This window comes from Aulonocara stuartgranti (genome assembly GCF_965226115.1).
Source record: "Aulonocara stuartgranti genome assembly, chromosome: 4".
Lineage (NCBI taxonomy): Eukaryota > Metazoa > Chordata > Actinopteri > Cichliformes > Cichlidae > Aulonocara > Aulonocara stuartgranti.
In genome coordinates this window covers 31590702-31879059 of record NC_138942.1, presented here as the reverse complement: position 1 = coordinate 31879059, position 288358 = coordinate 31590702, and the positions used below count along the sequence as shown (strand labels likewise).

At 41.2% G+C, this 288358-nt stretch overlaps 3 protein-coding genes and 3 long non-coding RNA genes across 9 annotated transcripts; 1 reads left to right on the top strand and 5 right to left on the bottom strand.

Annotated features, from left to right (window-relative positions):
• Nucleotides 1-10939: 10939 nt before the first annotated feature.
• On the bottom strand, nucleotides 10940-12421 carry LOC309705678. Its single transcript, XR_014276586.1, has 6 exons — nucleotides 12329-12421; nucleotides 12139-12232; nucleotides 11937-12048; nucleotides 11694-11844; nucleotides 11449-11576; nucleotides 10940-11335 (listed from the first exon to the last, which is right to left on the bottom strand). It is a non-coding gene; the product is annotated as an uncharacterized lncRNA (long non-coding RNA).
• An 8234-nt stretch (nucleotides 12422-20655) lies between these two features.
• On the bottom strand, nucleotides 20656-22344 carry LOC309704489. The gene is made up of 6 exons (XR_014276271.1): nucleotides 22045-22344; nucleotides 21855-21948; nucleotides 21653-21764; nucleotides 21410-21560; nucleotides 21165-21292; nucleotides 20656-21051 (listed from the first exon to the last, which is right to left on the bottom strand). It is a non-coding gene; the product is annotated as an uncharacterized lncRNA (long non-coding RNA).
• Nucleotides 22345-30347: 8003 nt separating this feature from the next.
• LOC309705229 lies at nucleotides 30348-31828 on the bottom strand. The gene is made up of 6 exons (XR_014276524.1): nucleotides 31737-31828; nucleotides 31547-31640; nucleotides 31345-31456; nucleotides 31102-31252; nucleotides 30857-30984; nucleotides 30348-30743 (listed from the first exon to the last, which is right to left on the bottom strand). It is a non-coding gene; the product is annotated as an uncharacterized lncRNA (long non-coding RNA).
• Nucleotides 31829-72805: 40977 nt separating this feature from the next.
• On the bottom strand, nucleotides 72806-243114 carry LOC309704705 (carbonic anhydrase-related protein 10-like). Its single transcript, XM_082530098.1, has 10 exons — nucleotides 243099-243114; nucleotides 242194-242702; nucleotides 235243-235317; nucleotides 165053-165195; nucleotides 121974-122159; nucleotides 112395-112490; nucleotides 111125-111197; nucleotides 107405-107559; nucleotides 97785-97959; nucleotides 72806-77042 (listed from the first exon to the last, which is right to left on the bottom strand). The coding sequence occupies exons 2-10, from the start codon at nucleotides 242252-242254 to the stop codon at nucleotides 77020-77022; spliced, it is 987 nt and encodes a 328-aa protein (XP_082386224.1). The 5' UTR covers nucleotides 242255-242702; nucleotides 243099-243114; the 3' UTR covers nucleotides 72806-77019.
• Nucleotides 243115-244166: 1052 nt separating this feature from the next.
• Nucleotides 244167-261512, bottom strand: LOC309704689 (cytosolic phospholipase A2 gamma-like). Of its 2 annotated transcripts, XM_082530058.1 has the most exons (14): nucleotides 261261-261511; nucleotides 260572-260682; nucleotides 257129-257271; nucleotides 256206-256395; nucleotides 255986-256091; nucleotides 255771-255911; nucleotides 254148-254213; nucleotides 253894-254034; nucleotides 253297-253443; nucleotides 253112-253195; nucleotides 251810-251964; nucleotides 250628-250799; nucleotides 244575-244743; nucleotides 244167-244295 (listed from the first exon to the last, which is right to left on the bottom strand). In XM_082530058.1, the coding sequence occupies exons 1-14, from the start codon at nucleotides 261372-261374 to the stop codon at nucleotides 244277-244279; spliced, it is 1758 nt and encodes a 585-aa protein (XP_082386184.1). In that variant the 5' UTR covers nucleotides 261375-261511; the 3' UTR covers nucleotides 244167-244276. The 2 variants fall into 2 exon arrangements, with proteins under 2 accessions (XP_082386184.1, XP_082386185.1); XM_082530059.1 differs by lacking the exon at nucleotides 254148-254213 and having other exon boundaries at nucleotides 261261-261512.
• On the top strand, nucleotides 260612-273253 carry LOC309704687 (cytosolic phospholipase A2 gamma-like). 3 transcript variants are annotated; one of them, XM_082530043.1, is made up of 15 exons: nucleotides 260612-260727; nucleotides 263425-263643; nucleotides 264049-264159; nucleotides 264503-264645; nucleotides 264772-264958; nucleotides 266030-266132; nucleotides 266251-266391; nucleotides 266964-267029; nucleotides 267124-267183; nucleotides 267917-268063; nucleotides 270493-270576; nucleotides 270694-270848; nucleotides 270931-271102; nucleotides 271192-271376; nucleotides 272818-273253. In XM_082530043.1, exons 2-15 carry the CDS (start codon nucleotides 263500-263502, stop codon nucleotides 272905-272907), a joined length of 1788 nt encoding a protein of 595 aa, XP_082386169.1. In that variant the 5' UTR covers nucleotides 260612-260727; nucleotides 263425-263499; the 3' UTR covers nucleotides 272908-273253. The 3 variants fall into 3 exon arrangements, with proteins under 3 accessions (XP_082386169.1, XP_082386171.1, XP_082386170.1); XM_082530045.1 differs by lacking the exons at nucleotides 260612-260727; nucleotides 263425-263643 and having other exon boundaries at nucleotides 264045-264159; nucleotides 264503-264653; XM_082530044.1 differs by lacking the exons at nucleotides 260612-260727; nucleotides 263425-263643 and having other exon boundaries at nucleotides 264045-264159; nucleotides 264503-264683.
• Nucleotides 273254-288358: the final 15105 nt, after the last annotated feature.

The window sequence follows — 288358 nt, the reverse complement described above, 5'->3', positions numbered from 1 at the left end:
ATTCACACCACCAGGATATATAAATGCGAATGACATCAGAATGTCATTCGCACTGGAGAAGTATAGTTGGATGGTAACAAAGAGAGTTAAGGTAGTCAGAACTGAGAGGATCGAACTACCAGAAGGCAACATTGTGGACAATAAGGACAGCTACAGGTACCTGGGAAACCCACAGGCAAATGGGAACCATGAAGAGGCCGCTTAGAAAGCTGCAACCACCAAATACCTACAGAGGGTCAGACAAGTCATGAGGAGTTAGATCCAAGCTATCAACATCTACGCCCTTCTGGTGATCAGTTAACCTGCTGGGATAATAAGCTGGCCAGTGGCTAGTGAGTATCAGAACCACTGTCCACCAAATCCAGCACCCTGTATGCTAAACAGAAAGAAGGGCACTAAAGACTACTCTTGATCTACAGCTAATCATGTGTTTAGCGAATAGCTAAGATAGCTAAGAACAGGAAATATCATGGATGGAAAGGCTCCTGAACGACATGTACACCCAGCAGATACATGTAGAAGACGTGGCTGATATCAAGAAATCCTACCAATGGATAGAGAAAGCTGGACTGAAAGACAGCACAGAGGCACTAATCATGGCAGCACAGAAACAAGCTCTAAGTACAAAATCCTAGAGGCTACCACCACCAGGCAAGACCCCAAGTGCAGGCTGTGTAAACCTGCCCCTGAGACAATCCAGCACATAACAGCAGGTTGCAAGATGCTAGCAGGCAGGGCATTCATGGAACACCATAACCAAGTGGCTGGCACAGTATACAGGAACATCTGTGCCTAGTACGGCCTGTCCCGAGGTCAAAATGGGAGACGCCCCTACACAGCAAATTCAAAAGTGTTAAATGTTTTGGTGTTAATAGTCTTCTTGCAAAAGTAGAGTTAATTTTACATTCTTTTAATGTAACTCTGAGGTGTAAAATGATAGTAGTTAAAATCGAGTGTTAAAAATGAGTGTTTCCATGTCAAATCTGGAGGTGTTACAATGGAAACATTAACTCTTGACCTCTTAACGCTGAACTCCTACAGGGGCTATGACACCAATAGAGTCAATTCACAGACTCCGCCCCCAGCACCATAGGCTCCCATCGAAGCTGAAGTGAAGCCGTTTCAGAACATTTTTTCAAAGATTGTTTCAATTATTATTATTAGCTTTTACTTCTGTGGCTCTGGAGTTGAGACAAAGCTGTGTGAAAGGCATTAGCCATGTTGCTCGGCGATAGCATAATATTCTGTTTTAGCTAGCTGAAAGGTATTGTTTGCGGGCAAATACCACAGCCTTGAAAAAAAGCTTGCATGTGAATTTTCAGTCAAACCTTTGGTCAAATACACCTAAAACAATGTCTAGGAAGTGAAATGCAGATCCAGCATGTCCAAATTAACACTGTCGGATTTGATTTCAACACTATTAAAGTGTCTATATGGGTCCACACCAGAGAGTGTTAATTTAACTTTTTTTGGAGAGTTGGTACGTTAACTCTGATTTAGTGTTAAACACCAAATCTGTCTGGAGTTGATAATTTAACACTTGGTGTTAAGAGTTTATATATTAACTCTCAAAGAGTATTTTAGTTTAACTACGTAAGAGTTATCTTCTAATTAATTCTAAAAAGCGGGAATTTTACTGTTCTGAACTTCTAGAAATTTCTTTTGGAAATAAACATTTACTAAAAAGATGCAATGGTTTTTGAAAAACATTTATTCTGAACTGTGCACCACAATTTCAAAACATTTTCTGAAAGATGTACAGTGTACATGTTCTCACTTTCATTAGAATTTTGTTTATCAAAAGGTCTGACATGGTAAATGCAAATAACAGCATTCTCATCACTTATTTCTTCAATACAATATGCATGTCCTTCATTCATCCCTTTGTGGAACTTCAACGCACTTCTGCTCTCCCCCATATTCCATCTTCACAAGCATATCCTGTGCGGAGATTGAATAAAAATTAGTTGACATTAATTAATGGCACAAATAATCCAGTAAACAATTGCAGCACAGTAAAAAAAAAAAAAGGAATCCTCTTTGAGCCATTACTTGTGTAAAGTATTTTCCCAAAAGACAAAGACACAGGCAACAGGTAATACTGAACTAAATGTAAAACCTCAACCTTTTTCATTTTTACCTAAACCGTGTGCACAAAACTCTGGAGGGATCTATGCTACCGTAGAATCCAGTCAGGACGTCAGCTACTGCTGTTTGCTCGTTTTTTTTTTTTAATGGGCGATCGTTTTCAGGCTTCAAGTAGCACCATTATACCAACATTTCACATTCTACACATTGTTTTAGGCGTATTTGACCAAAAGTTTGACTGAAAATTCACATGCAAGCTTTTTTCAAGGCTGTGGTATTTGCCCGCAAACAATACCTTTCAGCTAGCTAAAACAGAATTGTCATGGACCCAGCTCTGGAGGACTCGGGGTCCGTGAGCAGTTTTAACTGTTGATGTTATTGTTGTTATTATTTTTATTTTGGTGATGTGTGTGTTTTTCTGCACTGTGCTGTGTTAGTCTGTGTCCCACTCACATGTATAGGCAGGGTATGGGTGTGTATGTCTGCGGGTGTGGCTGGAGGATGGAGCTCAGCCACCTGCAGGCCTGAGGGGTGTGGCCCTGCGGAAGGACTGGCCACACCTGAAGTTCATGCCACACCTGTTGGTGATCAGGGCTCGTCGGGGGAGCTACTTAGGAGAGAGTTTGAGCTCCCACCGGCGCGGGATCATTGAGTTATCTTACCAAGAGGAGGAGTGGTCCGGAGAGGCAGCACGCACGGGGGTGCGGAAACACAACAGCGGGGAGCACGAGCACAGATATCAGAGGGAAGCACGCACACGGGGTTCGAGGGAGCAACGGGGAGTTATTGTATTTACAGCCTTTTCACTGTAAATAAAGAGCACTGTTTGCATCGCAGAGTCTGCGTTTTGGGTCCTCCTTTCCCCACATCCCCACGGTCTGCCAGCCAGACCGTGACAGAATGATCCCGCCAACCACCATGGACCCAGCAAACTCAGGAGTTGCCACAGAGGAGAGATCGCTCGCGCAGCTATGGGATTACTGCCGGAGCGTAGTCCAGGCCGTAAATCCACACAGGAGACACATACAGGTAGTGTTCCTTGACAATCACCTCACATCCACTACCTTCACCACGAACATTCTGGACATTAACAAACTTAGGCACCTGGTCGCTAGTTTAAGGGAGAGGAGGAGGAGCTCGCGCTGCCGGAGCAGGAGCCCGGCGAGCTGGAGCTCGCGCTGCCAGCCGAGGAGGAGCTCGCGCTGCCAGCCGAGGAGGAGCTCAGCGAGCGGGAGCCGGAGCTCAGCGAGCCGCCAGCCGAGGAGGAGCTCAGCGAGCGGGAGCCGGAGCTCAGTGAGCCACCAGCTGAGGAGTTCAACAAACCGGAGGGACCGGTGTTGCCAGCGCAAGACGTTGGCGGGCCGGAGGAGCCCATGCTGCCAGCGGGAGACTTCGGCGAGCCGGAGGGACCCGCTCAGCCGAAGCCGGAGGTCGGTGAGCCGGAGGGACCTCCACGCCACCCACGTCTGGCGCGCCCTCCACGCCATCCACGCCATCCACGTCCTCTGCATCCACGTCAGCGACCAGCGCGTCATGAACCGTGTGCCACACCTCGCTGTTGCTCACTGGAGGAGCAGCGCCGGCACCGGACCCGTGGCAGGCCGCCTGGGGAGCAGCGCCGCCGCCGTCGGACCCGGGGCAGGCCGCCGGAGGAGCAGCCGCGCCGCTACCGCCACTGGATCCCGGGCAGGCCGCCTGGGGAGCAGCGCCGCCGCTACTGGAGCAGTGGCAGGCCCCCAGAACTGTTTTTCTGCTGTTGCCGGACCCGTGGCCGTCCGCCGGAGCTGCAATGTCGCCACCATTGGACTCGAGGTAGGCCCCCTGAACTCTTTTGTTATGTTGATGGGCCGCCTGAGACTGTTTTGTGGCGTTTTTTCTTTTTGTTGCTCCGCTGCGGGATGCGCGGTCGGACTCTGGGACTGTGACCTTGGGGGGGTTGTTTCTTTTTGTGGTTTTTGCTTGTTTTGGTTCTGGCCCTCCATCCTGGGCCCCCACCGCCCGCCCTGGGTTGGTTGTGCTGTGGTTTTTGGTTTGTGTTTTTGTTTTCGGGTCGTCGGGAGCCGACCCTTTGAGGGGGGGTACTGTCACGGACCCAGCTCTGGAGGACTCGGGGTCCGTGAGCAGTTTTGACTGTTGATGTTATTGTTGTTATTATTTTTATTTTGGTGATGTGTGTGTTTTCTGCACTATGCTGTGTTAGTCTGTGTCCCACTCACATGTATAGGCAGGGTATGGGTGTGTATGTCTGCGGGTGTGGCTGGAGGATGGAGCTCAGCCACCTGCAGGCCTGAGGGGTGTGGCCCTGCGGAAGGACTGGCCACACCTGAAGTTCATGCCACACCTGTTGGTGATCAGGGCTCGTCGGGGGAGCTACTTAGGAGAGAGTTTGAGCTCCCACCGGCGCGGGATCATTGAGTTATCTTACCAAGAGGAGGAGTGGTCCGGAGAGGCAGCACGCACGGGGGTGCGGAAACACAACAGCGGGGAGCACGAGCACAGATATCGGAGGGAAGCACGCACACGGGGTTCGAGGGAGCAACGGGGAGTTATTGTATTTACAGCCTTTTCACTGTAAATAAAGAGCACTGTTTGCATCGCAGAGTCTGCGTTTTGGGTCCTCCTTTCCCCACATCCCCACGGTCTGCCAGCCAGACCGTGACAAGAATATTATGCTTTCACCGAGCAACATGGCTAATGCCTTTCACACAGCTTTGTCTCAACTCCAAAGAGCCACAGAAGTAAAAGCTCATAATAATAATTGAAACAATCTTTGAAAAAATGACTTACCAAGCATGGCAAACAACTCAAATATGTAGAGCAAAATGTTCTGAAACGGCTTCACTTCAGCTTCGATTGGAGCCGTGCTGGGGGCGGAGTCTGTGAATTTACTCTGTTGGTGTCATAGCCCCTCTAGGAGTTCAGAGTTAAGAGGTCAAGAGTTAATGTTTCCATTGTAACACCTCCAGATTTGACATAGAAACACTCATTTTTAACACTCGATTTTAACTACTATCATTTTACACCTCAGAGTTACATTAAAAGAATGTGACTCTGCTTAGAGTAAAATTAACTCTACTTTTGCAAGAAGACTATTAACACCAAAACATTTAACACTTTTGAATTTGCTGTGCAGACTTCCAGATACAGACCTCAGGTGGTGGTGGTGGTGGTGGCCAACCAACCAGACATAGCAGTGGTGGACAGAGATGGGCAGTAACTTACATTACTGTAATCTGATTACTTTTTTAAAATAACGAGTAAAGGGATTACTATCGCAAAACCGGTAATTACATTACTGTTACTTTACTGTAGGAACACTGCGTTACTGTGTTACTAAAACCGTGATTTTTTTGCGAGAATGTCTCATGACAATGACGTAAGCGAGTGTGACGTTCGTGACAACAGCTGTGTGCAGATCAACAATGGATAATATATCGAGTACGGGAGAGAGTATGAGCGTGCAGCGTTTGATTCCATAAAAAGTGACAAAAACATTAGTGTCCGTTGTGCGTGGGAAGAAAACTTCTTTTTACGGTGAAAAAAACCCCTAAACAAGCACAGAGTGCACAACGACGTAATGGGAAACTCACAGAGAAACTCGCGGATTCTTCCACTGACCGCTGCGGCACTCCTGCACCAGGGCAAACCTCCGCCTACCTCACTCCTGCTTTACAGGTGAAAATAGAGCAACAGGATCGTTAGTCTTTGACTTTATTTATTTTCTGTTGTGTTTTACTTGCATCTATTTGAAAGACTGAGTGTAAACACAAAAAATATTTTATTTTATGTGCTGGAATGTGCAGAAAATAGGTTTAAATGTTAAACTAATTTCTTCTAGTCAAAGAATGGTGCATATAATTAAATTTTTACTAGATGCATAAAGTTAAAAGATTAAAACTGATAAAACAAGTTAAAAAAAAGTGACTTTTCCATTTGATTACATTTTGTATGATGGATTATGCAGAAAAAGTAGAATTGGGCTTAAAGATATCGCTTTATTACCTATTCAGCTTGTAAATCGTGTTTTTAAAAAGTAACTAAGTAACTAAGTAATTACTTTTGAAAATAAGTAATCAGTAAAGTAACAGGATTACTTTTTTGGGGAAGTAATCAGTAATTAGTTACTGATTATTAAGGACATGTCCTACTGATAACTTGACCAACACTGGTGGTGGACAAGCAGAGGTAGCGATATGGAATGACAGGGACATCAGAAAAAGGAACACGAGAAGCTCGAGAAGATGTGGAGGGTGAAGGTAACAGTGGTCCCCGTGGTAAAAGGAGCGCTCGGTGCAGTGACCCCCAAGCTAGGCGTGTGGCTCCAGCAGATCTCAGGAGCAACATCCAAGGTCTCTGCCCAGAAGAGCACAGTCCTAGGATCAGCCTGGGACCCAAACGTCTTGTTATGCTGTGTGGCAGGCAGGATGTTAGACCCAAGTGCAGCACTTGAATGAAGAGGGTTGACTGAGAGAGGCAGCTTTATTTAGGCTGTACAAAAACACGAACATTAAACCAGAAAGAAGAAACAATGAACTAAAGTAGGAACTGGGAAACTAGAACTAAGAATTTCAAGGTTACACTGAGGAAACACAGCTACAAAAAGCACGGAGGAAAATACCCAGTACAGAGAGGGTACAGCACAACAACAGGGAGAGGAAAACACAGAGCTTAAATACACAAGGTAGTAATGAGGGAATGAGACACAGCAGGGAATAATGAAACATAACAAGATGTGGAGGAAGCAAAACTGAGTGTGACTAGACATGACACGTGGAACACGGGGAAGGCCAAGTAACAGAAACCTAGAGACTAGAAACTAAGAATATAACATAAGCAGAAAACAAGAACCAAAACCATGAATAACAAATAATCAAGGAATATAAATTAACAAAACACAAAAAACTGGGTCACAGACCCAGTACCGTGACACCTCAAGCTATATTATTTATTTTACGTTTACTTTCAGTTTACTTTGAATAACTGAAAATGGAGCAAGACTCCAAAAACATGAAAAGCAACAACATGTTAAATGAATCTAAATTAATCTCAACTGCATTAATCTAGGTGCTTCTGGAAGAGTTGCAGAATTTAAAAAAAAATTATTAACTGAGCTTTTTTGAAAACACACATGTAATCTCTGATGGTATAAGTTTAAAAGCAGAATTCTCTGAGCAGAATTAAATATTTTGGTTGTGTGAACAATTTTTCAAAACTGTGCTTACAAGCAGGGATTTTAAATGTGTCCTGTTTATTTCAATATTCTCCTAGCAACAAGAGAATGACTTGTTTTACTAAACAAATAAACTGGATGACCTAACTTCCTTGCATTCTTGGAAAAATTATGACACTCACACAAAGCACACAAACAACAGAAGAACTTGTTTTACTAAACAAATTAACTTAGATTACTTAATGTCTTTACTTACTGTTAAGAAATCAGTTTTACCCCGGTTCTTTTATTCGTCGAGGCATCCAGAGACGGCACTCAGTAGTTATTTTCACAAAACCTTTATTCATCTTTATTCATCTTCATTTAAGCATGCACTTCTAGAAGGGAAGACGAGGCCGGTGTCCCTCTCCAAATCTTCGCTCCTTTGTCTGTGAAACAAAATTCAAATTCAAATTCAAATTTTATTTGTCACGTACACAGTCATACACAGTACGATATGTAGTGAAATGCTTGGACAACTGCTCGTGACCTAAAGAAAACAAAAAAGGAAAAGGCTATGAATAAGATAGGAAATAAATATGAAAAATTAAAAAGGGTAAATTTAACTAGGAAGGAATAAAATATAAATTAAGGTTAAAAATGAAATAACTGTACAACACAAATTAGAATGAAGGGTAAATTTAACTGGGAGAATAAAATAAAATATATAAATTAAAGTGGAAAATAAAATAACTGTACAACAAAATACACAATATAGAACTATGTAAGAATGTATGAAGAAATATAAATAAATAAATATATATATACACACACACACAATAACAGCAGCTGTACAAGTATTAACTGGAAATGAAGAATATAATGTCCAGTGTTGTGCAATCCACATTATGTCTTGTGCAGTGCAAATATGCTTAAAGTGATTTAAGTGATGAAGTGAAAACAATGTCCAGAATGTCCAGTGTGTGTGTAAGAACTATATGTGTGGGTCAGTACTGTGTGGTGGTGTGATTGAGAGACCGTATCGCCTGCGGGAAGAAGCTCCTCCTCAGTCTCTCTGTGTTGGTCTTCAGGGAGCGGAATCGCTTTCCTGACCTCAACAGAGAGAACAGTCTGTTGTTGGGATGGCTGAGGTCCTTCACGATCTTCCTGGCCTTGGTCCAGCACCGCCTGCTGTAGATTGAGTGCAGGTCAGGGAGCTCGGAGCGGATGGTGCGCTCAGCTGACCGCACAACCCTCTGTAGAGCTCGTCTGTCCTGCATGGTGCTGAACCAGGTTAAGATGTTTCCCGTCAGGATGCTCTCTATGGTGCACGAGTAAAAGTTCCTGAGCACCTTGGAGGGCAGTTGGAAGTCTCTCAAGCGTCTGAGGTGGTAGAGACGCTGACGGGCCTTTTTCACCACGGTGTTGATGTGACAGGACCATGACAGGTCCTGCGTGATGTGAACTCCGAGGTATTTGAAGCTGTCCACTCTCTCCACTGGGCACTCGTTGATGACAGGGGTCTGGTAGTTCCTCTCCTGCTTAGTGCTGAAGTCCACTATCAGCTCCTTTGTCTTACTGACGTTTAGAAGGAGGTTGTTCCTCTGGCACCAGTTCTCCAGATTCCTAATCTCCTTTAGGTAGGCCGTCTCGTTGTTATCAGAGATCAGTCCCACCACGACGGTGTCGTCAGCAAACTTGATGATGGTGGTGGAGCTGGTAGTGGCCACACAGTCGTATGTGTACAAAGAGTACAGCAGGGGGCTCAGAACACACCCCTGGGGGGCTCCAGTGCTGAGAGTGGTGGAGGCTGAGACATGTCCGCCCATCCTTACTGCCTGTGGTCTGCCAGTTAGGAAGTTGGAGATCCACTGACACATAGATGAGCTGAGTCCCAGATGCTCCAGCTTGGTGGTGAGTGTGGAGGGAATTATGGTGTTAAATGCAGAGCTGTAGTCTATGAAGAGCATTTTAACATAATTCCCCCTTCTAGTGTCCAAGTGAGTGAGTGATGTGTGGAGGAGATGAGAGATGGCATCGTCTGTGGAACGATTTGGACGGTAAGCGAACTGTAGTGGGTCCAGTGTGTCTGGTAGTGAAGAAATGATGAAGTCTCTGACCAGGCGTTCAAAGCACTTCATCACTACTGAGGTGAGGGCTACAGGGCGATAGTCATTGAGAGGAGCAGGGTGGGGTTTCTTCGGGACAGGAACAATGATGGACTCTTTGAAGCATGTGGGGATCACCGACTGAGATAAAGAGATGTTGAATATCTCAGTGAACACAGGAGCTAGCTGGTATGCGCAGTCTCTTAGGATACGACCTGGGATGCCGTCTGGTCCTGCTGCTTTCCTGGTGTTCACTCTTTTGAAGGCTCTCCTTACTTCATGCTCGGAGATGACGAGCACGTTTCCGGTGCTGGCAGTATCTTCCTGTCTGCAGCCGTTAGCGCCGCTAGCACTAGCATTGTTGGAGTCCTTAGCTGCAGCCTCGAAGTGAGCATAGAAAGTGTTCAGCTCGTCTGCCAGAGTCACGGCCACGTTGTCATACCGGTTGTTGGTGCTTTATAGTCCGTTATTGTCCTTAGTCCCCGCCACAGGCTCCTAGAGTCACTCTGTTGGAGTTGTGACTCTAGTTTCCTCCCGTAGCGCTGCTTCGCCTCTTTCACCGCCCTCCGCACGTTATATGATGCGGCTTTGTACGGGTCCATGTCCCCCGTCGTGAGTCCCGTGTTGTAGGCAGCGGTGCGGGATCTCAGAGTGTCGCGGATGGTTTTATCCACCCACGGCTTCTTGTTGGGAAACGTTGTGATAGTCTTTGTCTCCACGGTATCATCCGCTAGTTTCCCGATGAATCCCACAACCGCTTCCGTAAACATGTTGACATCATCATCGGAGCTGTTTCTGAACATGCCCCAGTCTGCGTCATCGAGTGCGTCCTGTAACGCGGCCACCGATTGATCCGACCAGCGCGCGACCTTCCTCTGAACCGGAACTTCCTGTTTCAGCCTTTGTTTGTATTTTGGGATGAGGAAGATGGCGGCGTGATCAGATTTGCCAAAAGGAGGGCGGGATTGTGCCTTGTAGCCGTCCTTGACCGTAGTGTAGCAGTGGTCCAGTGTCCTTTTACCTCTGGTGGGGCAGGTGATGTGTTGATAAAAGTTCGGCGCTGCGCGTTTGAGGTTGGCGCTATTAAAGTCCCCCGTCACAATAAGCGCAGCGTCCCGGTGTTGTGTCTGGTGCTGTGTGAGTGCCTCATGCAGCTCGCATAAGGCGGTGACCGTGTCCGCTTGTGGTGGAATATAAACGGCACTTACAATGACCGATGTAAATTCCCGAGGTACACAGTAAAAAACCAAGTGTCAATTTTACACTTACAGAGTTGATTTTAACTCTGCTTCAGATAACATTTGGTCCCACTCAAAATTAGAGTTAAATTTACTCTATGGCCAGTGTTAACTTTTCAGTGTTAATTGTACTCAATTTAGTGTCAAAATTAACAACAAAATGTGTAAAAATATTTAACACTGAGGGTTATTCACACTGTTCAGAGTAATTTGATTACACTTTATAGAGCTATTTTACTCCAAATTTAGTTTAATAATAACACTCTGATGTGTAATAATATATCATTTTTATTTCTCTGTAGTGTGATTTTTTTCATATTCATCTTATGATGCTACATTACTAAATAACTGTGATCTATCCTACATTATGGAAATAACAACAAATATACAGGTTAAAGTAACAGCATTTATTATGTTTCTCAATTCAGTGTCATTTAATTAACGTAACAAACCTTTACAATTCACAGTTCTATGATGCTCACTAGAGAAAGCAATATGACATTTCCCCAATGTCGTAGTTGCAGAAAAGTAACAAAGTTGGTCAGGGATGAACTGTATGATGTACCAAAGACATAATGGGCCCTAAAGAGTTCATCAAGGGCTCCTACAGAACCTGTCGCATTACATGGAAGTGCATGCTTCTCAATCACAATGAAGGTGTGAATGCTGCTTCTTGTGGATCCCTGGGTAAGATGGTAGGGCTGACTGCTTCGGGTGATGTTGTCTAGATGCTGCTGTACACTGGTTCCAGCCTACAACAACACATTAAACAACAGTATTAAGTGACTATCCTCTGACAGTAGATTAGCTCAACTCACTGTCCATGAAAATAGAGGTGATGGAAAGTATATTTTAAACAACATACCTTTGGGAATTTGATGAGGTTATTGACAGCTTGAGATGCAGACATCTTTCCTGGTCTCTTTCGCCCTTGTGCAGATGGTGGTAGCAGATGTAGCAGCAGCAAGATAGTAGACAAGTCACTGTCCCAGCCTACAGACGAATAAACAAAGAATTATTCCAAAAATACATTGAATTGACAGAATTACCTATATAACCAACAATGGCAAATAAAAACAGTCACAATCATACCATTCTCAACTTCAGTACCTGACTCAGCATTGCACATCTCCAAGAGCTCTGAGGTGGGGACAAGTCCATGACTTTCCTTTACAACCTCTGCTTTGAGATTGGTGAGCCACCTCTCCAAGAATTTGCTCCCAGTGACCTCACAAAACAGGAGTCGGAAATCTTGTTCTATCTGTAATGCAAAAATACAGAACATAGAGAGGTGTTTGATTGAAACCTGCCTACAAATTACATCAGTATCATTTAAATGATAAGTGAACTTACTTTTGGGAGATTTGCAAACTGAGACGCTTCTTTCCTCCACAGCTTTTCTTTGAATGGTCTTCAACCGCCATGCAATGTATCCTGAACTGTTCTCTGGATCGTAGTAATGTTTCTATGTAATTAAATAAACGAAGAAGGACTATGTTATCAACATTTCTGAGGGCAATTATGTATTTAATGTTGAAAAGTTCCCTTTACTTACATATCCATGTTGTGAATATGGGTCTTCCAGATATGGAGACAGAGCAACAATGCCCTGCGCATACATCACTCTTACGCTTTTAGGGGGAGATGTCCTAATGTATAAATTCAATAATTGGCATTAAACATCACAATTAAAAATAATACAATGTTTAAAATGTTTCTTTATATCTTACATTTTTGATTCTTACCCATGTCATTCTGTCATCTCAGCCTCAAGTATGTTTCTCATCCATCTTCTGGTTGCATCTCTCAGAGATTTGGTTTTTCCATACTCTTAAACCTTTCTATAAGATAGGAACATTACTTAATATTACTTAACATGTCATTAACATTGCTATCAGTTAATTTACACAAAATACATATTTCTTACTAAATAATGAGCAAAACTCTAAAGTAGTGTATGCCTTTGGCATTTGCTTAAAATAATATAAACCAGTAAAGTTAACTTTATGGTAATGCTACCCACTTTTTCTGAAAGTATGTTCGCTTATGTAAGCTAATTAGCGATTATTAGCTTATTGATAAACGGTAATTTAGTTGTTCAAACTGTGCGATTTGACATGTGACAATGATATTATTTAGACAGCATTTAGAAGAAATACATATTTAAAATGTTTTAGGTTCATATTAACGCAGTGAGAAGATAACGAACATCTTAACTTTTAGCAACTGCTAGCATGTAGCTACTGGAATGCCATTAAACCTATGGGTAAATGCTGCTAACATGTCCTCACTCGACATCAGTGAAACTATAAAGAGCTACTTAGTTTAAAAATACCTTTTAAACAATGTTACCAGTATGGGAATGTTAACTTCACTTACCTGACTGTGGCAGCTCTTCGGAGAAAATTCCATGCGCATTAGAGCTCTGAGGCCACACACGCCTGCGGACTGGTAATAATCAACACTGTGTGGAGTGAAGTCTTCACTGCGTGACTAACAAACTTTACACTGACTTTTAACTCTGATGTTAGAGCTGGTTTACTCCTCATAGAGTTGTAAATACTCTATCTAGGTTAAAATAGGTTTACTCTGAAATATCGACACTCCATTTTTTACTGTGTAGATAAAAAGGATGACACATGATGGACAGTAGTTCCAGATTTGGTGTGCAGGAGCGTGTGAGAGGAACAACGTTCGCACTGTTGCACCAGTTGTTGTTCACCATTAAACACACGCCGCCTCCCCTTGACTTCCCCGAGTCCCGTGTCCTGTCCATGCGGTGAACCGAGAAGAACTCGGCCGGCTGGATGGCGTGGTCCGGCACCGCTGGGTTCAGCCATGTCTCGGTGAAACAGAGGAGATTGCAGTCCCGAATGTCTCTCTGGAACTTTACCCTGGCCCTGAGGTCGTCAAGCTTGTTCTCCAGTGACTGGACGTTGGCGAGCAGGATGCTAGGCAGAGGTGTGCGGTGTGCACAAGCTCTCAGCCTGTTTCTGACGCCGGCTCGCTTCCCTCTAGGCCGCCGCCGCTTCCCTTTGTTCTCCCTCAAGATCTCACTCGGCCAGCTCGGATCCGGAGTTAAAAACTTCGAATTGTGAGTACATTGTATACCAATAGAAACAAGAGTGTCACTGTCATACCTAATGTACCCAATGGTGAAGATTTTGCCGATTTAGAAATGCTGAAAACTAACTTAAAAAACAAAGACAAAGAAAAAGTGGTCGGAGCAGTCGTGACAGCAGCCGACCTCACCGGCGCCATCTTAAAGGACAGTTTTAAAACACAGTTTTATAGGGGCGACCCTATCATAAAACCCCCCACGGTGTGCTGCAAACTCTGTGTCTGTGTCTATGTGCACGAGCACATGAATGCCTACATGTGCGCGTTCCTGCGTGTCTATGTGAGTGCTCGTGTGTGACTGTGTGCGCATACCTGTGTGTATGTGTGTGCACATGAGTGAATGTGCGTGTGGATGTGCGTGCGTGACAGTTAAAACACTGTGGGTTTAGGTGACTCCCTAGAGGTCATAAAACCCATCTCCCTTCCAGACCACAGTTATCCAGTTACAAATGTTGAGACCCCCACCCAAACATCCTCTGGGGAAATTCCACTCAGCATTAACTCCTCTCTGTTTTACTTACACAGTTCAAGTGGGGGAGGGGTCTCCTACAATCTACTCCTAAGTTCACGACACAGTGAGGCCTTTATTATATTAAGGGCAGTATCTCTACAACAGTTCTACATTATATTTTAACACATTTCTAAACTCTAAATCAACTAAATATTCTACAAACCCCAGGAACAAAACTGAAAAGCTACCTTGAGAGTAGAGTAGATTTGACTTTGCAAGCTCTCAGGCAAATATTACGGACTCATTACATTGAGAAAGATGCCACAGAGTTGTATCACTCGCTCACACGCGCTGTACAGGAGCCAAAAGAAACTCCAATCCAGTTTTTGATGCGAGCAATGGATTTGAGACAACAACTTGTTCTTGCTTCAGAGAGAGTTAAGTCTGGTTTAAAGTACAGTTCGGAGCTCATCCAAAATCAGTTTCTCCAGACAGTACTCACTGGCCTCCATGATGACACCATCCGAGCTGATGTGAAGCTATACCTGCAAAATCCTAAAATCACAGATGAGGTTCTTCTGGAAAAAATGACTGCGGCATACAGTCTGGAAATGGAAAGAAAGAATAAGCTGTCAGCTGCATCAAGAGCAAAGATGATAAAAGTTGCAACAGTAAGTGGGGAAGATCAAGAGGTGGAGAAAGAAAGCAGTATGCACACATCAGACAGTAAGAACAGGCAAGGTGGAGCGGTCAAACGAGACACATTAATGGATAAAGTTGATCAAGGCAACAAGGCTATATGTGAGGCTCTGCAGAACCTCACCACTCACATTGCCAGCCTCCAGCAGACCGTTAAACCTCAGCACATGAGAATGGCCGAACCACCTGACCGGAAATACCAATCACAGCCTAGGAGCACAAACATTAGACAGTGCCAGCAGTGTCAATCATCCAATACAGGAAACAAATGTGACCACTGTTACAAATGTGGCAGTACGGAACACTGGGCAGCAGGTTGTCGTAGGAAAAAGTGCTCAGCTAATTCAAGTAAGATCGAAATCATACTTAACCCTGAAGGGGAGAAGCACCAAACCGACCCATTCAGCCTCAAAGCACCCCTCACTGGTAAACAACAACAAATGGCGAAGCTGGTAGGCAAAAGAGGCCAGGTCCGTGGCTTCTTAGGAGGTGTAGAGAGACCACAATATTGTGGGACACCGGCTCACAAGTATCGATAGTGGGGACGAACTGAATCAAATCAGTGAGAGCAGTAACCCTTTAATCCAATTCAGAAAACTTTCATAACAACCCGACAAGTTCTTAGTAACTAACCAATGAATCGAATGCTTGAGCAGCTTTCATTAGGCAGTGGTGCACTACTTCTATCCATAAATTTTGATTCAGTGAGCTAATTATTTTATCACTACTCCCCCACTTGTATCAACTGAACAAGCTTCAAGCTGAAACAACTGGGACAGGAGTCTCTTGTTTTTGTGTTGGTACAGTAGGTAGGTGCTTTTGTGCTGCAATGTTATATTGCAATATTTTTTTTTTATTGAAATTACATTTTAAAGGGTTTATATAGACTGTGAGCAAATTAATTGTTGCAAGGAAGTTAAAGTAATGGTGCTATATTTAAACTGTTACACTGTTGTTGTTGTTGTTTTTATTAGCAGGAATAAACAAAGATTATTTTTATTCCCTTTAATGGTACACAGAGAAAAGACTCACCAGTGGGGTGAATAAAGTCTTCTGCTTTCGGCTGCCTCCTTCAGGAGATGCCACAGCGCATCATCTTTCTCCACATCACCCTATCCTGGGCATCCTCCTCTGTCACACCAAGTGAATAAAGTCAACTCAAAAAAGCAGACAACAACAATACCTGTGCTCTAAGCTCTTAGTACTAACTGTTCAACATGTATTGTTTCATCAGTGTGTATAAGTTAATAAGAACTCATATAGGTATATACACTGCTCAAAAAAATAATAGTAAAGGAACCATTTTAATCAGAGCATCGAGTCAGTTAAACTGCTGTGATATTGATCTGTTCAGTTAGGTAGCAGAGGGGGGTTGTTAATCAGTTTCAGCTGCTATAAAAAAAAGTGTATTGTGCCAACGTGTTTATTAAGTAGTCATAGTGTTATGAAAGCGTGTAAACTGCACACCCTCACACACCAGAGTGCATCTGTCACGGTTCTGGGTCAGTTTTGACCCAGTATTTTGAGTTCTTCTGTTTTGGTTTATTTTTGAATGATGGATTGTTTTCTATTTCTCTGGATTATGATTTATGTTCTGATTACTTAGTGATACTGTGTTGTTGGTCATTATTATTATCATTATTATTATTATTATTATTATTATTATTATTATTATTATTATTATTATAGTAGGTTTAGTTCAGTGTCAAGTCTGTCTCTCTGTGTCTAGTCCGTGCCTAGTAAAGGGTGTCTTGTTTCCTGTTTTACTTTGAAGAGTCAGGTTCATGTGTGATGTCAGCGTGTTCATTTTACTTCTCCCCTTGTCTCGTTAGCCCTTATTACTTCCAGCTGTGTTCCCCACCTGTGTGTAATCTCCCTGTGTTCTCTGAGTGTATTTAAGTTGTGTCTTCTGTTGTTGCAGTTGCTGGTCCTTCTGTGAATTTACTGTGCTTCATTCTGTGTGTTCTCCCTGCTATCAAACTCCATATGCCTCTGCTGACTCTCCTTCATGTTTGCTGTTCTATAGTTTAGTTTGTGTCAGTATAGATTCGTTTTGTTCCATTTTGCCATTTCCACCTTTGTTCTACAATAAACCACCTTCAGCGAGTGCCTGCGCGTGGATCCTCATTTATCTTTCCCCACATGGCTCACTCTATTCGCCGTGACAGCATCTTAGTTATGGTCAGAAATAGAGACACAGACTGTTCTTTCATTCCAAGACATTTTTGAAGCATGTTGTCTGATGTGGACTCCACACTTTTATCTAATTGTCACAATTCTCCCCAACATGAGTTACAGTGGAGTAGGTTGTAACAAGAAACACAGTGTATTTAACATTAACACACAAGGTCTGTGTTATTCTTCCAGGGCTTTGAATAGATGCCATTTATGAGATGTAAAAGTGGGAACTCTAACCAAAAAATTGAGTTACAGGTGCGGAAGCAAAAAGTGTTATAAACATAGTCAGTCTCTCCTATACTGCAGTAGTAATTTTAGCATTTTATTTTGAGGTAGGGTTTGCTAAACATAATGATCTGTGCTCTAACCTTGCTTGTCCCCAAATAAATACTACTGTCAAATTAATAAGTGGGTTTATAATCATTATAAAAGCTACTGAAGCAAAAACAAAATGTGCAGCCTCATTACCATCTGCGATACACTGTGTATTCTGACACCTGTCTGCCACAACCAGCATTACATTTTTCAGCAGTTTGAGCTACAGTAGCTCATCTGCTGGATCAGACCACATGGGCCAGCCTTCGCTTCCCATCACTAAGGCTTTGCTGTCCATGACCCTGTTGCAAGTTCACCACTGTTCCTTCCTTGGACCACTTTTGATAGATACTGAACACTGCAGACTGAGAACAGCAGATCTACAGTTTCAGAGATGCTCTAGCCCAGTCATTGAGCGTAAACAATTATGCCCTTGTAAGACTTGCTGAAATCCTTATGCTTGCCCACTTTCCTGCTTCTAACACACCAACTTTAAGGACAAAATATTAACTTGCTCTCCACTAACAAGTGGAATAATAAAGAGATAATCAATATGATTCCCTTCAGGTATAATGGAAAATATTATGACATATGTATGACTGGGCAAATCCAAGTTACACTTGATGATGATTTAAAATTAACAGTAGCTTCTTAAAAATTACTAGTTTGACGGCATTATTTATTCAAGGACAAGCAAGGGTGATGGCATCAGTAAAGAACAGCTCACTATTTTGTAAACATTATGTTGCATGCATAAACATACGCAAACTATACTTTATTTTCCATTAAGTTGCCAAAATTAAAACTCCACTGTACAGAAAAAAATAACATGATTCAGAAAATGCAGATGCAATATAATCTGAATTGTTATTCCAGCTGCCATAAGCAGAAAAGATTTAAAAAGGTTTTTACATAAGTTTAGTAGTATCTCTTTCAACAAAGAGTTCAACACAGTTTTAGAGTCAAAAACAGATAACTGCACTTTTAAATGAGGATATCAAGTGAGATCTATTCATTTAAATGTTGTCCTTACTAATAAAAGGATATATTTTACTAAACAAATTAACTAGCTTAAATAAATTTGTATTTGATTGATAATTAACTGAAATAATGTTAAAAAAATATTTCCTGGACACTTTTCAAACAATAAAGCCATTATAAACCCTACAACAGTATTTATTCAGAGACAAGCAAGAGTGATGACATCAGTAGATCATGGATTATTATGTTTAGATCAGCCTACTTCAGACCAACATGCCAAATCTACAACAGCAATATACTGAAAACAAATTATGATGTAGAAAACATACAAGAAACCTTGCACATGGTTTGTTATTCCACCTGCCACAAAGAGCTGGAATAATGGAGAAAATTGTAAACTAAGATTTTATTTTATCTCAGTTTAGCAGTAACATTTTCAAAACAACACAGTTCAAAGCAACACAGAGTCAAAAACACATGTCATGACTGTGCTTTCAAATGAGGATTTCAAATGGGATCTGTTTATTTAAATATTGGCCTTCCCAAAGAAAAAGGGATTTATTTTACTAAACAAATTAAGCTGGAACACTCATATCCAGACTGGATTCAGGGAAAAAACTAACTAGGCTGAGAATGCACAACCTTTACACACACACACACGCACTACAGCACATACCATCCAGGCTTTGAATCTTTTTGTGTTTTATTTTACTGTAATAAAAAACAAAACAAAAACAATTATTTACAATCATGGTTTTACATCTTCATCTTAATAGACGCGGACTAAAGCTTTCTTGGCTGCTGCCTCAAAGCACACTGTGCGCTGTCTATCTTGCGTGCTGCACAATATCGTTTATTATTTAGTAAATATTGATATCTATGACTAGCTAGTTTATTGTGATGGTGCTTTGTTTTCTCTATTATTATGTTGCTCTTTGTTGTTTGCTGTCTCCTCTGTTTGTTTTTTTTGTTTGTTTTTTTTTTTTCTCCATACAGGTGACCCAGGAGTTCTTTTTTTTTTTCTCTCTCTTCCCCCCCCCTTCTCTTCTCCCCTTTGGTTTTCTTTCTTTCTCTCCCCCTCTTTCTCTCATTCATTCCCCCTGTCCTATTTATTTAAAAAAAAAAAAAAAGAAAGTGTTCAGCTCGTCTGCCAGAGTCACGGCCACGTTGTCATACCGGTTGTTGGTGCTTTATAGTCCGTTATTGTCCTTAGTCCCCGCCACAGGCTCCTAGAGTCACTCTGTTGGAGTTGTGACTCTAGTTTCCTCCCGTAGCGCTGCTTCGCCTCTTTCACCGCCCTCCGCACGTTATATGATGCGGCTTTGTACGGGTCCATGTCCCCCGTCGTGAGTCCCGTGTTGTAGGCAGCGGTGCGGGATCTCAGAGTGTCGCGGATGGTTTTATCCACCCACGGCTTCTTGTTGGGAAACGTTGTGATAGTCTTTGTCTCCACAGTATCATCCGCTAGTTTCCCGATGAATCCCACAACCGCTTCCGTAAACATGTTGACATCATCATCGGAGCTGTTTCTGAACATGCCCCAGTCTGCGTCATCGAGTGCGTCCTGTAACGCGGCCACCGATTGATCCGACCAGCGCGCGACCTTCCTCTGAACCGGAACTTCCTGTTTCAGCCTTTGTTTGTATTTTGGGATGAGGAAGATGGCGGCGTGATCAGATTTGCCAAAAGGAGGGCGGGATCGTGCCTTGTAGCCGTCCTTGACCGTAGTGTAGCAGTGGTCCAGTGTCCTTTTACCTCTGGTGGGGCAGGTGATGTGTTGATAAAAGTTCGGCGCTGCGCGTTTGAGGTTGGCGCTATTAAAGTCCCCCGTCACAATAAGCGCAGCGTCCCGGTGTTGTGTCTGGTGCTGTGTGAGTGCCTCATGCAGCTCGCATAAGGCGGTGACCGTGTCCGCTTGTGGTGGAATATAAACGGCACTTACAATGACCGATGTAAATTCCCGAGGTACACAGTAAAAAACCAAGTGTCAATTTTACACTTACAGAGTTGATTTTAACTCTGCTTCAGATAACATTTGGTCCCACTCAAAATTAGAGTTAAATTTACTCTATGGCCAGTGTTAACTTTTCAGTGTTAATTGTACTCAATTTAGTGTCAAAATTAACAACAAAATGTGTAAAAATATTTAACACTGAGGGTTATTCACACTGTTCAGAGTAATTTGATTACACTTTATAGAGCTATTTTACTCCAAATTTAGTTTAATAATAACCCTCTGATGTGTAATAATATATCATTTTTATTTCTCTGTAGTGTGATTTTTTTCATATTCATCTTATGATGCTACATTACTAAATAACTGTGATCTATCCTACATTATGGAAATAACAACAAATATACAGGTTAAAGTAACAGCATTTATTATGTTTCTCAATTCAGTGTCATTTAATTAACGTAACAAACCTTTACAATTCACAGTTCTATGATGCTCACTAGAGAAAGCAATATGACATTTCCCCAATGTCGTAGTTGCAGAAAAGTAACAAAGTTGGTCAGGGATGAACTGTATGATGTACCAAAGACATAATGGGCCCTAAAGAGTTCATCAAGGGCTCCTACAGAACCTGTCGCATTACATGGAAGTGCATGCTTCTCAATCACAATGAAGGTGTGAATGCTGCTTCTTGTGGATCCCTGGGTAAGATGGTAGGGCTGACTGCTTCGGGTGATGTTGTCTAGATGCTGCTGTACACTGGTTCCAGCCTACAACAACACATTAAACAACAGTATTAAGTGACTATCCTCTGACAGTAGATTAGCTCAACTCACTGTCCATGAAAATAGAGGTGATGGAAAGTATATTTTAAACAACATACCTTTGGGAATTTGATGAGGTTATTGACAGCTTGAGATGCAGACATCTTTCCTGGTCTCTTTCGCCCTTGTGCAGATGGTGGTAGCAGATGTAGCAGCAGCAAGATAGTAGACAAGTCACTGTCCCAGCCTACAGACGAATAAACAAAGAATTATTCCAAAAATACATTGAATTGACAGAATTACCTATATAACCAACAATGGCAAATAAAAACAGTCACAATCATACCATTCTCAACTTCAGTACCTGACTCAGCATTGCACATCTCCAAGAGCTCTGAGGTGGGGACAAGTCCATGACTTTCCTTTACAACCTCTGCTTTGAGATTGGTGAGCCACCTCTCCAAGAATTTGCTCCCAGTGACCTCACAAAACAGGAGTCGGAAATCTTGTTCTATCTGTAATGCAAAAATACAGAACATAGAGAGGTGTTTGATTGAAACCTGCCTACAAATTACATCAGTATCATTTAAATGATAAGTGAACTTACTTTTGGGAGATTTGCAAACTGAGACGCTTCTTTCCTCCACAGCTTTTCTTTGAATGGTCTTCAACCGCCATGCAATGTATCCTGAACTGTTCTCTGGATCGTAGTAATGTTTCTATGTAATTAAATAAACGAAGAAGGACTATGTTATCAACATTTCTGAGGGCAATTATGTATTTAATGTTGAAAAGTTCCCTTTACTTACATATCCATGTTGTGAATATGGGTCTTCCAGATATGGAGACAGAGCAACAATGCCCTGCGCATACATCACTCTTACGCTTTTAGGGGGAGATGTCCTAATGTATAAATTCAATAATTGGCATTAAACATCACAATTAAAAATAATACAATGTTTAAAATGTTTCTTTATATCTTACATTTTTGATTCTTACCCATGTCATTCTGTCATCTCAGCCTCAAGTATGTTTCTCATCCATCTTCTGGTTGCATCTCTCAGAGATTTGGTTTTTCCATACTCTTAAACCTTTCTATAAGATAGGAACATTACTTAATATTACTTAACATGTCATTAACATTGCTATCAGTTAATTTACACAAAATACATATTTCTTACTAAATAATGAGCAAAACTCTAAAGTAGTGTATGCCTTTGGCATTTGCTTAAAATAATATAAACCAGTAAAGTTAACTTTATGGTAATGCTACCCACTTTTTCTGAAAGTATGTTCGCTTATGTAAGCTAATTAGCGATTATTAGCTTATTGATAAACGGTAATTTAGTTGTTCAAACTGTGCGATTTGACATGTGACAATGATATTATTTAGACAGCATTTAGAAGAAATACATATTTAAAATGTTTTAGGTTCATATTAACGCAGTGAGAAGATAACGAACATCTTAACTTTTAGCAACTGCTAGCATGTAGCTACTGGAATGCCATTAAACCTATGGGTAAATGCTGCTAACATGTCCTCACTCGACATCAGTGAAACTATAAAGAGCTACTTAGTTTAAAAATACCTTTTAAACAATGTTACCAGTATGGGAATGTTAACTTCACTTACCTGACTGTGGCAGCTCTTCGGAGAAAATTCCATGCGCATTAGAGCTCTGAGGCCACACACGCCTGCGGACTGGTAATAATCAACACTGTGTGGAGTGAAGTCTTCACTGCGTGACTAACAAACTTTACACTGACTTTTAACTCTGATGTTAGAGCTGGTTTACTCCTCATAGAGTTGTAAATACTCTATCTAGGTTAAAATAGGTTTACTCTGAAATATCGACACTCCATTTTTTACTGTGTAGATAAAAAGGACGACACATGATGGACAGTAGTTCCAGATTTGGTGTGCAGGAGCGTGTGAGAGGAACAACGTTCGCACTGTTGCACCAGTTGTTGTTCACCATTAAACACACGCCGCCTCCCCTTGACTTCCCCGAGTCCCGTGTCCTGTCCATGCGGTGAACCGAGAAGAACTCGGCCGGCTGGATGGCGTGGTCCGGCACCGCTGGGTTCAGCCATGTCTCGGTGAAACAGAGGAGATTGCAGTCCCGAATGTCTCTCTGGAACTTTACCCTGGCCCTGAGGTCGTCAAGCTTGTTCTCCAGTGACTGGACGTTGGCGAGCAGGATGCTAGGCAGAGGTGTGCGGTGTGCACAAGCTCTCAGCCTGTTTCTGACGCCGGCTCGCTTCCCTCTAGGCCGCCGCCGCTTCCCTTTGTTCTCCCTCAAGATCTCACTCGGCCAGCTCGGATCCGGAGTTAAAAACTTCGAATTGTGAGTACATTGTATACCAATAGAAACAAGAGTGTCACTGTCATACCTAATGTACCCAATGGTGATGATTTTGCCGATTTAGAAATGCTGAAAACTAACTTAAAAAACAAAGACAAAGAAAAAGTGGTCGGAGCAGTCGTGACAGCAGCCGACCTCACCGGCGCCATCTTAAAGGACAGTTTTAAAACACAGTTTTATAGGGGCGACCCTATCATAAAACCCCCCACGGTGTGCTGCAAACTCTGTGTCTGTGTCTATGTGCACGAGCACATGAATGCCTACATGTGCGCGTTCCCGCGTGTCTATGTGAGTGCTCGTGTGTGACTGTGTGCGCATACCTGTGTGTATGTGTGTGCACATGAGTGAATGTGCGTGTGGATGTGCGTGCGTGACAGTTAAAACACTGTGGGTTTAGGTGACTCCCTAGAGGTCATAAAACCCATCTCCCTTCCAGACCACAGTTATCCAGTTACAAATGTTGAGACCCCCACCCAAACATCCTCTGGGGAAATTCCACTCAGCATTAACTCCTCTCTGTTTTACTTACACAGTTCAAGTGGGGGAGGGGTCTCCTACAATCTACTCCTAAGTTCACGACACAGTGAGGCCTTTATTATATTAAGGGCAGTATCTCTACAACAGTTCTACATTATATTTTAACACATTTCTAAACTCTAAATCAACTAAATATTCTACAAACCCCAGGAACAAAACTGAAAAGCTACCTTGAGAGTAGAGTAGATTTGACTTTGCAAGCTCTCAGGCAAATATTACGGACTCATTACATTGAGAAAGATGCCACAGAGTTGTATCACTCGCTCACACGCGCTGTACAGGAGCCAAAAGAAACTCCAATCCAGTTTTTGATGCGAGCAATGGATTTGAGACAACAACTTGTTCTTGCTTCAGAGAGAGTTAAGTCTGGTTTAAAGTACAGTTCGGAGCTCATCCAAAATCAGTTTCTCCAGACAGTACTCACTGGCCTCCATGATGACACCATCCGAGCTGATGTGAAGCTATACCTGCAAAATCCTAAAATCACAGATGAGGTTCTTCTGGAAAAAATGACTGCGGCATACAGTCTGGAAATGGAAAGAAAGAATAAGCTGTCAGCTGCATCAAGAGCAAAGATGATAAAAGTTGCAACAGTAAGTGGGGAAGATCAAGAGGTGGAGAAAGAAAGCAGTATGCACACATCAGACAGTAAGAACAGGCAAGGTGGAGCGGTCAAACGAGACACATTAATGGATAAAGTTGATCAAGGCAACAAGGCTATATGTGAGGCTCTGCAGAACCTCACCACTCACATTGCCAGCCTCCAGCAGACCGTTAAACCTCAGCACATGAGAATGGCCGAACCACCTGACCGGAAATACCAATCACAGCCTAGGAGCACAAACATTAGACAGTGCCAGCAGTGTCAATCATCCAATACAGGAAACAAATGTGACCACTGTTACAAATGTGGCAGTACGGAACACTGGGCAGCAGGTTGTCGTAGGAAAAAGTGCTCAGCTAATTCAAGTAAGATCGAAATCATACTTAACCCTGAAGGGGAGAAGCACCAAACCGACCCATTCAGCCTCAAAGCACCCCTCACTGGTAAACAACAACAAATGGCGAAGCTGGTAGGCAAAAGAGGCCAGGTCCGTGGCTTCTTAGGAGGTGTAGAGAGACCACAATATTGTGGGACACCGGCTCACAAGTATCGATAGTGGGGACGAACTGAATCAAATCAGTGAGAGCAGTAACCCTTTAATCCAATTCAGAAAACTTTCATAACAACCCGACAAGTTCTTAGTAACTAACCAATGAATCGAATGCTTGAGCAGCTTTCATTAGGCAGTGGTGCACTACTTCTATCCATAAATTTTGATTCAGTGAGCTAATTATTTTATCACTACTCCCCCACTTGTATCAACTGAACAAGCTTCAAGCTGAAACAACTGGGACAGGAGTCTCTTGTTTTTGTGTTGGTACAGTAGGTAGGTGCTTTTGTGCTGCAATGTTATATTGCAATATTTTTTTTTATTGAAATTACATTTTAAAGGGTTTATATAGACTGTGAGCAAATTAATTGTTGCAAGGAAGTTAAAGTAATGGTGCTATATTTAAACTGTTACACTGTTGTTGTTGTTGTTTTTATTAGCAGGAATAAACAAAGATTATTTTTATTCCCTTTAATGGTACACAGAGAAAAGACTCACCAGTGGGGTGAATAAAGTCTTCTGCTTTCGGCTGCCTCCTTCAGGAGATGCCACAGCGCATCATCTTTCTCCACATCACCCTATCCTGGGCATCCTCCTCTGTCACACCAAGTGAATAAAGTCAACTCAAAAAAGCAGACAACAACAATACCTGTGCTCTAAGCTCTTAGTACTAACTGTTCAACATGTATTGTTTCATCAGTGTGTATAAGTTAATAAGAACTCATATAGGTATATACACTGCTCAAAAAAATAATAGTAAAGGAACCATTTTAATCAGAGCATCGAGTCAGTTAAACTGCTGTGATATTGATCTGTTCAGTTAGGTAGCAGAGGGGGGTTGTTAATCAGTTTCAGCTGCTATAAAAAAAAGTGTATTGTGCCAACGTGTTTATTAAGTAGTCATAGTGTTATGAAAGCGTGTAAACTGCACACCCTCACACACCAGAGTGCATCTGTCACGGTTCTGGGTCAGTTTTGACCCAGTATTTTGAGTTCTTCTGTTTTGGTTTATTTTTGAATGATGGATTGTTTTCTATTTCTCTGGATTATGATTTATGTTCTGATTACTTAGTGATACTGTGTTGTTGGTCATTATTATTATTATTATTATTATTATTATTATTATTATAGTAGGTTTAGTTCAGTGTCAAGTCTGTCTCTCTGTGTCTAGTCCGTGCCTAGTAAAGGGTGTCTTGTTTCCTGTTTTACTTTGAAGAGTCAGGTTCATGTGTGATGTCAGCGTGTTCATTTTACTTCTCCCCTTGTCTCGTTAGCCCTTATTACTTCCAGCTGTGTTCCCCACCTGTGTGTAATCTCCCTGTGTTCTCTGAGTGTATTTAAGTTGTGTCTTCTGTTGTTGCAGTTGCTGGTCCTTCTGTGAATTTACTGTGCTTCATTCTGTGTGTTCTCCCTGCTATCAACCTCCATATGCCTCTGCTGACTCTCCTTCATGTTTGCTGTTCTATAGTTTAGTTTGTGTCAGTATAGATTCGTTTTGTTCCATTTTGCCATTTCCACCTTTGTTCTACAATAAACCACCTTCAGCGAGTGCCTGCGCGTGGATCCTCATTTATCTTTCCCCACATGGCTCACTCTATTCGCCGTGACAGCATCTTAGTTATGGTCAGAAATAGAGACACAGACTGTTCTTTCATTCCAAGACATTTTTGAAGCATGTTGTCTGATGTGGACTCCACACTTTTATCTAATTGTCACAATTCTCCCCAACATGAGTTACAGTGGAGTAGGTTGTAACAAGAAACACAGTGTATTTAACATTAACACACAAGGTCTGTGTTATTCTTCCAGGGCTTTGAATAGATGCCATTTATGAGATGTAAAAGTGGGAACTCTAACCAAAAAATTGAGTTACAGGTGCGGAAGCAAAAAGTTTTATAAACATAGTCAGTCTCTCCTATACTGCAGTAGTAATTTTAGCATTTTATTTTGAGGTAGGGTTTGCTAAACATAATGATCTGTGCTCTAACCTTGCTTGTCCCCAAATAAATACTACTGTCAAATTAATAAGTGGGTTTATAATCATTATAAAAGCTACTGAAGCAAAAACAAAATGTGCAGCCTCATTACCATCTGCGATACACTGTGTATTCTGACACCTGTCTGCCACAACCAGCATTACATTTTTCAGCAGTTTGAGCTACAGTAGCTCATCTGCTGGATCAGACCACATGGGCCAGCCTTCGCTTCCCATCACTAAGGCTTTGCTGTCCATGACCCTGTTGCAAGTTCACCACTGTTCCTTCCTTGGACCACTTTTGATAGATACTGAACACTGCAGACTGAGAACAGCAGATCTACAGTTTCAGAGATGCTCTAGCCCAGTCATTGAGCGTAAACAATTATGCCCTTGTAAGACTTGCTGAAATCCTTATGCTTGCCCACTTTCCTGCTTCTAACACACCAACTTTAAGGACAAAATATTAACTTGCTCTCCACTAACAAGTGGAATAATAAAGAGATAATCAATATGATTCCCTTCAGGTATAATGGAAAATATTATGACATATGTATGACTGGGCAAATCCAAGTTACACTTGATGATGATTTAAAATTAACAGTAGCTTCTTAAAAATTACTAGTTTGACGGCATTATTTATTCAAGGACAAGCAAGGGTGATGGCATCAGTAAAGAACAGCTCACTATTTTGTAAACATTATGTTGCATGCATAAACATATGCAAACTATACTTTATTTTCCATTAAGTTGCCAAAATTAAAACTCCACTGTACAGAAAAAAATAACATGATTCAGAAAATGCAGATGCAATATAATCTGAATTGTTATTCCAGCTGCCATAAGCAGAAAAGATTTAAAAAGGTTTTTACATAAGTTTAGTAGTATCTCTTTCAACAAAGAGTTCAACACAGTTTTAGAGTCAAAAACAGATAACTGCACTTTTAAATGAGGATATCAAGTGAGATCTATTCATTTAAATGTTGTCCTTACTAATAAAAGGATATATTTTACTAAACAAATTAACTAGCTTAAATAAATTTGTATTTGATTGATAATTAACTGAAATAATGTTAAAAAAATATTTCCTGGACACTTTTCAAACAATAAAGCCATTATAAACCCTACAACAGTATTTATTCAGAGACAAGCAAGAGTGATGACATCAGTAGATCATGGATTATTATGTTTAGATCAGCCTACTTCAGACCAACATGCCAAATCTACAACAGCAATATACTGAAAACAAATTATGATGTAGAAAACATACAAGAAACCTTGCACATGGTTTGTTATTCCACCTGCCACAAAGAGCTGGAATAATGGAGAAAATTGTAAACTAAGATTTTATTTTATCTCAGTTTAGCAGTAACATTTTCAAAACAACACAGTTCAAAGCAACACAGAGTCAAAAACACATGTCATGACTGTGCTTTCAAATGAGGATTTCAAATGGGATCTGTTTATTTAAATATTGGCCTTCCCAAAGAAAAAGGGATTTATTTTACTAAACAAATTAAGCTGGAACACTCATATCCAGACTGGATTCAGGGAAAAAACTAACTAGGCTGAGAATGCACAACCTTTACACACACACACACGCACTACAGCACATACCATCCAGGCTTTGAATCTTTTTGTGTTTTATTTTACTGTAATAAAAAACAAAACAAAAACAATTATTTACAATCATGGTTTTACATCTTCATCTTAATAGACGCGGACTAAAGCTTTCTTGGCTGCTGCCTCAAAGCACACTGTGCGCTGTCTATCTTGCGTGCTGCACAATATCGTTTATTATTTAGTAAATACTGATATCTATGACTAGCTAGTTTATTGTGATGGTGCTTTGTTTTCTCTATTATTATGTTGCTCTTTGTTGTTTGCTGTCTCCTCTGTTTGTTTTTTTTGTTTGTTTTTTTTTTTTCTCCATACAGGTGACCCAGGAGTTCTTTTTTTTTTTCTCTCTCTTCCCCCCCCCCTTCTCTTCTCCCCTTTGGTTTTCTTTCTTTCTCTCCCCCTCTTTCTCTCATTCATTCCCCCTGTCCTATTTATTTAAAAAAAAAAAAAAAGAAAGTGTTCAGCTCGTCTGCCAGAGTCACGGCCACGTTGTCATACCGGTTGTTGGTGCTTTATAGTCCGTTATTGTCCTTAGTCCCCGCCACAGGCTCCTAGAGTCACTCTGTTGGAGTTGTGACTCTAGTTTCCTCCCGTAGCGCTGCTTCGCCTCTTTCACCGCCCTCCGCACGTTATATGATGCGGCTTTGTACGGGTCCATGTCCCCCGTCGTGAGTCCCGTGTTGTAGGCAGCGGTGCGGGATCTCAGAGTGTCGCGGATGGTTTTATCCACCCACGGCTTCTTGTTGGGAAACGTTGTGATAGTCTTTGTCTCCACAGTATCATCCGCTAGTTTCCCGATGAATCCCACAACCGCTTCCGTAAACATGTTGACATCATCATCGGAGCTGTTTCTGAACATGCCCCAGTCTGCGTCATCGAGTGCGTCCTGTAACGCGGCCACCGATTGATCCGACCAGCGCGCGACCTTCCTCTGAACCGGAACTTCCTGTTTCAGCCTTTGTTTGTATTTTGGGATGAGGAAGATGGCGGCGTGATCAGATTTGCCAAAAGGAGGGCGGGATCGTGCCTTGTAGCCGTCCTTGACCGTAGTGTAGCAGTGGTCCAGTGTCCTTTTACCTCTGGTGGGGCAGGTGATGTGTTGATAAAAGTTCGGCGCTGCGCGTTTGAGGTTGGCGCTATTAAAGTCCCCCGTCACAATAAGCGCAGCGTCCCGGTGTTGTGTCTGGTGCTGTGTGAGTGCCTCATGCAGCTCGCATAAGGCGGTGACCGTGTCCGCTTGTGGTGGAATATAAACGGCACTTACAATGACCGATGTAAATTCCCGAGGTACACAGTAAAAAACCAAGTGTCAATTTTACACTTACAGAGTTGATTTTAACTCTGCTTCAGATAACATTTGGTCCCACTCAAAATTAGAGTTAAATTTACTCTATGGCCAGTGTTAACTTTTCAGTGTTAATTGTACTCAATTTAGTGTCAAAATTAACAACAAAATGTGTAAAAATATTTAACACTGAGGGTTATTCACACTGTTCAGAGTAATTTGATTACACTTTATAGAGCTATTTTACTCCAAATTTAGTTTAATAATAACCCTCTGATGTGTAATAATATATCATTTTTATTTCTCTGTAGTGTGATTTTTTTCATATTCATCTTATGATGCTACATTACTAAATAACTGTGATCTATCCTACATTATGGAAATAACAACAAATATACAGGTTAAAGTAACAGCATTTATTATGTTTCTCAATTCAGTGTCATTTAATTAACGTAACAAACCTTTACAATTCACAGTTCTATGATGCTCACTAGAGAAAGCAATATGACATTTCCCCAATGTCGTAGTTGCAGAAAAGTAACAAAGTTGGTCAGGGATGAACTGTATGATGTACCAAAGACATAATGGGCCCTAAAGAGTTCATCAAGGGCTCCTACAGAACCTGTCGCATTACATGGAAGTGCATGCTTCTCAATCACAATGAAGGTGTGAATGCTGCTTCTTGTGGATCCCTGGGTAAGATGGTAGGGCTGACTGCTTCGGGTGATGTTGTCTAGATGCTGCTGTACACTGGTTCCAGCCTACAACAACACATTAAACAACAGTATTAAGTGACTATCCTCTGACAGTAGATTAGCTCAACTCACTGTCCATGAAAATAGAGGTGATGGAAAGTATATTTTAAACAACATACCTTTGGGAATTTGATGAGGTTATTGACAGCTTGAGATGCAGACATCTTTCCTGGTCTCTTTCGCCCTTGTGCAGATGGTGGTAGCAGATGTAGCAGCAGCAAGATAGTAGACAAGTCACTGTCCCAGCCTACAGACGAATAAACAAAGAATTATTCCAAAAATACATTGAATTGACAGAATTACCTATATAACCAACAATGGCAAATAAAAACAGTCACAATCATACCATTCTCAACTTCAGTACCTGACTCAGCATTGCACATCTCCAAGAGCTCTGAGGTGGGGACAAGTCCATGACTTTCCTTTACAACCTCTGCTTTGAGATTGGTGAGCCACCTCTCCAAGAATTTGCTCCCAGTGACCTCACAAAACAGGAGTCGGAAATCTTGTTCTATCTGTAATGCAAAAATACAGAACATAGAGAGGTGTTTGATTGAAACCTGCCTACAAATTACATCAGTATCATTTAAATGATAAGTGAACTTACTTTTGGGAGATTTGCAAACTGAGACGCTTCTTTCCTCCACAGCTTTTCTTTGAATGGTCTTCAACCGCCATGCAATGTATCCTGAACTGTTCTCTGGATCGTAGTAATGTTTCTATGTAATTAAATAAACGAAGAAGGACTATGTTATCAACATTTCTGAGGGCAATTATGTATTTAATGTTGAAAAGTTCCCTTTACTTACATATCCATGTTGTGAATATGGGTCTTCCAGATATGGAGACAGAGCAACAATGCCCTGCGCATACATCACTCTTACGCTTTTAGGGGGAGATGTCCTAATGTATAAATTCAATAATTGGCATTAAACATCACAATTAAAAATAATACAATGTTTAAAATGTTTCTTTATATCTTACATTTTTGATTCTTACCCATGTCATTCTGTCATCTCAGCCTCAAGTATGTTTCTCATCCATCTTCTGGTTGCATCTCTCAGAGATTTGGTTTTTCCATACTCTTAAACCTTTCTATAAGATAGGAACATTACTTAATATTACTTAACATGTCATTAACATTGCTATCAGTTAATTTACACAAAATACATATTTCTTACTAAATAATGAGCAAAACTCTAAAGTAGTGTATGCCTTTGGCATTTGCTTAAAATAATATAAACCAGTAAAGTTAACTTTATGGTAATGCTACCCACTTTTTCTGAAAGTATGTTCGCTTATGTAAGCTAATTAGCGATTATTAGCTTATTGATAAACGGTAATTTAGTTGTTCAAACTGTGCGATTTGACATGTGACAATGATATTATTTAGACAGCATTTAGAAGAAATACATATTTAAAATGTTTTAGGTTCATATTAACGCAGTGAGAAGATAACGAACATCTTAACTTTTAGCAACTGCTAGCATGTAGCTACTGGAATGCCATTAAACCTATGGGTAAATGCTGCTAACATGTCCTCACTCGACATCAGTGAAACTATAAAGAGCTACTTAGTTTAAAAATACCTTTTAAACAATGTTACCAGTATGGGAATGTTAACTTCACTTACCTGACTGTGGCAGCTCTTCGGAGAAAATTCCATGCGCATTAGAGCTCTGAGGCCACACACGCCTGCGGACTGGTAATAATCAACACTGTGTGGAGTGAAGTCTTCACTGCGTGACTAACAAACTTTACACTGACTTTTAACTCTGATGTTAGAGCTGGTTTACTCCTCATAGAGTTGTAAATACTCTATCTAGGTTAAAATAGGTTTACTCTGAAATATCGACACTCCATTTTTTACTGTGTAGATAAAAAGGACGACACATGATGGACAGTAGTTCCAGATTTGGTGTGCAGGAGCGTGTGAGAGGAACAACGTTCGCACTGTTGCACCAGTTGTTGTTCACCATTAAACACACGCCGCCTCCCCTTGACTTCCCCGAGTCCCGTGTCCTGTCCATGCGGTGAACCGAGAAGAACTCGGCCGGCTGGATGGCGTGGTCCGGCACCGCTGGGTTCAGCCATGTCTCGGTGAAACAGAGGAGATTGCAGTCCCGAATGTCTCTCTGGAACTTTACCCTGGCCCTGAGGTCGTCAAGCTTGTTCTCCAGTGACTGGACGTTGGCGAGCAGGATGCTAGGCAGAGGTGTGCGGTGTGCACAAGCTCTCAGCCTGTTTCTGACGCCGGCTCGCTTCCCTCTAGGCCGCCGCCGCTTCCCTTTGTTCTCCCTCAAGATCTCACTCGGCCAGCTCGGATCCGGAGTTAAAAACTTCGAATTGTGAGTACATTGTATACCAATAGAAACAAGAGTGTCACTGTCATACCTAATGTACCCAATGGTGATGATTTTGCCGATTTAGAAATGCTGAAAACTAACTTAAAAAACAAAGACAAAGAAAAAGTGGTCGGAGCAGTCGTGACAGCAGCCGACCTCACCGGCGCCATCTTAAAGGACAGTTTTAAAACACAGTTTTATAGGGGCGACCCTATCATAAAACCCCCCACGGTGTGCTGCAAACTCTGTGTCTGTGTCTATGTGCACGAGCACATGAATGCCTACATGTGCGCGTTCCCGCGTGTCTATGTGAGTGCTCGTGTGTGACTGTGTGCGCATACCTGTGTGTATGTGTGTGCACATGAGTGAATGTGCGTGTGGATGTGCGTGCGTGACAGTTAAAACACTGTGGGTTTAGGTGACTCCCTAGAGGTCATAAAACCCATCTCCCTTCCAGACCACAGTTATCCAGTTACAAATGTTGAGACCCCCACCCAAACATCCTCTGGGGAAATTCCACTCAGCATTAACTCCTCTCTGTTTTACTTACACAGTTCAAGTGGGGGAGGGGTCTCCTACAATCTACTCCTAAGTTCACGACACAGTGAGGCCTTTATTATATTAAGGGCAGTATCTCTACAACAGTTCTACATTATATTTTAACACATTTCTAAACTCTAAATCAACTAAATATTCTACAAACCCCAGGAACAAAACTGAAAAGCTACCTTGAGAGTAGAGTAGATTTGACTTTGCAAGCTCTCAGGCAAATATTACGGACTCATTACATTGAGAAAGATGCCACAGAGTTGTATCACTCGCTCACACGCGCTGTACAGGAGCCAAAAGAAACTCCAATCCAGTTTTTGATGCGAGCAATGGATTTGAGACAACAACTTGTTCTTGCTTCAGAGAGAGTTAAGTCTGGTTTAAAGTACAGTTCGGAGCTCATCCAAAATCAGTTTCTCCAGACAGTACTCACTGGCCTCCATGATGACACCATCCGAGCTGATGTGAAGCTATACCTGCAAAATCCTAAAATCACAGATGAGGTTCTTCTGGAAAAAATGACTGCGGCATACAGTCTGGAAATGGAAAGAAAGAATAAGCTGTCAGCTGCATCAAGAGCAAAGATGATAAAAGTTGCAACAGTAAGTGGGGAAGATCAAGAGGTGGAGAAAGAAAGCAGTATGCACACATCAGACAGTAAGAACAGGCAAGGTGGAGCGGTCAAACGAGACACATTAATGGATAAAGTTGATCAAGGCAACAAGGCTATATGTGAGGCTCTGCAGAACCTCACCACTCACATTGCCAGCCTCCAGCAGACCGTTAAACCTCAGCACATGAGAATGGCCGAACCACCTGACCGGAAATACCAATCACAGCCTAGGAGCACAAACATTAGACAGTGCCAGCAGTGTCAATCATCCAATACAGGAAACAAATGTGACCACTGTTACAAATGTGGCAGTACGGAACACTGGGCAGCAGGTTGTCGTAGGAAAAAGTGCTCAGCTAATTCAAGTAAGATCGAAATCATACTTAACCCTGAAGGGGAGAAGCACCAAACCGACCCATTCAGCCTCAAAGCACCCCTCACTGGTAAACAACAACAAATGGCGAAGCTGGTAGGCAAAAGAGGCCAGGTCCGTGGCTTCTTAGGAGGTGTAGAGAGACCACAATATTGTGGGACACCGGCTCACAAGTATCGATAGTGGGGACGAACTGGAGAAAGAAACACCTGCCTGATGCTGAAATGAGGTCAGTGGAAGAGCTGCTCGAAGAGGGAGCTTTAGAGCTCTCAGCTGCTAATGGGACCAGTATTCCATATGAAGGATGGATAGAGACTGAGTTCCGCCTGTCCAAAAATGCTGTGGCTGGGATGACCAACAGGCCCGTCCAAGTTCCAATCCTAGTCGCCAGCGGTGACATTGAATGCCCCATCATCGGCTTTAATGTGATAGAAGAAGTAGCTTTGAGAAATGACACCAGCAAAGACTGTATCCCCCCCAGGGCATATGCTGGACAGATTGTGCTCAGCATTCGAGGTGGGGCGCAAAACTGCAAGAGCTGTCCTGTCTGTCCTAAAGAAACAAACGCCTGACAGCCATCCCCACATAGCCCGAGTAGGAAGGCGACCTGTGACCATCCCGAAGCGTAACATGATGACAGTGCAATGTGGTTGGCTAAATAAGAGTGTGTTGAGTGGGTCACATGCAGTGTTGGAGCAGAACTGTGAGACACCATGGCCAGCAGACCTAGTTGTTAGAGAACAGCTAATTCAGCTCCCCTCAGAAGGTGATGCTAAAGTTGCAGTGACTGTGGAAAACATGACTGACCATGATATCACCCTCTGTGGTCGCACTACACTGGGGTGGCTGCACAATGTTGATGCTATCTACATGCCACATGTAAAATGTATGGAGGGTGAGCTTTCTAAGACATCAGACGGAAGTACTTCCTTACCCACAGTGCAGTCCAGTCAGACAACAAAAACTGAGCCCTGGGACCCACCAGTGGATTTGAGCCATCTGACAAGTGACCAACAGCAGCAGGTAAAACAGATGCTGAGGGAGGAATGCAATGTTTTTGCAAAAGATGACTGGGACACGGGATGCATTAAAGATCTAGAGCTGGAGATACAGCTAAAAGACAAAGTGCCTGTGCAAAAGACATATAATGCAATCCCCAGACACCTTTATCAGGAGGTAAAAGCACACATACAAGACTTACTCAATCAGGGCTGGATCCAAAAATCTTGTTCTTCATATTCTTCGCCTGTGGTATGCATCAAGAAGAAAGATGGTGGCCTTCGCTTGTGTGTAGACTATAGGCTCCTGAATGCAAAGACACTGCCTGACAGACATCCCATCCCAAGAATACAGGAGATCCTGGAAAACCTTGGGGGCAACTCCTGGTTCACAGTATTGGACCAGGGAAAGGCTTATCACCAGGGTTTCATGAGTGAGAACAGCAGACCCTGTACTGCATTTATAACACCATGGGGACTCTATGAGTGGGTTAGGGTCCCATTCGGCCTTACTAATGCCCCAGCAGCATTCCAGCGCTACGTGGAGGGATGCCTGGGAGACCTCAGGGATGAAATGTGTGTCCCATATTTGGATGATGTACTCGTCTTTAGCTCAAGCTTCGAACAACACATCCAAAATGTGAGGAGAGTGCTACAGCGACAAAGAGAATGTGGTATCAAATTAAGGCCACAGAAGTGTGACTTTTTCAAACGTGAAGTCTGCTATGTGGGGCGAGTGGTTTCAGCAGAGGGATACAAGATGAACCCCAAAGAAGTTGAAGCAGTGCAAGCACTGAAACAGGAGAAACCATCGACCGTGAGAGAGGTGAGAAAGTTGATGGGTTTCCTTAGCTACTACAGACCCTACATACAGGACTTCTCAAGGGCAGCCAAACCCCTCTATGAACTCTTAGCAAAGCCCAAGTCTGAACACAAGCAGCGTGGAAAGAGTAAGGAGTGCCACCGCAAATCTGCCCAGCTGCCACCATCCCATCCAATCCAGTGGATGACAGTTCACCAAGAGACATTGGACAAAATAATAAACCAGCTGACAAACCCACCAATCATGGCATATCCAGATCTGGAGAAGCCATTTGTTCTTCATGTAGATGCCTCTGAGGATGGTTTGGGTGCAGTCTTGTACCAGCGTCAAGGGACTGCCCTGAGAGTCATAGGCTATGGATCACGGACACTGACAGCTGCAGAAAAAAACTACAAGCTACATTCAGGCAAGCTGGAATTCCTGGCACTGAAATGGGTCATAACAGAACGCTTTCGTGATTATCTGTTTCATGCGCCTCATTTTACTGTGTACAGTGACAATAACCCGCTGACATACGTCATGAAGTCAGCGAAACTTAATGCAGCTGGACACCGCTGGGTGGCGGAGTTGGCAGATTATCGGTTCACTCTTAAGTACAGGCCAGGGGCAGCGAATCGAGATGCAGATTTCTTATCAAGAAGAGGAAAGTCCATTGAAGACATCATGCAGGAATGCACAGAGGCATGTCAGCAAGATGACATTGAATGTATTGGGAAAGCCCTAGAGAGAGAGAAAACAGGAGAAATGAACTGGATCTCAGCTGTCACCTGTAATGTCAACGCGCTGCCAGAGGGATGCATCGTCTCAGAACCAATTCAGCCGTTTGCAGTTGACGACATCAGAGACGCCCAGGATCCAGACATAGCCATAAACCGAGTTTTGTCCCTGAAAAGAACACACACCTACCTGAAGCATAAAGAAAAGATGGCGGAGAGTGAGGCAGTTAGATACCTTCTTCGGCAGTGGCCCCATTTGCAGATTGATGGAGATGGCATTCTGAGGCGTGAGACCACCAGGAGAAAACAGTTTGTTGTTCCTGATTCATTAAAGCCCATGGTCTATAAACATCTACATGAGGAGATGGGACATTTAGGAGCAGACAGGATGGTTGCTCTCGCCAGGGAGTGCTTCTTCTGGCCTAAAATGAGGCAGGAAATGGAGCACTATGTCACTCAGGTGTGTCGCTGTATAAAGAAGAAGAAGCCTAACAGAATAACCAGAACACCAATTCAGAGCATTGAAACCTCTGCGCCGTTTGAGATGATATCCATTGACTATCTGCATTTGGACAAGTGCACAGGAGGTGAAGAATACATACTCGTAGTTGTGGATCATTTCACCAAATATGCCCAAGCATATGCGACAAGGGACAAGTCTGGGAAGACTGCGGCAAGAAAGCTCTTTGATGACTTTATCATGCGCTTCGGTTTCCCAGCCAAAATACACCATGACCAGGGGAAAGAATTTGAGAACAATCTTTTCCACAAGCTTCAAGGCTACTGCGGTATCAGCCATTCTCGTACCTCCCCGTACCACCCACAGGCCAATCCTGCAGAGCGCTTCAATAGGACCCTCCTAGGTATGCTCCGGACACTTGATGAATCTCAGAAGTCAAGATGGAAAGACCATTTGAACAAAGTAGTTCATGCAGCTATTGGGAGGATATGATTCATGTCATCACCGAGAGGAAAGGTCCTGATAGTCCAGTGTATGTGGTTGAGCCATTGCAAGGGACAGGAAGAAGACGAGTGTTACACCGTAACCTACTGTTGCCATGTCCTTACCTGGTTGAAGAGTCTGGGGTGTGTGAAAGCAGCCTGAAAGAGAAAAGCCGTGGAAACAAACAGAGACAGTTAGCAAGAAGACATCATCAGACCAAGCCCGATACTGACCAAACAGACACAGGCAGTTCTAGTGAAGATGACTGTCACATGTGGACAGCACTGAGATATGCTGATCCACCCCTCAACCCAGAAACAGAGGATTTCTGCCCCCGGAGTGACGCACTCGGAGAGAAGTCTGAGCCTGCTTTCAGAGCAGAGGGGCATCCTGAAGAGGAACAGGTGGAGGAGAGACGCAGTTTGGAGGAGGAGGTTGAAGCTCCAGCTGTTGGACCCGAGAGTGACCAGAGTGATGCTGAGACATGGAGACACAAGCCAAAGAGAATGAGACAGCCCCGGCGTGTCTACACATATGAAAAACTAGGCCAGCCAACCGTCCAGCAATGGAGCACATGCCCTGTCAGTGTGAACAGCCCTTCAAGTGGCATCCATCATTCCTCTGTCCCACCATCATTCATGTATCCTTTACAGTATGAATAGATATAACAGAAAAACACAGAGTCAACTTCACATGAGAGTTTAATCTAAGCGTAACATTACAGTTGCAGTTCATGTTGATGTAGTATTGACACATGTTACAGTTAAAAGAGAAACAGGTACTCTGAGCATTATTACTATAATAAATAGAGGGAAGGTTTATCATTCTAGCGTCAAAGAGTAAGACAGTAGTGAGTACAATATGGGTTTACTGAACTCATGGTTTTGAAGTGTGTAATCACATGATGTTGGGGTGTAAATGGTATTTTCCTTGTACCACTGCGAAGATTCGGCGGGCCCACCAATACTTCGAGGGATAACCCACCCTTCAGTACAAAAGGACTATGAACATTTAGTTTTGTATCGTGACCATGAGAGACTTGTCCTGAGATACTAAGAGATGGTATAGCCTCTCACCCAGTAACGTGTAATATGTGTGGAAATACTTGTTTGCTCACTCATCTTTGGTAAAATGTTCTATTTTTGGTAAATTGTCAAAGATTAGAAAGAAAATGTGTGGCAACATTTTTCTTTTGTGGGGGAGGGTGTTGCGCTCTAAAAGTAGTTATAAAACTTAAATTTTTCTGAATTGTGGGGAAAATCTTTAAAGACTATTCTTATTTAATTGTGTTTTGTTTTTGGACACATTTCTAGTTAATTTTTGTAGTTTACTGGCTCCAGGAGGTCAGAGTTCAGATGTGTGATGTCATCAGTAAGCGCAGAAAAAAAACAGTGTCTGAGACGTGAGGGGGCGATGTTTTGCTGATGATACGCTATTCTGCCTGTAAACTCCAAACCTGAACTGAGGAGAATAAAGTTTCAAGAAAAAGGAGAATGGAGTCATGTCTCTCTGAGGGTGCAACACAAGGAGAGCTTAACTTCTGTCTTGCTAGCTTGCCCTGCGCTCTTCCTTCTGATTACATTAACTCAGTGGACCGACACATCAAATTCACCAGGGAGGATATGAAAAGTGGCAGGTTAGCCTTCTTAGACTGTGAGATTTCCATCAGTAATGGGGGACATCTAAAAGCTGACGTGTACTGTAAACCTATACGGATCAGTATTTAAGGTTTGACTCTCATCATCCACTGAAGCACAAACTGGGTGTCATCAGGACGCTACAACACAGAGTGAACACCATCCCCACAGACACAGCAGCCAGGGAGGCAGAAGAACAGCACATCAAGAAGGCCCTGAGTAAATGTGGTTATCCCAGCTGGACTTTTGTCAAAGCAGGAAAGGCACCTAAAGAAAGCTCCAGCCGATCCAGGAGAGAAGGAAAACCGCTGCCCAAGTGAAAACCTGTAGTGATCCCATATGTGTCCGGAGTATCGGAGCAGTTGAGATGCATTTTTTCTAAACACCTGGTCTCTGTGGCTCTGCGCCAAAAATTGGTCCACCCCAAGGATCGGGTGCCCCGACACAAACAGAGTAACATAGTGTACGCTGTTAAGTGCCAGGAGGATTGGCAGGATTTATACATCGGGGAAACCAAACAACCTCTGGCGAAGCGGATGGCACAACACAGAAGAGCTACCTCGTCAGGCCAGGACTCTGCAGTCTATTTACACCTACAGGCCAGTGGACACTCTTTCAATGTTGAGGATGTAAAATCCTGACAGGGAGGACGCTGGTTTGAGCACAGAGTCAAGGAGGCCATTTACGTGAAAAGGGAAAGACCATCTCTGAATCGAGGAGGGGGCCTAAGGGTACATCTTTCGCCATCTTACAATGCTGTGATTGCAGCCATTCCCCAACTCTCTGTGAATGGTACTCATGGCCATTGATCAGTGGGCTTTGATCAGTGGGTTTTGGTCAATGGTTGTTGATCAATGGTCATGAGAATTTGCATAATTAAGATTAAGGAACTGACCTCACAGCCCATTGTTCCTTCAGTGGGCTGGTTTCAGTCATTATGCAAATGTACCGTTTATAAGATTGAAACCTGCAGTCAGCTGAGACTGAAGAAGTCACTTGAATGAGTGACGAAATGTTTCTCCCACAAAACGCTACGCCCAGATGAACAGAATCAACTTTTGGAAGTCTTCATTTACATGTCTCCTGTGTGAGTCTGTGTTGCCGTGTGAGTTTACATTTCCGTGTGCTCCCTCGCCCTCTGTGTGTCCTAGTCATCTCCATGTTCCCCTCATTTAAACAAGCTCCCTCCCCAGGGCCTGGGGGTTGTTTTTCCTGCTGGTCAAACTCTGAGTTGGCTCCCTCTGATGAGGTCTGGGTGCAACTCAGCGCTATCTGGAAACAGTCTATGGACAATAAAGATGGTGTCAAACAGCGACCAGGACTGTTTCTACCTCCTCTTTCTCTTCCCCTCCTTTTTTGTGAGTCGTTTATTTTTTCAAACTCAGCCAACATGTTTTTACCCCTTTTGTTCTTTTCTTTGCTAATATTGGTATTTAATCACTTTATCTCATTTAACTAATTATGCAACTACATGCATACCCATTCATTTATTTTATTTCTATTTTGATATCTTCAGTTTACACATATGTTTGTATGATTACATGTGTGTGTTTATGTGTGTGCACAGGCATATACATATGTATATATTTGTGAAAGTCTCTATCTGTATACATATTAATGTAGATGTATGTGAATTTGTCCACATTTGTGAACTGGTATGTCTGCAGATTAACACATATCTGTTGTGTATTAGTTTAAATAAAATAAATAAACACACAGTGTGTGTCAGGTGACAGTCTGGGTTGACCAGCTATGTCACGATCCTGGGTCTCTGACGCAGCGTTTTCAGTTTACGTTTTGAGTTCTTAAGTTATCCCTTTATATGCTGAGTAAACTGGGTTATGTTTTGATTGCCTTAAGTTTAGTTATGTTTCACTTAGGTCTTCTGTGTTAGTCTGTCATGTTTCTTGTCTTCTTGTCCATGTTGTCAAGTTCGTGTTGTCATGTCTGCGTTCCATGCATGTTTCCTGTTTTATTTTGAAGGGCTGTGTCCTATATCAGTGTAGTCGGCTTTGCTTCCTTTGTCTCGTTATTTCAGATTAGCGTCAGCTGTTTCCAGATGTGTTTCCACTTCCCCTAATCACCCTTGTGTGTTTTTAGTCTGCGTGTTTCTGTTCAATTTTTGTTAGGTCGTCTGTTTTTCTTCGTCATGTCTCCATGTTGCCAGGATTTTCCACGTTTAAGGTTTTGCTCTTTGTGTTCAGCATTCAGTTTTCCCAGTTTAGTTCTAATTAGTTTCCCCCTAGTGTCCGTGTGCCTTTTGTTTTGTAATGTTTTTTATCACCCTTATTAAACGGCTTGCTTTTTGTTAACATTCAAGTTTTGTTCCAATTTCCTTGGTGTCTGCATTTTGGCTCCTCTTCACAAATTCATACAGTGTGCTGCTGCACACTGTGACAGGCTAGATCTGATGTCAGCGCACATAGTCTGTTTTAACATTCAGATGAACTGTTCAATACTTCAGTGTTGTTGAAACTGGAGTTTCACTGACCTTGAAATTCTTCGTAAAGTGTTATTTAGTGAATATTAACTGCTTCAGCTGTTGATAAAGGGAGTAGCTGTGTGCCTGTCTGTTTGCAGGCAGTTTGCTGTGTGAAGTTGTGAGTCAGCTGAGGGAGGCACTGTTGGCACAGACACTTTTGCGAATGAGTATCTTTATTCAATATTAATTTTAGTATGGATTAATATTTGAGTATCATATTACCTACTACTGAGACTTACCGCAGTTTCCCACCCCAATATCCCGAGCAGTCTGTCAGACAATCGTGCATTGTTCAAAGCCTCATTTTTATCCTTTTTTTCCCTCTTATGTAGATCAATCTGCACCCAACTGCTGTTTTATTCTGGTCCACTTTGTATGGTTCTTCTGCTTTAACTTCTCTATGATTCCCTGATTGTTTCCAACTATGACTCCTCCTCACCTGGCTCCATCCTTTGTGATTATCTGCTGTACCTTAAGGGGTGGAATTAAGAACCAGTGAAGCTAACAGGTGGTATTAAATTCCGGTTCTTTTGGATTCTTTAGGGCCAAGAAAGACACGGCTCAAAAGTGGTCTTTTTACTTTAAAAAATTATCTTTAATTAATATATCCTGGATATGGAGACCTGAGCACAAAACACACAACCCCAGTTCTGAAGCACAAACGGAAGCCTAGTTATTTATATAGTTGCTCTCGACGTCACACCACACTTTAAGTTTCGATCAAACAGCCTAGTTGGTTTCACTTTCTAGCTGCAAAAGCACGCTCTGCAAAAGCATGTAATTTCTTGTCAGCCTTCAACCTAGTTTTACACTGAAGTCTGGGCCTCTCATAAAACACACTAATCAGCATTCACCTTTCCCTACTACGCCTCCCTAACTTATTTTGTTCATCAATTGTTCTCTTAATTATTCAATTTTGGTTCAACCTATCATGTTTGGGGCTCCCTAATCAAAAGGATTAACCTAATTATGTGAATAAGCATGTTAGCATCTATCCATCGGCACTCAAGGTCCTCCCTACAATATATCAATTCAGTCAGTTACGCTGAACGACGTTTTTGACGTTTTTGACTTTCAATTGACCGAGTGACAACTCATATCAGCACAGTTGCAATGTGTGTATAAAAAAATCATTTATATATACTATTCAATGTTACTCATTTCAGTGAACAACCTTTTAACACCTTTAACACACTTAAAGTGCCGCTTTCACATCCCTCCAGGTGCTTCCTGTTGCTCGCTCTCTTCTCTCTTATCTGATTATCAACATCCTGTACACAAAACTGTTGCTTCTGCAAGTGCGAAAGTTTCCAAGCAGAATGTGCCTTAACTCTGACCTACAAGTCACAGTACATTTTATCTGTCTATGCAAGCATCTTCATTGACCTTTTACACCGTGACACCTTTCACAATAGATTAGAAGAAAATCATTATAACCGCTTATTCTACTAAAAGATCAAAGAGAAAGCAAACATTTTAATCCATTAAGTTTAAGCCTAAAAGCAATTACTCATGCGTAAGTTTTATCATAGCTAAATTATCAAGCTCCCTTGATAAAGCCCCTTATTTCAAATTAAACCCAAAATCGCCCCTTCTTGACAGCAAAAGCTTAGTCAAATCATTTCTCTAAAACTCTCAGCAATTCTCCTCTAGGGTATATTTGCCCCGGGCCTCCAAACCTGTATTTAGGAAGAAAATCAGTCTAATCATCATGTTAAATCTTTTACACCACTGGCTCCACTCAAACCTGCCTAGAAACAACACCTGTGTGTTAACACTAACTTCATTTTAAAACTCACATTTCCTGTGTTATAACATGTTCTTGATACAGCATATTTTCATTTCATTTTGCTCTTCTTAATGTAACAGTACATTCTAATTATACTTTACCAGACTTAACCAAAATATATGTGCTTTCCTTACTTTGCTCCTGCTTTAAAGGAAAAAACCTTGGTCACTTCGACAAGTGTTTGTTATTCTATAACTGCATTTTACATGAAAAGTCTAGCAATCTCCTATGTGACTCATAAATATTACTTTTGTTTTAGAATTTTCTTAAAGCAAACATCAGCAACCCAAAATCAGCAGCCAAAACATTAAGTCTGCAAAGCATTCCCTTTCTCTCCCCAACAGAGTCAATTGTTTGTCCCCCTTTATTCATGCTAACCCTCATTCACTCAATTACACACATTCACTCAAAAGAAAAACAATTGTCTATCATTTTTGGTCTGGATTGACACGCGGCAATCCTTTTAGACCGGAACTCCCAGGTTCCCACAGGTGGCCTTCTCCTCAGCCAGTTGTAATCTGGAAAAGATTTTCAGCACTGTTAATTCAATCTTGCAGGCCTGCTTACAAAAAATGAGAAAAAAAAGAGAGCTGATTATTAGCTCATCAAAACACAAAACATAATCACCTGACAGGTTTTCTCTAAGTGCACTGTTACAATGTTAAAGGGCCCATGTTTACTAAAACCCCCTCTCTTTAAAATAAGAAAACAACCCAAACCTCACTGACACAATCAACCCATCACTCAAACAACAACCCCAAAGATCTTAAACACAGAAAATGTTGCTTATTAATCTATCGATATGTTATGGGAATTAGAACTTCAGGGCCACAAAAGTTTTGCTATACTCTTTGTTTGACTAATACTTAGTCTGAAATCAGACTTAAAATCACTCTCACTGTTCATTTTCCCCACATCATATCTCGTTGGTTGGCCTCAGATTCCACAGCGTCCTGAGAGTCGAGGTCAACTGGCATAATTTCACAGAAAATCTTGTTAAAAGCCACACAATTTGCACACAGTAATGTTCCCCTTTAAGCACTTTAACATACTTAGATTTAGCATAAGATATAAACCCGTTATAACGTGTCCTCATTAAATTATAAATTTCTTGTCCAACTCTGTACTTCTGAACAGACCTGACCACCTTATTTAATTATCCTATATTTTACCATTATCTATTTTACCAACTAATTATGTGTTAACCCATAACTTTCTTCCGACCGCCGCATGTGGAAAATTGATCCAGGTCTGCTTTGGACCTAAAAATAACAAAACTGAGACATTTTCCTTATTATCATCAGTGCTTAAACGACCCACTTCTCTCTCTCCGGCCAAAAATACCAATTTATTTCATGTATTCACCTTGATAAATGTAAGCGTGTTCTTCCTTGCATTCATATTATGTGGTCATGTTAATAGAGTGTAAGCTGCTTCTTCACTGCATATGTATTTTATAATCAGGTTTAGCTCATGCCTCTTTGCACTGAGCTGTGGATTCAAACTATCTCAATTCTGCTTCTCCCCAAAAAATAATTTCACATGTAACCATTTGTATATGTGTGTTTTTTACCTTTTTAACCTCATTGTTGTGATGTGGTGAAAATTTCTAAACCTTCATAAGTTCAGCTTTCGATCCAATTTTCCCATATGCATTCACTATATAATGTCCAGGTTCACCTCTCACTGTTCTCACAGTTTCCTGTGGGGCCTCGCAGATCAACACAGGCCCAAATCAGCTGTTTCTTCTCTCTTGATCTTTTCAGTCTTTTCTTTGAGGATTACTCCAAGCATGGCAAATATGAAAATCAGTGTTCAGTGCTTCCACACAGTTGTTTATTCCACTGTTCAACTTCCCAGCTTGGAGTTCAGGGTGCATGTTCCATCAAGTATTTTCTTACATGATGCTGCTGGAGTCGTCAGTGTTATAGTTCAGTTGCACTGTCTTTTTGCTATTAATTCTTCAAGTACACGGTGTTCTGTCTGTCTTCTGTCTTCATCAGGAGATTGACTGTCCTTTAAGCTTCTTCTCAGGATAAGGAGACAATGAGAGGTGAAGCTGTCGAATTTTAAGCCAAAGCCTGGCCTGTTTTCATCCCAATTCTGTTACTCTATGCTTTTGCCGCTGAACTCATGTTTTCAGGTTGAGAAGAATCCACCTGTATTGACACACTAAAACCTTCAATTAATATCCTTTTCATTTCTTTTCTCAAGACATCCATTAGCTTCATCTGCCTAGATTTTAACTCTTCTCTCTCTCTCTGGGTGCACACTTCACACACCAGCCAGTTTCCTTTTATGGTCATGCAAAGTTCCTGTCACACACACAGCTTCCTGTCACACAACTACACAGACTCATATTTTTCTGTTTCTCTCTTTCCTGTTTCTACAGGCTAATCGAACTCTTGTTATTTTAGTATTTACAGTCTCTAAACCCTCTGTAATTCTGCTAAGTCTTGATCTAAAAACAATGCACCCTTATTTCACAATCTTCAGCGTGCTCAGCAGAGCTCTTTCAGACATCAGGACAGTTTTCCACACATGTCACCATTCTTTCAATTCAGTTTCGTAGCATCATCCACGCAATACTTTCATCAGCATGTTACACTCCCCCCAAAACTTCCTTAAAAAATAAAATAAAATAAATCGTCTCTCACACACGCACCAAGCCCTTTTTCTCTCAACATAATGTGCACCTTTCATTCATCCAAATAACAATTTTACACTCCATTTATACATTCACACATTTATATATAACAAAAGACTGCCACTAACTGCCAAGATAAATGATTTCCATTACCATATTACATCTTCACTTCATCTTCAAAACCTTAGTACCGGTACACTTAACTTTTCGACCATTTTAAAAGCCTCTAAGGCCCAGGTTCGCCCACCCTGCTGGTCAATCACCCCGCTTCGGGAACGCCCTCTCCAATAACGGTCAAATTTCTAGGCCCTAATTAATTTATAACCGCTTCCCGCAGCTCGACAGGAAGCTCCACCTCCAGCGTCTAAGTATCCCACTTGCGCCTTACAGCTTTACTTAAAGCTTACCTGTCAATCACATTAAATGGTCACGGCTGGGGCCGCGCCCCTGTCGGTCAAACCGTGCAATAAAAGTGGTGCTTGACCACTGATTATTAATGACTGTCCCTACCTGTCGCGGGTATCACCCAAATGACGCTGTCGTCGCAGGAAATTGCAGCGCGTCCGCCGCAAGATGGAGCCATAACATTCAGAACATTTTGCACCCCTAGAGAAACGTCCTACAATTTAAATAATTCTGGAAGCATCACTGTGGACTCTAACCGCCAGTTTGTTATCTGATGCCCGGGTCCCACCCTATAATCAATGTGGGAATAAAATTCCCTGACCAAATGTCCTAATCTAATCTCTTTTCTTGGCTGACGTAACGCACACATAACACACCAACTTCTAACAACAATTAAAAATCCACCCCAGTATTAACAACAATGAGCTTTCACCAAATAAGCCCAAACTTTACTTTTATTTATCCCAAATTACCCAAAATTATCATGGACATGTCACCTGAAATCTACTTAACAGATTTTATAATTTAGTTTAATTTCCACTACTGAGCCAATTTAATGGTAACAATCTTCAATTCAGTGGACAACTAATTTAGAATTCATCCAGTGTGCACAATTTTCAACAGGCTTGCGCTTACCTATTATTCTTTTAGACCGGTCTGTTGTCCACCTCGTATCAGATCGCACCTTAAGGTCCAAATTAGAACCCTCAGCCGCACAAGAATCCGGGTCACTGGCACCAAGTATTAAATTCTGGTTCTTTTGGATTCTTTAGGGCCAAGAAAGACACGGCTCAAAAGTGGTCTTTTTACTTTAAAAAATGATCTTTAATTTACATATTCTGGAATATGGAGACCTGAACACAAAACACACTTTCTAGCTGCAAAAGCACGCTCTGCAAAAACATGTAATTTCCTGTCAGCCTACAACCTAGTTTTACACTGAAGTCTGGGCCTCTCATAAAACACACGAATCAGCATTCAGATTATATATTTTATTTCCTAACAGTGGTCTGAAATTATTAATTTTATTATTGCTAAGTTGTGAAACTGTAAATAAACAAATTTATTTAAACAGTTTCAGTTTCAACACATCACTCCCAGATTAAGATTTCACCAGTTTCATCTCCATAAAAGAGGCAGAGCATCATGTTGAATTGTTGGACATGAACACACTGATTTCAGAACTTTTATACAGTTGTACAAGACATTCAAAGCTGAAGAACCTGGTGCTAATTTGTTTACGTATGCTATACTGATGCTATCACTATCCAGTTGTGAGTGTGTAGGCATCTGCGCCATTTACTTCAGGGTAAAGAGGAAATGATGTCCTTCATGAAGCCTCCTGATTGGCAGAGCTAACTCAAAATTTCGTCTTATTAGCTTAAAATTTTGAGATACCTAACTCAAAGAGAAACAAGCTTCCATATTTATGGAACTGAATGAGTCCCCAGCATCAACACTTTGTCTTGTGTTGTCTTTTGTCAACTTTGCTGTTTTGAATAGGAAATGATTAACATAAATATGGCACAAATTAATTAATTTTCAACAAAGCCAAAGCTGAACTATAGACCTTATGCTGCTGTAATATGCAACATAATATGTCTTTCTAAAGAAATATTTTAAGTTATAATATTTCAAAGTTTTTTAGAGTCCATTATAGTTCAGTTTGGATTATGCCTATTGTTGTATTGCCAGCTTTTATGATTGTTATTCATTCATTTTTACTTCAGTTTGAAAAACTGAAGTAAACTTTCAGTTTTACTTTCAGTTTGAAACACTGCAGCCAATGCATGCTTTTAACAGCATTGGCAATGTGTTTGGGTATTTAAAAAATTTTTTTTTTTTTTGTTATTTCTTGATTTTAAAACATCCCCTGAAAATGGATAGAGGATAGACTGAGCTGGAAACAAATGAAAAAGTTATCAATATCCAAAGACAAGATGTTGTTAAGGAGTTCAGAAAGGCTGGAAACTATTGTTCAAGACCACGTTAAAAAGTGCAAGAAATTCTGACTCCTTGGAACAGACTGGTGCACAGTACTATGACAGTAAAAGAGTGAAAAGAACAGCAATACTATGCATTGACTACACACTGCATAGAAAACTGCATAAAAAACTGCACATAAACCTTCAGATAAGGCAATGTTCTTCCATGCTCATCTGGCTGTCTTGTAATTGTACAAGAAGGTGTAAATGCCATAAAAGACTGCAACTAATCTCCTGTGCCCTGTCAACGTTTACATACAAATAATAGGAAAAAAATAAGAACAGTGTATAAACACAGGCATGGGCTGCTCAAGTCATCTTTGAAGGTTCTTTGAAGGAAAAGAGATCAAAGGATCTTTGTCTGTTTTAGATGAGTTTTTATTTCACTTTACACAGAGGAGAAAAGTGAAAATACACAACTGGCTCAAACAAAGGCTGACAGTTTTATAAGTACGGGATAGAACAATTGAGAACATCAGAACCATAGAAAGAAACCTAAGCTTCCTTTTATACTTGATGTGTCTGTGTTAACAGATGGAGCTGTTACTGAGACAGTGAGCTCAGGTTGAATCAAAGAAAACCTGTTTCTAGCATCTAAAACAGCAGCACCGCTCCTGTAACCACCATTAAAACCTTTAAAAGCTAGTTCATTATCAAACACACCTTTTAGCTGCTCTATCCACCACTCTTTGTGTTACACAGCAAAAAAAAACCCTGAAGTTGTATTACAATATGCAGATGTACAGTTAACTTATTCTGATAATATGTTTAAATTATACAGCTGTTTACATGATGCACACCTGCAGCAAACAGGGGTGAGTCTAAATCAGGGCATGAGGTGTACTAGACCAGATTTATTTTGAGGTTTTTCATAACATTTAACAGATCGAAAGTGAAATAACAGAAATCACTGCCTCAATTAAAGTGTGTTAATATTTAAAATATACAAATGAAAGCTTTTTTTTTTTTACAAGCCAATAAAAATGTACATGGGCTTGTAAAACTCTGAACCACTGACCTGAAGGATTTTAGGTTGGGCACAGGAATTATATAATATAATAACATCTTGTGTTCAGCAGCACAAAAACGTTGCATCAAAGCACAGGGCAAGGCTCACTTCTCTTCATTGTAACCACCACATTCTCCTTTAAAGGCTTACAGACACAAACTACCACATTCACTCATTGACACATTCACTTAAACATGCAGAAACACATGTACAAAAACTCATGAAGCCTTCTGAGAAGACAGAGTAAAGATTATTTTTATGCCTTAGTTTGGATTGCATATTTATCTTATTTTATTTGACTCTGAGTCCACTGGAGAGGATTTATATATTTTTGCATTTAAAAAATTAAATTAAATATGGCACAAGTTTTGATTTTTTTTTCTGACAAATGAAGCAGATGGTAAACAACCTTCCTTGAACAGGGCACAGACAAAGAGGCCAGGTTCACCTTAGGAAGGCTCACACTAGCTTGGGTGAGCCTTTTCCCTTACTGTCTCTCTGTGTTGCTTTTCAGGTTTGTGGTAGGCAGAGGTAATCAGTGCAGCTGGACAGGCTCCCAGGAGAGCTGACTATCTCAATCTTTGCTCTCGTTCCTCCCACCCAGCACTGTGCTATTTGTTCACTAGACTTCAGCCTGGTTATTTGAGGTTTTAGTGTACGCAGCAGCATACACTAAACATTTATCCTACTGCTGACATGATGAGCAACACAGCTCGTAAAGTTAATTATAGTTTTGATTCTTTTTGGTTAATGAAATTTTGTCATTTGGGTTAAATTTAATTTTTCCTATTAGCTGTGACTTATGTGCCATGACCATGAGTGAGATAAAGAGAAGGAAGTGACTTGGTAATTTATATCGAATTATAGAGCAGTGTGTGATTGGTTGATTCATCAGCAGCTTTTAACTTGGGTTACACATTGCTAATATAGGAAATTCCCCTTTTACCAGTAGCAAGAATGTTTAATAATTACTCCCTAAAGTCACAAAAGATGTCTTGTGATCGTGTGTTATTACCTTATACAAATTATTTTCTGGATGATCAACAATCAGCTGATTATAAATAATTAATGAATTTCATCTACTAGAAAGATAGCAACAAAACAAACAACAGACATCAAATTTTCAATGCTTACATATGGCTCTGATGGCTGATGCTCTTTTCATAGAGCATGTTTGTAATGACTTCATATTCCACTAGATGGCAGCAAACTACCATTAGAGTTTGTTGCTCTCCTGTTCCATCTCAGAACTATAAGTACTAAATACCAAATCAGCTGTTTCTTTAAAAGTCTTCCTGACCCAACATTTACGTGCATTGTGAGTTTTTTGTCATTTTTAGAGCAGTACTGAGGATCATATATGGTATGTGTGGTATTGATGATAGTACACTGCATGACAAATGCACTGGACTGAGATTGAGTTTGGGTTGAGTCTGCTTTCTTTCATTCAGAATTAAGGCAATGGTGTCATAATGCTTTGATGCAGCTGTTTTGATCTCTGGTAGCAGAAAGAAGTATGCTGTTCTAATGAATTTTTAATGTTTGAAAACTCTGTCATCCATTCTAAACTAAATCTGTTACAGAAATGTTATCCAACTCCATCAATCTACAACTGTATGTGTAAACAGAAGTTGACATTATCCAACAGAATTCTTTTACAGCCAAAATAAAAATTTGTTGATGCATTTTCTACACTTGTAAGTAAGAAAAAGTTTCATTTTGGGATGTTTTGTTAATGTCGGAAGTGTATAACAATTTACATGTGGAACAATTTTGTGTGGTGCCCACAGAAACACTAATCGGCCACCTGTTGGTTAATGCAGGAAAGCCCAACAGTGGGTTTTTTTTACCCCATTGGGCCCCTGTGATACTTTTCTGTGGACAGCCCACAGTCAAAACGCAATGGGGCTTGCCCACAGGGCCTTATTTGGGCCTCACAGTGTGAGCCCCACAGTGCAGGTTTGTGTGTATGAGATTGTGCAGATAAGTGCTTGGTAGTGACATGTATGAAGGTGTGTGTGTGTGTGTGTGTGTGTGTGTGTGTGTGTGTGTGTGTGTGTGTGTGTGTGTGTGTGTGTGTGTGTGTGTGTGTGTGTCAGTCCAGTCACTGAGTGTTCAGGAGCCTGACAGCTTGGGGGAAGAAACTTTTTTGCAGTCTGGCAGTGAGGGCCCGAATTCCCCGGTACCTCTTCCCAGAAGGCATCAGGGTGAAGAGTGTGTGTGAGGGGTGCATGGGGTCTTCCATAATGCTGCTAGGTTTGTGATACTGTGCAAAGGAGGTAACACCTTGAATCTGATGGAACACCTGGCGACGCATAGCGGGGGTTTTTTAAAGCCGAGAAATGCACCGTATTTGATAGCTTGCTGCAAGAGCTCACACCGAGCACATCTACTGCGGGTGTGGTGCCTGTTATTGACCCGGAGTTAGCAACATCCCATAAAAATTATGAACAGAATCTGTGACAAAGGGCAGCCTTGGTGGAGCCCGTCACCCACCGGGAAAGAGTCCGACTTATTGCCAGGTATGAGGACCAAGCTCTTGCAACAGTCGTATAAGGATGGAATGGCTCATAGCAATAGGCCAGACACCCCATACTCCTGGAGCACCCCCCACAGGACACCCTCGGGGACACGGTCGAATGCCTTCTCCAAGTCCACAAAACACATGTAGACTGTGAGTATCCTTGAGAGGATGAAGAGCTGATCCAGTGTTCCATGGCCAGGACAAAAACCGCATTGTTCTTCCTGTATCTGAGGTTCGACCAACGGACGGACTCTCCTCTCCAGCACCCTGGTATAGACCTTTCCTGGAAGGCTGAGGAGTGTGATTCCTCTGTACTTGTAACACACCCTCCAGTCCCTTTTCTTAAAGATGGGAACCACCACCCAGGTCTGCCAATCCAGGGATACTGCCCCTGATCTCCACGCAACATTGTAGAAGCGTGTCAACCAAGACAGCCCTACAACATCCAGAGCCTTCAGGAACTCGGACATCATCCACCCAAGGGGCTCTGCCACCAAGGAGTTCTTTAACTGGTGGGTCATCCCTTTTGTCCCCAGACTCTACTTCCTCCACGAAAGACATGCCAGTGGGATTAAGGAGGTCCTCGAAGTATTCCTTCCACTGCCAAAGTTCCCTCTAAGCTGCGCACGTGCGCAATTGCGCACTGCTGGCACGGTCTCTGCGCACAGAAAATCTGCGTTGCGCACAAAAAAATCTAACCTGAATTGAAATTAAAATTAAAGCTTTAACAATTCTGTTTTGCAGTGTTAGTCAGTAAGTGACTGGCTGATCCCGTATGGGATTACAACGATGCCACCTTATCCCATAGCCAATAATGCGATTCACATTCGTACATGCGCAGCTAATCAACGTCGTTGACAGGCTATGACAGGTGCCGACACCGGTGTTTTAGCTAGCAAAGCGGCGTGGCTGATGTGGAGTGAAGCCACGTTAATGACAACGTGTACAACCATTGGAGATGTGAGCAGGACAGACGGAACAATTGACGGAAAAAGTTTGGACTTTATACCAGTTTTTAAATTGTGTTGATAGGCCACGTAAAACCAGAGTTATGAAAAAAAGAGCCCGTTCTCACTCCCGAGGCGTAACATGCTGACATTTTGTCACGTCCCGCGGTGTTCCTGAGGAATGCGAAAGGAGACCTTCCGCGTTCTTATGGTACGCGCCGGGTTATGGATGAAATCCAGTGGAATGACGCTCCCACGGTAATAGACGTTCCAGCCCTGTATTCCAGCCCTAACCATAACCTTATCCTGACCTTAACCAGGACTTTAATGATGTTAAATAGCGTGATTCCAAGGGATTTGAAGAAAAAGAGTGAACATGTGTAGATTGAGTCCAGACTGTCATGCGCCGCGGCTCACATGCACAAAAGGATCCAAGCGCAGACTCAAGCGCTAGCAGAAAATGACACTTTATTATAACAAAAGGCGACCTGGGAAAACCAAAGGAGCAAAACGAGGAACTAAAAAACCCGGGGAAACAATGACGCGACAAAGCTGGAATCGGGACCGTGGGAGGCTGCAACAGAAAGGGGGAGAAGATTACTAGGGAGCTGGGAAGCGGAGGAAACACATCAAAACTGAGTTAGACCAGTTGGCTTACGATTAGAGCGGGACCGTGGGAGCTCGGGAGGGAAGTCCATGAGAAGGAAATCCGTGGAGGTAGTGGATGGGCCAGATGATGTACAGATGAAAATATATGCAATGTTTGGTTTTCTTCCTGAATACTATTGTTGCTTATATTTAGTGCTGGAAGAAACGGTAAAAATGGCATTTTATAAGGAAAACACTCGAAAGCACTCTCCGCCTGTGAGAAAAGCCAAAACCAAAAAACCCCACCCTTTCCTATTGGTGGAAAAATGAACCATGTCGACCTATCAAAAAATGATATGGCAACATGGCATTTAGTTGTTTAGGACGGGGAAGTTTTGGAGTGACGGCGGTGTTTTGAGATGTGAGACATTTGCGACGTTTAGCGCAAATCTTGTGTAGTTAGTGTGTAGTGTAGTCAATAGTTTTTTTGTGTGTGTCAGAACAATGAGACGACTGTTGAATGTTACAGGTGTTACAGCAGTGATACATCTCCTGTTGTCAGGCCTGCAGGTATTAGGCTGTTGTTCTCCTTTATCTCATAGTGGACAGAAAATTTTTTTTGGAGTGGCACAAATAATTTGTGTGGCATCAGATTTGATGCAGAACAACTGATTGTTCTGTAAATAGTTTGAAATGTTTATTTTAAAAAATGCCTTGGCTTCATTTTTAGGTAAACAGCTGCAAAAAACTTTGCTGTTTGCATAACTCAGTTACTTTTTTGAAGAAGTAACTATATAATTAATTGCCCAACATTGATCATTTAAATACTATATTTTGCAGACAGAGAGTTACAGGACTCTCTCCCAGACCACAGACTCATAATACAAGTCAGAGCTTTATAAAAAATAAAAATAAAAAAGAGAAAGTTGTGTTTTCAAAATTGGAATTCAAGTTATTTTTACTTCCAATAGTGTTAACATACTACACAGGTCAAGAACAAGATTTTTATTAATTTTCATTGTAAGTGGGCTAAAGCAGTTAATTAAAAGTAGTCTAACATAAATGTAAATGCTGTAATTTGATTATTGTAATAAACCATGTAACTTGGATGGATTTGATGCTGGCGTGACCACAGTGCTCACGTCTGCTGTTGCTCAGTGGTCCAGGGGACCGCTCTGGGAGTTTGTGTGTTCGCTCAGACACATGAAAAATTAGAGGGAACATTGTCCACCGCCAATCAATTTTCTCAGTCGAAGTCAGCAGTGCTCCACCAGCACTTAGGCAGTCCGAAAGTCTTTTTCCATGGCCTCCCACACCCGAGTTTTTGCTTCAGCCACTGCCTGCGCCGCATTCCGCTTGGCCTGTCAGTACCTATCAGCTGCCTCCAAAGTCCCACAGGCTAACCAAGCCCGATTACCAATACGGTGCAATTACCACACCAGACAGTGATGAAGCTGCTCGGTACACTCTCGATATTCCCTCTGCAGAAGCTAGTGAGAATGGATGATGGGAGATGGGCTTTTCTCAGCTTCCGCAGGAAGTAGAGAAGCTGAGGAGCTTTCTTAATTATGGAGCTGGTGTTGAGTGACCAGGAGAGGTTTTCTGCCAGGTGAAAACCAAGGAATTGGATGCTCTTGATGACCTCCACAGAGGATCCATCAATGTTAATTAGACAGTGATCTCTCAGTCCTCTACTGAAGTCAACAATCATCTCTTTTGTTTTGGCAACGTTCAGAGACAAGTTGTTGACTCTCCACCAGTCCGTTAGCTGTTGCACCTCCTCTCTGTATGCTGATTCATTGTACTTGCTGATGAGACCCACTACAGTCGTGTTATCGCCGAACTTGATGATGTGGTTCAAACTGTGCATTGTGGCAAAGTTGTAAGTAGGATGAACAGTACTGGGCTGAGCTCACAGCCCTGAGGGGCTCCAGTGCACAGTTCTAGCAACTTTGATCTAATCCACCTTTTCTTTGCGTTTCACTGGCACTGCAATACAGCTGCAATGAACTCCTGAAAATCATTTGGAAGCCACACCAACTTTCAGCAGCTACATTGATCCTTCTTGAAGTCATCAGACCACTCAGGCAATCGTTGGCACAAACAAGGCAGCAAAGAAGACATTGTGAGCAGAGTCAGAAAAGAGGCCAATGGACCAACAAATGCAGTTGGCTAAAGAGTAATAGATTTAAACCTCCACTCCCCTTAATCTTTATAGCTAATGCCTGTTCATTCCAGAAACTAGAGGGACGAAAATAGACTCTGACTCACCTTACGGAGGATGTTGACCAGGTGCTGTGACATGATTTTAATGGAAAACAGCTAGACGGCACCTCATTGCCTTCACTGTTTGTACTGCATGCTCTGTATACCTGACCCGATAATCAAAATCAAAAACTGCTCCTCTCCTCTACCTTTCTGCACTACCTCATTCCACCTCAAAGTCTCATTCATCTTTCCAGTGGATACATCAAACACCTTCTTTAAAATTTACCTCACCAGAACTTTGGAAATTCTTCTTCAATTTTCACAATTTAATCATTGCTTCTGCCTTCACTTGCTTCCTATTGCAGATTTCTAAAGTTATTCTACAGACTAACATTTGATACTGTCTAGCTACATTCTCCCCTGACACCACCTTGCAGTTTCATATCTCTTTCAGATTGCACCCTCTGCACAAGACATAGCCTGACTGGTGAACCTTTTCTCTATTTTCATATGTCACCCTATGTACACTCCCTTTTCTTGAAGTGAGTGTTCATCACAGCCATTTCTATCCTTTTTGCAAAATCCACTACCAACTGCCTCCTTACCATTTCTCTCCTTAACATCACACCGACCCAACACTTCCTTATCACCTCTGTACATGTCTATTGAAGTATGCTCCTAGAGTGCTTTCTAACTAACATTCACACTCCAATAGAAGCTTGGAGGTTAGTGTCTTGCCCAAGGGTATTTGGCATGCAGCCAAGTATCAAACTACCAACCTTTTGATTAAGTAGTTGACCTGCTCTACTTCGTGAGCTATAGCCATTCTTCTTCTGGAACATGTGTTGCAAAGTAGGTTATGTTCACAGTATGTGTTACCATTGCGATATTACCTGTAAGAAGTGAACCAACTTCATCCTGAAAGGTTGATTCTGTTCATCTGGACGGAGGAGCAGTTTTCGATTTTTTCTTATCGAGTCAGTGTACAGAGCTGCTGGTCCAGATGAACAGAATCTTAATTTGACTTAACTCAAAAGTTACCTGGATATGATGTCATTCTGCTTCAACTTCTGGAGCTGTGATAGCTAGACAGTGATGTTGACATTTATTTAGGAAAAAATATTCCCTTTAAGGTTAGCAGTATGACCTAGGTTGCCTTCTTTTTGAGAAAAGCTACAGTTAGGTCAGAATTTGAATTTTGTAGGATGCAGCACTCAGAAAAAGGCATCTATACTTTACAACAGACTAAGATTTACCATCTTAAATTGCATATAAAGGCACACAATGCTTTTAAAGGTTCTCTGTATTAGTAAAACACTTTAATTGTTTATACAACTTTGCCCTCTCTAGGATGAGTACAAGCAGTGAGACAGAAGATATTTGAGGTCACAAAAATAAGGTGTTTGACACTAAACAATGATTTAGTGTATGGAGAAAGAGATTATATTATTTTGAGGGTGAAAGTCCTATATTTTCAAAGGTAAGCATGAAATATTGTGTTTTTGTCCTTGTAATAACAAAAATGTAGTAATACATTTAAAATCCATCCATCCAAATGTGAACCTGAATGCTGATATTTAATACTGACCTGTCAGCCTGCTTTCCTTTAGCCTGCAACTTTCTGCTCCTTGTTTTCATTGAACAGTTAAGGAGTTGTTTAAGCTATGATTTTGCTTTGTTTTCCTCAATCATTTGGGAGTCTAGGGCAAAAGTATGCCTTTATTTTAGTAGTTATCAGGGTTTTCTTTTCATTTTTTGTGTTGCCAAGTGTATTTCATTTATTGAGCACCTTTCAGGGTTCCCAAGATGCCTTTACACATCATGCTAAAATAATTCTAAACACATGAAAAGCATGATGATGTGAGAGTGATGCATCTTCACACACCCACTAAGCATACCCTGAATTACTGCTTGTCTCAGTTGGAGGCCATTTCTGGTAATTAAAGCTCAAATTTTTTTCCCAGAATCTGCAGATCTTATTTTGAGTAAAGCTGGAGGAGGGATTATGTGTTCTAATTCTGATGACGCTTAATTCCAGTGTTTAAATAATACAATGTTCAGCCTGGTTGAGGCGTTACAATTTGCTGAGTAAAAATGCCAAAACTTGAATGGAATATGCTTGAATCAAAGCTGTGTATCTTGGATGATGTGTTCATAAAAATATTTAAAAGATGCTGCAATAAAAACTTGAATTCAGAGCATATAACTTTCTTACAGCTTGAACGAACTGGATTATTTATTTATTTATTCCTATTATTAATAGCAATGCTATTGATCTGCACAAATTCAAATGCAAAGTGCAGAATATCCAAGCGAGTTGATGGGAGATGCCAGACGGATGTTACTACTACTACTAAAGTTAGGTTGCTAGGATACAATGACAGACTGGAATGAGAGGAAGGGGTGTTGGGTGCTAGTGCGTGTTGGGGGCTGGGGACTGGGGGTGTGAGACTGAATCAGATGGTACTTCCACTGAATTCTTATTACAAATCAAGGACAGACAAAAGGAGGTAGGTAATATTTAAAAAATGAGGCTGAAAGCAACAGAGGGACTGATAGAAAGGAAGAGGGTGGAAGCTTGTGAAGGTTTCTCCTGACAGTGGAAAGGGGAGTATAGGTGAGAAAAGAAGGAGGCAGAGGAGAGAAAATGTGTGCATGTGTGTGAATCTGAAGGTGTGTGGGAAAACTCCAGGGAATGAAGAAGGAAGAGAAATGTAGGCGGAGAAGAAATGTGAAATCAAGATGCAACGGTGTATAAGAGAGAGTGGGATACAGGACGTGGTTAAGAGTATATTACACCCAATCACCGATGTGATTGATGAGCACGTCCTATCAAAAGGCATCCCATGCAGCCACGAGAGCTTTCAAGAGCAAGTAGTTTGAAATTGGATGACTCAGCAAATCCACAGACTATATTGGATTGCTACAGTTTTGAATCCTTAATGTCAGGGGTTTTCCCCTAACAATATGAGTTTATATCTTTTTGCAGGGACTTGGCTGTAAGGACTGATATTGATATAATATCAGCATATGTACAACTAGCAGCCATTTAGCTGAGATTAGCTATTTCTCTCTTGATTTGGTCTAACTCTTCTTTACTTGAGGATAAAAAATATATATATCCTTTTTATTTAATACAATTTCGTCTTCATGGTACTTTATGGGCTTTGTGGTCAGAGATATTAATAAATAAACAGCTAAAATTTTTAATGCCTAATCTTCATTAGAGAAGGTTGTAGATACAAAGGCAACCAATTAGGTTTTCATTAAAGCCTAAACACATTTACAAGAAAGCACAGGACACTGCATGTCTTCCATGGTCACACTGGATTTAAAATAATAATAATTTCTGAATTAAGTGTTGCAGTGACTGTTGCCAGCAACCTCTATATTCAGGAGACCTTAAAGCCAACAAGTAGTCCCATCGTGTCTTTGGTGTTGTGCAGTTCCATATTTTAGGAGATGCCTTTAGTTCTGAAGCCTACAATAGTTACAATGTAGCCCTTAATAGATATAAATCAACCTTTATTTCCCATGAAGAAAGGATTCCTACTTTTAATTCCTGCTGTGGCAAAAGATATTGATATTGGACATAAATCATCCAGGTGTGTTTTCAACACTGGGTCACACTGAGGAACTTTTGCTCAGTGCATTTACCCCTGTTATTCAGAACCAAAAACCTTCAGGGGTTAGTAAGCTCCAAACAAAATGCGGGGTTGTCAGAGACCCTTTTTGCCCACTGTCAGCTTCCAACCACAGTGTGACACACTTGCCGCACTTCTCACACAGACTGGCCAGATACACAAAGGGAAAAGTGGAGAGCTTCTTGTTTTGTTTTTACAGATTTTTTTTTCATGATTACTTCCTTAGTTTTTCCCACATACAATCAGTTTAACACCATGGATACCTTCAAGGAGAGTCTATACACAAGTGTATCTATTATCCCCACTTGTGGGATTCATTATGCTGAGACTACAAAGGCATGAAAAACCCTCTGGACCCTTGGGGAGAGATCACAGAGGCAGTGTGATGCAGCCTAGAGGAGGCTACAGTGGTTGGGTCATTTGGGACATTCAGGCGTTATGCAATGACACAGACATGCTGCTTTGTTTTAAGAACCCCCTAGCTTACTATACCTACATTTACATCAATGTCCAGTACAGAATTTTGATGACTGAAGCAAACAGGAATGTCTACAATCATCCCACAAGACCTGGATATAAAGAAAAGTATCCTGAAAATTGAAGAGCAAGGCATTTATTGTGTTTGGCAATAACAGATCAGTTTGCTTTGAGCTGATAGGAAGACAACCGTAACTTTAAAAAAACACCCCTTACAACCAAGATATGGTGAGGAGAATCTCACACAACACATCAATCCCGGACGCAGATAAACTACCACAGCAGAAGACTGCACCAAGTTCCACTGCTGTCATTTAGCAACAAAAAAATAAGATTTCCGATTAACCTATCACCGCTAAGTGCATGTGTTTGGACTGTGGGAGGGAACCCGGAGAGAGTTCACATGAACACGGGGAGAACATGCAAACTCCTCACAGAAAGACCCGGGTCTGATGGTAGAATTGAGCTCAGGACCTTGTTGCTGTGAGGCAACAGTGCTAACCACCTTGTCATATAATCATCTCTGTATGTATGTAGCAGGGCAGTGCTAAAAGAAAAACAAAAACAGGTACTAAAACAGCAGTTGCTTTTTTTAAATTATGATTTTATTATGATTAAAAAAAGACCAGCAACTGTCCTTGGGGGCAGCTTACCTGTGACTGCCACTGGCGAGCCTGATGCTGGTGTTTGAATAACTCCTGCAGTCTCCAACAAAAAGACTGATTAATGATTGCTTTACATGTGTCACCATTTCAGTGCTGCATCTCTAAAACCACCTTTCCTCATGATTTAGGAGCAAGGAGGCAGACATGATAACTTTACAGTTACTTCAATGCAGAGCTGACTAACATTACAGAAATCTATTATGTTGCAGCATTAGCAGTAAGAAAAAAATGTTTGAGTTTAGCTTGTACAAGTTAGTGAAAACTAAACAGGTGTGCAGCCTACTGTACATTTACCTCTAAGTGCACTGTCATTATCTTCTTACAGTAGTATCTGTAGCGTCTCCTCCACTATGTAACCAGCAGGAATCCTTATTTTCAGATAAGGATTTAACTGAGTAGTTTATTTGGCATTATTGGCCTCACCATGGGTTTTGTGGATCTCTCCATAAGTTTATGTCATAACCTGGCTACACCCTATAGCATCCACCGTTTCCTTAATATGACAATATAAGATCTCCATTAAAGAAATAAATGTGTAAATCTGCACCAGACCAAAGGTACAGAAGATTATATCAGGCTATCTGCGTATTTTTAGCTCTGCTGTTGGAGATCTGAGCTGATATCTACATTATTGCACAGTATTTTGTCAAAAAGAAACAAAACTGAAATAGATACACTGGTTTGCCAGAAAGAGAGTGTGATAAATAGACCCAAGACAGAGCAGAGAGCGAGTGAATTAAGCAAAGTAGCAGCATGCCTCTAACCTGAGGGCAGAGCAGAGTGCGATATTCCCATGGCTACTATTGTGATAGACACTGAAACCAAACCAGACAGGGGGCTGCTTAACACTCAGCATCAGACCCTCTTTAATCTGACAAAATACAGCCTAGCCAAGAGCTCGATGGATGGATAAGAGTGCACACACATACACGCACAGATGCACAAAAATCAGGATGGCACATGTTCGTACACTCACTCGCAGACTCCTCTTCACAGATACAGCTCTGAATCCAAAATGAGGATAAATATTTGATAAGGAATGCCTTGTGAGCTGAATTTGCAGACAAATCACGTTGCTTTCTGTGTCCATGGAAAGAAAAAAGAAGCTCCATACTCTTTAAGAGAGGATCTAGGTCAAATACACTGTAGCTTCTCTAGGCCTCTCTGTCTGGTTCCAGACCTTCATGCTGAGACTACTCGATCAATCAGCAAAAACACCTTTCATTCTTTTTTAGAAGCAGGGGCACCAATATTCTTTGACACTGCATGTCAAAAGTTGTTCTTTATTAGTTTATATATTACACTTGCTGCATACATGAATATTTGATTCGCAGCGGAAATGTTATTTGATTTAGTATTGCTAGTTCCAAAAGGGAAGCGAAGAGAAACAGATCTGAAAAAAAAAATCACAATGTAGGAGCAGAGAAATTTCAACTTCAAGTTCCAAAAATGCTGGATGTAACATTTCTGTAGTAAATTCTTGTTACTGCTAGACTCATTATACTGTCTTTGTAAAGGGGTGACTACCAGTCTTTCTTTAAGACTTTTATAGAATGGGAAAGATGAGTTATGTGGGAATGGAATCTGTTAGACCACAGGATGCAGAACCTTCTTAGTGACAACTAAACAGTCTTAAAACTATTCATAACTTTATAGTAATCATAGCCATGCCTCATCAAGTGACCTTCCACTAAAATATTTAGCCACCTTACCTGTTATCTTGTTAGCAATGGTAAAGTTATGAAGAATCTGAGATGTTCTGAAGCTTATCAATAATGTCTGGACGCATGCTCGGTCATCCATGTTCTCATCCATCACATCTAAGTCTTATTATCTAAGCCTGGGACGTTCTGTTTGGACTCCCTCGGCCCAGAAAATATAGAATAGAATAGAATAGAATAGAATTCAACTTTATTGTCATTGCACATGCACAGGTACAGGGCAACGAAATGCAGTTTGCATCCATCCAGAAGTGCTTTAGTGATATAGATATATTACAATATATATTAGCAATAATATAGATATGTGAGTATATTACAGAAATGGGTCTATTATGGTATGTTATAATGTACACGGTATGAAGTATGTTGTGAATATTCTATAACTATAAGTATGTACAGGCTGTAGTGAGTACAAGCTATGTACAGGATATGAACAGGATATAAATATGAAAAACTATACAGAATATGAAATAAATAACTTTACAGAATCTGGGATATACAGCTATACAGAAATGGGAACTATGCAAGTTGTAAACAGTTGTAGGATTAAAGATTATTGAATGTACAGAATGATTATTTACACAGAGCTATACAGTAGTGCAGTTAAGATAAGTGAGGGTGTAGATAGTTTCTACAGAGGCTATATAAAGTGCTAGTGGTTGTGAGTGGTGGTTCAGTCCATGTTATTAGCCAGTTATGATGTGTAAGCATGTTTGCAAAAATCCCTTCTGCGCTCTACATGTCAATCACAATAATTCAATTCAGTCATAGCGCTGAATCAAAGCTTTTGACCCTTATTACATTGCGTGCCCACTCTTTAATGATAGCACATAGCAATTTCATAAAAAATGTTTTTATTTAATCATTTGATTCCTAACAAAGGAAATCCCGAGAAGTTGATTCTGTTCATCTGGACATATCGTTTTCAGTGGAAGAAATGTTTCATCACTCATCCTTCTTCAGTCTTATTATATCAATAATGGTTCTAAAGTTGATTATAGTTTATTAAAAATGATTAAACACAACTCACATATTTTCAGTGAGAGCCTCATAATACCATAGCACCGCAGCACTTGCTAATGCTAAGCTAATGTTGCAGCAGAGGTAAATGACGTAATGTTCCCTAAATATGAAGTTATGTCCAGCAGTGGGATGACTTATCATGTCTTGAATGTCATTTATGCAGTAAAATGCTTTGACCGATCCAACACATCATTTCATTATATAGGTCACAGATGTTTACTAGGGGTGCAACGATACTCGTATCGATATTGAACCGTTCGATACAGTGCTTTCGGTTCGGTACGCATATGTATCGAACGATACAAATTTTTTAATTTATTTTATCAACTTTCCTTCTGACGATGCTGTCTGTGTTGAGCGCTTAGTGGATCTGCACTCGACAGTGCAGCCTAGCAGTGTTGCCAACTCCTCAGTAAGGAAAATCGGTTGTCCTAAAAGTCGCTAGAAGTCGCTAAATGACATCATCGCCTAATTTGCATAATTGGTCATGCTAATGTAATTGTAACTTATGTTGTTGGAGAGAGAAATAACATCGTGGAAGAGACATAAAGTGAGTAAAAAACGTCCTAAATGCATTTAGCGTTTATTTAGAACTACAAATTAAATTTCTTTTAGCAATTATTGTTTTTTTTAATGTCACAATTCCAACCCTGCTCCTTTACCCGGGCTTGGACCGGCAAAAGTGACCCGAAATAGGCACTCTGGTGGAGTTACTTTCTGTGTGTGTTTATAAGTAGTTTTAAACCTTGTGATCCACAAAACAGCATAAGAGTAAAAGAAGAACTGACTGATCCACAAAACAGCACCCGCTTCTTGTTGAGAGTAAAAGCGATATGCGCTTTCACGTCAGGGGCCTGAAAACTCGCTAAATATAGCGACAAAGTCGCTAAGTTGGCAACACTGCAGCCTAGACGGAGTAGTCGAACGCAGATTCACTGAACAGCACAAGCTAGCGAGACAGAAGTTAAGCTCTCCTTGCAACATGGCAAATTGAACCTCCCCCACCCTCATTCAGATCTGGCGTTTGGAACTATTTTGGTTTTCCTGTGACGTATGACCCTGAAGGTAAGCGCGTCATGGACTAAAGTAAAACAGTATGTCGGATGTGCCACGCAATGCTCAATTACATTGGTGGGAACTAGTGTGTTGGCGCAGTTAGCTCGTTAATGGCCGTCCAGCCCCACGCACGGGGCGATCCGAGGTAGCTCGTTAACGGAGATTTGCCGTGTTGTGGCGTTAACGTCATTTCAACGAGATTAACGCTGAGAGCACTAGTGGGAACACAACGAATATGACTGCACATTTACTCCGACAACATCCTAGTGCAAAGACAAGTGGAAGCAGACAAAAACAACAAGCACGCATGCTACAAACTTTACCCGAGTCATTTAGACAGCCGTTAGCACATGATTCTCCTTATGGGGACCTGATATATTTAATATGCTGCTGAGAATATAGCCCAGAAGAAGCGTATAGTATAGCTTTTATTTTGGAAAGAGACATTTCTCTGTAATAAACCCTCTTTTCCAAAGATGAGTGATTCCTCAATCAGATGTTTTTATTTTTTTTATTACTTTGTTGTTTCAGCAACATTAAATTTAAAAACTGTACTTTTGTGTTAAAATATATATTTATAATTTTAATAAATGACAAATTAAAAAGGCATGAACATTTTTTTGGTATCGAAAAAATATTGAACCGTGGCACCAAGGTATCGAACCGAACCGAACCGTGAATTTTGTGTATCGTTGCACCCCTAATGTTTACATGTAGGGTAGCCCTCCTAAGGAGGACCATAAATCTGCCATTACAAAGTGTCACAGTGCTGGTACTGACCCTTATAGGTTATTTTTTTTTAGCTGCATTGAGCCTCAAATCTATCCTTGCCAACAAAAGCATTTATCAGTCACTTGTAAAGCACAGTTCATATGCACTACATAGATTAAGTTTGACTGATTTGTTACAAGTACATCAATGAAACTCCAACACTGAATGCAAATAGAACAAAAGGCTTTGTGTTCTCATCATAATTTTCAGAAATCACAAAGCTTCTCTCAAGCAAAAGGGCACTTTAAAAAACAGTTTTTCCAGAGTGAGCAGTGCTTGTGAATATTAAAATAAGCTTTAGCTACAAAATCTAATTGGATCTATAAATTTCATTTTGACTTTTCATCAAGACTACAGACTGGAAAAGGGATAACACCAGCCGCAATCAGTTCTAACAACACACCTTTCGTTGAACATCACTGTTGTGATGCCATTATGTTATAAACTCTCTCCAGACATACAAATAATTGCCATAGTATTATCATGCAGGTGACTTCAAGGTAGCACGGTGGCACACTGGTTCGCACTGTTGCCGCATAGCAAGAAGGTCCTTAGTTCAATTCCACCATCAGGCCGGTCTTTCTGTGTGGAGTTTGCATGTTCTCCCCGTGTTTGCGTGGGTTCCCTCTGGCTTCCTCCCACCGTCCAAAGACATGCAGCTTGTGGGGATAGGTTAATTGGATAATCCAAATTAGGTTGTCTGTCCCTGTGTGTTAGCCCTGCATCAAACTGGCAACCTGTCCAGGGTGTACCCCGCCTCTTGCCCTATGACAGCTGGGATAGGCTCCAGCGCCCCCCGCGACCTTGAAAGGATAAGCGGAAGTGGATGGATGTCTTCAAGACCATGTTTTGCTGTAATAATATATAACTACACAAAAAAAGGTAAAAACGATACAAGTCCAGCTATAATCACAAGGAAACAAAACTGAATGGTGAAATGTCTCAACTTAGCCCTTCAGAAAAGTCCATTTCCAATATGCTTCATAATCTCTTAACCACAAACACTAAAGTGGAAGGACAGATGTTCTATTAAATTCTGAAAAAGAAAAAAAAGTGGCCATAATCCTTTTCTGTAGCAATGGCATCACACAAAATATTACAGCAGCTGGATGAGATGAGACAAATGGATTAGTATTCATTTTTTTTCCCTTTGTTCGTTTTATAACAATTATTCATAGATATTGTTTATTTGGTTCTGACTGAAAACCTGTAAAAGATGGTGGCTCGAGAATGCAACAACGGCGGCTCTTGGAATCTTTCCTTCGTGATGTATTCTGATAGGGTGATGGCATGCCATTTGTTACAAAGTATCTTTTGGTGTGAGAGAAAGAAAGTCTTAAAAGAAACTGGATTGATAGAATTTCAGTTTAGTCATGCTGTGATGTTTCTCCCTCCGTTGGTTTGACTTACTCTGAAAAAGCATCGCTTCTCTGCAACTTTTCTATCCTCATGCTGTTCAAGAATTACAGCAACAATGATATGCTTGTTACATCATCCCAGCATACACAATCACACAGCGTGAGACCTCTTCACCCAAACATGTAACTGAACTTGGATGCATTCTTTACTTTTACTGGTAGTCAGCCCAGCCTGACAACCCATCAACATTACTCAACAGCAGAGCAGGGGCCTATCCAGCTTAAGAAAGCTTCACTGTTTTATATACTTTAACTAAATTCTGTTTCAGTATTGCCATGCCTGTCATGCATTAAGAAATTAAATTACACTAGGAACAAACAAAACATAGAAATAATCAGATTTGTGTATATCACTTGTGTGTTCCACTGTATCATGCTTTATTCTAATGGCGTACAGGTTCTGTTTTATAATACCTCTGAATGTGACTCACACAGAGTCTGAGTACTGGAGCTATCAGTTACATAATGTGGGTTTTCCTCTGGGTTTATATAGGTAGCCTTCCAGAGCAGCAGTTCTCACCTGGTGTAATGGGACATGCTTATGTAACCTAGACAAAACTTGCTCTGGCTTTGATATATAGGAGCAGATGTGGCCTTGAGCTAAGAGCAGCAGTCTTGCAACAAGAAATTTTCTATTGCTTTTTTGTTTTTCATTTTCTTTTATTTTAGAGTTTTGTGCCTTTTATTTCCAAGGCACTCTCAAAGCAATGTTTCTACAGATGAAAGGAGGGTGATGTTTGCACTGCCCTACACACCATGCTAACTTACCTTTAGCTTAATTTTTAAACTGTAGTTCCAAAACAGGAAATTCAGAACCTATCTTCACTTGACATATGTGCTCAAACCAGCAGCAATTATATCATATGTGGAACCCACCATAATCAGTCACTGTCAATAACGAGTCAGCCTAGCAGAGTTGCAGCAAATGTTGGGCTCATTGCATCACACCTAAACACAGAACTGACCATCAGTATAATTAGACACAATTTACTAGAGCATATCTAATGACAGTATTTTTATACACTGGATTTATTAGACTAAGGATTAACAATCCATGTATATCATCAAGTGCAAACAAGTTGTTTAGGTGATTTCTTGAGGATTTGTTAAGTCTAAATAAATCATCAGCAAAGTATTTAGACTGATGTTTACAAATACACAGATTATGATATGAGCCAGTTGTTTGTGTGTGAATGGAGGATTTAAAACGACTTATTTCATTATGTAATTCTCGTTTAATTGACACAGTAATTATTTGTTAATGTGTAGGAGAGGTTTGAGACAGATTGACATTTACATTAATCAGATTGGCCAGGGTGTACCCTGCCTCTTGCCCTGTGACTAATTTACTATAGATTAGTGAAGATAAAATAACGAATAAATTGTGAGCATCTCTGTATGTGCAATAAAAAAAACTAATTACAAAGTTTTGATAGGGAATGGAGAGAATGACTTGTGTCATTGGAAACTAATAATGACAATGCATATTTTGCTAATGCTGACAAAGATATTTTAAAAATCATTTTTACCATTACCAGTAACTGTTTTAGTAAGTTTAATGTTTCAACACTATGGGAATGCCAGTAATAGTTAGGCTATGAAAGGGAAATTCACAGAGCACATTGTAAAGTGGCTTTAAAACAAAAAACAAACAAAACAAAACAACAACAACAACAACAAAACAACAGGGGTTTGAGTAATGGCTAGTAGGGTCACAACAAAGCCAGGGCTTAAGCCCGGGTTGTTTTTTCAGAACCCCAGGGTCTTTTGCAGTGTCATTTGTTTCATAGTTAGATGCCTGAATGACAACTGTATAAAACACAAAACTACACACAATATCCATAGTGCACAGTCATAAATTCCCCCTAATTTTGGTATGATCCAAGTTCAGGCACTAGGCGACTGAGCACAGCACATGTGAGCGAGGGGGGAGAGAGCAGTGCAAAAAGGCAGACAGAGGTACCAAAGCAAATCATTCGTACTGTACAAATAATGTAAATATGACGGTGTATCACAAAAGATTGATATCAAACTGATCACTTGACCCATATTACGTTACTTGCTCTTCGAGTGAATCAACAAATGGTGAAATGAAAAGCCGAACAACAACAATGCTGTTTTTTTAGAGAGTCTTAGCTTACATGTGTGTTTATTTCATATTGTCAGTTGTTTCCCTCCACGACTAAACAAAGCTCTCTAAACCGGTTATGTACCGATGAACACAACAATGGACATAAGGAGCTTCTTTCAAAGAAAAAACTCAGGTAGATGTTATTTTATATATTATGCTTTGTATGTTGTTCAGTATATTTCTATGCAAAACAAGAGGAATTTCAATACACAGCAGTATATTCACAGTTGAAATCAGATATTTACATACACTTTAGGGAAAAAAACAGTAACTTTTTTTTACTGTTAAACATGAATTTAGAGTAAACTTTTTTGTTTTGGATAAATAAATGTTGAAATATCTTTTGAATTAGTTAAATGTCAGAATAAAGAGAGACAGAGCTGTCTATTTTTTATCACTTTCATCAAATTTAGGAGTACATATACACTAAGTTTATTGTTGATTAATAAGAAACTGCAGACGATTCCATTCTGAGCTTAAGAAGCTTCTGATTGGTTAGTAGAGTCCATGTGAGTAAAGTGGTGGCACACCTGTGGATGCATATAAGGCAAAACACAGAGCCTGTTTCTGTGACATGGGAAAATCAATTGGCTCAATTTTGAATACAATTTGGTGCCATTTGCAATTAAGAAATACAGATAGTTTCTCTCTTTACTCTTAAAGTTAACAAATATGTTTTTTATATTTATCAATCTAAAAAATAAACATTTAGTCTGATTTGATGTTACAATTAAAAAGGTGTTTTTATCTGAAGAGTACATAAATATCTGGTTTCAACTGTATATTTGATGATGTTGGTGTTTGGCTTGATTGTCAGCACAAAGAGGGAGAGAGAGGAACAGAGAGGGAGAGAGAGGAACAGAGAGAGAGAGAGAGAGAGAGAGAGGAGAGAGAGAGAGAGAGAGAGAGAGAGAGAGAGAGAGAGAGAGAGGGAGAGAGAGGAACAGAGAGAGAGAGAGAGAGAGAGAGAGAGAGAGAGGAACAGAGAGGGAGAGAGAGGAACAGAGAGGGAGAAAGAGTGGAACAGAGAGAGAGAGAGAGGAAGAGAGAGAGAGAGAGAGAGGGAGAGAGAGGAACAGAGAGGGAGAGAGAGGAACAGAGAGAGAGAAAGAGTGGAACAGAGAGAGAGAGGAACAGAGAGAGAGAGAGAGAGAGGAACAGAGAGGGAGAGAGAGGAACAGAGAGAGAGAGAGGAATAGAGAGAGAGAGAGAGAGAGAGAGAGAGAGAGAGAGAGAGGTTCTGGTTCTGTCTTGATTAAGTCCTCAGTAGTCCTGATTTTGAACTGTTGTAGTCCTGTTTTAATTCCGTATCAGTTCTGGGTCTGGTTGAATTGGGGTTTAGTTCTCGTGTCTTGATACCGCCCGGATTTTGTTCTGCCTTGCTGCTTAATTAAAAAACTATTTTAAGGTGTCCTGCATATGTGATTTTTTTTTCTGATATGAAGTCATTCTTTTTCGAACAAAACTCAAAACACCCCCCTCCCCCCCTCCAAATCCAACATGCATACTACCCTTATATCAACCAAAGTTCCAGAAAAAACACAAATTATGAATTTATTTGTGTGTAATGTAATGAGATTAGCATTTGATTCCCAGGTAAAACATAAATTAGAGGTGCTGCAGTCAGCTGGGTACGAGTCTGGCCTGTAGCCCTTTACTGCATGTCTTCCCCACTCTTTATCCCCAATTTCTTAGCACTTAGCACTTGATGAAGACATGCAGACCGTTCTTGTAGCAGTTCTTCAGGTCTGCACACATCTCAAGAGTGATTTTGGGTCACTCATCTTTACAGAAAGTTTTGGCTCCCTTCATGGACTTTCTATAGCTTCAAGGTCTGGAAACTGCCCAGGCCACTCCATAATATTAATGTGCTTCTTTTTTAGTCGCTACTTTGTTACCTTCACGGTATATTTTAAGTCACTGGCATCCTGGAAGACCCACTCACAACCACCTCGCTTGGGTTGACATTCTTCGTTTTATTCCTTTAAATATCCACTTCATGACCCTGATCAGGAATGACTGCCATGTTGAAAGCCAGTATTCATTCATTCTCAATGCTCCGAAAAATATACGACAAACTTTTAAACTGGGAGTGCTAGCTGTTACACACAAGCTGTGCTGGGGTGATAACTTAACAGAAAATGGTAGACAGCAAAATAACTGTAAAAAAAATAACAGCAGCAAGCTTGTTGGATTTAACCAACTTTTATAACTTTGAATAATTGAATTCATTTATTATTATTATTATTATTAGTTGTAGTAGTGTACTTTTTTTGTACTGTACTTGTATAAGGGCAATCAAAGAATTAAACCTTAAACACTAAACGCTTCCCAGCCAAGAAGTCTAATAACCTTCTGTGAGACTACAACACTTTATTTAAGACAAATAAACAAAACAAAAATGATGACCAATCACGTGGCAGCAACTCAATTCATTTATGCATATGGACTTGGTCAAGAAGACCTCTTGTGAACCAAACATCAAAATGGGGAACAAAGGGGATTTTAGCAACTTTGAACTTTGGCATGGTTGTTGGTTCAGCTTGTCTCAGTATTTGCAAAAAATCTGCTGGGCGTTTCCAACATAGCTATCTAAAGAGTTTACAGAAACTATTAAGCAACACAGAAAATATCCAGCGAGTGCCAGTTCATTTAATAGTTGGTAATAAGAAGGCAATGGTAACTGAAATAACTGCTTGTTACAACCAAGGCATGCAGAGAACCTCATCTCTGAACTCACCACATGTTAAAGCAAATGTGCTATAGTAGCAAAAGACCAGATAAAGGGTCACTCCTTGGTGGTAGCAGTGGTGGTGGTACGGGGTGGAGCAGTGGGGAGGGAGGTTCTTGTTACACTTGTGCCACTCAGCTGAGCATCATTTAAATACCAAAGCCTACCTGAATATCATTGCTTACCATGTCCATCCCTTTATGACAACAGTGAGCATATAAACACCATGTCACTGCTTTTTTGAACATGAAAATGCACTTTGCTGTTTTCCAATGCCCTCCACAGTCACCAGATCTTGGTGTAATAAGATACCTTTGGGATGCAGCGTAACAGGTGATTTGCATCATCGATGTGCATCATACAAATCTGCATCTACTGCATAATACTGCATTGTTAAATCTATGTATAACAGAATTAAGTCAGTTCTGAAGGCAAACGAGATTCCAACAGAGTATTAGCAAAGTGCACTGTACCTAATAAAGTGCCTGGAGCATGCATGTTTACAGGAAAGTACATTATTTATCACATTATTGTTGTTTTCCATAGTCCCTGCTTTTAGTTTGCCCTGCAATTTCCAGCAGAACAGACTCTGGAAACCTTTAAATGTTGTTCCCACAAAGGTTCTAGACTGTGTAAACTCACTGTGTATATTTTTCAGCATCATTCAAACAGTCTGGATCTTACTATTCTCTATGCCTGTTTTCATTTCCTATTAAATCCAGACAGTCACCGCTGCTCATTCTCATTAAACGCTTTGTTACACTGTTAGTAGTTTATGACAAAGACACTCAATGAAGCTTCTACTAATTTCAAAATAGATGAACTAATTAATTATATGAGTTCCACAATCTTTAAACATAAAACAATAGCATTTATTTTGTCCAAAAAGGTAATAATCTCCACTGTAATCCATCTTAAACAAAACTCATATTTACATTCAACATACATGAGTATAATTTCAAGTTACCTCAAATGAAATATAGCTTTTATAATTGTAAATTCCTTTTCCAGTGGTTGTAGCACATAGCTCCCATAGCTCATCATAGTTCTTTTTTTTTTTCATTACAGTTACATATTAAAACTAAACAAACATAAAGAGTCAGTTTTTTTTCATGAGATACAACATCACAGCAGACTGAAAGGTAAAAATAAAAAAACAATCCCACAAGTTGACCAGTTCGGTTAGTGACAATCCATGATGGGAAACCATTACATAAATTGTCTCTATGATGGGAATCTTTATCCAACAATTTTAAGATCTACAACCATCAATGCATGTTAAACCTGAATGAAACAAAGAAAGTCTTTTTGATTTGATGGTTTTGATCAGGCCTTGAACCCATGAAGATCTTTAATATAAACAGTTGTTGGTACCTTATTATTCTGTGGTGTTTTATTTATAGAGCAGCTGTTCAGTGACTTTGTTCTAGTTTTATCATATTGTTGTTACAATATGATATTCAGTCCTGCCAGTGTTGTCACACAATTGTACTGATCTACAGGTGGTGCTTGAAGAATCAGCTATCTGCATCTTGAGAAGGATGGAAACATATGAAAAGCTTAAATGTAAAAACACAAATCAAATAAAAAATAATAATTAAACAAATTTGTTTATAAGAAAATGCCACAGAGAAAATTGAATATTTCAGACATTAGTGTCTGCATTTTGAATATATTATTGGAGACGGTCGCACTTTCCCACTTTAATAACAACAAGATCAGTAATGTCATTTACACTTGATAATAATTATCAACAACATGATTTCACTGGCAGAAATGCTGAATGTGGAGAAATGTAATCTTGTTGTGTCTCTCTGTGTTACTCTGGATAAATTTGACCCTTTCTTCTCCAACTAACCCCAACCGCCCAGTTATGTTTGTTTTCATTTCTCTCGTGGCACATAAACAAATTACAATAACTACTTTTCATTTTGAGAAATGCAGATTAGTTGGCTGTAATGGTTACAGCCTAACAACTTTATTAGGTAGGTAGCATCAACTTATGTTTACCGTAAAACATGCTGGTTGAAAACCTTTGAAATCCAGTATTTAGCATTACCAACTTTCTGTATTTAAGGTATTTTGTAAAATGATTTGCAAAAAGGTCAAAGCTAATACTGTGTTTAAATAATATTGGAGTTGCAATAACTGCCATCGTCTGAAAATAAATGTGAAATGTGATAATTATAGCTGGGAAACTTGTCTTTTTCTGATATATCTGACCTGGCAAAAAAGGGAATGACAGGAAATGTAACGACAGTTAAATATAATTATGCCATAAAATGTGACAGATTTTTTTCATGGATTGGAAAAAAAAATACTGTATATTTAAGAAAAAATTATCATCACTCACTCAGTACTCTTCAGACTGGTTCTGTACAGTATCATTCATGTTTTTAGTTAAGATTTTGATAAAGACTGCGGGAAATCTTAAGTGAAATGGCACCAGAATACTGACAGTTGCCACATTGAGTCGTTTAATGATGTGAATGTGGGACTTTTTAACTTAAATATCAAAATCCCCACATACTGTTAAAGTGATACAATGCTTACAAATTCAAGTCAAATAGTCACTATCCTGATTATTGGTGAAGAAAATAAGGAAATAGCATTTTTTGTACTGTTACAGCAGCATTAGTAAGCTAGGTACTTGAATAACAAGAATGAACCTTTGGTGTCACGGTTAACGCCGACTATCAGCTTTGTCCCGTGTTCAAGACTAATATATTTTTTGACCCATTCATCTCTTCTCAGTGTTTTTACTACACTGATTTAGTGTTTTTCCAACATCATCACGCTGTTCTTTGTTCTCCTTTTAGCTGCTCCCTTTAGGAGTCATCACAGCAGATCATCTCCCTCCGTCTCACTCTATCTCTAGCATCCTCTTCTGTCACACCATCTGTGTGCATGTCCTCGTTTACTATATCCATGAATCAACTCTGTGGTCTCCCTCTATCCCTCCTGCCTGGAATCTCCATATTCAACATCTGTTGTGCAATATACCCACCGTCCCTCCTCTGCACATGTCCAAACCTCTCAGCCTTGTCTCTTTAATTTTGTTTCCAAACAACTCAACCTGAGCTTTCCCTTTGATGTCCTCATTTCTAATCCTGTTTATTCTTCTCACTCGAAATGAAAACCTTAACATCTTCAGCACTACCACCTCCAGCTCGGCCTCCTGTCTTTTAGCTAGTGCGACTGTCTCCTAACCATACATCATAGCACATCTCACTAGCATCATGTAAGCCATCCCTGCTCATAAATCACCCAATACGCTCGTTTCCATCTACTCTTCTTCACCTCTCTTGTGTACTGCTCATTGCTTTAGATGGCTGAGCCTGGGTATTTAAGCACATCTAACCTCCTTGTCTCTGCTTCTTGGCTGTTTACCTTTCCATCTGTCTCCCTCTCCTTCACACACATATTCCATCTTACTTCTCTTCTCCTCACCAAAGCATACCTCCACCTGTCCAGACTCCCTTCCACCTGCTCCTTACTCTCACTATAGATCAGGTAGTCTGAAAATGTCACAGTTCATGTACACTTGACTGGCCTTACCTCATCTGTCAACCTGTCTGTCTATCTCCACTGTGAAATGGAAGAGACTCAGAACTGATCCCTAATGTAATTCCAGCCACACCAATCTGTGACTCCTACCCAACACCTTACCACTGTCCTGCTGTCCAGTACCAGACTTACATACTTCTTTGCCACTCCTGACTCCATAATGCAGTGTCAGAGTTCCTCTCTTGGTACCCTTCCAAATGTTTTCTTTAGATCCACAACTGCATACTTCTCGAATCACTTTGTTCTTTCCCCAAATCCTAATTACAATGACTGCAAAGTGGTGCTTTTACTTCAGTTACAACTGTACAAGAAAAACCTTTTGTTGTTTTGTTTTGTTTTCTCCCCCACACTCCTTCTACATCATTTTGGGTGGGGGACAAATCCAAAGCCAGACAGGCCTGACATATCTCATTACAGTTGCTAGGCTGATTGAAGAGCTTCTATTTAATGCAGGGATTACTAAATGGTTAATTTGCAGAGGGTACTCTTTGCAGAATAAACTTTGGTGAAAACAGTCTGTTTGCTCTTGGAGTAATGGAAGGAAGGTCAGCTCTTAATACATCGCTGTGAAAAGCAGGGACTTGATGTGAGATGAACTCTGACTCCGCTTTTTAATTAAATACCATGAAGACGAGTGAACAAAATCATGCAAATTGAGTGACCTATCTCTTTCCAATCTCCAGTGGCTCCATCTGTTCAGGTCTGTAAACTGTCAGAGATCCAGCTTCTACCTCCCTTTAGCTATGTAACCTCATTTCCCAAGTTCTGAATTCTCTTTTCAAAATGATCATCTTTAATCATTATTTGATATCAGGATAGGCATGTTATTCTGTCTCATCATAACAAAGCTGAGGGTTTCTTTAATGGCAGGGGTATCGATCATCATTGGGAATGTAAAATGAACTGAAGAAGCTTGTTGGATGAGAGGTGACATGTCTTCAAGACCAAGCTCCTTAGACTACCATGACCTGGATGACTGAAAACTTACACAGACATGTTAGAAATGCAACAGTTCCTCTGGTGAATCAATGAGGGGTTTTTTTTATAATTGCTTTCTGTACCAGATTTGATAAGTGATTATCACAGCCCAGGAACTGGCATTTTTAGCTGCATCCACACATCTATAAATTAGCCATAAAATGTTTGGATCATTGCAACTTCAATCGTCGTGACGTCACAAAACAAATAAACAGACAGTACACAGTAGACATCAGAGTCCTTATGGTCTATTTCACACTTTGTATTGATTTGTACCATCGTTGCAGGCCCCTGATGAGTATTGTTAGACAGTGGATGAGTAGGAGGCCAGCGTAGCAGTTAGAGCTTTGTCATTTGAGCTGAGCTAATATCAGTTTGCTTAAGCTGTCTTTAGTGATGTGCAGCTTTTGTGCTTTTTATTGACTGCATGTCCCATTTGTTCTTCTCAGTTTGGTTCGGCAGTGGGAAAAGGGTGCCAGTGATTCCTGCCTCTCCAGCTGTGGTACTGCAGCTTCACCTCTATTTCAGGAGCCACTGGTTCACTGGAGAAGAGGAGAGAAGGAAAACCGGAATTTATTATTTTTGCATATTTCTCATTTATGTGTTTCGGATCATCAAACAAAAGATAGTCTGAGTAAATACAAAAGGGAGTTTTAAAATGATGATATCAAACCTTCTTGGGCCTATGTGAAAGCGTAACAGTTCTAAACTGGTTCCACAACCTGTTGCAGAGTTACTGCTTCTGCAACAGTAACTCAAAAAACCCTCATTACAATCAAGTATGCAATAGAGCATCTCTGAACTCACATTCACCACACATTGAACCTTGGAGCAAATGGATTACAGTAGCAAAAGACCAGGCCAGGAGTCACTCCTGCCAGCTTAGAAAAGGAAAACAAGACCTTAATTTGCACAGCCTCCCTAGAATTACAATACAGAATATTTCAAAAACAAAGAGTCCAGATTTCTGCGGTAACATTTAATAGGTAGTGTCAGAATTTGGCAACGTTTGGAAACATTTCGGCATGAAAGCACAGATCCATGCTGCTAGGCACATTATTTCAGTTCAATTCAGTTTTATTTATATAGCATCAAATCAATACAGCTGCCCTATTTTATAAGGTAATGATTCGACAGTTTACAGTGTTATTTATACATTACTGTCTAAACATCACAGCTTACCTATTGTTGTTGACCAACCTAGTCTCACACCCGTCCATGATGCAGTCATGACCTTTAACCTATTAATTCATGTTGCTGAATCAATACATCGATCTATGACCTTTAATCTATTGATTCATGTTGTCGGACACAAATTTCTTTAAATTCTCTTCAACACAAATTTGCATTTTGTATCCCTGAACACAAACTTTTATCAGCCCGCTATGTCCAAGTCCACAGCTAGAAGTTATCTGGACTTTCAGTGACCCAAGTCTGACTCGTGCACATCACAGTTTTTTTCTACACATATTTAGCATGACTTTTAAATAAATGATTACAAATGTCTTGTTGCATCAAATTTAAACATTAAAAATTACTGAGTTGGGCTTAGAACAGTATGATGATTTGGGTTAAAATGCACTGCTTGCCATATCTTTTCAAATACTGTTGTCCTGGTTGCCATGGTGACACCTCCCTGCTTTTTCTGCAAGTGTAGTTCCTCAAACAAAATATATTTCCTAATGAAAAGCATTACTCACAAATTCATGTTCACTGACACAAACAAAAAACACTTAACAATTCGTGTCCATGAACACGAGAAGATTCATTTATTGTGACTATTTCACAAACTGCCTGAAGACCAGGCTGTACCATCCCTCTCCCATCGGCCGCAGTGTACCGATCCTCTGATAGCTGCTTTTAGCTGTCGCGGTCCGCTGTGACAGACCGTGTGGAGAGTGCGTGGAGGACTCAGGTGCAGACACGAGTGACACGGGAGTAAACTTTAAACAAAAGCGAGCCTTTTATTGTGGCTGGTAACGCAAGAGAAACAAACAAGAATAAGGGCAGCTCAAAAGCAATAACTAAACAGAAACCTAAACTGGGAATGAACTAAGGTAAGACTATGAATACAACAGACCGGGCATGGAAACATGGAGGGTGGGAACACAGACGACGCGACACAGACTGTACGAAACACAGAGACTAAATACACATGAGGGAAGATCAGGGGAAGTGGATGCACATGGGGAACACAGGTGACACTGATAATCATAACAAGACACGGCAGGAGTGAACGTAACACTGATGGGAGATGGGCAAAGTAAAGCAGGAAGTACACAGAGGTTCAAACAGGAGGAGAGAGAGCACGGGGAGAACGCAGACATAACGGGCTGGGGAAAACATAGAATAAAGCACAAAGAGAGACGAGGGCTCATAAATACACAGAGGGGCACACAGGGGGTAAGAGTCACGAAGGGAAAACACATAAGGAACAACGTAACAGATCAACCCAGGAAGCATGGCCTAAATAAAGAACAAAATACAAAAATACATGAAAACTAAGAATACTGGGCCCACATGGCCCAGGACCATGACACCACCCCCCCCTAAAGGGCTGGCTCCCGACAGCCCAAACCCGAGAAACAAAACACAAGCGAAACAGAAAACACCCCACCCAGGGCGGGAGGTGGGGGACCAGGACGGAGGGAACAAAACGAACCAAAAACAAGGAGCATGAGAACAAAACTGAGTCCACAAATACACAAAAGAGTCCAGAACAGGAAGGCGAATGTCCAAAGAGGCCCGAAGGCCAACCCGAGAGGCGACAACACAAAAGTCCAGTCCAACCGTTCCGGAGGCCGGCCACGGGAAAGGTGGCCACGGTGACAGAACAGATCCGGAGGCCGACCGCGCGGAAGGCAGCGGCGGAGCAGTTCAGGGGGCCGGCCGCGCGGAAGGCAGCGGCGGAGCAGTTCAGGGGGCCGGCCGCGCGGAAGGCAGCGGCGGCTCTCCAGTGTCAGGCGTACTGGCCAAGGCCCGGTGGGCACGGGACCAGTCGAGGCGGGACCAGACGAAGCACAGGCTGAGGCAGACGAAGCACAGGCTGAGGCAGACGAAGACTCTGAGGCAGACGAAGACGAGGACTCTGAGGCTGAAGCCGGAGCCGGACCAGGCGGAGCAGGAGCAGCTGATGTAGAGGCTGGACCGGGCGAGGATGACGGCTCTGAGGCTGCAGCTGACGAAGCACAGGCCGGAGCTGCAGCTGACGAAGCACAGGCTGGACCAGGCGTAGCAGAAGGTGGCTGGATGGGCTCCTCGGGCCCTCCAGCAGACGAGGCGTGAGGCCGGACGGGCTCCTCGGGCCCTCCAGCGGAGACAGAAGGCTGAACGGGCCCCTCGGACCCTCCAGCTGACGTGGCATGAGGCTGGTGCGGTTCTCCAGAACCCCCAGCGGAGACAGAAGGCTGAACGGGCCCCTCGGACCCTCCAGCTGACGTGGCATGAGGCTGGTGCGGTTCTCCAGAACCCCCAGCTGACGAGGAAGGTTGCTGAACGGGCCCCTCGGACCCTCCAGCGGAGACAGAAGGCTGAACGGGCCCCTCGGACCCTCCAGCGGAGACAGAAGGCTGAACGGGCCCCTCGGACCCCCCAGCTGACGTGGCATGAGGCTGGTGCGGTTCTCCAGAACCCCCAGCTGATGAGGAAGGTTGCTGAACGGGCCCCTCGGACCCTCCAGCGGAGACAGAAGGCTGAACGGGCCCCTCGGACCCCCCAGCTGACGTGGCATGAGGCTGGTGCGGTTCTCCAGAACCCCCAGCTGATGAGGAAGGTTGCTGAACGGGCCCCTCGGACCCTCCAGCGGAGGAGGCTTGAGGCTGAACGGGCCCCTCGGGCCCTCCAGCGGAGACAGGTGGCTGAACAGGCTCCTCGGGCCCTCCAGCTGACGAGGCTTGAGGCTGAACGGGCCCCTCGGACCCTCCAGCGGAGACAGGTGGCTGGATGGGCTCCCCGGGCCCTCCAGCGGAGACAGGTGGCTGGACGGGCCCCTCGGACCCTTCAGCTGACGAGGCTTGAGGCTGAATGGGCCCCTCGGACCCTCCAGCTGAGACAGGTGGCTGAACGGGCCCCTCGGACCCTCCAGCGGGAACAGACGGCTGAGGTAGAAGGCAGTCTGAGGCGGAGAGAAAGCTCACGCCATTCCTAGCCGGCTCAGAAGCAACCTGTACTGCCGACGTGTGGACCCCTTTCGCCGTCTCATGAACCTGGGCTTCATGTGGTGCGACTGTGAGAGCAACGCTAGAAAAGATCCTGGATCCTACAGAGTCAGGAATATGGTTTGTGATTTCATTGTGCGCTTCATAAAAACTGTTACACACAATCCTTTCATTATCACAACCCGACTCTGACTGGCCCTTAGTCTTAACCAGAGGTAGGTCGGCCACAGCATGGATGTTTATGAAATCATGGTTAATGGTGGAGCGGTCTTTGGCACCAGTTTCTTCGTAGCTGGGCCCAAAAAAGGGTAACCCAGTACACTCCACTATGACAGGCTCATGAGATGAGAAAGCACAGTCACTCACCTCCGTCATAGGAGGAGTCTGGGACAGAACTAGGACGGGTGCGGACTGGACAGCTGCTGCCCCCTCCTCTCCAGAGACCTCAGCGCAGTACAGACAGTCCCTAGTCGCTCCCTGAGGAAAGCTAGGCAGTCTCTCTTCAGACCCGGTAACTTGTTCACACAACGTTTCAAACCTGGCATGAGGTGGCGTAGCATTTGTTAAATTGTCAGAGGTAACAGAAGTTACTTCTCGATCACCCACACAACTAGGGCTGCTCGCTGATGGTTTCAACACATTAATTCGAAAGTCACATGACACAGAATACTTGGAGTCTGAACCTTTACTCCCAGCATCCGACATTATTTCAGAGAAATCCACCGACTGCAGGTTCACTGTGTGAGACTTAACGTCCTCATCACTAGTTAACTCAGTAAACCCCTCTGACGTGGTAGGAAGACATAACACAGAAGTACAATGGTTGGTGGCTGTAAACAATGGTGGGTTGGTTATTACAGCGTTGCACTTTACAGACGATCTGTCCTGTACTGCGCTAAAAACCTGTGTAGAGCTAGGTGCTAGGTTAGTGCCGGCGGGCACAGACACATCTTCATTAACGGCAACATTAGAACTGTTGCTCATAGTACCAGGGTTAAACAACTCAAGAACAATACAGTTATTGTTTGCATCAGCACAACATTTAGGTTCAGAAGTCATGACGCTGAGGACACAGTCATCTTTATTGCTGTTAGGATTGTTAACTGGTTCATGGATGCTGTAACCTGCCGAATCAGCCGGGTCACAGTCAGACAAGAAGTCTTTATTCACAGCAGCCCCTGAAACACTCTCCTTTGACTTAAGGTCTTTGGCTATGGGGCTAGATACAATGTCAGAAACTGAGGCAGTGGTACTCACGACTGGATGGCTGATGGAAGTCAAAGCCTCAGATGGCAATAACAGAGGGACCTCCTTGGGCTGAGGCTCAGAGCGCCGGCGGCGAGAGTGCCGCTTCTTTCTATCCGTGGAAGCGGGCGGGGTGAGCGGTGGAAGTCCCTGGCAGCTCCGGGGACCCCCAAGAGCCAGTCGAGTTCCCCGGAAAGAGCGCTCGTCACGATCAGGAGCGAGCCACGGCTCCCTCCCGAACTCTTCCACTAGCTGTGCGTCTGCGGCGTGCTGCTGCCCCACGTGATCGACGTCCAGGACCCCCACAGCGTCCGCGGGATGCTTCGTGGAGGGCGAGACAGGACGTAGCAGTGCGCGACGGCGGCGAGAACGCCGCTTTCCCCTTGAAGCGGCTGTGGACAAAACCTGACTGTCCCTGGCGACCGGCTCCTCGTCCTCCAACCACATCCGTGCTAGGAAGACAGCAGGGGACGAGTAGTCCGATCGGGGCGGCGAGGGCGGGCGGCAGGTGCGAGGCGGGGCAGTTGGCGAGAACTCCTCCTCGGGGATGAGCCAGGGCTTCCAACGGAGCTCCTCCTCCCGATAAGCCCGCAACACCTGCTGACGCTCATCGTCACCAAAATCTATGGCCTCCATCGCCTCCGTGTGCTGGTCAGTGCAGCTTGACTGTGGCGGAAACGAGGAAGCCGATCCACGGTGAGGCGATGGCTGAGTGGAAGTGGACCTCAGCGTCCCACCTCTCACAGCCTCTGGCTCATGAGGCAGCGGCGATGACACCCGTTCACGGGACGGAGGTGTGGGTGCTGAGGCGGCATTCAGGACCCTCTGGGCCAGCGCACGGGCACGAAGCTCCTCCTTAAGGGGGCCCAGGGAGTCAAACGCCTCGACGAGGTGGGGGAGCTGTCGCAACCGTGGCTCCCGCAACAAAACGGCGTCCACGGCCGCCAATCCTGTGGAAACCACACTTGGATCCGCGCATCCGATGATGCGATCCATAATGCGGCAGAGCCGGTTCAGCTCCTCCCCTACCTCCTCTGAAATGTCCGCTGAATCCGACATGGTCGCGTCGTACTGTCGCGGTCCGCTGTGACAGACCGTGTGGAGAGTGCGTGGAGGACTCAGGTGCAGACACGAGTGACACGGGAGTAAACTTTAAACAAAAGCGAGCCTTTTATTGTGGCTGGTAACGCAAGAGAAACAAACAAGAATAAGGGCAGCTCAAAAGCAATAACTAAACAGAAACCTAAACTGGGAATGAACTAAGGTAAGACTATGAATACAACAGACCGGGCATGGAAACATGGAGGGTGGGAACACAGACGACGCGACACAGACTGTACGAAACACAGAGACTAAATACACATGAGGGAAGATCAGGGGAAGTGGATGCACATGGGGAACACAGGTGACACTGATAATCATAACAAGACACGGCAGGAGTGAACGTAACACTGATGGGAGATGGGCAAAGTAAAGCAGGAAGTACACAGAGGTTCAAACAGGAGGAGAGAGAGCACGGGGAGAACGCAGACATAACGGGCTGGGGAAAACATAGAATAAAGCACAAAGAGAGACGAGGGCTCATAAATACACAGAGGGGCACACAGGGGGTAAGAGTCACGAAGGGAAAACACATAAGGAACAACGTAACAGATCAACCCAGGAAGCAGTGGCGGCTCCTGAAAAAAATCTCAGGGGGGGCAATTTTTATGATATCGACTAAAATGACCCATTTAATGAGTACATCAAACAACACAATTTTAATTTAAATTTAAAATGAACAACCATATTCTGGCCATTTGTATAGATTTGTAAAAATGAACATGAACAGATTTTTTTTTTTTTATCTACCTCTTCGTTGTGCCTTCTTAAAGCAATCCGATGTCCATCATCTAGCTGCGCCGCTATGCTAGTTTTCCCTAGCACAGCTAGCTTTACACTGTTGTCCATATGAACTCGTGAGCTTTCATGTTTCTTGATTCGTTCGGAGAGGTGCTTTAAGTCGGTTTGTCCAGATTGTGTCCACGTCAAATCACACTTGTCACTTTTGAACAGTATGCACGGGAAACAAAAAAGTGCATTAGCTGTTCCACAGCCTGTCAGCCACGACTTGCGCTGGAACCAACTCCGACAAAAAGTCCTGTTGTATGCTTTTGACTTCTCCTTCGTTGCCTGGGTTAGTTGAATTTCGGGCTTGTCAGGTCCCAACTCTTTAACTTGCAGTTTTTCTGCCATTGTCCTTCTGGCAAAAGGGTAGGTTAGAAGCGATCTAACCGAATTTGGGGGAGGCTGTGCCTCAACCGTTAACAATACCGCTGCCATCGTCTCTCTCTGACCTTATAGCTCACTTAGGCTACTGACTGAGGTAAAATTCTAGAACAGCAAATCTTCGCGCGTTTTCTGCAGGGGCGCAATTTTAAGCGCCCCCAAACCATTTAATTCAGCGACGCTGATAGGTCAAATATTTATTATTTTCCCCTGGCAACCATTTAATGATAGGCTATTTCGCTGCATATCAAGGGCGCTTTGACGAGCGCCCCAGAAGAAGAAAAACACCGTTTGTTGGTTGAACTTTAATGAGTCAGCTGGTGAAAATGTTAAAATACGCCTGGCTGTATATGGGCACACACATAGTAAAACTATCATTGATGAATTTTTTAAAAATATATATTTTTACTCCTCCACATTTGGGGGGGCGGAGCCCGAGCGCCCCCTATGGGCCAGCCGCCACTGCCAGGAAGCATGGCCTAAATAAAGAACAAAATACAAAAATACATGAAAACTAAGAATACTGGGCCCACATGGCCCAGGACCATGACATTAGCAAGATAACAATAAAGTCAAAAACATGACTTTTGCCTTTCTTCAGAATAATAATGAACTGGCTGTACTCAAATAGGCTCCACATTTACTAAGTCCTCAGTTCCATAGAGTACAATTTAAAATGTGATTTTTGCAACTACATCCCAACAGCCAACAAATCTGCAACAAGGGTGTTGCTGTCATGTTAACATGGACCAAAATGTCTGAGGAATGTTTGCGGCACCTTGTTGTGTCAGGAAGAGGACTATAACAGTATATGCTTATTGATTGTTGAGAAAAGAAATCTCATGCACAAAACTATCTCCCCACCTTTGTAATACATCTGACATGACAACCCCCTATCCTCCTACAAATCACCCGGTTACAATTCAGCTCAATTTTATTTGTAGAGTGTACAGAGTTCCACTAACAGTCTTCCCAAGGTGGTATATAGTCTTAGGTAAAAACCAGACAATATAGGACCATCAACAATCAGTCTTCTGCGAGCAGCCACTTGGAGACAGTGGAAAGGAAGAATCCCCTGTTATCGGAAACAAGAGAACCAGGTTCAAGTGGGCACATCCATCAGTCCAACCCAAGTGAGTTGTGTGGAGATAAAAAGGAGAAAAAGCCTATTAATCTGCTAAATTACATTTAGGAGATAAACTGTTTAATAATCCAATTAATGTCACGCAAACTGCTTTCTTTTAAAAGTTGCACCTCTCACCAATGCTTTAAAACATCCGTCATTTTTCTATAATTCCAATTTACAAAACTGACCAATCAAATTCAAAGGTTACTTGAACTGCACAGTTGAATTTCTCACTTATTTGCAGTTGCAGTTGATCAAAGGTATTTAGCGTTTGTGTTAGTTTGCGTTACTATGTTGCAGTTTCAAGCAATGTTTTGGTTCGCCCTGATTAGCATGAAAACCACTAAAGCCAAATGAATACTGTATATATTCTATACTTGTGCTGAGCTATGCATATTCAAATTAACTTTGTAACAAGGACAGTAAACAGACACAACTAAACAAAAGTCCCCTGGAGTGCTGAATATACTCCTCACAGGTTTCCAGTGGATTGCCAGCTACATTTTCTATCACCTCAAAAATCCTGCTAAAGCTGTCTCAATGCATCTTGTCTCTTCTCTTTTCTGTTATCTTAGATTGACTCCATGATGTTAAGATCAGGGCTCTGTTAGAGCCATATGATGTAGAATTTCAGAATTGCTTGCTCTTCTTGGCTGGAGTGCATTTTGTCATGTTACAGAATAAATATGGATGACATAAAACACTTTTCTGATTTTACTGCATGATAGATTTAAAAAAAAATCTATAATAATATAATTGTAGTCTGAGCACATGAAAAATCAAGCGAAATGTAAAACTGGTATAAGTGGGGTATGAGTGGGGAAAGGTATTTTTATTTTCACTTTGGGATAGATGTACATGCTGGTTGGCAAAAGGCCATAGATTCTAATCAAATGTAACTTTTTTAATGCGAGTTGCAAAACAACATAAAGCTTTTCATCAGCAAAAGGCAATCGCTGACAGCTGCTTGGTGCGTCAAGCAGATGTCAGCCTAAAAACCTAGCTGCTATTAATGAAAAAAGGGGGGAACAAGATAGTACTAAAAAGATATAAAGTGCAGGGAGGAAATCAGTGGGTATGAGTAAGTGCAGTTAACTGAAAGAGGGAATTTCAAAGTGAATTAGTCTGTGGAGGAGAAAAAGAGATAACTCCTGCCAAAAGCAAAATCCATGCGTTTATTTCCCACCAGGATCCTCTCATTGGCAGAGTGCACTGTGTTTCTATACTTTCACTGGATGTTGAAGAAAGTACAGAAGCTTTTTTTTTTTTGCAATGTCATCTCAGCCTTCTTGCCTGTTACTGGATCACCTGACTTTATATTTTCTAAAGAGAAAGAGATAATATTTGATAGCTTTTAGAATTAGCAACTGCAAGTACAGGTCAGGGCTTCTACATAGTTTATTTCAGAAGCTGCAGTATTCACGGCGCAGAGCATGTTAACCTCATCTTTCAAGGAAGGATATCAAACTCTACGCAAAGCTTTTACTCCAGCTGAAAGCCAGTTTTTCTGTCGCTACAGTGCAAGGTAAATGCATTTAAATCATTTTCATTTTCTCTTTGGATCTTATACTAAACAGTTAGATTTTGAAATGAAATGTAACATTTCAATTCAATTCAATTTTATTTATCTAGCGCCAAATCACAACAAAAGTCGCCTCAGGGTGCTTTGTATTGTACAGTAGATCACACAATAATAGGTACAGAGAAAAACCCAACAATCATATGACCCCCTATGAACAAGCACTTTGGCGACAGTGGGAAGGAAAAACTCCCTTTTAACAGGAAGAAACCTCCAGCAGAACCAGGCTCAGGGAGGGGCGGCCATCTGCTGCGACCGGTTGGGGTGAGAGAAGGAAGAAAGGATAAGACATGCTGTGGAAGCGAGACAGAGATTAATAACAGATATGATTCAATGCAGAGAGGTCTATTAATACATAGTGAGTGAGAAAGGTGACTGGAAAGGAAGAACTCAATGCATCATGGGAATCCCCCGGCAGCCTACGTCTATTGCAGCATAACTAAGGGAGGATTCAGGGTCACCTGGTCCAGCCCTAACTATATGCTTTAGCAAAAAGGAAAGTTTTAAGCCTAATCTTGAAAGTAGAGATAGTGTCTGTCTCCCGAATCCAAACTGGAAGCTGGTTCCACAGAAGAGGGGCCTGAAAACTGAAGGCTCTCCCTCCCATTCTACTTTTAAATACTCTAGGAACAACAAGTAAGCCTGCAGTGTGAGAGTGAAGTGCTCTAATAGGGTGATATGGTACTACAAGGTCATTAAGATAAGATGGGGCCTGATTATTTAAGACCTTGTATGTGAGGAGCAGGATTTTGAATTCAATTCTGGATTTAACAGGAAGCCAATGAAGGGAAGCCAAAACAGGAGAAATCTGCTCTCTCTTTCTAGTCCCTGTCAGGACTCTTGCTGCAGCATTTTGGATTAGCTGAAGGCTTTTCAGGGAGTTTTTTGGACATCCTGATAATAATGAATTACAGTAGTCCAGCCTGGAAGTAATAAATGCATGAACTAGTTTTTCAGCGTCACTCTGAGACAGGATATTTCTACTTTTAGAGATGTTGCGCAAATGGAAAAAGCAGTCTTACATATTTGTTTAATATGTGCGTTGAAGGACATGTCCTGGTCAAAAATGACTCCAAGGTTCCTCACAGTGTTACTGGAGGCCAAGGTAATGCCATCCAGAGTAAGAATCTGGTTAGATACCATATTTCTAACATAAAGCTAAGATCTCCTGATTTAAAAACTAAATAAAATGCTGAACTGATGAAAAGGTTTTCCAATACCGAATCACCAAAGTACTGCCTCTCCTGACCTTCGTTCAATAACAACAGCTGCAAACGTGAACTGTTCTTTTCAGGTCCCACCACAGCATCTCAGCGCCATGACTATTCCACTGCAAAATTTATATTTTATTCCTTTTGAGCCATTCAGAGTTGGACTTAACACTAAAGGAACAAACCTAAAGGCAGAGGCTTGCATGGATTTTCCTGTCAGAGATGTTGGTGTGTCAATGAAATCTGCCAACCAGCAACAACTTTTCTAGCACTTTTCTACACAAGCACTCAAAGCACTTTATACAACATGGCTCGTTCAGCCAAGCACTTTTTTCTAAGTGTTTTTTAACATTCACACCTAATGCAACCAACGCCTGGAAAGTCTGCTTGTAAACTGCTGACTGCCTGAATAATTCAGATTCATAATTCAGATTATGACTTCAAGGTCTTCTGTGTGAGACCAGAATCATGCAACTAATCAATAAAGCCACATCTGTACTGTAGGTATAATGTTCCTTTTTTTGAATTCGAGTTTGCCTTTTGACGTATCTAAAATTTTAGATTGTCAGTTTTGTTTTGGATTAATTCTTTAACATGAAGGCTGTTTGAGGTGGGAAAGCTTGAGCATGAGTTCCTAGATGACTTGCCCCGTGCTCTTGAATTTTAGAAAGTCAGCTTCAGTGTCGGTATGTGGAGTCCCAGAGCTGTGTATCTAATAGGGATTACCAAACTGCTGGTGCTGTGTCTCTTAGCATGTTTAGATGCAACTTATTTCCTCTTAATAATAATATTTCATTTACTTTCCTTTCAGGTCACTCAAAGCAAAAGTATCTCAGAGTGCAGAGGTTAATCCTTTAAAACCTAAACCATCAAATAATTGCCAGAAACAGTCTATTGTCAAAAATTTTTTGACAATAGACTGTTTGTTGAACCTTTAGACAATATATATATAAAATATATCAAATTCTAATCCGCATATATGAGTTTTAATTTGTATCAAATTTGCTACATTAGCCATATTTTTGCAATTTAGTCATTAAAAATGTGTCATGCAATTTATATCATTTTTTGAGGGTAAAAAAAAGGTCATGCTGATGATATAGAAGTCTCAAAAACTCACAAAAACACATGTATCAAATATGATAAGCTTTAAAAAAAAATGTAAAAATAGCTTTAGAGTGACACTGGGTCCCTGACCAAATAAGAATAACACATGAACAGTTGTTGCATTGAAAAAAGTCTGTATTATGCATTAGTTGATTTTTTCTATCATTACTTACTATGGCTTTATAATTATATTTATCAAAAAAGAAAAAAGATGTTGTAGTAAATTATAAGTGCTTTTCAAATAAAGAGTAGAAATGAAAGCTGCAAAGCAAAAAAGAAGACAAAAAACCCCACTGAACAAAAGTTTGTGGGGAAAAAGGCTTTTACGATGACCTTGTTAGAGATCTGAACTGTGTTGCAATTTAGTTCAACGATTAAAGTTAAAATTCTGCGGAAATTAGGTTATAATGGCTTGAAAAAGACCATTTTTAACATTTCACTTTTCAACCAAAAGGGACATCCACGTAAACAACCATTACCAGAAAACCAGATTCAGACTAGAAAATAACACTGATGCATGCCTGATGCTTGGGAGGAAAAAGTTTGTAAGGAACCAAAGGTCAGAAAACAAAGACTAAAGCCAGAGTGAGCCTTCTTCACTACAGCACTTCACTGATGCAGCCCTGTCCTCTCACACAAAGCAATTTATCCTAATAACGTGATAATACTGGATCCTGGTAGTACTGGCATTTCTGTGGCAAGCAGAAGAACACTTAGGAGAAGTGATAGTGTACTAAAACCTTTTTTTTTTCATTTACGCATTTGTTTTTTGTTTTGTATTTTTTTGATGATGATGATGAAAAATACAGGAGCCACCACAGCTGGAAAACACTAGGGGGTAAACTGGTGGAGAAGTGGTTCACTAAAAATTTAGGAGCCAAGTGCCTCAGTCTCACACAGTGGAAGTGGAACGCATTTAATAAAAGATCATTGGAGACCGTTTTTGAAGTTTAACCTTGAGTTGAAAAAAAAAAGCACAGAAACTGAGATATTTTGTCTTGTTTGATAGCAATTACTGGCAACCTGGCAAGTCTAAAAAAATACTATATTCCCACATACCCCCAAAACAAAGAGCAGCCATTCTGAGTGTTTCTGGTTTCTGGAGATCACCTAAACAGTCTTCCAAGGGACTTCAATTGCTTCAAATGCATTGCCAGAGAAAGACAAGGACCTGGCTGCAGCGTATAAAATTGCCAGTTGAATTTTGCTGAGGCTACTGTTGATCATATTTTCTCTACTTTGTGAGAGCATTAAAGCACTGAAGCGTACCATCTTTCTTTTGGACAAAATTAATTAAAGGAGAGCAGAATTCCATCTGGGAAATCTTATAATCCTTCCACATGGCCAGATGGGCCCGGAGAACTGGGAAATAGACCTCTAACACAGGAATTCCTAACTGTGAAGCCCAGTTCTGTAACACTGAAAAGAAAAGGCAGGCAGATGATTAGACATGGAGAATTTCTGGTGTCCATCTTTTGTCAGACTAAAGTGTGGAGAAAAATCACATCTGACAGCATTTGCTGGAGAGGAAAGGTTGTCAGCGCTTCTTTATTGGGCAATCAAGAAAGTTTATTCTTGATAAATCGCAGAGACATTACAGACATTTCTTAAAAAATGACCGACAGAAAGCTGCTGTGAATATAACCATGAATTCAACAAAGATTTAATCCACTATAAAAGCTTCATTTGTCCTCCTCTTTTTATTTTTGAGCACCCATCTCCTCAAAGGTATCTCAACAATCCAATCGCTTCCACTGGTTGGACTAACACTGTTGGAATTTCTAAAAGCTCCTCTAGGGAGTAGGGATGGGTACCGGTGTCCGGTGCCATGATGACATAAACGGTAGTAACCAGACCGAAAAGCAGCGCACATTTCGGTGCTTTATTTCGGTGCTTTTTTTTCCGGAGCTGTGATACACTTCTAGCCAATCATTTTACGTTTCCGAGGATAGTAGGCGGGTCCAGGTACGTACGTTCTTTTAGAGCAGAGCTACAGATTAAAAATGTCCAAGGCGAAGCGGTCAAAAGTCTGGCTGTACTTCACAGCAAAATATGCAAACTCAGCAGCCTGCAACAAGTGCTTTAAGCTGATACTGTGATACTGTCAAAGGAGGTAACACCTCAAATCCGATGAAACACCTGGCGACGCATAGCGTTTTTTTTTAAAAGCCAAGAAATGCGCCGTATTTGATAGCTTGCTGCGAGACCTCACACCGAGCACATCTACTGCGCGTGGGTTGCCTGTTATCAGACCCAGAGTTAGCAACATCCCCAAAAACACGAAGAGGAGAGTCCTGGCCCCTAGCCCTGCCAGTGTAGCAGAAATGATGAGGATGATGATGGCAGCAGCAGCCGTTCTTCTCTGCGTGAGTAACTTAATGTGGTTCGTGTGTAATTTACGTTGAGTAGGCTAACCACGTTATTACATTAATACATGTAAGGTGAAATAGCAAACATCATCATAGCTACATGCGGCTGTCTTCTTGTTTGATGGCAGATACTCCCTTCACCCTGGCCAAAAAGGCTAAAATGACCAAAGAAAAAGAGGGAAACGGCTAAACATGAGAGGTTTTTGGATAAAGTTTTCAAGCACTGCTTCCAGCCAAGAGTGATACCATATATGCCCCATAGCTGCAGAAAAGGCTAACATTGTGTGGCGTGGGTGTGGTCCTTGGCCAGCTGCAGAGGAGGCGTGACGCAGTGAGCTCCCGGGGCGGCGCAGGGGCGGGGTGAACAGGTGTGCTGGGATCTGACAGTGTGTGTCTCTTTATGTGTTGGCAGTGACAGACGGAGGTGCAGGTGACAGCAGAGAAAGAGAGCGCGGAGTATATGTGTCCACTACAACCCGAGCTTAATAAAAAGTTCTGCACTGTCAAAAGTCGCTCCGGCTGGTATTTCTTGGGTCCACCGTTACACTGGTGCCGAAACCCACGCGTGATGTCCGGTCCCCTGCCGGCTCCCCCTGCTCCCCCGGCGGCGCCGCCGCCCGCCCCACCGCCCGCCCAGCCGCTGCAGATCTTGGGCCAGATGATGGTGGACATGGCGGCGATGGCGGCTCGTCAGGCGGCCACGCAGGACCAACAGTTGGCGTTGCTTCGCTTGCAATCGGAGCAGCAGACCGCGGCTCTGGGGCAGCTGCTGGGGAATGCGGCCGCGCCGGCTCCCGCCCCTCCGCTGTCGGTGACGTTGCACCGGATGCGGGATGGGGAGGACCCGCTGGTTTTCATCGAGGCTTTCCAGGCCACGGCGATGGCCTGTCGGTGGCCGGAGGAGGAGTGGGCCGCCCGGCTGCTGCCGCTTCTGTCGGGTGAGGCCCAGACGGCGGCGCTGAGCCTGCCCCCCGGCTCGCGGGGGGTGTTCGAGGACGTGTGCCGGGCGGTGCTGGATCGTTTGGGGCTCTCCCCGGAGGATTACCGCCGTCAGTTCCGGGCCAGCAGGATGTCGGGGGGGGAGCGGCCGTTTGCCTGGGCTCGGCAGCTGGAGGATGCGGCAGCGAGGTGGCTGCGACCGGGCCCCTCGGCTGGGGAGACGCGGATGCTGACCATGGTCGTCCTCGAGCAGTTCGTGGGAGGCCTGCCCGAGGCGACGGCTCGTTGGGTTCGCTGCCACCGCCCGGCGGATTTGACGGCGGCGGTGACGCTGGCAGAGGACCATCTGGCGGCCGACCCGGTACCGGGCCGTGAGGAGCCGCGGCGGGGCGCCCGTGTTCCGCCGCCCAGGCCACCGGCGGCGGCGTCGCAGAGGAGAGGCGGCGGCCCTGCGGGAACGGAGCAGGCAGCAGGGTGGAGCCCCAGGAACCCGTTCCGGCCGCTGCTTCCCGCCGGAACCCCGGCGGCCGCCGAGGTTGCCCCGGAGCCACGGGGAGCCGCACAGACGCCGGGGCCGGACTGTTGGAAGTGTGGGCGGCCGGGGCACCTGCGCCGAGACTGTCCGCTCATGGAGGTGGGGCAGGTGTTCCGCGTTGCCGGCGCTCCAGCGCCCGCCCCCGGTCCAGGAGTGACGTACCGCGTGCCGGTAAGGTGTCAAGGGGGTATTCGCCATGCTTTGGTGGACACGGGCTGCACGCAGACTCTGGTCCACCAAAGTTTGGTTCGCCCCGGGGCATTGTTGGAGGCTGACTGGGTGGAGGTTAAATGTGTGCATGGGGATATTCACAGGTACCCAGTAGTGTCACTGTTGCTGAAATTCAGGGGCAAAACGCATAGAGTGAAGGCGGCGGTTAGCCCGCGCCTGTCGCATCCCCTTATTTTGGGTACGAATTGGCCGGGGTTCCACAGCTTACTGGGGCAGTACGCGGGGATGCGATCGCGGTCTGTAAATTCGTGTGACGTTTGCGCGGCGCTCGGCGGTGACGCGGGGTCGACCGACGCTGACTCTGGGGGGGAGGAGGAGGCGGGGACTTCCACGGAAGCCCCGCCGCCTCCCGTTGTGTACCCCACGGAAGATTTTCCACTAGAGCAGTCTCGGGACGACACCCTACGCTCAGCCTATGACCAAGTGATGGATATTGATGGTCGCTCGGTGCGCCCCGACGCTGCGCGAACGTACCCTCATTTCCAATTGCGGAACGATCGGCTTTATAGAGTGAGCCGTGACACTCACACTAATGAAATCCGCACACAGTTGTTGGTGCCGCAAAGCCGCCGGGAAATGATTTTCCAGGCGGCTCATTCGAACCCCATGGCAGGGCACTTGGGTGGCGAGAAAACTCTGGAGCGCATAATGGCCCGATTCTATTGGCCGGGCATTTGGGCCGACGTGCGCCGTTGGTGTGCGTCGTGCCCCGAATGCCAGCTGGTTAACCAGCCGGCGGAAGCCGCGGGGGGTGCTCGACCTGATTAAGGAAAACTGGGAGGAAGGTCCGAGCCCTGCGAAAAGTGAAATTCAGTACGTGCTGGACCTGCGAGCAAAGCTGCACACACTGGGGAGGCTCTCGCGGGAGAATTTGCTCCAGGCCCAGCAGCGGCAGCGACGCCTGTATGACAGAGGGGCTAGACTCAGGCAATTTTCACCGGGAGATAAGGTGCTTGTGTTACTTCCTTCTTCCAGCTCTAAATTACTCGCCAAGTGGCAAGGACCCTTCGTGGTCACACAGCGAGTGGGGGACGTTGATTATGAAGTGGTACGGTCGGACAGGGGCGGGGCCACGCAGATTTACCACCTCAACCTCCTCAAAGCCTGGAGGGAGGCGGAGACCGCTTCTCTAGTGAGCTTGGTAAGAGGGAGAGATGAGTTGGGGCCGGAGGCGCCAAAGTCTAGCATCCCCGCCTCCCTCCATTGCAGTGACCATCTCACACAGGCCCAGAGGGCGGATGTTGCTGCATTGCAACAGCGCTTTGCCGACGTGTTCTCCCCCTTGCCCGGCCGTACTTCTCTCATAGAGCACCATTTTGAGACGCGGCCTGGCGTGACGGTGCGTTCACGGCCCTACAGGCTGCCGGAACATAGAAGGCAAATTGTTTTCCGGGAATTGAAGGAAATGCTGAGGCTGGGAGTAATAGAAGAATCACACAGTGCTTGGTGTAGCCCCATCGTCCTTGTAGCAAAGAAGGATGGGTCTATACGGTTCTGTGTCGATTATCGCAGAGTGAATGAGGTGTCACGTTTTGATGCTTATCCCATGCCCCGGGTCGACGAGCTCCTGGACCGGTTGGGCACCGCTCGCTTTTTTACGACTCTGGATTTAACCAAGGGCTACTGGCAGATTCCCTTGTCTACAGAGTCCCGGGAAAAGACGGCCTTCTCCACTCCGTATGGGTTGTACCAATTCGTGACGCTTCCGTTCGGCTTGTTCGGCGCCCCTGCCACTTTTCAGCGCCTCATGGACCGGGTGCTGCGGCCCCACGCTGCCTATGCTGCCGCCTACCTAGACGACGTCATCATTTACAGTGACACGTGGGCGGGGCATGTGCGGTGTGTGGCCGCGGTGCTGGAGTCCCTGAGGCAGGCGGGGCTCACGGCCAACCCGAAGAAGTGTGCGGTTGGACGGAGGGAGGTACAGTATTTGGGGTACCACTTGGGGAGCGGGCAGGTGCGACCTCAAGTGGAGAAGACGGCGGCGATTGCATCCTGCCCGCGTCCCAAGACGAAAAAAGAGGTGAGACGGTTTCTGGGGCTGGCCGGCTATTACCGGCGGTTCGTCCCAGGGTTCGCGGACCTGACCAGCCCCCTGACTGATCTCACCCGCAAGGGTGCCCCAGATCTGGTCCAGTGGACGGAGCGGTGCCAGGCGGCGTTTGTGCAGGTGAAACGGGCTCTCTGTGGAGAGCCGCTGCTGTTCACACCTAACTTCTCCCTCCCTTTCTGTCTGCAGACTGACGCCTCGAGCAGAGGGCTGGGGGCCGTTTTGTCCCAGCAGGTGGGGGGAGTTGACCGGCCGGTCGCTTACATCAGCCGGAAGCTCACGGACCGCGAGTCACGGTACAGCACCGTAGAGAAGGAGTGCCTGGCGATCCGGTGGGCGGTCGACTCCCTTCGCTACTACCTCCTGGGCCGCCCGTTCACCCTCTGCTCGGACCACGCCCCGCTGCAGTGGCTCCACCGCATGAAGGATGCCAACGCCCGGATCACTCGGTGGTATCTGGCCATGCAGCCCTTTAAGTTCAAGGTGATCCATAGGCCGGGCGCGCAGATGGTCGTGGCCGATTTCCTCTCTCGCTCGCGGGGGGGGAGTAGGTTCGGCCGGATGGGCCCCGGCCTCAGTCGGGCGGTGGGGATGTGTGGCGTGGGTGTGGTCCTTGGCCAGCTGCAGAGGAGGCGTGACGCAGTGAGCTCCCGGGGCGGCGCAGGGGCGGGGTGAACAGGTGTGCTGGGATCTGACAGTGTGTGTCTCTTTATGTGTTGGCAGTGACAGACGGAGGTGCAGGTGACAGCAGAGAAAGAGAGCGCGGAGTATATGTGTCCACTACAACCCGAGCTTAATAAAAAGTTCTGCACTGTCAAAAGTCGCTCCGGCTGGTATTTCTTGGGTCCACCGTTACACATTGTTATCTTTTTACAAAAACCAGCTGAACATGAGAGGTTTTTGGACCAATTTTGTGTTCTCCATTCTTTAAGCACCGGTTTGAGCACCGTTTGAGCACCGGCACCGTTTCAAAAGTACCGGTTTGGCACCGGTATCGGATAAAACCTAAACGATACCCATCCCTACTAGGGAGTGATTAAGGAAAAATCAAATACCCACACGATTCACAGTTAAGATGATGTCAAATTCAAGATGGAACCCATTTAATCTGATAGAAAATACTTTCAGGAGTTTCTCTTGGAGACTGATGCCCATTATTTGACCTCATTTCAGAGATGCTTTGGTTTACATGTAGTTTGGGAGTTGATCACTTTTTGACAAAAAAGGGGGGGCAGACTTGTTCAAAGGAAACTTCTGACATTCAATGTAAATGAAAAAAAAAATACTTATAAAAGTTAAATGAATGTGATCATATCCCACCTGGCATTTCTCTATATGTGCTTATTCAGTCTGCTGGTCTACTGTTTTGTGTTTTTTTACTCTGTGCCTACAATCTGGCTGTTTGTGTTCTTTTGCTCTTTGACCTTGAGTGTTTCGGTTCTATATTCCAACAGGCCAATATCAAAGGGGTAGTAGAGAACATGACATTGGTTTTAGTTGTGGAGGATATCGTGAACTTCACTGGATTCATAAAAAAGAGAAGCTGTCAGCTGTTATTATTCCTGAAGGATCCAAGGACACACTTCCAAGTTTGGTGTATATTTCTTGGTTGGACCAGTTCTAATTTAATTTAACGCTTCCAGTGTTACATTGGTAAAGACAACACATTTGCACTTTTTCACACATACACATTAATTTTGATGTCCTTTCTTTTTGCTCCTGTTTTTTTACCTATTGTTTATATTCTCACAAAGCACTGCCTGACTTTCTCAAACTAATGTGTATAAACAGACCAGCGCATATTATGCACTGCATGTGTGCTTTGGACTCAGATAATAAGAATAAAAAAGTGCAGGTGCACTGCTGTCTTGGATATTTTGCTACAGTACAACACCCTGTTGTAATTTGTTGTGCCACCACTTTATCATGTAACTAATTATCACATTTAATGGGATTGTTTTCACTACATTAATTAATGTATCCCCCTGTGAAAAGCACCAACGACCACAGAAATCATGCAGATCCTCATTTTTTATCATGATGTTTAAGCTTATAACAAATTAAGCCATCATTGCTGCTTTTATAGTATGTTGTTTATATAGTACGCTGTTTTTATAGTAGGTTATTCTTCATTTCAGTACACTACACTGGCTGAAATGTGTCTAGATTATCTATGTGCAACTTTATAAATGTCACAGCAATAACTTAATATCTGTTGTGAAATATTATCCCTCTATTACTACCCATGATCCACAGGTTTAAAAGGTTTCCCAGAAAAGGGAATGAGTGGGGCCTGATGAGCTTCAATGACCTAAGCGACCTAAATATATCCCCAGTCTTGGCACAAGCTTGTAATAGCTGCCTTGATTAGCTTAAGAGGCTGAAAAGGAGAAGCACAATCATACTTGGCATTTTCTTCATGCAGAAACAAAACCACCGCTCCCTTTTTCTGTACCCTGTGAGTTACCTCTGTATTGTGGACGAAGGGCGCGGTTGTTGGGGCAGTCACGGCCCTGCTTGCTAAAGTTGATATTGGTACGGATGCAGCGTTGAAGCAAAGGCTGGGTGGGCCGGGTGTTGTCGCTCATACTAAGGAATATCTTGTAGGGCTCATTCTGGCTGAGGAGGCGCAGGGAGTGCATCTGTGGGAGACATAAGATCAAATCTTAGTTCAAGAGCAAGCTAAAATGTCCTGAGTTCATCTTCAGCTTCTCTAGTGGCACTATGCTAGTCTATCCACCCATCTGCTGCTTATTTGTAGGTGGTGTGGACAGCTACCTAAGCAGGAACTGCTGCTGCTCCCCAGCAGTCCCATTCTCAATACTTCACCCCAGACCTTAAACTTGGCCATAGAGAAGAGACAAAAGCTTCATTTTCAAAGAGTGTGGAGAATCATCGCTGGTGATAAGAACTAGTATCAGTGAGGAGTTTCAGTGGAAGCAGTGCCCTAGCTCAAAACATTTAAAAGAAAAAAAAGTGTCCCACATGTTGACGTGAAAATGCATACATTTTTTACATCACATTTCAAAAGGACAACCTGCATTTGGGAGAGATCATCAAAAACATAATTCAGAATTAATTCAGAGTATTATTTGTGGAACCCACTAAACCTTGAATGATTTATAGACTGTGATTTCGATCTAGTCAATATATAATTGGAAAAGAAAATCAGTCAGTCAACACCACAGGACTAGAACAACACGAGTGAGCACACATGTAGAACCACACAGGGCTGAGTGGAAGGAGAAACACACTGTTCAATCTTATTCTTTCTATCTTTTTCTGTTTTTCACCTGCCTCCTCCACCACAGTTCTTTTCTCCCTTATTTCCACATCATGCTCTTCTTCTCTACCTCAAGCATTCTGAACTGAGGTCAGAGCTCTAACATAAAGAAAAGAGCATGAGCATGCACAGATTATTTAGTCACAATGGTGAGTGGTGCTTCGTTGACTCATCAACCTTGAGCATTTTAAGTGGCTAGGAGAAAAAATGTAAATATTGTTAAATATTTCATTGATACATATTTGTTTTAATCCAGATTTATGTCAGTATTATTCACATGCATAAATATAACATATAGTATATAGAAAAAACAATTCTAATGCAGACAGTATTTGAAACTGGCAGATTATAGGTGAGAGTTTTTTCTTTTTATTCTTATTGACCTGCTCTCAAAACTTTTTTTAAACACCTTAAAAAAATCACTTTTTAAACCACAAGTTTTTGTCATTAAGCTGAAGATATGATGAATTTGATACAGTTTTCATGTACCTACATCAAAATAAACCTCAAATATTGCTCAACATATTTAAAAGAATCAGAGGCCAAAAAAATGAAAAGTGCAGAATAACTTTGGTGCAACAAATGACTTGTGAAGCAATCTTGTAGTATTTTTCTGGTGGTTGCAGCTCATTAAATGGTGCAAACACTCAAACCCAGCCACGGGAAGGCCACAAGCCAGTTTATTCCTACTGCTGGTCCCAAAACGGGAATGGGGCGGTTCGCTTCAGGAAGGATCATTCACCCTAAAATCTGTGCACATCATAAAGAATTAAATTCTCGTGCAGATCCGGTGCTGCTGGTCTTCAGGATCACCCTCCAGGGTGATTTGTGGCATAAGGAGAGCAGCAAAAGTGAATCGTGAGACCTGGTATGATGAATGGTTTGGAGACAGTGGTGCCAACAAAAAGACAGACCTGGAGGTGGCTCACAACCAGTGAATGTGACACGTGAGGTAATTTTGCTTATGTGGGTTTTGTTGCTGTCAGTATTATATATACAGGGTAGGATTATAATGCAGACCAGCCCAAAAAGATTTTTCCCCACACAGAAATAAAATCCTGCATCATAGTTCTGACTGCATGACTTTTATGAAACCATCACTGGAAATGGTATGGTTATAAAGAAAGGGGATGTTATGTGTGTGTGTGTCAAAATGAGTCAGGTCTAGCAACAAAAAGCAAGCTTTAATTACGCTGCTAAGAAAAGCCCGAAAGGCTGGCCCAAAAAAACAGGAAACCAAGAATAAAAGGAGGGCAAACTGATGGAGACACAAAATGGCACAAAGCGCTGATTGAACACAGAGATGAATAGATGAACACATCTGCAAAAGCAAACCGCACCAAGGGGGACGAACCAGCACAGGTGTGAAAACACCCTAAGTGTTAGCGTGTCACCTTTTTCTCCTCTCACTGTCGTTCCTTTTCCTGTTTAAGCCAACTTTTCCACAAATCAGCATTCTACCTACGCTAAACATCACTGCCATCAGACTACATGTGGAAAGAAAGGATGCTTCTGTACCCTTGTCAGTTCCAGCAATCCCGCCTCTCTGTGGTTGCCTATGCAGGACAATCAATCCCACATAACACATTAGCCAAATCTCCCATAGGTGTTCACTTTCCTAATCACCCTGGAAAAGACCACATGAAAACAAAGCGATCACACAGAACAGCTTGGATCTGCAGTGAGCCTTCCCTCTCATGAAAAGACTACAGCAAAGGGTTCCCAGCCAAAGTGATTTCTTCAGTGTAGAGCTCAATGGTTCAAATCTTTCTGTTCATGCTTTAATTTTTCACCAGCCTTTTAATGATCAAATTATACATTTAGTGTTTATACTGTTTGTATCATTCCCTTGAATCGTATGTTGTTGATATTTTAATCTGAGGCCTACTATTCAATTCAATTCAATTTAATTCAATGTAATTCAGTCCAATTCAGTTGTATTTATATAGCCCCAAATCACAACAACAGTCGACTCACGGCGCTTTATATTTCAAGGTAGATCCTGCAATAATACATACAGAGAAAACCCAAGAATCATATGACCCTCTATGAGCAAGCACTTTGGCGACAGTGGGAAGGAAAAAATCCCTTTTAACAGGAAGAAACCTTCAGCAGAACCAGGCTCAGGGAGGGGCGGAGCCATCTGCTGCAACCGGTTGTGGTGGGTTGTGGTTGGGAGCTGTTACTAAGGTAACAGTGTTGGCTGTGGCACAAAGGTTATTGTTCATGTACTTTTCCACTTCAGTTGTTATTTAGATTTTTTTTTGCATACTTCTATGATAATTCTGGTAAAGAATTATCAAAAGGATTTCATAATTTCATTCAAGTGGCAGTGCCACTGTCAAAACCACTGGCTTCATCTCTAATTGTTTAAATATGCTATTTGAATGATCAATTATTAGAATTTATATTTTTGCTGATCTCTCTCAACTTTTTACTCAACAAATTTGGACTTGTCACATTGTCTTTCCCTTTGGGGAGCACTCACTTTGTTTTTTCACTGTCATGGCTCACTGGGTCACCTAATTAAACGGAGCCGTCGTTAATACAGCTCATCACTGGACCCACTTCAGTTTGCCTACCAGCCTGGCATTGGAGCGGATGATGCCGTCATTCACCTCCTACATCGTTCCCTCGCTCACCTGGAGACCGCTGGAAGCACTGTGAGAATCATGTTCTTTGATTTCTCCAGTGCCTTCAACACCATTCTTCCCTCGGTTCTAAAGGACAAGCTGGTGAACTCTGGAGTGGACCATCACCTCACTACCTGGATCCTGGACTACCTCACTGACCGACCACAGTATGTGAGGACTCAGGGCTGTGTGTCGGACAGGGTCGTCTGCAGTACGGGGGCCCCACAGGGAACGGTTCTGGCTCCGTTCCTCTTCACCATCTACACTGCAGACTTCTCCCACAATTCCACCCAGTGCTTCCTGCAGAAGTTCTCTGATGACTCTGCAATAGTCGGCCTCATCACTGATGGGGACGACAAGGAGTACAGAGGTCTGACCCAAGACTTTGTGGACTGGTGCCAGCTGAACTACCTCCAGATCAACGCCAGTAAAACCAAGGAACTGGTGGTAGACTTCCGCAGGCACAAGCATTCTCCACTGCAACCACTGAACATCCAAGGTATGGACATTGAGGCTGTGGACAGCTACAGGTACCTTGGTGTTCATCTGAACAATAGACTGGACTGGACTCATAACTCAGACGCCCTCTACAGGAAAGGGCAGAGCAGGCTGTACCTGCTGCGGAGACTCAGGTTGTTTGGAGTGGAGGGCCCACTCCTGAAGACCTTCTATGACTCTGTTGTGGCTTCTGCTATCTTTTATGGTGTGGTCTGCTGGGGCGGCAGCATCTCTGCTGGGGACAGGAAGAGACTGAACAGGGTGATCCGAAGGGCCAGCTCTGTTCTAGGATGCCCTCTGGACCCAGTGGAGGTGGTGAGTGACAGGAGAACGCCGGCTAAGCTGTCATCCCTGATGGACAACATCTCCCACCCCATGCAGCAGACTGTGACAGCACTGAGCAGCTCCTTCAGTGGGAGACTGCGGCACCCACGGTGTGGGACGGAGAGATTTCGCAGGTCTTTCCTCCCCACTGCTGTCAGACTCCATAATAAAGACTTTAACTGATCAAGTACACACATCCATACATATGCAATAATACCAAGTGCAATAATCCTTTCTGTCATCGTTGTATTTTTACTCAGTTGTATATAGTATTTGTATTTGTATTCTATTTTTATCTTATTGTATATTTATTTTATTTTATTCTACTGTATATAGTATTTTATTTTATTCTATTCTGTACAGTTGTGTACTGTATTTATTCTTATTGTATTCTAATTTTTGCCTCATAACTTTTGCACTGTCCACTTCCTGCTGTGACAAAACAAATTTCCCACGTGTGGGACTAATAAAGGTTATCTTATCTTATCTTATCTTTCTCTATTGTGTCAAATCAAAACGTCCACTATATTACTAATATGCCTGTTAATCATACAAGAAACACAATCTTCTAGTAGTTGAAGAGCATGAACAATTTTAACAACTGTTCAATAATAAGATTTTGGCTCCTTTAACTCGATGATATTTTTAATACTACCTTAAAATACTTTTTGATACTTACTTTGTATACTTTAAATTTAATTTCACAAATTGGTGTAAAGTAATTAGTTCATTACAGTTTTGCACATACTGATGATTAACCATCTTTGTCCCCAAAGGAGTGGTTGTGTTAAAAAGCCCCCAAACTACAGTTTTGCAGGCAGTGCTAAACTACAAAACAAAATGGTCTCAGAGACACTGGATGGGTTCAGATGAAGACTATTATAACACTGAAACAGGAACAAAGTGTTCTTGGAGGTTTCTGCCGAACATCACATCTTTTTCAACAGCAATCTTCCCCTGTGCTGCCCCTGCACAGACATATCTCTGAGTCCAACCTGCTTGCCTCACACAAGGTTACAAAAATCAGAAGATGCACAATAAGAAAAAAATGACACAACTTCAGCATGTGCCACCAATCGAGGAGTCACTTTTGCCACTTGCCACAATTCACAATGACAATGAACTGAACTGAGTCAGCTTAAAGGAGTCTCCCCAATTACCCCCTGCAGCCTACACTGAAGCGATGGAAAGGAGTAGGTGCTCACGAATGAAAGCCTGTATGTATTACTGAAGACTGTGCAGAACACGTGTCAAACTCGGCATCCATGAGACAAATCCAGCGTTTTGTAAATTTTAATCCAGCCGCATGTCAGTTTTGGTCCGCTTGGTTGTTACAGCAGTGTGCACGGTGACTGCTCAGCTACTCTTAATATGTTTTTAATGATATTTCCTACACCACCACTAAGTTGTCATGTTCAGGCGTGTGAAACATTCGATTTAAGACCCATAGAGATATGTGAAACGAAAAACTTAAAGATTCATTATTATGCTTTACCATCGATGTGTATTTGTTTTTTCCAACCAAATCACTGTCGGTAGTTGTTACAGTGGGGCAAAAAAGTATTTAGTCAGCCACCGATTGTGCAAGTTCCCCCACTTAAAATGATGACAGAGGTCAGTAATTTGCACCAGAGGTACACTTCAACTGTGAGAGACAGAATGTGAAAAAAAAATCCATGAATCCACATGGTAGGATTTGTAAAGAATTTATTCGTAAATCAGGGTGGAAAATAAGTATTTGGTCAATAACAAAAATACAACTCAATACTTTGTAACATAACCTTTGTTGGCAATAACAGAGGTCAAACGTTTACTATAGGTCTTTACCAGGTTTGCACACACAGTAGCTGGTATTTTGGCCCATTCCTCCATGCAGATCTTCTCGAGAGCAGTGATGTTTTGGGGCTGTCGCCGAGCAACACGGACTTTCAACTCCCGCCACAGATTTTCTATGGGGTTGAGGTCTGGAGACTGGCTAGGCCACTCCAGGACTTTCAAATGCTTCTTACGGAGCCACTCCTTTGTTGCCCGGGCGGTGTGTTTTGGATCATTGTCATGTTGGAAGACCCAGCCTCGTTTCATCTTCAAAGTTCTCACTGATGGAAGGAGGTTTTGGGTCAAAATCTCACGATACATGGCCCCATTCATTCTGTCCTTAACACGGATCAGTCGTCCTGTCCCCTTGGCAGAAAAACAGCCCCATAGCATGATGTTTCCACCCCCATGCTTCACAGTAGGTATGGTGTTCTTGGGATGCAACTCAGTATTCTTCTTCCTCCAAACACGACGAGTTGAGTTTATACCAAAAAGTTCTACTTTGGTTTCATCTGACCACATGACATTCTCCCAATCCTCTGCTGTATCATCCATGTGCTCTCTGGCAAACTTCAGACGGGCCTGGACATGCACTGGCTTCAGCAGCGGAACACGTCTGGCACTGCGGGATTTGATTCCCTGCCGTTGTAGTGTGTTACTGATGGTGACCTTTGTTACTTTGGTCCCAGCTCTCTGCAGGTCATTCACCAGGTCCCCCCGTGTGGTTCTGGGATCTTTGCTCACCGTTCTCATGATCATTTTGACCCCACGGGATGAGATCTTGCGTGGAGCCCCAGATCGAGGGAGATTATCAGTGGTCTTGTATGTCTTCCATTTTCTGATGATTGCTCCCACAGTTGATTTTTTTTCACACCAAGCTGCTTGCCTATTGTAGATTCACTCTTCCCAGTCTGGTGCAGGTCTACAATACTTTTCCTGGTGTCCTTCGAAAGCTCTTTGGTCTTGGCCATGGTGGAGTTTGGAGTCTGACTGTTTGAGGCTGTGGACAGGTGTCTTTTATACAGATGATGAGTTTAAACAGGTGCCATTCATATAGGTAACGAGTGGGGAACAGAAAAGCTTCTTACAGAAGACGTTACAGGTCTGTGAGAGCCAGAGATCTTCCTTGTTTGAGGTGACCAAATACTTATTTTCCACCCTAATTTACGAATAAATTCTTTACAAATCCTACCATGTGAATTCATGGATTTTTTTTTCACATTCTGTCTCTCACAGTTGAAGTGTACCTCTGGTGCAAATTACTGACCTCTGTCATCATTTTAAGTGGGTGAACGTGCACAATCGGTGGCTGACTAAATACTTTTTTGCCCCACTGTATGTTGGGCAGACGAATGAGGTTGTTATACACTGTCTGTATGTGAGAGCCTACTTGTAAAACTGTAATCAGGATGCATTATTAAATGTGTGATTCACATTTTCTACTGTGGGCCTTAATGAAACTGAGCGCGAGAGGCATGATGTGGAAAGATGGATGAGTGGAGAGCGAAGATGGATGGACGGGGGGGGGTAAAAATGCATAAGAGAAAAAAAAGGAGAAGATATTGGAGAGAGGGAAAAGAAAAAGCAAGTGAAAATAAAGATAAAAGACAGAGAGATTAAAAGTGGATGACAGGTAAGTGAGAAGACAAGACAGGTGAATGAGAACAGGGGGAATGCAGTCAGAATAAATGGCACATAGTGTGTGGGATTTCACTGATGCATGCAGGCGCTTGCTGTGCTGGACTGTAATGTGCTGCACTCTGACACAGAGCTTCTTGGTCTACAGATTGCATATTTGATTTGATCTATAGTATAAAGCAACTATTCTGACCAAGCAGAAAAGGCCAAGGTATTTAATTCATATAGTTTGACCCTGTAAATCTGAATCATCATTGATTATGACTCTAAGCTTGCACTGTCATAATATATCATTTTTCATTTGATTTTAATTAATCTCTTGACAAGTCTTGACATTTGTGAGACAAAAAACAACTTGTTTTTGCTTTCCTGATAAACATAGGCTTAGACTTCATAGCTAGGGCTGGTTTCATCACCGATGACCTCACAGGTTAAAGTTACTTTTTGTAATTATTGTATGTAATTAAAATTTTTTACCAAATATTTTTGTTTTGCTGCCCAGCTCTGTAGTATAATGCAAAAAGGAAACAGGTGATCAATAGGTGTTGATGTGAGAGTGTCTCTCTCTATTAGCCCTGTGAGCTATTCACAGTCTGTTCAAGGTGACTATCAATGATCCCACAGTTTACAGCTGGATATAAAGCACTAATCACATAGAGTAATTATATTTGTCCCACAGCATTAATAAAAAGCTAACCAAGAAAACATCTCAGCACTGTCGGTAACAGTTGGCTCCATTTATCAGGGTTCATCACTTTTACCTCACCAGTCTAGCAGAAATGTTGTAACTTGAGTGCCAACACTCTTTCCAGCAGTGAAATGATAGTCCTTTTTTTTCAATTCAATTGAATTCAATTTTATTTATACATCGCCAAATCACAACAGTCGCCTCAAGGTGCTTTATATTGTAAGGTAGATCCTGCAATAATACATACAGAGAAAAACCCAACAATCTGATGACCCCCTATGAGCAAGCACTTTGGCGACAGTGAGAAGGAAAAACTCCCTTTTAACAGGAAGGAACCTCCAGCAGAACCAGGCTCAGGGAGGGGCGGGGCCATCTGCTGCAACCGGTTGGGGTGGGAGAAGGAGGACAGGATAAAGGTATGCTGTGGAAGAGAGACAGAGATTAATTTTTTTACCATTTTCTTTCTCAGCATAGTTTCTTTTTGGGATGTGGTGCTTGTGGTGATACGCGTCACTTTCCAGGGGCCTTAGCCATTATTTGCTTTTATATTAACTAGAATAGCATAGGGCATCCTGGATTCTCCATTGACAAACATCTTGTAGGACAAGTTCATTTTGCAATATATCTCATCCCTGGTTTATCTTGCATTGATGTCTCTGTAACAAAACTGATTTTTTTCTTCTTTTATTATCTGATCAAGAGCAGACGTGGTTGAAAAAGTACTGCTACAGTGAAGCAATGAATAGAAGAATTGGAGTTGTGCAGCTGTTGATTTCATTGCGTACGGACCTTGTGGACATGAAGTCATGGTGTTTTTTTCCGTTACATTGTGTTTACAGCTCTAGTTAGTTTTTTAAGGTTTTACTCTGTTTTTAAACAAAAGGATTTTCAATGACTTGAGGACCTTGTAAAAAAAACCCAGCACAGTTGAATCGAGCTTTTATTTTAGACCATAAGATAAAGAAAGTGGATTTGTTTGTTTTCTGTCGTTTCATTACGTTACTGTTACAACAGCCTGCTTTATCTAAACCACTTAGGGAAAAACAGACGGTTTGAAAATTGCAGGTTATGAAGGTGTAATTTGCAGTTGAGGCATGTTTGTACCCCATGCCAGCAAGAAAATTAGAAATCAAGGTTCTTCCCCGATCAACACAATACAAGTCATTTTTTTCCGCCAGACGCCAGATACCTGTGCTACACTTTCATACCTGCATCTGTGTCACGTAGACTGGCTTGTTGATGAGTATCCACGTGGATGTCTCATAGCAGGGAGGAATGGTGATGGAGCCCTCGTAGGTGATATAACGTGTGGTGTCGGGGTAGAGGTCAGCTATGTTCAGACCCATCAATAAGAAGGCATCGTCTAGAGAAAAGAGAAAAATGGCAGGGGGAGCCCGTTAGGCTGTGTGTGCAAGTTCGCTTATGTTCTAACCTATTAACAGAGACACCAGTCAAATGAAAAACAGAAAAATGTGCGTCTTTTAGTGCATTCATCACATTATCACAGTTAAATTAGAACTTTAAAAATACAAGTGCTGACGAGATGCATCTTTACATTTTAATATAAAGACTCATGCTTTTCCAGTTGCATATGTCTATACCAAAACTCCACTATTTTGAATGTGCAAGTGCTCTGAGTACCCAGGTGGTGTATTCATAGCACTCAAAATGCTAAGTGCACACTTGTGTTGGCCATGTAATAGAAAGAGAAGGACCAACAAACAACTTCACCCGGCAGAAGGAGGCTATATGTCAACCTAACATCTGCACATTTTTAGCAGGTATTGTTGGTACAAATAATGTGCTGAGGCATATTTTATGCACGTTAAATTATCAGCTTCACTGTGTGCTCAGAGGCACTATAACTCACAAATCTCATATTATATAATAGCAAGTATGATAATCATGGTCCAACATTGCAAACCTAAGTATGCGGTACTACATGAAAGTGAATCAGCAGAAGTATCCATACTCAGACTCCTGGTGTAACGTTGGAATAAAGTATGGGTTAGGGTTGGGTAAGAAATGGTTAGGGTAACTCCTCACTACATCATTAAACCCTCACTGAATTTATTAGACACAATAAATAAAGTGTTGACTGGCAAACATGGCCTACAATTGGAGGGTTGCCGCATGGCCGACACTTTTTGGGCAGTTCCTCCTACAGCCGGCCAATCTCCAGCAACTGTGTGGTGCTATCATGTCAATATGGATCATACGTTTGAGGGATATTTCCAGCAACGCAATGAACCACATAAAAGGGAATCAAACCCAGCATTGGCAAGATCTAACTAATAAAGAAGCTGGTGAGTGTAAGTCCGTGTAAAACCTTTCTGAAGTGACTGATCCACGATTTCTCTGCTTGCATAGGGTTATTTCAGGACCATTATTAGGTTTTAAAAGAAGTAAAGCAATTGCTGGTCTTTTCTTTCTGAGTTACCTTCAAAGGTTTGTTTTAAAGTATTAGGGTTAGGGTTAAATGAGAATAAGGTTTGGTTTAGGTTATGGACTTTGATGTTAATAGCCAGGGTGGGTAAAAAGCTCAGGAATGCATTTATCAAAGGTTAGGATCGTGGTGTGAATGTACAGCTCAGATCTATCACATGGCCAGATTACCATGCAACTTCTAAATTTTGGAATAGCCTTTCTAAGACCATCAGGTTGGCTGAATTGATACTCATACTGTTTCCTTTTCCTTCATTTGCTCAGTTTTTGGGGAGGTCTATGACACCATGTCTGCATCCTGAGACATGTACATGTTTGTTTTTGTCCAAATAACAAAGCGCTTAGTAACTGTGCTTTTTATGAAGTGCTATTCAAATATAGTTGCTGTTCTTATTATCAGTTACATTAGTCACATCTAATTTAAGAACTCACTGCTGGTTCCCACAGGTAGTCCTCAACATTAACTTGAATTGGATCTTGGTTTAGATTAGTATAACCTAAGTTTATGGAGAATAAGGATACGCATATGGATGTCTTGTGGTTAGTCTGTGTGGTTGTTATGTAGCTCTGCTATGTTTAGCCTCATTAACAGGAAGAGAGTTCATCAGAGGACTGTACATCTTCACAGCAGAGGCTGGAAAGCAGATTGTGGGCAATATAGCACTGATTCATATGTAATTAATGAAGCTTTCTTTCTGAAGACAGATTTAACTATCAGGGAGCATTGTTATGTAAAACAAGATGTAGACTGATTTTGTAGTGCCAGAATGAACTGTTGTGTAGCAGCTTTAGAGGTTCAAGACAGACTCCTAAGTCCGTCGTGGTGTATTCAGACCAAACAGTAGTGAAGCTTTGCTTCATGTTACTTTCATGAATATAATTAGTGAACTGTTTCCAGACCGTTTCACTTTCACCCAGGACAATGAAAGAACAATTACCTTTACTTACTCCGACCAATAGCTGGAATAAAGAATGGAGTAAGAGGCTAAACTGAAGTTGAAGCATTTTCAAAATGTACCTCTAGAGTGCAGTGAAAAAGTATTCGCCTTCATCACTTTTTGTATATTTACTTAAATGTTTCAGATCACTGTAATGTAAAATGTAAGTATTAGACAAAGATAAATACAAAATGCAGTATTTAAATGTTTATTACATTTATTCAGAGAAAGAAGTCCAAACCTACCACCTGTTAAATCATTCTCAAACTGTGAATAACCTCTTTTTTTTGGAAAACTAAGTTCAAATTCAATAGCCACAGCCAAGAGTTATTGTCAAAAGACCTGATGAATCAAGAAATCACTTACACTGAATTTGTCTATCAAAGTGAAGAAAGTTAAAAGACTAAAAAGTAAAACATATTATGCCACAATCTAAAGAAACTGCAGAGAAACAAAGTCATTTGCTGTTTATCTACATATATGTACAAATGTACAAACTGCAATGTAGACTGTGCTCTGCAAAAAGTCCTCAGACGTAAACTTCAAATCCAAGATCTACTTGCAAAAGAAGCTGTCATGATCCTGGGTCTTTTGACCTAGCGTTTTTAGTTTGAGTTTATTTTGTTCATTAGGTTATCTAAGTTCATTTGGTTATTAGACTCCTTGTGTTTTCTTCCCCTGTATTTAAGTTTCCCCTCACCCTTCGTGTTTCATGCTGCGTGTCTTATGTTATCAAGTTTGTATTATCATGTCTGTCTCATGTTTCCTGTTTTATTTTGAAGGAGTCGTGTGTTCTTTGTTCATTGTATTTAGTTTCACTTCCCTTGTCCTGTCATTAGGCTCATGTCAGTCAGCTGTTTCCTCATGTGTCTCCACTTCCCCTAATCACCTCCTGTGTATTTAAGTCCTCTGTTTTCAGTGTGTGATTGTCAGGTCGTCTGTTGTCCACACCATGTTTCCCATGCTTCCTAGTTCCTTGTCCCTTGTCCCTTGTCTAGGTTTTTCTTATTGTTTGTTTAGATTTCCCAGTTTAGGTTTGTGTTAATTTTGCTTCAGTTTGCCTTGCCCTTTGTTTGTACCTTTTTTACCAGCCATATTAAACGGCTTGTTTTTTGTTAACATTCAAGTTCTGTTCCCTGTTCCTTGGAGTCTGCATTTTGGGTCCTTTTTTCAATTCATACAGTCTGCCCTCGCCAGACTGTGACAGAAGCAAAAGTCCTAACCACTACATCATTGTGCCACTTGTTAACACTCTGCTCAAAAACTTTGCATTGGTCTGAACACAGCATAAGATTTGGTGCAAGTAGAATGCTGATGACCTAAAATAAAGTGAGGCCCTATGTTTCTGTATATATGGTTATATAGAGATGAAAATTCAAGAAGCAAACATCATAGAAGGTTATATATAGTACACATAAAGTTTTCAAGATTTTATTTAGTCCAAGAACCAGAGGTTTGTAAATGTTCTGAACTGAATTAGCTCATCTAAAGACAAAAAGAATAAGTGTGTATATGTGTGTGTCAGGTAAAGACTGTGCATCTTACGTTTGTAGTTAATTCTGGTGATGGTGTCTCTATTGAGCATACGGTTGAGGAAGGCGTTGGAATTTTCAGAGAGCTGAAAAGGAGAATCACAGACAATCACAAACACATAATGCTATAAAACATGTAGCAAATGCAAGTTTTTTTTCTTCCATGCACTCTGACTATTTCATTTAGATAATGACAATAAATAATCCACAACTGAGAGGTTTTAAAGCCGTATGTTAGAGAGTACATGGTAAAAGCTCTTCTGCAAGTTTAATTCAATACAGTGTTATACATACATAGATACATACAGAGGGATATAGATGATAGTCTGATTCTCTGACCGAATGCTCAGTGTCAGGATAAAAGCTCACAGTCATAAATTGTTCTTCGGATTTGGCCAAGATTCAAGAGCAATTACACTCAACACCATTAAATCAAAACAGCCATCTTTCACCTCTGTGATGTCACTGGAAAAGAAGTGGATGAAGATGCAAAGAAACACTCTTGGTTGTTTTGTTTTTTCAGAACTTCAAGATGCATCCCATCAGATTGTGTCAGGTATAAAATACTACATATGACAAACTAATTTGTCGTTATGACAGAAGCTGCAAACCAAGTGGTTAGCTAGCACAGAATAAAACAAAAAGGAAAGTTGAAAGCAGATTTCAACTGAGGAGTCAGACACTCAGTGAGTTGCCATGTTTAAGCCTGTGAAAGAAGCTGGAACAGACTTGCATAAATGTGTGCAACAACAAAATTAAAGATTTATTACTTTGCTTTTACATCAGGACACATCTCGTGTTATTATGTGCACCGTACTGGTAGGAGCTGTCAGGCTGTTGTGAGCCAGCTGAATGGAATGCATCTTGTAGAACTGCAGTCAGAATACATTATTCTGCATGACTAATGTTATAAAGACTAATACGCCTGTTCTGTGGACTAGTTATGAGGGCTATATTTGGATCAAACTCTGAAAGGGCTATATAACACACACACACACACACACACACACACACACACACACACACACACACACACACACACACACACACACACACACACACACACACTTTCAATTAAGTTAAAGCATGTCAATAAACTCTATACTGTATATCTGGCTCTTAATGAGATTCTCTCTGTGTGGCCCTTAGTGAAACTGAGTTTATCACCCCTGCACTACACCTCTGTATTCTGGCTGTTTTTTGTATGAGTCTTGGGGTGTCTGAGACCAGCATTAATTGCTTTTTTACTCTATTGCCCTGTATTCCCAGAAGAACAAGCAGACCTTTATGAAGATGGAAACCACAGCAATTCCATGAGGGCTCTTAGCTGCCTCGCTGTAGTTGGCATACAGATCTTGATTATAATGGATCAGCTGGACCTGAAAGGAAAAAACAAATTTACAGCAATTTATAGAATATTTCTAGCAAAGATGCAGCTTTTACAACTTAAATTTCACCATAATACAAAAAAAAAATAATTTTTTTGCATACTTTCCTTTTTTGACGAAGGTGCTTGACTGACTGAAGGAAGGGAAAAGAATTCTGAGGTGTGTAGCATTAGCAACAGCCTTCTAACATGTATGTTTTGGAAAACTTCTAATTTGACAGAGGACATGGATGACTGAGAACCTTCACAGACGTACTGACAGAGGACGTTAAAGTATAATGATCATGCCACTAGTCTTCAAAAGTCAGGGCTATCTAGTCATAGTCAATTTTCACAAACTTTTAAATGCAGGTATAACAAGGAAGAAACAAACACAAAAAAAAGAGGGAAAGCGCTGTGCAATAAATTAAGCAGACATATTTATTTCCTAAAACAAAAGAGGTATATCTATCAAGGTCTCCTGGGAGCAGAGTGAAAAATGAGAAGCAAAGAATGCGTCATAACATTTATTTAATTTTATTAGGAAAATAGCATATCCAAACTACAACTTACAGTATACATTGTGATTTTACTAAAGTTTCAAAGCTTGCTGGAGAATTTTTCAGTTAGTGTTTTTCTGATAACGAGGCAGCTTGCTAACCTGGTTTGCAAGACGCTAAAAACCAACAGAGTTTCAACAAAGATTCTATTATTAAAAAATAATCATTTAAAAATGACAGCAATGCCCATGTTTTATGCAATCTATGCTTCCTTTCCTTTTTAATTCCAGTTTTGATGTAATTCCTCAACAGGCTCTTGGGTTGGTCCAAATGTCTGAAAAAACTACAAAGAAAGGCTTCTGGGGCCAAACAATATCTGATGTGTGTCCACTCAGCCACCCTATAAAAGCCATTTGACCGCATGTATTTGTGCTGCCATTTGTTTGGCCCTGACCCGAAAATAATGATCAAAAGTGAAGACTGGAACATAAGCTGACTTATAAATCAAGAACTGCTCCTTCAGGCTGAGCTCCAGTTCAATCCCCAGTTAATACTGCCTGACCGATTCGATTTTTGACTCACAAACAAGAATCGGAAAAACTTTTCTTTTAAAAAGTATCTGGGGGTGTGTTACTCTTCACTCCTATGGCAGAGTAAGCAGGTTCTAAATTATGATCAAAACTCGATATTGATATGCTTTAAAAGTATATCAATATATCTAACTCTGACAAGTTAATGAAAAGCACTTCAAATCACGACCTCCACAGTTACACCTTCCCTCCGATAAACCATAGGCAACAACAGAATGTATAAGCGATGAACTAAATTCATTTTAACCAAATAGAAAGACAAAAGAATTACTCATCTTCTTTGTTTATTTTAAAATAATGCTTTTGTTGTTTTTCAACATTTAATTCAAAAGTTTAGCATTTGAAATTCTTTTTTGGAATTCTGAATTTCTGAAATAATAAATCAAATAAAATCAGTCATATTATCCAAACTTATAAGAACTCCTGTTAAATTGAGTTTTTCAGTTATAGAACACTGTGGAACTTAAAGGTCTTTGGAAAATTGCATCAAATATTTATACAATTCTACCAACACAGAAACTCATTTTCTCTTTCTCTCTATTTTAAAATGGCCAGAAGACTTTTTTAATGGTACCGATGCTAACTTCTTAACTCAAATTTGCATTAACATCTCTTCAACACACAGTTACATTTTATACAGCTTACGAGTTCTAGATAGAACAGACTACACAGGCGATAGATAACATATTAGTGAATTAAACAAATCTACACACTGCTTTCAGTACACCCCTGACAAGTACTGGCATGTTATTTGTCACTGCTTCAGATCACCTTTCGCACTTATTGGGCTGCTGCATCCCCACAACTCTGCATCTCAGGCAACTTATTATTCCAATTCCAAGCTTCGTCTGCTTTGGTTCACCTTGCAGTTCTAAGTATTGCCGTGAATGTTTTTTTAAACAAACGAGGCATGATCATTAGTTATCGATAAATGTTGCCTGATTCTTAGTGCCAATGAGAAACAATTATCTTTCATTTTTACTAGCATCTCTAATTTCATTGTTACTATTATTGTATAGTTATTATTACAAGTAAAATTTACATGTTCTTGTCATCATCAGTATTAGTATATCCTAATCCTTCTATTTGCCATCGTCACACTACATGAATATTGTGTCTTGACTACTAAAACCTGTTGTTCATAGGTTGTATAAACACTGGCTTGTCTCCTGAACAGTATTTACAGTTATTTAGAAAGAATAGTAGTAGCTCTTTTGCTCTGAGTTTTGATTTAGTGAGTGAGATTACTGATTCTTCCAGAACATCTCTGACAGAAGTGAAATCACAAATAAAATTTGCATAACAAAACCGAGAAGTGTCTCAGAAGTGTACACTTTCATCTCTGTGGACAGGGTGGATTTACAAAACAAATGCACCATTGTTATTACTGTTTGGTTAAAGACAGACAAGCTTGGGGTCTCTCCACAGAGCCCCAAACTGAACATTTTCAATTTTGGCAACAAGGTTTGAATTTCCACTGAGATGGATTACTGGCTCAGTGTTCAAGTCTAAGGTTTTATGTATCATGCTGTATCATGTTCTATGTGTCAAACATAGAAGATAGCCTCTTTTAATCAGCTAAATGTGTTTATTATTACAGAAACATCATCCCAGTGGACACTCTTTCAAGGATGAGGATGTACACATCCTGACAGGGAGGAACGCTGGTTTGAGCGCGGAGTCAAGGAGGCCATTTACGTGAAAAAGGAAAGACTATCTCTGAATCGAGGAGGGGCCTAAGGGTACATCTTTCACCATCTTACAATGCTGTGATTGCAGCCATTCCCCAACTCTCTGTGAATGGTACTCATGGCCATTGATCAGTGGGCTTTGATCAGTGGGTTTTGGTCAGTGATTGTTGATCAATGGTCATGAGAATTTGCATAATTAAGATTAAGGAACTGACCTCACAGCCCATTGTTCCTTCAGTGGGCTGGTTTCAGTCATTATGCAAATGTACTGTTTATAAGATTGAAACCTGCAGTCAGCTGAGACTGAAGACGTCACTTGGATGAGTGATGAAACGTTTCTCCCACTGAAAGCGCTATGTCCAGATGAACACAATCAACTTTTGGAGATTTACTTACCTGGATGATTGAGAATGCATCAAGATGTAAACACTAACACACTAGTGGTTGAGTTCAGTTTAATTTTTTAGTTTTTCTGCTTATAGAAACATCTGATAGCGTTACCTGTGTGTCGTACAATAAGATAGCTATAGAACAACCCTGCATCTAAGAGGTGTGATAACATCACTTTTAATGGAAACTCATGCAAACTTCAAAGTGTAAATTACAAAGATGCAAGTCGACTGCATACAGGCCTACAATCTTATATTCTTTATTTATAGGCATATTTCACTAAAGCAGTATATTTACATTTTACAGCATTTACACAAGTACTAGGAGAAAACACAAAGAACATATGTTTAACAAGTTGACAGGTGCAAAGTGCGACAGGCAGACAGGAGAGACATGTTCTGATAAAACCGATGCATTATCACTGAGACACATGATCCCTTTAATAAGGAAACAATACAATAAAGGGATAGTAGTCTGAATTCTAGACTGAAACTGCAAAATCAGTTAAACAATCCTATCAGTTATAGCTTTTATAGTTCATATAACAGTAGGCACACCTGGACATTGGCTTCAGGCAGACCAGGTGTCATCTGTAGAGCCCACTTTGCAGCATCAGTGTCTTAGAGATTTCCAGAGTTGGAAGCTGCCATAAGCTATCCTCACCTCGGAAAATGTCCAAAGCCACAGTGAGTGGTTTTATCAGCAATGTTAGTAAAGGAACCAATACACATTGATGGAGTCAACGGCTAGTCGGCTACAGAGATTGTTCAAAGCTTGCGTGGGAATGTCTGTAACGTAGGATGGGGCATCATAACATCTGATTTCCATCTCGTTGTTGTCGGCACAGTGAGTTTTTATCCAGTCCAAAGGCCAGAGTATTTTCCTGTTGCACTTCTGTACACTGATATGGACTCTGATATGTGTTTGCTGTAAGCCATTTGTCAACATCATTACTTGAAATTAAGTTTAGTGTGTATCTCAGGTAAAGGGGGAGAGAAAAATGTCCTTGGTCAGTGTCAGTGGAGCGCACGTTTCCAACATCTGTGAATGTCACAGCTTGTTCTTCATCCTCTTCATCAGAACCTGATGCTGTGGGCTCATACATCTTGAAAGCCTTCAAAAAAATTTGTTCCATTGTCAGTGACAGTTGCCGTGTCTTTGCGTGACAATCCATAAACTGAATGAATCAGTTCAATTTCACTAGCTATAACATCGTATGTGTGTCGTTCTTTCAGTTGCTTGCAGACAGTTGCAGCTTTGTCATAGTGAAAGTTATTCGTGTTAATCCAGTCACAGGAAGCTTTTATTGTGGCAAGTCCAAATGTCAACAGTCGTAGACAAACATGCAGAGCTCTGAAATGTTTTCTTTAACTCAGTTTCCATTGCTAGTCGATACATCTGGAGAAACTTTTCCTGTCTGAGACTGGTCTTTTTCCTGTTTTTGGTCATTTGCTAAATAGCTTTCTGAAAGATGGCCATCCCATCATAAAATATTTCCTCCACTATGTATGATGCCACCGGCCTGTTCATCTCTGCTTTGGTTACCTGCTGAAAACAAGCTTTGGTTGCTTGCTTGGGGTCACCATACACCGTCTGAGTGTCACTCTCGCTCCTGCTGTGGGACTCTTTGATACCAGCTTAGTGTTAGTGTAAGTGCTTGGAGAGATCGGAAGTCGTGTTTGCAGCAGTGGGGAGTTGCTTCTGACCAGGGCACAGTTTACATCTTGTCCTTTCAAGCAATAAATTATAAAGAGTAATGTGCATATCTCCCTCCATCAAACTCAGCCATTTTGGGCTCCAAGGAATCTGTTCAAGATATTGTTGCACAAGTGTGGATATGAAGTGGATTTTGAACTTGGGCAACAAAAGTAAGTAATGTATTTTTTTCAAATTAGTAACTGTAATATGATTACTAGGGGTGATCGTGGCTCAAGAGTTGGCAGTTCGCCTTGTAATCAGAAGGTTGCCGGTTCGAGCCCCGGCTCTGACAGTCTCAGTCGTTGTGTCCTTGGGCAAGACACTTCACCCATTGCCTACTGGTGGTGGTCAGAGGGCCCGGTGGTGCCAGTGTCCGGCAGCCTCGCCTTTGTCAGTGCGCCCCAGGGTGGCTGTGGCTACAATGTAGCTTGTCATCACCAGTGTGTGAATGTGTGTGTGTGTGAATGGGTGGATGACTGGATATGTAAAGCGCTTTGGGGTCCTTAGGGACTAGTAAAGCGCTATACAAATACAGGCCATTTACCATAATATAAGTGCGCATGCGCCAACCAGCGTGCAGCCTGTTACAGTCGCTCCTGCTTTTCTCTTAGTTTAGCTCTTTTTTCTTACGTATTCTTTTTTTTTTCTGACTTGTATTTTCCTCCGTTTTCTATCTCTTACTCAATCATGTGGATTGAGAGAGTTTTTGTTCTTCTGGTGGCCGTGGAACTGTTACTTTTATCATGGAACGGGACCGCGGCACATCTCCTACACGCACGGACTGTTTACTCCAGAGATCAGCTGATCGCCCTGATGCCGGCCGGCTCGCTGGTCAGGCCCGCAGAAGTGCCCGCAGAAGTACCAGCTGAAATTTGGAGGAAAACACATCGGGGATGCAGAGGTCAAGGACAGAAGAGAAGAAAAAAGGTGACGGTGAGACAGCGGAGGCTCGAAGCGAGGAGGAGGTTTAAACCGTGTCTGCCGTCTATCGTGATGGGAAATGTGCGATCGTTGGCAAGTAAAATCGACGAGCTCTCAGCACTGGTACGGAGTCAGAGGGAATACCGAGAGTGTAGCCTGATGTGTTTCACCGAATCATGGCTGCACCAGGTCATTCCCGATGAGAATGCTTCCGTGGAAGGCTTCCACACTGTTCGGGCGGACAGGGACAGCATCGCTAGCGGTAAGCGTAAAGGAGGTGGGCTTGCTGTTTTAGTTAACAACCGGTGGTGTAACCCTGCCAACATAACAATCAAAGAAAGGATTTGTTGCCCGGACACTGAACTGTGTGCTGTTGGACTCAGGCCGTATTATTTACCCACAGCTGCATGTGACACTATCCACTCTGCCATAGCTCGGCTACAGACTCAGCACCCGAGTGCCTTTATTGTGATCTCGGGTGACTTCAACCATGTATCACTGGACAATACACTACCAACATTCAAACAATATGTGGACTGTCCCACCAGGGGAGAGAAAACTTTAGACTTACTGTATGCTAACGTCAAGGATGCATACAGCTCCTCCTCCCTCCCCCCACTTGGTAGGTCAGATCATAACCTGATTCACCTCACCCCCCGCTATGTGCCAATTGTGAGGAGGGAACCTGTGACCACCAGGACTGTTAGGAGGTGGTCAGAGGAGGCAATAACGGAACTACAGGGCTGTTTCGAGGTGACCGACTGGGAAACACTCTGTGAGCCTCACGCCGAGGACATCAATGGGCTTACTGAGTGTATCACAGACTACATAACTTTCTGCACCGACTCCATTGTTCCAGCTCAGACTGTTCATTGTTACCCAAATAACAAGCCGTGGGTGACTAAGGACATCAAAGCCCTCCTCAACAACAAGAAGAGGGCTTTCAGAGGGGGCAATAAAGAGGAGGTGAGGAAGGTCCAGGTGTTACTAAAGGACAAGATCAGAGAGGCTAAGGACAATTACAGGAGGAAGCTGGAGTGGAAACTCCAGCAGAACAGCATGAGAGAGGTGTGGAGGGGCATGAAGACCATCACTGGATTCAGGCCAACCAACAGCAGGGGAGCTGAGGGAGGTGAGAATAGAGCCGACGAGTTGAATCTGTTTTTCAATAGATTCGACACCACAGTGTCTGCTCCCACCCCCACAACCTCACCTGCAGTCAGCCTGGAATCCAGAGCCACACCACTGTGCCAGCCTCTCTCTTCACATGTTGCCTCCTGTGAGATTCCTGACACCCCTCCCCCACCCATCACCTTCACTCAATACCAGGTTGAGATGCAAATGAGGAGACTTCACTCAGGCAAGTCTGCTGGACCAGACGGAGTGAGTCCCCTTGTCCTCAAGGCCTGTGCCCCCCAGCTGTGTGGAGTCTTTCATAAACTGTTTATGCTGAGTCTGAGTCTGCAGAGGGTCCCGGTGATGTGGAAGACATCATGCCTCGTCCCTGTACCAAAGACGCCTCGTCCCAGTGGCCCCCAGGATTACAGGCCCGTGGCACTGACCTCCCACATCATGAAGACCCTGGAAAGGCTCATCCTGGACCAGCTGCGACCCATAGTAAGACCACATCTGGATCCCCTTCAGTTCGCTTATCAGCCTCGTCTCGGAACAGAGGACGCCATCATCTACCTGCTCAATCGTGTCTACACCCATCTGGACCAGCCGGCGAGCACTGTGAGGGTCATGTTTTTTGACTTTTCCAGTGCTTTCAACACCATCAGGCCAACCCTCCTGGGTGATAAGTTAGCAGCGATGCAGGTGGATGCTTCTCTGGTGTCCTGGATTGTTGATTACCTGACAGGAAGACCACAATATGTACGTCTCCCACAGTGTGTGTCTGACAAGGTGATCAGCAACACAGGGGCACCACAGGGGACTGTCCTCTCCCCCTTCCTCTTCACCCTCTACACCACAGACTTCAGCCACTGCACAGAGACCTGCCATCTTCAGAAGTTTTCTGATGACTCTGCGGTGGTTGGATGCATCAGCAGGGATGATGAGACAGAGTACCGGGCTGTGGTCGACTCCTTTGTCACGTGGTGTGAGCAGAATCATCTGCAGCTCAACGTGGCAAAGACCAAGGAACTGATCGTGGACTTCAGGAAGACCAGGAAACACTTGACCCCTGTTTCAATCCAGGGGGTCAGTGTTGACATTGTGGAGGACTATAAATACCTTGGAGTACACATTGACAATAAACTGGACTGGGCTAAAAACACCACAGCACTTTACAGGAAGGGCCAGAGTCGTCTCTATTTTTTGAGGCGACTGAGGTCCTTCAACATCTGCCAGAAAATGCTGAGGATTTTCTATGAGTCTGTGGTGGCCAGTGCGATCCTCTATGCTGTTGCATGCTGGGGGAGCAGGCTGAGGGTCGCAGATGCCAACAGACTTAATAAACTGATCCGTAAGGCCAGCAATGTTGTGGGGATGGAGCTGGACTCCCTCAAGGTGGTGTCGGAGAGGCGGATGCTGTCCAAGATAAAGACAATGTTGGATAACACCTCCCACCCACTCCATGACATGTTGGTCAGTCACAGGAGCTCGTTCAGTGAGAGACTGAGATTACCGAAAAGCACCACTGAACGACACAGGAAATCATTCCTGCCTGTGGCCATCTCCCTGTACAACGCATCCACTTAACACACTGTTTGCTGCTACAACTACACATGTTTCTTTTCCAAATATTTATTTATAAGTGACTTATGTATGTATGTATGTATATATATATCTATATATTGTACTATTCTTAGTTAGCGTATTGTCTGTCTTGTCTTAATGTTGGTTTAAAATGGAGCACTGTAACAAAAAATAATTTCCCCCAGGGATCAATAAAGTATTCTGATTCTGATTCTGATTCTGATTCACAGGCCATTTACTTACTCTTGGACAGTAATGTGTTACATTACTGTCCAAGAGTTAAAGGAAACTGTAGTAACAGTAATGAGTTACTTTGTAACAACCATCACTTATGCTAACAATGAGACATCAGCAATGATCCTAAAAAGGTGTTGCCCATCAGTCTGGGAATCGTTAGCGGAACATTTCCAAACAAATACAGGGAAAAAGATTATTCACATGGAACAATCGAGAGAGTTGCCAATCTTCCCAGAAGTGGACATTCCAGCAAGTTCAATCAAACCATGAACACCTCCAGAGTTAATGTGAGGTCTTATGTCCGACAGGTAAACTTTTTCCAAAATTACATCATATAATGATTCCAAGCACATAAGCAAATCTACAAGAAAATGACTGAAAAAGACAAGAATCATAGTGTTACAATGCCCTAGGCAAAGTCAATACTGCAATATTGTGGTGGGATCTTAGGAGAGCTATGTATAAACAAATGACCACAAACCTTGAAGAACTGAAGTGTTGTGAGAAGGAATGGGCCAAAATTCCTCCGCAATGATTACTCCGACTTATTGTTCCCTAAAGTGGTTCTACAAACTATCAGATCCTGTGGTGTGCCTTGTTTGTCCTTCAATACATATTTTTCTTTTTATCTTGTTTAAATAAACAGTAACACAGTGTAAAATCAGGCTGTATTGGCCTAAAATTCAGGTTGTATTGACCTAATTTTAAAACCTTAAAGCAGTGTAATTTTTCTCTTTTCTTTACCATGGTTGCATGTCTTGTCTCTTACCTCTCCAGGAAAGCCCTGTCCATTAAGAAGGTGCTCTGAACCTTGAGAGTCTTCACTCCCAAAGTGGACACGGACCTCTTCCAGACGGTAGCTGTATCCCAGTGGGCCCCCAGAGATGTTCACCAGGTGGGCTTTGTCTGGCCGCAGGGACACATGCTTCCCAGTGTTGTACATGGTGCCTCCCATCTACAGTGAAACAGTCAGAGGGGGATAATTAGATAATAAGATGATAGCTGTCATTTCACCAGTACATTTTTGTTAGATGGGAGCACACAACAGAGTAGAAACTGACTGAAAAATAATAAGTAGATCAACATAACGAGTCTTAAGCCCTAAATGGCACCATTCACAAAGCTAATGGATATACATGGTTTGTTATTAACAAATCTTGAATTGCATTTGAGCTACTAGGATCCAGTCAGTGCTCTGAATTGTAATGAGGTGGTAGGTAGGATTTTTTGTACAGACACAGTACAGTAGAGGTGCTAGTTTTTATGGCTTGTTAATGAATATCATAAAAGTCTGTCAGGCTCTTTCCTGAAATCTCTGGTTTAATCTGTTTGACACATGTTTTTGTGTGTAACTTGACAGAAGCTGAGAAAATCAGCAAAGGGATGACATTACAAAATGCATTACACACATTATTATTATGGAACCTTGTATTAATGAATGCATAAATCCACGACTGTATCAAACACAGTCATTTCTAAAATACATTAAGACTGCTGTAAAAATACATTATGGCAGTAATAAGTACCAGGGTTACCTGCATCCTCCTCCTGCTCCATCAGTGATGGGCTTGGCATTTGCCCAGTCTCAAACTAATCTGTTATGAAAGCAAACAGATTGGCAGCACTCACTATTTGTGGTAATATTTATTGTTCAGGTATGACCCATATTTTGGGGTTGATTTAATTCTATTGTGTTTATATCCACTCGTGATTTTTCGGTCGTAATGTTAGAAAAGTGTCAAATGTTGTAAAAGCAAGACAATGCAACAACCTGCAACATGATTTGCTACTTTTTTACAACACAAAAATCAGCACTACTTAAAATTATAATGACAGCACTGGCAATAAACTGCAAAACATTATGGAGTTTTAATGTGGGTGTTGCTTTTATTATTACTTTCATGAGTATAACATATGCCACCTCTTAACTCTTTCAGTGAAACTGTTAATAAACCACTTATGTATTTTTAACATGGATAATCCCATTGACCCCAGTGCGTAATCCCCCACCACCTGTCATTTAAGGGTCAAGCTAACCCTGGAAAACAGCCACCCCCTTCTACTTGCAACTTATTTGTTGTTAGCAGATATCAGGACAGCGATTGAGGTTTGGGTTTTTTTCACAAAGTAATAATAAGTCTTGAAATGTCAACAACACAACTGATCATAACCACCAGCAGGGGTCTGCTGCTCATTACTATACCAGGCCTTTTATCACAGTTTGGCAGGCAGGGAGTGGATCCAAGTGACAGATGGTCACTCAAAAGGTTACTTTACTATAATATATATATCTAAAATATAAAAGCTCAGAGACTACAGAAGAAACACAAAACCCAAGGGGCACAGAAGGAAAGAGCATGAAAAACGACTTGAAAGAGGACAAGGGGACACAAAATAAATACATAGCAGGTAATGTGGGAAGATGGAAAACAAGTGGAAAACACCGCGGGAGCAAATCAGAATTAACGAGACAAGTTAAACTGAACAAAAACCACATGAGACAACAGACTTATCTCTTAGTAAAACGTACAGGAAACATAACTAAAACCAAGACGGAGACTAAGACTGTTTAGACAAACATGGAGACATGACTGACTTCACAAAGGAGACGCTAAGGGACAAAACACAGAAAGGGGACAAAAAGAATAAATAACCTAATCACCTAGTCAAAAGTCATCTATAATTAACCTGGAGACACAAACTAAGCCACTTCTCAAACCCCAAAAACGTAACGAAACTACAACAACTACTGCTGTGAGAATGTGATGAAGTGATGAAGTAGTCAGATACCCTAAAGACGCCATTGGCTATTATGATTAAAAAGTACATCCTGTCTTGTATATTTAAAAGAAATTGACTTAATCTACAAAGGCAGATTAGCAAGTAGCAGCTCCTGCTACAGTTATGGCACAAAGGCTCCTGTAATGCAGCACAAGAAATCACTACAAGAGTAGGTGGAGCAATTAATAGAAAACAAGGCAAACTAAAATCACTAAAAGCCTACAAAGTAAGTCATTTAAATAATGAATTATAACATTTAAATAAAATTTAAAAACTGTTAAATTAAATGGGATACACAGTCAATGACAATAACAACAATAAATGAATATTAATATGCAACTAACAATATGAAACTGGTGTGTAATTTTCTTTGTGCTTGTGGTACATTTCTGTACATGTTTGTTAATATTTCTGTAGTTTTGTTGAAACCAGAGAAGAAAATCTTCCAAACCAAACTTTCTTCTTGCTTTCTGCCACTTCAGCCTCAAATCATTCTTTTACAAAAAGTGTCCAATGTCCAGAGATGCATATTTTTTCTGTCTGGTTAACAGTGCCTCAGTCACCAAACCTTTATATTTTGTGCGTGCTAGGTGCCCTTATCCCTTCCTCTGTGTATGAAGAATACAGCGAATATGTTTGTGTGGATTAAAACAGCTTTTCGTGTTGCTAAAACAGCCCCAGAGCTGTATGTTGTCAGCTCCTCACAACACCCCTGGCAACACGTAAAGTATTAATGCTCTTTACCCGACTCCCAACCATATTTATCATACATATTATATGACACTGCAGCAATCACATATTCATTACCGCTGTTTGTATATAATAAATGAGGAGAAAGCACTCAGCTTTAGTTTAATTGTGACACACCACTGCTGGGGTAGTATAAAATTAAACAATTACTCACCAGCCTGGAATCTATTCACAGCATTAATCCTTGAAGAAAAGCACGGAAGGGATTTAGAATCTAAAAATGGATGATTTTCACTCTTCTACGTCACTCGACAGGTTCAGGAAGCATAAAGATAAATGCATTTTCATTTACACATGTACCAGTATTGTGCTGGAAAATTTGCATAGTCTAATCTTAAATCTCCAATTTGAATTCAGCGAGCTACGTCGAAGAATGGCCTGTTTATAAGAAGGTGTGTGAGTTACATCAGCAGACTGTTGGCTACTGGCCCAAACATTTTCACAGTTCACCAGCATGTTGTCTTAATTGAACTACCCTCATCAGGTCATGCTACAGCTAGGCTGAAAATGATTTTCCAACCATTTTGTTGTTGGTTTACATGTGTGATTCTGGTCCTGTGGCATTAACCTTTCCAAAGCTCCAGGTCTTGGACTGCTGCCCAGACATTATTTTGTACAATGTCTTCATAAAGCTTTTAATTCCTTGTTTATTCCAGGAGTGTGACAGTGTCACTGTCAGTCACAAAGTGCATAGCTATGGCTGCAGCAAACTAGTTACTGAGGGGAAAGAGAGCAGCAGTAAAGTGGATAGTGGATCTGTAACAATAAAATTACTGGCAGGTGATTTTTTAGCATGTTTTTTTTAGCTATGCTTAGCATGCATAGTGTGCTGCAAATTTACAACAAACCAATTTGAGATTCAGTTTTGGTGTACAGTACCTTTTCCTCCCCCTAACCACAGTGCTATATTCTTGCTAAATAACTTTACCCTTTGTCTAATCTGTCTAAACACCTTGTAGTAAGTGGGAAATGCTCCTTCAAGTAGTCTGCAGCATCTGCAGTGAGGTGGAAACTGTACCTCTCTACTGAGGCAAAGAGAGAACTGAGCGTAAAGGTGAGTAGCAACCCAAAGATCAAAGATACAAGGGGCAGAAATGAGCTTTCTCCAAACGGTGTCTGGGCTTAGCCTTATAGATAGTGTGAGGAGCTTAGTGATTCGGGAAAAGCTCAGAGTAGAGCAAATGGTCTTCCATGAAAGGAGCCTATTAAAGTGGTTCCGATATCTGTAATTCCTCGTGGGTGAATCCAAACTAAAAAGGGCATGCCTGACCCCCAGACAGATCAAGAACACACTAGAGACATTACATCTGTTTGGCTGGCTTGGGAACACCTTCATATCCCCAAGAAAGGATAGAGGAGTGCGATCTAACCATCTCTGCTTTGACTATGTTGCTGTGACCTATACAAGTGGTAGAACATGGATGGTTCAAAGTATCAAGATAAGACCAAGTTATCAACCAAAAATGCAGAAACTTTCAGACTTCACCAACTTTTTCTGTCTTTGTATGTTGGTGAAAAATCCTTAAGACACAGAGTGCTCTGATGTTACAGCAGAGAGGCTGTGTGTACAGACAGACAAGCTAAGATCTCAAGTCACTTCCACATCTTCTAACAAATCTGCATTAGACGATAGTGTTGTTGCACAGCAACTGGGACTTGCCAAATGCATGTAGGAGTTCCTTATACTGGATTGATGAAAACCAATCAAACATACTTCAAGTAATTCTGCACAAACAGGTCACCGCTGTTTGATGTGTGGTCTTAGAAAATCAAAACAGCATGAGGAAAATCTTCAAAGCCTTTTTGTGGTTTCCATCAAGCATACGATTGCATCAAATGTATATACAGGGAGAAGCGTTGGGGTTAAAGATAAAAATAACATGAAGTGACACAGAGATTTTAAAGGAGAACTTGTAGGAAATGGAAATATGAGCGGAAAGGGGGAGCATTTTTGGAAATAAAACTAATGGAACGAAGAGAAGAGAATGGAGATGGTTTGGTAAGCTGAAACAGAAAAAAGAGAGATGCGATGGTCGAATGGTTAAGGCACTGGACAGGAAATTTAATGAGGACCTCGGAGCACGCTCAATCCCCACTAACAATGAGATGAAAAGGAAAAAAATTAAAAGTTTTTGGTTCATTATCGGTAAATGTTCTGAGTGAAGTGGTATTCATGTGAAACATCAGAACTTTGGTTGAATTAAACAGATATATAAAGTTGGACCCTGATCTTGCAAAGAAAAGCGTCTGGACTTCTTTAAGTTACTTGAAGACGTTTCACCTCTCATCCGAGAAGCTTCTTCAGTTCTAAGGTCAAATGGTGGGGAGTCCCAGATTTAAACCTAGTGGGAATATCTCCCCAAAGAGGGACAAAAGGACCCCCTGATGATCCTCTAATTGCCTGAGCCAAGGTGTGAAATTGGGTGTGGGTCACAATCAGTCAGGGTTTCGGGTGAGCTCACTGTGAAACCTGGCCCCACCCTACTGTGATTTCCTGAGGTCAGATGGCCCAGAATGTGAGTGGGCGTTAAGGCGTCTCCTCTCTCTAGTTCCACAGCATTTTGTGCCTGTTTGAGGGACCAACTAACCAAGTATGACTAGGCTAGTTGGTGGGAAATAAGCCCGGTACAAGAAGAGAAAGAATGGAAAGCTGCAGTGGAGAACTGGGGAGAGTATAAATCAAATCAAAATGTATTTATTAGAGATGGCACGATACCACTTTTTTATGTCCGATACCGATACCGATATCATAAATTTGGATATCTGCCGATACCGATATGAATCCGATATAGTGTTTTTTAATCAACAAAACTGTTTTTTAAAATATCTTGCTGCATTTTGCAAGTCTGCAAGTTCATACTCAAGTTTAAAACAACAACTACACTAAAGCTATTCTGTTATACCTGTATACAAAAAAAATATTTCATAGTTCAGCAATACTGATCAATCTAATAAACTTAGACCTACACCATCCTCCCTATTCTGGTATTTTAAAGAGTACTTAGCGTAAATATTAAGCAACCTAACTAATAGGGTTCCAACTCCCAGCAACAACAAAAATAAATAAATAAAAAATAGGGAACCACCCCTCACGCGCCACCTCATGATGCTTAATCGACGTAATCAACCTTAATTTGATGCAGTGTGAAAAAAATGCACAGAAATCAATTATTTTTCAAGAAATATTAAATAGATTCAACATCTTTCTTCAACAAAATTGCAGACTGCACAGATGGTACCTTCCCAAAGGAAAAAGTACTATAGCTTACTAGGGTATATATATTAGACTTAATAGTCACTATATACAGTAATTGACTTCTATTCATTTTACATCAAATTAAAACTTTGTGTGTGTCAGATAATTATTTATTAAAAGCTCGACATTTTAAATGAGAATAAGAAAGAAAAGTATGTCTTTGTGCCCCCTTTTCCCTGTTAATGCCCTATTGGCCCCCCTGGCTAAACTTTGCTAGATCCGCCCCTGCACAGTTACCAGCGTCAGCTACGTAGAAAAAGATCCTGGTGTAGAAAGTAATATTAAATAAATTCTAACAACAGCTGATCAAGCTTAAACGTGCTGCTGTTGTTCAGCCGCTGGTTTCCTCTTTCTGGTGCAAAGTGGGCCAAAAACAAAGACGGACTCGCGACAGAAAAGCCGATCAGCTGATCATTTAAGCAGTTTCACGATTGAAGTAGCAGCCGGAGAGCGAGAGGCAGTCGCTCGTTAAGCTTAACGCAGGAATGCTTTACAAACATTCAGAGATGGACTTACACACTTGCTTTACTTCTCTCGGGGATAACTTTGTCGGAGATGAAATGCCGGGTTGCTAGCGAAGCTCCAAATGCTATCCAGACCACAGGTCCCGCATGCCACAGCTGCTCTATCACGTGATGCATACTGCTCCGACATGCTAACGTTCTGAGGTGAGTTACGGCGTGTTGCAAGTTTTGTGAGGTGCTTTCGTGATATTTAATGGATCGGATTACATTTTTTATTTTTCTCCGATATCCGATCCAGTCATTTAGGTCAGTATCGGACCGATACCGATACGTAATATCGGATCGGTCCATCTCTAGTATTTATATAGCACATATTAAAACAACAGTATTGACCATAGTGCTTCACAGTCAGTAAAAACATGAGACAATTAAAACGAACAATAAAACAGGACAACAAACAATAGATAACAACACAATAAGCTAGAACAGCCAACTAGTTAGAATTAAAGGCCAAAGTAAAAAGATAAGTTTTAAGACGTGATTTAAAAGACTGGATAGACTCTGCAGTACGGACATGAACAGGGAGGTTATTCCAGAGTCTGGGTGCCACGGTTGCAAAGGCCTGCACTCCTCTCGACTTCATTCGAGACCTAGGTTGTGCTAGGAGCATGTGATTGGATGATCTAAGTGCTCTGTTCGGGATTGTATAAGTGGAGTAGTTCAGAGAGATGGCTGGGCGCTAAATTATTCAGAATTTTAAAAGTGAACAAAAGAATTTTAAAATCTATGCGATATTTAACAGGGAGCCAATATAGTATGGCTAAAATTGGGGCTATGTGTTCATAGATTCTCGTACCTGTTAAAAGACACGCAGCTGCATTTTGAATTAACTGAAGCCGGTAAAGAGAAGAGTGTTGGAGGCCCGAGTAGAGGGAGTTACAGTAGTCCAATCTGGATGTGATAAATGCGTGGATAAGCTTTTCAAGGTCCTTTAAAGCAGCGGTCCCCAACCTTTTTTGCGCCACGGACCGGTTTATGCCCGACAATATTTTCACGGACCGGCCTTTAAGGTGTTGCGGAAAAATACAACAAAATAAAACTAGTACCGGTACCGAAAAAAATAAGATTTATTCATAACACACGTGAAAAGACCCAGGAAAACCGAGTTAAAGATAAAAACGATAACAAAATAACGCTGAAAACCAATAAAAACCCTGAAAACCATACATCTCACACCTGAGCCTCAACTCTCGCTGCCTGGTACCAAATGAATCACGGACCGGTCCGAGGCCCGGGGGTTGGGGACCGCTGCTTTAAAGGAAGGAACGGCTTTGCTTTAGATATCTGACGCAACTGGCAAAAGCTGTTTTTTACCACAGTGGAGACTTGTCTCTCAAGTTTAAAAGAGCCATCCAGGAACACTCCAAGGTTCCTTACAGTGAGCGAGAGATGGCTAGTGAGAGGGCCTAGGGCATCAGCTAACTGGTCTAGCGGAGTGTGACTACCAAAGACCATGATTTCGGTCTTATTCTCGTTCAATGTAAGAAAATTATGTGATAACCAAATTTTAACTTCATGCAAACAGTTGAACAGAGGTTGCAAAGAAGCAGACACATCAGATTTCAGAGGTGAATAAATCTGGATATCATCGGCATAACAGTGAAAAGAGATGTTGTATTTTCTCAAAATTAATCCCAACGGCAACATGTACAAAGAGAAAAGAGAAGGACCGAGCACGGACCCTTGAAGCACACCACAATAAATAGGGGCAGAAGCTGAGTAGTGTTGCCCCATAGCAACAGAGAACGACCTCTCTGAGAGGTTGGATTTCAACCAAGTTAAAACCGTACCTTTGAGACCAACAACATGTTCCAATCTTGATAAAAGAATGTTGTGGTTAACTGTGTCAAAAGCAACAGTCAAGTCAAGTAAAACTAAAACCACGGAATAGCCAGAGTCAACAGTTAAAAGAAGATCATTAAAAACTCTAAGTAAGGCTGTCTCTGTGCTGTGGCGAGGTTTAAAACCAGACTGAAACTTTTCATTAATACCATTTTGCATCTGAAAAGGCCTGAAGTTGCCTTTAATACAAATAAGAAATTCACAGATTATCATTTTAGTGAAAAGAAATTCTATAAGAGGGAGCAAGTTGCATACCATTAGCCACATACATCATAACCCCTCAAAAATAATTACGAGATGATGAAAAATTAGGAATCATTCAGTCAAACAATTACAGAACCAACAAGAGAATGACAAAGGAAGCTAGAATTACCAGGACTAACACAAAGAAAGGAAAACTGTGATGGAAAAGGAAATGGACAGAGTTGGGCACTGATTAGCCAAACCAATGATTGACAGAGAAAAATGGGTTGGAGGGAGAGTTTGAGAGACAGTGAAACACTTTTGGGCAGATAAAGAAATGGGTTAGGAAGAGCTTCAGTTCCTCGGAGCAACACTAAGGGAAATGAAATGCTAATATTTAAAAGTCCACCTGGGCCTGGACTCTAATAGGCCACTACATAATGCATGTAACCCAATAAGCACATAGTGAGGGCTGAGGTTTTAATTTAAGTCCTCTGCTCTGCCAGTATCTATTAGAGACAAGCTCTCTGGCTATCCCTCTGTTGACACGATGGGCTTAATTATCACGCTGTAGAACGCTAAGTAGAAAGCTCTGCTTTCCTTGCTCTTTCACAGCATTATGCTGCTAGAGGCCTGTGATTTTCCAACCACTTTCTCCCTTAGGGATCTCTGCTACGCGCATATGATAAAGAGCCACAACACTGCAGGGCTGAGCATCTCTTACCAGGCTAATCCACACTTCTTCGAAAAGATGTTTACTGCTTCATCTGCAGCAGCCTGATCTCGTCTATTGTAATGTGAACTCTGAAATGTGATTAGCCGTTAACTTTGATGTACTCTAATTCCAACAAAAACATTTTCAAAGTTAATTTCACTTCCTCATTTAAAGATTTATATAGCGTGATTGTTTACAGTGAGCCTAAAAGTCAGTGAGTCACAGTACTAGAAATGAAAGCACGGTTTTTTTTTTGGCAAGTCATCTATTTTGAGTCTAGAAACTGGAGGCAGAATGTGCAGCTATGCAAGGTATATTGGATTAAAAAGAAAATCCAGTTATAAAAGTTCTAAACTTTGCCAGTTTCAAATCTGAGATCAGAAGTTCAGCTTTTAGATTAAGCACTCTTCAGTCTACATATGAAAATTTCTGTGGTGGATGTAAAAACATCAAAGTGTTTTTTATCTTCCAAATCTAGCGTAGCATTCAACAAACGATGACTATACCATTTTTAAAATCCAGTATGGAAGTACTGGATTTAGGTGTTTCTTTGTATTACACCACTTTACAAAATTAAAATGTTAACCATCAATTTAGTACAGTTATGTAACTCAGTTTACGTCAATATTGTGGTTAAAACTGACCTCAAAATCTAAATCTACAGATGAGGAAGTTCTTATATTGTTTCAGAAGTTTGTGCATACATTTAATTAGATTTAATTTTATGAGCCATGGTAGTTATTTCAATTCAGTTCATTGATTGTTTTTGGATTTGCTCGTTCACTGAATTCCATAAAAAATTCCATTTGTGTTTTCACATGCTTATTGAAAATACACTGAATTTCCCGGAGGAAACCCACCCGAGGGATTAATAAAGTTTCATCTAATCTCTAATTTTAGAAATTGTTCCACTTCAAAACTCAGTGACTACAAACACTGAAACAAAGTTGAGATTTGGCTAAAAAGTCAAAAGTGCTGTTTAAATGTCTCTAGAAAAAGACTTTCATTTATTTGAACAATTATTAATCAGACTTTTTTAATGGGCTCGATGCTATGCAACAATTATATATAAACTGCATCTTCACTTATTTTATAACTTTTCTCAAAGTAAGTTATATTAATAAATCTTGAATTTTTGTTTATATGAGATGGAAATAAAAAAAATTTATTTATTGAATTTTTTTTTTTTCAATTCATAATTTATTCTTTGAACTGCCAGAGGAGTCGTTATGACCATCATTGGAAATTTTGCATGCAACAGTTGTGGCAGGCCTGGCTGCCCAGCAACACATATTATTTATGCACATTTTGATATAAAGTTTGCTATTTGATAAGCCAAAGCTAGCTGACTGATATATGAATAATTATTACAGGGCTGAATGGGTCAGAGATGGAATACTGAGCTGGGTTTCATTCCCATAGCTGAACCAGACTGTGCTAAACTAATCCGAGCAACTGAAGAGTAACTCGTGAAGCACACCGGCCAAGTCAGGCCTGAGAAGCAGAGCTGAGGACGTGAAGGGCTGCAGATGCAGCAGAGCAAATTTTACGGTGGAAAAAGAGACTGCAGCAGCTGCAGGTCTGGTGGAGGAAGAGGCAGGGCTGGGCAGAGTGATGGACTGTCACCGTTCAACTTTCACAAAAACAACTTAATTGTATAATGTGTACATATTCTGTTAACTGTTACTGTAGTTAACTGTGTATTTATTTAGACAGTTCACTCTTTTTGATAGTGAGCACTCTATTTTTTATACCTTCCTTATTTTAGCATCACTCAAACAACACATAATACAAAATTCATTTTTAACCTCTTCTTGCTCTATAATAATAAAACTATTTGGATGTGTTGGTTATTGTGTTTTATTGTACCCATTGTTCGCTAGTAGTAAAATATATATTTGCCTTTATGACCTCTAACAAAATAGTTTAAATTATTTTTAAAAATAATAAGACCCCTAAAACTGAACCTGAAACACAAAGATGTAACACATTATTAGAAAAAACAAGAATTGACATACTTGCCATTGCTGCAATTGTTGCCGGAGGGGGTCAAACTGACTCCCGGGAAAAGCTTTGACTATTCAGCTCTAGATTTTGAAAGCCGGATGTCTTTATCATTTAGTCTGTATGTCTGTATCATTTTATCTGTCCTGATCTCCATGCTACATATTTATAGCCTTGTGTGTTCACCTTTCACAAATAATTTTTGAATTAAACGTTAAATGTTTGTAAGCACCGCTGAAGCCGTTGTTGTTTTTTCTTTTGATAAAAGCATCACCATTTTTTAGTTGAAGGAGATCACTGAATGAGTTCTGTGGTTAAGCCTCTTTATGAGTACACAGAAGCAAAAAGACTAATTCTGCAGCTTGGAAACCTTGAAATAGTTTGTTTTTAATAAAGCCTTGCTTTATTCTATACATGTTGAAATAATTATTTGCTCATTAGAAGACCCAGGACATCTAAACAGTGCTTTTATGTAGCTCTCATAGAAATGGTTCGTGAGGGAATCATTAATCTGATTGATTTCTATCAGAAGAGGAGCAATGGCCCATGTAACCTTCAGCCTGGGAGAGACTACCAACATCTGCTTTATTAGTTTTGAAGATTATACCTTTTTCAGTGCTTTTTCACATCCAAACAAGTTCCTCACCATCATCCAGTTTACCCTCATCTCTAAATAAATGGATATTAGTCTTTAACATATACTGAAAGACTGTACTACTGCAAAATAACCCTCTCTTTGCAATCAGGATGATCAAATACTGCTCGTTTTTTACAATTTCTACCGTTCTGTGCTCTGAAAACCCTGCATGCTGAATATCTGTGGCCTTGAAAAGCTTTAACTGCCTCAAGAGCTTTCAGTTGAAAGTTTACTGGTCAGTAGAATCTCTCGTGGTCTCTGGGTCATTTGGTCTCAAAGGTATTTCAGCCCACTTACTGAAAACTGGCCTATTTACTTTTTTAATGTTAGCAGATGTTTAAACTCAAGGAAGATCATAAATAACAAGTACTGAGTCCAACTTAGTGGAGGGTGTAACATTTTAGTTCTTAGGCTAATTTGTGTTGAAGAAGGATAAAGATCCACTGGCTGATTTGTCCACCATATCAAATGCAAACGTGCTGTTCAAGCAAGCTTACTGGAATTCCCTCAAATTTTCCGCACATTTTTTTTCTCCCCTGAAGTAGACATCATGACTGTTGATCCAATCTATAATTACATGTTCTGTGTTCTCACAACAAAGTTGGAAAACAGTCACAATATCAGCATGAACACCTCGGAGCTGCTTAGGTTCTGCTAATCATTTTCTTGAAAGGTGCACATAGCTAGCTTAGGTGACTCCTGCGCTTTCCTGCAAATGTTGACTTCACCATTTTTCTGATTTCCATATATTGCACATGGCTTATATTGAACTGCCATATATTTGGCCAGTATTTTACTGGAAGGCTTTATTAGGAAAATGCTGGGACTGGGACTTCATACAAAAATGTTCTTTGACTTATTTTTGTCCTCAGTATTAAGTGAGATCTAAGTGGGTGTAAAGGAGATTGAAGCCAACAAGGTGCCTTTGACATCTATGCTGTGGCACGTCAGCCAATGACAGTCATGTTTCATCTCCGTAAGATTCTGGATATTTATAATTGAGCTATTTGTATATATTAGAGCTATTTCTTATATATAGTTCAGTCTGTTACTGTTATTGTCTTGTAACCACAGTGTTCTGACAATAGTGAGAATGGTCTTCCACTCTCAACTCATCACATATAGACATTTGTAAAGTAATTTTTGCACTGAATAAATATCAACGTAGAGGATTAATGGAGCGATGAAGCACTTTTTAACCAAAACCATTAACCAAACCATTTATCACCGAAAACTACAAAAGCAAATGAATTAGCAAAACTAACCACTGAGTGAAAGCAAAGTTAAAAGTTGGTGGTGAAATGGCAACTTAACTTGAGTCTCCAGGCTGATAAAAGTCCAACATATTCAATGGCCAATCTAACTACATCTCTACATCTAAAAGAGGACCATCGCCAACGTCCAGTATCACCTTGGCCAGATTGTGTTTCTCAGTGAATGAGCTGCGACAGAAACGTATAACTGCAAAGTTTAGCACTTGGATACATAGATGACAGCCTATAATAGCACTACATAATAAGAAGGAAAATCATTTATGTCAAGTCAAGGTTTTCCTTTGAGACAAGGGTCACATCTTTAATCAGCAGCTGGATTAAATACCCATTAAACATATTAATTAATGCTAAAAACATACATTAAACATAGTGACAAGCCCACTGGAATCGCCAGTTTGGACCCTGCACTGACTCTAAAGAGGGCAGGACAGATATTTCTGTAAATCCAATCTAAGCTTACAGCAGATAAACTGGGTTTAAGATCATTTAAAAACAGTGTCCCTTTTTTTATAGACCAGGTTGTGTTTGCTAATATACTGTTTATCAAACAGGGGCAATGCACCATCATTTAATACCAGTAGACAAAGTTGACAATTTTGTGTGAGGTCGGTTGAGAAGTCACAGTTCAGTACATTCTGGAACAGCACAGAAGACTAACGTAATGCATATAAATGACATGTTCATCATTTATTTTGAAAAATGTAAACGTCCAAAAGCTCTGACTCAGGGTTTCTCTTTATTCGTCATCTGTTTGACTGTATAAAGACCTCAGAAGGTTTACTGAACTGAAAGTCTCGAGTTTATTGTGTGTTAGTACTCTACAGCAAGGATTGGTTAAGTGGCTGAGGGAAAGCATGTGATTTATGTGTGTGTATAAATGGCAGAGAGAGGGAGACAGATAGGCTGTCAAAATGATTAATTCTCTGTGTGAATGACCCCCTGCTCACCTCTGTCTAATTCCATCTACTCTATTCCTTCATCTCCCAGTCTGTTCCCGTGTTTTTTCCTTTCTCATCTCTACCAACCTCCTCTAGTCGTGTTCTCCAAAACACTTTCTTTCTGTCTATTCTTTTGTTTTCTCCTTCCACTCCGTGTGCTCTTGACATTTCTCTTGTCTGGTCTTTACCTGCACCTTCTTTACTCTTCTGCGATCGCTCTCCTCATCACATGTTCAGGAAACTGAAGAAACTTTTATAGCTGATTACTCCTGAAGATTTCACCATTACTTCTTTAACAATTCCAAAATCAGGACTTTACAGGTGCAGTCTACCCACATAAAACGTGCTGAGGATTTTCTCTACAATTTTGTCCTTGCAGGTGAAGCTCATCTGCAATCATGGATAGGTGTTTTTAGAAGTGCCATGGGGCTTCTCCTACTGCACCTCACAATTACTATGCTTTACTTTATGCTTCATCTATGCTTTATATTCAAACAAGTTATCCTATTTTTCTAGATTTAAAAGATGTAGATTTTGGGGCACTCCCAAATTGTGATTCATAATAATAATAATAATAATAATAATAATAATAATAATAATAATAATGAGTCTTTACTGGTAAAACTCAAACTGTTGTGATCCATCACAAACTGCCCCACTCCACTGGTGTAGTGCACAGATGGGCCCGTTTATAATGATGAAAGAGGCTAAATGAAATGGCAGGACAATGGGAAATCTTTCCTGACCTTCTTGCCTTCTGTCTAACTTCACAAGATAGTATCTGAGATGTAAACTCATTAAACTTTGCACAAATATCTGTATCATTTTTTTTAGCATGCACAAAGGAAGGAACACTTGTGATGTATTGCTATGGAGCCCAGGAAACATTAACAAATACAACAGGAGATATATAAATACAATCCATCATGAAAATGACCACAATATAACAAAAGAAACAGGCTACAAAATTCAAATTAGGCATGCTTAAATATATGTGTTTTTCTCTTGCAATACTCATTCATATACTGGCTCACTAAACTGGTACTCAGTCATCAACACTGATATAAATGACCAAAGACATTTCTATAATAAATTAGTTCACAAAATGCACAAATCGGTGCACAGAAATTAGCCATAATGTAGGAAATAAAGTGTCTAACAGGTTTCGCTCAAACCAAAACTTTGCCCATGCAGATACTGACGAGCACTCAGGTGCTGATGTGACATAATTATTGTGATAACAAGATCTCATTTGATCTTGGAAGCTAAGCACCGTCTGGCCTGGTTAGTATTTGGATGGGAGTAATGTCACCTGCACAAACTCGGGGTGACTACGAGTCAGGTGATAGAGCAGGTTGTCTGCCAATCAGAAGGTTGGTGGACCAGTACCTGGTGCATACGATTAAAGTATCTTTTACAAAACTGAACCCGAGGTGTCCCTGATGTGTCCACTGAAGGTGGTGTGCAAGTGTTAAACAATGTGCTTAGGCACAGATCAAATCACTGTTTGATAAAATCACTTGTAGAAGCCATATTAGCACGTCTTTTCAGTTTTTTTAGTTATGATGTTCCAAGAATTGGAAAATTAGGATCCATTTCAGCTTTAAGATACAAGTTTGTTCCTGAGAAAAGCGAAGCCAATGTTAAGCCAGGTGTTTTTGTTGGCCCTGAAATCTGTGAACCGATGCTCAACAATGACTTCAAAGGAGAACTGAAGCTAACTGAATCAGCAGCATGGGAAGCACTGGTGCAAGTTGTCCAAACTTTCTTGGCAATCACAGAGCAGGGACTTATGCTGAGCCTGTGGATAACATGCTGAAAGCATATCTGCTAATGAGTGCCAGAATGTCACTGAAGATGCGCATTTTACATTCTCATCTCAACTTTTTCCCACCAAATCTGGGTGATGTCAGTGATGAGCATGGAGATTTCATCAAGATATAAAAGTAATGGAAAGCCGACAGGAAAAATTCAATCAGAGCACGATGGCTGAGTTATGTTAGTTCCTGCAAAGAGAGATGGATGTGCAGTATGCAAAAAGCAAGTGCCTCAAACATTTGTGAGCATACTAACTTTCAAACTGACAGAAACATGCTTTAACACATCTTTGGTATTGTTTACTGCTTTGTTTTCAGAATAAACGTAAAACAATTTAGGTGAGAAGTAGTTTAAATGTTAATATTGTGGTGATATACCATACTGATATGGGGCAGGGATAGCTCAGTAGGTAGAGTGGTTGCCCCATGATCGGAAGGTCGGGGGTTCGATTCCCCTTAACAGCTACCCTGAGGTACCCCTGAGCAAGGTACCGTCCCTACACACTGCTCCCCGGGCGCTCAATGGCTGCCCACTGCTTCACTGAGTGAATGGGTTAAATGCAGAGAGCAATTTCCCCACGGGGCTCAATAAAGTACAATAATGTACACACTTTCTTCTTCTTCTTCTGATATTGTGTCAAATATATATGTATATATATAGTGTCAAAAATGCCAGTGATATATATGTCCTTTTAAACCTAACGTGCAAGCTTCAATTGGATTTCATATCTGAAATCAGTGTGAAAAAACTAAATAAAAATCTGGTCTATTCCCAGTAAGCAAATTAAACATATTTTTGCAGACCAGTGTTGTTTTACTAAATACTGTTTATTTTTAATTAATCAACAAATCATTTAGTCTATGAAAAAAATAACAAATTACCTAAAATATTACCAGAGGATTTAGCAAATGAGTCTACAGATCTCAGATTTTCAGTTTGTGTTCAGTGTCTGTCTGCATACCTGTCAGCAAGACTGCCCAACACCCACCACGCTAAATCTATTTATTACTTTCAACAAAGACGCTGGGTGAGCGTCAAAGTGCCTTTTATGCTGTTTCACCATTTCTGCTTAAGAAATCAGAAAAAGATGAATTAATTATTTGTTCTGGATTATTTTTCCTATTTCTGGGACTACAATCCCGGTTCACAATGATATTTGTGTTATTCATATAAACAAAACTGGAATGAATTTATGGAATTGTGCAATTTCACATAACTTTTGTTAGCTCTTTTTCACAGTTGTGCATTAAAGACATCTTCACAAAAACAAGCCAAGTCATCAATTATTAATTTGACCCCGTTTTCCTCAACTCGGAGCATGTTATAGCTTCTGCTTAAAGCAAGTTAAGTTCTGTGAAGGATGTCTGAATTAGTTTTTAAAAGCATTTCCTTGAGAAATAAAGTATTTCAGAAGAGGATATTTGAGCACAAGGACCCACTCTGCCACACTAACAAACTCTTCAAGGCGAACTTCAAATCAGATCAAATGGATGATGCAAATGTACCACAATCACCAATTACAAACATGGAGGAGTTTAATTTGTCTCTTGGCCTCAAAGCTTAAACTCTGCATCTAGTTAAGGAGGACTTTTTCATATTATTATCAATTAATTTTGCATCAAAATTGAATGATTTTAATAAATTCCAAATTGTGCCAGGGTTTCTTAATGAGAGATTGTCGTCACTGATCAATTACTGTTTGACTGCGTGGGTGTGTGCATGTTTCCCTTTACGTGCATTTATGCGGTGGAGTCAGAGAGGAGAAGACTAATGAATTGTCACTTCAAAACCGCATGCACACACACACATGCACACGCACATGTACTGTCTAATCTATTAGTAAAATGTCAGCATGCTGCAGAGCAAGTCTTTGTGAAGATAGTCATTTGTCATATTTGGAGGTCTTATCGCACCTTTCTGTAGCGTCTCTTTGCTGTGAATGTGAAGGTCGCCCTGTCACTGCGTCGGATGAAGTTAAAGTCCTTTTCAGTGGAACATGGTCACAAGTTGACGCAAGATAGATTGCAAGGTAATATTGTTGTCGATTGTCCATTAAAGGGACAGTTCAGCCCCAAATCAAATATAGTCATCTCAGTAGAAAGAATATGCTTCATACGAATCAATTTTCAGTTTGGGTGCTTTGAGGAAATGAGGCAAATGCACTCTGAAAATCAAACTCTGCATCATGCAGCCATTATTTTACTGCACACAATAAAATGAGGAATATTTACGAATCATTAGTATAGCTAAATGCTAAATTTAGCAATCCATCTATGATATACTACATAGTGTTTGTTAATTAGTTGAAAGCATCACTTTAAATTTTTCAGTATTAATAACTCTAAAGGTTGTCAACAAATCATGGCAGAGTGCATTAATAATATAAGATATGATTATCTGATTGAAATTGTAGGACGATACAACCAAATTCTATTTGATGACTACCAACTAACAGCAAGGGATAAAAGTCGCTGTTTAAAAAAGAACAATAAGAAAGCAATATAAAGAATTATATACAAACAAAACATTTTCTTGATTGCTGTGGCAGCTAATAAGGTTCAGAGATTTTTACACTGTGAGGTAAAGATGCTAAAGTATTCCCCTGTGAGTTCTTTGCAACAGCGGGAAGAAAAAACTCCTTTTTAATAGGAAGAAACTTTCAACAGAAACAGGCTCAGGACGGGTCAGACATCTGCTGCAGCCGGTTAGGCAGAGAAAAGAAGAACGAGCGTAGGGAGACGGGACAAAAATAGGACCAAACACAGACAATAATTTAATGACATGCTGCAGTGGCGTCTAAACACACACATGGGTAAAAAGAGGTGAGCAGAGAAGCAGTGCTCACTGCATTACAATGTGTCACATGAAGTCTCGCATAACTAATGGATGGTTTAGGGTCACGTCATCCACTCTTAACTAGAAGCTTCATGACAAAGGAAAGTCCGATCTTAAAAATAGAGAGGGTTGCTGTCTCTGCGGGTTTTTGTTTTTTATCAACACCATATTGCTCAAAAGCTGACCAGTCACTGGATTTTCCTCCAATTAAAATCAAACAAAGCTTAAACGTTTTCAAAGCTGTGGAGCAGATGTAACACTGGTGGTGCAAAACTAGACCTGTTAGTGCTACTTCTTGCCTTCTTTGCATGTAGTGCGGGCAGTATAGTTACCTTTAACCACAGTACGCGGACAGAAGGGAAATATGGACCAGATCAGACAGGTTCTAGATTCGTAGGAGCCAAGGGTGTATGACAACAGAGGACTTGTACACAGTAGGTGTAGAAAACACAATTGCATTTATTAGCAATTATTAAAGTTGTGCACATTTAACAAAAGTAGAGCGCGCTTCTTGAAAACAAAATAAAATAAACCCCACAAATGGTCGACCTAAGGATATATTGTCTTTTGTGTCTTTTTTTTAAAAGTCAATTTCAGTCTTTCAATGTTCAGTAGTCACTCAGTGTGTTTGTAACCAGTCGGGTTACAATCTACCAGTTCATCCGGCTCTTTGGGCTGGGCTCGCCATCCAGTACTGGAAAAGGGATCCTCGATTCTTCTCAGGTCCTCAAAACCAATCCAATCCAAATAAGCAAAGGAAAAAACCTGACCATGCAAAGCAACAAATGCTACACGGGGCTTCACAGTGCTCACGTTGGCTCACGGCCTCTGGAATACAGTATCACTCTTATTATTCTCGCCGAAAAAAGGACTTTCACTATCCAGCTAGCTTCTTCGCCGCACGGGTAAACTGCTCTTTCACCGTCTGTGTCTCTGGCGTATCTTACTGGCACACGAAGGCACGCACAGGTGTCTCAGCAGCGCACAGACTGGGGGGAGGGTCAGACCGGCCAATGATTGGTCGCTCAGTGGATCTGACAAACACACTCTAAAGGACTAAGTCCTGCCCCCACACCATCTATATACCACATATACATATGTACATATTAAACTTATGTTTACATGCTTTTTATCAGTATTTATTATAATTAATTTTGTTTTTATCAATATTTATTCCCATCGTGAGAGTATGAATATTTATACTTTTAATCCCGTTCTTAACACTGGGTTACACTATCCCCTCTTAGAATCATGCAAGTCCCTTTGCATGGGATAGCTAAACGGTAATGACAGGGGAACCAGCCTTCATGGGGATGACCACAGAATCTTGTTCTGTCAAGGCACTGGTAAAAGCCAGGCTTAGACCTTGAAACAGGGACTGGGTAATCGAAACGAGAGGATTTCCCAACCGACTATATTGCAGTCGTTCTGGTTGGGTTCTTGTTCTCTCTGAGCGCCTTACAGTCGCTGTGGCTTCACTCTCAGTATTTGACTGACTTGAGTTTGCTTGATTATCATTTGAGTTGTCTTCTTCCACTGGCCCATCACAGGTAGATCCATCGGGTAAGTTGGCATCACTCTCGCTTTCATTGTCAGTGGTTGAGTGTTCCACCATGGTTTCACTCTCCTCTAGGCTTCCATATCCAAGTGGATTTCCACATTCAGGTAAGTTGTCACATCCGGTTAAATTGTCAGCTCCAATCAAGTTGTCATGTTCATGTAAGTTGTCTCCTCCAGGCAGGTTGTCATGTTCATGTAAGTTGTCTCCTCCAGGCAAATGAGTTTCAGTATGATCGTGATCATTAGGGTGTGTCTTTGGCTGGGGAATCTCATAGACTCGAGTGACCTTTATGGGCTCTTGAAGAGGTTCCTCTCTGAACCAACAGATATCCTCATCTTCCAGTTCTGAATGATCACATTCCTCATGTTGTTTAGGTGATTGCCTTGTTTTTGGTTTGCGTACATGAGTTGGTTGGACAGGTTTCTCTTCAACAGGGGCAAGAAAACCACAAGGGAGCAAGAGATCGCGGTGGACTGTGCGGACTGGGCCCTCTTTTGTTAGGGGTTTTATACTGTAGACGGGCAAGTCACCTGCTTGGTTCACCACAACGTGAATATCAGTCTCCCACTTGTCGGCTAGCTTGTGCTTGCCTCTGAGACGGACTGCACGCACCAAAACTCTGTCACCTGGCTCTAGTTTTGAGGGTTTCACTCGCATATCAAATCTTGTTTTGTTTCTTTCTGCCATTTTGTTAGCATGGTCTGTTGCTAGTTTGTAGGTCTCTTGTAGAGTTGCCTTTAGTTTTGTTATGTACTGAGAATGCGACTTGAAACTTTTGTTGTTAAAGGGCAGCCCAAATGCTAGATCGACTGGCAATCTTGGCTGACGGCCAAACATTAACTCATATGGGGCAAAACCGGTTGTATCATTTTTCGTACAATTGTACGCATGAACGAGTGGTTTGACATAGTTGTGCCACTGAGTTTTGTCCTTTTCCTCAAGAGTACCTAGCATACTTAGTAACGTTCTATTGAAACGTTCTACCGGGTTTCCTCTGGGGTGATAGGGTGTTGTCCGGATTTTGCGAATGCCCATGATCTTGCAAAGCTCTTGGATAATGTGGGACTCAAAGTCGGGACCTTGATCGCTATGCAATCGTTCGGGTATCCCGTAGTGGACTATGAAGTTGTCCCAAAGGGCTTTTGCAACGGTCTGAGCTTTCTGATTGCTGGTAGGGATGGCTAATGAATATTTCGTGAAATGATCGGTTAATACAAGCACATCCTTTACATTACTTCGATCAGGCTCAATGGACAGGAAGTCCATGCAGACTAATTCGAGGGGTCTGGTGGATTTGATATTCACAAGTGGAGCTGCTTTTTCTGGAGGAGTTTTACGTCTTACACAGCGGTTGCATGTTTTGATCTTATGTTCTATATATGCTGCCATGCGAGGCCAATAGAACCTTGTTCGGGCAAGATCTAAGGTACGTTCAGTGCCTAAGTGGCCCATGTCACAGTGGAGGCTTTGGAAGACTGAGTCACGGAGCTGTTCAGGTAAGACAAGCTGGTAGGTAACATCTCCTCCATCTTGGCGAGTTCGATACAGGATGTTATTGTGCATCTCCAATCGATTGAGCTCTCGGAGTAGAAGGTTGATGTCAGGAAGTTCAGCTCGCACAGTTGGTGGGACCTTTTCTCCAGTTTCAATTTGTGCAATAACTTCCCTCAGACAAGGGTCTGTTCTTTGTTCGTTTGTGATCTGTTCAAGGGACATATGGGGTATAACAGGAAGACCACCACAGTCATTTTCATTGACAAAGTCACCTGGAATGGCAGCTGCAGAAATGGCTAGCGAGTGAACCAAAGGGATGGTGTCATTTTGAGAGCTGCATACAAGGTGTTTCTCACAAATAGCAGACACTACTTCAGGACTTAAACTGCTGTCAGGTAGGGACAGGTGAGTCTGTGTGAACTGCTGTATGCGGTCGAGCTCTTTTTGGGACACTGCGTCGTTAAGCAACTCGCCATGTGGCCGTCTAGAAAGGCCATCTGCATCTGAGTTAAGCTTGCCTGCTCTGTACTGGAGCTTAAAGCTAAACGTTGACAGGGCAGCTAGCCATCTGTAACTCATGGCATCCATCTTAGCAGTAGTTAATATGTACGTCAGAGGATTATTGTCTGTTACGACAGTAAACTGATTTCCATATAAGTAATCTGCAAACTTTTCCGTTACTGCCCACTTCAAAGCTAAGAACTCTAACTTATGGGCGGGATAACGAGATTCACTCCTAGACAACCCACGGCTTGCATAAGCTATCACCCTAGTCTGGCCATTCTGCTCTTGATAGAGCGCGGCGCCAAGCCCTGTAGTGCTGGCGTCCGTATGGAGCGTATATGGCAGTTTAGGGTCAGCAAAACCCAATACAGGCGCAGTACTGAGCTTTTCAATGATGGTTTTGAAAGCAAAATCACAAGAGGGAGTCCATCGCTCGCCGAAAGGTGTCTTGGGGTCATGGTACTGGACAGACTTAGCTTTAGGCTTTGTGCTTTTGCGCAAAGGAGGGTAGCCTGATGTTAAGTCAGTGAGGGGCTTAACGATACTCGAAAAGTTCTTAATGAACCGCCTGTAGTACCCTGAAAAGCCTAAGAATGAGCGGAGCTGTTTAAGATCACGGGGCACAGGCCAGGTACTTAAGGCTTCCACCTTTTCAGGGTCAGTCTCCACTCCCTTGCTGGACACAATATGCCCAAGATATCTGACAGAAGTTTGGAAAAATTTGCATTTTTCGGGTGAGAGTTTGAGCCCATATTCTTTCAGGCGATCAAGAACTTTCATTAAGCGAGCCTCATGTTCTTCAAGTGTCTTGGAGAATACAATGATGTCATCGAGAAACACGATCACTTCGCGCAGGTTCATGTCGCCCATACATTTCTCCATGAGCCGCTGGAATGTGCTGGGGGCGTTTGTAATGCCTTGGGGCATTCTATTAAATTCCCAAAAGCCGATGGGACATACGAACGCCGTCTTTGGTTTGTCCAGCTCCTCCATCTCAATTTGGTAGTACCCAGATTTTAAATCCAGGACAGAGAACCATTGCGACCCGATCAAGGTGGAAAACGTTTCCTCCAAATTGGGGAGAGCGTAAGCATCTTTTATAGTCTGCGCGTTAAGCTTTCTGTAGTCGATACAGAGGCGGACTTCACCATTTTTCTTCCGCACGACTACAATGGGTGAAGAGAAAGGGGAGGTAGATTCCCTGATCACGCCAGCTTCTTGCAGTTCTTTGAGGTGCTTACGGACTGCCTCCAGGTCGTTCGGATGTATGGGACGCGCTCTATGCTTGAACGGTGTTTCATCTGACAATCTGATTGTGTGTTTCACTTGATCCGTCTTTCCAAAGTCAAGATCATTCTGTGCAAACACTTCGGGCATTTGGCTTAGTTTTTCGGTTATGCGCTCCTTCCATTCAGCGCTAATAGGGGAAGAGTCAAAGTTATATGTTACATTTGACTTCTGCTCAGTTCGGGATCTTGGAGTTCTCACTGAGTGTTCGTGAGATAGAACTCTTTGATATGCACTGACTTCTCCGATGACACAATTTAGAGGGATTGTCACATCATGTTCGGATTCATTGGTGAGTATAACTGGTACAAGGTAAGGTGCTCGTTCAGGTAGGTCTATGAGACAAGGTTTCACAAGGATGTCACCAGGTAAGGCTGACATTCGTGGATACTCTAACAAGACAGACTTTTCACCGTTACCGGCTGACACAGCTACAGCACCATCTAGAACAACGGTTTGGCCTGCTGGAATCAACTGTGGCTCTTTGTTGTGCATCGTCACTAAACCAAGACTACTGTCTTTGGACTGTTTGTGTCGTGACTCAAGAACTTTTAGAACTGCCCTATAGCCATATGGCAGGTTCAGCTGCAGTTCATGGCATGTGTTAGAGTACAGCTCATAAAGTACATCTAATGTGTTTGTCCCAATTAGCACTAAGGACTGAGAAGCTGTGCGCACATCGGGGACAACTAAGGCAAGTGTCGGCACTTCAGCTTCAATGCCAAGGAAGTCCTTTGGGAAAGTGACATGCAGTTCAATGTAGCCTAAGTAAGGCACAGACTGACCGTTGGCACCCTCAACTTCTAAAAGTTCAAACAATGGCTTAATCTCATGAGAGGACAAATGCTGACGATAGTAGGACTCGGGGACTGTAGTCACCTGGGAACCAGTATCTAGCAAACAACTCACTGTGTGACCATTAACTTTCACTTGTGCAGTACTCTTCGTACCAATTAGACCTTTAGGAAAGTCGAAGGAATCTGATCTTGTGTGTGACTTTAGGCTGGCACGCTTTTTAGGTGAAGCTTTTTGTTTAACCTGGGTGGGACGGGTTAACAAAGCATCAGCCTCCATTTGTCCCGCAACGGAGGCAGAATTTAGTTTAAAGAAAGCTGGTCATTCTGCCTGTCCCATATCTGCCTTCTCACTCTTAATTCCTTTCGTTTTGCAACTACAAGGGCAGGATTGGGCTCTGACTCACAAGTGGCTACTATATGTCCATCTTCCCCACAGCGGAAGCAATACCAGGGCTTGGGCCTAGTACTGCGGCGGCTGGGTGGAGGTGAGTCTTCAGGTTTGGCATGGTCAGGTTTTTTATTTTCAGGTTTCCTTGTTCGAACTGTCTTCAGTGTTGCTTGTTTCTTTGGCTTCACAACGGCAGCTAATTGGCTTTTTAGATCGGCAACTTGTTTTTTCAGCTCTTCTAGACTATCTGACTGTGCTTGGCGAACATCTGCATTTGTTTCAGTGACCGTCTGTTCATGAGACACTGCTTTTGGTTTCGTGGCGCTAAAGTGTTTCTTCATTCGCGTGTTTTTAACTTCTTGTCGGTTTTCTGCAGTACGCAGGAGAAGCAATAGCTCTGCATAAGTGGGCGGCTCCTTATGCTTTAGCTCCAATTGCAACTCCGTTAGCAAGTTATCATCCCAGCAGCCTCTGTAAAACTGTTTAAGAAGCTGCTTATTTACTTCATGTGGTTCAAGCCCACCTCTGCGCACGGTGTGATTGACTGCCACCTGCAAACGAAGCAGATAAGCAGAGGGCTTTTCACCATGATCTTGGAGGGTGTTCATGAAGCGTACAAACAGTTCCTCACCATCTTCGACGGTGCCAAAAGCTGAATCCAGAAGTTTAAGATAGTCTGCAGGAGTGGCTTCTGGCCCAAGAGGGCGGATGACATCAGAAGCGGGAGCAAGGAGACTTTCAAGAATCTTACGAGTTTTTCCCAACTCGGACAAAGAAGCATCTTCCATCAACAAGTCAACATGAGAACGCCATGTTTCATAGTCAGCTTCGCTGTAAGGTCTGGGCATCTTGCCAGAGAAAGCTCTGAGTCTTAATGTAGAGTGAGCATGTGATGTCTTTTCAACACTCTTGACAACATGCTCGACTACTACTTTCTGAACCTCTGGTGGGTTGAGGTCAGTTGGACTCAACATTTGAGGTGTCAAGTTTGGTCTCATGGGGCGTTGGAATGTGCCCTGAATGGGTTCAGGAGGGTGAGGCAGTTCAGTTAAGACTGAAGGTGAGGCTCCAAGTTGTGTGGATCCTACCACAGGGCAAGTCTGATCAGCAGCATCATTTTCAGGGTTTCTCTCAGCTGTCTCAGCAGCTTCAATGGTGTTCCCTATTGTGGATAGGGCCTCCCGCAACACTTCTTCGAAATCCTTCCCACTTAACTTGGCTAAACCCTTCAGGTTGCTAATGTAAGCCTCAGTAACACTGCCCCCTACGGTCTTAGTATAGACGTCAGTTAAGGCTCGAATGCGGTAACTGACATCTGGATTGTCAGTGGACTGTAAGAGGTAAGGCAGCTTAGGTGCTAATATTTCAACGGCTGCACCGGACTCGAACTCTACAATCTGGCTTTTGTGGAATGCAGAAGAGTCATCATCGACAGCGAGTACTCTACGAATAGTACCATGTTGCTCCAGAAACTCAAATACCTCTTTGTCTTTCTCTCTATCTGTAACACCGCTAACAATAATGGCATTTGGTACTTTAACGGCATACTTCTCGACAAAATCCATTTTCACAGTATGTGAGCATTTGATCAAAGGTCAAAGAGGATTCCAATGTTGTCACACAACACTCTAGGCTCCTGGCTGGCTCGCCACTTTTACTTATGTAACACTGGTGGTGCAATACTAGACCTGTTAGTGCTACTTCTTGCCTTCTTTGCATGTAGTGCGGGCAGTATAGTTACCTTTAACCACAGTACGCGGACAGAAGGGAAATATGGACCAGATCAGACAGGTTCTAGATTCGTAGGAGCCAAGGGTGTATGACAACAGAGGACTTGTACACAGTAGGTGTAGAAAACACAATTGCATTTATTAGCAATTATTAAAGTTGTGCACATTTAACAAAAGTAGAGCGCGCTTCTTGAAAACAAAATAAAATAAACCCCACAAATGGTCGACCTAAGGATATATTGTCTTTTGTGTCTTTTTTTTAAAAGTCAATTTCAGTCTTTCAATGTTCAGTAGTCACTCAGTGTGTTTGTAACCAGTCGGGTTACAATCTACCAGTTCATCCGGCTCTTTGGGCTGGGCTCGCCATCCAGTACTGGAAAAGGGATCCTCGATTCTTCTCAGGTCCTCAAAACCAATCCAATCCAAATAAGCAAAGGAAAAAACCTGACCATGCAAAGCAACAAATGCTACACGGGGCTTCACAGTGCTCACGTTGGCTCACGGCCTCTGGAATACAGTATCACTCTTATTATTCTCGCCGAAAAAAGGACTTTCACTATCCAGCTAGCTTCTTCGCCGCACGGGTAAACTGCTCTTTCACCGTCTGTGTCTCTGGCGTATCTTACTGGCACACGAAGGCACGCACAGGTGTCTCAGCAGCGCACAGACTGGGGGGAGGGTCAGACCGGCCAATGATTGGTCGCTCAGTGGATCTGACAAACACACTCTAAAGGACTAAGTCCTGCCCCCACACCATCTATATACCACATATACATATGTACATATTAAACTTATGTTTACATGCTTTTTATCAGTATTTATTATAATTAATTTTGTTTTTATCAATATTTATTCCCATCGTGAGAGTATGAATATTTATACTTTTAATCCCGTTCTTAACACTGGGTTACACAGACTCATATCAGCCATGCGTAAAGTGATCCAGAGGTGAATAAGAAGATGATCCTGAATGACAGATTGCCCGCATTTAAACAAGGTAAACTTTTTTAGTAAGAAAGCTTTAATCTAATGAGAAATTCAGAATGCAGCTACCACAGAGCAGTGTTGTCTTGTTTAGCCATCATACTAGTGAAGCTAAATAATGCATTCTGATTACAAGCTTCCATGCAGACAACTGAATATCTCTTAACTTTCTGTCATGTCTCTTGCACATATTTCTCTGTGTCACAGAGCCTCTTTCAAAGTTCTGCACACCACAAATCAGTGGCTTTGTGGGACTTTTTAATAATAAAAAAGTTAAATATCTACAGTTGATCTGTTCCAGCCTTTTGACCTGCAAAAAAAAGAGCGAGAGAAAGAGAAGAAAAAAAATTCCAAATAAAGTCTGCAGTGTCTCTGTAAATCCTTGACTCAGCTATTTCCTTTGTAATGATGAAACCTGCCTTTATATCTCCATCCCTTTGAGATTTGGCTCAAGGAGAAAAAAAGTATTTGCTGTAGCTGCATGGCTCTTTCTGTAAGGTGACTTATTGAAAGCCTCTGTTCACCGCCCACCATTCTATATCTCTCCTGGTGTGTGGATTCAAAGCGGTCATGCAAATCATACGATATTCTTTAGAACAGTGTCTAAAGGAGTACGCTGTCTTAGGAAGCGCTCTCATTAAAGAAGCACTCTGTCTCCGACTTCTCTTGAAATTGTAAACCCAACGTAATATGTGGACTGAACTCAAACTTTCAAAGGCTTGAATTCGGGCCTTGATTTAAACATATGCAATAGAGAATGGCGTGGACGAACAATTCCCAACAGGGAGCAGCCCTTAGGGGGGGAAAGGGTTAATGAGAGAGGTCAGCAGAGATTAGTTCAAGCAAATATAAATCAGTAATTTAAGCTGCTACAACATAAACAAGTTCAACTTAAAATATGTCACCTTTTTAATCAAGTCTCTCACATGCATGTTGTTATTAAAGGTCTTCAATTACATGATTTCAATTTGGTATAGATATACACTGTTCCAAAAAATAGTAATGTCAAAGTATCTTACTGTATATTTTACAGTTTTGTACTGCCTTTCTAGAATAACATTAAATTTACATAAGTAGACTGTGATTTTACATGTCAAAGGTAAAATAACATCACTGTAAATATAGTAAAACACAATTTACTTGTTTTTTAAATATTTTTTTTGGACATATGTATATTTAGTTTGTAAAAATACATTCAGAAATGTATCATAATTTCACAAATATTTGTCTGTTATGTGAGAGAATGATCTGTTAAATTCAAATTTAATACTATGGAAAAATATATAAAATGATTGAAAATTAATGAGAATAATCAATAATTAAAGGAGTATTTGAATTCTAATTTTGCTGAAAATGTCATGTCATCTAGGTCTGATTCAATAATTCAGAGGCAACAAGTGAACATATAATTAATAGGAATAAAAACTTTAAAAAAAACATATAAAACATTGCACGGCCACGCTGTGCTAATTATATATTTTAAAAAATAAATGTAGAGGTAGGAATTGCAATTAATATAAATCTCAAAGTATTCACAACATTCCTGAACAGAAATAGGCCTCTGCACCTGGGGTGAGGGTGTGGCCATGAAAACAATGTGACATGCCATTGGATGTTGGGACACATAATAACATGACGCTAAGCATTGGCCAATGAATGTGAACTAACTACCACAAGGTCGCGGGCATGGCAGCACTGTAGGAAAGAATCCTAATATAAAAGTATTTTACTGCATTTTACAGTTTTGCTCTGTTCTTCTAGAATATCATTAAAGTTACGTAAATAGACTGTGATTTCACATTTCAAATGTAAATTAACGTTAAATCACTTTAATGTAATAAAACATAATCCCATGCAAAATTAGTGCAACAAACTATTTTCATTACTGAAAATAACTGTATTTTTATGAGAAAGTTATTTTCTGTTATTTTACGGTAGTATTTTGGCGGCCCAGCTGCCGGAATATTACTGTGTTTTTAGGATTTGGTTGTTTTTCCTATTTATAGATAATTTCATTGTTTAATCACATTAACATGTTCCTAATTTAATGTTTAAAATCACTTGAAAAGGCAGGATCCCATGTAAAATTAGCGCAACAAACTGTATTGTCATTACTGGAAATAACCACATTTTTATGAGGAAGTTATTTTCTGTTATTTTACGGTAGTATTTTGGCGCCCCAGCTGCCGGAATATTACCGTTTTTTAATATGTTTTTTTTTAACAGTGTAGCTTAGTCCTATCCCTAACACTACCCCTGGTGGTTGTTAAGAAGTTAACACAACAGGGCTCTTCAGTAAATCTGAATGCCCTACATGGGGATGCTTGAGGTGGATCAGATATATCAGAAGACTGGAAAGAGGTCCACTTCTGTCAGTCAAGAACAGGAAGTTGGGGCCGTCCCTCCTGGGTGGAGGGCCGAGGCCCCATTCTCATATAATTAATTAAGTCTGTGCTTTGGATGGCAAGACCTGAAGACGGGCAACTGCTGCCTTTTGTTATTATACATGTAATCCTCGACATCCCAAATGTACACATTCCTCAGCTGACTTTTCTCCAGTAATTAATTGGTGAGTCTATAATATCTTTTTGCACCTATATGAATGTGTGGAAACAGTGAGAATTATACAGTAAAGACTTATGTAAATGTGGTTTGTGTATTTCCAAGCAACAAAGAAATCTGCTGCTCACAGCAGGAGCCAAAACAACCAATCTGTTGTGCACCAGCTTCTGAGGAAACTCTGCTTACAAGGAGCTAGAGGCTGAAAGAGAGGCTGGCCCAGATAACTGGATAACATACTACACACGCAGACACACACAGACAGACACACATACGCACTGACAGACACACACAGTGTCAAAGTTGTCCAATTTTCTCTTTGACTCTTTAACCTGCACATACACCCAGAAGCAATCTACTGTCACACAAACACTCACGCTCACATTCCCCCTCAATCTTTGATATAATTTTCTCACACATAAATTGTACGCATGCCTGCCTCTCTCTCCCTCTCTCTCTCCAGCATATTTCCAAACACACACACGCATGCACACGCGCCAGCGCAGATGGTCATGTTATGTGCTCTCGCTCAGCAGATGCACAAGAGCATTAATCATGAAACAAGACTCAAACAGAGGATTTAACTCTTACTACAGTTTTTAAAGACCTCTAAGACCCCTTTAGTTTTCTTTGACCGTCAGAGAAATCCTGCCCATCTCATATGGTTAGACTGGAACATCACACAGTGTAAGTAACTGGACAGCATTGTGTGTAATGAGTCATTGTTGTCAGATGTCAGGATTTGGTGAGGGAAAAGGCAGACACAAAGCCAAATAACGCTTTTGAATGCTTCTGTCACAGCTTGGCAACCTGTCCAGGGAGTCCACTGCCTTTCACCATCACCAAATCCAAGTGACAGCAATGAAGGTCTTAAGTAATAATTATGTGGCTCACACAGCTCACAAACACAAACTACTTTGTCTAAGCATGCATCGTGCTATCTACAGATGGCAAAACTTTGTATTTAAGATCCTCTTTGTACAAGTCGTCATATTAAACTATTTTTTAACAATGCAGCCTAACACCAGCCTTACTAAAGTTTTAAAAACGGTAAACCAACACATAAATGTCAAACCCTGATTTAAAAAAAAAAACATCCTCATCACAAAAAACGGTACTATCAACGATTTTCTTAATCAGATTACTCTGTACAAACGACCTCCCACAGAAACTAGTGTGTGTGTGTGTGTGTGTGTGTGTGTGTGCGTGTGTGCGTGTGTGTGTGTGTGTGCGTGCGTGTGTGCTTCTCCTGTGCAGCTCGGGAAACCTAACCCTCAATCATACACAGTTTCCCATAAATGGCACTCAGTCATCAAAACTCTGAGAACTGTAATAAAGAACTGTAGCATTGTGCTTATCCTGGGGTGACATGCAGCAGCAATAATAACAAATCACATTAAGCAGCTCTGTGGTCCTACGTAGCTCTGGCAAGGTGAACGGTATTTCTCACCAGGTACCACTACTGTTAAATTTATGCAATAAGATCCAGACATTTTTGGGACAATGACCCATTATGGCTTTTTATAAGAACAGCTACAATTTTGAAATAGTTAATGGCATGTTTTTATTAAATCCCCTGCAAAAGCCAAAAGCCACATTTCTACTGTTTAATTTAAAAAGAAATCCAGTGAGTTGGTGCACAAAGGCAAAATTACTAAAAAAAAAAAAACGTGTACCTGTCCAACATTGATGGTTTTGGGTTAATTTTATTATTAATTGATTGATTATTTTTTAATTGATGTGATTAGCTCACTGGCGGACAGTAGCTTTATTGGCCAACACATGGAGAAGGGTAAAGTGTCCGAACCTCGAAACAAATTCAGAAAAAAAGAGGGTTGTTTTCTACCTTGTTGGTCTGCAAAAACTGTGTTTACAAAAACATTTATATGGTTCCATACACCACTCAGAGGATGAATCCTATTAACCTTGCCTTTGTTGTTTTCTAGCACCTCCAGCAGTTTGGAAAAAAAAAAGCAAATAAACAAATAGACGAACAAAAAAAAAACAATAAAAATATGAAAGAAGCAGAGGACACAACGTTACTCAGGCATGACTGCCTCTGACAGGGAGAGGCGTTTTTATTAGCAGCGGGTCTGTTTACACTCCCAAAATGTTAATATGAATTATAAGAGACAGGCAGTGAGTATTTTGTTATAATTGTAATTTTTCCTACCACACACACATATGCATTCACAGTGGTGTGATCTCGACTGCAGCTGCACAGCCTGTCCTCCAGCTCCTGCACATGCATGCAAACAGGAGGTTCAATATTGGGATTTTCTTCTGTCTGAAAACCATGTTGTGAGACAGCCTGTCTTTCAAAGTGTTCTTCTAGCTTTTTAAGTATTCTTAAGGTAATGTCTCCTGTCCTCTGTGTTTTCAGTTAGGCTCGATATAACAGACAGGAGACGTCCTTTAACACTTAAAACAGGTGACGATATGTGGGATCTGTTTTAAACATGCAAACAAATCTTGCTGAAACAGAACTAAGCTATTACGGGTTTAATAATTAATTCATGAGGAGTTGACACACAAGCATGCACAGCATTTTGTCTCCCTAAACAGAAGAAAGGTAGCAGGGAAAATAGAAGAGCAATATAGTGATATCAAGCAGAATTGTCATCTCATTTAATTCTAATTTTCTCATTTAGAACCAGGAAAACACAGGAGAGGACACAAGAGTCTATCTGTCTGTGTAGACAGCAGTAATAACATTAAATGAGAAATGTTGTGAGTAATTATCTGATAGCAACACAGAATGCCCAAGAGCTTCACACGGTTCTGTTCAAGTATAGACTGAAATGTCATCTGATGCCAGAATTTAGTTTTTCCTACATACCTACAAGTGAAGATGCAGAAAAGGTTAAATGAAAAAATAATAATGTATTAAATTTGTTTTTTTTATTATAAAACATAAAACAAACTGCTCTTAGTTATTTACAGCTATATTATTTACAAAATAATGAATCCTGTTTATCTATGAATTATATTCCCTCACAGCATGACAACAACAACAAAAAGCCCCGAGCACCAATTCAAAGAGATTCTTTCTGCCACACAATACTGTCTTGGGATGCACTGTCACAGGTCCACATGCTTTAACTTTTCAAGATTCCACTGTCACATCTCCCCGTGTTAAAGTGAATTGTATTTTTAAACCAGAGATTTTATCACATCCCCCCTAAACTGGCATATCACCTCTATCAGCTCATAGAGGTGATATGCCAGTTTAGACATATCACCTCTAAATGCATATTCATATTTTCCAAAAGTAATGAGTCACAGATTCAGTTACTCACACAACACTTTTAAATACTTACCATGTTAAAACCATATGTATTTTTTGAAAGTGTTTGCATGAATAATTGTCCAGTAGGTGGTCATGTCATCTGCCCATTTCCCTGTTTTTCCTCTGGTCTGATACTCTTTGTTTAGTGTTTAACCTGTTTTTTCTTACCTGAGCTACAGCATTCACTACCTTGGTTACTGTAGCCCAAGCAGGTTTTTTTTTTCTTTCTTTTAAGCCGCTGTCACTCACAAGAAAACACTTTGGATAAGTGTGCTGTTTCTTTTTTGTTTTTTTATTCTGCAGTCTTGGAGCTTTTTGCTGTAACTACCATGCTTCTCCCCTACAACAAATACAACTATTGTTTTCTCAGTGGTCCACATAAAGGTGTTTGCTCATATGGAGACATCCACACTGTAGGAGAGCAAGCTTGTGCCTGTCACCTTAAAATCATTCTGATTCACTTTTATGGTTAAAAACAGAATAAAACTGAAATTTTTAAAAAAGAAATTTGTATGTGGCCTTATTTTATGAGCAAAGTAAATCTAGTGTACGAACATATAACCAGTCTTGTGGAGTAACTGAATACATGCACTGGCGCTACGTATTTAAAATACAAAATATGAGTAACTGTATTCCGTTACAGTTACCATTTAATCTAATTTTGGTAATTTTGCTGGCAACCCAAACAAAACACACATTAAGAAGCTCTAATGTAAGTGTCCTGTTAATGTTGGTGTCGTCAGTCACAACGGACCCACCAGTGCAACAGAGACAGCAGTGCATGGGCAGGAATGCATTTCTTACTTGGAAATTCCAACACCGTTTTACATTTAAAGAAGAAAGGGATGGGCGAAATCTGACCGTGAAATGCAAACTCTGTTTGCCAGCAGCCGAGCTGCTCTCAGCGTCAAAAGACTCCAACCTAAGGAAACATCTGGAAGTAAGTTCTTTTTTAAAAGCTAATGTTAGCCTACCACAACTACCTTGTTGTAGTTGTGCTACCTACCTGGGTTATGTGTCACTTCAACATCTTCGGTGTGCTATTGCTGTGTGATTTATTACTAACAGAAACAGACAGAAAGAAAACATATTACTGATACAGAAATAGTTTTCAATACGAGATCACTGCAAACAGTGCAGCCTTACCTAATGGCCACCCTACTGTTACTCATTTTATATAAAGATTTATAAATCTAGTTGGTGTTGCTTTCAGAGCTGCACATGAATTTTTGCAGCTAGCAGGTTGTTAATGCTTTCCATCAAGTCTAACAATCTGCAGTCTATGAACTAACCTCAGCTAACACCAGCTAACAATGTTAGCTCGGTGGCGAGTAGCCTTGAGTAATAGTAATAAATCACACAGCAATAGTACGTTCATGCAGTTGCAAAAAGCATGACAATATATCAAGTAATCCAAAGTATTTGGAATACCTTACAAACTACATTTTGGACCATGTATTCTGTAACCTGTAGTGGAATACATTTTAAAAGTAACCTTCTCAACACTGCATATAACACATAACATATAACCTCAGTATAGGCCATCAACAGCTTTGAAAATGTCTGAAGTCATCTGACAAATCCAGCATGAGCTTCCTGTGATACAGATCACTACTGTCACAGGACTGAAATCTAAGAAGACATTATTTGCAACAAATGAATGAAAAAGAACACTGCCGAGTGCTAAAACCATCCCACACCAGAAATGTAGGAAAGCCAGAGCACATGGTTTCACAGTTCATCAAGCAGCTCTGAGAAAATCCTGCATGACTTTCCCATAATACAGCTGGCCTGGCTGCCACAAAAGAACAGAGAATTCTGATCTACTGTTAAATAAGGAAGCAGAGAGCCTGCAATGAAACATCTGTGTGCTAAAGCCATCCCACAGGACAGGTCCTGTTAAGCCTAGTGTGGTAAGCAACATGGATTGTGGATTTGATGCATGGGTGGATTAAGGCCCCCTGGAACCTAACTGTACACACACCACTTTGTCTGAAACCATTTCGAACAACAACACCGGAGGGATCTAAAAGGTGCTAAGAGTTTTTGCAGCCTGCAGTCACAAGCTGTTAATGTCTTGATCCCCGATTCAAGCAGAAAGCTGAACATATTACATCGTTATAACACCCTGTTTTAGTGAGGGATCGCCAGCGCTGGAATAAGAAGCTGTTGCTCATACCAAATGCTGTTCACAACCTAAGGGATGCTGCTGTTTTTCAGAGAGTGGTGGAAAGTACATTCAAGGCACTTGCATTATGCTGAAAATGTCAGTTTTAGACTACTTCATACCTGCACATTTCAGATGGAAATATTGTCCTTAAATCTAATTTATTAGTTTGAAAATCGGCATAACTTGTGAGCCTGCCTTAGTCCACAAGTCATTACCTGTGCTTGACATAAGTTAGACAATTGATAATAATAATAATAATGATAATGGATACTTTATTGATCCCCATGGGGAAATTACTTGTTTTTCTCTGCATTTGACCCATTCACTCAGTGAAGCAGTGGGCAGCCCACTAAGCAGGCGCCCGGGGAGCAGTGTGTAGGGACGGTACCTTGCTCAGGGGTACCTCAGGGTAGCCGTTAAGTGGATTCGAACCGCCGACCTTCCGATCATGGGGCGACCACTTTACCTACTGAGCTATCCCATGAGGGATGATAGGCCATTAATTGAATGCTAGTGACCCAGTTATATAAAATGCTGAACCTGCACAACTTAATGAGGACTCCTTTTTTATTCAAGTTCAGTTAGAATAAACAGTGATTGCAGATTGTACAGGAAAAAAGCAACACTGACATTTAGATTAGTTCCATGAGACTCACTCTGTCTATATACGTCTGTCTACAACGAGGTAAAAAATGTCCCAGGAAAATGGAACAACAAACAAACAATGAACGTCCTGCTTTGCTCCTTGTAGTTGGTGGTAACGCTTAAGAAGACAGAAAGTAATAAATCTGAATGAAAAGCTTACCACTGCCACTTTAAGCAAGCACTTTAAGAAGTAGTTACCTGACAGACAGGTAAGACAGAGTAGTATCGCTCATCCACCCCCATGGCACTTCTGCTCATTATTATTTTCCCTTTCCCGTAGTTTATGATGTGTCCTTGTATCTCAGGGTTCCACTTCTTGTTTATTTCTGGGCAAGATAGGGCAATAAAAAAGATTTTTCCTTTTTGATCAATAATTGTAGAGGATATTTGCACGATTAGCTGTGTGCTTTGTCATAGTTTCAATCACTTGCCTGTGTTAAAAAGAAGAGAAAAAAGAAAACACACAATAAAAAGCTCTATTTTTGTCACAAATTAGATCACGAAGGGACTGATATGCGCATTTGCATGCATATTAACAAAAACTCCAACAAATTTATTTCAGATGAGCCCTGGCACAGTGATTCAGTAATCCTGATATTTCATTAGCCCAGACGACCTACATTCCCTGGTGCTTTGGATTAGCAGAGCCTGAGCTACTACTGTCAGTCATCTGATCTCATATCATATTTGTCTGAACCACAGCGTGTCACAGTGACTGTGATTAGTGGTTGACACTGCTCCCTCTGGGAATAACATGGGGGCTCAACCCAGTGACACTTCTTAGCCCTCATCACAATGAGCAAGTCTCATGGGGAATTATAAGGATAGACCTTTTAAATAGAGCATTATGGGGTTAATGTTTCTTTAAGATTTCTCTGTGTCCTATAGTGAAATGTTAATCACTATAAATTGAAATAAACAGAAATGAAACAAAAGGACCCAAGAGACGTAACGCATGCTTAGTTCAGATTTAAACAGTGTACGATCCTGTTCAGAATTTACACATAATAACTTTAAACACAGAGCAAATTCCAAAGGGAACAATTTGCACTAAGCTGACAGGGGCTTGAAAGCTTGATTTTAAAACTTGCAGGATTAAGTATCACTGCTGTCAATACACAAACCTCAGATAAGAGACTAGTGATAATGTAAGAGCTAAGTGGATGAGTGGCCTGGCTTTGCTATTTACCAGATGAAGTGGGCACTCTCTGTTACACTTGTTGTATTAAGAGTGTAATCATCCCTCTATCTGTCTCCACTCGCCTACAGTCTTTGAAAGACTTAGGAGGGTGACACATACAGTAACAAACATAAAATACACTGTAATGCAGGTATAAGTGTAAATTTAAACATCCCAAAAAAAAGTGTTTTGCACAGAAAAATCAGAGACTAAAATTGTCATTGTGCAAATATGAAAATGTATTTAATAGGTAATAGATTACACAGAGCATAACCACTGTAATGCTCACTGATCCTAAAAAATATGATCAGGGTGTCATTATTGATCCCTGCAGGGAAACCTCTTCTCTGAATTTAGCCCGTCCCAAGTATCAGCAGCAGCTATCGGACTGCTAACTCCAGTATAAGTGCACAGAAAGATGCAAGTGCACACAGAGGTTTTCTGCCATGACCCAAGCATAATGAATCTGAAGTGATCAATGTTTATCAAATAAATTAGTCTAACATGCTTTTAAGCAAAATATCCAAGAGTAGACAAGCATAAGCATCTCACCTTCATATATATGCAGTTTACATCTATATGTGTCAAGATGTGTCATCACTCCATTTAATTATATTTAACATTAGTGTGCAGCATTGCCATAACTAGTACATTAATTCATTTTTTGTACACAGACTGAATATAGATTCGATTTCATCAATGAAACATGATAATTCCAATTTGTAAATTACAGTAAGGCTTCATTTAAAACAAATACGTAAAGCAAGATATGCTTTAGGGTGGAAGATTAGCAGGAGCAGGTATTACAGACAAACAGCTTTGTAGTCAGATTCACCGCCTGCTAATCACGTTTTGCTTTAAAGCTTGAAAATGACAACAGACAAAAAATCCATTAGCACCTTCAAAACTGGAGGTACACGCGTCAGTAACTGACGTCTCCACGGCAACATCCATCTATGTTTCTGTACGTCACACTTGTCCTGATCTTTAAACCACAGAATTTTAAATTAGTGTATGTTTAAGCCATATGTAATAACATCTCCTGAGGTTCCTGAAGTATTTGGTACGCACAAGAATGTCAGCCCAATCTGGAATGCCTGCGTTCAAGTACAAAAATCTTGGCAGAATTTGGATTCCACATATCCATTCCTTTTTAACCTTTAGCCATGCTGGGGCACAATAACCAAAAATCATCCTTCAGAAAATAATACTTGTCAGAGGCTGCCGCTTGGGGCTAATGCTGTATCCTTATTCTTGATTTAAACCCTGGTTTCTGTGGTGGAAAAGAGTCTTCTTCTGGAAAGTGTCTGGGAACAACACAAATATGCTGACTTTGATATTTTCTGGAGGTTTCAAAGAACACCTACAAAAGCTTCTTTAAAAGGGAACATGATGGGCGAGCTAATAAAGAAACAAGCTACATGGATATATGTTTAAAAATATTATATCAGCAGTGTTTAAGTACTGTGTCTGGGGGTGGGCGTCCGGGTACACACCGGCTCACTCCTTGGCGGCCGCTTATCGGGGCCTGGAGCCTGGGGCTCGCTCGGGCCACTTCGGAGGTGGGGTGCCCCCGGCCTCTCAGCCTGGGGCTCGGTCACTCAGGCACGGCTGGCTGCCGGCGGAGCTCACGGACGCGTCACTGCAACTCCCCCTGGCTTCTGCTCCGCGGCTGCTGAGTGAGCCCTCATCTGGGACTCTCCTCAGCTCTTACTGGGACAGTGGCGCGGCTGCCCCTCTGTTGGTCTTCCTTGGTCTCTTGTGTTCTGGGGGCCTCTGGATGTCTGGAGTTTTGATCTCCTCCATACCTGCTTCATACCCTGGAGGACGGGGCTATGGCCCCCCCACACCCTCTAGCAGATCGTTACATGGAGAAACCTTTGGAATACAAGCATGCTGATCCACACAGGTATGCACACAGGTGTACACACGGGTATGCACAGACGTGGACTACAGCTTTCTTGGCTGCTGCCTCAAAGCATATTGTGTACTGTCTATCTTGCGTGCTGCACAATATTGTTTATTATTTAGTATCTACTGATATCTACTGCTAGCTAGTTTATTGTGATGGTGCTGTTTTTTTTATTATGTTGCTCTTTGTTGTTTGCTTTCTCTTCTGTTTTTTTTCTCCATACAGGTGACCCGGGTGTTTTGTTTTTTTGTTTTTTCTTTCTTCCCCCCCTTCTCACCGTCTCTTCTCCCCTTTGGTTTTCTTTCTCTCCCTCTCTTTCTTTCATTCTTTCCCCCTGTCCTATCCCCCAGACATGTCTGTCCCGTTTGTAGCAACTGAAAATAAAATAAATTCATAATTATAATAAAGGTCAATCAAATGGACCAATATGGCAAGGCCATGATGATCCACTTGGTAAAATAAATCCGGCATCTTTCTTGGCCTTAAGACAACAATTCTGATGGCTAAAGATCCAAACGGGACACAAAAAAAAAAAAAAAAAAAAAGCAGTGTTTAAGTACCAAGTCCAAGTAGTGCCACAGAGAAAAAAAAAAACATGTAATCAATGGGCAGGATTCAGCATCTTGTAATTAAGCATCCCATTTAGCCTCGATCGTGCAGTTTCTACATACAGAAAAAGAAACAAAGCTTTTTATTTGAAGTAAGTATTTTAATCAGTTTAAACCATAAACAAGTTACACCCATTGGTAACCTCAGTAGTTTATAGACATATTTCATTTGTCCAATCATATGGACATACATAGAATACCATCATTATTATTATTATTATTATTATTATTATTCAGCATTTCTCAAGTTTGAAAGTTCCAGAGGAAAATGATCATTATTCCTAAAGTAAACAAATGTGTGTCATGTGCTCCGAGAGAAAGCTTGAAGGCAGTCAGTATTCAGACATTAAACTGTGGATATGAATCACCCACAGTCATCATCACATCAAACCTTAGAAAACATTAAATCCATTTTGAGCTAGCAAAGCATCTGGATTTTGGAAGGGAACAATGAAATCTAACAGCAAAGCACCATATTGTTCAAGATCAAAGCAGCCTTTGGCAGTGAAATTTTCATAAAGACATTATGTTGTGAAATAATGACTTATGATTCAGAACAGACTACGTCCTGAATCAAAGGAAGATATGTTAAAAATGTACATTACGTTTGAAGTCGGACTCATTTTCAGGATGGATTATTGAAAATAAAGGAAATATGCAAGTCCCACAAGAACAATTATTTAATGAATGCTGGTAGTGAACTGCTTTCAAGGGAAAAGTGAAAACCAACGATGTAGATGTCAAATATAATTACATTACAGGTTAAAGCAAGAGAAATTTGTAAAATTCATAGTTCATCACCTATGATTTGTGCAATGTACTTTCTTTGCTTATTTAAGGATTTGCTCATAAGTTACACGTGTTATGTTGGCTAATGTATCTTATTACCCTGTATTCATATATATGCAGCTAAAAAGTTGTGTTTTTGTTTTGTTTTTAAGAATAAGGAACAATGTTAATGTCAAATAGTTCTGAGAACAGGCCTATAAATATTACAATCCTTACATGTTTGAAATCTGGCTAATCTCACATTCAAGATACTTTCTCGTGAACCTCGTGTAGCTCCAGTTATTAGATTTTCAGAAGTTCCTTTAAATCACAATTCAAAAGGTTTTCTCTGAATATTTATCCCTCAGATCCCTCAGGATACTACAGTAGACCTGCATGTTGACAGTTTCCCCGAGGGATGAATTCACAGTGTGCAATCCAATGAATGTTGAAATAAAGGCATTGTTCCCCCAGTGTTGTTTCTGGGAGAACCTGCCAGAACCTTCTTTGCCCAAAGGCAAAGAAACTGAAAACTGCTCAGTTATAGCTGGAGACCAAGCTCTCAACACCAACCTTGACAGAAAATTCAGGTAAGTTTAAAAGTCAAGTTAATGCTTTCTGTCTATCCCAACATATCTGAGTAGATGACCTTGAACATGAGCTTTCAAAAGTTCATGTTCTTACAGCTGAAAACCGTCCACTTTTATCCAGTAATAACAGATTACCATAGGCTGGATCATGCTGAGCTGCCTCTTTCAGCTAACATGAACATTTTGGGAGCGCAAAAGCTTCCTTATTTCTAATGTAATGACAAATTTGGCTGATGAAGACTAAAACTAAATACCTTCAGTATTCAGTATTTGATATTTTAGTTTAGTTTATTTTGTCATTACACACTATCATTTAAGATTGCTTTTTTCCCCCAGTTTTTAACTATAATGGTTTTCTGAGTTACCATAGCAACCTGTCTATGGGCAAATTGGACTAATTTAAACGAGGAGTTAAATTGTTGTCCTGCTTCTCAATACCTTTTGATGACCTCACATTACTCTCTTTATTGCCCCCGAATAGCTACTTGTATGTCATTCACAGTGGCAACTGTAACAATGTTCTGCTATAAACATCTCATTTGTCAAGTCTTGGCCTCTTTTTACGAATCACAAGGAGGGAAGTTTAAGAAAAATTCACTATCTGGCCTTATGGGGGTTTGTTGTCCCAGCCTAAATTTCCTGCACTGCAACTCAAATACAGTCCGTATCCCTTTCAACCCCAGTGGTCCCTGTAGCAGGAGTGAGCCTTTTCTGTTATTAAACTGCAACCAGCTGCTGTTATTTGAGGGTTTCAGAGTGTGGCACACTGAAGTGAAAAAGTAGTCTGGTATTACTCCGACTGAAATGAATGCAGCATTTATTGTGCTTTCATTTCTGATGTATTACATTTGGTGGAGTTACAGGTGAGAATTTTTCAGAACAGATTTAGAAGCATCACCACGGCTGGCTTGTATTTTCACTCTAATTTACAGGTTTAACTGGGAACAATTTTGCCCCGTAGTTGTGCAGTTTGTACTTACAGTTCTGTAACTGTTCATGATGACTGAATGGGAAATTTCAGGTCAAATTTCTATAAAAAATAGCCTAGGGCTTATGTATTAACACATAAGCCCTTTCTCGGTTTCTGTCAGCTGCTTTTACAAAATATGTCCTTGTTCCGCCTTCAGACAGAACCTTAAATTTCTAAAATGCAGAAAGGTTCACACCCGTCCTCATCAATCCGACGTGCAGGCAGATTGACCACCCCCCAACCCACCTCCAAGGCCAGCTGCGACCCCGGGACAAGGCCAGTCCAGCCCCTGAACCACCAGCTAACCCCCACCTGAGGCAGGGTGTTGGAAGTCTTGCCCACTCTAAATTTGTGACAAAGTTAAATTTGCACTCTTGTAGCCAGACCCCTTTTCCCCACACTGACATTATTATGGCCAATAACTAAAATACATTTCCAAACTGTCATAATGAATCCAGGATGAAAAGTACAACATCCCACAAGCTGTGTTTAACTGTGATTTTAGGTGCTTTAAAGAGGATTTTTCCTCCAAAGATTAACTGTGATTGCTGTGTAAAGGGCTAAAATTGTAATGCCTCCTGAGCCTTGGTGCAGCAAAATGCAGCTGGGAATTTCAAAGCCTTTGGATATAGATGAATCATTGTCTCTGACCAAAGTTTCTCTGCTTCTTGATTTAGAGGTAGTGTCCTGGTCTGTGTTCTTTCACCCTGATGAATTAAAGCCCAGCGACTGTCACAGAAGGACAGTCCTGCTTGTGTCTCGACATTTGATGAGTTTTGTCTCAAAACATGAGCTAAAGCTCCTCGATCGCTACGTGAAAACCATTAGGAAGCATTTTCATTTGGTGACCCTTACCTTATGTCCTCCTGTATTGAGCCTGAGAGGGGTCAGGTACGGGTCAAAAATCATGTGACTGGTTTCGATGTCGATGGGAGACTGCCTTTTCCCAATGGCACACAGGTTCCAGGCTGAGTTCACCAGACCCCAGAAGGATGGAACTAGTGTTGGAACGAGAGGGAAAAAAGAAAGCAATTATTGTGTGAGCGCCTGTGCATGCCTGTGCACATGCAGGCACAAGATCAAACCATAAAAACAGAAAGAAAGGGAGCAGATGAGCTTCATTATGATGGGACAGAAGTGCTGGTGGAGTTTAGGGAGATTTAAATTTACATATGGCTTCATTAAAATCCAACTAAAAAAAGAACTTTCATTAAAGTCTCCAGGTTATTATCTGCAAGTACAAGTAAGGCGGAGAAATGGACTTCTTAAAAGTGACTCAAAAGTTCTCTCCATCGTTTTTATTGCACATAATTTACAATACCAGAACTTGGCAGACCCACAGGCTAAGCTGAGCCTTGCAACAGAAATATACCTCCCCGGAATAAAGTAGTACATCTTACTTTTACACTTAAAATATTTTCATGATGGTTGTTGAATTTTCTGTTGATAACATAATAACAGCATTAATTAACATTGTAAATATAAGGATCCTGTAATTGAGTCTGTGTTTATTGTGTGAATGCTGAGTATTAAGCTCATTCTCATTCCCAGGGTGTCAGTTATTTGGGTAGATTTGGCGTGTGTTCCGAGTGAGATGAATGGAAGGGGTGTTTCAATGTTTTCCTAAAAGTAACCAAGTCATTTTCAGCACCTAAACGTAACTCTTTTTTAGTGTATTAACCTGGCAATATAGTTTTCTTTGCCTAAAGCTGCCCTAATACTTTAGTGCCAAACCTAGCCAAGACGTTTTTGTTGCCTGTACCTAATAAGTGAATCAAAGCCACAATACAAAGTTAATAATAAAGCTAAAATCAAAACAATTAGTGAGGAAAAAAATCACTAACTCTGTTAACTGAACTGTAAAGGAATAAAACACTTTTGACATTCACTAGGGCACAAAGGCTTGTGTTTCATTGGTCCTCTAATGAACTGGAACTGAATGCTGAAAGGCATCACTGATGTCCCCTCATACCCAATATACAGTGCAGACCACATGGAACCATTTTTTCTCCCTCTGTGCTCGAGCATATACACTTGGAAATAAAAGAGTAGATACTTGACTGAAGTGGCGAGACTGAGCTTCATTTGATTTGGTTTCCATTAATGAACAGTGCTGTGATAAAAGTCTTTGCCCCTTCCTGATTTCTTCTTCTCTTCTTGTCATACTTGAATGTTTCAGGTCATCAAACAATAATAGTAACATTAGACAAAGATAAGCCAAGTTTTTTTTTTTCTTTTTTAAAAAAGAAGATTTAACATAAAGATTTCACACTTTAAAAAAAGGTATCAAATAAAACTGGTCCAATGGGAATATCTCAAACATTTAATTGACTCAATGATATACTCTGATTAAAAAGACACGGCATACTTTAAGCACTTAGAAGTCTGTTGTGTCTGATCTCATTTAGCACTGTAATGATATACTTGCATATTCTACCTTGTAGTTGCATTAAACTGTACTGTGAATTTTAAAAATCAAAGTCTTTCTAGAAGTGAAGTAGTTTTATGCCTTTTATTATGACACAATATTTCATCGTACACCTCTCTGCATTTAATCATTAGTCATTATTAATCTCTGGCTCTCTTCCACAGCGTGTCTTCGTCCTGTCTTCCTCCCCTCACCCCCAACCAGTTGCGGCAGATGGCCAGCCATCCCTGAGCCTGGTTCTCCAAGAGGTTTCTTCCTGTTAAAAGGGAGTTTTTCCTTCCCGCTTTTGCCAAAGTGTTTGCTCATAGAGGATCATTGTGAAACCTAGCCCTCAGTAAATCACATGATAGGATGGGGCTAGGCTTCACAATGGGTACACGCAAAACCTTGGCTGATTGTGACCCATGCCGGTTTTCACACCTTGGCTCGTGTGATTAGGTAGAGGATCAATCGGAGGTCCATGACCCTCTTGGGGACTCTCCCATAGGGCTTAAAATCAGGGACTCTCCACCAGTTGCTCTTAGAACTGAAGAAACTTCTCGGATGAGAAGGTGAAACGTCTTAAAGGAAACTTAAAGAAGTCCAGACGCTTATCTTTCCAAGCTCCTTAAACAACTAAATTGAACATTCCTGTGTAAGAGAACAATTTTCCTCTTTTTTCCATATTTTTTTAATTTTGCAATACCTGTACTGCAGGATCCCTGCTGTCTGAAACGTTTAACCTCTAAAAGTTAGACTGTTCATTTTAAAAGGTGTTTTTTAAAAAACAAGAGCATGAAAATTTTCTTTGATTCTTGTCAAATTGCCATGTGGCTATGATAACTGCCATATCCAAGGTTTATAATGTAGCAGCACATAGTAACATGTAATTAAAAACAATATGATGATGTCATGATGAAACAAGCATGTTTTCTGAAATATTGCACCTGGGAGGGAACAATTCTGAACTTTATATGGTTGCTACGGGTTAATTAGCCAAGGGTGAGGAATTTGACTACCAGTAGATGTTTGTAATAAATCTTTTGGCTTCAGTGTTCACTTTAACCAAAGCACGTGTCAGTGATAAATTAGGCTTTGTTGTATTATCTCAACATGTAATGCAGGATCATTGTAAACCCAAGACTCTTGTAGGATTAGATGTTCAGATAATCAGAAGAGTTTTGCTCTCTATCAGATAATCCTCTGTAGTCACATGATTACTACTATCCAGAACAGAACAAGCTGGACAAAGAATGGGACTGGAAATATGGTAATGATAGCTGATGTTTAAGGCAGCCAGATGGGGGCAACATGTGTTAGCAATGCAATTGACAGATAGGGAAAGGATGCGCACATGCTCACAGGCATACAGAGCCTTAGATGACATTACTAAATCAACTGTAATTTTGACACATGCACACAAAGTCTTTCTCTCGCCCCAGGGCTTATCACTAACTGTCATAATGCTTTTCATCTCCAGGCTTAATGACAATTCAGAGTGTGAAACAGCTGTCATTTTGCTCTAAAAAGTAATCAAGTCATCTAAGCTAAGACCCAGCTAAATGGGTAAAGAAAAAAAATTGAATGATTGAAGTTTTGGTCCACAAAATTTAGATCAGAAAACTTATTTATATAACTTTCTCCAATTGCACTCTATTTTAAAATTCATGCACACTGATTAACACCTGGGAGCTGTTCCTGACAGCCTCTACTGCTATCCCCCCACCCTTCCCTTCTTACAGTCTGTTCTCCTCTCTCTCCAGCCTCATCCATTCTTCCATCCCTCTCTGACCATATTCTGGGGAGAAGTGGAGTGACAGATGTGGCAGCCCTGACCTGCGGAGTGCAATCCTGACCCCTGCTTGGCACATATCCGCACACGGTTATATCACCAAGCTTTGTTTGTTTGTGTAAGTAGGTCTGTGTGTGACACACAGACACCCACTGTATGTCAGGAAACACATCAAGCTCTGTAGGAAACAAATAATTACTTGGGTCTAAAAAGTGGAATATGTCTATTGTGTTGTGTATGGGATTTAAATAATGGTGGCAGCTATTAGTCAGGACTCCTGTAGTTTCATTGCATCTAAAATCCAGATTGTCAACTGTGTTAGATTACATCATGTCGGTCCAGGTCTCTTTTAATCTTGAAGTGCTATGATGTAAATACAAAAAAGACTAAACATTAACACTTCATTGTTTCAATTTCAATCTAAGCTGAAATTTATTATAGAAATGGACAGCTGACAAAACAGAACCAGAGAAAAATAAATAAAGGCAAATATAGAAATCATAGAACAAAAGAACCTGCTTGAACAGTTACGCACCCAAGTATTTCACAGTATCAAAGTAAGCCATTCATACTTTTCTGTATGCCCATGGGTAAGTTACAAACATACTTATATTGGTGAAAATATGTATGAATACACAGAACTGCCTCTGCAACAGCTGGCGGCTTTAAATTCATTTGATTGTTATATTGATTTTCAAGTAGGTCAAATAAAACTTTTCCTCAAATTTCTGCTATTTTAGCACAAGTAGAGATTCCCAACAGACAGATAAAATCCAAAAAGATTATCCCACGGAAATAGTTTAGAGATCTTTAAAACACAAATATGCTGCTCTAGACTGGTTATGAAATACAGGAGGAGCATCATATTTTCTAAATAAACAGAGTTCATTTTGGTTTGGCAGAAATAAAAAATGATTCTAGACATACTGGATTAAAGTTATTGACCATGGCGCCACCCCCAGAGAAATAAATCTCATCCGAATGGCTTAAGTCAGTGGCTAAGCTAATGCTTCTATGCAGCTGTACTTAAGCATATTGATGTTTTAAGCTAATTGCTGTCAGCATGCTAATATGTATGTTTAACATGCTCACCATGTTAGGATGTTACAACGTTAACACATTTGTTAACAAACCAAAGATGAAGAACATCCTAAATCCTAAAATTATTTGGAAAAAACTAAAGCTTTTCACCAAATCTCTACAGGCCATGAGTTCAACTCATACACCACAAACTTCAGTTCTCTCAATATCTTTTAGTTCACATGTCACAGGCATTTTTCAGGATTTGCTAGCAACTGGACTACAAATATACACTAAGGATACAGCTTTGCTTGTGGCAACAAATTCCTCTTGAACATAAAAAGGGTTAAGTGGCAGCACAGAACAAGGACTAAGTTTTGATGCATTTCTGTCATTTATATCATACTACTTAGCCTTTTGGTCTCAGGTATCAGTCTGAGCTTTTGAACCGTTGACATCCCTTAAAATCATCGTAGGAATGTTAAAAGACAAAAGACTATTTAAAAAGGAAAACTGTGGAAATCAGTGAAACCAGTGGGTGATGTCACACACACACACACAGTCCGTACAATCGACTAATAAAGAAAAAAAGGACACAAAGACTAAGACAGGTAATGAGAGTAGAGAGACAGAGACTGGGACGGAGGGAGGAAGCCCTGAGGACCAACCATCCTTTTTAATATTAATAAATGTAACCGGGTTCAAATGGCGGGGAAAAGAGAGAGAGACAAAAACTGAGAGAGAAAAGGGAGATAAAGAGTCAAAATGCACTGCCTGCAGATATGTGGAGCTTAAAAGGAGAAGAGCTTTCTGGAAACGTGCGTGTTAAGTGATAAAGACTTGTTTAAATCTGCACTGTAGCATGGGTTACTGTATGGTGGATGACAAAAGCTGTCGGATACTGGGTTAATCTGTATTATCAACCACCAAACTGAAAGAATGCACAACTAGTAAAAAGTCTGTCTTACTCTTCAGTGCTAAATGGGCTCCATTGTTGTCCAGGAACTATTAAAATACATCAATGAGCCAAACAGCTTTTATGGGTAATGTGTCCCTTCATTACCACGAACATTTACGGTCCCACATACACAATTCTGCTGCCCCAAATGCTCAATAAAGCATTAAATATGGATTATTCCGCCACAGATTGTAGAGCTTGAGAAACGCTCTAACTCTATCTGATTGAATAACCCTTGTTAAACATAGTAACCAGTAGTTTATGGGGTATTACACAGGTTTTGTTCTAATGTAAACAATAATCTTGTTGACAACAATTAAGAGAGGTAAACTATGGAAAAATATTGTTTTTGCTTGTTTCTCATCTTTTATTTAAACTGAAATGAACTCATGGCGTGTAAGCTCCTGTAGATCCATCCAAAGATACAGTCTCACAGTCACAAAGATTTTGAACAACCTATGAAAATATTCAAAAGTAAGGCAAAGAGATATTTTCATCAAGGGATTATTTGCTGGACTACTTTTGGTTGGATGAACGACTTTCACAAGTCTGCTGGTAACCTGACAACCCCAGTTCATTTTCTGTGTTTCTTTGAGCGAAAATACGTAGCTCATGGAATAAACCGAAAGCACATTTTACACCTATAAGAGAGACAGTCAGAAGATTATAATGAAAAATTGAATAGCAGCTGTGAATGAGCAAGGCAAAAAGAGAGAACATGAGCTCTTAGGGAACAGTGGAGTGACTGCTGTTCTGAATGGAGGATGGAGTTGCTATCAATGTGCCAAAAATGGAAGCTTAAGGGTAGATAACTGGGAGCAGAACAAAGCTGTCAGGGGTGGAGCTCACTCGTGGGGATGAGGTGTAAGGCTGTTCTGAAACCCCTTCATTCAATCAAATCAATTTGGAGTGATCCTCCTCTCCCAGATAACAATAGCCATTAAGTAGATTGGTTACTTGTACAAATATGAGTTTTGCTACTTTCAGAATTGATGTGTAACAGCGGGGAACACACGACTTAGTCACAAAGCCTGCAAACGCTCACATTAACCTTTCTTGTTCTTTACAAAAGCAATTTATCCTCTGAAATGATTTCATTATCAGGTCCTGCTACAACGGAAGCCATAATGAAAGACCCTTATCAGACATACATTCTGTATCAGTACTGCAGTTTGTCGGTCTCTTTGAAATTCTACAAACATAAGCTCAACACGAGTACTTATCTCACTCAAAATTTTGAAGCACACCTATTCCTACTCGTCTTACCGTATTTTCACGACCATAAGGCGCACTTAAAAGTCTTAGATTTTCTTCAAAAAGTACGGTGCGCCCTATAGCGCAGTGCGCCCTGTGTGTTGTAAGGAGGACGTAGTAGAGAACACCATGAGAACGCTAAAGGGTGAAGTGTGGGCGTTGATCGTATATACCGGACAATCGCACATACCTGTATAAAAGGACAGGTATGTGCATTATGTGGAACATCGTTGTTTTAACAACCCTGAAAATGGCAAAGAGACACGCTTATGAAGCACAGTTTAAACTGAAGGCCATCAGCTATGCGGAGGAACATGGAAATCGAGCAGCGGCAAGAGAATTTAAGATTAACGAATCGATGGTTCGCAAATGGAGGAAGCTAGAAAACAAGCTCCGGCAGTTCAAGAAAACGCAGCTGAGTTTCCGCGGACATAAGGCGAGGTGGCCCGAGTTGGAGGAAAGACTCGAGCATGTTGTAGTGCCATTAGTGGGAGCATTTCAAGTTGCTATACATCAATACAACTGTTATAGCCCATATTTTAATAATATGTATGCATTAAGTCCATAGTAACTACATTAATTACAAAAAAGTGCAATAAACTACAAAAAAATTGAAAATCGTTTTAGTTTTTTTTTTACATATATTTCTACTTGAGGAAATTTAAGAGGTTTATCCCTCAAAACTTTAAATACAAAAAAGTTGCAAAAAATAGTTTACAACAACAGGAAATTTATTTTGAGTGTCTTCATAGTTTTATTTTGGAGATACACCAATTTTTATATACTGCAGGAAAAACGAAAAAACAATCCTATGATGCAAATTTGCAAAGAAAACAGCAGGTGCATCAAAATAAACTATTTCCAGCAGTGCAATTTGAGTTCTAAGCATCCCAGAAACTATTCAGAAAAGTCAAACATGACTTATAAAAACACCAGTATAGGCTTTTAAGGCCTACAAGTAAAAAACTACATTTTCCGCAAATATGGCGTCACTTCCAGTTTCGGACAGGAAATGGTGGACATGCGATAGTTTGAGCTGACGTCTGTTTCACTGTGGGAAGTGTTACGAACAGCTGATCGGATCGGCAAAGCGTGTTTCTGGAATATTATGTTTTCCTGCAAGCGGTTTTTATGCAATTTTTGCAAAGCTTTATGTGGAAGGAAATCATGACCTGGGGCAAGCTGATGGCATAAGATGTAAGTTTCATATGCAAAAAAAATTATTGCGCTAGCTTACATGGTTCAGGTTCTACAGGGATTTAAAAATAGTTACACAAAACGGAGCATGCCGCTCTGACCGGCTTTAAAAGGTTAACAATAACAATGTATTGAATAATGACTTTAAAAAATAATATAAAACAGTGTGCAAATACTGATAACAGTGCAAATGTTTGCAATATAAGAAATAAATGAAAAATGTAAACATCTATGTTTAGTGAACTTTGCAGTGTTGCTCTGTGGTGCAGCTACGACACCGTTTGCACACTATGTCTACTTGATCCACGTCTGACTCCGCGAACCCATAATGTTTCCACACCACTGAAGTTTTTTTTTTTTTTTACCTCTCTTTTCAACCAACGGCAGTCACTCTCCTCTCCAAATAACTTCTGCTTAGCTTTCCGAGCTTTCCGATCTTCCCTGGGGTCCTCTTAATTGTTGTGACGCCTGTTCGAAATGCAGAGAGGTGCGCTTGATTTGCCACACGGAGCAGCGCGAGAGTAAAGCATGCGGGAGGTGCTAATAATCGGCTCAGTCATTTTTAATGATCGTTGAAAGCCCAGATCGTAATCGTGATTAAAATTCAATTAATTGAGCAGCCCTAGGACAGAACAAAGTTAGCTTCACCTGGGGCACAATAAAAGATCACTGGAATTTTAGATGGTTGGTTGCACAGTTGTCATATCAGATCATCAGATCATCAGAAACTTTATTGTCATTGTCATGAGAACAACGAAATTAAGAATGGTCCCCGATCATTGCATCATCCCTAGCAATATCAAAATATAAATAAAACAATAAAATTCAATAAATAAAATAGATAGAATACTTAAAATACTAATAAGATATAACAGTAAAACATTCACATACATTCCCACACACATGCTTCAGACCGTGCATAGATTAACACAAGAGTGGCGTGATGGACATTTTTTTTGTAGTATTCAGATGTGTTATTGCAGTTGGATAACAGCTGTGTTTGAGTCTATTAGTCCTTGCTCTGATTGCCCTGTACCGTCTGCCTGAGGGCAACAGTTCGAACAGGGAGTGGCCAGGATGTGAGGTGTCTTTTATGATGTTTTGGGCCTTTTTAAAACAGTGGGCGTTGTGTAGAACTTCCAGTGTGGGGAGAGGGCAGCCAGTGATCTTTTGGGCGGTGTTAATGATCCCTTGGAGTGCTTTCCTCTGAGCCCCTGTGCAGCTAGTGTACCAGATGCATATGCAGTAAGTTAGAACACTCTCAATGGTGGCTCTGTAGAAGGACACCAGCAGTCTCTGTGTGATGTTATTCCTCCTGAGAATTCTCAGGAAGTACAGTCTCTGTTGGGCCTTTTTCAGCAGCTCGGAGGTGTTCACACTCCAGGAAAGGTTCTCCTCTATATTGACTCCCAGGAAGCGGAAGCTTGCCACCCTTTCTACACAGTCCCCATTTATGAATAGTGGTTGGATCTCTGCCTTTTTCCTTCTGAAGTCTATTATGAGTTCTTTGGTTTTTGAAGTGTTGAGGAGGAGGTTATTGGCCTTACACCATGACGTCAGCTGCTCCACCTCGTCTCTGTACGTAGACTCGTCTCCCTTGGAAATGAGCCCCACCACTGTGGTGTCATCTGCAAATTTCACAAAGATGTTGCTGTGGTGGCGAGGAGTGCAGTCGTGTGTGTAGAGAGAGTAGAGCAGTGGACTGAGCACACAGCCCTGGGGTGAGCCAGTGCTGAGACTCAGGGCTGAGGATGTGTGATGGCCAACTCTGACTCTCTGTCTACGGCCCGAGAGGAAGCTATTGATCCACATGCAGGTGCTGTATGGAAGCCCCAGGTCTTGTAGCTTGGCCACCAGTTTGTGTGGAAGGATGGTGTTAAAAGCTGAGCAGTAATCCACGAAGAGCATCCGCACATAGCTACCATGCTCTTCCAGGTGAGTTAATGCAGCATGGAGTGCTGTGGCTACAGCGTCTTCCGTGGATCGGTTTGCTCTGTAGGCAAACTGGTGTGGATCCAGGCTGCGGGGCAGGGCTGCTGTGATGTGTCTGCGGACCAGCTTCTCAAAGCATTTCATTACCACTGGGGTGAGTGCCACCGGTCTGTAGTCATTCAGGCCGGTGATGTGGGGCTTCTTAGGCAAGGGGACTATGGTGGAGGACTTCAGGCAGAGTGGGACAGTCGCCTGTGCGAGGGATTTGTTGAAAATCCTGGTGAAGATCCCAGCCAGCTGTCCTGCACAATCCCTCAATATTCGACCTGGCACACCATCAGGACCCGCCGCCTTCCTCGGGTTAACAGCCTGCAGCATGCGCCTCACCTCGTGCTCTTCCAGGGTGAGGGTGGTGCTGCTATGGGTGGCGTGTTGCTGCTGTGGCTCCAATACCTCCGGTACCCTGGTCTCAAAGCGGGCAAAGAAGATATTCAGCTCCTCTGCCAGCTCCAGGTCACCGTCCGCAGCTCCGAGATTGATCTTATAGTTGGTTAGGTGCTGGATGCCTTGCCACACCTGCCGGCTGGTATTACTCTTCAAATGGTCCTCGATCCTCCTCCTATAGTCCCCCTTTGCCTCTCTGATGCCTCTCTTCAGGTTGGATCGGGCTGTGGTGTAGTAATCCCTGTTGCCAGACCTGAACGCAATGTTCCTCTCCTTCAGCAGCTGCCTGACCTCCCGGGTCATCCAGGGCTTTTGGTTGGATGACCCGGGAGGTCAGGCAGCAGAAAAAATCTGTTACATATACACATAAAACAGAACGGAAGTTTAAATCAAGCTCAAAGACTGCCTCGTAGTTCGTGCTGGAATACATTCAGTGGCTCTGGGTGAGATAAGAGCACCTAATGACTCTCTTTATCTGTATTTTTCCTGCTTTCTTTTCATGCTTTGCATTTGTATTGACAAACATTTTCTAATCACCAATGAATTCATAGAAATCTGATTATTTTAGTTGAATGCCCCCAGAAAGTAACAGGTAAGCATTTAAAAAATATTCTTGGAATTATGCTGGCTATTGCTTGACAGGGTGACACTAGTAGCAATCTAGAGAGCTAACTATGAACTGAAAGATAAATTGCATCAATAACATAGATTCTGATACTCTGGATTCAAATAGCCACATTCGTTACAATGACAAGATAGCACCAAAGGCCCTGGGTTACACTACCATCTTCTCTGTGCATGCTTGAATACATGCAGGAGCCAGCAAGAAAGAAGATTATCTGCACCTTGACGATGGTGCCCGAGTACTTTCTCATCTAAAGTACACTGAACACATTGTACAATGGATGAGTTAAGGTTTTTAAAATTTCAGTAAAGATTTCGCTACATTTAATAAGGCGGTCTCACTGGGTCAGTCTCAATCTGAGACTCAGCTTTGAAGACCCCAACAATCTCATTGGTAACAGCAGATGTTACAGTCATAGCTACATCTCCAGGTTAAGCCTGCTTCACCACAGACTGTATAACTGGCCCATCCGCATCCAGCTATCCTATGTAGTCTAAAGTCATTAAAGGTATCCCAGACAAATACATAACGGAGCAAAAGCTTTGACAGATGCACCTGAGGGGTTTATGGTGAATTGCTTATTCCTCCTAAACCAGCCTCTGTGCAAGCTGTTCAACCATTACATTCTCCTGGGAGAGATGCGATGTGCATGCCAACACAGATTTACCAACCTTTGGTAGTCCCATGCAAGTGTAGAGTGTCCTAGAAGGATGTGTTTTGCTATCGTTGGAATGCTGGATAAATCTAATCAGAAATGATTCAACCACCTACTGTGTGACTCCTGGTCAAGTAATCTGTGAGTAAGCCTTTCCAAAAAGGCAAGCCTCTAAGTGATGGAAGAAACACCGGTACTGATGACTCAGTAGATGTTTTAGGCGAAAATGCTTTAACATGGAGTTGTGTTTCTTGTTTAATTTCAGAAATACATCATTCTGCACCCTAACCCTACAAGAGTTGGGTCTACCTCACCTTTGCTGTATGTAGTATCTAATGGAGAACTGTGACACCAAGATTTTTTATTGTATTAATTAAGCTTGTCAAGCTGTTGTAGGAGCATATGTGGTTCATTCCTTTCATGCCCAGGGAACACTGGCACTTGATAAATTTTCATAACTGTTTAGTTTGCAAAACTGTGGCCTAAGCCGCTTATGTAAATTAAGCCACAATAACAGCACGTTTGTGATCAATACACTTGTCACAGAGTGTCTGATTCGTAGTTTAAGTATGAGCTGAGGGAAGATGTGTGCATAGGGATGCTGTAAGTAGTATATATATACACCACCTTTGAATGATAATAATATACCAAACAAGGTGGTATATTATAGATTTGCTAGATTTGGTTTAGACTTTAAGCTGAACATGACCCTAGCTTTCAATTTACTACAAGAACCACTAGTAGACCTTCAGGACAGCATTTAACTTAGCATGAATACTTGAAACTCAAAAAAGGCAGGAGACAGATACACCTCTGCAACCAGAATCCACCTACATATGAAATGGACTATGTAAATAACACATCTGTTCCATGTTCAAAGCATAAAAATACTTAACTGCCAATTTTACAAAAACTATTAAAAGTTTTATAATTTCAGTAGATACAATTTATAGCCACTATATTGTTAAGATAGCTAGTTGCTATGGCTGTCGGTACACATTTACTCAGCAAGCGAGCTTAAAATCTACAACTAAGGAGGAATTTTTGGTATGTTGGTAGCCACAGATCTTAGATGGATTGCTATATCTTTAGATTCACTAACTAGCAACACTAGCTAACACTAACTAGCAAGCGTCAGCATTATTTCTAGGCTGCTGGGATTCAAAAGCACATTTTCTTTGTACAGGTGGAAATAAAATCACCAACCTACTGCTTTATTTTACTTCTCATTAAGTCCACTGAAAAAACACTTCAAAGAAGTGGATTTCTAAGAGAAATTATCTTGAAAGAACTGCTTTAACTACATAAAAGTTGCTGAAAATGCAAATGTGTATTGCAGGTGAAGGAGTGACTCATGACCTCAGTGCGTCTACAATCCTCGCTACATTTTCTGTTATCAGGAAAGAGGGTAGTTAAAGTAATGTGAACCAGGTGCACATGTTTCATTCAGAAGGCATCCTGTTATCCATATATTAACCCAGCTCAAAGCTTGAAAGCCTGTTACATATGTCTCAGTCACGGGTACAGAAAGATTTCCCTTTGAGTGTATTGACGTGTTATATGTTTAAACGGAGAGCAGAGATTGAGATGCACTGCATATACGATTTCCTAAAGAGTATGAGCGATACGGCTTTGATGTGCTGTTGGCACGATGTATGATATGTGTGTGCCAGAGGGATCAGTCAAAGCTTAAATAACTTGCACATCATGTACGAGGGGTTGGTGCAATAATATTAGAAGATAATGTTAATGCATTTGTAGACATTACACTGACTGTGATTAAGTGGATAAAATGACCACAAGCACAAAAGTCAATGTCAAGAGTTCTGCCTCTGTTTTCAACACAAGGCAACACAAGCGCCTTGAGGCGACTTTTGTTGTGATTTGGCGCTATATAAATAAAATTGAATTGAATTGAATTGAATTGAATTGAATTTATCATTTTGAATAGACTCATGCATGACAGTATATACACCCATATATAAACAAATACAATATTAATGATGTATCTTTCTAAACCTGGAACACAAGCTACCAGGATTATTGAACCTGTTCTCACCCAGACCATTCTCATTCCCAACGCACAACATACCGATGATTGGTCACGGCCTGACACAAAAGGTACCCCTCTGCGTCCTTATGAAGCGCTCTTGGAGATTGAAGCACGGCTTTCTATGTGCTTCCCTTTATATTCGCTTTGCAGCTTTCTATTGTAGCCCTAACCCTAACCTTACCCCTAACCTTAACCCTAACCTTACATTTATAGATTCATTCCAACCTGCTTTCGTGCCTCGAAACGCACAACATAGCAACGATTTGTCACATAGCATTGTTATGTTATGTTTTGGGTTGAGAACATGTTGTCTCACCTCAGCGTGTCAATTCCAGCTGTTCTCTCAAATAGTGCTATTCTATCAGTACACAAAATGTCTCATTTGGCATTTCCTTGACCCACAGGCTGCCTAAATATTGGACACCAGGAGATTATTAACAATCAGCAATGCTTGTCCGCATGTGGAAGTTTAAGGGACGGTGGTAGAATATCACTTGATTTGTTGCCACTGACATAAATGCTAGTGTGTACATGTGCACTTGTTCACTGGTGTATAGGCATTGCTCCTCTCTCACAAGCTAATAAATCCTGAACTAAGAGCTGTTGCATTTAGGAATATTTCCTTTGTTTTAGCATTTTGTGAAATGATTAACATCTTTCCTTACTTAACTGTCAGACGTGCTAATCATACCACTCTAATGGGGTATGGTTCAGACCACACTGGAAGAGTATTAGCTGCATGAGGACTGTAAGTAGATAAAATACCAGTTTGACTATGTTAAATTCTTGAATTCTTCAAGATGGCGGCGCGCACAGACGCAGCGGCTCACTGCTCCTCACGTTCGGTGTTTTGTTTTTTACTTTCTCTACGTGTATCTGTGTGGATGTGTGTGCTTTTTATCATTATACATCGAGTAGAGTCCACCTACAGTCGTCAGGACCTTTTGAGTTTGGGATTACGCTGTGCAAGGAGCATTACATCGGACTACCACCACTTTCACAGCATTCCGGAGGACATAATAAGAGCTCCAGGGTCTCCGTGGTTGGTTCTTCCCAGCGGCAAGACAAAGAGGAAACGTAAACAAAGGAGGCAAAAGCGTGGCTGCAGGGCGGGTCCACTAGCTCGGCTAAAGAAACAGCCATTTAAGCCACCGCTTCCGAGTATTTTCCTCTCCAACGTCAGGTCCATAACCAACAAAATCGACGAACTGAGATTACAAATTGCAGTCAATAAGTGTGTACGGGACAGCAGCATAATATTACTCACAGAGACTTGGCTGCAGCCATCAATTCCGGACTCGGCTATTGAGCTAGCAGGCCGCACGGTTCACCGTCACGACAGGAATGGCCACTCCGGTAAGATCAAAGGAGGGGGTTTATGCATCTACACCAATGACAGCTGGTGCAAAAACACAAAGACTGTAGACAGCCACTGTTCCCCGGATTTGGAATACTTGACTGTGAAGTGCAGACCCGTCTACATACCTCGCGAGTTTACTGTTGTCATGGTAACGGCCGTGTATGTACCACCCGATGCTAATGCTAACTCTGCCATGGAGGAGCTGCACAAGACAATAAGCAACCAGCAGAACTCCCATCCAAACGCAGTGCACATTATAGCTGGGGACTTCAACCATGCTGATTTAAGGTCAGTATTCCCCAGATTTGAACAGCATATTAAATGTGCAACGAGGGGGGAAAAACACATTGGACAAAGCCTACAGCAACATCCAAAAAGGCTACAGAGCAACCCCTCTACCACATCTAGGTTTGTCAGACCACATGTCCATGCTGTTGATCCCTGCATACACTCCCATTAGGAGAAGAGCCCCCCCAGTCACAAAAACTGTGAAAACCTGGCCAGAAGGTGCATCACATCAGCTGCAGGACTGTTTTGAAAACACGGACTGGAGCGTGTTCGAACATCAGGACCTTGAAGAGCACACAACATCAGTGCTCTCATATATTAACTTCTGTGTCAACAGTGTCACTGTGGACAAACGTCTCCGGGTGTATTCCAACCAGAAACCCTGGATGACTAAAGAGGTCCAGGTCCTGCTGAAGCAACGTGACGCCGCTTTTAGATCCGGTGATGGTATGCAGTACAGTGCAGCCAGATCTCAGTTGAAAAGAGGCATCAGAGAGGCCAAGGCAGCGTACAAGAGAAGGATCGAAGACCACTTCACCACCAACAACTCACGACAGGTATGGCAGGGAGTTCAGCACTTAACCAACTACAAACCTGGCAATACCCCGTTGACTGAGGGTAACGCGGAGCTTGCAGAGGAGCTGAACCACTTCTTCGCACGCTTTGAGGTGAAGGGACCAGAGGCAGCAGCAGCAAAAACATCGGACAGCAGCAGCCCAAGCCTCATAGTGCAGGAATATGAGGTGAGGCGCACACTGAGGGCAGTGAACCCCAGGAAGGCCACCGGACCAGATGGGGTAACCGCAAAGGTCCTAAAAGAGTGTGCAGACCAGCTGGCTGGGGTCTTCACTAAGATCTTCAACACTTCACTGTCCCAGTCCTGCATCCCGCCGTGCCTAAAGTCAGCCACAATTGTCCCACTGCCAAAGCGTACTAACATTAGCAGCCTCAACGACTACCGACCAGTTGCTCTAACACCTGTTATAATGAAGTGCTTTGAGAAACTGGTCCGACGTCACATCATGTCCTGCCTGCCACCCACACTCGACCCGCTCCAGTTTGCATACAGAGCTAACAGATCAACTGAAGATGCCATTGCTACAACGCTCCACACCACCATCTCTCACCTGGAAGTGCAGGGCCGTTACGCCAGGCTGCTCTTTGTTGACTTTAGCTCTGCTTTCAATACGATACTCCCGGACAGACTAATAGATAAACTGCTGGAAATTGGACTTCCTTCCACCACCTGCCGCTGGATCAGAGACTTCCTCTCAGACCGTGTACAGAGAGTTAGAGTGGGGCCTCATCTTTCCTCAGCCCTCAGCCTCAACACCGGCTCTCCACAAGGCTGTGTACTGAGTCCCCTACTGTACACTCTGTACACACATGACTGTGTTAGTTCCCACCCAGACAACACAGTCATCAAGTTTGCAGATGATACCACTGTGGTGGGGCTCATCTCAGGGGGAGATGAGACTGCATACAGAGCTGAAGTTCAGAGGCTGTCAGATTGGTGTGCAGACAACAACCTGGACCTCAATACCACCAAAACAAAAGAACTGGTAGTTGACTTCAGAAGGAGGAAGTCCGAGCTGCAGCCTGTCAGCATCAACGGGGAGTGCGTGGAAAGGGTCTCCAGTTTCAAGTTTCTGGGTGTGCACATAGACACAGACCTCCAATGGAGCTCTAACACCTCTGCGGTCTTAAAGAAGGCCCAACAGCGTCTCCACTTTCTGAGAATCCTCAGAAAAATGGACCTGAAGAAGGAGCTGCTGACCGTCTTCTACCGCTGCTCCATTGAAAGTGTGCTGACATATTGCATCGGTGTGTGGTTCTCCAGCTGCACCACAGCACACAGAAAGGCACTCCAGAGGGTCATCAACATGGCCCAAAAAATCATTGGACATCCTCTTCCCTCCCTGAAGGACCTGTACAGCACTCGCTGTCTCAAGAGGGCACGCAGCATCCTACGGGACTGCACACACCCAGGACACCGGGTGTTTAAGCTGCTGCCGTCTGGCAGGAGGTTCAGGCTGCTGAGGTCCCGAACAAATAGACTCAAGGACAGCTTTTACAACAGGGCAATAGCCCTGATCAATGTAAATAGCTGACCTGACTGGATACCTCCCTGGACTTTTTAGGGGGAGGTAACAATGTTTAAAACGATAACAATAATATTTATATTTATAACAAGGTGCAATAATAATTAATGTGCAATAATAACAGTGTGCAATACACATACACTTATTCTTCTTTTTTATACTAAGTTAATATACTGTGTTGTGTTGTTTGTTACGTTGTGATGTGTCATATCGTGTCGTGTTGTGTTATATGTAGTGCCGACGTAGGACAGTTTTTCCAATTTCATTGTACTACTGTACTATGTATGACTGTGCAATGACAATAAAGAGTTATCTTATCTTATCTTATCTTATCTTACGACACATTATTCTTAGGCTAATTAATGTAGCGTGGTTGCATGGAATATTATTAAAAGTCAAATGTCCTGTACAAGATCAAACATATTCACAAGAAAGTGATTTAATTTCATGGGAGTAGGTGTTCATGCAATGAAATCCTTTGCTCATAAATTTATATTAATATTTGAATAATACTCATTCACAAGCATTCTGCAATGAAACGCACATGCTATCAGTACTAACTGCATTCTTGATAAACGACTGACCGAGCCACAGGCAGCATTAAAATTCTTTGTAGCTTTGGCCTGCAGTGGCACTGCAGGTCTCAAAGAATGTTTGAACTAAATAACTAACTGGCAGAAAAGTTTGTGTTAGCTTTGGGTTGCTGCAGAGAACATCAAGGAATATTTAAGAATGGCCTTGCAGTGCTTGGGCATCTGCATAGCGGCACAAGCTGTGCAGGATTTTCTCATGACATTTCAGAAATGTTTACGATGGGAAATTTTGTCACTGACAGCAGATGTCAATACAAAATTATGATAATAATGTGTGTCAAATAAACTGTCATGCTGCATTCAAACAATGATGTAACTCCACTGTAATCCACTTTGTGTACTCTCTCCCTTTAGTGTCTCTCTGTTCATCTGCTGTGCCCTGTTCTGTATCCAGCTCACCAGTGTCTTTACCTCTGAGGACAGTGGTAGGCACAGAGTAGACACAGCATGACAGACATTGACAAAAACAGACATGAGAAGATTTCTGACATGCACATGAATATATTGTGTCAATAATCTACGTACTTATCTGACATTTTTATAGCATGTTGATATAAATTACCAATGCAAACACTCCTGTTTATATTTTTCTTTTCTTTTTTTTTTAAATTCTAATTCTGAAGAGAACATGCTTTAGTTGAAAAATAGTGAAACCTCCCATTGTATTCTAAAAGATGGGTGCAGCTTCTGGTTCTGAAAAACAATTGTCCCAGAAGTGGACTCCCCAGCAAACTCTCCCTCATACACTGTGTGTCTATACTTGTTGTTGTACTAGGGTTAGGGAAAGGTTTACATACATATATATTAATTAAGCATTGTACATCAGGGCATTTCTGATTGGTCCCAATTTCATCCCACAGCATGATGATGACTTCAAACATGATCGTAGTGAGACAGATCTAGGCGTGCAGCATAAAGTTTGGCACCAACAAAACAGAAAAAATCAATTTAAGAAGAACGAGTTCTCCAGGATACTTGGAACAACATATCTACCGAGTTCCTTCTAAGCTTCCTAAAAGTGTACTGAGAATAACTGGTTTTCAGAACAAACACAGATTTTTTTGTCTTTTCACTACACCCCTAAACTTAAAAAGAATAAATACATGAAAACTCTTCATGCCATTGTTTTTGAAAGTGATTTAACTGCACTTTTAGAGCCTACAACTTTTTCATAGACCCTCTTCCTAGCAAAAAACCCTAAAACAATCCGCAGGCAGTTCATGGAGAAGTGTACAGGCTGTACAGTTTCTTTTAACTTTCTTTTCTTTTAATTTCTAACCAGAGTTCAGTCTTATATAAAAACATATCTAGTCACCTCCAGCTGCTTGAAAAAAATCACATAATAGTCACATTATCTCTGCTAGTAATTTTCTTGTTTTGCTCGATTTTATATTCTACCGAGCCCAAAGCAGACTGCACACACAAACACAGTGCACACTCACAGCACTGTGATTTCTGAGCCATCTCACTCGGCCTTCTGGAACACATTTACAATGCCCCACTCTCTAACACAACATAATAATTTTTAATTCATATTTAAAGTTAGATTTTAGTTTTAAATAAAAACGTTTTCTGTTACATTAAATAATCTGTTCAAAAATCTTAATTAGCAATAACTGCAGGCTGTATGTGTCATTTTCTACCTTCTGGCTCATTCCAAGCAACCTCTCGTTTATATTTACTGCAAACTAGTATATATTCATGTTTTACAGCAATGTTCAGCATTATGAGTGCATGATAATTATAGAAACCCTGAGAAAATTTAAAATGCATGAATAGCGGGCGGTAAATATACAAGTTTCCATTATGGCTGCTCCCGCTGAAACAGAATACCTGATGACTGGTTTACCTATATGCTGCTTAGAGGTGTACTACTAGAGCTGTGTTTGATCCCTGTTTAGCTACACTGAGAATATAATTGGCAGGTGATCTCGTATGGACACATATCTCCCAAGGATCCACCATCATCCTGTCATGGACTAGTGGGCCATGTTAAGCAACTATATCTGTACGTTAAAAATATGAACATGGTTCAAGCTAATTTTTTATTATTTCTGATAAAATTATTTGTGATTATTTGAGTAAGACATTGAGTAAAACAATGTATTTCACTGTATGTTATCCTGTCTTCCTTCTCTCACCCCAACCGGTCACAGCAGATGGCCGCACCTCCCTGAGCCTGGTTCAGGGAGGTTTCTTCCTGTTAAAAGGGAGTTTTTCCTTCCCACTGTCGCCAAAGTGCTTGCTCATAGGGGGTCATATGATTGTTGGGTTTTTCTCTGTATGTATTATTGTAGGATCTACCTTACAATATAAAGCGGCTTGTGGCGCCTCTTGTTGTGATTTGGCGGTGTATAAAAAAAAATTAATTGAAAAACATAAACATTTAGTTTGGGATAGATTTTTTCTCTTTCTAAATCAGTTAACACTGAAAACTGCATTTTGTATTGTATTATATACTCAAGTTATCTTTATCTCATGTTAAAATTTGTTCGATGATCTCAAACTCCTGCTGTGTGATACTGAAAATTTGGTATTTATCAGATACCAACTAAATTCATGGTTAGTATTCCCAATATCAATGCCAATACTCATACTTTTAACCTATAAATTCAGCAGTGTGTCATGACATATGAGATTAATCATCATGAATTTGCTCATTCTGAACACATTTTAATGACCACTAAATCAAGTAATTTTTATTTTCCAAATGAATCATTAATACAACAAAACACAGCTTTCAGCTATTCATGTATTTTAAAAATTGTTTTTTGGAGGCCTGGAATGTAAATGTGTAAATGTCTCTAAAGCACTTTCCACTTCTATTCTTTAAATGTGCTGTTAGCGAATAGACGTGATAGACAACGCAAAAAGGTTCAGACATTTTTCATAGTGCATGTTGTGCAGGTAAAAAAATTTTAACACAGTGAGCTACATATGTCACAGCGGGGTACACCGGTGTGTTCTGACAATGGACCCAAATTCAGACACTGAGAGAGGAACTGCAGTCTTGAACAAAGCGTGTCGTTTATTTTGGCTGGTAGACGTGAAAAAACCCCTCAACCAAAGGCAAAACAGGAGCGACAACTGAAACCTAAACTGTAAAAAACGAAATCTATGAAAACGGTGATAACTATGAAACAGCTATGACAACTGTGAAGACTAAGATGACTATGAATACTTTGACGAGACGAAGGAAAACAGACGACCTCACAACTAATACACACAGGAGGTGATCAGGGGAAGTGGAAACACACGAGGAAACAGCTGACACACATGAACATAACGACAACACAGGGGAAGTGAAACTAAAAACAAGGACAAAGACACACAGTCTTTCCAAATAAACCAGGAAACACTGAGAAAATAACAATAATCAAAGAATGAAACTAAAACACACAAAACACTGGGTCACAGACCCAGTGCCGTGACAACATACTGAACTTAACGGATACAAATAGTGTATCAATACTATTCAATTCAATTCATCCATCCATCCGCTTCCGCTTATCCTTTTCAGGGTCGCGGGGGGCGCTGGAGCCTATCCCAGCTGTCATAGGGCGAGAGGCGGGGTACACCCTGGACAGGTCGCCAGTCTGTCGCAAGGCCAACACACAGGGACAGACAGCCATTCGCACTCACATTCACTCGCACATTCACACCATTCACACAATGGCAATTTGGATTTTCCAGTTAACCTATCCCCTCAAGCTGCATGTCTTTGGACGGTGGGAGGAAGCCGGAGTACCCGGAGGGAACCCACGCAAACACGGGGAGAACATGCAAACTCCACACAGAAAGACCCCGGCCTGATGTTGGAATTGAACTCAGGACCTTCTTGCTGTGCGGCAACAGTGCTAACCACCGTGCCACCGTGCTGCCCTCAATTCAATTCAATTCAATTTTATTTATATAGCGCCAAATCACAACAAAAGTCGCCTCAAGGTGCTAGTATTGATCCAATACCAATATCAGCATTGGTATTGGTATTATCGATTTAGTAAGTATGACAGTCAAAAACTAGGAAATCGAAAATACTTTTTCACTGTATATGTCATTTTCACCAGGGCCCAACCACGAGACTCATAATTAGTTTTCTACTCAAGTCAGATCAAATGGATTTAAAACTTTTCAGAGACAATGGAAAGATTGAAAGAAAATTGGAATCAGGGGTCCTTGATTGATGTGGCTATGAAAAAGGAGTATTTTCACAATAATAAACTAAGATAGGTGCAATTATTTTTTAAATGAAGGTGAATACTGTTGACTCTAGACAGTGAGAAAAGACTGTTTCACTCCTACAGCAACCAGCATGCTTTGAGATCTGTTCCTTCCAAGGCCACTGCCCAGACCGTTGTCGTTTTGATATATGACCCAAGCATCTAAGGAGGTGTGCCAATAAAGAGAAAGGCGGTACAATAGTGCATTTTTAAGACAAGTCTAAATAAAAGAAGGAAGAAGCAATAAAACATATTTTGTGAAAATAGAAACGGTGTTTAAAATCAAGGAATTTGCCATTTATAGCTGAATATTCACTAATATTAACAATCATGTTAGGATCACAAAGCAACACATTGAAGGAGTTTAACCTTTTTTTGGTTAACACATGACAAAAGCATGAATCACCGGCCCTTTTCAAGACACACCCCACCATCCTTACACACATCACTCTTGGTTTGTGGTTACACCTAGAATCAAGAACAGAGGGTTTGCGTGTGTGTGTGTGTGTGTGTGTGTGTGTTAGGGCTGCATGATTAATCGTTAGAAAATCGCAATCTCAATTCATACTTATGTGCGATCTCATTTCCAAATGACAACGATTTAAAAAAAAAAAAAAAAGACGATGACGATGACGATTTTGATCCGGGACGTAATCTACATGAAAACAAGCGCTCAAAAAACAAAAAAAAACAAACAAAACAAGCGCTCACTCTTCCTGCTCAACAAATGACAAGGGCGGAGCCTTATACCACGTGATACAGAAGCTGGCTGCTAAAATTGGCAGGGAAAAAACAACAGAGAGCACGTCAGGGATGACGAGAAAGTGACAGGAGAAAATCCGTCCTGGTCAACCACCCAAACATCAATAACGGGAACCTTATACAGCGCTTCCCTATACCCGTCGAACTCCCGCAGGCACAAAGAAATTACGGAGGCTAGCACTTATCACCTGACCAAAGATATGGCTCCCATCAACACTGTGCAAAACGAGGGATTTAGGAAAATGATCAACACCCTAGACAAACGCTACACAGTGCCATCCCGCAACTATTTTTCTATTGTTGCACTACCTGCTCTATACACGCAGCGTCGAGCAACGGTGGAGATGGAATTTCAAGCAGTACAACATTTTGCGGCAACGACAAAATGTGAGACATTTGTTGTTTTTATGTTTATTTATTGTTTTTATGTTCAGTCTCAACTGTTACGAAGTTGATGTGCAGTTAATAAGTGCAATAAATATTTATACTGGAAAAGAAAATCGTGAGAGAATCGTGATCTCAATTCTAAGCCAAAAAAATCGTGATTCTCATTTTATGCAAAATCGTGCAGCCCTGGTGTGTGTGTTTATCAGTGAAAAAAGCAGGTGCAGTCCTTTGTAGTTCTTTGTATTTCTGACCCAGGTGTGCATGTTAAAAATTTTATGACCCAGAAATTCCTCTGATGATTTTTGCAGATGACATGAAGTACGATTAAACACACTAGCAAACACCCTCTCTGCAAGCAGTTGTTGTCAGGCCTTTAATTACATAAAGGTGGCGTACATTTACGTTACATGTTAAACAAGGGGGTGATGAATATGAAAGTGTAAATAATTGGAACTTATAAGAATGTTTTTACACATATAGATGTTGATAATTGCTGTATGTGTGACAATAAGTTTGGTTCAGACTGACCCATTCATTACAGAGGAAATACATGCAGACATACATATGGTGCACTCATTATAGTAAGATACTCATCACACATATGCAATATGAAAGAAAAAAACAACAGACTTACAGGAAACACATTATATAACATCAGAAAAAAGGGATGAAAAATGATCTGTGAACCCAGTGTTATCAGCTGACTACTGATAAACAGTTAGATGCTCATTGTTAAAGCAGAACCTTATTAATCTTTGAGGAATAAAATCCATTCCCATCACTGGAAGACTATTATGCACTGCTACTTTATAGCATCAAGTGATTAAAAAAACATACCAACAAATGCAGACAAGTGGCTGTGCTTTAATCCCTGGTTAAAATATGAAGACTACATGTGCTGTAGCTGCAACAACCTCAAGCTATAAGGACCAACACTGGCTGAAAGACAAAAAGCAGATCCATAAAGATTATCAAAATGTATTACTCAGAGCAGTTATGACATCACAGAGTGAGATGAAATGGTTTGAAGTGATTTTAGTGAGTAAATGAAGCAGAATGTTTAAAATGGTATGACAAGATCTAATAAAATTATGTTACTGCCAAACATAAGTGTATTTACACCACAGTACACAGTACATCTGAACTGCCCAAGGAAAGGCTTTTCTTTGAAAATTAAGTCTTACTCAATTTGCTATTTAAATAACAATCTTACTTACCAGCTCAGTTAGCCCCTACACAGATGGGGGTTGAGTAGTTTAGCTTTTTCCAGCCCTCAACTATCTAAAACTAAAATCTAAAACATTTAAAATTAGTCATTAGTCAAAAGTAGTCATTATCCAGTGAAATCTAACAATACACATAAATTAAACTGTACCAAAGTTAGAGCTAGCAACACTCCTGTGATTTATCATCTTACATTATATATTACCAGTTTTCTCTTTCTGATCACCTTGGTCAACATGAAATGTAGAGTTCATCAACAGACAAAGATAACCCAGGTACGGTAATTACAAAATGAACTTTTTAAATGATGACACTCCCACCCCCTCTTATACAGGGAGTGCAGAATTATTAGGCAAGTTGTATTTTTAAGGAATAATTTTATTATTGAACACCAACCATGTTCTCAATGAACCCAAAAAACTCATTAATATCAAAGCTGAATGTTTGTGGAAGTTTTTTAGTTTGTTTTTAGTTTTAGCTATTTTAGGGGGATATCTGTGTGTGCAGGTGACTATTACTGTGCATAATTATTAGGCAACTTAACAAAAAACAAATATATACCCATTTCAGTTATTTATTTTTACCAGTGAAACCAATATAACATCTCAACATTCACAAATATACATTTCTGACATTCAAAAACAAAACAAAAACAAATCAGCGACCAATATAGCCACCTTTCTTTGCAAGGACACTCAAAAGCCTCCCATCCATGGATTCTGTCAGTGTTTTGATCTGTTCACCATCAACATTGCGTGCAGCAGCAACCACAGCCTCCCAGACACTGTTCAGAGAGGTGTACTGTTTTCCCTCCTTGTAAATCTCACATTTGATGATGGACCACAGGTTCTCAATGGGGTTCAGATCAGGTGAACAAGGAGGCCATGTCATTAGTTTTTCTTCTTTTATACCCTTTCTTGCCAGCCACGCTGTGGAGTACTTGGACGCGTGTGATGGAGCATTGTCCTGCATGAAAATCATGTTTTTCTTGAAGGATGCAGACTTCTTTCTGTACCACTGCTTGAAGAAGGTGTCTTCCAGAAACTGGCAGTAGGACTGGGAGTTGAGCTTGACTCCATCCTCAACCCGAAAAGGCCCCACAAGCTCATCTTTGATGATACCAGCCCAAATCAGTACTCCACCTCCACCTTGCTGGCGTCTGAGTCGGACTGGAGCTCTCTGCCCTTTGCCAATCCAGCCACGGGCCCATCCATCTGGCCCATCAAGACTCACTCTCATTTCATCAGTCCATAAAACCTTAGAAAAAGCAGTCTTGAGATATTTCTTGGCCCAGTCTTGACGTTTCAGCTTGTGTGTCTTGTTCAGTGGTGGTCGTCTTTCAGCCTTTCTTACCTTGGCCATGTCTCTGAGTATTGCACACCTTGTGCTTTTGGGCACTCCAGTGATGTTGCAGCTCTGAAATATGGCCAAACTGGTGGCAAGTGGCATCTTGGCAGCTGCACGCTTGACTTTTCTCAGTTCATGGGCAGTTATTATGCGCTTTGGTTTTTCCACACGCTTCTTGCGATCCTGTTGACTATTTTGAATGAAACGCTCGATTGTTCGATGATCACGCTTCAGAAGCTTTGCAATTTTGAGACTGCTGCATCCCTCTGCAAGATATCTCACTATTTTTTACTTTTCTGAGCCTGTCAAGTCCTTCTTTTGACCCATTTTGCCAAAGGAAAGGACGTTGCCTAATAATTATGCACACCTGATATAGGGTGTTGATGTCATTAGACCACACCCCTTCTCATTACAGAGATGCACATCACCTAATATGCTTAATTGGTAGTAGGCTTTCGAGCCTATACAGCTTGGAGTAAGACAACATGCATGAAAAGGATGATGTGGACAAAGTACTCATTTGCCTAATAATTCTGCACTCCCTGTAATGGAGAAAATATGGAACATGGTGAACCTTTCCAAGAGTGGCTGACCTTCCAGCATGTCAAGGAATCATCCAGGAGGTCACAGAAAAACACAGAACAACATCTAAAGAACTGTAAGTCAACACTTGCCTCAGTTAAGTTTATGGTTCTGCAAGAAGAAAGAGACTGGGCAAAAATAGCATCCATGGGAGACTTCCAAGACAAAAATCACTGCTCACCAAAGAGAATACAAAGACTCGACACATGTTTTCCAAAAAACATCCTGATGATCTCCAAGACAAATTTTTCTGTGGACTGACAAAGTAAAAGCTGTACTGGAAGTTTTGTGTCCTCTTTACCTGGCATAAAACTAACACAGCATTTTATAAAATGTACATCATGCAAACAGTCAAACATGGTGGTGATAGTGTGATGCTCTGTGCTTCTGTTGCGGTTTTCGGGACACATACAACTTGTTGTAACTGATCACAACAATGAATTTTGCTTTCTACCAGAAAATCCTGAAGGAGAATTTTTAGCAATCTGTCTGTCCTGAAACGGAACTTTATTCAGTTTATGTAGCATGACAATGATCCAAAACAAACCAGACTGGTCTGAAAGGCTCAAAAACATGTGGCAGGATTGAGCAGGATATTGGCTCACTGATCCACCGTGCTAGGACCTACAATAATGGTATTAGAACGGCAACACCCTGAGGCTCTCTAAGCAAGTGAAAGAGGACGGGTGAGGATTAGTAATTGTCAGAGCCACAATCCAGAATGAGACAAGGAACATTTACAAATACATCCGAAAGATTGTCTCTCAAAATGAGCTGCTCCAAAAATACCTAGGCAGGAAGACAGTAACAACCAAGCCCCATCATGGGATGTAACATTAACAGAGGAAGTGGCTGATTAAAAAAGCCAGTGGAAGAAGAAAAGGCCGGCTTAAAACACACCACACGGGCTCTGATCATGGCAACACAAAAACAGATTCACCTCAGACATCAGGACCCAGGTTGCAGACTGCGCAAAGGTGCCTCCAAACCTATCCAACACAATGCAGCAGGATGTAAGATGCAAGCTGGGAGTGCATACACTGAGAGGCACAACTAAGTGGCTGAGATAGTACAAAAGAATATCTGTGGTGCATATGGACCAGAAGATCTCAAGATCCAATGGGATTATTCTGTGGTTTTGGTTACCTTGGGTGTTTGTACTCTTCTGTTTCATGGTTCATGTTCCTATGTTCTGTGTCCCCCAGTCTGTGTTAAGTTGGTGTGTTATGTCATTGCGTGTATGTGTTTCCTGTTTTATTGTGAAGGTCTGCGTCTTATGTGAGTGCTTTCAGTTTGCCTCCCTAGTCTCGTCACATTAATCACTCCCAGCTGTGTTCCCCACCTGTGTGTAATCTCCCTGTGTTCTCTGAGTGTATTTAAGTTGTGTCTTCTGTCATGGTAGTTGCTGGTTCGTCTGTGTTGTTTCCCCTCGGTCTCCCTGCAACTCTCCATGTGTATTTCCCAGGACCTCCCTGCATCTTCGTTTCTGGTTTGTTTTGTTAGTTTTACCCAGTTTAGGTTCCAGTTTCATGTTCCCAGTGCCTTGGTTGTTTGTTTTTCCCTTCGTTAATAAATACTCACCTGCACCAGAGCTGCCGCGTGCTGGTCCTAAATATTCCACAGTACGAACCAGGCACCATGGACCCAGCGGCAGTATATCCGTCCGAGGAGCTCCGGGACGACGTTACATATAACGTGGAGATTCTCCTCGGGCTGTGGCTAGAGAACCCTCCAGAGGAGCTTCGCTGCACCGTGGAAAGTCGGCTACAACAGCTCTTTTCTGGCCTGCCATGGCTTCTGAAGTCGCTTCCTCCGACCATGCAGGCTTTTCTCCAGCACACACCGCACCTTCTCTCAGCCACTCCTGCCTCGCTGCCCGACTCGCCGGATGTGATCTTGCCGGGCCCGTCGGAGCCGTCTGCGGGGAGGAAACGCCGATCGCGCCGCCGGCGCGCCACCCCACAGCCGGACGTTCGGGCTTCTAATTCGCCGGCTGTGGTGAGTGAGGACTCTTTTCCGTTTTCGGACTGTGTGACTGTTCATTCAGGGGCTGTGTTCTGTGCGGCGGATGATTGTGTGAACAGCGTATCACCTGCTCAGCAGCCACACACTTCTCAGTTAGCTGCCCCGCAGCCACACACTTCTCAGTTAGCGGCCCCGCAGCCACACACTTCTCATTTAGCGGCCCCGCAGCCACACACTTCTCAGTTAGCGGCCCCACAGCCACACACTTCTCAGTTAGCGGCCCCGCAGCCACACACTTCTCACTTAGCTGCCCCGCATCCACACTCTTCCCAGTTAGCCGCCCAGTAGCCACTCGCGGTCCAGTCCCGAGCGCCTCCAGTGTCACTTTCAGTTCGCGCTCCTGTGCCTCCAGAGTTACCTGTAGCTCAGGCCCCCGTAGCTCCAGTGCCCCCGCTACCCGTAGCTCCAGTGCCCCCGCTACCCATAGCTCTGGCTCCAGTGTCACCGGTCTCACACACTCACTCTATGCAGGGAGAAAGTCTAAGTTCCAGTCAGGGTGTTTCTCGCGCTTTAGCTGCTTCAGGCACCATTCTGCACTCCAGGGCTTCCCCAGAGGCTAGGTCTCAGTCCCCAGCTGATTCTGGACCCCTGAAGTCTAAGCAGCCGCCTGAGAACTGCACCATGTCAGCGTTGCCTGGGCAGAGCCAGTGCTCAGTGCATTGCCAGTCGCCTTTGTGTCAGCTAGTGGCCTCCATGACTGCTGGCTTAGTGGTGATTTCTGCTGGAGGGTCCGAGGGACCGCTCCGGCCTTCGTCTCCTGTCGTCACTGTAGGGTCGAAGGGATCCGTCCAGTCTGCGGCACCTCTGCTTCCACGCCGCCGTGGCCTTCCGCACGGCCGGTCCCCAGACCCTCTTCGTCTGAGTGGCCGCCGTTGCCTTCCGCACGGCCGGCTCCCGGACCCTCTCCGCCTGAGTGGCCGCCGTGGCCTTCCACACGGCCGGTCCCCAGACCCTCTTCGTCTGAGTGGCCGCCATTGCCTTCCGCACGGCCGGCCCCCGGACCAGTGCTGTCGTCGTGGCCGTTGCCTTCCGCACGGCCGGCCCCCGGACCCTCTCCGCCTGAGTGGCCGCCGTTACCGTCCGCACGGCCGGCCCCCGGACCAGTACTGTCGTCGTCACCGTTGCCTTCCGCACGGTCGGCCTCCCGAACTCTGGTGTGCTTCTTTTCTTTTGGTTTTGGACTCGTGTTTTGTTTTTCTTTTTGTCTTTTGGCCTTCTGGTGCTCCTGTTTTGTTTTGCCTCGTGCCCTCCGTCCTGGACCCCCGCCGCCCTGGTTGGGTTGTTTTCTGTTTTTCTTCTGGCTGTTTTGTTTCTTGTTGGTCTGTCTGGAGCCAGCCTTTGAGGGGGGGTCCTGTCATGGTCCGGAGTCTGCGACTCCGTGTTTATGTTTAGTTTATTAGTATTCTGTGGTTTTGGTTACCTTGGGTGTTTGTACTCTTCTGTTTCATGGTTCATGTTCCTATGTTCTGTGTCCCCCAGTCTGTGTTAAGTTGGTGTGTTATGTCATTGCGTGTATGTGTTTCCTGTTTTATTGTGAAGGTCTGCGTCTTATGTGAGTGTTTTCAGTTTGCCTCCCTAGTCTCGTCACATTAATCACTCCCAGCTGTGTTCCCCACCTGTGTGTAATCTCCCTGTGTTCTCTGAGTGTATTTAAGTTGTGTCTTCTGTCATGGTAGTTGCTGGTTCATCTGTGTTGTTTCCCCTCGGTCTCCCTGCAACTCTCCATGTGTATTTCCCCGGACCTCCCTGCATCTTCGTTTCCCAGTGCCTTTGTTGTTTGTTTTTCCCTTCGTTAATAAATACTCACCTGCACCAGAGCTGCCCCGTGCTGGTCCTAAATATTCCACACGGCTTGCCCCGGCAAACCGTGACAAATATCCTGCTGCTGGCCAACCAAACAGACACAGTGAGGGTCAACAATGAAGAAGACTGCAGCTGCGACAGATGTGGACAGTTGTGTACATGAGCACACTATCCAGTTTGAAATAAGTTGAGAATCAGTTTTGTGGCATTTAAAGGCTTTAAAATCTTGATGTAAAAGCTTGCCGTATGTGTATCAATGTGTATGCATTAGAAATAAATGCGATACATACTCTTAAAACTCAATTTTGAAGCACTGCCAGTGGTAAAACCTTCACACATTTGCCAGCTTGAAAAAAAGGAAAATAGAAGTTCTGTAGAATATTTCAGGCAATTTCGGTTACCCATTTTGATTACTAGTGGCAAAAGGTAGTTGTTTTTCATAGAATATCTAAAATATCTATTTCATTGCTCATCCACTTTTTAACTAATGACCATTTGTTTTACTTTGACTTTGTTTTTTCATTTTGCATGAGAAATACATTAACACTCAGCTGGAAGGAATAGGTATTCCAATTTTCCAGACAGCAGTCTGGAAAGTAGCACTCAAAACTGGGGCAACTTGGTACCTGTGTGTCTGACTGTCAACACTGCAGATAGGAAGTAGGAAGAGGGACTTTTAGCTCCTAAAGTTTCTGTTAAAATATGGGTTGGATATACCACTTTCTTGCTTTCAGCCCAAGACCCAATTTTTTTACTGACATGACATTCAGTTGCATTCTTGGAGCTAAGAACCCAAAGAAAAATGTGGGTGCCTTTGGCATATGGAAACACTTAGACCTGCAACACATTTTTCATTCATAGCTCAGACAATTATGCAAAAGTTGAACCAATACATGTATTATGAGACAGTGTCATAAAGCAAGATTAAGGTTTTATACATAAAATATATTAAGATAATCAGAAAGTGTGAATCCTGGTTTGGTGAACTCAGACTCTATTTAAACATTACAAAGTGTGCAGACTACATGTTTCCCAGGCATTTTAACTAAGCATTTGAGCACACTACTGTAACCATTAACATTTAAGACAAAGTAAAACCAAGTGCTAACATGAAGGGCATCTAATGGTCACCTGATACTGGTCCCAAAAGCAATATGGCCACTTCTGGTTCGGAAAAACTGGCATGATGGCCAGTTTCAAAAAGTTAAAGTTTCAAAAAGTAGAGTCCAAAAGCAATGTGTAATCTCTTAGTGGTTATTTCCATTAGTTGAGTACAGCTGAATTATAAAGCTGCTGAAGATTTAAAAACAATTCACCTAATGTTTATCAAAATAATTCAAAGATAACAGAAAAAAGGCAAAGGATGGACAAGATAAGAAATTAGTAGATGAGAGGGACAACTCCGATGTACTATTTGGACAGAGTATAGTGGATATACTGGATAAAGGGTGTTGAATACAGAAATGAAAGAAGGAGGACAAGAGGAAAACAATAGAGAAGACTCACAGATGTAGTGAAGAAGGTGACAGAGGAGAAAGCTAGGGACAGGGTGAAATGAAGGCAGATGATCCACTGTGGCAACCCCTAAAGGGAGCACCCAAAAGAAGAAGACATCTGGTAAATTTGAATAGAGTCTATCCAGAAAGTATTCACTTCACTTCATTTGCTACACGTTTTGTCATGTTACAGCCTTATTCTAAAATGGATCAAATCCCTTTTTCACATTCATTTACCCCATAATGACAAATTCTCACCCTGTGCACAATACTATTTTGAAGTACATTTGGCAGAATTTACAGCCTCAGGTTTTTTTCAGTATGATGCTACAAAGTTTGGCACAACTATTTTAGGGAAGATTTCAACTATTCCTCTTTGCCGAATCTGTCAAGCTCCATACGGTTGAATGGGGAGAATGGGAGAGTCACTGCACAGCCAATTTCAGATCTCTCCAGATATGTTCAATCAGATCCATGTCTGAGCTCTGATTTGACCACTCAAGAATGTTCACGGGGTGGTCCCAGAGTCACTTCTTTGCTATCTTGGCTGTGTGTTTAGGGTAGTTGTCCTGCCAGTCCAAGATCCAGAGCACTCTGGAGCAGGTTATCATCAGGAATGTCTTTGTATAATAATGCATGTTTCCCTAGACCATGACTAGTCTTCCAGTTCATGCTGTCCAAAAAAGAATGGGAGTCATTCCAGTGTCTTTTGGCAAACTCCAGGCAGACTTTCATGTACCATTTACTGGCCACTTCACAATACAGGCCTGATTAGTGGAGTGCTGCAGAAAAAGCTGTCCTTCTGTAAGGTTCTCCTCTCTCCAAAGAGCAATGCTGGAGCTCTGTGACAGTGACCGTCAGGTTCTTGGTCACTTCCCTGAATAAAACACCCCTACCCAGATCACTCTATTGGCTGGAAAAGTTGGTGGTTCCAAACTTCTTCCATTTATGGGTGACAGAGGCCACTGTGCACATTTTGACCTTCAACGCTGCAGAAAGTTTTCTGTCACCTTCCACAAACTTTTTTCACTTTGCCATGATGGGGCAGTAGGTGTAGAATTTTGAGATAACAAATGAATGAAATCCATCTTGGAATAAGGCTGTAACATAACAAACTGTGGAACAAGGTAAGCGCTGAAAATACTTTACACTGTAGGTTATGATGAGGTACAACCTGGACAGGATGCAGGTCTATCACAGAGCTAACACAGAGACAAACACTGACATTTACATTTATATTCACATCTATGATCACTTTAGAATTACCAGTTTACCTGCATTTGGCTTGTGTCTTCTTTCTTCTTTTTTATTTTCTCATAAATCCACTTCACACAACAGCATAATTTATTATTATTTTTATCATCACTACAACATACAGGAATTCTTTTATTTATGTTGTTTAGGCTGAATATTGTCCAGACAGTTAACTCTCAGATGAGAGATTAGACTGGAAACAGAAACAAAAGTCAGAAATAACATTTTAACAAGATAGGATATTCTATAAATTTAGTCTTACATTTGACACTACTGTACAAAGCACTTTTTGTTCCAAAGTGGAGGAAAGCTGGATCAAATACCACACTCCTTTTGTTGTGTGCTTATAAAGATCCAGTTGCAAAGGAAATCAGAAAGGCCTGATGGGTGGATGGACAGCTTCAGAAACCGCCTCACCCAAACAGCTATACAATATTTGACAAGAAAAGCTCTAAAAGCTTTATTATACAGAAAAAAAACGCATTTCCTACATTTGCTTTGTAGGTGGTTGTTTGTAAAAATTTTGCACAACCCCCCTTCTCCCTAGTCAGGACAAGGGTCATGTGGCATGTTGATATAAAATAACCTGAACAGGGGGAAAAAATTGCCAAGCTTTTAATTATTATTACATTTTTCATCGTTTGGATGATGACAAAGGATGATGTGCATCTCGTCTTCTCCTTATCCATCTCATCTATTTCATATCTGACATTACAGAGATAGACTTAAAATAACACTGTCTTGGGAGATTTCAGGGTGCTGTGTGTCATGTGGTAATCTCACATTCTTAAGAAGATATAAAGGGGGTGGGAAAGTAGTGTGGGTGTTTTGAGTGCTTGTGAGGATTGTTGAGGAATAGCTAAACTGCGCTGTTCAATAGGAGTCTTTACAGACTGCTATCAGCAGCTCTATAAGGGTGATACAGGTCAGATGCTAATCCTACAATGCCTGGTGAGAAGAGACGGTTCCACATAGATGACATAAAAAGGATAAGTCAGGGGTCAGGGCTCTTACAGCTTTATTCCTTTTATTTCTGCTTTACTGAACATATTATACCTGAATATGAGTGTGCCAGCCAAAATATACAACTTGATGCTCTGCCTAATTCACATTTTCATCAAAGGACTTTTTGTAGCTACTGGAGTTACATAGTTAAAATTACAAAATAAATGAAATCCTAAATCTAATCCTACACTATAAAAATGGAATTAAATATGGATAATAAGTAAACACACAGACCAAAAAGAATTAAAGGTAGAAAAGCTTACTGTTATTACCTAAAATGTCCCGTTCTCTGTTTGTTGCATTATTTTTATTATTACTGTAAGTTGCTTGGGTTATATTTTTGCAGTTTCTTTAGGAAATGGACAAATTGTGGAATGATTTATTAACATTTGAAAACATAAAAATAAATACACTATATAAAGCAAAAACAGAGTCTGTATAGTTCTACCAGGCTTGGTCCTCAGCCAGAAAAGGGTGGAGTGCCAACTCTGGGTCAGGGACAACTTCCTGCCCCAAATGGAGGAGTTTAAGTATCTCGGAGTCTTGTTCACGAATGACGAGAGAAGGGCGATCGACCGGCGGATTGGTGCTGCGGCTGCAGTGATGCAGACGCTGTGCCGGTCTGTCGTGGTGAAGAGGGAGCTGAGTGTGAAAGTGAAGCTCTCAATTTACCGGTCAATCTATGTCCTTACCCTCACCTATAGTCACGAGTTGTGGGTAGTAAGGATGGGTACCGGTAATGGCATAAACGGTAGTAACCAGACCGAAAAGAAGCGCACATTTCGGTGTTTTATTTCGGTGCTTTTTTTTTTTCCTGAGATGTCATACACTTTGGATTCTAGACAATCATTTTGCCTTTGCAAGGATAGTAGGTGGGCCCAGGTACGTACGTTCTTTTAGAGCAGAGCTACAGATTAAAAATGCCCAAGGCGAAGCGGCTGTACTTCACAGCAAAAGATGCAAACTCAGCAGCCTGCAACGAGTGCTTTAAGGTGGTACTGTGATACTGTGCAAAGGAGGTAACACCTCGAATCTGACGACGAACCTGGCGATGCATAGCGTTTTTTAAAAGCCGAGAAATGCATCGTATTTGATAGCTTGTTGCGAGGCCTCACATCGAGCACATCTACTGCGGGTGTGGTGCCCGTTATCGGACCCGGAGTTATCCCCCAAGAACCCGAAGAGTAGAGTCCTGGCCCCTAGCCCTGCCAGTGTATGATGTGTATGGTGTATGAAGAAATGATGACGGATGATGATGGCAGCAGCAGCCGTTCTTCTTTGGGCAAGTAGCTTAATGTTCGTGTGTAATTTACATTGAGTAGGCTAACCACGCTCCCTTCACCCTGGCCAAAAAGGCTAAAATGACCAAAGAAAAAGTGGAAAACAGTTAAACATGAGAGGTTTTTGGACAAAGTTTGTCTTTTTTCCATTGTTTAAGCACTGCTTCGAGCCAAGAGTGATACCATATATGCCCTATAGCTGCAGAAAAGGCTAACATTTACAAAAAAACAGCTAAACATGAGAGGTTTTTGGACAAAGTTTGTATTCTTGATTCTTTAGGCACCAGTTCGAGCACTGTTTAAGCACCGGCACCATTTCAAAAGTACCGGTTTGGCACTGGTATCGGATAAAACCTAAACGATATCCATCTCTAGTGGGTAGTGATCTAAAGAACAACATCGCGGATACAAGCAGCAGAAGTGAGCTTCCTCCAAAGGGTGGCTGGCCTCTCCCTTAGAGATGGGGTAAGAAGTTCAGCCATCCGGGAGGGGCTCAGAGTAGAGCTGCTGCTCCTCCACATCGAAAGGAGCCAGTTGGGGTGGTTCGGGCATCTGACAAGGATGCCTGCTGGGCACCACCTGGGTGAGGCGTTCCAGGCATGTCCCACCGGGAGGAGGCCCCCGGGGCAGACCCAGGACACGCTGGAACATTATATCTCTCAGTTGGCCTGGGAACGCCTTGGTGTTCCCCCGGGCAAGCTTGACAGAACTATACAGACAAATATGATTACACAGAACTATATTAACTATATTATATCTTGTAGGACATTGCAAAGGTCTTCTTTAGATGTTGGCAGCCTGTTGTTCCGTTCTCTGTCAAGCTGATCCAACACTTGAGCCCCTTTTTCCATTTGTAACTACTCGGATCGACTCATGGATTACAACGACTCAACTTGGATCGACTGGTTTTCAATTACAATCCAGTACTACCTAACGTGCGAGGTTGTCATTGTAGCAGCATGTCCGAGCATCCACACGAACAATACAAAAAAGGTGGACATCGATGCAAGAATATACCTGCTGTTCAGTCTGTGGCTTTTCGTCAGATCAATGATCAATGCGTTGTTTGTTGTAGGCATTTCATGACTTATTGAGTGAAGCTACTGACCAGCCAATCGGTGGCATGCAGCCTGACGACGTCACATTTTGGTACCTGCGTGGACTGAAACCCCAGGCGAGCAGGTAATAAAAAAGTACCTCGGACCAGTTACTATGACCTAATGGAAAACCCTGAAGCGCATGTCAGACCCTGCCGAGTTGATCCAAGTAGGTACTAATGGAAAAGGGAATGACGTCCAGTAATGCTTTTACTTAATTGGGACTCTGCCTGGTTTCATTGTCAAGCTGAAAAATGAAGCCGTTACCAATCAGATGCTTATGGTATTGCATCTTAGTCTTTGTTGGATTCCTTTCTTGTTTCTTAAGGACTTTCAAATACTTTTCCCCGGCTTTACACGTTTTCGTACTCCACTTGACCAGTTTGCTCAGATTTTTTAAGGATACATTGCACACCAGGAGTTTTCAGCTTATAACCCTTTTTGAATGATCATTTTGTTACAAAAACACAATTACACGCCTATCACACTGCATCATATTTGGCTTTTTTGTTGTGTAATCTCAACTAAGGAAATAGGAACAGATGATGCACTTTTGCACATAGCCACAACACAAGTTTATCCCTTCATTTAGATTGGTTTTTTTTATGCTTAAATGATTCATAGGTCAATGTTAAGCAGCTTAGCAAAAAAACATATGACTTATTAGCATCTAAATTACAAAACTAGGAAAGCTAATTTATGTGTGTAGGTACAGGTACTTAGACGGCAATGGATTATTTATCAAAAGTGACAAATAACTGTGATGACAAAAAAATAAACATTCATTATTCACTTTTCCTTTGTAAGAATTTGCTATTTTGTGGAGAACAGTCGTCAACAAATTCAGGACAAAATGCAAGTGCCACAACATCAAAATCATCAGAATTTACAAAGAACTCTCTCAGCTCCGTATGCCATCTTTATTTTAAAGGTTTCATTCATAAATTCATAAAGTTTAAAAATAATTTCTAAAGCAGTCAGATTTCAACCATTAGCTTTAAAGAGTTTTTCGTTTTGTTTTGTTTCGTTTTGTTTCGTTTGTTTGCTTTTTTAAAACCTGAATTGCCTCTTATCCGAAAATCAAATGAATGAATTCTCCTTAATCCTTAAAAACCCACTGGAGCGCCAGCGATCCCATTTGCATAACTATTTTTCAATCCTGGTAGAATTACATTCAAATAAGCAAATAAGCCAGAGCAATAATTTTGGGGGCATTTAAAAACAGAGTTTTTACTTACATATCTTGCATGCAACTTGTCTTAGGCTGCAGGTTTCCTTCCACTGTTTCCAATGGCACTAAAGCATATAAAAACGTCAAGATGAGGTCTGGCAGACCTTCGTCTGCAATGACAAGCCAGCCGCCCAAGGCCATATTGTCGAGTAAGAATGCCTTTCAGTGTTAAAATTCAATATTTTCCTACTGAAATCAGAATAGGACTCTAATATTACTGCACAATGTCAAGCTTGTTAAGCAGTGCAGGAAATGCTGCCGACACTGAATGCACGGACAGAATGGGTGATAATGAAATCCCATCACTGATGGCAATACTAATTAGCTAGTATACATGGCTCAGATGATTTGGCAGGATGAATCATATCAAGCAGTATTACAGTTACAAATATCAAACAACACACAGGAACTGAGAGAAGGAACACATTTACTAAAACAGATAAACTTTACTACAAGCAAATAGGTCATCTATATGTATGTCTAATCAGGCCCAAAAGACTTCTTAATATTGCTAGAGCTGTGTTAGAATAGTTCATTCAGCCTGTTAGTCTGTCTCTGTGTATAATGTGTGTCTGTGTCATTCTCACTGTGAAAAAAAAAACATTTTTCCAATAAATTTCACAGAATGTTCCTGTTACTTTTAGATTCATGAAATATGATTAAAATACAAAAAATATTATAAGTAGTTTCTATAATTTAGAATTCCTGTGAATTAAAATACATCCAGTATCAATGTTGAGGTTGCCAACATCTACCTCATTACTCATGTCTACGCCCATCAGCCGGCGAGCACTGTGAGGGTAATAGACGATGCTCAGGATTTGCTACAAGTCTGTTGTGGTCAGTGTCATCCTCTGTGTTGTTGCACGCTGGTGCAGCAGGTTGAGGATGCCAACAGTCTCAATAAACTGATCAACAAGGTCAGTAACATTATTGGGATGGATCTGGACTCTCTTAATGTGGGGTCGGAGAAGCAGATGTTTTCCAAGATAAGGACAGTGCTGGATAATGCCTCCAACTCACTCCATGACATACTGACCAGTCACAGGAACATGTTCAGTGAGAGACTAAGATTACCTAAATGTACTATTCCTCCATCTGAAGTGCAAGTACACACTGCAGTAGTTTCTCACCCAAATATCTGCACATTCTCTACAGAGAAAATATCAAATTATATTATGATAATAGAGGCACCTCAATGTCATTTGTGTTTAACTTGTGTAGTATACTGGGATATTTATAATTAGAGCTATTTGTATCTATTAAAGCTTCTTTGTTATATTTTGTAACTGCAGTTAATTGTATTATTTAATGTAGTTTGGTGAGTTACTGTTTTTACTGTCTTGGAGTAACTGTAAACAGATAACTTCTTCAGGGATTAATAAAGTATTCTGATTCTGAAAGTATATTACAGTGGACTCCAAATTTCATCACTGATTACTAATTGTTTGGGGTTTTTTATTATTTAATTCATAAGAAGATAAATTCCAGCAAAAGATCAAAAAATGAACGACACTTCCAGCTGGCTCCTGGCAGTCAATTTTTCCTTGATTAATGACATTGTGTGAACCTGCTCCCCACCTGAGAAGAGAACAGGAAGCCAATGCCGTACCAGCTAGTTCTGTTTCCCCCTATCTCTGGTGTATGATAATCAATCTGGATGGCTACAGGCTATAAGCATGATTCCAACTAAATGGCTAACAGTCTTTGTTCTGTTCTTCCTCGCACAAACAACACACAAGTCACATGTGTTCTACAGCCCTATCCTGCTCTCCACATTTAATCTCCTGGCATCTTTACCACACTCGGAGACACTGCAAACCTTCTTGCAACTGCATTCTGGTTGAGCTGGACTCCTTGTGCAAAGTGAATGGACTGCTTGTACCTTCTTATCCTACCAGTATGTCAAGGACACAATCAAAATGCAAAATTAGATAAAAAATCAGTCAGGATGGATTAGGATAGAGCAATGGTCTTGTCCTTTGCTTGAGTGTGGACAATCGTTTCATGTTTCCCAGTGAACTGTACTTAAAACATAACTTTACTGTCTACAAGTGTTCAAATACCTTCATGTGTCTCCATTTTATTTATCTAGCTCATTAAAAGTGATTTGGAATACAGCACTTTCATAACAAAATGTTAGGAGCTTTCTTTTATGGTTTATTTATTAACAAATTAAATATTGAGACACAACTCTTAATTGTTTAAGAGTTGACACTGAAAAATTAAATCTTCTTATTATGTAATTTTTGGTGAACCACAGTTTAGGTTTAAATAACTTAACATTTATATGAAGTGATGAAGGTTTTAAGGAAAAATATGTGGTATTACAGCAGTATTGTGATATTATTAAGCAAAGTAACAGTAATATTTTACTAAATGCAAATGTTCATATGCATTAAAGACACATGATTGCACGTGGAATCATATCTAATCAATCAGTATGTACTTGCATCACAGGGGACCAGACATGAAAGCAGTCAAGCAGCACCTTCATTATAAGACAGTTTATTTCACTAGTTGGTAAAATAAACTGTCAAACTGGTCTGGGACCAAAACGTCCAGTGTCATTATAGTTCAATAATAAAATCAAATTACTTTTTTCTATATTTTTTTTCATTGTGAGCAATGAACAAGATCCAGTCCAGTAGTTATTGTTAATATGATTAGTGAGTCAGTCTTGAGTTTTGATTGTACCTTGCACTTGGTCCAGTGACAGGTGGGATAGGCTGTATTCTGGAGCCTGGAGTCTGGAGCCTGGATCTCCTCCACACCTGCTTCATGCCATGGGAGTGGGGCTATGGCTCTCTACATCCTCTAGCAGACCATTACATGGGGAAACCTTTTGAATAGAAGCGCGCTGATCCACACAGGTGTGCACACGGGTGTTCACTGTTCATAGACATAAACTACACCTTTATTGGCTGCTATTTCCAGGCACATTGTGCGCTGTCGGTCCTGCTTGCTACACAACAACATTCAATATTTAGTATTTACTGCTGTTTACACTTAGCTAGATTAACATGATGGTGTTGTGTTTAGTATGTTGCTCTGTTTTTTTGCTTGTTTTCTCTTCTTTTTCTCTCAACAGGTGATCCAGGAGAGTTTTTTCCTCTTCTTTCTCTTTTTAAGTGCCCTTTCTCACTGTCCCTCTTCCCTTCTGTTTTTCTTTTCCTTCATCTTTCTTTCTCCCTTTCCTATCCCTCAGTCATGTCTGTCCCATCTGTAACAACTGAAAATAAAATAAAATAAATAATAACAACAAAGATTGATCAAATGGACCAATACGGCAAGGGTATCATTGGGTATACTTGTTGGTCTTCAGACAACAATTCTGACAGCTAAAGAACCAAATGGGACAGGCAAAAAAAAGGAATTGTAAAGCAATTCGCTGATGAATTTTTAAATTACAGCCAAAACATATTTTTGAGGTCATAGTGATCTTGACTCTAAGTGAACATTATGCAGAGACACTCCATTCACCAGAATGAGTACGATGTCACTCTGACACTTACCTCTGACCATCAGTTGGTTATTTTTAGCATTCTATATTAGAAGAATTTCCCTGAAAATGGTTCAACACATTTTCATCATTCCAATAATTATATTGAATGAAATTGAGCTCAAAGTAATACTTACAGTCTTCAATATCATTAAACTAGTAGAAATAAGTATACCAGTCCTGCTGCCTTGATAGTAATTTCCAGAAATAGCAGAGTGGAGTACACTATATTAAATTTATCATTATCTCTCTTTTTATAAAATTCAGCTAGTCAAAGCAATTATTCAGATCTCAAAATATGATATGAGAGTTGATCAAGAGAATATCCAAGCTTGTCAATCTTATTGAGGGAAGTAAGGCAGAGGTGGGAAACTTGTAATCACTGTTTACTATTATGTGTTTGCTAAAAGGTCCAAGAAATAGTGATAAACTGTGAAATTACTTTTGAAAAATGGCCACACATGTCAATGCAACTTCTGGGATGATTCTTTTTGGAACACTGGGTGAAACGGTATTAAATGATCTAGAATGTCATTTGGGTGAGCAAACCCAAATCCAGCTTGCTCACCCAACAGAATTCCTTTATTTTCTGGAAATAGCTTTAAATGTGAATGCATGAGTATTTTTACTGTATATGTGCCCAACGAGGAATTTCACAGGACTGAATACGATGCATATATCCATGAACATAGATTCCATTTTTTAAATATGTTGGGCTTAATTTTTCTTTAAATCTTAGCTGGCTTACTCTTTTAGTATCCAATAGGTCAACAGAAAACCTCTTTGGCATTAGGTTAGGTTTGTTATAAGACTTCCATTCAATGTAAACAGGTTGATGAGCTCAATGGTAGAATTAAACACTAAGGCAACCGATAAAATCTCACCAGGGCTCTGGCAACCTGGTGATTTTAAGAGGTTGAGGTTAAATAAATAATTACATAGCAAAACCTCAAATCACCTCTTTAGTTAAGTAATCAGCTGTTTACTTTTGCTCCTCAATGTTTTTTATAATAATATCATTACCCTCTACCAGTTAACAATCACATGTACATATAATAAGCTGTTAGAGTCCATATTTTAACAGTGACTGCATGAGATGACTAAAGAAAAAAGCAGTATATGTGAGTACTGTTGCAGACATGTGGGAGAGCTGATCCTTCCTCTAAGAAATGAATATATCCAAAGTCTTTCTACGTCAGCATATCTAAAGAAATGGCAGTGGGTCGTTGAGTTCACTGATGTGTGGAGGGCCATATCATTCCACTTACAGTGCAGAGCTCTGCTCGCTGCTGGAGTAAAGCAGTTTGAGTTGGTTTAGAGAAATAACCTGCCATACCAGCTGTTCGCTCTGTCTCGTAATTGCCCTTATCATATGAAAGTCTACTCCTGACTGCCTTTAAGCTTGCAACTAGGAAGCCTCTGATTATCTGAAGGACTGCAACCTCATAGTTGGTTATTGGACGTATTCGACTATGGAGAAGATTAGAAGAAGGGGTTCCCTCCCTCAGTAAACATGGAAAAACTTTGATAGGTGTGCTAGTAAAGAGTCCAAGAAAAGACATGAATGAATGACAAATAGTTTGTTAAAAGGACATTTACTCTGTGTTCTATGTTATATAAAAGTTATCAGTTACCACACTGACTGAAGAAAGGAGGGTCAAATTTAGAATCTGAATGAGGGAACTGTAGAACTGGTTTCACGATAGAAAAAAGGATTTTCCAGCTCCCATACAACAATTCTCTGATTCTAGCTGGCTTTTGTCCAGTTTTCCTCACCAACATGTTTCCTAAACACTTTAACATGTCTATTTTACTTACGATCCAGCTTAGACTGCCAAATTTAATTTTCAAGCATACCGATCTGCTGCCAAATTCAACAACTGGAATTGACTGTGCAGGTGTCCAACAATAGTAATTACACTTTTTAGAGCTGTCAGTAAAACAGCATACTTCTACAAAGCTAACCAAAACCAAACGGCCTAACGCTTGAATACTGGCCAAGGAGTCGCTCCATGCAAACAGCAAAAGCTTGACATTAGACTTTGCTACACAGTCTGAGAGCCAGGCAGAACTAAAGTACTGATTGTCAGGTAGGTTTATGCAACTCTTACTTACTATTCATCTTTATGGGCACGGCACAACCTGATATTACAGCAGAGTGTGTAATAGACATGCGAGTCCACTGTGTCCGTTTCAGGTTTTGACTCTCTAAGGCGTGAAATGGACACGCATGCAGACGTTGCAGTACCAGCAGGGGGAGATTTAAGGCCAGGAAGTTGCAAGTGACCAGGGTCCTTCTAGGCCAGAAACAATTAAGGCTAATATGTACTTACATGCAATTATAATTGAAATAATGTCTGTTTAAAACATTTCCTGTGATTTTTTTCATTCATCTTCTTAAATAAAATATCTCCCTCTGCTGGTACTGCAGCTTCAGGAGATTACACTACAACACTAAAAAGAAATAGTCTTCAGATGGATAATGGATTCTGTTTTTTATTGTTTTTCTTCTGATCACCTCTTACTTGTCATTAGTTTCCTGTTTTATGCTAGCTGGTGAAATAATAGTGGTTTTGGAGCCACAGGTGTCTGTGTCAAAATTTGGTCTATTCAGTAAATATCAAGAGATTTCACTTTATAATTCAACACTTTATCTTGTGATGAAAACAAATGAGCTGATGCTCAATGGAATCATTTTACAGAGTTTTGGAAGTGACAATGTAGCCCATGAAGCTGAATGAACCAAGCATTCAGCCAACCTCCCTACTGCCTATGCTGGATCTCTCTATATTTGCTAAAACATCTAGTAATAGAACAGTTTTTAGCATGTTCACTTTTATATCATTATTTACATTTTTTTCTTTATAATGTTACAGTATAAGTTCTGAAGCACTGACTCTGATATAAACTTGACAGGAGGTTTTAAATCCTTCCCACACTGACTTCTAAATAATCTGACTCTCTGCAACCAGAAGTTATATCTCTGGTGGCGATGTGAAAGAATGCAGGTTTAAATTAGTTTGCATTTGCTTCTTCATCTCTCGTATACAGTGTATGTTTTAACATAAACTATAGGACCCCACTGTATTCCCTTGAATCCATAAGCAAATCCATCCATCTTCTAAGCAGTGACACTGCCTACAGCCGCGGCCGAATCCTACGGGCATGGAGTGAGTGAGACTGTGAGAAAACAGTGAATATGTACAACATGTGCAGAATTATAAGCACCTGGAGATAAATTGAAAGCCCTAAACTGTTGGTAGATGCTTATTGACATACAGCCTATCTGATGTATCAGAACCTGTGCCGGGACAAGTGATGATATTCCAAGGTCTTGACTTTCCAAGAGCCATCATGGGGGATTTACAGCCATCTGTTGCAGGAGCTTCTCTTCACCTCCATTTTTGGACGTGTGTGTGTGTGTGTGTGTGTGTGTGTGTGTGTGTGTGTGTGTGTGTGTGTGTGTGTGTGTGCAGATGGGGATCAGTTCTCTCTGACGACACTGTTGTCGCTTCTCTTTGTATTCTTGTCACTCATCCATCTTTACTACATCTCGTTTATCTTGCTGACTTTGACTCATACTGTGATGATGCTCAACACTAAGACAAAGGTCATATTTAAAGAGTCAGTGAGACAGCGTGACTGTAAAAACATCCCGCATGATCTCCCATGTGTGCTGGAAATATCTCAGCTCATCATCCATCAACGATTATATCAAAACAGAAATGGAAGGCAATTTTTAAAAATGACCTGATGCTACTCTACATTACACAATCTACAATAACACAGCTCAGCTCAAATTCAGTACTAATGACATACATCTAATTACCATATAGCACTGTGAAGTCTTCAGCCACTGCTAATTTCTTTATATATAATATAATTTCCAAGGAGTTAGGCTTTCTTGTATGCTCTGTTGTATACTATATATATACAGTATACTGAATATGAACACCCCCATCCTGTCACTGGCACAAGAATTGTTAACATACCACAAGTATTATTTGACTGAAGCAGCCAAATATAAACTTATGAAGTAAGCATGTTATATTGTTTTTTACTTATCACAAATCTTTCTTACATATTTAGTCTCTGAGCATTTTTGTTAAACTTGTAATGTTTTGTGATGAATGTTGTAGACAGAAATTGTACTTAGAGTTAGTTTAAACCCCCAACAAAACAGTTAACAGAAACCAGCAAAATGCCCGTCTAATAACAAATTTGGACTTTTCCTGTCTTTTAAGAACAACTTTGCATCTTACAGAAGAACACACATAGCAGAAAGTAAGCCCTCTGTTAACTGAGCTGCTTGTTAACCATCTTCACAAGCTCTTATCCGGGGCAGCCAGTGTGTCACATAACTAATCTCCTCATAAGATCTCAGATGGAACTGAGGAGGGATTAGAGCAGAGGATCGTGATGTACATTATGCACACCTGGAAGTGCCATAATATCCGTGTGGTAATCAGCAAAGATAACAGTAAGTATAATTTCTTTGATACATCGCTTGTTTTATGATACGTGCTACGGAGCATCACTTTACACTTACAGTCTCTTCATCTTTACAAGGACATTGTTTGTGCAGTAGCTGCCTTCTTCAGGTATGTCTCCCACTGTTCAAACTACAAGCAGCAGCTTCAGTAAACAGAACTGTGATGTAACAAGCCAGTGGGCTGCAGAGGAGCACAGCACAGAGATAGAGGCAGAGCTGCACTGCCATACATCTAAACCAAGCAGCAAGTTCAGTGCATTGTCGATTCACTGCAACCCTTGAATCCTTTTTACACTGTGGGTAATAATAGAAAGAGAGCCTTTTTATTAGCACCCATCATGCAACAGGAAATGCAGTGCAGAACAGACGAGACACTTCGAAGAAATAAAAATGGTGAGATAATGACTGGTGCGGAGGTAAAAATATAGCATACGTAAAATAGAAATGGTTCCCTGTATTAGGTTTCGTTTCAGAAGCTGTTGGAACATTAAAAAAAAAAGAAGAAGATTTTTCAGTGTGCTCTTTGGTAGTAAGAAATGTTTAAAACTGGTCAAGTCTGTCTCCCTCCCACCTTTATATTTACATCTACGAGTTTTCTCAAAGGTCGCGCTTTTAAAGCTGCTAATTTAATGGTTCACACATGCACACACATCATTCCACTACCCTGACATGTATTTGACGATCGCTCGAACACACACACACAGTGAAAAAGACACATTGTTCTTCTCTTTATTACACCTGTGGTTCAAAGTGTGGGAGGCAGGAGGACTGCTCTGTTTTTATGTTAATGTACACTTACTATGAAAATAAGTGTGCTGTGTGCAGGAATTAAAATATGTAAATTAGCACCGATGCTAAAGAGCAGACTAGTTGAAGATGCTCGAAGTCATTTGACGCGGACTTTGAACTGCAACAGAGACATGACAGCGTGGTGGTGCAACTGAAAAGCAATCCAGCCACATCAAGGGCATATACAGCATCCTAACATCTGGGGTCTGATCAGCCTAGTCTCACCGCAAAACGGTAATAACTACTTTGGTCCACATTGCAAACGATAAAAAAAAAGGTAAATGGTAAAAAAAAAAAAAGCTGACATTTCTATGCGCAGTAATTCATATTTTGCAGCATGAGTCATTGCCGGACCTGCCCATCCTTCTGTGTGCATACCTGGAATTCATGAGATCGAAAGAGCAGCAGCAGCAAGACCCAGCACAGAACAAAGCAGCCAAGAATGACAGGACTCTGATTAAGTTAGAAACAGAATGAAAAAGGGGAGTGAGGGTGGAGGTGGGTTGCAAAGCATGTTGTTGATACACATAGACTGAGGGCAAGCTAAAGCAAATTAAACAGCATGGACTGTTGAGCCCGACTTTGACACCTGGATGAAATGCTGAAAAAAACGATGATCTCTCACAGTGATTGAAAATCAAACCAAAGAGTGAATGAAAAGAAACAATGAGTAAAGCATCGCAAAACAAAGTTCTAGGCTGACCATAATACCTGGTGTCATTTGATGAAATTCATGCAACTTCTCTTTTTAATTCATATTGCAATTTAAATATTAGGTTAAAACATAATAGGTGACAATAGAGTTTTGGTCTGAGGATGAGTATAAAACATGAACATATAGAAAACAGCTGGTAGGAGAAACTTCTAAACTTATAAAGCTCCTTTAAAAACAGAAAATGAACAATTTTGTGACAATACTGTAAAAAGCACAAGTGGGGATCAGGTAGCCAGGCTGCAATTGTTAAGGGGACTGTGGATTTAGGGGAGCCGCCCTACTGATCAATAACTGCACACAAAGAGCATTTCAGTTGTGATGCAGCAGAGGGCACATGTGAGGTAGTCCTCAATGAAAAGGAGTGAGTGGAGTGGCTAAAATAAATAATCACAACACCCACATTTTATTTTCATTTTTCTAAATACAGTATAATGTGTGCACATTTGTACTTTACTTTTTCTTACAGGGAAGACCATCTATTTGGACACACACACCTCATTGCATCTCTTTCCAAAATGTTAGAAGTTGAGATAAAGGAGCTTACTTTGATAACAGGTAAGTATTATAATAAATATGTGTGCCCTAGTGCGCTTTAGTAATGAAATGTGTAGGATAATCTCTCATCATTAGGAAGAAAAATCTGTTCTAAATATATTAAAGCAGCAGGTAGGAAAATGATTTGTCTTAAATGACGCCATTCCTTCAAATTAGTCTGTTAAGAATGGGGAAACAAAGCAGGTTGTCTGAGTGTGCGGTGCTGTTCAACTAGAAAGATAGATACAGTATGTCATGTGCAATACAGACTCAAGCTGACATCAATGCTGCTTCCCTGTCAGTGTTTTGGCAGCACTCATACACAACCCAACAGACAATCAGCAGTTCACTGTGTAAAATGAAAAGGAGAAATGCTTAAAACAGTTTTGCTTTGGGTCACACTGTTTCTATAAACCAGATTGATGATTGATGATTGGGCACTCCACAGATTTACACATCAGGGTTCGTTCACTCGCCTCGAGCAGCACTACTCAGCCTGTGGTAACGCTGAAATCCTAAAGGAGCTTTCTTAGGTTTGAAAAAAAGCACCCCATGATGTTAGAGATCCAATAAAATGCACTATCAAGTTAAATGACTTTCCCCACATTCATTCTTTTCTACTTGAGTTAATTTAATTCACATTAATCACATTTTCCGACTCCAAAGTGAACGTGTCTTTAAACAGCCAGTGGTGTCTGCAGCAGCAAGGTGTGCCAACGTCACGGCCGCTCCACAGTCAGACTTCTGCAGTGGTCTTGCCACTTTGACTTTAAGTTGCACTTTGAGCGTAATTCAAATTCTGCTCTCCTATGGGTGTCTCTGGCGAGCAGCTAGCAGGATGTTCCCTTCCAGCATCTCAAATAAGCAGTGGGAATCTTTCCTTTGAGTCAACATCTGAAGGGCCATCTCAAAGAGGAGTGGGGGACACTGTTCCATCTTACGTCCATCAGCTTGTGCACGCTGACTGAAATGAGTCCCACAAGTGTCTGATGGCGCACAATTTTCAGCCTTCAGCTCTTTTCTGCCTTCAAAGACTCAGACATCCTCACAGTGACATTGCTGTTCTTATGGAGTTAATACTATGATTACATTTCTTCCAAGAAAGAAAGACTAAAGGCAAAATGAACCAAAATATGTCATGGACACTGTAAGCCCAAAGAAGTTAGCAGAACTTAAAGAAATTAAGGCAACTGATTACCTGAAGTGTTTATGAACTTAAAGGTTGAAGCTTATCAGAACTGCAATGTTTTGATTACATTTGACATGTACCTTTTGACTAAAATAAAAGTAAACTGTTCTGTTTTGCAGTTACGTCACCCATAGGAATAAGTTGATATAACTAAAAGGAATGAGTACAACAGAGTCACCTTTTCTGTTTAGGAAAACTCAGAATTTATTGTTCACTTTTGCCATCTTTTTTGAATAAACAAAAGTCAAACATCAACTCTTAAAACTCAAAGGTCGCAAATCGTAATAAAAAATAAGGTGACTAACTGCCTCAATTACATCCAGTACTGCTCAATTAAAATTTCCTCACCTCAACAGTTTCACCACTAACATACTACACTGTGAGTATCCAACAAATATTAAAATAAGTCCTTATAAAAAGAATTCCAAATGCTAAAAACATGATACATACTCCTGAAGATTTCAATAGCAGATTTGATTAATTTCAACAATTAAACTGTTGAAACTAAAATTTGCAGCTATTGACAAATCCAACATTTGTCAATAGCTGCTTGGCTAACTTACATGTTCAAAACAATGTCTATCAGTAATTTCTTGCAGTCCAGTTATTGCAACAAAAAACAAACCAAGACACTGTCTGATGCAGCAATACGGCAAAATACTCCATACAGTGGTTTTTGTTCTTTCATGCAAGTGTAAGGAATACTCTAACTTTTGACCTGCCAGCATCTTTGCTAGGTTGAGAACAAATTGAGTGAACTGGCTCGCACATCTGGTTTCTGGCATTTTTGCAAGAGACTGAAACAAGAATTCTGACTTTCAAAAGGCAGAGATGGGCAGTAACGCGTAATCCGATTACTTTTTACAAGTAACGAGTATGGGCAGGGCGATATGGCCAAAAATATATATCACGATATATAATTTCTGCGAGACAAAATACAACTCCACAACTTTACTAGCGCAAAAAAAACCCATCCATTTATTTTACTTAAACAAGCAGCTGTTTTTTTATGTGCATTAAAGCTATATAAACATTTACCTGTGCAAATGCAAATTCCTTGCTGAAAGTTTAACCAAAAGGCATTTCCAGTAGAAATGGGCTGACATATCCTGAGCATAACCATGTATAATATCCACTGAAGTTAAAAAGAGGTGCTTTGCAACATGAAACTGCAGTGTGCCAAATAAAAACGTCAAATAAAATAAAAACGTTTTCGGACCATAAGGTGCACGGGATTACTAGGCACATTAAGCGAAACAAAGCAGTCAGATGAATCAAACTTTATTCAACTCATTCTTCTTGCTTCCTCCACTTCTGTACCATTGATTCAGTAATGCTGTATTCTATCACAGCTGCTCTATTCCCATGTTGCAGTATATTAATGACTAACCTCGTATTTTGGATGGATTATCTCAGTTGTTCTCCTGACTGAAGTTTGGTTCGTTTACAGCATCCTGCCATGCGATTGCATTTGTCTCTAACCATCAGGAACCTTCACGTTAACGTTTATCGAGTGGAAAAGTGTGAGCGTTCATCCTCCAGCTTCACTGTTTATGTTATGCTAACACAGCTGTGTCGCTAGCGATCACGTAGCACATCATTATATACCACCTTTTTTAGAAATCTCTGTCAGAACATGCTATTTTCTGTCTCTTGCTCTTGACGAAGGCGGTCGCACTTTTCTCCTCTCCTACTCCTCTCCCTTAGCTTCCCTGCTTAGCCTCTTGTGTACTTGTCTAGTCTCGTGTTTTTTGAATTACTTTTCCCTGGAACACTCTCTCACAGTCTGTTCTCTAAAACCTAAAAGAGGAATTATGGATTTGATCAACTGGTCCCTGAATGCAATTGACACCCTTTTCTCAACGAGAAGTCTGGGCTCGGGTGAGCCTGAGTGATGAAGATATCTACCTATTCGGAACCATGATAACAGGGTTCTTGCTGATCGGAGCTGGCTTGGCCCTGACTTATCGAAGAATTAAGAAAGCGGAACTGGCTGTTCAAACCCCCACAAGGCTGCCCGGTGGGATTGAAACGATGGGACGAGGCGGGAGTTTCTCAAAATGGGCTCATTGAGTGCAGCATGGATAAGATCTTGGAGAAGCTTACGGCTGCCGTGGATATTCAGAATAAGATCTCTGAGTACAAACTGGATTACATCTTGGAGAAGCTCACTGTGGTCGTGAGTTCTCAGAATCGGCTCTTTGAGCACAAGAATGACAACATCACGGAGCGTAAGGTTGATAACATCATGGAGAAGCTCACGGCTCTCCAACGGGAGATTGAGAGACCAGTGTTGGTCTGTTAGAACAGCTTTGAAATTCTCATGAGCTGTTTGCACTAAAGTAAAAACCACCATCACTTCATGCGGATACCCCTTTGGCGCCAGCTGTGGGCTCAAGGCTGGAGCCGAACAACAACACCCTGATAACGACTGTGTTTGGACTGTTCTTCCCATTCTATGCAAGGTCACCTGGGTTGGCTGGAAGACTGTTTACTTAGCCTGGCAGGGGGAAGGACACTGTCTCAGCTGAACTCTGGACACATACACAGACACGCACACAGACATATATATACACATGTAGATGTACACTCATCCCCCCTCCCCCTCCAAACGCCTTCGACGCTTATTCCCCTCCGATGCTGACGGTGGATCAAGGAGACCAGCGGTTATGCTGCAGGCTCGGATGTACTGTCTACACTGGCTGTCTCTCACCCTTTACCCATCCCTGTTGCTTGTCATGTGTTTCTTTGGTGTATTAAGAGTTTTTTCATGTGCAGAGGTGGGTTTTTTTTCTGTTCTCAAACTGATCGCCCTGTTGGAGCTCAGTCTGGGGGGAGTTATTTTTTCTCCTTATCTTTCCTCATGTGGTGCTTTTTCCATTGTTATACCTCTCGGACCTATCTTTTCCATGTGATGTTTTTGTGTAATGTATGTATGGTTGGAGGGTAAGATGGCACCGCCATTGCGTGCAATAGGTCGGCAGCCTTAACATGAAATTTCCCCTTGTGGGACTAATAAAGGTATATCAAATCAAATCAAATATCATGCTTAGGTAACTAGTGAAACTAGCGAGCTAACTTCCGCTAACTTCCTGCTAACTTCTAACTCTGTTAAATGTAATGAATTCTGTTTTCATGGATGACTGGATGTTAAACATCATAGTTACACCTGGTAAAGCAGCAATGCTGATCGTTTTATTAAAGATGAAAGAATTTAGACAGTTTTTAACTCTCAGTGATGTTCGTTTGACTTCGGGACCTTAAAGGATGGAGTTTAGGACCCAGATCGCTCCCAGATTTACGAGCACGTTAGTCCAACAAATACGGCAATAACGACGGCCCAATTGCATGTTCTACAGAAAAAATGTGCTTTGTTGTGTATCTGACGGACAAACACCAAACCAGTTAAGTTGCACCATTTTTACAAACCAATTCTGCTTCATCCGTTTCACTCAACAATTTCACTCAGCATTTTACCCAATATCTATCGCGATATTTCATTTTCTTATCGTTGCCTAGCATTGTACTGGTATTACCGTGAACAGTATAATATGGCCCAGCCCTAGTAACGAGTAATGTAAGGGATTACTATTGCAAAAAAGGTAATTAGATTACTGTTACTTTCCCGTAAGCACGCCGCATTACTGCGTTACTATAACCGTGATTTTTTTGCGAGAGTGTCTCATGACAATGATGTAAGCAAGTGCGATGTTCGTGGCAACAGCTGTGTGCAGATCAACAATGGATAATATAACGAGAGTATGACCTTACTTTGAGTTTGATTCTGTAAAAAGTGACAAAAACAGCGAAAAAAAACCCTAAACTTCCAAGCAAGCACCGACAGTACACTGCCACGGGAATGTGAAACTCCCAGATCCTTCCACTGACTGTTACGACAAACCTGCACCAGGGCAAACCTCCGCCTGCCCAACTCCTGCTATACAGGTGAAAATAGAGCAACAGGACCACTGAGTCTTTGATTTTATTTATTTTCTGCTGTGTTTCACTTGCATTTATTTGAAAGAGTGAGTGTAAACGCAAAAAACTATTTTATTTTATAAGCTGGAATATGCAGAAAAAAGGTTTAAATGTTAAACAAATTTCTTCCAGTCAGAGAATGTTGCATATAATTTAATGTTTGCTTCATGCGTATTTTACTGCGGAAAGTTCTGTGTTGCTACAAAAACGGCAAGAAAAAGGCAATTAACAATGGAACAGAGACACATCATCATAATACTTAAAAATGTCTTTCCTACAGAGAAATTGCGAAGAGCAATCGTGGCTCAAGAGTTGGGAGTTCGCCAGCCTCGCCTCTGTCAGTGTGCCCCAGGGTGGCTGTGAGCAGAAAGCTCCTGAAGCATTTGAGGTGTCAGAATGTGGAAATTTCAACATCGCTTGAAAAAACTGCCAGCTAGCAACGTCCCTCTCACCAGTAGGATAACTGATTTTTAGCCAATTACAAGTTGAATCTGGTAGTTGGGGTTGTTAGCTAAGATACCGTCATTAGGAAGTGGCACAACTAATGTGTCTATGCGAGCTAATTTGCGATGTGCACCGCTGGCCCGGCCATTTATTTTTTAATGCACCTTCTGAGATTAATTCACTGTGTGTCTTGCCCAGGGCTGGACTGCGACAAAAAAATCACCCGGGCATTTTGACTAGAGACCGGCCCACCAGGTATTATGGGAAAAGCCATAAAGCCTTTGAAAGAAAACAAACACTGTTGTGACAGTGATGTACAGTCTTGTTGGTATATGTATGATTTCTAACGTGGTACATCAGATAAAAACTTTGGTTGCAAGATTCAGATAATTATTTAATAAAAGCGAGACATTTTAAAAAAAGAATAAGAAAGAAAAGTATTTCTTTGTGCCCCCCTCTCCCTGTTAATGCCCTACCTGCCCCCTGGCAAAACTTTGCTATCCGCCCCTGCACAGTTACCAGCTGTCAGCTACTTAGAAAAGGATCCTGGTGTTATTTGTCTCTCAGAAACAGTTCATAACTTCTCTTCAACTCATTCATGTCACCTAAAAGGTAAACCTGTTTCTCCATCACCTGTTCAGCTCTGATGATTCAGTAAGGACGTCTCCTGGTTTCATCTTCATGTTTCCCTCTCACCACATATCCAAACCGACATCATGACCAGCAGCTTTTACAGCTTGGCTCCAGCAAACATCAGCTGATACTAGAAATTAATATTAAATAAATTCTAACAACAGCTGATCAGCTTAAATATGCTGCTGTTGTTTAGCGCGACATCCGCTGGTTTCCTCTTTCTGGCACAAAGTGGGCGATAAACAAATAAGAGAGAAAAGCCGATCAGCTGATCATTGATCAGTTTCATGACTGAATGAGAGAAGAAGAGGCAGCTGACAGCGTAAAGACACAGAATAAATCCAGCTTTGTGTCTTTTTTCATTCTAGCTGAAGTACGGGACAAACTTTGTTTCTTTTCAGCTCAATTCGAAACACGTAATATTTTCTCTGAATACAGGACGATTCCATTTTTTAGGGGACTGTTGGCAACTCTATAATAATTAACCTTATGAACAAAATAAAGTTCACTATCAGTAACATCATAGCATCCACCCAGCAGTATATAAACTCCGTCATGCTAGCTAGAATGCAGTCCGAGTTATTGTAACTGACTGTAAAAAGTCAGCACAACGAAAATAAACTCCACCTAAACTTGGTTTATATCTGACCCAGATAGACTGCAGGTTATAACTTCTTACCTGAAGTTCAGTTCACCTGATACTCGGACCGGCAGCCGCCTCGGGTCTCTGCTCCTCCTGCCTCCCCTTTCGCTCATCCACCTGGCCTCTTGTGGCAGCTCCGCCATAGCCACCACCAAACAACTGAGTTATTTGTACACATCTGCCAGCATCTGGCCAATCCACCAGCTTTCATTGTTTATACAGTTATAAAAAAAAATAAAAAATCATCGGCCCATTGGCCCACCGGGCATGCCATCAGTTAACCCTTCCCAGGGTTGTATGATTGCTAAATGTTACCGTTCCAATAATACAGTTCTAATAATAAAGGTTTTATTGCTAATCAGTAATATGTTCTTTTATTTTTTTCATTTATATTGACACCCTGTTAAAGTTTAAAATCTATAGCTTTTCGAAGCATCTGGATTAAAGCAGGCCATTAATTCAATCCAATTCAATTAAATTCAATTTTATTTATATAGCACCAACCCACAACAACAGTCATCTCAAGGCACATAATGTTATGAAGGCAAAGATCCTACAATATTACAAAGAAACCTCAATAGACAATAGAAAACCCCCTATGGGCAAGTATTTTGTTGGCAAGGAAAAACTCCCCTTTAAAAGGAAGAAACCTGGCTCCAGGAGGGGTAGCCATCTGCCACAACAGGCTAGGAGCCGGACAGGACAGGAAATTCATGACCAAGTGGATGATGGAAAACCAGACCAGTCAAGGCCTCATTCACCCATGCTTACTCCACGCCAAGCTAAGTTGTTATATAAAAAAACATTAAAAAAGGAGTTTCTCCATCTCTATTCATTATTTATATGCTTCCTCTTGGTTATATATTCCGAAAATATAACATAAATTTTCACTGTTATGCCGATGACACCCAGCTCTACCTTTCTTCTAAACCCAATTCATCCCTCCCACCTACCTCCCTCTCAGACTGTCTTATTGAGATTAGATCCTGGTTCTCCTCCAATTTCCTCAAACTTAACAGTAATAAAACTGAAGTTTTACTTGTTGGTACACCATCTATCTTAACCAAATCCCACAGCTTTTCTATTAACGTTGAAAATTCTCCCACCCTTCCCTCCCCTCAGGTTAAGAGTTTGGGTGTCATACTTGATAATACTCTTTCATTCCAGTCTCACATTAATTACATAACACGGTCTGCTTACTTCCATTTACGTAATATTCACCGACTCCGTCCCTTCCTTACTCCCCATGCTGCTGCCATCCTTGTCCATAGTCTTATTACATCCCGTATTGATTACTGTAATTCCCTCCTATTTGGTCTCCCTAAAAGGTCCCTTCATAAACTCCAACTTCTTCAAAATTCTGCAGCTCGGGTCATAACTTGCACTCCGTTAAGTGCTCATATTACCCCAGTTCTTCAGCAGCTTCACTGGTTGCCCATAGAAGCCAGGATAAATTTTAAAATCTTACTTCTTGCATACAAGTGTATCCATAAATCTGCTCCTTCATATTTGTGTGACCTGCTCCATATCACCACTGTTTCCCGCACTCTCAGATCATCATCTGCTATTCATCTTACTGTTCCGTCCTTACACCTTATCACTATGGGGAACAGAGCTTTCAGTCGCTCTGCTCCTCGGCTCTGGAACTCTCTTCCTCCTGCACTAAGAAATATTGACTCCCTCTCCGTATTTAAGACACAGCTCAAAACACATCTGTTTAAACTGGCTTATTCGCTTTAATGCTGATTTTATCTGTTGTCACGCTCTGTTTTGTAATTTTAACTTATTTTATGTATTTTATGACTACTGTTCCTTTTATTAATTGTGTTTTTTGTAAGGTGACCTTGGGTTTCTGAAAGGCGCCCTCAAATAAAATGTATTATTATTATTATTATTATTATTATTATCTCTCTGGCAGCCAGCTTAACAGCAACTAAAGTTTACAGTCAGGCATATTTGTTTACCCAGTTCTTTAAAATTCAGGCTTCTGTGTTTCTGGTGACTAATTTTTTAATAATTTTAATAGCTATAAAAACACTTAATTACATTACTAATTAATCGAATCTTGTTTTAATTGTTGATATCAGGTTAGTTTCCAGAGTCTGGCTAACTTTAGCAGTGCTAGAAGCAGTAGCCTTGGTTTCTTCCATGCTAGCAGCATGGAAGAAACCAAATATTGTTACACCTGGCTTGAACCGCTTGACTGTATTCCATTATTGTGAAAAAGTGACAGTTTTTATTTATTTATTGTTAAGCTTTAAGGCATTGCTTTAATCCAAATAGTAAATTTTCACAAAACAGTATAAGAACAAAAGACAATGTATTTAGTGGGTTTAGGTTATTTTTCTATCTAGAGTCGGGTTGAACTGCTGAATTTTTATGCATTCAGTGTGAAGCTTAACATCATCCAATATGATCTGTGTTTTAACCATCCCAGTTACATGAGATAGCTTAGAAATAGATTTCAGTTGAAGACATGGAGATGTACGAAGACCAACTAAATAGATAAACCCAGTGGTGGTTTTCAGCTACTAAATCATTATTTCTACAGACAACTTACTTTTTTATAAAACCTCTAGGGTTAGGCATGAAGTGACACATTTTTTATACTATATTTAGCATATTTTAGCTTTTTTTGTTTTAGATTTAAAATGTCATTTACAAGAATGCCCTGGCCCACCACAGTCAGCAGCTCAATCAGAAATAGTTACAATACACACAATATGCACACAGCAAATAATTAATGGAATATTTAATGATGTGAAGATACATCAGGATTAAAAACCAAACAACAAAGCCCATTAGAATGAAAACAGGAGCAGTAGTGATCAGGTATAAGATGTGCAGTCAGATGTGATTAGAGCTGACTGCATTCATTCAGCAACACCGTCTCCACGAGACTTAGTCAGCCTTTCACTGTAATTTTTTCTTACAGTATTGCAGGAGGGAGAGATTCAGAGTATGAACTACGAGTACGTAGTTATAGACTGATTAGGCTAAACTTTCCTTTTCAACAAAGCAGATAGACTGGATCAGGTGATCCTGTATCTTCCCTCAGCTACGCTGAAACAGGCCTAGGCTTCTGGGGGCTTCTGGGGGCTGATGCACTGACTGTTTCTTGTTCACTGAGTGGTTCTCCTCCTGTCCTGCTCCCATCACTCCCATTATGTTGTGGCAGATAGCTGCCCCTCACTGAGCCTGGTTCTGTCAGAGGTTTCTTCCTGTTAAAAGGGAGTTTTTCCTTCCCACTGTTGCCAAATGTTTGCTGAAGGAGGATCAATTGATTGTTGGGATTTTCTCCGTATTATTGTAGGGTCTTTTATATAATATTAAGTGCCTTAAGGTGACTGTAGGTGTGATTTGGCACTAAACAGAAAAAAACTCAAATTCAATTGAACTGAACTGAAATAAATTATTGATTCTTAGCAGATAATACGATGTTTCATGTTACGGTACCTTTGCAGTGACAATGCTAATGTTACTATCTGGACTGACATGTGCTTTTGGTGTCTGTGCCACTTAACTCTATGGTTAAAAAGTCTATATTATGTTTAAGTGTTCAGACAGTTTTGTATCTTAAAGCAAATAAAGAAACTAATTCCACAACTGCTTCATGGATCCCGCAACTAACGACTGGAATTAAACTTTAAACTTATGCATCAGATTTTCTGGTTTAACCTAATTTTAAGTAGTACAAAACAATTTGAGCATATTATCTTTAATTTGTTGCAAGGTCACAGGTTCAAGCCCCATACCAACCTGCACATTCACCATAAGATTACAGCTGCAGCTATGATGGAAAATGGTTCAGAAAATGCACCCTAATGACACACTTTGTACCTGGCAAGCTACCTCATCTCATCTCAGCTCTGCTGGATTACACTATATTATATTAGATGATGAATCCAGTGAAATCTTTAACTACGGCAAACAGGTCGTCTCAGAGAGCACATGCCCGTCCATTACAGCGGCCTGCGGCAGCCCAGCTAAATAAGAACAAATAGCAGAGGTGCCATAATCACCCCCTGCATTAGCTCTAATGTTGTTACTGCGGTGAGTAATTGCAAGAAATGTAGCGGGCAGCCATCAGGCATGGAGAATGTGGATATGTAATGATATCAGGAGATTATTGAGATTGAGTAGCATAACTTCATTCCCATACTCAGTCTTTTATGTCTTTTCCCGCTCTCTCTCACACCTCTCTCTTTCCCTCTCTCTCGCTTGCTCACACACACACACACACACACACACACACACACACACACACACACAGCCTGTCCTTTAGTTCCATCTAAAATTGCTCATATCTCCTCTACTGCGTGAGAGAAATGTAGTTTCCTCCTCCACCTCCTCCTCTTCCCCTGATCTCGCTACTTCGCTTCATTTTTCCCTCTCCCCCTTGTCTCTTGTGACTCTGAGTCTCTGCACTGTGTGTGAGAGACAGATTTTATAAAGAAAGAGTAAGCAAGTAGGAAGCAGAAGTAGGAAAACTGCATGACAATGACATCGACAGAAAAATATATGAGTAAAAGCAATGTTTGTGCATGAGGGTGAAAGAAAGAAAAACGAAAGAGAAAGAGAGAAAGAAAGAAATAAAAAGTGGCAGGGGCTCCTCTGATCACTAGTGTGGTGTCCTACTTACTCTGCAGCACACCCAAATAACAACCCGGAACTGTGATGTTACAGTATATAACCAGCATACACACTTACAAACACAGACACAGTGAACATCATTACATCGTGTACAGGCACACGCCTCCATCTTTACAATACTAAAATAACACAAGAGGTGTGACATATATATAAGTTGCACAAACACCTCAGTGGAGGTGACACCGTCTGTTTTGTTTTGTTCATGTTTTAGTGACCTTTAAGTCACTCCAACATTGTACACTTTATTTGAGTAAATAACACCCTAATTAGAATTAGAAGAAGAAATGTTGTGGCGAGTCTTAGTGACAAAGGAGCACTCGGGTTCCTATTCCTTATGAAGCTGCAGCTACAAAGATGCGTTCATAGACGTGTGATATGCATATTGCTGATGTATCCCAGTGAACATTTTTCCGTGGCTCCATTTGAAAAACTCCTTGAGAAAATGCAGTGGGGACTCTTAAACCCGTAACCTGCTCTGTTGGCAATAAACACTGAGAGAACAAAGAATTTGAATGGCAATTATTTTTTTGATGGCTTTGCTTTGAAAAGCATTAACAGATAGACTGTTGCTATGAAGATGCAATAGAAGGGATTTTTTCCCTCTGCTGTGATAAATGGAGTGCATTTGGTGGTTGACAAATTCTGACTCCATACAGCCATTTCTACACAGAACTCATTTATTAAGGCACCTCACGCATTACTCCTCTTACGGTTCTGTGGAACCGAATACTGTTGATTCATTAGTCAAGGTGTTGCTAACTGGCAGCATAAGTTGATGATCTCGTGTTGCCAGATTTCACCTACCAGCAGCTAAAACTCTGCTACTTGCATGCAAACCCTGCCTGTGGTGAACTTGTGCAAAATAATATATCAAAGATGTGTTTGTGTAGGCCAACTTAAAGTGACTAATACCTCGGAGTGGATACTGTATGTGTTAGCGTGATCTCCTTGCGATGGACTGGTGACCTGTCCAGGGTTTACCGGCGTATCTGTATAGCGCCAGTTCATCATAGCACAATACTCATCTCAAGGTTCTTTAGGCTTGGGCCACACAACCAGAAAACCCTGCGTTGCAAGCTCCAATTATAGAAATCATACATGCTCTCTAGCAAGCTCTGCATTTGGGGGGATTTAGTGTGAAGTTCCACAGCCGTTACCCAAACCTTCTAGTCCATAGGTGTCAAACTCTGGCCCGCGCGCCAAATTTGGCCCGCAGCCTAATTACATTTGGCCCACGAAGCCACACCAAATTACTATCAGAGCTGGCCTACTGGTATTATACAGCTAATATATATATTGTTTATTATTAAGCTTTGCTTGTTCCATATTCAGTTTTTCAGCAAAACTTGTTTTAGTCCATAAGAAAAGATTCATTCTTATATATTGCTCATGTTCATTTCAATAAATATTAACGTTAGCCCGCGACTTTGTTCCAGTTTTGAATTTTGGCCCACTGTGTATTTGAGTTTGACACCCCTGTTCTAGTCTATTTGAAGTCGCAGTTGTAACAGGTACCAACTGGAGCTGCTATAACTTCCAGCTCCACCTGGGGATTCCCAGCAGTTCCTGAGCCAGCAGAGAAATATAATTCCTCCAGTCTTGGGCTGGTTCTGGGGCCTTCACCCAGGTGGATAGACAAGGGAATTCACATCAAGTACCTTGTAGGCTTCCTCATTGTGGAGGAGAAGCACTTTTACTCTGGGCTCTTATAGTGGATTTTAAAGAATAAGCTTGGTCAATCTAGCTATCTAATTTGATAATTTGCTCATGTTCATGACTCTGTTCTTGTAGTTGTTACCATAATATGCCATATGCTCCCCGTTTTGTGAACAAAATTCCAAGAAGCTTTAAGTCCTTCACCTCCCCACCTTCATCTGAAGGAAACACGCCTGCCTCTTTCAAGTAGAGAAGCACTTTGGTGATGTTGAGCATTCCAGCTGTATGACTGTCAAGTCAGCACTGAAGAACCTTGTGCGATGATGCCAAAAGGACATCACTGCATCCCATCATGTTTCTTTCCTAACTTACACTAGACCTTGAAATTCTGTCCATAAATAGGAAGCAGACTGTTTTAATAGCCTCACATAGTGCCTGCAGACAGCCGTGTTGATAATAAAATTATTACAATTTAGACTTCCGACTCGGATTTCACTGCAGAATGCCTTGCTTAAAGTGCTGTAAGAATTTATTTAGAAAAGAGACACCATTTTAAGGTAGAGGTAGTCAGACAGGTTTCTATAATATGTCACAGGCTTTATGGAAAGCTGTAATTTTCCTGGAACTTTAAATGTGACCCAAAGTGCAAAATTGTAAAAATATACCTTTCATTTGTTCTTCCTCTCTTTCCCGTTGTTAAATTTGCCTTTAATCACCTCCTCGCTGCAGCTACCGAGAGCTAAAAGGTAGACTCTCAATTCCCTCAGCTCTCCTTTCTTTCCTCACCACCCGGCCCCCTCACTTTAAGGTGGTCTCACACACACATGCGCACGCACAGTTAGAGCTACTGTTGAGATCCATCAGCAGGAAAGGGCAGCTCCCCTGAGCTTTTGCTTTTCTTCTTTCCTCTATTCTTCACCCGCTCCTCAGACTTTTTTCCCTGTCTTTCTTCCCTCCGTCCTTTCAGCTCCTCATATCAAGGCAGGCCCAGAAACACATACAATGACAAAGTGAGAGAAACCACACGAACATGGTGTCTCGCTAGCTTCCTGTCATGTTGCCATAACATAATTCAAGTGTCATCAAGACCTCACAACACTTCATTTGCATTTGCTTGATCTCTATTCCAAGCATAGAGAAAGCCAATCAAAACATGGCCGTGGATGGGCTCTTCCTGAATGAAATGCAGACTGCAGAGTTAGCAGGGGAGACATGGAACTTATTCTCCTGACTCAAATAATTTACCTGGCATTTGCTTAAGAAAAGACCAATTATTATTTGAAGGTCTTCCTTGACTTTCTGTATGTCTAAAGCAAAAACAGATATTGTTTGCTATGTCCTCTTAGAGGGATGTAGCAAAAAATGAGGTACTTCACAAAGGAAACACACACGTTGCCACTTCTAACAGAAAATATGTGTGTTGGAGAATGGCAGCTTGACAGTTTATTCAGTTTGCTGCACGGAGCCAAGGAACTGGAAGTTTAAAAGGAATACAGAAACCAGTCTCACCAGTTTGCAGGCAAAAAAATAAATAAATACACATTTATAGCACAGCAGATTCTTTTTGAAGAATTCAGATTTGAAAAAAATGAAAGGATTTAGTACAGGTGTCACGAAGTTTGAGTTTATTTGAAGAAGGTTCAAAATGGCAGAGCTGAATGTAATTTTTATTTCTTATTGCAAAAGAAATACATCAAATCAAGTGTTTACCTCATTTATCCTTCCACTGTAGAGTGTATTCACATAAACAGGACATTTAAATAATTTGAGACTGCGTTTAAATCTTCCAAAAAGACATACAAGAGAATAACATGTGGTGTGTGCTGTGTGATACTATACTACTAGGAATGTTGAGCCTTAGTGTGAGTGAAAATTTAGTATTTTCAGGTATCGTCTGTTAATTTGCATTAAATTGCAATAAAAGGTGGCAGACTAAATGCTGACGTTGATGCAGTGTTCCATCTTTTATATACAGTCTATGGTAACACCGCAGTGATAATCTTATAATGCTGTGCCACTAAAGGAACAATAAGGTACTTTTGTATCTCGATTCGCTGTGCTTACATGTTCAAAGGTTTGAAGTACAACACTGTTAATTATTCCATTGGATCTCTTATTTGTAGCAGACTGTAACTGAGAATGATGGGAATGTCCTAAGTTATTAACCTAAGTGGGCAGAAGAAAAAAGCTCTTCTAGTCTTTGGAAGCTTTTCAAAGAATGAGATAAATTAATGTGATAAACTACTTTTCCTATGGTATCCAACTGAAGTTCAGAAATATACTGAAATTTGAAAATAAAAATGTCAACCTCAGAGTGGGACTAGAGCAAAGGTCAGAGATTCATCAGAGATGAACAAAGACTATCTGCTTTGGTGTGATGAAAATCTGTTAAACACATGTTTAAATATTTCCAAAGATCAACAGACTCAAACTTTTAGCCCCAGAATCAGTCGACATAGCTAAGAAAATTAACTGAAGTAACACAAGCAGAGATTTCCTGACTTAGCCTGCAGTATGAGTCATACTCAAAAAGTCTTTAAATCTCATAGTTCTTATAACAGGTTTCTCTCCTTGGACTGATAAAGGCCCATTTCAATTACATGCTTGTGTTTGCAGACTCCGATCCACAGCGCAGATAACCCTGACGAACTCATACTCAGACTTTAGGAAGAACGACCCCAGAGCCGTAGAAGATAAATGGGACTCACCATGGCTACAAGTAGTCATTTTATAACATAAGTAGCTGAACACAAGTTTCCATTCACTGTTCACTGAGTTCCCCTTATTTACCCAGGATGAGCATTTAGTCATATTACTGTTACTACTTTACTGCACTGTAGAAAGATCTGAAATCATTCTGACATATATACTGCACAAAATTCAAGATTCTCATAATGACACTCCCTGACTAAACTAATATTTTATTCAGTTTTTTTTATATAAACCATAGTTTTGACTGCTGCTGTCAAAACAAGCCAAAGTTAACATTAAAAGGTCCACATTAACCTAAACCAAAATCCAATCAAGTCATTTTCATCCCCAAACAAAAATTAAAATTACTTATATAAAATAAGAAGAATAAAGTCAGAAAATAAAGCTAACAGTAGAAATCAGGACTCTGACATTTTGTTCCACGCAGGATACAAACATCAGTCAACTGGTATTTATAGACCTACAAAGTCTGTATTAAAAAGCTGGAGGTGGCATTAAGTAGCAGCGTTACCCGCTGGGAAAATCTGCGTCTTGCACTTTGTCTTGCTCTTTTCCCCCACCTGCTTTCAGGTGCAGTATATGTAATAAAAACTAATTGGTCAGCGTTTGGAATGGAGATACAATTTACATGTGTATGTCCTATGGGTAATTATCTGAGGGCCATAAAGGTCCATATGTGCCCCTAAGCAGTAAAAGGTAAATGTGTACACCATCTTCACTATATTTTAAGGTACCCCTGCACAGAGTTAGCAATTAGCTGGAGTACAGGAGTATTTGACAAAACAAAAGGTTATGCTATGAATTTTGTTGAGTGTGCAAAATGTGTCATTTTTTTGTTAACACGTTTAATGTAAAATCTTTAATTTGATACTTGCTAATGACTTTAGCTACAGTGCGTCTTCACTGCTACCACACAAATTACAGTATCAGTTGGATCATTAATTTACAGCACATTTTGGGTCATCTCTGTTTTCTGCATTGCTGTCATAGGTGAAAGTCTGCTCTGTTACTCTTTAGAAGAATAATCTTAAAACTGGTGATTTCAGTTTTTGTTCACGCTCAGACAGGCTGCTTGAGTCTGTTTGCTTTTAGCTTATTGCTAGTCTTCCACATTAAAGATGAAATACACCAAGACCAACATGGTGTTTTCTGTTACCATGACATTTTAGGTTAGTGTGACCTACAAAATATAACCTCTGTCTATTTTCCACATGTCCACTTAAATGTTCACTGAGGAAATGGCCTTATCAGCCATCGTCAACCACTGCGCACAGTCCAGGTTTCCTCTGGCTCTGAATGGCCCTCAAGATGTGAGCAAATTCAAGTGAATGACAGCAACATCTCTTGGCCACTCAGGCTAGAATGAAGACTGAGCTGCAGGGAACAAGCAAAAGGAGAGAAATGAGCAGGATAACAAAGAAAGAGATGGAGAGAAAAGGGTGGGTGACTGGGCCAGAATCTGGATATGCTGGAGAAAAGGAGACAGGAAAATAAGAGCAGAGGCAAACGAAAAGCAGACGAGTGGACCAGCCATAAGCATAGGGGAAACCAAGGAATGAAGGAGGAGGAGAGAAGCTGAAAGGGCAGAGGAGATGAGAGAGAATAAAGCCAAGGGGAGGGAGAAGATGAAAGGAGACAGGGAGACAACCAAACACAGATGTGATCAAATATATATAAGAAATGTACAACGAAAGGATGAACCTGGCGCCCCTTAGAGTCTGATGCAAGGAAAGAGAGATGGGGAGAGAAAGCATGAGAGAAAGTTGAAGCCTAAAGCTCACCGAATAACTAATGCAAATATCAAATTGACTGTTAAATTGTTAAATTGTTAAATTGTTAAATTGACTGCCCACTGCTTCACTGAGTGAATGGGTCAAATGCAGAGAAAAACAAGTAATTTCCCCATGGGGATCAATAAAGTATCCATTATTATTATTATTATTATTATTAAATGAGTTCATATTTTTAGGTTGATTCAGAAGCACATTGTAAAACATACCTTATCATTATATTAAAGTGAAATCTCATTGTTAGATCACTTTGAAACCTAGAAAAATTAGTTGTTCTAACTTGACGTCCTTTGAATTGAAAGCATAATTGCAATGCAAAGACACTGCGAGCAGCTTAAAGCCGTCTTTGTAATGACTGGTATAAAAGAAAGGAACGGCTGCAGCTGAAAATCCTTCAAACATAATTAGTTTTTCTCGGTTGGAATCAGTATAAGTGAAAATACAACAGCTTTACACAACTGGCCATATAAACCACTCAAGCATTACAGCAATATCAACTGTGATATTGGCTCCCTGTGTGAGGCCAGATCACCTTTGACTCCTTGGAGGCAGGAACTCTGAGGACTGTTTTGTCGTGCCATTGCAGCAGGTTCTTTGGATCCTGTGGGTTGTGGGGTGGATCATCCTTGTTATGCCACTTCTAAAGAAGGCTCAGTCAGCCTGTGCTGGGTCACGCACCTCGGGCTCTCTTTCATGTTTCTTGAGTCGCGCTTTAACAGTTTTTGCGGCATTTTGGTACATATCGTCTTGCTGGGAGAGGCTGCTGTTGCCATGGGTGTGTTTGTGTGTCCTTGGCTTGTAACTGTATTTATGTGGGTGGTAGGTGTCAAAGTAACTTACACGTGAATGCCAGGACCCAAGGTTTGCCAGCAGAACATTGCATTGTAACTGGTAGTCAGTATTTTTCTACTGCAAAAGTGCTTTAATGTTAAGATTGATTGGAACTGAACTACCAGAAACAGTGGCACTGTCAGCGGTTGGGTGGAGGCGAGGAAGAAGGAACCCAAACGCAGGACTCGCAGGTAGGTGACGATTTATTATAAGGAGTGGATGAACAGAACAAAGGGAGAAAATGGCTGGCTGGACGACTGACTGAAGCACTGACTGACTAACTGAACATACAGACGGAGAGACAACACCACAATAACATCAATGACAAGACATTGGACTGGTTGAACTGAGGGACATAAATACACAGGCTGAGTGATGAGAGATTAGAACCTGGTGAGTACACAGCTGAACATAATGACCTAATGATAAACGGGAAGAGGACGGAACATAATGCACATGGACCAAGGCTAACACAATAAAACAGGAGGTGAAGCAGACAGAAGATAAACAGTGAACATGAACTAAGAATACTGGGTCAAAGACCCAGAAACCCTGACAGGCACAAGTAGCATATTTCAAATCAAACCAAAAACTAGAACGCTTCAAAAATATTTTTAACTAGGCTAAACCACCAAAGAAATATCCAATCAGAATACTGCTTAATATTGTTAGAAGAAAGTAAAAGAAGATAATTTGTTACAGTTTATCATTATTTTTTTTCTCTGTAGTTTTTTCACACTAAAAACTACTTTTGGGTGCTTGGTTAGCAGATGTGCCTCACTTTTACCATAACCAGGTCTGAAAAGAACGCCTTGTACCACCAGTGCAATAATATACATCCTGGGAACGAGAACAGGCTCTTGCTTCTTTTTACTTCAAAAATCGATATAGGGTAATCAGTTTACTCAGGGCCATGTGAACATTTGCTTTTTGCTTTAACTTGGAGATCTAGCGGGCTGCGCCAGTTAACCAATCTCCAGCTTCGAATAAGTCACATCTGATGATTCATTAACTGTTCATTTTGACAGTCATTTCTAGCTTGGTGAGCCAAGTATGGATGCAAAAAATAAGTACCGTTTAAATTATGTGACATCTTGCTGGCGTTCCTGGTGGATATGAGATTATTTTCTCAGTATAGGTGCTGTTGGTTGAACCTGTGAAGTGAAGTGGAGGACCAGAGATACTTGTTGCCATATACGTCTGCCAAAGGCTCTCCGGTGTTGCATGGTTTCTGCGGTGCATACTGTATCTCGTGTTATATTTAGTTTTGTATTTTACGGTGCCAAAGAAATAGCTCATGAGCTAACCACAGTAGCAATGCCAGACTCCTTCCTCTCTGCCTCCTCTTATCTGTTATTCTGAAAATCTCAGTGTTTACGACAAAGTAGCCCAGTAGTTGGCTCATTTGTGCTCCCTACAAAATCTGGTGGAGCATCTCACAGTAATCTCGCTCTAGAGGCTATATGAATTTGTGTTTCTCTTTAGAGGTTGCAGACACTCATCTCAGTCCATTTTCCTTTTGAAAAACACCCACAGCTGTGTCCCTCTCTTATCTCAGCCTGTGTATCTCATGAGGGTGCAAAGGTGATCACAGCAAATACGCACAAGATGACAGTGAACTGAGTTTTGAATACCATTCCATTTTCTTTCTTTTTTTCTGCTGACTACATTCCCACTTTACTCTCCAAAAACAGCTTGAAGCAGGCATTTCTCCTGTGCTGGCACAGCACTCACACAAAGCAAGAAGAAAGGTGCCATGTGAAAGTAGATCGAGGGTGAAAAAGCAGTAGTCAAAGTCGGGCTACGCTCGCTGATGTGATGAGCCTACTGACAGTCTCAAATTTCCCAGAAGGCAATTCACACATGCACACACACACAATCACACTTCTTCATTTGGAATTATTTCAGTCTCATTCTAAAACAGGAGGCGCAGCATCTAAAAGCACGACTCTTGCACGAGCATGAAAGTACAACTCCAAATTAAACTCAGCTGATTTCAAAGTAATTATAAAATTATCCCAGCTCCTTCTACACGTGCAGAGGCACAGCGAGGAAGATCAGCTGCAGTGCCTCGGCAACTCCATTACCTTGGCTCGAGTTAATTAATTGCATGTGACAGGCAGAAGTATAAAGGTGAATGAATGTGCCCCTCATCTACATCATCTCCAAAGTCATTTACTAATACAGTCTGTGATCGCTGGCCCTGATGTCAACACGAAAAGAATGTTGATGTTGAAAGATACTGCAAAACCCTGCATCACGTTGAGTGATGAAATCTCTCCAGTAGCTACAGACAGCATCGACACCAGAGTGAAGAAGAAAAAAGGGAATGTATGACTACAAGGACAATAAGCTTCAAACCCCTTATTTCGGGGTCATGTTAGTAAAGCATTGGATCGTACATATAGGTGTGCTTTCCCTTTTCTCACGTTACAGAAAAAAAAATCACTTACTTGCATTAAGAACATTTGTACCAGAATCAAAGAAAAACCACCACATGGGGCTGCTTGAATCTTTTAAAAAGGACCTCAAATCAACACGCGACTCTTCATTATTATGCAGAACAACAACCAGCACATATTAAATTTCTTCAAGACCTTTTTTGTCATTATTGTTAATGACTATTCTGTTTGTTTATGATTTCCTTCTTTGACTATTGTGCAGTCAAACACAGGCAGCCCCTTTTCTTTGACTCTTTGCAGCGACAGTAAAGGCATTCATTAACTCATTATACATATTAAAGACACAGCAGGCTTCCGTCATGAATGCATAAAAATAAAAGTAACTGTAGATTTCAGTGTGTGCTTGTTTGTCGGAGTCAAAACTTAATAAATTGAGTGAACTCAGCACGTGCTATTCAGACAGAAAGACACGAAGCAAAAGGACTGCAGGAAGTGAAACGAAAGCCACTTGTTGCTGCTGAATTAGCCTTTCAGCTGTTTTTTAAAGAAAAAGCAAGTTATTGCTTATGTTAACAAAAAAAATAGTAAAAATGTAACTTACAAAAAAAGGCGCTCCTTCCTACCGAGGGTAAACTTGGAAAAAGATGTTGAAAACACAACTTTCCTCAAAACAATGTGAAGATATGGCTCAAAAATTGAAAAGTAAAAGGCTTTTAAGATCACCAAAAAGACATTTAGAAAAAGACAGCCCTTTTCATCCAAGTTTCTTTGAAAAGATAAAGGGCACACTTCCTCCTCAACAGCTCTACAGACTCCTCAGGCAAACAGCAGATTCAGCCAAAGACCTTCCTGTGATGTGACCTTGTTAAACACTACATCACAATGCTGTTGTAGCATGTGGGAACCATAAGTTGTGATTGTCCCGAGGCTTGTACAAATGAGCTCCCCGTTCAGCACACACTGAGCAGAACCACATCAGAATAAATGTACATATGCATTTAATATTTTAACAAATGCTGCTGAGTAACATTACCTTGTATAACTGGAGTGGATGTCTAACACCACCCCACAGCCAAAAAAGCTTGTTCTTTTAAAAGGAGGAAACATAAAATGTGTTTGTAATTTTATAAAAAATATAGTTAGGTGTCTAATTAAATGTAGCATTACTTTAGTAGCCCCCAAAGTCAAGCTTAGCATCAATCCTGGTGGATCAGCTGACACCTTTCTCCATATCCAATTGATAAATTTCATATATGGCCAACTTTTTGACCTGCTTTAGCTTGCCTATGATTACTCCACACTCCAACCCACTATGCAAACCACCACCACTCCAGTCTTTCATGCTTGGTTAGGCCCAGTCACACCGGTCTAGAGACCAGTCGGCAACTGTCTGGAAACCACCTGTAACCAGGGAAACGCCTATGGGTACATCACTGTTGCTAAGTTCTAAAGACTTTAATGAAGCCAAATTTTGATTGGGTCTAAAATGCAGTGTTAACAACACACATGCATGTGTGGTACACAAATATGCAACTTAATAATCAGCTTCATTTGTTAAATTCAAAGATTTTGAATTTTATTTAACAAACTATGATCCAAAAAATGAAACCCTTGTGTCAGTGACTAACATCTTTACACATTTGATCTGGTGTTGAACCATTGTATTTGACTTTGATGGAGATCATTTACCTGGAACAAAGCTCCCCTGGACAACATCCTTATATGCCCACCAACTGTCATCAAGCTTGGATGTAATAGGCTGAGCTGCAGGGAAAAAGAGAAGGAGACAACATTTTATAGCACTTTCACGCATCAATCCCACATCAGTTTGACTCTGCTTAACCTACAGACTGGAATGAAATAGGTTACGCAAACACTGTTAACGCCTCTGCAGCTGTAACACTGCAGACAATGACATGGACGTCACTACCTGACGCAACTCCCTTCTCCCTAAATAGTCCACAACTTTAGTAAATTTAGCACTACTATAAAAAAAAGTGTACCCCTTGTTTTGTACAAAATGATCTGTATAATATAGAATCTGAGGATAAAAAGATGGAGTAGTTAGTGCTGTTCCCTCGCAGCACGAAGGTCCTGTATTTGACTCCACCACCTGCATGTAGGGCTGTGCAATATGACCAAAATCTCATATCCCAATATAAGACATTTCTCATCCCGATAACGATATATATCACAAAATTGTGCTTTTTCTGTCAATTCTGTGAATCTCAGGCAACTCAACTTGTGTGAAGTGTTTTCAGCGGGACGTCGTGTACCTGGAGTCGAGTGTTTTGACCAATGTTTATATATTTTTAGATATAACCTGTAAAGGCCGCCATTTTCTTTGTGAGTATTTATTACACGGCGTGCTGCTGGTAAAAGCTTGTTCTAACGTTTGAGTCTAAGGTTTATTTTGAGCACCTGACGGCTCTTTTTTGCTTCTCATCCATAAACTCTATCCATACTCTTCTACAGGATTCTTGCATAGGTGGTAGAAGAGGTTTGTCATGTTTGAGTCTGTGGTGGGGATCAGTTTGCAGCAAAATTTGCATAGTACAGCTTTCTGGTCCATGTCAGACTTTTCATAATCAAACCATGTCCATGCTACAGAGGTAGCCCCTCGTTTAGGAATAAGGTCCTTGATTTGTTTTGACTGGTCCTTCTGTTTGGAGCTACCTGGTTCTGCCTCATCTTCACTGGCCATGCTGGTATTCTCTGTTCCTGCATCCACATAGTGACCCATCCAAACGATGAAAAATTATTGCCGTAAACAGTGTATTTTGCAACACCACGAAACAAACAATAGTGTATAATATGAAACGATAAATGTTTTCATTTCCTCATCCAATATATTTCATCATATCGCACAGCCCTACCTGCCTGGGTTCTCTCCAGGTACTCCGGCTTCCCCCCACAGTCCAAACACATGCAGTTAGTGGGGTTTGGTTAAAGGGTGATTCTAAATTGCCCATAGGTGTGAATGTGAGCGTGAATCTGTGTTGTTCCTACATCACATTGGCAGATTGTCCAGAGTGTACTCTGTCTAGGGCTGTGCGATATGGCCTAAAATCCATATCGCGATATAATCTGAAGCACATGCGGTAACGATATATATCGCGATATATTCTTTTCTTCTGTATAACGTATTTTCCACACTATAAGGCACACTTAAAATCCTTTAATTTTCTCAAAAATCGAGAGTGTGCCTTATGTATGAATTCTGGTTGTGCTTACTGACCTCGAACCGATTTTGGCGTGCAGAAATCTGTTAAAAAATGTTTTGATCGATTGTCACAGCATTACGGCTGCCGTAGTGAGGAACTTCGCGGAGTAATCTTGGTCCAAAACTCCGTCCGCTTCAGGTCCCAAATCAAACGAACACTGAGAGTTAAAAACAGTCTAAATTCTTTCATCTTTAATAAAATCATCAGCATTGCTGCTTTAGCAGGCGTAACAATTAAGTTTAACATCCATGCATCCATGAAAACAGAATTTATTAAATTTAACGGAGTTAGAAGTTAACAGGAAGTTAGCTCGCTAGTTTCCACCTAAACATGACATGCCATGTTCTGACTGAGAGATTTTTGAAACTAATTAAAACGTACAGCTCTGCTATCACTTCCAACATAAATGAAGACAGGAAACTAAACAGCAGTGGCATTTGCAGGGTTACTGAAGTTGGACTACCTGGTATATAATGTTGTGCTACGTGATTGCTAGCAACACAGCTATGTTAGCATAACATTAGCACAGTGAAGCTGGAGGATGAACGCCAACTTTTCTTCCACTCGATAAAAGTTAACGTGAGGGATTCTGGTCATTAGGGACAAATGTAATCGCATAGCAGGATGCTATACACGGGCCAAACGTCAGTCAGGAGAACAACTGAGATTATTCATCCACAATACGAGGTTAGTTATTAATATACTGCAACAACATGGGAATAGAGCAGCTGCGAGAGAATTCAACATTAATGAATCAATGTTACGGAAGTGGAGGAAGCGCCGTTTTTGGCTTTTCACCATATTTCAAAAGTGCTTCATCTCTTTGCTATGACTGTCGCCCGGCATAATTTGCAGATGATAATGGTTGGATGCTTCCGACCAAAACAGGCACAGCTTGATTACATCATCAACATGCGCTATCGCAATAGACCAGTATAGTCAAAATCTCTATTGTTGGCCAAATTTATATCGTTTCTATCGTATATCGTTTCTATCGCCCACCCCTAACTCTGTCTAATACTGAGAACTGAAGACATGAATGGGAAACAAACAGTGCAGAGAGACTACAGCAGCCCAGCGGAAGGTATCTAAGGCATAAACAGATGTAAGTGTTGCAGCAGAGGCTGATGAGAAACAGGAAAAACAGGAAAAATAGTAAGAAGTGAACTGCAGTTTTTTTGTTCATCCAATTCCCTGCATCACGAAAAAAGAAAATGTAGTATGGTCCCAGGATAAAAAAAAAAACTGGCTTCACTCTGGCCCTGGCTTCTGTCATTCGAAGAGAACTGCATCTGATCGTGCCGGCAATTATTTGGCGCCTATATGTATAACTTGGAAAACTAGAAATGCATTAATTGTAATTTTTAATTTTCTTGGCCAATCCTGGTTTCCTGTTTTGCTCCTGCCAATTCCAATTTTGGCTGATTTAGATCTTTCAAGAACTACAATCCACTGCTTACATAACTTTAAGATTTCGTTAACAGAATTTTCAATTCATGTACACAATAAAACAATGATTTCTATTGTTTTCTATGACTGCAACCAATTACAGTGACTATCAAGAAAATCTCACGAGTTAGTCCAGGTTACTGGAAAGGGCTTTTCATATAAATAACATCCAGTGGCAGTGAGAACACTATCCTTTGGTTTGAGTTTGTTTCTGTGCTACTTTAACTTTTTATTAGCTAGCTAGCTTTGGCACTCCATCCTCTTTTCCATTTTCCTCTTTTATCGCAGCAAAAATGCCAACGTTTGAGCCTTAAAATCACACTCCAAAGCAGGTTTTTGACATCATCGTAGCTGCCTCCATCTTTTATACTTTCTGTTTATTCATCTATCATAAGAATCGCATATTCTTCCTGTTTTAGTAAGGTCTCAGTCACACAGGTCTAGAGACCAGTCAGCCATTCCCAGCAACGTCTCCTCTCAAGAGAAAATTGTATATCAACCAGTTAGCCTTACCACTGAAATCAACACATTTCAAAAGGTGGAACTTTTAGTTTGGAGGCAAATGGTCTCCAGTTGCACTTTGTATCAGTCTTTTTCAAGTTTCACTACGACTCAGTGGTTAGTTACCGAACATTTGCAGATAAGTTGATGTCTTCCATGCAAACTGTGTAATCGCAATCGCAAGGTTTTCAGTGCACTACCTCTTTCCAAATGATTTCACCTAGCAACAGCAACCACTCTCCCAGAACCACTCACCAATTCCTCAGGGAAAACTCATTTTTCCCTAGCAACCACTGGTTGCCAGGCGGTCACTAACCGTTCCCTAGGCCTGTGTAGCTGTGCCCTGAAGAGTAGCTACCTCCAACATGTGTGCCAAAACTACTACATCTGTTCACTGGAAACACTGGCACCAGATTGATGTCCAGTCCCAGGTAGACAGCAAACAAGTTGGCCCAGCTGGGAACAGTGTTGTGTTCAATATTATTAAACTGGGAAACTGGGAATGCATACAGACAAAGTAAAAACTCAAATTATACTTTAAAGCTAATATTATAAACAGCACACATTTCTAACAAACTTAATGCTAGCAAACTGACATGTCCTAATCTAATGATCACATTAGGAGTAAAGGTGACAAACATGCTGCATAAACAAGTTGAAAGTAGTAGAACTTTGACAGTCTGGCAGAAGGTACAGCAAAAATAGCTGATATTTAAACTAGAGGGCTAAATGAAGAAAGCAGGTGCAGGTGTGCAAAGAGGGTGCAGTCAGCTGTTTGAAACACTGAGGATGTCTCGGGCACCTTCAATGTGCAATGTTTGGCTACAGTTAAATGGTATGTTTTAAAGTAAACATGAGAGACAGGTAGGGAAAGAAATAAGGGATTATGTCACCATGACAGATAAATGAACCAGAGTCCTGTAAGTGATTTGAGGAAATATAATAACTACAAGTACTAGAATTTCATTCATCCAAAACTCTTGAGACCAGCCTGCAATCACAACTCACATATATATATATATATATATATATATATATATATATATATATATATATATATATATATATATATATATATATATATAAGACGATAGATAGATAGATAGATAGATAGATAGATAGATAGATAGATAGGTGTGTGTGTGTGTGTGTGTGTGTGTGTGTGTGTGTGTGTGTGTGTGTGTGTGTGTGGAGAGAGAGATGTAATTAAGCTTTCAGTGTAAGTCAAACTGGAGATTTGCTTATGCATGATACATTTATTCCTATGGAAGTTGGTGGTGCACAATTCCTCACACCGTGTATTGTGTGTTTCTAGCCTCAGGCTACCTCTGACTGGGGATTTGCTCAGTTACCATCCAACTCAGCACGTTGTGATCAACCTACCTGGCAGCAGCAGCACAATTAAAACAGGGCTGCCAGGATGTGATGGCTACTTCAGAATAGCAGAACCAGGACACTGACATGTTACAAACGAATTGCAACATGTCAGAAACAGTCGATGCGAAGTCGATGCAGTTAACTACTGAGTAGGTGTGCTATCCTTTCCAAGGACGACTCACATTCCCCATTCTAATGACCTGCATGTCTGTGGACTGACAAACATATTCTTCAGATCTGAACACTGATGTAATAATTCTATTATATTACTACTAACTGGAATCCGATGCTGTAACTAATAATATTATTATTATTATTGAAAAGGTGTGCATACTTTCTTCAGGTAAAATGCTCGGGCCTGATTTTAGCACAAAATTGACTGCCCCTGACTGATTTCAGAATTCATTTCAAGCACAGTTGGATGCCTGATTAACTCCTGAAGCAGTCCCCTACTTTAAAGAACAAGTATCAGCCAGTACTGTCCCCTTGCACCAAAAACATATTATATTTATATTTTATAAATATAAATTATAAAGGTTTTTTCTGCTAGAACCAAGTGTATGCCACCACTACTCTGCACACATCTGTAAAGATGTCGACACAGAGAGCCGCAGCCAGTAGCTGTCTGCTAGGCCTCACCTTCATTAATCAGCAGGTACTCATACCTTGTATTTTGCATTTTAATTTAATTATCTGACAAATAATATGACCTAATGACCTATGACAGAGACCATTCAAGAAGTTTGTCTTTCCGCTTTGGTGATTTCATTTTCTTTGCATTTTTTAATCTGTAACTTAGCATTAATTAGCAGGTACATATGTCAGTTGCATCCATAAAGTTAACAGATACAGCTTGCTAACAACCCCGAATGTGGTCATTTGTCAATATGGAAGAAAAAAAAACATAGGAACAACCAAAATCCTATCATTCATGGTTTAAAATGCAGTTTCTAGGAACCAATGTGGCATCCACTGTTGATATACAGTCTACCGTTTTTCCACTTTTAAATGCAATCAGTCAATTAAAGCACCTTCCATGCAGGTTAGTTCAGTTACTTTACAGATGACTATTGAAGTGAGACACTAAATCACTACTACCTCTTTAAAACTGATCATTTGAGAGAAGAGTGAAATTAAAATATTTGACTCTGAGCCACCCGGTTAGCCCATTAACATGCATGGCTTACAACTCAAACGTTTCTCCTTTTTTGCCATGTTTTATCACAGTGTCTCCACCGAACTGGGTAATTTATACCCAGCCTAATTTGAAATGAAATGAAACATGAAACATGGGCAATGTGTGGAGTGGTACTGATCAGAATGGCCTTTATTGGGGAATTGACACTGTTGTTAGCCTATTCTTTGAGCATCTTTATAGTTTCATTCTGATTTGGAACTATTGTAATGAAGTTATGATACATTATAACGTGTTTATTTGCATTGTTTTTCTTTTGAAGCCTGCAAATCAATGTGAAAATATAATTATGACCAGGCCAGCCAGTCATGTTTTGTTAAGAATCTAAGGTTGGCTGCCTCGACACTGATGAGTAGGAAGGCTTGACTTGTGGGAATCTTGACTAAATGGGTGGTTACCCCTGCTGACAGCACCGCACAGTAGAGCTCTCTGACACATGGGCAGTGAAATTCATGAGCTATATATACTCACAGAGCCTTTGTAGTTTGGGTTCAGGCCACTGTGAGTAGCCTAATCTGAGCTACTACCTCTGTAAAGTGCACGTGTGTGTGTGTGTGTGTGTGTGTGTGTGTGTGTGTGTGTGTGTGTGTGTGTGTGTGGTTTTGATGAGAGTTCTGCAGCATGCATTTCATGGTCAGGCTCACACCAGCGTGCTGCCGTATGTCTCTGTGCGAAGAGCCTGTTGACTCATAAAACACACTCAAAGATGAGTAGGCGATGATTTACCTAATTGGCAGATTACTATAGGTCTTTTATCAGCAGCCTAAGTCACTATTATGTAACATTTCAGCAGAGTCTATCTTCTATCACACATGAATGTAATGTACCCATGCTCCCTTCTATTCCTCATTTGTTAAAAGCTGTGAAGGATGCTGGCTTCTTTCGCTTCCTTACCTGATGAAGTGCAGATGATATATGTTTGCAAAATCACAGCTATATCCCAAACGACATGCATTCTTCGTTTAATTCCTGCTCATTTTCTGATGCTGCTGCTGAGTCGCACTTGTAGATAACAACACGGCCAAACTTTAAGCATTTTCCCCCTCCTCTTCTTCTTTTGGAGCTCGTTATCCCCGTCTCGCTCCTCCCGTGGAGCGCCGTGATGGTTTCAAGCCTCGTAGGACAGATCCGTTCTCACAGCTTCGTCCTCCTTCGCTTTCCGGTTTGGTGTTCGGGCAACATTTCGGTCTTATATTTTTAACAAAATTATTTTTACCAGCGTTCGTCATACATTTATCTCTTAGTCAGTGTGTTCTGTCCTTATAAAATGTCAGCCGTGAAATCCGTTCATGATGCACGCTCCGCTTGTGTTTGGGGCGGGTGGGTGTCTGTGGCGCACCGCCCGCCTGCAGCAGATCAGCAAAACTTCACTGACGACGCAAAACGAACCGAGAGCGCACAATCTGACAGAGAAAGACGCACATTCAAGATAAAACTACATAACAGGGTTATGTCTGAAAAACCAGTGCTCTGTAAATAACTGCTTAAAGAAGGATCATTTAAAAAAATAAGCTGAAACATGTTTACTCTCACTGGCAAGCCGTGCAAAGTGCGTTAGAGCAGGTCCACATGGATAGATGAAGAAAACTTAAAAAACTAACAGAAACAATAACTTTCACATTGTTTTATTCCGACTTCCACGTTTAATAAGTCAAATTCCTGACTGACATGCTGCCACAATAACTGCTGACACTCACTGAGTTAGACCAAGATACAACAACATGCCACAAATCATCCAACTGGCTGCAGCGTGCTGTCTGTAGATGGCCTTGCTAGATGATACTTTTGGCTGTACTGACCTACATAAACACGCTCCGACTTTGTCCCGTGGAAGTTGTGCGACCTCTGGCGTTAGCTGTAAGTTACTATAACTAAACCCCGTCTCGATCCACGCCTTGCTCCTCTCATACAACAAACAACATGGCGACGGAGAAAAGGCTCAGCGTGTGGCTTCATAATAAAAGTTCGTTAATTGGCGTGATTTCAGGATGGAGCAGCGAAGGATTGAACCACCAAGTAGTTCATCATTTTTGGACTACAGCTTAGATAAGAGTTCATTCTCCTCAAACACATGGCAGGTTGTGAATTGTATAACTTAGAATTTATATTACGATTTCATTAAGTGTCACAAAACTGCCATCATGATATTGATATCATCAGTATCAGTGATCATACATGGGTAGCATGTATCAGTCACTTTTTACTAGCATATATTATTAAAAATGTAACATAGTGCACCAATAAATATTAACAAGAGCACTTTGAGAAGCAGGACAGTCTGGATTGCTAAGGTCAATTACCAGCTACAAGCCAGGGGGAAAACACACCAAGGTCAGAAAGATGTTCACATTATTATTTAAAACTTCTGTTAAAAAATAGCCACGTTTTTTGGTTTGTTTGTTGTTTATTTATAAAGGTTTTACACGAATGTGAACTTTGTTTCTCTCATGATAAATTATGTTAAACTAGTCAGCTAGTTATCACTGGGCTGATTTAAATACATGCATCTTTTATTAGGACTGTTCATTTCACAGGTTGTAGTTGTGGATGTGATGCATATAATTACTTGTGTAGCACAAACTGTTTGGCATTTTAATTATGTATGTTAAACTCAGTGATAGCACAGCCCAGCTCTTTGGAAGTCCCACTGTGGGGTTTTATTTGTTTTGGGGGGGTCACGTGCATACTTTAATGCATTTTAAGATGAACACAAGGATCTTGTGTTCTTCCTTCCAAATACTGATATGAATAAGAGCTGCTCCAGATAATGGTGTATAGTTGGAGTTGCTACAGCAGCAAAGGGCTGTTGCTGCTGTAGCATACACATTGCACATTGGTCAAAAATAAGACACATAACACACTGCCAGTACTTTAAATGATGATTTATATATGGGTTCTGTTTTCATGTAGCTTCAATATTATCATCAGTAGTATCATCATGAACCAAAGATTTACGCTGCCCGAACAAGAAACCGAGCTATGGTTCGCCAGCCTTCCTATAGAGGAGGAAAAAGGATGGTGTGTTAGCTTTTCTGTAAGTCACACATTTATCCATTTTCCATCCACATCTTTCTGTAATACACAGATATGACTTTTTTTAACTTCTGTTACAAATCAGCCTTCTCTACAGAGACATACAGTGACCTCATAGATGACGTGCTGAAAGATATGTGAGAATAGTGACCTACATTGACAGCAATGCAAGATTATGCCTATTTCTTTTACGTCTCACTCCGTCTCACTTGACACTCCGTCGCACTCGAAGCTATCCCTACCACTTATTATGTCTGCGGAGAGCAGCTTTGTTTATCTCCTTCAGCAGAGTTTCCTTGTTGTTCTTCACATTTTCTTTCGCCGTCTCCAACACAAACTTGATTTTTTCCTGGCTGAAGGGACGCTGGAAGGTGGAGAACTCATCCATCTTTGCTTTGAACTCCTCTGCATCTATCAAAAAAGCAGTAAAGTGCCTCAATCACCTATTCTGTTTATCACAATAAGCTTCAGTTTGCAGCACTATGTAGGTTCCTCATCCTTTTAGACCTTTTGGACCTCTTTGGCAACAAGAAATAGCAAATAAAGCTATATATTTTTTAGATATCTTTTTTTTATTTTTTTATTTGCCTGTCCCGTTTGGCTTTTTGGCATCAGAATTATTGTCTAAAGGCTAAGAAAGATGCCCAACGGATTTACTTTACCAAATAGACCATCCCAGCCTTGCTGTAATGGTCTATTTGATTCACCTTTTATTGTTTATTTTATTTTATTTTCACTTGCTAAATACGGGACAGATTTGACTGGGGAAAAGAAAGGGGAGAAAGAAAGAGGGAAAGAAAAACAGCGGAGAAGAGGGACGGGGATAAAGGACAAAAAACAAAAACCAACAAAATAAGCAGACAAAAAATACATATATCAATCACCTGGATCACCTGTTGAGAAAGAAAAAAGAGAAAACAAGCAGAAGAAAAAAGAAAAGAGCAACATAATAAACAACATCACGATGATCTATGTGAATATAACAGTAAATACTAAATATTAAACATTATTGTGGAGCACATAAGGTCGACAGCGCACAGTGTACTTTGAGGTAGCTGCCAAAAAGGGTGTAGTTTGTGTGTGTGAGCACCCGTGTGTACACCTGTGAGCATGAGCGTGCTTCTTTTTAAAAGGTTCCTTCATGTAATGATCTGCTAGAGGGTGTGGAGGAGCCTCAGCCCCGTCCTCCAGGGCATGAAGCAGGTATGGAGGAGATCAAAACTCAGGACATCCAGAGGCCCTCAGAACACAAGAGACCAAGGAAGACCAACAGAGGGGCAGCCGCGCCACTGTCCCAGAAAGAGCTGAGGAGAGTCCCAGATGAGGGCTCACTCAGCAGCCGCGGAGCAGAAGCCAGGGGGGTTGCAGTGACGCGCCCGTGAGCTCCGCCGGCAGCCAGCTGTGCCTGAGTGACCGAGCCCCAGGCTGAGAGGCCGGGGGCACCCCACCCTCAAAGTGGCCCGAGCGAGCCCCAGGCTCCAGGCCCCGACAAGCAGCCACCAGGAGTGAGCTGGTGTGTACCTGGACGCCCATCCCCGGACACAAAGAACCACCAACGCCTGAGGGCGTCTGCCACTGGCAGGGGAAGTGGTGGGGGAGATAGGCCTCCATACCTTGGAGGGCCTGAGATGTCCCCAGAGAGGTGACGTCTGATACCCAACCTGACATATAGACACAGACAAACAGGCACACACAGATACAGACATCCATTCCCACCCTCATGCTCTCATATGCACTTACTCCACACTCAACCAACGTGGAGACAGACATAAAGAGACGCTGTACACACGATCACACTCCCAAAGCGTACTCTAAGCCCCAGGTCTAGGTACCTTTGCCCCTGGAGGGGGAAACTGCACCCAGACCCAGGTAGTGTTACCCTTTTCCCTGCGGTGGAGAGAAGCAGACTGCCCGACTCGGCAGCAGCAGGGAGGCCCCACATTCCAGACCCCAGTTGGACAGCCAACTCCTCCTCCCAGCCCCCCCGCCCGCCCGCTCCAGCAGGCCGCAGAGAACGGGGGGGTGTTGTCATGGTCCTGAGTCTGAGGACTCAGTGTTTTGTGTTTCTTTATGCTTTTGTTTATTCCGAGTGTGTATTCTGTTGTGATTTTGCCATTTGTTAGGTTTCTGTTCTTTGCCTGCCTGCTCCCACTTCTCTGTGTTCCCTCTGTCTGTCCATGGTGTTATTGTGTCTGCTCATGAGTCTGCCTGTCATGTTCAGTGTCCTGTCTGGTTCTCTGTCTGTTAATTTCCTGTTTTATTCTGAAGGTTCATGTCTGATGTGAGTGTGTTCAGTTTACATTTCCCCTGTCCCGTCAGCTCTGATTTCTCCCTGCTGTGTTGCCCTCCTGTCTCTTATCCCCTGATTACTGGTGTGTGTATTTAAGCCCTGTGTGTTCTCCTGCCTGTTGCCAGTTCGTCTGTATTACTCCATGTAAGTCCGCGCTTTTCTGCATTCATCTGTGTCTCTCTGCATTTTTGTATCCTCCGTCAGTCTGCGTCTCTCTGCCTTTCACCCCGTGTCCTGTGGATTTCTAGTTGCTCTTTAGTTTTCCCAGTTTAGGTTTCCGTTAGTTTGTCTCATTATTCGTTTTCTGTTCCTGCCACTGACACCTTGTAAATAAACTCCACTAATCTTTTCATACACTGCTTGCTCTTGGGTCCTTTTTCCAACTCCACACGGCTCGCCTCGGCAGCCGTGGCATGTGTGAAGACTCCAAACCTCCCTCCACCCGCTCATTGTAGTGTTGATGCATGTGTGTTCTAAGGTCCATTTAAAACCCAGGAGGGCATGGAGCTACCTGCCAGAGAGCAGCAGGTAAGTGCATAGCCCCTCCTGATAGCCCTCAATGTCTACATGTATTTAAAATTGAGAGGTGGGCAACGGCGCCAGGGGTGAGGTGTACACCCTGATGGTCTTTTGGATTCCATGTAGCGTGCCCACCCCCAAGATCCTATATGTATGTGTTATGAGAGTGTGAGTAATGGGAATGTCTAAGTTGTGGGATAAAATTGAGGCACAAGAAGCCAGAAGGGGACAGAGGGGGGTATGCCTCCCTTGCACCCTGGTGACACACCTTTACCCCAAGGCCCTGCATGTGTGGGTGATTGTGTTGGAGCGGGAAGAGGGAGGCAGCTGGAGTTAGGGAGGGAAGGAAGGGAGGGGCAAGTGACCCCTCCCTGGGGCCAGCTCCCCCACTGACCCCAGTAGGCACCCCCATACTCTGCAACCCGCCAGGGAAAGGGGGCCCAGGCCCATCCGGACCGGGGCCCAGTTCAGCAGCGCCGCCTGGCCCCACCTCGGAGAAAACTTCACCCACCCCGTCATCCACTCATCTTCCAGACGACACAAGACAATAGACGCCCAGGCTGAGATCTTCCTCCACCTCTCCTATATCTCCCCCTCCTGCAGAGAGAGTCCCTGAAGAGAGGAGACCTCCTGCAAGATGTAACAGCCTCCCCCATCAGTTGAAGAGCCCCCCAGATGGCTCAATGTACTGGCAGTCCCCTGCGCCAGGGCTGGGCCCCCATACACCCACCCGCCCACAACCCCAGCAACACACCAACCAGGACCCAAGCCCCCAAGGCCCAGCCAGGGCCCCAGCCCAGAGACGGAGCACCCCCAGAACCTCACGCCCATCCCGGACCCACCCAGGGGCAGCCAGGCTACCAGGTCAGTAACTCACGTCCGTCAGCACAGACCCTCCCCTAGCCCCGCTGCACGCAGCCACGAGGAAACCATCACCTAAGAGCCAACAGAGCCCTTAATAGGCCATGACCGCAACCCCGGATTGAGCCCTCCAAGGAAGATGCTCCTGGGTATCCCCCCGACGCCCCAAGCCTGTCCCTACCCCCACACCAATCACAGCAGTGAAGGTGGGACCAAACTATGACCACCCACCCCTGGTTAGAATTAAGATTATTTTTATTTTTCCAGTTCATGAGGACTGTTTTCTTGCCTATGCATAGGGCAGTGAAAACCATATGGGCTATATTCTTTTCTGTAGTGACATTATCTAAGCTGCCCAACAAACACACTAAAGGGAAGTTGGAATGTTAGATTTCAGACACTTTGATAAGTCTTCACATATCGTGGATATAATTGTCCGGTGAATTGGTTTGGCAGTGTGAGCAGTTGTTGGTAGACGTAAAGCCCATCTTGAACATCCGATGACCTGTATAGTGCACTCTATGTAGTATTTTGTATTGAATTAATTGAAGACTGGGATTTCTAATTAGATGAAAGGTTTTTAAGCAAATCTGAGACCAGAAGTTTTGGTCTAAGTTAACTGATAAATCCGCTTCCCATTTTGCAATAGGAAGTGATATTGATTCATCTGTTTTAGAAAGCATTCTGTATATTTTGGAAAGTAATTTGGGGGTTTTAAGAGTAAGAAATTGAACCACACTTGGTGGTGTTTGTAGTTCAACTTGACCCGGTTTAAATTTCTTTTTTACTATGGATTTAATTTGTTGATATTCTAAAAATCTTTTCTTCTTGATCCTATATTGTGTAACTAGTCTGAAGCATTCATGTCGTTGGATGTTTGAGCTGATAAATGGTAGGTCTGAGATCTCTAGATTATTGCAAAGTGCTTGTTCTACATCTAGCCAAGGTTCATCTAAGAGGGTATGTTTTAGCCATCCTGAGATAAACTGAAGCCTGTTGGCTAAGAAGTAGTGATGAAAGTTAGGTAGTTCTAGTCCTCCTTTATCCTTGGTCTTTTGTAGTGTTTTTAAGCTTATACGTGGGGGTTTATTTTTCCAAAGGAATTTGGACATGCATGAATCCAGAGATCTGAACCAATCTTGTGGCGGTTTAGTTGGGATCATTGAGAATAAATAATTTATTTTTGGTAAGACCGTCATTTTTATAGCGGCAACCCTTCCCATGAGTGATATGGGTAGACATTTCCATCTAGCCAGATCATCTTCTACCTTCTTTAAAAGTGGGATATGGTTTCATTTAGTCAGATCTGCAAGCTTGGGAGAAACATTAATACCTAAATATTTTATATTTCCCGATTGCAGTGGTGTAGAAGAGGAATTATGGAAGGAGCAATTAATCGGAAGGACTGTAGATTTTAACCAGTTAATTGAGTAATCTGATATTCTTGCAAAAGAGTTTATCAATTCAATCACCCCAGAGATATTGGTTTGTGAGTTATGGAGAAAGAGTAACACATCATCCGCATAAAGGCTGATTTTATGTTCCACGTTCTTGCATTTTATGCCCTTAATTACTGAATTCTGTCTAATTGCTGCTGCTAGTGGTTCAATAAAAATTGCAAACAGTGAAGGGGAGAGTGGGCATCCCTGCCTGGTGCCCCTCAAGAGACAGAAGCTGGAGGATGTCTGGTCATTTGTTCTGACACAAGCTGTTGGGGAGTTATATAATATTTTTAACCAGTTTATGAAAGAGGATCCAAAACCAAATTTGTTGCAAAGTTGCAAATAGAAATTTACTCTATCAAACGCTTTTTCTGCATCTAAAGAAAATATTGTAGTTTCAAGGTTTTTACTGTATGAGTAGTCTATCAAATTAAGTAATCTACGTGTATTTGTTGATGAGTGCCTACCTTTTATGAAACCAGTTTGATATTTTTTATATATCTTTAAAAGATGTTTGAGCTGAGTAAACGTGCTGAGTAAAGGTGCTGAAAATGGGTTTTTTTTTTTTTGTTTATGTTCAATGTGTTAGACTTGTACATAGTTGACCATATATGATTAAATAATGTTGAATCCTGGATATGGATTTGTAAGCAAGAAATTTGAAATAAGGGGGTAGGAACAAGAAAAGTGTAAACTTCATCCTACTCCTTTTCGAGCGCACGCATTCTGTAGACAGATATATACATGAAAACTTGATGATTTTTAAGTTTTGGTTTTGTTTTTTGTTTTTTTCTGTTGTTATTTCAATTATGTTTGCATGTTCGAAATAAAATGATATCTATCTATCTAAATTATCAGTAAAATGAGATACAAACTGCTAACACAGTTGCTCACCTTGAACCAAAATAAAGGTTATAAAAGGTTTTTTTTTCCTTGAATTTATGACCAGCACCATTTCTGCTGTTCCGGAATTCTCCCTTAGAGTGTGGTGTGTCTGTCTATGTTTTTACAAGTGTTTGAAAACTGTTTAGTCAGTTCAGTGTTTTTGTCTCTTTGTTGACAAGCTGCCATTTCAGTAATTCCTTTGTTCATGCTTAATACCTTTGGATACAACCTGACACCTTTTATTTTATGTCTGTAGCTCAGTTACAATGAAAGCACAGCTGCACATTTGGAAACAGACCTTTGCAGTTCCGTCTGTTGAAGAGCGGCATGTAGATGATTGTGGGCTCCTTCTCTTTCCCCTCCAGCACATAGCAGTCCTTCGGCCAGTCACTGTCCTCCAGGATCGTGTCATTTATCTCGGGGAAAGGCTTTTTCATCTCGGCCGCATAGTCTCGGGCAAGAGTCAGAGTCTGATAACAAAGCAGCAGTTGAACACAGTTTCAGACGCAGCACTAAGTACTATGTGGGCATCAAATAACACCCGAGGGATTGTGGCTGCTTTATTTTTTATCCCTCACCTTGAAACTTTCTAATAAGGCACACTTGAAACAGAATTTTGAAGTTTTAATTAGCGCCTTAATGGTTAACAAATTCTTTAAAGATTGTCAATAAGCTATTTCTCAGAACGAAAACAGTTCATTAGGACTTATCAAGAATTCTAATTGTCTACAAGGTCTCCCTCAGGTATTCCCATTACCCCACAGTCTATAGACATGCACATCAGATTAATTGGTGATTCTTAATTAATCAGTTAGCTGTAATTAGTTGTCCAACTCTTTGGTGATTTTTGAAAAATATTTTTGCATCTCTTTTGCATTTGAGCATAGCTTCTTTCATCACTGCTTCCTCTGCCTTTCCATTCAGGCCACACTGTGGTGCAAATTGGTCTTAGATGAAAGTATGGCCCAGCCTTAGTTTAAGGCTGATACACTTTGAAGATGAAATATTTGGGAACTAAATCATTGGCAGTAGTTTCTTCACAGTAAACATATCAATTAACAATGCATTTATTAAAAGAGGATAATTTAGGAAATTTATGTCCAAGTTTTGGTTTGGATGCTTTGCGGTTGATAAATGGTGTTTAAACGGTTAAAAATTTAATAAAATAAAAAAATAAAAAAATAAACTGTTTTCCCGTAATAAATGAAAGCATCATATATAAACTGCATTTGTATTTACTCGGGTTATCTTTGCCTAATATTGACATTTATGTGATAATTTGAAATATTTATTAAGAAATCAGGAAAGGGGGCAAATATCTTTCCACGCGGCCTTGTTCCACATGGCTGTGCACAGTTATGGCTGTTCAGTAAAGGGCTGGTTGCAGTATATGCAGCACGACACAGTTTCAGGAGAATATAAATATTTGTATTAAACTATAAAAATGATCGATTAGTTACACACACACATCTTACAGTACCTCAAACATATTTCCAGCACTATACTCCGGGGCTATGATCAGGTCAATGTCTCTCTTGTCTCCTAGAAATGAAGGGTACGGTACGTTGATCACCAGTCCAGCATCTATGAGCTGGAGTCTTTCGTTAGAGTAGAGGCAAGCTGGAACAGAGGACTCTGCCCAGAACCAGAGACAGAGAGAGAATCAGCTTTTCTTTCACTAGGTTTCTTCATTGCACTTGCAACCATTATGGATGTCACTGTGACCATTAACACTACAAGCTAACACAAAGCCGAGGGCTACAATCAATTTAAAATGACCAGTTAACCCAACTTCATGCATGTATTTGAACTGAAAAAAACCAAACATGTAAACTGAATTCTCAGTGAATTCAAACCCAGGGGTTTCTTCCTGTGATGCGACAGTGCTAGCAATCCATTTTCTTCTGCTTATCCAATTCAGAGTCCCTGGACACCTTCAGCTCTGTCACCCCCACCTCCTGTCTTTTGTTAGTGCCACTGTCTCCAACCCATACATCACTGCGACTCTCACCACCTTGTAGACCTTCCTTTTCATTCTTGTTTCTATCTCTGTGTCACAAATCACCACTGACACTCGTCTCCTCCCACTCCACTCTGCTAGCACATTCTTTTCCAGCTTGTCCTTCGTTGTTTTGTTGATTGATTCGTATGGCTGACCCCAGGTATTTATTTCACTACCTGTAATCATTGACTGAGCTTTAGATGTGTTTAACTGAATTTGGCTTGTCCAAACAGGCATTTGGGTTATCCAAGCTCCAGTGTACAGCTCTAACTACTTTTGTGAGGTGGTCATTCAGAGGTGGTCTGGGCTGCATACAGCCTCATTCATTTATTAGTAGGTATTCCAGCGTATCCTTGGTCACATTAAAGGACCACCTACTCAGCTGACATGTATGTCACTGGAAAAAGTGCAAAGTGGAAAGTGCAGTAGCTTCTGGACCAAGACAACCCATCAGACTAATTACAAATAAATAAATAAATAAATAAAACCCCAAAGTGAGTAACGCTTTTTAAGGTTGGAGGGCTTGATGGGAATTCAGGGTAATAGGTTGGTCTTGGTAGCCTCTTGAGCTTTGTAGATGTAGATAGATGCAGGTTTACAAAAGTGGACACTCTGGGAGTAGATGAATCCTAATGTCAGAATTTCTAATCTTAAGTGTCACGTATGTCCAATAGGAATAGTATCACTAGTAGTCCTTTTTCACTTTGCCATGATTTTGTGTGAGAAATGACTCATTCAGTGGGAATGGGTCATAATTGTTGCTTAAATTGTCTGACTCACCTTGGTATCGGTAAAGGAAGTTTCCAGTTGTTCCCCACTTCCATTCAGCAATCAGGGGAATTACTTGGTTTATTAGGAAAGAAACTGGGAGAAATACATTTACATGAATAGAGTACAATAAAAACTGTCTTTTCCTCTCCAACACTGACAAGAGTGTGTGCTTATCACCTATACTGTACACTGACCGTCTGTTTTGAAAGCTCCATCATCCAAACTTTGGCTCCACGTCTCAACTGCTGCCAGCAGCTCCTGACTCCACTGGTTAAAAAGAGTTTTTCTTTCCTCCATACTCTCTGCCTCCACAGACTCAGTCTTGCTATGATTTACCTTGTCTGGGAAAGATAAGAGTCTAATAGGTACTGCGGCATTTTCAGATAGACATTTGCTGCATGATTACGCCATTACAAAGAAATGTCATAAATCTTTCACGTTCAGTTCTATTTTCCAACTTTTTTTTTGGCCTGTAAATATCAGTAGCTACACTCTATTAATTCAGTTCAATTCAAATTTTTTATATCGTGCTAAATCACAACAACAGTCACCTTAAGTCACTTTATATTGTAAGGTAAAGACCCTACAATATTAAAGAGAAAGCCCAACAATCAGCTGACCCCCAATGAACAAGCACTTGGTGACAGTGGGAAGGAAAAACTCCCATTTATCAGGAAGAAACCTCCGGCAGAACCAGGCTCAGGGAACGGCGGCCATCTGCTGTGACTGGTTGGGGTTCTGCTCACATCTACCCAAGTAATGTTCTTTAAGACATTCTTGGAAACATTTACCTTCTAGGATTTTCTGCAGCTTATCCAGGTACATCAGAGCAGTAGTGTCCTTAACAGTTATTCTGGTCAGAGCTATCACTTTATCAAGGATGATCCATACGCGCAGGTACTCCTTAGCAGCACTGTCCAAATGCCCAGACACTAAAACACACACACACACACACACACACACACACACACACACACACGCTGAGCAGGTTAAGATAACACAGTCAACATACATGTAGCAGGTATGCTTTTCAAACTGTGATTACCATTCAGCCATTGAGGGACAAAGTCTCTGAGAGTCTCCTCATTAGCTATCGCACAGCCTAAAATACCTGTACAATGAGAAAATGATTTTAGATGTTTGTATTTTACACCAGACACTGAAAATCTTCTGTATTAATATTTAGGAATGAAACCTATTTCTTCCTACAGATGAGGAAACATCTACATTGACTCGTGCTTTACATTATATTCCTGGCAGTGGAAGTCGCGTACACCATTGTTCAGTGCAGGCTGCCTCTATGCAATCATACTTTCCAATTAGTTGGTTTCATAGTTCTTTTTTGGCTGGTTTCCTCTAATGTGTTTTAGATGTATAAAAGAATGACAGTCACTCTCACAATATTTTACTAGTATTTGTCTCCAGACCGATTAACTGGAAAGTGCTGTTGAGTTTTCATGCAATAATTTTCAGAAGGATCTAAAGTTATCAGAGTAGTGAGAAAACTAGTCTGGGTCATTGTGGTTGCACTGAAATTTGAACGCTATTTTGTTAGCAGCGGACTGTTGCTTGTCTTGCTTGTTTTGTTGGCTCTGACTGCTGCATTTGACACGGTGGATCACGATCTGCTGATCTCTCAACTAAAGCCTTGTTTGGTCATTTCTGGCTTGGCACTTTCGTGCCTCAGGGATCTATTCTTGGGCCACTACTGTTTTCATCATATCTCCTGCCATCAGGAACAATTTTTCCAAAAACACTTTAATTTCTGACGATTTGCCAGCTCTATCTAGCTTTGAATCACTCTGATAGCTCTTCAGTTGGACTCCTGCTTATTTGTCTTAGCAATGTCATAGATGGCTCTAAATTTGTTATTATGTGCCATTAATTAAATAAAATTGCAAATAAATAATTTATTTATTAAATGTTTTAAATGAAATGAATCAGCATTTAATAAATTATGTAATGATATATTTATTTAATTCATTTTGTCACTCCTGGCTGTCCATATCCTGGCTCCATGCACTGGCTTCCAATTGAATTTAGGATCTATTTTTAAATCCTTTTACTGGTTTTAAATCTTTAAATGGTCTGGCGCCTGTATATTTTTCTGATTTTCTGCAGCCATAAGATCAGACAAATGTACAGCAGCTCTTGTTCTCAGTTCCTAAATCATTTTCTGGGCTGTTCCTACTCTAAGTGCATGGGTAAATAGCATCAGAAAGATGTCTTCTCTTTGTTGGTTGGTTAATGGGCCACTAAATGAAACCACACCCCACTATCCTGAAGCTACAGTTTAGTTTTTCTGTATAAACCCTAATAAATAACAGCAAAGATGATAAATTAAAACAACTTACATTTTCACTAAAAGTCATGTGGCCTTGTACCTTCCTGTTTTCACATAACCTGCAGCCCTGTGAAACTGTGATGTAACATTTGCAAGCATAAGAAGAATATATAGACTGCACAAAATTACACTGTACTGACTTGGCAACAATAGAAAGCACTGAGCCACCATGTTGCCCTTTTGATACTGACAGTTTTGGTGGTTCTCTTGGTGATTTAAAGTGGAAAAGCTTCATCGGATCCGTACTTGAAAGTAAAATCAGCTACATATTCTAGGCATCATCAAACCAATCTCATATTCCCTGTTCAGCCTGTAAACACTCACCCTGTAACTTGACCATGTCCATCTCTTTCTTTTTCTCCAGCAGCGTTCCATTTTGGAATTTGCTGCCCAGGAGAGATGTTTCGATAAAGAGACCCAACTCTGTGAATCCGGCCTCGTGGGGGCTTATCTCAAACCATTTTCCTAAAAGATGCGAGAGTGCATTATAAACCACTTAATAAGGGGCTAATCTAACATGTCTTTATGTATGTATGTACCTTCTATAGGTCCTTGAGTAAAGCAGTGCTTTTCAATAGCACAGTAGATGGGATAAGGGTTTGTGGCATTCCTGTTGGCCTCATCTGAAAGACACCGTAGGTCCATCTGATGGAACACCAGAGATTTCACTGAAAGCCTTAGTCTGTATAGCAGAGAGAGAACTGAATTTCAAATGAGAATTATATGAACTATAGTTTGTTTTTGTGCTTGCACTGGTACCTGTTTCATAAATCCAGCTGAAGTTAAGACCCCCCAGATATCAGCAAGAGAGAAGTGCTCTTCTTTTGCTCTCTCACCCAACCAATCCACAGCTTGCTCAAGTTTAACACTCGGGGAATCAAACAGCCTGGACACTGCCGCATCCATGTTGGTGCTAAATTGTGAGTCATTGTACAAGGAGGCCATGGACCTAACAGATAAAGCAAGTCAGGCAGGTGTATAAGACAGACGTCAATAGGAAAACAATTGTTGCAGATAAGGTGATTGCACCTTGTAGTGATCCCTTTGTTAATTTTTTTTCTTCTTGTCTTCTTTTTATGTTAGACTTGATAATGATGTGTCTACCTGTAAACCTGTAAATTTGTAAAAGGCTGTCCATGATTTAGTGTCTTGCTGTAATCAGTGATTTTACCAGAATAAAACACTATTATTCGTTCACTTTTTATATTTTCACGACTTCTTTAGCTGGTTTCTGTTGCATTTGCAGCCTGTTTCACAAGCACATGCTTGTGATTTGACAGTAAATAAATGATCCTGAATTGAACTGAGGATCTCTTTGCTCATTCTGAGCCAAAGAAATGAACCAATAAAACTAATCATACTAAAACTAGTCCCTAACTGGTACAAAAAGGGGTGCTAGGTGCATGGAGGTGGTAATCACAAAATAATCTAAAAGAAATATAAATCTTATTACGTCAAGCCAAAAGCTAATTAACATAAACAGAAAAACATCCCATATATCAATTAACATGCATGTATATGCACTGTATATATATATATATATATATATATATATATATATATATATATATACATACATACACACTGTATATATTGTTTCTACTTGGCCACTGTAATGACTATTTTATAATATATTCTGGTAAAGAAAGAATTATATTTAATGTTTGTGTCATTGTTTATACCATGTAGACCCCGAAACTCCTCCTAGGTAGAGCAGTGTGTCCAGCAGACCTTCCTTTTCCATTTGATGGAGGGAACCCACCAGACCCACAGCTGCTCGCTGACCCCCACCTGATGCCAACAGAGCAATGTGGGGAACTGAGTCCTGGATGAAAATATGAAGGAGAGATATTATTTGATAGCTGCACTGCAGTTTTTGGATGCAACAATTAATAACCCTTTCACATCTTTATAGTAAATCTGAAGCTACAGCCATCTGTCTGTAACTCAGTTTGTCATAAAATGTCCAAACAGGAAAACAGCTAGCGGTTCTCTGCTTAAAGCCAAAAAAAATCCCCTAATAGCATCTCTAATTAATGCCAACAAAACAATGTGGGGAACTGAATCCTGTTTTCTTCCTGTATACTGTTTCTTGTGTTTCTCTCTGTGTTTTACTCCTCTGACTTTCTCTCTTTACATACATTTTTGCCTTGATTGAGTTTGTTTGTGTCTAATTATCTCCCTGGTGTGTATATAGTGTTGTTGTCTTTTCACCCTTGAATTACTGTGCCTTATGGTGTTTTTTCCTGCTGATTTCTTGTTTTTAGCGTTCCATTTATCTAGCTGTCACTCTGCCCCAGTATTTTGTCTGCATGTGGGCCCACTTTATGGACTACTGCAATGTGGCATGTAAATTATATTCCTGACTCATTGTGCATTGAGATAAAAGATCAAGGCTTCAGGGGTGTCTGCTAGAAAAGCTTTCAAGAAATTTAGTTTTTCCTTTATGTTTTTGTTTGTTTGGTTTTGTTGGGTTTTTTCAGTTCTCTGTTATAGCTTGATTAGCTTGAAGTATGAAAACTACTTGGTCATATTTACCAAAACATCAATTGTTTTTTTAAAGCCCATATATAAACTACACTCATTCCTCTGTTGTTGTTCTCCCTTTGAAGCCCATTTATAAAATACAACAAAAGGTACTGTACAAGACTGCCAGGAGAAGTCCACAAATCCAACAGAGAAGGAAACTAACATAAATGCAAAGAAACAAATTGAAAAACAAATGCATGCTGAGAAAACAGCTTAAAAACACATCCTAAAAAAGTGAATGACAGAACTATAAATATACTGACGACTATTAACACAGATGAAGATAATTACACAAAAAGGAAGTAAACACCACAAAAAGACATGATAGAAAACCAGATATCAAATTCAAACAGCTGAGAACAGAAACAGGAGGACACAACTAGGCCTAAACATGATAATAGTGCCCGCCAGACAGAAGGACAAACAGACAGGGTGACACTAAGGGAGCTCAAACTATTACTGCTACTGCTTATAATAATTCATCAAGACATGAACAAAAACACAAGGTTAGAAAACCAAAAAAAACTGGATCCAAAGCTCCGCACCAAAACCCATAACAGTTTCTATACTTTGCAATGAAAACAAGAGGCTATTAACCAGTGATGTCCTGTCAGAGAAAGCAAAGCAAGCAGTACTTGCTCAATGAAATCTAAAAATGTATATCAGTTAAAACCAAAATAAATTAGTTTCTCTCTTTGTATCACTTTACAAAAAGTGTTCTGTCCAGAAGCTTTCTCTCATCGTTGGCTCGTGTTAACTTTTCACTTACGTCCAAGTTACGTTAGCTTGACTGTAAGGCAGGCTTGAATCTTCCTGTCTCCAATTCCCTCAGAATCTGTAGCATCTCTTAATTTCATGGGCATATCTGGGTCCCATTAACAATCGTTTTAGCTGTGCAGCTGAGAGGTCGGCAGCTTTGTTGGCTAGCCTGGCATATGGTTTCTCATTGCTGCTCCAATGCTTTCAAATTAGAATTTATGAGAAATCACCTGGTTGACCTAATATTTATATTGCTGTTTTGTTAATAAGCCACCTTCATTTCCCATCATCATCTCTGCTTTCCTTACTATAAAAGACATCACATGCTTTTAAGTACAACAGTATCACCCACTGTATTTTCCTTTATCATATACACTCAACAAAAATATAAACGCAACACCTTTGTTACTGCTCCCATTCCCCATGGGATGGACGTAGAGACCTAAAATTCATTCCAGATACACAATATAACCATCCCTCCCAAACAGTGGTCACAAATCAGTCCAAATGTGTGGTAGTGGGCACATCTGCTATATTGAGATAATCCATCCCACCTCACAGGTGTGCCACATCAGGATGCTGATCTGACATCATGAGTAGTGCACAGGTGTACCTTATACTGCCCACAATAAAAGGCCACCCTGGAATGTGCAGTTTTTTGCGTTATTGGGGGTCTGGGGACCCAGAACCGGTCAGTATCTGGTGTGACCACCATTTGCCTCATGCAGTGCAACACATCGTCGCATGGAGTCTGTCAATTGTGGCCTGTGGAATGTTGGTCCACTCCACTTCAATGGCTGTGCGAGGTTGTTGGATATTCGTGGGAACTGGTACACGCTGTCGTATACGCCGGTCAAGCACATCCCGAACATGCTCAATGGGTGACATGTCCAGTGAGTATGCTGGCCATGCAAGAACTGGGACATTCTCAGCTGCCATCTGCCCTGAACAATGTGAACCATGATTCATCCGTGAAGCGCACACCTCTCCAACGTGCCAGACGCCATCGAATGTGAGCATTTGCCCACACAAGTCTGTTACGGCGACGAGCTGGAGTCAGGTCAAGACCCCGATGAGGACGACGGGCATGCAGTTGAGCGTCCCTGAGACAGTTTGTGCAGAAATTGTTTGGTTGTGCAAACCAATTGTTCCAGCAGCTGTCTGGGTGGCTGGTCTCAGACGATCTTGGAGGTGAACCTGCTGGATGTGGAGGTCCTGGACTGGTGTGGTTACACGAGGTCTGCGGTTGTGAGGCCGGTTGGATGTGCTGCCATATTCTCTGAAACGCCTGTGGAGACGGCTTATGGTTGAGAAATGAACATTCAATGCACGGGCGACAGATCTGGTTGACATTCCTGCTGTCAGCATGCCAATTGCACGCGTCCTCATTGCTTGTGGCATCTGTGGCATTTTGCTGTGAGACAAAACTGCACATTCCAAGGTGGCCTTTTGTTGTGGGCAGTCTGAGGTACACCTGTGCACTACTCATGATGTCAGATCAGCATCCTGATGTGGCACACCTGTGAGGTGGGATGGATTATCTCAATATAGCAGATGTGCCCACTACCACACATTTGGACTGATTTGTGACCACTGTTTGGGAGGGATGGTTATATTGTGTATCTGGAATGAATTTTAGGTCTCTACGTCCATCCCATGGGGAATGGGAGCAGTAACAAAGGTGTTGCGTTTATATTTTTGTTGAGTGTACTTTAAGTACTACACACATTTGGTGAAAAAAAATGTATGAGGTAAGTCGAGCTGGAGATTAAAGTCAAAGGGAAAAAAGAAAGGGGAGGGGGGAAACAGAAGGATGAGGAGACAGTTTCTATCTTACAGCTGTACAGTTGATTTCCAGAGTGTTGAGTGAATGCAGAACTATTTGTTTCCTCTTGTGAACATACTCCTTTTCACCAGCACACAGAGAGTGGGACTGACGGATAGGTCTCTGCAAAAACAATCAAGACAGAGAAGCACTGACTTCAACCCAGAGGTAAGCTGACTCAGACACTGAAATGTGCTACACATATTGTATATTGTACATTCATATGCTGCAGCAGAGTAATATCATATGAAACCTTATAAAGAAGGCATATTCACTTTTTCCTCACATTTCCCAGGGAATATGTTTATGATAGTATATATGAATGCTAATATCTTTCAGTTCATCCACACTGTATAAACGGAAATAAGAATAATCTAATAAAAGGCAATATAGAAATTTGCCAGGATAGAAATGATATACATCTGTAAATGCATAATTTCTATAATAATAACTAGTTGACTTAATATTCTTCAGGCTAGCTCCTTATTTTAAGTCTTCTTATATATAAATATATCACAGATTATTTGTATGTTTTGTATTATCTGCATATGTCTGTAAAGTAACTACAGTTATGAATTGTATTTTTAAAAAAATACAAAATAGATCTAAATGGCACTTTAACTTAATAATTTAGATGTTCAACTACGACATAGACCATGCAACATATAGTCAATTCAAATCTATTCTCATTGATGCCTCACCTCAGACAGAGCTACATTGCCCTCCATGTTGTCCGCTGCCTGTGAAAGAATGACAGAATTCACAAAGCAAAGACAAACCACTGCATTCATGAAACCTGTTAGTCCTGTTTGCATGTTGCGAAGCCAACCTTCTTTTCAAATTAAAAAGTTCAATTCACCCCGCAGGGAAACTTCTTGTTTCTGTCAGCTTCCCTCTAGCTAAATTTGTCTGTGCAGAACAAGAAGTCAAATGAGCCCAAACACGCAGAGGAATGTTAATTCCTACCATGTGTGGGACTTTTACACAAGTATTGCCTAATATGGAAATACTATGGTAAAATCAAATGTCAACTTTTTCTTCTTCACTCACATTTTTCACTCACAATGTGTTTATACACCGCCCTGAAATCAATCATTATTTTTTTATTAAACTCAGTCTGTCTTCCACAGTGTGTCTACTATCCTGTCTTCCTCCCATCACCAGTCTCAGCAAATGGCTATGCCTGAGCCTCCTAGAGGTTTCTGCCTGTTAAAATGGAGTTTTTCCTTCCCGCTGTGCTTGGTCAAAAGCAGTTGTTTGATTGTTGTGTTTTGGTGCTATGTAAATAAATCGAACTGAACTCCCACATCTCCATATATACCAGTATTTTGGTAGGGAAAATAAAAATGTGCAGGCAGTTTCACCAACATCTAGCCTTCTTTTTAATGGCTTGTAACATAGTGGAAAGCTTTATTTTTTCTGCTTCTTTTGGAGAACATAGCAGATAACCAACGATAACCTTTGTCATGTCCTACAGATATTTTACCCAAATCATTGTTTCGAAAAAGTTTTAATTCTGTTCGATCGTATCTAATAACTTTGATACATTTTTCAAGAATGTCCCTGTTGAACCATTGTTTTAAAAGTCTCATCTACACACTACCTGCAAACTTCTAAACGGCCCCTGTGGGGCTCCTTAGGGGCCTCTGCTTTGCTTGCTATATATTTGCCAAGTTTTCATAAGATTTCCTAAATTTTTTATGCTGATGATATTCAGCTGTGTTACTGTTTTAAAGCACATGTCCTTTCTACTGTATTACCGTGTTTGGAGGTACTAAAGATTACCCTGCTGTAAATTCTTTGCAGTTAAATGAAGAAAAGCTGAGATTCTGCTTATTGCTCCTGACGGTTTGAAGATTAAAGCATGTGTTGGATCCTTAGGTTCTTTTGTCTTTTTTCTGTTAGTAAGCTTTGTGTTGTACTGGATGGTTGTGTCTCTCTGGGTGCATTCAGTAAGCAGCTGACTCATTCTCCTTTTCTCCATCTGAACAATGTTGCTCAACTGAGAGATGTTGTGTCTTAAGCTGTAAAGGAAATGGTTATCCATGATTTCATTTCCTCTCATTTAGATTATTGTGTTTGTAATTCTCTTTTTTCTGTATTAGGAAAACATCTTAAAATCTCCTTCAAATTGTTCAAAATGCTGCAGCAACAGTTTTAACCAGGACTAATAGGAGCTCACACATTACTCCCATTTTATTTGCTCTCAGTTAAGTTTAGAATACATTTTAAAATTTGCATCTTCACTTTCAGAGCCTTGCACTAACATATATTGCAGACATATTCCTCCTCTCACTGTGTCAGGTCTTCAGGTCGTGCTTCATACTCACCTAAAGACTCATGGAGACCATGGTTTCCAGGCCGTAGCACCTACTCTGTATAATGCTGTCCTTTTAACTATTCACTCTGCTATGTTATGTTTAGATCATAAAACATAAAGATGTTATTTTTTACCCAGGCTTTTAGATAATCATATACTTTCTTTTATATTTTATTTAGCTTGAATTACAGTTTCTATATATATTTTTTCTTTCTCAGTTTGAAGCAGTGAACCTTTGTCTGACAAAAGTGCTATACAAATCTTTGAATAACAACTTGAGGCAGAACCCGGCCTATAAATGACTGAATAAATTCAAATGTAAAATAGTTAAAGAACTTTTTTCTCCAAAACCTTTACCCAACAAAATAAAGGCTTTATTTAAATTACAACACAAGAAAAAAAAGTTATGTTTTGCTTTGCAGATAAACGCACTGTTAGAGTGATATGAAGGACAGTTAGATGTGAACATACACAACTTGTTCTGCCTCCATATCATTTTCTGATATGTCTGTTTGACGTCAGCATTGTTCTAATTTACCATGAAGTTGCCTGATAGCAGGACATAAAAAGGACTTCTGAGCTAGACGAGAATCTTTAGTCTGCTCCGTCCACATCCAGCCATGTTGTGTGGATATACCAGCCGGGCGACTGGTCTGCTCTGTGCTTGTATTGTGATGATGGGATCTATGGGACTACCTGTGGACAACAGGAGGAACCTGTGGACAGTCCCTCAGCAGAAGAATCCAGCTCTTTCAGAGTTCAAGGTGAAGAAAATCATTCAGTCCACAGAAGCTAAATGTCTTCTGAAGCAGGTCTTATGAGTCCTGATGTTTCATATTTAATCATGTACAGAGTGGTTTGAGTGCTCTTGTTGTGTTTGCATTATGAATCCAAGAATGAGATAGAAAGATATGATGTTTGGCTTTTAATGGATGTGTAACTCATGATGTTCGTTATGAAACAGTCAAGATCCAGAAACAGTCAAACATTAAAGAGAAATTCAATGTTTTTACACATGTTTATCTAGTTTTTTGTCATGTTTTTTTAAATGGCAAATCTTTTAAAGTGTATATTTAAAATGACACTTTACATAGTTAATATTTATGTTGTAGATCCAAACCTTAAAGTTTTCTTATGTGCGTCCTGTAATACTTCCTTGTGTGTTGCAGAAGTATGTACATCAGTCACAGTCCTTATCTGCTGGAGAGCAGGAGTTTGTCCTGAGGAGGAAACAAGTAGTTCAGAAATCACTCAATAAACTGGGACTCACATGTACACTGGTGAGAAAACTCTCAAATACATAAGTCATAAGTCTTTTTTTCTTCCTTCCCTTTTTCTTTGTCAGTAGCTTATTTTTCAGTGCCAGCCAGCTTTTCAGCTTTTTTATATATACAGCATATATATAAACTAGAGTACAATGACATAAATTTCCGATCACTTTAAGATCTCTTGACTTGTCTGCTTGGCCATTTCCAGGAATTATTAAATAGGATAACATGCGCATTAGAAATCAGAGAAATCTGGACCAAACAGAGCACTTCATTCTCATTGGACTGTCTCATCTGTCCACTGGGTAACTTTATTTTTCCATCACCCACCTGTTTTTCTCTCTCTTTTCACCAGGATATGGTTCCTCACATTGCACTGTTGGGGTCAGGCGGAGGTCAGAGAGCAGCTGTGGGTCTGATGGGATCCCTCTTTCAGATGGAAAAAGATGGTTTGCTGGACACTGTGCTCTACCTGGGAGGAGTTTCTGGGTCTGCCTGGTAAACAAGTACAGACAGAGTCACGCTATACATAACTGGTTAGCTAGACTTTACTAGCTAGAAGGCTGAATAGTTCATTATAATGTGCGTGGGCTGAGTATTTTGTGGTCTGACTGTTTCCCTCAGGTCCATGGCCACCTTATACAGTGACCACCAGTGGAGCACCAACATGGACAATGCTGTGTCCAGGCTGTCGAAGCCTGGGATTGGGTTTACGGATGTTCTGATCTTTTTGGCCAAGAGGGCAAAAGATGGTCACTTCTCTCTCACTGACATCTGGGGGGTCTTAACCTCTGGTTTCATCATGAAACAGGTAAGGCCAAAAGAACTCAACTGGACTCATTTTATTCTGGAAATCCAGAAACACGGTAATGTGGCTTCACACTGCAGGATGCCTGTGAACTGAATAAATGAATGAATGCAAACATTATGCTAATAATGACAGAAAGGCTTGTGTCTCCATACAGCATACTAAAAGTCTGCGCTAAACCACCAGGTGTCAGTGTACTCGCTCTATCACAACATGATAAGAATACACTTTATTATGATGCTTTAAAAAAGACATAAATATTGTTATAACTTGCCCTTAGGTTACATCATAGATTTAACACAGAAGTCTAAATTAAGCTTCAGGAGAAGCAGAGACTTTACGCTGTATAGGGTAATGCTGCGAGCTACACAAATGCAAATCAGGGAAGTAAGATTACAGCAGAATTCCAGAAGACACACCTGATGACCTAAAATGCACCGACTTCCTTCTAAAATCCTCTCTGGTATAATTTGATTACCATAATTAAATTCTACAGATGAACAGATGAAGAGCAAAACGTCAGTATGAGCCTAAACCAGAATCAACCTTTTCTAACATTAAAAAAATCATCATGGGAAAAAAGAATGAGTAGGAGTGACGGGTGAGATGGAATCCAGTTCAGCAGGTAGTTCCGCTGCTGGTCCAGGGTGATTTTCCAGCTAAAAAGCCCATCTTCACTTTGTGACCATGTTATCACATGCTCCATGTGACATACATACTACTGCATCCTTTCCACTGTGTCATTCCTGATTCTTCTGTCTGTTCAATGCATTCTGGGGGCAATCACTGATGCGTATGAAGTGACGCAATGCTCTGCAATGCAGCTGGTGTGGATTGCTCTCAGGTCATTGTTAGGTTATTAGGCAGTTACAGCAAGAAAAATGCAATATCACGTAAGAATTCAATAAGGTTTTATCAGACTGCAAATAAGAGAGGTCTTGTTAGTTTTCATAATTTATGTTCCTAAAGCACATGATCCATCCCGGTCTTAATTTTATATTTATTTCATTTATCTCAGTTTAGTGTTGACGGTTTATTTATTTATTTATTTATCTGGTTCGTTGTTTTTGTCAGTTGGATGTCCGAAGTCTTTCTGAGGATGGCACAAGCATCACCAATCCTTATCCCATTTATAGCACAGTGAACAAAAACTGCTTGCAACATGATTCTGAAAAAGGTACTAAAAACAAACAATTACGCAAACATACGTCTCCAAATGTTATTCATGTGTATATTGCTCTTCTTTGAGTCACTGACTCAGTCTTTTTGCTTCTGTTTTTCTGTGTTTGTCTCAGGCAAATGGTTTGAGATGACTCCTCATCAGGCTGGCTTCATAGATCTGGGTCTCTTCATTAACACTCCAAACCTGGGCAGCAGAATTCATGGAGCTGGTTCTGACGTCAAAGGGCCAGAACTAGACATGGTCACGCTGCAAGGTGCGTCCATCTCTTTGTCTGCTAGAAACACCAACTCCGTCAAACAAAGGAATGTAATAATAATAATAACTTTTATCTTGTGTCATGAGCATTGTTGCAAAGGTCACCAGCTGTCACTTTAAACCTCAGACAAAATACACTTGGCCAACAAACACTAAATTCATGTATTTTGTTATTTACAGTTCAAATAGAGATCAAATAATAATTAAATGAACATTTGTTATTGCTGTTAAGAGGTCATGCAAGATGCTTTTAGATCTACTTGTCAGATCTACTGACAAGTAGATGCTTGTCAGTGTGATGCAGGTACCTGCGTGTGGCTCTCTGTGGAGCCTCAGGAATATCTGTACCTGTATACAACTGCACTGCTCATGTGATGATACTGGATCGTGCAAAATCCTGTCCTCAGACTGCTGTACAGTGCCAAGAACCTCCGACATGTCTTCCACTATTCCCTTGCCCTAATATTATTTTTATTTACAGTTTTCCTCATAGGTATATTGTTCTATTTTTATTATTAATATTAATGTTTTCACAGTGTGTCTCCTTTGTGTGTCTGGTCTGTTCTGCAGGCTTAGTGGGGAGTGCTTTAGCAGACGATGAGAGTGTGGTGACCTATATTCTTGACTGGTTAAAAGGTAGAAATCTGAATGTGTCTTGTTATGAGAAAGCATTTGCTAAATGCATTTAATATGCGACAGTAGAACTAAACAACTGTTTGTGTGTGCTCAGTTCTAGTGGGGAAGGAAGCTACTGATGAAAACAACCCGTTGGAGTTTCTCTGGACTAAAGGTACAGTCATTACATGTTACTATAACTGGATCATCCATCCATTTTCTTTCCTTTATCCAATTCAGAGTTGTGTGGCAGGTCACGGAGACAGACAACTATTCACGTTCACATTCACACCTCGAGTTTCTTTAGAATCGCCGGTGCACCCCATGCGTGTCTTTGGACTGTAGGAGGAAGCCGTCGTACCCAGAGAGTGTCCACACAGACATAGTAAGACCATAGAAAGTGTGGATTCGAACCCAGGACCTTCTGGTCACCCTAGCTTTTTTATTCCATTTGAAATTATTTTAATCCGAGTTTATGTTTTAGAGGTTATATCCTGAGTGTGCACTTCATATGAATATCATGAGCAACCTGTAAACAGTGTTTTATCACAAGTATATTAAGTTTGGCCGGTGCCATAAAATCAGTCCAGATCAAATTAAATTTAAATTGAATTAATTTAATTTAAAGAGTCAACAACAAACCCAAAACATCTATATTGCTGGTGTTTGCCCAAATAATATGTGCCACAAGACAACTTCAGCTATGACAAAAAGCGATGGATAAACACCTGAAAGCTGTTTTATTGTACCAGTACCACCATTGCAGTTTTTGGACTCATTACAAGTGATAACAACAGACTCCTGATCTACAGACGTCCAGAAAACACTTTACTGTTTGCTTCAGTTAATACTGACTGTTAATGTGAAAACGATTCATCTAAAAGTGAACATATGATCTTATTTTTTAGAGGGCATCAAAATAAACTACACTGCATCATCTGAGATGAAGCTCTTAGAACTGCATAATGTGATCTTTAAGGACTGGTGTCAGAAAACTTTGGCCTCCTTACAGTCGTGGAGTCAGAATATGGATGAAGGACCAGCCAGATATTACGGTCAGTAATATAAAGTTTGTTATTGTTGATCAACACAGTTTTAGCAGAAAGAAAGCTGAGAGTGAGACGGTATGGGCACAATGTCTGCTGTGACTATTACTTTAATTCAATTCAGTTTTATGTATATAGCATTTCCATCTGTTTTTGGTCTTTACCAAATCCAGAGTTATCAGAATCAGAATCAGAATACTTTATTGATCCCTGGGGGAAATTATTTTTTGTTACAGTGCTCCATTTTAAACCAACATTAAGACAAGACAGACAATACGCTAACTAAGAATAGTACAATATATACATATATATACATACATACATACATAAGTCACTTATAAATAAATATTTGGAAAAGAAACATGTGTAGTTGTAGCAGCAAACAGTGTGTTAAGTGGATGCGTTGTACAGGGAGATGGCCACAGGCAGGAATGATTTCCTGTGTCGTTCAGTGGTGCTTTTCGGTAATCTCAGTCTCTCACTGAACGAGCTCCTGTGACTGACCAACATGTCATGGAGTGGGTGGGAGGTGTTATCCAACATTGTCTTTATCTTGGACAGCATCCGCCTCTCCGACACCACCTTGAGTTAAAGATACAATATACTTCTTACTTTCTTTAAAAAACAGTCAGAAGCTGGCACATTAATGATTGTAAAATGTGCCTGTGCAACAAAAAATGAATGAGAGCTTATGTAAGGAACTAAAACAGAACATTTATGAGTCACATATCCAAACGAGTCAAAATCCAATACAAAACTGAGCCACTGCTGTGACATGCATTGACTCTGACAGCTCCATGCAGTTCACTGAAAGCGTCTTGGCAGTACATTGTCTGCCTGCAATGGTCAGAAAGTGTGGTATGGTGTATAAATGGTCAGCATTTTAGGTATATGATGTAATCAATACCAGTGGGACATTGCATGTCCTGAATCAGTCACACTGCTATCAAATTCACACCGATTTTCATCAGGCATTGATATTACAATGGTTTGTATGCTGTTGTTGTGTCGTAAATTGACATATTTACTGTAATAATCATTTTCTATCATGTGTGGTCAGAGGCTAAACAAGTCTCAAATATCTTTAAAATGTGTGATGGCAGAGGGGCATGCTGGGTATTTCCTGACCTCACTGCCTGTCACAAAATGTAACTATTTATTTTTCAGCATATGTAGCAGCAGAATTATAAATTATGTTTAGGATGGCAAAGCAAAAAAAAAAAAAGAGAAGAGTACGAGGCTCAAAAGATGGAGTGCTGATGAGTGAGTAGTTTGTGTTTTGGTAAAAGATTCAAACACTGTCACCACTATGAAACTACGTAGTTATATTCTAAGGAGCTTTGAAAGAAACGTCTGGACTTCTTTAAGCTTTCTTGAAGACATTTCACCTCTCATCCGAGAACTTCTTCAGTTCTAAGAGCAACTGGTGAAGAGTCCCAGATTTAAACCCTGTGAGAGTGTCCCCAAGAGGGTCATGGACCCCTTATTGATCCGCTACCTAATCACACGAGCCAAAGTGTGAAAACAGGTGTAGGTCACAATCAGCCAAGGTTTCAGGTGGGCCCATTGTGAAACCTTGACCAACCCTATCATGTGATTTCCTGAGGGCAGAAGGCCCAGGATGTGAGTAAGGCATCTGGGAAGGATCTCAAAACTGGATTATCGATGGCAGACAGTTAGTGTCATAAACCACCATCTCTGTTCAAAGATGGTCGTTCACACTGGACATCGATTGCCTCTTTCAGCCCTCTTTCAAACCGTCTGTCTTCTCTGTCCAAAATGTGAACATTGGCATCCTCGAACCTTTGACCTTTAGATGCAGATGGACAGCCGAGTCTTGTCCCATCAAAGAGGCTCTTCTATGTTGTGCTTCACTTCTCTGATGAGAGGTGAAACATCTTTAAGGAAACTTAAAGTCCAGACGCTTTGCTTTCCAAGCTCCTTAGACTTATGACCCAGATGACCGAGAACCTTCACAGATATATGTACTTATATCATAATACACGTATGATAAATAGAAACTGGTCTGCAGGTTTTTGAATGAGGAATTCTGCAAATGAGTGTGCTTGCTTGGTATGGTGAAACCATCCAGTCGGTCTGTGAGGACCTGTGGTTAATGGGTTTGTGTCTTTTGTTCCATGGTCACATTACAGTTTGTTTTATCCCACTTTTCCAAGGACAAATCTGTGTTGGCTTTCTGGTAGGCTAGTTCAAGAAGATGGTGTGAGATAAGCAGTGTGGTTGATACCCTGAGCTCTGTTGTTGTCCACGGTGCAGCTCAAAAGCAGGAGTGATGTTACGATATGATCATGACCATCTGACAACCAGAAAATGACTCCAAATGAGCACGATTGTCACATATGTGGTGCATGTATTAAATGCAGATAGCAAGTTGCAGCTTTCAGTTCTTCATTATGTTGCTTGGTTTGTTTCCCCAGTTTCTTGGTTTATACAAACACTCATCACACAGATTAAAAAACTGGAATGGGGCAAAACTGAAAACTTCCTCTACCAATACCCAGGTAGACTGATGTTCTTAAACTTTACCATACATTTATTTTTTAGAGTACTATGTTTTGCTTGATAGATGATAAAAACTGGGAACTGAATGATATATTGTTATTTATGTTTTTTGGAAGATGTCAGAGTGCCATCATGCATTAGAGTTAAAGAGTTTCTGCAGCTCATAGATGCTGGTGTGATGATAAACATGCCCTACCCCCCCTTCTTGGGAGAAAAGAGAGACACTGACCTCCTTATTGCTCTGGAATACGGAGCTGACGAAACCTTCAGGGTAAGGTGCGAGCATATGTGATATGTCACGTAAATGTATCCACACAGCTTCAGGAAAAACTAATGTGAAATTCTCCACACAGACTCTGATTCTCGCCAGAGACTATGCAGCCAAACTGAAGAAACCTTTCCCAAAGTTAGAGGAGAAATTCCTGAAGGAGAAAGACTGGCCAAGGCCCTGCTATGTTTTCAAGGGGAAAAAGAAGGAGCCCACCATCCTTTACATGCCACTCTTCAACAGGCAGAACTGCAAAGGTTCATCAAACACACACCACACATAGAGAAAAGGAAAAAAACATCACATAATGTCAGCCATGATCATCAGCAATTCTCTTCTGGTCCAGATGAGAACGAGTTCAAAGCAAAGATGAAGGAGTTCTCCACCTTCCAGCTTCCATTCAGCCAGCAGAAAATCGAGTTTTTGTTGGAGACGGTGAAAGCGAACATGAAGTACAGCAAGGACACTCTCCTCAGGGAAATAGCCAAGGCTGTCATCCGCCGACACATCAAGGCTTCAGATGGCGTCCCGGTGAGCATTTAGATGGTGGACACATCTTCCCCCATGCATGAGAAAAAGTACATAAACAATGTTTGTCCTCTTTTAATTTCTCATCATCCCACCCCAATCTATCCATTCATCGTCTTAGTCTTCTGTTTTGTTTTCTTTCTTCCATCCGCCATCCTCTTATTCTCTTTCTTTTCATCTTCTTTCTGTCCTTCTGGGATTATTCTTCATTTTTTTCTCTCAACCTTTCCTTCCCTTCCTTTTCTCTGTTTCCTTGTAGTTAATTTTCCTGTATTAGATTATTATGATATTTTTTATTTTCTTTCTTTCTCTCCTTCTTCTCATTCTCTTTTCATCATGTTTGTTCTTCTTGTTCCTTCATTTTCTTTCTTTTCCCTTTAATATTCTGCTTCATCTCATTTCTTTTCCTGTCATCCTCTTTGTCTTTTTTCCTTCTTTTCCCTTGTCAATTCTTCCTTCTCCCTCTTTTCTCCCTATATAGACTTTCTGTCTTCATTGTTTCCAGTATTATGCGTTATCCGTTAAAATTCACACGTCATGCATCACACCAGCTTTATTTTATTTCTCGATTACTGAATTACCTCAGAGGGCACTGTGAGAGTGCATACACAAATCTCAAGGCCGGTACCCAACTTATTCTTTGAGAGGAGACTCCAGATACACACCAAATTGAACAGTTCATTAAATTGTAGTTTTTGCGTTACCTTGCTGACAAGAGAGGCATACAAGGGCTAAGTCCTCATTGCTGTTATTTCAATATAATTTTGTAGAGGAGACACTAGAGGTCCCCCCATGTTCACTTATCCCAACAACTGCTCTAAAGTGCTGTTCTCTGTGGGGAGCTTAACACTAGTGAGACTAGTGCAGCTTTGTGTTCAGATTTGTAACACACGTTCTTGCACAAAAAACGGTGGATTCTGCCCCATCACTTGCATGAAAACAACCTTTTAATATCCAGTATGAGTTAAATGTCAACCTGTGAACCTTCAGCTCAGAAGTACGTGTAAACCTGCCCTCTGACAGCTAACAGGCCTGACCTGCAGCATCCAGTTCAGTTCAGTTTTATTCATAAAGTGCTGCTTCACAACAACAGTGACCTAAATGTGTTTTACATTGTACACTCATAAAAGATTCTTTTGCAGTAATTTTGTGTAAAATGCAACTGATATGTTTGATATAAACTGAATCTATAACAATCAAGTAAATTTGAATTGAACAGATTTCACCAGATTTAACTTTTTATATTGTGTTTTTGTAAGAAATTTATATTTTATTAAAAGAAAAACAGATGCAATCAAATTTGGGGCATGACTTCTTTTTGAGCACATTAAGCACAAACCTAGAGAGAAAATCCCATTGATCTAATCATCTCTGATGAGTAAACATTTGATGACATTGAAAAAAAAGAGCGCTTCTAACCCTCTGAGGTCTGTTTTCATTCCAGCTATGGTCACTGGCTTCAGATGTTCAACACTTTACTAGAGTTCTGAAAAGGAGGGACAAAGGTGACAAACAGGAAGCAGCTCAAGCCTAAACCTGATCCTACGACGGTTTTGAAGTGCTTATTATGCGTCTTTTTGTTTTAGCAATCACAACCGCCGTGAGGCACCAAGCAGGGGGATTGAAAGGGTTCAAGAATCCAACAATTCAGGGTTTAAACAGTAAATGTTTTGTGGCTCAATGTAGCAACTTCACATGTCCACAGAGGAATGAAATGCAATGACACTATTGCATTATTATGTTATACTGACAGTGCTTATATGACTTTGTGTAATGTCTTGTACATGTTTTGTTTTTCTCTGTGAAACAAGGTTTTTCACTTTGCAGTTATGGTGGTTTTAGAAAATTATTATTGTGATATCTGTAAAAATATGTTTACAAAGTTGACTGATGCTAAAAGTAAAATGAATCTCTAACTTTGTTTGTGTGTAGTGTTTTTTAGTACATTTGTTAACCTTATTTTTTATTTTTGGCCTGTCCCATTTGGCTCTTTTGTCATCAGAATTATTGTCTAAAGACAAAGAAAGATGCCCAACGGATTTACTTTGCCAAATGGACCATCCCAGCCTTGCCGTAATGGTCTATTTGATTCACCTTTTATTCTTTATTTTATTTTATTTTCACTTGCTAAATACAGGACAGATTTGACTGGGGAAAAGAAAGGGGAGAAAGAAAGGGGGAAAGAAAAACAGTGGGGAAAAGGGAAGGGGATAAAGGGCAAACAACAAAAACAAACAAAATAAGTAGACAAAAAATACATATATCAATCACCTGGATCACCTGCTGAGAAAGAAAAAAGAGAAAACAAGCAGAAGAAAAAAAAGAGCAACATAATAAACAACATCACGATGATCTATGTGAATATAACAGTAAATACTAAATATTAAACATTATTGTGGAGCACATAAGGTCGACAGCGCACAGTGTGTACACCTGTGAGCATGGACGCGCTTGTATTTAAAAGGTTCTTTCATGTAACGATCTGCTAGAGGGTGTGGGGAGCCACAGCCCCGTCCTTCAGGGCATGAAGCAGGTATGGAGGAGATCAAAACTCCAGACATCCAGAGGCCCTCAGAACACAAGAGACCAAGGAAGACTAACAGAGGGGCAGCTGCGCCACTGTCCCAGAAAGAGCTGAGGAGAGTCCCAGATGAGGGCTCACTCAGTAGCCGCAGAGCAGAAGCCAGTGACGTGCTCGTGAGCTCCGCCGGCAGCCAGCTGTGCCAGAGTGACCGAACCCCAGGCCGAGAGGCGGGGGCACCCCACCTCTGAAGTGGCCCGAGCGAGCCCCAGGCTCCAGGCCCCGACAAGCAGCCACCACGGAGTGAGCCGGTGTGTACGCCCATCCCCGGACACAAAGAACCACCAACGCACCGATGTCTGAGGGCGTCTGCCCTGGCAGGGGAAGTGGTGGGGGAGATAGGCCTCCATACCTTGGAGGGCCTGAGATGTCCCCAGAGAGGTGGCGTCTGATACCCAACCTGACATATAGACACAGACAAACAGGCACACACAGATACAGACATCCATTCCCACCCTCATGCTCTCATATGCAATTACTCAACACTCACCCAACGTGGAGACAGACATAGAGAGACACTGTACACACAATCACACTCCCCAAGCATACTCTAAGCCCCAGGTCTAGGTACCCTTGCCCCTGGAGGGGGAAACTGCACCCAGACCCAGGGGGTGTTACCCTTTTCCCTGCGGTGGAGAGAAGCAGACTGCCCCAACTCGGCAGCAGCAGGGAGGCCCCACATTCCAGACCCCAGTTGGACGGCCAACTCCTCCACCCAGCTCCCCGGCCCCAACAGAGAACGGGGGGGGGGGGGGGGTGTGAAGACTCCAAACCTCCCTCAGCCCGCTCATATGTAGTGGTTGACGCTTGTGTGTTCTAAGGTGCATTTAAAACCCAGGAGGGCATGGAGCTACCTGCCAGAGAGCAGCATAGCCCCTCCTAATAGCTGTCAATGTCTACATGTATTTAAAATTGAGAGGTGGGCAACGACGCCAGGGGTGAGGTGTACACCCTGATGGTCTTTTGGATTCCGTGTAGCGTGCCCACCCCCAAGGTCCTATATGTATGTGTAATGAGAGTGTGAGTAATGTGAATGTCTAAGTTGTGGGATAAAATTGAGTGAGTTCCTCACTCTTCCTCACTTTTTCTCACCTAAGCCTCCCACACCAGTTGAAGAGCCCCCCAGGTGGCTCGATGCACTGGAAGTCTCCTGCGCCAGGGCTGGGCCCCCATACACCCACCCGCCCACAACCCCAGCAACACACCAACCAGGACCCAAGCCCCCAAGGCCCAGCCAGGGCCCCAGCCCAGAGATGGAGCACCCCCAGAACCCCACACCCATCCCAGACCCAACCAGGGGCAGCCAGGCTACCAGGTCAGTAACCCACGTCCGTCAGCACAGACCCTCCCCTAGCCCCGCTGCACGCAGCCACGAGGAAACAGTCACCTGAGAGCCAACAGAGCCCTTAATAGGCCATGACCACAACCCCAGACTGAGCCCTCCAAGGAAGATGCTCCTGGGTATCCCCCCGACGCCCCAAGCCTGTCCCTACCCCCACACCAATCACAGCAGTGAAGGTGGGACCAAACTATGACCACCCACCCCCACTAGGTGATGGAGCTGATCAAAGGAGCCCAGAGCAATTGATCTGATGTGGTGGCAGAGGCTGTATCAAGACTAATGTAATCTAATAGATAATTCCTATATTGGTTAGAATTAAGATTATTTTTATTTTTCCAGTTCATGAGGACTGTTTTCTTGGCTATGCATAGGGCAGTGAAAACCATATGGGCTATATTCTTTTCTGTAGTGACATTATCTAAGCTGCCCAACAAACACACTAAGGGGAAAGTTGGAATGTTACATTTCAGACACTTTGATAAGTCCTCACATATCTCGCGCCAAAACTTCTGAACTGGTGGACAGAACCAAAGAGCGTGGATATAATTGTCCGGTGAATTGGTTTGGCAGTGTGAGCAGTTGTTGGTAGACGTAAAGCCCATCTTGAACATCCGATGGCCTGTATAGTGCACTCTATGTAATATTTTGTATTGAATTAACTGAAGACTGGGATTTCTAATTAAATGAAAGGTTTTTAAGCAAATCTGAGACCAGAAGTTTTGGTCTAAGTTAACTGATAAATCCGCTTCCCATTTTGCAATAGGAAGTGATATTGATTCATCTGTTTTAGAAAGCATTCTGTATATTTTGGATAGTAATTTGGGGGTTTTAAGAGTAAGAAATTGAACCACACTTGGTGGTGTTTGTAGTTCAACTTGACCCGGTTTAAATTTCTTTTTTATATCTTTCTTATTATGTTTTTTTTTCTTGTTTTAAATCAAGTTTCTTTTTCTTCTGATTGAAGAAAATAAGAACAACCCCAGGTTTCTCTTCAGCACTGTAGCCAGGCTGACAAAAAGTCAGAGCTCTTTTGAGCCAACCATCCCTTTAACGTTAACTAGTAATGACTTCATGAACTTCTTCACAAATAAAATTTTTATCATTAGAGAAAAAATTACCAGTAATCATCCCACAGATGTAATATTATCTAGAGCTACTCTTAGTACCATTGATGTTAAGTTAGACTCTTTTTCTCCAATTGATCTTTCTGAGTTAACTTCAATAATTACTTCCTCCAAACCATCAACGTGTCTTTTAGACCCCATTCCTACAAAACTGCTTAAAGAAGTCCTGCCATTAATTAATTCTTCGATCTTAAATATGATCAACCTATCTCTAATGATCGGCTATGTACCACAGGCCTTCAAGCTGGCTGTAGTTAAACCTTTACTCAAAAAGCATCTCTAGACCCAGCAGTCTTAGCTAATTATAGGCCAATCTCCAACCTTCCTTTCATATCAAACATTCTTGAAAGAGTAGTTGTCAAACAGCTAACAGATCATCTGCAGAGGTTTATTTGAAGAGTTTCAGTCAGGTTTCAGAGCTCATCACAGCACAGAAACATCTTTAGTGAAGGTTACAAATGATCTTCTTATGGCCTCTGACAGTGGACTCATCTCTGTGCTTGTCCTGCTAGACCTCAGTGCAGCGTTCGATACTGTCGACCATAATATCCTATTAGAGCGATTAGAACATGTTGTAGGTATTACAGGTACTGCACTGCAGTGGTTTGTATCATATCTATCTAATAGACTCCAATTTGTGCATGTAAATGGAGAGTCCTCTTCACACACTGAGGTTAATTATGGAGTTCCACAGGGTTCAGTGCTAGGACCAATTCTGTTTACATTATACATGCTTCCCTTAGGCAGCATCATTAGAAGACATAGCATACATTTTCACTGCTATGCAGATGACACCCAACTCTATCTGTCCATGAAGCCAGATAACACACACCAATTACTTAAACTGCAGGAATGTCTTAAAGACATAAAGACCTGGATGGCCGCTAACTTTCTGCTTCTTAATTCAGATAAAACTGAGGTTATTGTACTCGGCCCTGAAAAGCCTAGAAATATGGTATCTAACCAGATTCTTACTCTGGATGGCATTACCTTGGCCTCCAGTAACGCTGTGAGGAACCTTGGAGTCATTTTTGACCAGGATACGTCCTTCAACGCACATATTAAACAAATATGTAAGACTGCGTTCTTCCATTTGCGCAACATCTCTAAAATTAGAAATATCCTGTCTCAGAGTGACGCTGAAAAACTAGTTCATGCATTTATTACTTCCAGGCTGGACGACTATTCATTATTATCAGGAAGTCCAAAAAACTCGCTGAAAAGCCTTCAGCTAATCCAAAATGCTGCAGCAAGAGTCCTGACAGGGACTAGAAAGAGAGAGCAGATTTCTCCTGTTTTGGCTTCCCTTCATTGGCTTCCTGTTAAATCCAGAATTGAATTCAAAATCCTGCTTCTCACATACAAGGTCTTAAATAATCAGGCCCCATCTTATCTTAATGACCTTGTAGTACCATCCATCCATCCATCCATCTTCATCCGCTTATCCGAGGTCGGGTCGCGGGGGTAGCAGCCTAAGCAAAGAGGTCCAGACCTTCCTCTCCCCAGCCACCTCCTCCAGCTTGTCCGGGGGAATACCAAGGCGTTCCCAGGCCAGCCGAGAGATATAATCTCTCCAGCGTGTCCTGGGTCTGCCCCGGGGCCTCCTCCCGGTGGGACATGCCTGGAACACCTCGCCCAGGAGGCGCCCAGGGGGCATCCTTGCCAGATGCCCGAACCACCTCAGCTGGCTCCTTTCGATGTGGAGCAGCAGCTGCTCTACTCTAAGCCCCTCCCGGATGGCCGAACTTCTCACCCTATCTCTAAGGGAGAGGCCAGCCACCCTTCGGAGGAAGCTCATTTCCGCCGCTTGTATCCGCGATCTCGTTCTTTCGGTCACTACCCACAGCTCGTGGCCATAGGTGAGGGTAGGGACGTAGATCGACCGGTAAATTGAGAGCTTCGCTTTTACACTCAGCTCCCTCTTCACCACGACTGACCGGTGCAGCGTCCGCATTACTGCAGCCGCAGCCCCAATCCGTCTGTCGATCTCCAGCTCCCTTCTCCCATCACTCGCGAACAAGACCCCGAGATACTTGAACTCCTCCACTTGGGGCAGGAACTCATCCCCGACCCGGAGTGGGCACTCCACCCTTTTCCGGCTGAGAACCATGGCCTCAGATTTGGAGGTGCTGATCCTCATTCCCGCTGCGTTACACTCGGCTGCGAACCGCTCCAGTGTAGTACCATATCACCCTATTAGAGCACTTCACTCTCACACTGCAGGCTTACTTGTTGTTCCTAGAGTATTTAAAAGTAGAATGGGAGGCAGAGCCTTCAGTTTTCAGGCCCCTCTTCTGTGGAACCAGCTTCCAGTTTGGATTCGGGAGACAGACACTATCTCTACTTTTAAGATTAGGCTTAAAACTTTCCTTTTTGCTAAAGCATATAGTTAGGGCTGGACCAGGTGACCCTGAATCCTCCCTTAGTTATGCTGCAATAGACGTAGGCTGCCGGGGATTCCCATGATGCATTGAGTTTTTCCTTTCCAGTCACCTTTCTCACTCACTATGTGTTAACAGACCTCTCTGCATTGAATCATATCTGTTATTAATCTCTGTCTCTCTTCCACAGCATGTCTTTTATCCTGTCTTCCTTCTGTCACCCCAACCGGTCGCAGCAGATGGCCCCGCCCCTCCCTGAGCCTGGTTCTGCCGGAGGTTTCTTCCTGTTAAAAGGGAGTTTTTCCTTCCCACTGTCGCCAAAGTGCTTGCTCATTAGGGGGTCATATGATTGTTGGGTTTTTCTCTCTATCTATGAAGCGCCTTGAGGCGACTTTTGTTGTGATTTGGCACTATATAAATAAAATTGAATTGAATTGAATTACTATGGATTTAATTTGTTGATATTCTAAAATCTTTTCTTGTTGATCCCATATTGTGTAACTAGTCTGTCAAATGGAATAAATTCTGTTCCTTCTAATATATGTTCTAAATATTTGATTCCTTTACCACTCCAATCTGAAAAGTTTATCATATTATTGTTTTGTAATATGTCAGGGTTGTTCCAGATAGGTGTACGTTTGCATGGGATTAATGAAGACTCCGTCAATGTTAGAAACTCCCACCATGCTGTCAGAGAAGAGCTGATGTTGATGCTTTTGAAGCATTCATGTCGTTGGGTGTTTGAGCTGATAAATGGTAGATCTGAAATCTCTAGATTATTGCAAAGTGCCTGTTCTACATCTAGCCAAGGTTCATCTAAGAGGGTATGTTTTAGCCATTCTGAGATAAACTGAAGCCTGTTGGCTAAGAAGTAGTGCTGAAAGTTAGGTAGTTCTAGTCCTCCTTTATCCTTGGTCTTTTGTAGTGTTTTTAAGCTTATACGTGGGGGCTTATTTTTCCAAAGGAATTTGGACATGTATGAATCTAGAGATCTGAACCAATCTTGTGGCGGTTTAGTTGGGATCATTGAGAATAAATAATTTATTTTTAGTAAGACCGTCATTTTTATAGCGGCAACCCTTCCCATGAGTGATATGGGTAAACATTTCCATCTAGCCAGATCGCCTTCTACTTTCTTTAAAAGTGGGATATGGTTTAATTTAGTCAGATCTGCAAGCTTGGGAGAAACATTAATACCTAAATATTTTATATTTCCCGATTGCATTGGTGTAGAAGAAGAATTATGGAGGGAGCAATTAATCAGAAGGACTGTAGATTTTGACCAGTTAATTGAGTAATCTGATATTCTTGCAAAAGAGTTTATCAATTCAATCACCCCAGAGATATTGGTTTGTGAGCTTTGTAGAAAAAGTAACACATCATCCGCATAAAGGCTGATTTTATGTTCCACGTTCTTGCATTTTATTTTACATATATTTTACAGCATATATATTTATGTAACTGCACTATTTGCAGTTCATTTGAGTTTTTAAGTGTTTGGTCACTTGAATCTGCACCTTTTTGTTCCTAATAGTGTGAGTAATATTTTAGATTTAACAACAGAGTGCCAATTGTCAGCTTAATTTTGAGTAGGCTTACTAAAAAGGTTAATTCAGAATGAGAATAACTCACAAGTGGTTCAGACCCAAAGGAGAGCTGCCATTCAGACTGAGGCGGAGTTGTGTGTCTGTGAATAATGTCTAATATATGCTCTGGCCAGAAATGTTGAATGTTAATCCTCCAATGTATTTCAAGAAAATATCTTGACGATTTTGAGGTATGCAGAGCTGCATGATTTTTCCTCAATCACTCTTTAACTTATACAAGAGCCTATGTATAAAAAATGATTGTAATGCTTAATGAGTTAATACTCATAACAATACTCATAATAATACTTTTGCACAAGCACTGTGTCCTTGTCCAAATGGACCTGACATGATAGAGTGCTGGAAATATACCTATCCACCTATCAGGTAAAAATGTATAAAGTGTTTTTGGGGAGACAATAATATGACAGCCCAACTCCCAAAGTGCCTAATAGCATGGATTTATCTACAGTGTTATATGAACCATGCGATTAAAACACACGTCACTTGTGCAGCTGTTCTGTCACATTACTGCCTCCCAAAACCAACTATTCCAAGTGCTGAGTGCACAAGTGCATGCAAATGTTTTTAAGAATTTACATGTTTTTATTATATATGATTTATGTGTATGTTTATTTACAGTTAATTAAGCATTTAAGAACTTAAGCCTGGCTTGGTTTATTATGTGTAGTCACTGTATCATGTTATGTACTGTTTTATTTAATTTTATTTCTTTGTCTTTTAGTTTGTCGTTATTGTGGTTTTTAGATGCAAGATAACTAAATATTAAAAACTATGCCCCGAGAAAAAACCCACCAAAAAAGACATTTCACAGTCAAACTCAGCATTTGGACACACTCAGAAAAAGAAGAAGAAGAAAGAAAATAGAATGCAATCGCATAAATGTATAAATATTTTGCATGGTGAAGGAAAATCCCTTTATAGCTATGCAGCAAGTCAACAGTGCTCTCCAAGATGTAGGCCGACAGGTTTCCTTGTCAACAATCAAGAGCAGAACCTCAAAGAATTCGTCACATGATGCAAACCCCTGGTAAGGCTCTAAAACAGAATGGCTGGCTGCAGATCAGGACAGCATCCAAAAAGAACAAGTTATGTGAATGATGAAACATAAACCAACCTCTATCAAAGAAAGTGTTTAGAGGAAAAGGTGGAATATCCCCAAGTGGCCAAGTCTGTCACACAGTCTCAGTCTGCCTGAGCTCCACTCCACCTGCTGAACATCAGACAATAGAAAACCCCTGGAGCAAGAAAGAGGTGGAGGAGTTGACTACACGTCTAATATTCCAATTGTTTTTGAAGATATAAATGTGTAGATATGTGCAGTATGTCTTCAACAAAACCCAGTCAAATGAAACCTGGCTTTTAATAATAATAATGTATACTTTATTGATCCCCGCGGGGAAACTACTCTCTCTGCATTTGACCCATTCACTCAGTGAAGTAGTGGGCAGCTACTAAGCAGGCACACCAGGGAGCAGTCTGTAGGGATGGTACCTTGCTCAGGGGTACCTCAGGGTAGCCATTCAGTGGGTTTGAACCCCTGACCTTCTGGTCATGGGGCAACCACTCTACCTACTGAGCTATCCCTGCCCGAAAGAATGAATGCTCATTATTTTATACTGTAATAATGAACAGAGCCTATGGTTAAGCATATATGTGTGCAAAAGGTTTGTGACAGTATAAACTGAGCTTTACATTTGTTTGTATCATTATGAAACAGCATTCTGGCCAAATGTCAGAAAAGATGTGTGAACTATAAGTGTCCTGCGTTGGCTCATTTCCAAGTAAGACCAATAACGTTACCTTTGTTGGCTCTCAGTTAGCATAGCTTTTTTGCACATATACCGCATTTAGTACTTCACCACACATGTCTATACATATGTGGGGCCTGAAGCCTAATCCCAAAGCATCCTCTACAGGGTCCCACTCCTTGATGTGTGTAATCTGGTGTGTAGTCACATTGCTGAAGGGTCTCAGAAGTCAATAAAAAAAAGTCCCAGGTTTTGGGTTGCCTTTGTCATTCCCAGATGAGAGCAGGAACTTCCTATCATCCTCAGGACTGTATACTGCTATCAGATAGACGTATTGTGATTATGTCCATGACCTTTTAGAAATTTTGCATTCTGTTTCAGTTTCTTTCAGGCCTTCACAACATCCTTAAAATACTCTAGTTTTGTATCTGTTTTTCCTTCTTGTTTTTTATTATCAGAATTCATAACAGAGAAACGAAAAATTACACTGACAGTCCTTCTAAAATAATCATGCATCTTGTGACACACCAAATATGACAGTAATTTGAATCTGTTTGAAAATCTTTATTTTCTTTTGGGGTTCATATTTCATTTAGAAAAACAACACAAACAATCCATCAGTTAAGCAGATACAAGCAGCTGAAAGAAAAAAAGAAGACATCAGGAACCGCAGCCAAGCATGGACACAGTTGTCATTCATCGCCCGGCGAGTTTATGGCATTACTAACCCACCGACAGCGATGAATGTGAGCCGGAATCATGCACTGGATTAGAACTGGCCAAGGCAGAGCTTTATACAATGTAACAATAAGCAACAGTCAATCAGAAACAAAGTGATACATTATTCACAAAACAATTGGATACATGCTTCCTGTGTGTGATAAAAAGGGTGAAAAACATATTAAAGTACAACTTGACCTGGACACTTTTTGTACAGAAAATATTATTTGATTATCTTTAGTAAAGTTTATAAAACAAATTATTACTTTTAAAAAATGTGTGGGGAAACCCAGATTTTGGTATACAAAGATACTGGAATAAAACCTAAATTAAGCACAGCTCAACACACCCACAGAACAAAAAATAGCTTTTTATTGAGGCTCATTGACATCATGGACACGGTGCTCAAGGGTTGTCCAACAATATTGTACGTTATACAACCACACTTTGCTGCTGAAAAATGTTTTGATGCACTGGTGATGCACTGAAAACCTTGGCTCCTAACACACCGCCACCACTGACTGTACTTTTTCACGTTTGTCTGCAAATACTAGCTAGCTACTAGCCCTGCGAAAATCCAAGTTCAACACGAACCGGAAGTGGAGGTCGTTCGCCTTCAAAGTAAAAGTTGCATCTGGGCTGCAGTTTTCAATGGGCACATCTTTTATTTAGAAGTGAAATAGTGTCAATTTCCGGTTTGTGCGGCACTTTTACATTTTGTTTTTACAGCTGGGACAGTTTGTCGGCATGTTCGTCATTTCCCCTCGCCTTTGATATATTAACTAATATGAATATTATTTTTTACCTGATCCAGTCGTTTTTGTTTCCAGTTTTTCTTGTGTAAACTAAATCTGTGTACTTTTCAGCTTAAACATTACTAATTACTTTTCAGGGCTTAAATCTAGCCAAGTGGCTTCTATAGATGTGATTAAAATAGCACAATTGAGGTAAAAAGATCAACCCTTTTAGGTTTTAAACGGTGTCTGATGTGTGAGCTGAAAAAGCGTTTATGCCAACAACAATCCCTCCAGCCTCTAAATGAAGACTTTGTTAGCCTTAAAATGGTCAAATATTCATATTATTTACATCACTTAATTGCCTAAATGCAGTATGAGTGCATTCAGAAGAAAATTTGTGTTTGGGGACACAAAAATGAGGAGGAAATTTTATATCCAGAAACATGAATAAACAGAGTAAAAGTTGTGACTATTTAACAAGCTTTAAATAAGTAAGACTGTTCATGGAATTTTGTGACACCTTAATAGACTGCAGCCATTGTTAATGCTAGTATTTACTTCTGTGTTTTGCTAAAAATTACTATGTAATATCTGAGTGCTACACATTTCTTGGTACGTGGTGTTGTGAGTTGTTGTGATCTCAAGTGTTAGGGTACACTCAACACTCGATGGTTTTCTCTGAGTCACAAACTCACCGACAGCGTTGAATGTTCTCCAAGACTTGAAAAACACAGGCTGACAGCAAGCTAACAAACAGCCTGTCCCGAAGTGCTGCAAGGGGTGGACAGCCATGACAGGATGAACCAACGAAGACGCTAAATAGGAAGTGACAAGAGCTCTGCAGGTGCACCCACACATTTTGATTAATGATGCAGCATATAGCAAAGGTACCTAAACCTGCTTTAATATCTCAAACAGTTACAGAACAAATTTAGACTGTGCAATGACATTACGCTGGAGATATTTGGAATTGGGCAATAAATGGAAATGCTGAACAAATATCTAGGTAATAGATTCTACATTTTGAGGCATTAAACTAAATATAAAATATTAGAAGTCTGTCATTTGTGTTAGTATATCTAGTCGCAATAAAAACATCATGGTGCAAAACAGTAGCGATCTGAAAGTTTCAAGTTTCAGGAAGCATTTTCAGTATAACAACAAGTGGGAATCTAATTACTGCAAACACTGCCCTAAAGATCAGTGAAAACTCAACCCTCTGACTTAATTACCAAGTTGAGTCAAAGCATTTGAATTAGTTGTCTAACAGAAGCAGCCATGTTGTAGGTTTCATGCTGTCTTCCACCATTGTATTTTTTCCTGTTATTGCTAGATCACTGGTTACAAATCGAAATGACTTACCTGCACCAAATTGTTTGTGACATTGTGCCAGCTGACTGTGACACTGGACTCTTCTTACAGCTGCAGCTGAAAGACAAGGCCAAAGATGTGGGATAATTGGTGTATACAGGTAGAAATCAATCAATTATATACACAAAAAAAAGCTAGGGGGGAAATGTAGAGCACCGTTTCTATGAAATATTTGAATACGCTTCAAAGATAAGATTATATATAAACAAAACACCCAGCACGCCCCTGCGGGCGGTTTATCCTTCAAGCTCGGGTCCTCTACCAGAGGCCTGGGAGCTTGAGGGTCCTGCGCAGTATCTTAGCTGTTCCCAGGACTGCGCTCTTCTGGACAGAGATCTCCGATGTTATTCCCGGGATCTGCTGGAGCCACTCGCCTAGCTTGGGAGTCACCGCACCTAGTGCTCCGATTACCACGGGGACCACCGTTACCTTCACCCTCCACATCCTCTCGAGCTCTTCTCTGAGCCCTTGGTATTTCTCCAGCTTCTCGTGTTCCTTCTTCCTGATATTGCTGTCATTCGGAACCGCTACATCGATCACTACGGCCATCTTCTTCTGTTTGTCTACCACCACTATGTCCGGTTGGTTAGCCACCACCATTTTGTCCGTCTGTATCTGGAAGTCCCACAGGATCTTAGCTCGGTCATTCTCCACCACCCTTGGGGGCACCTCCCATTTTGACCTCGGTACTTCCAGGTTATACTCGGCACAGATGTTCCTGTACACTATGCCGGCCACTTGGTTATGGCGTTCCATGTATGCCTTGCCTGCTAGCATCTTGCACCCTGCTGTTATGTGCTGGATTGTCCTTTATATATATATATATATATATATATATATATATATATATATATATATATATATATATATATATATATATATATATATATATATATATATAATAATTTACTGTCTATGCAAATCTAGAAGAAATGACCTCCACCAACTCCTTTTGCATGTCTTTTTCACTGTAATGTACTCAAAGTACTTTTTACACTCTAAGCCACCTTCACCTATTCAGACAGGGCTTTATATTTAGTTTTTTTAATCTATCTTTTAAGTGCTCTTTTTTGTCTCTCACAAACACACACACAGCAACAGATGGCAATTTAAGTTTTCAGTATCTTTCCCCATGACACTTTAATATGAGCATTCAATGAGCCAACCTTCTGATTAACCACTCTGGCCATTTCAGATCCTTGAAAATACTAAATTGAGTTGTTATGGGAACTGACCTGACATTCTGTGCCAAAATTTTCTGCCCTACATTATGATAGAAATTATTTTCACAGGGTGCTTTGAAGCCATCTTGAGCCAAGAAATCAAGTGGTGCCATTTGTGTAAACATGACATGCAAAATGACATTGACATGACACAGACATGAGAAGTGACCCAGGTGTGATGTCTCATTTCTGAAGTGTGACTGGTTTATATTCATCTGTTATTCAATCTGTTCGCCTCCCAGTGATGATGTGAATTTTAAATGAAAGAAAAACATACGGAAACAAAATGCTTTCCTGGGTTTGTCAAAGATATGAATAGTACTTTACATATTCCAACATGAGCGTCGTTTGCATGACCAGTAGGATAAGCACAGGCTACACTGGCCCACATAGTGAAAGAGCATGTTAAGACGCAGCTGAAGACTAGCTTAAGCATACAATGGCTGGATAAGCAGCATAACGAACCTTCCCACAATACTGTGATGTAACATGGATATACTGGATATAACATGTTACAACAGAGTACTTGCACTTTTTTTTACATAGTTTGAGAAAAGTGACATATTAGTTATACAATTTAGCAAATTTGATATTTATTTACTTTTTAAAAACTAAGAAATCTGTTGTTGTTAAATGTGTTTGAACACATGTTATTTTTGTTGTGACAAGCACAAAAGAGAATAAGAATTATTGGCAAAGGACATGTTTTGGTGTCCTTAGCATCTGAATGCATTTGAAAAATGGCAGAGAGGGCAATCATTACATTAATGAAGTATTCACATTATTTTGCTAAGGAGCTTTGCTTCATTTTTTGAAGAAGCACCTGCAACCTAAATGCTGTACAGTAATGGTGGTGGGAATCTATATCACTCAAAAGGCATCATAAATCCACAGAACACAGATAAAAGAAATGCTCTAATGTGGCCTGTATGACTGCGTGTGTGGTCATGCTATAAGACCTTAAGGCTGTTATGCTACAAGTTCATAGCATAAATGCAGCGGAGCTGGTTGTGTGTTGATGGAGGACTAGAGGTGGGAGAAGGGAGCTGGGTGGGGGAATTCAAGGGTGAGTGAAGAGAATAAGAAGGTGGTGGTGGATGGGGGTGTTGGCTGTCTGGGTGAGAGGAGTGTTGATCGATTCCAGGCATGGTATTTTCCAGACAGACTGAATGGTAAAGGTCAAAGGTCAGCCGCTTTTGTTTCCTTATGAAAGAGAGGCTGTGTGTGTATTTTCGAACTCATGTGCACCAGCAAATGTCATGCATGTTTGCTCCATATCGAGTTAAAAGAGCCGTTTTTTGTTGTTTTGGGGGGATTTTTTTTTTTTTTGTTTCAGGTTTTTGGTTTTAGATCTCCAATCAAGCTAAAGCCACAAAACAAGTGCAAGGATCCTTCTGTGAGTATGTGTAGCTGTATGAGCACATGTCTGCACGTGAGCATGTTTGACTGAGCTCTTTCCTCACATTTTTTAAAGGGAGCAACATTTAAACCTGAATATGCAAAAATAAAAATCAATCCTTATATACACAATTTGCAGACCAAACTTTCTGTGTCACCAACACTTACTGGTGATTATATGACCTGAAGCTACATAATTAGACCTCTTTAACATTTGCTCCATTTTTGTCCGATTTTTCTCCCATCAGAGGAAACGCTGCAAGCATAAGAACTGAAAATCTGTTTCAAAAGCATTTTCCTCCTCATATAAAAATCTGAGCATGTTTCAATGCTGATCAGAACTGCTGAACAGCAGTGCGCGCAGCTAGGTGGTTGAGTGTCTTGCTCAAGGGCACATGGGGAAAAGCTAAAAATAGTTTGTAGATGCTCCTGCTGTGATCAAATCTGACACCTTTGCCGTACTCTGCAGTGTGCTGTGAATGTGTGTTTGACAATTTTTCAGTTTGGGTTGAGTGGCCAGAGAATATACATCACAAATAAGCCTGAGAGCACGCGCACACATGCACACACGCACACACACACATTACCATGGAAATCTTAATAGCAGCCATACAAATAGTGGTGTTTTAATATTGGCCCAAGTAACAGATAACACATACAGAACAAGGATGCACAGAGTAACCTGCCACACATGCACAAAAATACACACACAGCAGAGATTGCATAGTCACTTCCTGCATATTTCTGTGT

Bases quoted from the DNA above. Each gene is read 5' to 3' on its own strand.
- LOC309704705 (XM_082530098.1), bottom strand. From the start codon at position 242,254: ATGCATGTCGTTTGGGATATAGCTGTGATTTTGCAAACATATATCATC. The intron at 235,318-242,193 runs GTAAGGAAGCGA...TTTTCCCTGCAG, and splicing joins TATCATCTGCACTTCATCAG to CTCAGCCTATTACATCCAAG. The intron at 122,160-165,052 runs GTAAGGGTCACC...GTTTCACTGTAG, and splicing joins TCAATACAGGAGGACATAAG to ATGGGAGGCACCATGTACAA.
- LOC309704689 (XM_082530058.1), bottom strand. From the start codon at position 261,374: ATGCAAACAGGACTAACAGGTTTCATGAATGCAGTGGTTTGTCTTTGC. The intron at 256,092-256,205 runs GTACCAGTGCAA...GTGTTCCATCAG, and splicing joins CAGCTGGATTTATGAAACAG to ATGGACCTACGGTGTCTTTC. The intron at 244,744-250,627 runs GTCTGTTTCCAA...CTTTTTTGATAG, and splicing joins CAACAGACGGAACTGCAAAG to ATGCAGAGGAGTTCAAAGCA.
- LOC309704687 (XM_082530043.1), top strand. From the start codon at position 263,500: ATGTTGTGTGGATATACCAGCCGGGCGACTGGTCTGCTCTGTGCTTGT. The intron at 264,959-266,029 runs GTAAGGCCAAAA...TGTTTTTGTCAG, and splicing joins CTGGTTTCATCATGAAACAG to TTGGATGTCCGAAGTCTTTC. The intron at 271,103-271,191 runs GTTCATCAAACA...CTTCTGGTCCAG, and splicing joins CAACAGGCAGAACTGCAAAG to ATGAGAACGAGTTCAAAGCA.